General features: G+C 40.1%; 4 protein-coding genes across 7 annotated transcripts; 1 reads left to right on the top strand and 3 right to left on the bottom strand.

The window, feature by feature from the left end:
* Positions 1-86,952: 86,952 nt before the first annotated feature.
* Positions 86,953-184,869, top strand: USP24 (ubiquitin specific peptidase 24). Of its 4 annotated transcripts, XM_081322893.1 has the most exons (68): positions 86,953-87,510; positions 100,020-100,188; positions 104,159-104,226; positions 104,872-105,015; positions 107,807-107,929; positions 108,901-108,936; positions 109,549-109,614; positions 109,956-110,021; positions 110,850-110,924; positions 111,217-111,375; positions 114,162-114,276; positions 116,283-116,386; positions 117,464-117,571; positions 118,119-118,214; positions 118,361-118,522; positions 123,386-123,493; positions 124,674-124,823; positions 124,984-125,115; positions 127,907-128,018; positions 130,248-130,324; positions 131,148-131,288; positions 132,673-132,726; positions 133,118-133,233; positions 135,164-135,230; positions 137,014-137,124; positions 137,341-137,439; positions 137,518-137,679; positions 139,072-139,157; positions 139,307-139,400; positions 140,197-140,352; positions 141,322-141,419; positions 144,568-144,663; positions 144,765-144,993; positions 145,265-145,424; positions 145,723-145,878; positions 146,826-146,896; positions 147,758-147,918; positions 150,199-150,260; positions 150,994-151,185; positions 151,659-151,776; positions 153,143-153,287; positions 158,690-158,809; positions 159,661-159,786; positions 160,221-160,319; positions 160,415-160,497; positions 160,989-161,130; positions 162,275-162,394; positions 162,874-163,094; positions 164,416-164,540; positions 165,069-165,210; positions 165,919-166,069; positions 169,301-169,396; positions 170,026-170,129; positions 170,230-170,343; positions 170,647-170,743; positions 172,183-172,299; positions 173,642-173,734; positions 174,604-174,706; positions 174,860-174,981; positions 175,228-175,341; positions 176,205-176,270; positions 176,753-176,819; positions 177,755-177,833; positions 178,480-178,555; positions 178,792-178,878; positions 179,455-179,565; positions 180,304-180,379; positions 181,480-184,869. In XM_081322893.1, exons 1-67 carry the CDS (start codon positions 87,175-87,177, stop codon positions 180,334-180,336), a joined length of 7,788 nt encoding a protein of 2,595 aa, XP_081179019.1. In that variant the 5' UTR covers positions 86,953-87,174; the 3' UTR covers positions 180,337-180,379; positions 181,480-184,869. The 4 variants fall into 4 exon arrangements, with proteins under 4 accessions (XP_081179019.1, XP_081179018.1, XP_081179017.1 ...); XM_081322892.1 differs by lacking the exon at positions 180,304-180,379 and having other exon boundaries at positions 100,023-100,188; XM_081322891.1 differs by lacking the exon at positions 180,304-180,379.
* Positions 184,870-185,248: 379 nt separating this feature from the next.
* On the bottom strand, positions 185,249-220,740 carry PCSK9 (proprotein convertase subtilisin/kexin type 9). The gene is made up of 12 exons (XM_081323690.1): positions 220,474-220,740; positions 205,125-205,316; positions 201,092-201,215; positions 199,381-199,514; positions 198,409-198,550; positions 197,147-197,343; positions 195,344-195,527; positions 193,569-193,739; positions 190,339-190,487; positions 190,032-190,212; positions 189,247-189,428; positions 185,249-187,322 (listed from the first exon to the last, which is right to left on the bottom strand). The coding sequence occupies exons 1-12, from the start codon at positions 220,687-220,689 to the stop codon at positions 187,122-187,124; spliced, it is 2,073 nt and encodes a 690-aa protein (XP_081179816.1). The 5' UTR covers positions 220,690-220,740; the 3' UTR covers positions 185,249-187,121.
* An 18,671-nt stretch (positions 220,741-239,411) lies between these two features.
* On the bottom strand, positions 239,412-248,587 carry BSND (barttin CLCNK type accessory subunit beta). Its single transcript, XM_081323682.1, has 4 exons — positions 248,263-248,587; positions 246,519-246,646; positions 243,570-243,800; positions 239,412-241,040 (listed from the first exon to the last, which is right to left on the bottom strand). The coding sequence occupies exons 1-4, from the start codon at positions 248,437-248,439 to the stop codon at positions 240,617-240,619; spliced, it is 960 nt and encodes a 319-aa protein (XP_081179808.1). The 5' UTR covers positions 248,440-248,587; the 3' UTR covers positions 239,412-240,616.
* Positions 248,588-261,061: 12,474 nt separating this feature from the next.
* TMEM61 (transmembrane protein 61) lies at positions 261,062-264,677 on the bottom strand (the record flags this gene model as incomplete). The annotated part of the gene is made up of 2 exons (XM_081323687.1): positions 264,264-264,677; positions 261,062-261,353 (listed from the first exon to the last, which is right to left on the bottom strand). Exons 1-2 carry the CDS (start codon positions 264,611-264,613, stop codon positions 261,062-261,064), a joined length of 642 nt encoding a protein of 213 aa, XP_081179813.1. The 5' UTR covers positions 264,614-264,677.
* Between the last annotated feature and the right edge of the window lie 23,681 nt (positions 264,678-288,358).

Genomic DNA, 288,358 nt, shown 5'->3' with positions numbered 1-288,358 from the left:
AATGAGGAAAGAGACACACAGCAAAGTGCATAGTTTTATTATTTGCTAACTTATTTTTGTACTGATTACCTTTGCAACTATTAGTCGTTGTTGTTCAGTTGCTTAGACTTTTCACAATCCCATGGACCACAGTACACTAGGGCCCCTTGTCCTTCATTGTCTCCCGGAGTTTGCCCAAACCCATGCCCACTTCATCAATGATAATATCCTCTTCTCCTTCTGCCTTCAGTCTTTCCCAATATCCAGGTGTTTTCCAATGATTTGCAACTATATGATACTTTAAAAATAAAAAAGTGAAAAGATTATAATATATAGTGATATGATATTATCTTCATGATTAAAGCATTGTTATAAATGTGTGCTGCCTGTGCCTGGAACCCTTCACTCCCCAAAGATTTTCATGTTAATATAAAATTGAGATTGTTCAACATAGGTAAGGTTGTATGCTGCTTAAAATACTTGGTTTGTACCTTGTGCTTTGAAAACATTTCTAATTTCACACATCATTGTGTGACAAATGCTCCTAATATTCCAAATGAAGGAGAACTGCAGTGCTCTGGCTGCATGGAAAAGCTTTTATCAGTGCGTATGAATTTATTTCCAGCCTAGTCAAGAAATTAGGTTTTCCAAACTTTATTTATGAATCATTTGCCATCTTTCTGTTCATCCCAGCACTCAGAGCAGTTTATGATTTTAAAAAAAGAGAATTACACAGAAGAAAATTGATACAATTGAAAATTGTCAGGTGTTAAAATAAACTTTAAAACTTTGGCCAAAGAGATTTTCCATCTTTCTAAACACTGGAAATGTAGGAGCCGGATGTATCTTCTTAGAGAAGACATTTCACAGTCTAGATTGTTGTTAGCTGCGAAGTCGTGTCTGACCCATTGCGACCCTATGGACAACATTCCTCCAGGCCTTCCTGTCCTCTGGAGTCCATTTAAGCTCACGCCTACTGCTTCAGTGACTCCATCCAGCCACCTCATTCTCTGTCGTCCCCTTCTTCTATTGCCCTCAATCTTTCCCAGCATTAGGCTCTTCTCCAGTGAGTCTTTCCTTCTCATTAGGTGGCCAAAGTATTTGAGTTTTAGCTTCAGGATCTGGCCTTCTAAAGAGCAGTCAGGGTTGATCTCATCTAGGACTGACCGGTTTGATAGCCTTGCAGTCCAAGGGACTCGCAGGAGTCTTCTCCAGCACCATAGTTTTTTTTATTATTAAAGAGTTTTACAAAAACAAAATTTTACAATATATCCCCAAATCCCTCCCACCCCAAACCCACCCACTTCCCCCCCCCACTTCCCAGAGCTAAATACAGGATTATAGTTACAATAATCATATTCTAAATAAAAATTATGCATAATATACAATTAACCAAATTCATAATGCGCTTTAACTCTCTTTTAACATAACTACAAACAACGTACCAATAACAATATCCCACTAAAATCTACTCATAAGCTAAATGATACTTTTTAGTCCCATATTTGTTTTGAATATAATTTATCCATCTCCTCCAAACTGAAATATATCTTTCCTGTGAATGATCCTTCAGATAAGCAGAAATCTTAGACATTTCTGCAAGATTCGAAACTTTAAATACCCATTCTTCTACAGTGGGCAAACTATCCTTCTTCCAATATTGTCCCACCAGTAACCGTGCTGCCGTTATCATGTTCAACATCAAGTTAGTTTCTTTAACATCACAATCTACAACAATGCCCAATAAAAACAATTGCGGGGAAAACTTTATCTTTCTCTTAAAAATCTTTTGAATGTTCCACCAAATTTTAATCCAAAAAGCTTTTATATTTCTACAAGTCCACCACATGTGAAAATAGGTAGCTTCTAAACTACCAAACCTCCAACATTTAGACTGTAGATTAGGATACATGTTGGACAGCTTCTTGGGATCCAGATGCCATCTATAAAACATTTTATAAAAATTTTCTCTTAAATTTTGAGCCTGGGTAAATTTAACATTTCTGACCCAAATTATCTCCCAGGTGTCCAACGAAATTGGTTCCTGAATATTTTGTGCCCACTTTATCATGCAGTCTTTAACCAGTTCTGTTTCCGAATCCAATTCAATTAAAGCATTATATATCCTCTTTATATGTGCACAATTTGAATCTCTAATTTGCTTTACTAAATTTTGATCTGTAGTTGTGATGCCAACCTTTTGATCTGACTTCCACCTAGCTTTCAATTGCGTATATTGAAACCAAGAGTAACTTATGTTTTCTTGTCTTAACTCCTCTACTGGTTTAAGTTGCCAATCATTCCCTTGCAATCTAAGTAGTTCCTTATAAGAAACCATATCCATACTCACTCCCATAGATACGCCCTCTATCGCGTGTCCAGGAATTCCCCAAATCGGTATTTTATAATTTAACTTATAATAATACTTTTTCCAGACACGCAATAAAGCACTTCTAAGAATATGGGATTTAAAAGCCCTGTCTACCTTCTTATTATAAAGCAAGTATGCATGCCATCCATATACCAAATCCCATCCCTCAAGATGAAGTATTCTCTTGTTAGTTAGATTAAGCCAATCACTAACCCAGGTCAAGGCAACAGCATCATAGTACAATTTCAAATTCGGCGCCTTGAGTCCCCCTCTTTCCCTGGCATCTTGTAAAATCTTGAATTTAACTCTTGGTTTTTCCCCCGCCCAGATAAATTCGTTAATACCCTTCTGCCATTGATCAAGGTTGGCATCCTTTTTCAATATAGGTATCCAAGGGACTCGCAGGAGTCTTCTCCAGCACCATAGTTCAAAGGCCTCAATTCTTTGGCGCTCAGCCTTGTTTATGGTCCAACTTTCACAGCCATACATTGCAACTGGGAAGACCATAGCCGTGACTATACGCACTTTTGTTGGCAGGGTGATGTCTCTGCTTTTTAGTGTGCTGTCTAGATTTGCCATGGCTTTCCTCCTGAGGAGGAAGCGTCTTTTAATTTCTTGGCTACAGTCCCCATCTGCAGTGATCTTGGAGCCCAGGAAAATAAAATCTGTCACTACCTCAATTTCCTCCCCATCTATTTGCCAGGAATTGAGAGGGCCGGATGCCCCAATCTTGGTTTTCTTAATGTTAGGTTTCAACCCAAGTTTTGAACTCTCCTTCTTCACCCGCATCAAGAGACTCTTTAGTTCTTCTTCACTTTCTGCCATTAGAGTGGTATCATCTGCATATCTTAGGTTGTTGATATTTCTTCCGGCAATCTTAATTCCAACTTTTGATTCATCTAGCCCTGCCTTTCTCATGATGTGCTCTGCATATAAATTAAATAGGCAGGGCGAGAGTATACAGCCTTGACGGACTCCTTTCCCAATTTTGAACCAATCAGTGGTTCCGTGTTCAGTTCTCACTGTTGCTTCTTGGCCCACATATAGGTTTCTCAAGAGACAAATAAGATGGTCTGGTATGCCCATCTCTTTAAGAACTTGCCACAGTTTGTTATGATCCACACAATCAAAGGCTTTAGCATAGTCAATGAAGCAGAAGTAGATGTTTTTCTGGAACTCTCTAGCTTTCTCCATGATCCAGCGTATGTTGGCAATTTGATCTCTAGTTCCTCTGCCTCTTCGAAATCCTGCCTGTACTTCTGGAAGTTCTTGATCCACATACTGCTGGAGTCTAGCTTGTAGGATTTTAAGCATAACTTTACTAGCATGAGAAATGAGTGCAATGGTGCGATAGTTTGAACATTCTTTGGCACTGCCTTTCTTTGGAATTGGAATGTAAACTGATCTTTTCCAATCCTGTGGCCACTGTTGAGTTTTCCAAATTTGCTGGCAAATTGAGTGTAGCACTTTTACTGCATCGTCTTTTAAGATTTTGAATAGCTCAGCTGGAATACTGTCACCTCCACTAGCTTTGTTATTGCTCAGCTTTTCTAAGGCCCACTTCACTTCACATTCTAGGATGTCTGGCTCGAGGTCAGTGACCTCACTGGGATTACCAGGGACGTTAAGCTCATTCTTGTATAGTTCTTCTGTGTAATTTTGCCACCTCTTCTTATTCTCTTCTGCCTCTGTTAGGTCCCTGCCATTTTGGTCCTTTATCATGCCCATTTTTGCATGAAACGTTCCCTTCATCTCTCCAATTTTCTTGAAAAGATCTCTGGTCCTCCCTATTCTATTGTTTTCTTCTATTTCTTTGCACTGTTCATTTAAGAAGGCATTCTTATCTCTTCTAGCTATTCTCTGGAATTCTGCATTCAATTTGGGGTATCTTTCTTTTTCTTCCTTGCTTTTCGCTTCCCTCCTTTCCTCAGCTATTTGCAAAGCTTCCTCAGACAGCCATTTTGCTTTCTTGCATTTCTTTTTCTTTGGGATGGTTTTGGTTGCTACCTGTTCTACAATGTTGCGAACCTCTGTCCATAGTTCTTCAGGCACTCTGTCTATCAGATCTAATTCCTTAAATCTATTTGTCACCTCTACTGTATATTCAACAGGGATATGATTTAATTCATACCTGAGTGGCCTAGTGCTTTTCCCTACTTTCTTCAGTTTAAGTCTAAATTTTGCAATGAGAAGCTCATGGTCTGAGCCACAGTCAGCTCCTGGTCTTGTTTTTACTGACTGTATAGAGCTTCTCCATCTTTGGCTGCCGAGCACATAGTCAATCTGATTTCTGTGTTGACCGTCTGGTGATGTCCATGTGTAGAGCCGTCTCTTGGGTTGTTGGAAAAGACTGTTTGCTATGACCATCGTATTCTCTTGACAAAATTCTATCAACCTGTGCCCTCCTTCATTTTGTACTCCAAGGCCAAACTTGCCTGTTATTCCGGTTATCTTTTGGCTTCCTACTTTAGCATTCCAATCCCCCATGATGATAAGGACATCATTTTTTGGTGTTAGTTCTATAAGTTGCTGTACAGCTTCATAGAACCGGTCAATTTCATCCTCTTCAGCACTGGTGGTTGGGGCATAGACTTGGACTACTGTGATATTGAATGGTTTGCCTTGGATTCAAACTGAGATCATTCTGTCATTTTGAGGATTGTATCCCAGTATTGCTTTTCCTACTCTTTTATTGACTATTAGTTTATTAGACTTATATACCACCCTTCTCCCATAGGACTCAGGGCGGTTCACAAGGTTTTTTAAAAAGAAACAATACTACAATTACAAAAGTTAAAACAATTAAAATGATTATATTAAACCTTGAATATAAAAAACCTAGTTAAAGGCTACTCCATTTCTTCTGAGGGATTCTTGCACACAGTAGTATACCTGATGGTCATCTGAATTAAATTCACCCATTACTGTCCATTTTAGTTCACTGATTCCTAAGATGTCGATGTTCAGTCTTGTCATCTCTTGTTTGACCACGTCCAGCTTGCCTTGATTCATGGATATTACATTCCAGGTTCCTATGGAGAAAAAATCTTTACAGCATCGGACTTTCCTTTCACCACCAGACATATCCACAGCTGAGCGTCCTTTCGGCTTTGGCCCAGTCGCTTCATTCTTTCTGGCGCTACTAGTACTAGCCCTCTGCTCTTCCCCAGTAGCATATTGGACGCCTTCCGACGTGAGGGGCTCATCTTCCAGCATCATATCATTTTGCCTTTTGGTACTGTCCATAGGGTTTTCATGGCAAAGATACTGGAGTGGTTTGCCATTTCCTTCTCCAGTGGATCACGTTTTGTGAGAACTCTGTGCTATGACCTTTCCGTCTTGGGTGGCCCTGCACGGCATAGCTCATAGCTTCATTGAATTGCGCAAGCCCCTTCATGGATTACAAGGCAGTAATCCATGAAGGGGACAGTCTAGATAGAACACAGGAAAAGACTCTTTCCCTTGTACCCCAAAGTGAAACCTCTGGAAGGAGGGCCTCCCTGCTGATTCAAACAACCATGGTGAAAACTGAAATCCCACAAATAATCAAAGCCTTGGAGTGTGCAATTTTAGGCACACAGACAGATGTTTTAGGACTGCCATCATGTGATCTCTATGCCTTGCAGCAAACTGGCTGCCACCTGTGGGAATAACTGCAATTTTTGGATACTTTTCAAAAGTAGATCCAGGTAAATTGTTTTACAATAACATAGATTAGAGGTAACCGAGGGATGGATAACTATTGAACATGACTGCTCAGGAGGAGACACAACTGGCAAACCAGCCATGATTATGTAAATGCCTTCCTTTCTTCTACTACCATCTTCAAATCCAATGTCAGCTGATAGGGTTAAGAAACACTCCCAAATAGATAATAGGATCCCAAGAAACACAAATTCCATCCGGAACATACATCTAATGTTCCAGGGCTATGTCCTCAATTTTACCTTCACAACAATAGTGCTTTGAATTTGATTGGACTGAGAAAATGAGAGAGTAACAGAAAGCCAGTTCTCAGCTCTATATTTACAGGAGACTTCCATTGGATCTCCCAGGTCCAACTCCTTAATTATTACATTCAGTTGGTCTTGCAACCCAAATCTTTTCCTTCATTTTCCAATCATAGTTATACAACTGCTATCCCACCATAGAACCACACATGTTTATCTCTGGGTGTGAATGAGTGTGTGTAAGTGTTACTATCCAACATAAAGCCCATGAAATTAAGCTTGTGCTTTCAAAACTTGATTTCTCTAGGGAAACATTTGGGGATTGGAGCAATGAGTGCTCTTAGGAGCTGTTTTTATTTCTGCAAATTAAGGGAAAGGTTCTGAGTTATAGCACAGTTGTTATGTTCTGTTTATTCTTGTTTTGTAACTTTGTTTTTGAAATCTTTGCTGGTTGTACTCTCCTGATTCTTGAAGAGACAGTCTGTTTTGCAAACCATTTTTTTAAAAATGAATAAATGTAGGTTTTTCCCTTTTGGATAGGGAGATGTGTGAATTGCTCTTTCACATGTTACATGAAAAATGTTCAAAGAGAAAGCACATTCCTTCCTGCATCCTCTCTCAGTTCTTCATTGCAACATGCAAAGCTGTTCTCAGTTAAGTCAGTGTTTGCTTCTTAATAACACTCACAGAGAACGTTCCTTCAGATGTGAATCTACTTAATTATTTCTGTCTGTGAACTGTGTTTGGAGCTGGCTTTGTTTTGCCTGCTTTTTTTGCCAGTTTCAGAGACATGCATTGCAGATATTATTGCATAGATTCCATGCTTCACTTGAACGGCAATCACTGAACATTGACTTTGGGAATCTAAACAGTACAAAGATCTGATCTTGAATTCCGATTCATTTTTTTTCATGTTCCTCCAGCAGTAAGATCAAGCCAAGCATCATAAGCCAACATCCTCCAACAGCTCTTAGGATTCATCATCCCAAGTAAATTTGCTCTCTGTGTCCTAGAGTACCTGATGTAGTAGCATTTAGGGGCATTGTGGAGACTGTGGAACACCAATTAAATTTACAGTATCTAAAAATGGAGGACAAAATAATGCCTTCCCCCATTTCATACTTCATACAGCCAACTTTGCAGCTGAATCTCACACTGGCATGCTCTACTTTATCTAAAGACAGTCACCAAGCTTGGGTGCAGAAGATGGGTCATTTGGCATTCAGCAACTGACCTCCCACAGGATCTGCTACCTGAGGGAGCCCCCTCTTACTGTGAAAGAGAAGGGCTGACCCCAGAGGCCAGAAATCAGAAACTTTGCTGGAATTCCTTTAACTTTAAGAACTGCAATACTGACGGGTTAATACTGAAGGGTTAGTAGAGGAAGCCTCGTAGAAATCTGTCAAATCAATGAGCCTGAATGGCTTAATATTTTGAAACCCCATGACAGTCAACAATAAATCCTGGAGCACTGCTGTATATCAGTCACTAGTTTGGTCTCGGTGGTATAAAAGCACAATGCTAATGTTAAATAACATACTTCTGTGACCCGATGACCTTTCATTTTATTTTGCTTAAGAATTGCTTGATTCGGAAAATGGTTAACACATTCAGCTCCCTGCATAAGGATATGAAAGTATTTCCAGAAATCTCATAGGCATTATCAAGTACAATGAGCAATCGACACACGAACACCACATTTCTTGTATTTTGTGAAGTTAGTAAACCCTTATTTGGAAGGGCCTCATGTTTTATCTAAATGCATTTGTTAACAGAGGGAGGTTTAAAACATGAACTTTAAGTGTAAATAGCCTATTAAATGGGATGTAATCCTCTTGTTTTATTATTTTAGTTATTTATTAATCAATTTTATATAGCTGCCCATCTCACTGAAGAAGACTCTGGAGACCACACAACAAATGGATGAAACCATGTTTTAAAAAACACAAATATAAAAAAATATAAAAATCACATTCACAGTATTACTGTATATTGTTCATTTTCCAGTGATGGAATGAGAACTAAAACATGCCATCCTCCATTACGTTTCCTGTCAGTGTGATGTTACACCTGAATTCACTTCCCAATTCTCTATAATAATTCAGCTCTTAGGGAAAGCTCTGTATGTTTCTTTCCCCCTCCCCCCTTTCAACAGATCATTTTCCTCTCTTAAAAAGAAATTGTTTGTCCTTATATAATCATGAAAAAATATGGTGCCATACAAGCCTTGTTATCAGCAGCCGTTATTTTCCCCATTGAGTCTCGTTTTGATGGATGGTAGTCTTGGTGTCCTCAGCAGGAGGGCTGCATTCAAAAAAAGAATCAAAGTGTTCTCGCAATGAATGGAAGTTTTCACTGAACTTCATACTGAGTTATAATCAGCTGCTCTTGTTCCCTCTGTCATGCTCCTACGATGTTTATCAGAGTGGAATACTTTGCCAAAAGAATTCTGCCAAAAGAAAATGCATCATTTCCCCCATCATAGGTTTGGAATGGTGAGTTTTGAATCTAGTCAAGATAACCGGGTCATAAGTTGTGCAAACCAAGATAAAGGCAAAGGATTCTTCTCGAACTGTCCCAAGCAGTAAAACAAACATATTTTTTGCTCATGAACAAGAGATTCGTACAGTTTCCATTTTCTTCAGCCAGGTGGAAGATTATGTGGCCTTTATGCTCAGGTCGACCAACAATGTAAGGAAGACAAATTTAAAGGGGAACTTTGGCATGAATACAAACACCATTCTCAATCTCTCCTCAGGTCCATTGGCTTTAAAGAATTCCATGCATTTATTTATTAATTATGTTATATGTACATATTTATGTGGGAAACAGTGTGAATGATGAATAAAAGTATGTTAAAAGTCTCTTCTGGGGAATTGCTCCCCCCAAAAATGTGAATATCAAAATTCAAGTGGACATTTGAATAAATTGATGGGTTTGTTATTTATTTCCTTCTTTATCAAATGTACAGCATGCTTTTCTTTAATACGTATTGTAATCTGTAATCCACAGCATGGCAGTTCAAATTCTTTCAAAAGCTGCCATGTGTTAAAAATATGAAATAGCTGGTATGCTGAACTGTTGATTTTTATTTTATGTGTATCTGTTTGAAAATGGATTCATAAAAAGTATTTGGTGACTTTTTTTAAAAAAAATAGCCTGAATGGACTTCAATGTCCATAACTAGACATTGGCTTATTTCCCCATTTTTTAATATAAGAATTTAAAATGAACCTTAATTGATTAGACTAAGGGTCTACTAAATCCAACTTTCCATTTTCACAATGCCCAAGTCAATGCCTATGGAAAGCCCAGAAACAGGTCAAAGATGCAACTGAATTCTCTGTCATCTGACACATTAACAACTTTAATAACAATCTAACATCTGGTAATTAATTTAATAATAGAAAGCAATCAGCCACAAACAAGGAAACTTTCCAATAAAAATGTTTTAAGTAAATGCCTGACACTTTTTTTTAATAAGTAGTCACAATGCATGTTTTCCTGTCTCGGTTCAGATTGGAGCCTTATTATGGGTCTTAAGAAATGAGGCTGAGAGAATTGGGTGGCCCATATGACAAAACATTGTTTTTCTCTTCATTGGTCTCCCCAGTATTTATGAGGCAGATGCTCTCCACTTTCAGTTAACTACATTTGGAGTGAGCGCCTGTTACTCGTCCCAGCTTCTGCCAACCTAGCAGTTCGAAAGCACGTAAAAATGCAAGTAGAAAAATAGGGACCACTACGGTGGGAAGGTAACAGCGTTCCGTGCGCCTTTGGCGTCTAGTCATGCCAGCCACATGACCACGGAGACGTCCTCGGACAAGCGCTGGCTCTTCGGCTTTGAAACGGAGATGAGCACCAGCCCCTAGAGTCGGAAACGACTAGCACGCATGTGCGGGGGAACCTTTACCTTTACCTTTATATTTTTAAAGTATTTTTTACGGAATGTTGGCCACATATTTATTATAGTAATTTATCATCCAATGAAGTATGTGAAGAGGTCAGATAAGTTCTCTTTCATTGAGAAAGACAATAAAGTAACTATAAGGAAGAACTTATGGGGGGGGGGAAATAGTCCGTGCAGTTCAAATAATCTCTTTTAGAAGATATCATGGACCATTGTACAATGGAAGAATGAATGTGAAGATGATGGAAATGGCAGAGATGGTAAAATTGATAGTTTTGATTTAAAAAAAATACTTTGACTAATTTTGTTTCTTCTTGGAAACTAGTTTTGGATTTTTTGCAATAACTGTAAGAAATCAAATGTTGATTTTGGGATCTGATGATTAAAATTATATGAAATTATTGAAATAATGTAGACCTTAGATTAAGAGAGAAAAGTGTGGTGGTAGTTATACCTACCAACGGATTGGGTCTTGGCCTAATTATGATAAAGGGACAGCTTTAATTATGTTCCTGGTATATAATGAGAAAGAATTATTGTTCAATGAAAGACATTTTGAACAGAAGAAAAGTTAAGCTTGCTTCCTCAAGACTGTTCTTCATTACTTAAAATATCAACGCAGTAGTGGCTGCTTTGGATAGGAGGCTAGAGATTTCAAACTTTCAGAAGGTTCTGGGTCGACATATACTAGCAATATCTACTACCCTGGTTATCTATTTCACAGTTATTGCTACCACTGTGATTCTTCCAGAAGATTCCTCTCCTCTCTCCCAACCTCAGTATGTCAGAGAGATGGGTGTGCTCCCACAACCTGTGCTGGGGTAGCGTTAGGGTAGAGAAATGTAATGCAGTGGGATGTAGGTAGATGATTCAGGCCTTCCTTCTCCTTTTAGAAGATAAATCAATCTCACAACAGAAAAACAAAATCAAGCAAGATTTTTTTTTAAAAAAAAGGAATAGAAATCGGATTTAATATAAATGGATCGTTACAAAAATATGTGCAACATTCTCTGTTTCCAGACTGGATTTCAGTTTATTCATTGTGAAAGAGAAAGATGAGTCTTCTCCTTCATAGCCAGATATAACTTAATATTCTACTTATACAGAAAAATAAGACCAAAAGACATAAGACTTAAACAGCACACATAAACAAACTAACAAATTTCTAATATAGTATTTTGGCTAATCTTGGCTACCAATTTTTTCCTAAATGGAATCTTATTGTTTTGAGGTTATATATTGGATGCTTCATCCAGACATTAAAATAGCATTTGTGCAGAATTTTATAAAACCAACTTCTTAAATTATTGTATTTCATACATATCTTTAACATAACACAGTCAGTCGTGAAACTAGGATAGCAGTTTTCTAGGCTTCTCTGGCCTGTTTATCCATTTATGATGTCAGATTGTGAGAGTGTCCAAATGTTGGTTTATAATTTACCAAACTTTACCATAGCTCAACTTCAACAAAACTACTGCTATAAAGCTCAGCTACTATTCTGATCTTTTCACAGAAGCAAAAGTTTATGAATATGTCCAACCATCTTATTGATTTTTTACAATTCAGAGCTATGGCACTGGATTGGGAGATCAAAACTCAAGTTCATAACAATAAAATTAGTACAACTTGCTGTTCTACAACTCCTCAACTATGGAATTCAGATTAAATAAGCTTTGGCTACAACAGGAACCATGAAAGTAGCAAAGAGCATGGCTGATCTTTTACAAGTTCTGCTGAATGCAGAGGAAAATATATAGAAACACATATCACAAAATATTTTATAAAGCATATCCTGTTTCTGTTTCTAGGCAGCCAAATGAAAAAGGCCAGAAATTATGTTTAAGTGGGAAAACAGCAGTTCTTTTAATCATGAAAGTTTAAGAAATGATCCCATCATTACCACTAACTTGCTTTATATTTCTAATGAAGAATATTATGAGAAACAGCCTTATTTTTAAAAAGATGCTGATCATATAATATGACTGTTGGGAAAGAGAGGAAGGTGCTTTACTACAATTCTTTTAATTACTTTAAAAGAATTGGAACTTTATAAAAAAAATGGAACTTCTGTTTAATCAGAGAGGAAAAACTATTGAGGTAGAACAGGGGTGTCAAACTGCTGGCCTGCAGACCGGATGCATCATAGTGAAACCGTGCCCACCCCATTGCTGGCAATGGAAAAAAAAGTCGCTATATGTTGCAACACATCACGTGACTTTGTGAGTTTGACACCCCTGGGGTAGCATATTCAAATCATACCACCTACTTTACTTTTAAAAGAATAATATTGAAATGTTGCTATTGATAATCATCTAATTATCATCTGTTTATGCTGACACAACCAACTTACTTGGTATTTTATAGTAACAGCAATCACTCACTCACTCAATCAGTCCAATTCACACACACAAAGAACATATAACTTCTGCCTGACATTAGAAATAGTAGAAGAAAGCAAGTGTTGGGAAAAGCATAATAAGCAAGGCTTATTCATATGTGTCGAAAGTTACAAAATAAACCTTCAAACCCTCAATTTTCTCACTAAACAGTTGCATAGTAGATCCATTCTGTAACTGATCTGTAGATTGCAGCTGCCCATGTTATTATTTCAGTGCATTTTTATTTTTCCAATGGCATCCAAAGAAAGGAAAAGGATAGCATTAGGCTTTGTTTCACTCGTGTTTTATGTGTGTTTGCACAAGCTCAGACAAGCTGGAAAAAGATTGTTTTCAAGCAATGTCCTTAAATGACTTAAAGATTACAAATGGAAAATATCTATTCAAGGATAATCAGGTCTCCGGTGTTTAACCTTTCCTATTCTTTGCAGTCTAACTTTCTATCACACAGAGATGTTTCAGTTAAGAAACACCATAATTAATATGATTAAGGGGCATTTTCATTTCAGACACAGATGCACATTGTCTGCACTATTTCAATTCTGAGTCAGAATGTCACAGATAAGAAAGTTTAAGTATAGGCTAAAGGGTTGTAATTTGGAAACGATTCCCACGATCAGCAGCCTAGATGCTCCCAAAGGTTCAGGCAACAAGTAACTATAATATGTAGACATTGCTAATTTGCAGAGCTAGAAATACATACCCAAGTCTGATTCTTTCAAAAATTATGTAACAGTCTGGTATTATCAAAGAAAGACAGTGGTCTACAAAGCCAAGATATTTCAAGCACTGAAAGTCATATCGATGTAGGAGGATGCTGGGCTTCAAATAGTTGAGGTATGAAAAGCTGAGAGAGATTTAAAAAGTGGGGTGTTCTGAATTTGTAAAAGTAACTATTTGCACTCCCCATGAGGACCCTTTCTTCAGTGACATAAACAAACTGGAACATAATGGGAAGGAAGCAATGTCACTTGAACTTCTAGGGAGGGTTGCTTTCTTTGGCTGGTAGAAGGTGGGTCCATCAGAAGGGATTGGCTTTAAGCTGGGCAGAAGATAATTCTTGGCTGTCTATCCAGGAAAACTATAATTAAACAATGTATGTGGACCTTGGTCAGTACCTATTTGTGCTTTCCTATCTTCCATTCGTCCTACACTGGATTATTGCACTTCGTTAAAACATCAGAGTTAATACTTGGATTTCTCTTAAGTGTTACAAGCTGTTTTCTTTTTCTCTCCGCACAAGATATTTTGTAACCCAGACATAAGTAGAGCCTAGGTCAGGGGTAGGCAACCTCGGCTCTTTTATGACTCATGGACTTCAACTCCCAGAATAGCTGACTCAGGAATTCTGGGAGTTGAAGTCCATGAGTCATAAAAGAGCCGAGGTTGCTTACCCCTGGCCTAGGTCACTGAACTATTAAGAGTAAAAAATGGGAAGTAACAAGAAAGTACAAGAATAGACTTAATGGGGGAAAGAAGAAATTAAGGAAAATAAAGACAGAGAACTGTATCACTCTATGAACATGAGTTCATATAACATAAAACTTTTGAATGTCTGAACAAGAATTCACTAATAATATTGCATTTTATATATTATTTATATCACAGTCATAGAGTCAAAGGATATAAATAGAAGAAAAGGTATTTTGAAATTACTGTATAGTGGGAGTCTCACACAGAGCAGAGTTACTTACTGCATATCTGTTCTTATGTATAAATAACCAAACAAAAATAATTTGAGCAACGTATTTCAACTTATCCCTTTAACATTTTGTTATTGCTGCTGATGAGATGATCATCTTAAAAACAGGCAGACAATTTCATTGTATTTTACACATTGAAAATTCTAAAATTTATAATTACCAATCTCTTTAGCATTCTGGGTTTTTTAAATTAAAAAATGATTTAATTAAGAATCAGAATTAGAGTAGATACATTGAAGACAGAGTCCCAAAGGTGCTTTTTCAGGAGGCAACTGGACTTTCTTGTTTTTCTTTGAAGACAACTCGCTTCTCATCCAAGAAGCTTCTTCAGTTCTGAGAGCTGAAGAAGCTTCTTGGATGAGAAGCAAAATGTCTTCAAAGAAAAACAAAGGAAGTTCAGTTGCCTCTTGAAAAAGCACCTTTGGGACAACCATGACCTGGATAACTGAGAACCTCCATAGACATTGAGGTCAGAGGGTCTTCAGTTAGTCATAACTCCCAAGGTCCATTGATTTCTATGGATCTCTTAAAAGTTTTACTAAACTTGGATCCGACCCAACATTGTGAAGATGGTGTTCTTTTGTCATGGAAATGTCAATGGCTTCTTTCTATTTTTCTTCAGTTAAAAGAAAACTTCCAAAATTGGCTCATCGACCTCTGTGTAATTGGAACAATGTGAGCTGATGGGACACGTCGAAACGTCTCTTCTCAAACGAATGTAGATTTTGCTCAGAAGTTTGAAGCTGGAATTTCAGACAGAGAAGCATGCATCCTTCTCTGCTAAAATGCACGTCCAGGATGAGTCAAGTTTAAAAACATATAAAAGCAACTTGAATATTTCACACTTTAATTCTATCTGTCTAAAAAGTTAACTCAAGCTAAAACTCTTCTGGCTAAACAGCCGTATTAAAAACTAGCCTTGTAATGTGAGACGCCATTATTCTTGCCAAGGCTGTAAAATCAAGTGTTTTAAATAAGCATGATTAAAGAAACATGGATCTCCCTATGGAGGAACAAGAGCAAGCTTTTTCCTTTTAAAGACAAGTTTTCTATACTGAGCTTCTGGTCAGTAGATAATGAGGTTCAGAAGCATAAACTCTGGTTGGTGACCTATATACTGTAAGTATACACACTATCACTTGGCTATAAGACAAGCTGCCAGATGTTCCCACATATCTAAAACCATAACATCAGGCAATGTCCTGGGTACATAATTGGAAAATGTTCCACAAGTGTCATTATTATAAATGTGCTGAATGATAATGCCTATATGAAGTCACAGCAGCCTCTGCTGGCCATAATCTCACAAATAAGACACAGAGCTTTTGAGAACTTTACACTTAATGCTGCATGTTTATAATATCTATTACATTATACTGTGTATCTTGCCCTAGCTAGAGACTCACCATGAATATTAACAATGATATTAGTGGAAGGGGAGGAAATAATTAGCTATACCCAATTTGATTTTCACTAGCCAGCAATGATTGGATACGTTGGGCCTTACAGTGTAGCTCAACACATCTAAATGATCCCATAACAGAAACAATTGCTAAGTATTTTAAATACAACTCTCATCTCCAGTTTTTTATACAATCTACCCACACAGGCACTGAATCTTTATCACTTTTTTAAAAAATCCTTTCCAAATCTAACATTTGTAACCTTTTCCCCCAAAAGCTTTATTCTGTGTGTGTTTTAAGAGTACCACGGAATATGAAAATATTTCTTCCTAATTTCTTTAGTCTTTCAAGAAGAGATTAATATTGCATCTTCAGGGTTTGTTTGTTTTTTTAAAAAAGCATTGATTCAATCACACCAAAACTGCACTGTGCTTTATGAACAGAAGAGGATTTTATAAACCTGTTTCTGACTTCAGGTGGATTTTCCTTTCAGACATGATAACATGAGCTACAGTGAAAATTGCTACCGCACATTTATGTATTAGCTTCTATGTAGCAAAAAAATGGAATAATTTATCAATCTGAGAGCTAGTGATAAATGTGCTTCCTAGCGCAAAAGTCACTCCACACAAAGACTTTCACTCTTACTTGAAATGTGACCCACAGATTTAAAGACCCAAATATTAATTTTGACACTAGTCATGAAATTAAGAGACTGTTTACTCCAGACCTATGAAAAATCTGCTGTACTTATTTAAGTATATCCCAAAGTATAGAGTTACATTTGTTTTGTTCCTGGCTTACCAATCTCACCTCCGTAAACCAATCTACGCTTCCACCTGCAGAAACTAATGATTTAAAAGATACACAGACTGAGAAGTGCTTTGCCCAATGCCAACTGCCAAGATTGATGTAGGCCATCATAAGACTGTTGATTTTCAAGCATCTCTGGCTGACATTCTGTGTTTCAGCAAAGTCACTGGACCGGTTCTTACCAATGTAAGCCAGATTGAGGAAAGCTTTTTTCCTCAGGTGCCATTAAAACACAGAAGGGAAAAAAAATACAGCTCCAAGCAGACAGTGAAAAAAGATTAAGGCCTCTTCTATCTGTCAACACTATTGCCCAGATGTTTTCAAGTGCAAAAAAGAAACAGAAAAGCCACAACATAAAAAGAACATTAATTACATGCCTCCCTCACTTTGAAATGTTGTTTCAACATTGGCTTCAAGTACCTAACTTTTCATTTCAGGATATATTTTTTCTCTTTTTTAAAAAAAAATTGCTCATACACATTTTGAATGAAACATATAAAAATAAAACTGAAGAGAGAAACACATTACTTTCCTCTTCAATAAAGGTGTTCCGATTTTTGGAAGACATGCATGTTTATTGAACTGAACTGGAGAATATTTTATTAATTTTAAAGTTTAGTATAAAGTGGGTGTGGTGGTGGAGTATGTTGTATAATCACAACAAAAGTCAGCATTTTTGTTGCATTGACTAAACAAGTGGAAATGCAATCCACAGTGCTACAAATATTTATTTGCAAACACGGAGACGTATACACACACACATGGTATGGAATTCTCATTCAAAAGTTATAATAAACTCTTCTTTCTGGCATCTAGTCTTCTATCCTGACTTGGTTATTAATAGAATGTGAAATGGTTACACCAGCATGTGGTGAAAAAATTCATAAAATGGGGCAAAACTCAACACATTTCTCTCTTGTCAACATAAATTTTGGGCTCAATTGTGTTCGTAAGTTGAGGACTACCTGTATGGCCAAAAATATCTGTATAAAACAAATAGATACACCATGCATAACTTTCCTTATGTGCAAAAAATATTAATATAAAAATAAAGGCATTAGAATTTGGCACTGCTTCCTTAATTAGCATTCTGTGCAAGTGTTGATTGTAGGATTGATATTGTAATATCATAAATCGGATTTTTAAAAGACCTCTTATGAAGATGAGTCTGTGATGATACTCAAATTAGAATGAATGTGATTCATTTACCAGGAAGCAGAATTCTTTATCCTCCAAGCAATCAGCCAATTAGCCAGCAATGGAATGGTAGTTCTTCAGCCAAAATGAAGATATAACAAGCATAACAAGTCATATTATGTCCAATGTTTTTATGTCTAAGCTTTGGAGAATCAGCTTTGAATTCCTCAGTTGTTCAGGATGAGGACATTTGAGGACATTACAAATTTAGAACCACATTACAAGTGTAGAATGCTGCGTTAATTTATTGTCCAGCCTGAAATAATATCTTGTGATATGCTTGTCATGTCACATCTGGGAGCCTCATATACATGGACCAAGCCTCGATCAGTTTTGTACAATACAGAGAATTGTTCTGTACCAGCCTACTACCGGCCCTGCAGAAAAGGCAGGGACAACCCCTTTACAAAACGGCAAGAGGCTGGAACTAAGCCTGCCAAATTTATTGACATGAAACAGAGCAAACAGAAACACGAACCATGAAACAGGAGCTATTCAAACGGTTGCCTCCAGCAAACCAGCCCTCCCACACATTCACCTTTTAAACAGTTCAAGGCGTGGCTTCTCTCTGCCTCCTTCCGAGGTGCCCCATTGTCTTCCTCTGTTTACTCCTGATTGACTGCCTCCTGCATCGGGCGTCCTTGAACAGGGCCAGCTGTGGGTCATCTTCATCCATGCTGTCAGGCTCACACAGCTGGGTCTGCGTCGTAACCAAATGGGAGGGGCCTGGCTGAGGGCTCTGCGGAGCCTCAGGGCTATCCTCTGGAGGCTCTCCAACACCCCCCTCCTCCTCCTCTGAATCGTCCGACCCAACTGCCGAACCCACAGGCTGACCCTGAATCACAACAAGAATATTCTTCATTTCCCATAACCAAAGCTGAGTTTCAGTAGAAAGCGTAGAACATAAAAAATAGAATAACAGAGTTGGAAGGGATCCTGGAGGTCTTCTAGTCCAATTCCCTGCTCAAGAAGGAGACCCTATATCGTTTCAGACAAATGGTTGTCTAGTCTCTTTTTGAAAGCCTTTGTATCGTACTGAAAAACTTTCTCTGTTTAGTGCAAATTCCAATGGAAAAAAACTAACTTTTATATAGGTGGTTCGTGTGTGTGTGTGCGTGTGTGTGCGCATGTGTTCGTGCACGCCTCTGAGGCAGTGTGAACTACAGGCAACTACCTTGGAAGTCTCTGCAGTTTTTCAGAAGTGATTTGCCATTGCTTGCTTCCTAGGGCTGAGAGAGAGTGACTGGTCCAAGATTGTCCTGCTGGCTTTTTGTCAGGACTAGAACTCATGGTTTCCCAGTTTTCATCCTGGTGCCTTTACCGTTATATCAAACTGACTCTCTGCTCATTACTTACTGTGATGTTAGTCTTTTTGCAGTAAAATTAAATGTATTTATAAAAATACAAATCTTCATTTAGGACCTTTTATACCTTCACAGTTTGGCAAGGAAAAAAATTACTAGAAAGAGGTAAAAATCATTTTGAATAGCGATCCTGAGTTTAAATGCAGGAGTTCTGCATCTCTCATTGTATCTCTTGCCAGACATATTATTGATGTTGAAAGAGAGGTCAGTTTTGTTGCAAAGTGAGGTGTAACTGGGCATGGCTGGAAACTTTAACAGAACTGTGGATACAGTGAAGAAGTTAAGGATTCCATTGTGTTATTAAAACACAATGCTTGAAAACACACAGGCAAATATGAGTGAAATCTATGCTTCTTTTCATTCTGCCAGTTTCAGAATGTGCAGTATCTAAAACGATTCAGATTTTTGGTCTAGTACAATGCACTCTAACATGGGGCTGCCTTGAAAAATATCTGGGAGCTTCATTTGGTATAAAATGTAGTGGCATTGACAGTTATGTGTGCTCTTAGAGCTGCATTCATTGCCAGTTTGCTTCCATGTCTGGTTATCTGAAGAGGTGCTGGTTATCTGAAGAGCCCCTTCTTTCTGGTTACATCAGCCCACCTCACTAGATCTGTCAGAAAGGACATGCTATATGTACCATTCCACTACATTTGGTAGTTTTCAGGAGACATGCCTTCTCTGTCATGGCAGCCGCCTGCTGGAACATTCTTCTCCCCAGGCTTATATAAGCTCCATCCCTATTGATAATCCAGACCCTCAAGACCTGGGTATGTTATTAGACCTGGGGCTCCCAGGGAACTAGAAACATAGTTAGATGGCTCCACTGTTGAGATACAAATTCTTAATCTCCCTTTGCCTCGGGTTTGTATATTTGTTTCCTGTATTTATTTTTTTAACATGGGGTTTATTATTTTCATATTTGTAGTTTTTCTATCTGTTGCTACCTTTGACTGTTGTGTACCACCCAGGAATCTTTAGTGAGATGGGCCGCTATATACATTTGATTAATACATATTTTGCAATAGTTTGGCTGCAGATCTGGACATAGAAATAGAGTACCCGGCTCCCTGCATGCTTGCAAGAAAAGTTGCCATTAATTTCAATTTGATCTGAATTTCAACTCAAAAGATACTTCCGTAGCGTAAATCCATCACTTCAGGGGTCTTTCTACTCCCACTGAAGGAATCCCAGTGGTAGTTAAGCCTGTAAAATGAAAAATTTTCTGCTTTGTTGCTGTTTATTGAAAGGAGACAACCTTGTAAGCGGGCCCAGCAATTTGATAACAATGAATTACATTCAACTGGACCCTTTCCAGTTCTCACGCTATTGTAGAATGAAAACTTTCCACTTGAGTTCATTCTAATTTATCACAAAAGATACAATTAAGCAATCAAACTTGAGCACAATGAGAAATCATCCTTCTCTGGAGGAAGGAACAATCTCTAAAAACTCGGAAAACAGAGAGAGAGAGAGAGAGAGAGAGAGAGAGAGAGAGAGAGAGAGAGAGAGAGAGAGAGAGAGAGAGAGAGAGAGAGAGAGAGAGAGAGAGAGAGAGAGAGAGAGAGAGAGAGAGAGAGACCGCTGTGCCTACCTTATTGCAAGCCATTCTGGACAGTGCAAGTGAAGCTGTTGCCCAATAAACATGGAAAAGCTTTGTTCCTTATTGAATTAAATTGTGAGAGGAAAGTGCTGTCATTTCTGAGCTACCTGGCTCACTTACTTACAGGGCTGTTCTGTCCATTCCATATAGAGGTGTATTTCTGAGTGATCAAAAATCATAATCCAGCTGTGCCCTCCCCAAAAAAAGTTATATAAGTCTAGGCTACCAAACTAGTAGTCTAAGTACCACAAGTGTTCTTCCTTAATGCTTGATTCCAGCCTTCCAGGGCAAACCATTCTACAGCAAATGTGTGCATGCTGATGTAAATTGATTTTCAGTTAATGCCAAGAAAGATAAACAATTGTGGATATTTACCTAATAGTTTACCATAATTCCAACATGTATTTGGTGTTTGTTAAATCATTTGAAGAAATATCTTCTTCTCAGGATGCAAGGATTCCATGTTGATCACAACAGAAAGCAAAGCATTATATCAAACTCCCAAACCATAACAAGTGGTAACTTTGCAAATAAAAGTGTCCAGGTTGCAATTTAGAGATTAGCACCCTATCTTGCAATCTATCCTGAAGCAGAGGGCAGAGCAACTGGGAAGGTTTTTTTTTTTCCCCTGTTCTATTTTTCTCTTAGCCCATCTCGACAACTGCATTCAATAGCGGATATTAAGTCTTCTCCACCCCTAATATCTTAAGCACCATTGCAAGAGGAAATTGTGCCTTGTGGGAAAGCACACACAGGATGTTATCTATCAGATTTGGGGGCAAAATGACCCACTGGAATGTTTGTAGTGCACTGATTACAGCTTTGCTGTCAATCAGTAAGCAAAGGAATTGGGATTTCTTTTTGCCTGGGTGAGTTTTCGCACCAACCATAGCATGTTGTTCCAGATGGATGCACCACTAAAAGCCCAAGGCAAAGTAAGCCACCCCACAAATTAGATGTAGGTTAAGAGATAGAGTAAGAGGCTTCCAAGTCAGAGCCTTATGAGTGACAGCTGCAATAATGGACATTTAATGGCATTGCCTAGTGTGTGGCAATTTCTTTCAGAGAGTCCAAAGTTGTAATCACTTGTATTTTAAGGGTCACCTTGCATTGATAGCCACGCTTCTTAACAAAGGCATTTCCTGAGTAGCCACCTTGAGGGACAAAGGGTGAGAACCCAAAGATTAAAAGCAAAATAAAGTTGCTACCTTTTGTTCCAGTCAATAAAATAAAACTCCCTGAGGACTAAAGTGTAGATAGCTATCGTTCCTCCCATAGCATTGCTTCCTGGACTTTAGACTGCAACCATAACTTCAAGAGATGAACTGGGAATCTAACCAATTTAAGAAAAAGTGCATATGTATCTTTGGCTCATCTGCACAGATCCATATTCTCTTTTGTCTTGCAGTCATAACTTTTTTGTATTCTCCCTTCCAAATCTGTATAATATTAGTCCATCTAGTGACTGCAAAAGGACACTGAAGCATGCTGACTGAGGTAGACTTTTGATCTGATTTGATCTGAAATCCCTGTACATTAGCCTGAATTAAACAAGTGGCCTTCAAAATGATGATGAGCAACAATTCCCAGGATCTTCACCTTTGGCCATGAAGCCATATTCATCCCTGTTACAGTAGGACAGTACTGATCTATGTCTTTTGATACCAGTTACCAAAGTACCTGCCTGGATAAGTTTTTCCCCTTAAGATAGACTTTGTAATACTTACACACAGCTATATCCCAACTTAGCTGATACGTACTGTATTGGTTGCTGCTTATAACAGAAATAAAATTTACTTGACCAGGACCACAGCTTTCATGTAGACTTGGATAACTGGGGCCCTGCTAACAATGCACAATGAACTTCATTCTTTGGATTTGCAAAATATAAAAGCATTGTTCATATTAAGTTTTAAAATTAATTTAGGGAATTAAAATAACCCTGGTGCCCAACTATCAAGCAATTGTCCTTTAGACATATTGTAATGTGATGTAGCACTTGGTCCTGATTATCATGACTTTTCTGCTGATTTCAGACTCTGCAACAATGGGACAGCAAGTTCCCAAAACTGAGCCAACTGGGAACACTCCAGGAAAAATAGAATGACCTATACTGTAGTCCTTGTGTGCCTCTTCGTTCATAAATCAGTGGAAGTTTGTCAAGTCTTATCTGTGGATTTCCTGGTTTTGTGCCACAGCCTTCATGTTATTTCAGCAAACTTTTATATCAAATTTAATTTCCTTGGGTTTTGTAGCCTCAGTACTGAAAAGGAAATATTTTCCATGAGGTCCAGGGTAGTCTATTGCTTGAAAGATTGAGTTCATGGTGTTATCAGGGACTAAGCAGACAATAGATCTGGAAGTACACAAGTTAGGAGTATGGGAAACAAGACCTAACAAGAATAGCACAGATTAGAAAATATAAACAGGGAGGAGAATGCTAAGGAAGCAGTATGTGTGTGTATGTGTATGTATGTGCGCGTGCACACATGTGTACAGGTGGATAGATATATCTTCATGGACACACTAATACATAAATGTAATTATTTTAAAGGTATTCCCAACACAGTAGAATAAATTTATTTATTTTTTTATTTTAATTCTATTTATATCCCGCCCTTCTCCGAAGACTCAGGGCGGCTTACAAGCTTAGCAGTAGCCTTCATTCTATGTATATGCCTGCTTATTAGGGCTTTCACACACACCCCAAGCAGCATTATTACAAAGTCAGCTTTGTTGTTGTTAGTTGCGAAGTCGTGTCCGACCCATCGCGACCCTATGGACAACGTTCCTCCAGGCCTTCCTGTCCTCTACCATCTTCTGGAGTCCATTTAAGCTCACGCCTACTGCTTCAGTGACTCCATCCAGCCACCTCATTCTCTGTCGTCCCCTTCTTCTATTGCCCTCGATCTTTCCCAGCATTAGGCTCTTCTCCAGTGAGTCCTTCCTTCTCATTAGGTGGCCAAAGTATTTGAGTTTTAGCTTCAGGATCTGGCCTTCTAAAGAGCAGTCAGGGTTGATCTCCTCTAGGACTGACCGGTTTGATCGCCTTGCAGTCCAAGGGACTCGCAGGAGTCTTCTCCAGCACCATAGTTCAAAGGCCTCAAATCTTTGGCGCTCAGCCTTTCTTATGGTCCAGCTTTCACTGCCATACATTGCAACTGGGAAGACCATAGCCTTGACTATACGCACTTTTGTTGACAGGGTGATGTCTCTGCTTTTTAGTGTGCTGTCTAGATTTGCCATGGCTTTCCTCCCGAGGAGCAAGCGTCTTTTAATTTCTTGGCTACAGTCCCCATCTGCAGTGATCTTGGAGCCCAGGAAAATAAAATCTGTCACTACCTCCATTTCTTCCCCATCTATTTGCCAGGAATTGAGAGGGCCGGATGCCATGATCTTGGTTTTCTTAATGTTAAGTTTCAACCCAACTTTTGCACTCTCCTTCTTCACTCGCAACAAGAGGCTCTTTAGTTCCTCTTCACTTTCTGCCATTAGAGTGGTATCATCTGCATATCTTAGGTTGTTGATGTTTCTTCCGGCAATCTTAATTCCAACTTTTGATTCATCTAGCCCTGCCTTTCTCATGATGTGCTCTGCATATAAGTTAAATAGGCAAGGCGACAGTATACATCCTTGCCGGACTCCTTTCCCAATTTTGAACCAATCAGTGGTTCCGTGTCCAGTTCTCACTGTTGCTTCTTGGCCCGCATATAGGTTTCTCAAGAGACAAATAAGATGGTCTGGTATGCCCATCTCTTTAAGGACTTGCCACAGTTTGTTATGATCCACACAATCAAAGGCTTTAGCATAGTCAATGAAGCAGAAGTAGATGTTTTTCTGGAACTCTCTAGCTTTCTCCATGATCCAGCGTATGTTAGCAATTTGATCTCTAGTTCCTCTGCCTCTTCGAAATCCTGCCTGTACATCTGGTAGTTCTTGATCCACATACTGCTGGAGTCTAGCTTGCAGGATTTTAAGCATAACTTTACTAGCATGAGAAATGAGTGCAATGGTGCGATAATTTGAACATTCTTTGGCACTGCCTTTCTTTGGAATTGGAATGTAAACTGATCTTTTCCAATCCTGTGGCCACTGTTGAGTTTTCCAAATTTGCTGGCAAATTGAGTGTAGCACTTTTACTGCATCGTCTTTTAAGATTTTGAATAGCTCAGCTGGAATACTGTCACCTCCACTAGCTTTGTTGTTGCTCAGCTTTTCTAAGGCCCACTTCACTTCACATTCTAGGAGGTCTGGCTCAAGGTCAGTGACCACCTCATTGTGATTGTCAGGGATGTTAAGCTCATTCTTGTATAGTTCTTCTGTGTAATTTTGCCACCTCTTCTTAATCTCTTCTGCCTCTGTTAGGTCCCTGCCATTTTGGTCCTTTATCACTGGCGGTGTGGGCTGGCGTTGTGAGGATTGACAGAGGCCTGGCCTGCCTGTTCCTTACTTCTTTTGTTGACAGGCAGGCATTACGGCTAGCTCCATACCTGATGGGAACTAAGATCCCCCTATGGATAATCCAGTGTGGACGGGACCGAACCGTGGTGGGAGGACGGTTCTGGACTGGTCAGCGACCACCTCTCTGGTGTGGGAGACCAGTTGGGGTGGGCCTGGCTTAGGACTCCCCTTTTCTCTCTCTGTTCCAGCTAGACTCCTCAGCCGGAGTGAGAGGACGGCTGAGGTTGTCCCTTGGAACTCCATCTCGGGTGAGAGCTGAGATGGCTTTGCAGATTGAGAGATATGCCCACTGGACCTGTTCTTTTTCCATCTTCGTACCATCAATGAACAATCCTTTGGCCATATTTTCAACATCGGCCCCAAGAGACTAATTGAGTGCTATATGATCCATCGTTATTCCGAAGCGGACTTGTATGCCCTTAGGGCGGTTCCTGCCTCATGGGCGCGACCTGTCGCCTGTTTTCATACTCCCCTTAATGACGGGCCCAAGCCTTGGGACTCCGAGAGGTGGTTGGGCTTGGATAGGGGCCTCGAGTTAAGACGCGCTAAGAGGCCCCTGATCAGATTTTTAGCCGGTTATTTTAGGAGGTTAGGGAGGGGGAGGGAGGGGGGGATGGGGAGGGAACTTGTAACCGGCACTCAGTCTGGTCCTGTTAGAGGTCCTGGTGGGACGGGGTTGGGGGAGGTGGCTGCTGGCACTGGGAATGTGGGGGTGGGGTATCGAATCCCCACGGCGATAGGGTATGGCAGCAGGTGTTTGCGAGGAGGGTCATATCAACATCTGGGATCGCGCCCCCGCTATCTTCGAGCGGTGGCGCGCTCCGACCCTCCGGTTAGCACCCTCTTACCCGGGGATGAGGGTGATCAGGCCCCTGAGCTCAGGCTGGTCTATTTTAACGCTAGATCCGTAGTTAATAAAGCTCCCCTCATCCGTGATCGGATTGAGGAGGAATGTGCGGATCTAGCGTGCATCACGGAAACTTGGCTGGGCTCGGAGGGAGGGGTGCCTCTCACCGAGTTATGCCCGCCGGGTTTCCGGGTGCTGCACCAGCCACGGGCTCAGGGCAGGGGTGGTGGGGTGGCAGTGGTTATTCGGGAGACATTGTGTCCCCGGGAGGCCACCATTGTCCAGATGGCCGGGAGTGAGACCCTCCTCTTGAGGTGTGGTCCTCGGGTTCAGTTGGGCTTGTTGCTTACATACCTGGCGCCCAGCTGTGTGGCAACAGCCCTGCCCGAGCTGCTCGACACCCTCTCAGGGTTGGCGGTGGAGTTCCCCAGGCTCGTAGTCCTGGGTGATTTCAACCTGCCATCACTGGGAGGGTCGTCGGAGTTAGCTCGGGAGTTCATGGCTTCCATGACAGCCATGGGCCTGACCCAGGTTATTGAGGGCCCGACTCATGAGGGGGGGTCACACTCTTGACCTGGTGTTTCTGTCTGGACAGTGGTTGGATGATCTGGGAGGGGGTTCTCCGTCCATCACCCCTCTGTCATGGTCAGACCATTACCTCCTGAGGCTAGTTTTCCGTCATGCCATCCCCCGCCGCTGGGCGGCGGAGCCGACCAGGTGGTTCCGCCCCAGGCGCCTAATGGACCCAGATCGGTTCCAGAGGGCGCTTGGGCCTATACCTATCACCCTTACCCACAGCCCAGTCGATGCCCTGGTGGAGGCCTGGGAAATGGCAGCCACCAGGGCACTCGACTGCGTTGTACCCATGCGACCTCTGACCCGACGCAGATCCCGTTGGGCCCCATGGTTCTCTGTGGAGCTCCGGGAGATGAAGCGGCGGAGACGAGGTCTAGAGAGCGGTTGGAGATCCAGCCGATCCGAATCCGACCGATTGCAGTTAAGAACCTTTATAAGGTCTTATCTTGCGGCGATAAGGACGGCGAAGTCTAACTACTTTGCCGCCCTTATCGCGTCCGCAGATAATCGCCCGGCCGCCCTGTTTAGGGTGACTCGCTCCCTCCTTAATCAGGAGGTGAGAGAGGATCCCTTGCAGGGACGAGCCGAGGAGTTTAGTCATCATCTGGCGGACAAAATCGCTCGGATCCGGACCGGCTTGGACTCTGACTGGGCAGAGTCTAATGTGGAGGAATCAGGCGGTCTTGAGCACGTTATCTGGAATGAGTTCGACCCCGTTTCCCCTGATGATGTGGACAGGATCATGGGGAGACTGAGCACCACCACCTGTTTGTTGGATCCGTGCCCCTCCTGGCTAGCTTATGCGGCTCGGGAAGGAACACGAGGCTGGTTCCATGCAGTAATAACTGCTTCCTTGAAGGAGGGTGTCTTTCCTGCCGCCTTGAAGGAGGCGGTGGTGAGACCCCTTCTCAAGAAGCCTGCTTTGGACCCAGCTGTTTTAAACAACTACCGTCCAGTCTCCAACCTTCGCTTTCTGGCGAAGGTTGTTGAGAGTGTGGTGGCGCATCAGCTCCCTCTGTTCCTAGAGGAAACTGATTATCTGGACCCGTACCAATCGGGCTTCAGGCCCGGACACAGCACGGAGACGGCATTGGTCGCGCTGGTGAATGATCTCTGGAGGGCTAGGGACAGGGGTGGCTCCTCTGTCCTGGTCCTATTAGATCTCTCAGCGGCGTTCGATACCATCGACCATGGTATCTTACTGCGGCGTCTCAGGGGGCTGGGAGTGGGAGGCACCGTTTTACGGTGGTTCTCCTCCTACCTCCAGGGCCGCTCGCAGTCGGTGTTGACAGGAGGGCAGAGATCCGCCCCGAGGTCTCTCATTTGTGGAGTCCCTCAGGGGTCGGTTCTCTCGCCTCTCCTGTTCAACATCTATATGAAGCCGCTGGGCGAGGTCATTCGTGGTTTTGGGGTGGGGTATCATCAGTACGCTGATGATACCCAACTTTTTCTTTCCACCCCGAACCAACCCAGTGATGCCCTCTCCGTGATGTCCCGGTGCCTGGAGGCGGTTCAGGTCTGGATGGGGAGAAACAGGCTTCGTCTCAATCCCGCCAAGACTGAGTGGCTGTGCATATCGGCATCTCGGGTTAACCAAGTTATTCCATCCTTAATGATGGGGGGTGAGGTGTTACCCCCCGCCGATAGGGCTCGCAACTTGGGCGTCCTCCTGGATTCACGGCTCAATTTCGAAGACCATATAGGAGCCGTGACCAGGGGGGCTTTTGCCCAGGTTCGCCTGGTGCGCCAGTTGCGTCCCTATCTGGACCGAGACGCCCTACGCACAGTTACTCATGCGCTTGTGACCTCCCGTTTGGACTACTGTAACGCTCTCTACATGGGGCTGCCCTTGAAGACCACTCGGAGGCTTCAACTGGTGCAGAATGCGGCCGCGCGAGTTGTAATGGGGGTTTCCCGATACTCCCATGTAACACCTCTACTCCGTGAGCTGCATTGGCTTCCGGTTGCCCTCCGGGTGAAATTCAAGGTGCTGGTTATCACCTATAAAGCCCTACATGGCCTGGGTCCGGGATATCTGAGGGAACACCTGCTGCCGGCATCAAATGCCCTTCGCCCAGTGCGCTCCCACAGGGAGGGTCTGCTCAGGGTCCCGCCGGTAAGAGACTGCCGGCGGGTGACACCCAGGGATAGGGCCTTCTCGGTGGGAGCGCCTGCCCTCTGGAACCAGCTGCCGGTGGAGCTGAGAACTGCCCCCGACCTTCGATCATTCCGCCGGGGCCTGAAGACCTGGCTCTTCGAGCTCTCGGGCCCAGACTGAGGAGGAATTTTTAATTTGGGGTTCTTTTTAACTGACTACAGGGTTAATTTAATATTTTTTAATTTGGTTCTTAATTTTTGTATTTTGGATTTTTAATTCCCTGTAAACCGCCCTGAGTCCTCAGGGAATAGGGCGGTATATAAATATAACTAAATAAAATAAATAAATAAATATCATGCCCATTTTTGCATGAAACGTTCCTTTCATCTCTCCAATTTTCTTGAAAAGATCTCTGGTCCTCCCTATTCTATTGTTTTCTTCTATTTCTTTGCATTGTTCATTTAAGAAGGCATTCTTATCTCTTCTAGCAATTCTTTGGAATTCTGCATTTAATTGGGCGTATCTTTCTTTTTCTCCCTTGCCTTTCGCTTCCCTCCTTTTCTCAGCTATTTGCAAAGCTTCCTCAGACAGCCATTTTGCTTTCTTGCATTTCTTTTTCTTTGGGATGGTTTTGGTTGCTACCTCTTGTACAATGTTGCGAACCTCTGCCCATAGTTCTTCAGGCACTCTCTCTATCAGATCTAATTCCTTAAATCTATTTGTTACCTCTACTGTATATTCAACAGGGATATGATTTAATTCATACCTGACTGGCCTAGCGCTTTTCCCTACTTTCTTTAATTTAAGCCTAAACTTTGCAAGAAGAAGCTCATGGTCTGAGCCACAGTCAGCTCCTGGTCTTGTTTTTACTGACTGTATAGAGCTTCTCCACCTTTGGCTGCAGAGCATATAGTCAATCTGATTTCTGTGTTGACCGTCTGGTGATGTCCATGTGTAAAGCCGTCTCTTGGGTTGTTGGAAAAGAGTGTTTGCTATGACCATGGTATTCTCTTGACAAAATTCTATCAGCCTGTGCCCTGCTTCATTTTGTACTCCAAGGCCAAACTTGCCTGTTATTCCAGTTATCTTTTGGCTTCCTACTTTAGCATTCCAATCCCCCATGATGATAAGGACATCATTTTTGGGCGTTAGTTCTATAAGGTGCTGTAGGGCTTCATAGAACCGGTCAATTTCATCCTCTTCAGCACCAGTGGTTGGGGCATAGACTTGGACTACTGTGATATTGAATGGTTTGCCTTGGATTCGAACTGAGATCATTCTGTCATTTTGAGGATTGTATCCCAGTATTGCTTTTCCTACTTTTTTATTGACTATGAAGGCTACTCCATTTCTTCTGAGGGATTCTTGCCCGCAGTAGTATACCTGATGGTCATCTGAATTAAATTCACCCATTCCTGTCCATTTTAGTTCGCTGATACCTAAGATGTCGATGTTTAGTCTTGTCATCTCTTGTTTGACCACGTCCAGCTTTCCTTGATTCATGGATCTTACATTCCAGGTTCCTATGGAGAAAAAATCTTTACAGCATCGGACTTTCCTTTCACCACCAGACACATCCACAGCTGAGCGTCCTTTCGGCTTTGGCCCAGTCGCTTCATTCTTTCTGGTGCTACTAGTACTAGCCCTCTGTTCTTCCCCAGTAGCATATTGGACGCCTTCCGACCTGAGGGGCTCATCTTCCAGCGTCATATCGTTTTGCCTTTTGGAACTGTCCATAGGGTTTTCATGGCAAAGATACTGGAGTGGGTTGCCATTTCCTTCTCCAGTGGATCACGTTTTGTCAGAACTCTCTGCTATGACCTGTCCGTCTTGGGTGGCCCTGCATGGCATAGCTCATAGCTTCATTGAATTACGCAAGCCCCTTCGCCACGACAAGGCAGTAATCCATGAAGGGGAAAGTCAGCTTAATTGCCCCCAACAATCTGGGTCCTCATTTTACCTACCTCGGAAGGATGGAAGGCTGAGTCAACCTTGAGCCTGGTGGGATGCGAACCTGCACTAATTGCAGGCAGCTGGTGTTACTTAAGGAGGCATTAGCCCACTGCTCCACCAAGGCTCTAAATTGCCTATCAGTTGTGAGAATCAACAGGAAGCTCAACAATTAAAGCTGATTAACGTGGACAAATAATTTGCTATCATTGTGCAGATAACTATTAGAATGAATGGGATGTGGGAACAGCCAGCACAAAAGCGTGAAGCTTGTACTGTGACATCACAGCACACATCTGTCATTTGTGACATCTTTGGTATTTAGAATGGATGCCAATGATTGCAGCCATTTGAAGGCTCCAGAAACAGCCTAAGTGTTATGACCATGCTTGGACCAGTCCACCTTGCTCATACTACTATCACATGGCAGCTCATATTATCATTCTAAATGTCAAATCCTATTTCTATCAATAGTGATTTTCCCAAAGACATGTTGAAGCATTTGAAGTGGGAGCTTTAAAAAAAAGAAAGGCAAAATGAGAAAGAAATTGAGGAATTTAAAAGTGGTAGAAGGAAGATGAGAATTGATTATTAATACTCTGCATAATCTTTGTTTCTCCCTGCTCTTTTTCTGTTAGCTCCTCTAAAAAGAAAAGAAGCACACAGCTCTACAGGTAGTCCTCAACTTACAACAGTTCATTTAGTGACCATTCAAAGTTACATCGGCGCCAAAAAAAGTGATTTATGACCATTTTTCACAGCTAAGACCTTTGTAGTATCCCCATGATCATGTGATCAAAATTCGGATGCTTGGCAACTTGTTCATAATTATGACCGTTGCTATGGGGCAAGGTCATGTGATCACTTTTTGTAACCTTTTTGCAAGCAACGTCAATGGGGATGCCAGACTCACTTAATAAGCGGATTACTAACTTATCAACTGGAGTGATTCACTTAACAACTGTGGCAAGAAAGGTCATAAAATGGGGCAAAACTCACTTAACAAATGTCTCACTTAACAACAGAAATTTTGGGCTCAGTTGTGGTCATAAATTGAGAACTACCTGTAAAGTGTGGAGAGAAGCATCTTTTTGTCTTTAATAATAATAATAATAATAATAATAATAATAATAAGAAGAAGAAGAAGAAGAAGAAGAAGAAGAAGAAGAAGAAGAAGAAGAAGAAGAAGAAGAAGAAGAAGAAGAAGAAGAAGAAGAAGAAGTTGGAAGGGACTTTGGAGGTCATCTAGTCCAACCCCCTGCTAAGGCAGGAAACCCTATACCATTTCAGACAAATGGCTGTCCAGTCTCTTCTTAAAAACTTCCAGTGTTGGAGCATTCACCACTTCTGGAGGCAGGTTGTTCCACTGGTTAGTTGTTCTAACTGTCAGGAAGTTTCTCCTTAGTTCTAGGTTGCTTCTCTCCTTGATTACTTTCCATCTGTTGCTTCTTGTCTTGCCTTCAGGTGCTTTGGAGAATAGCTTGGCTCCCTCTTCTTTGTGGCAGCCCCTGAGATATTGGAACACTGCTATCATGTCACCCCTCGCTCTTCTCTGCGTTAAACTACACATACACAATTCCAGCAACCGTTCCCTATATGTTTTAGCCTCCAGTCCCCCAATCATCTTTGTTCCTCTTCTCTGTACTCTTTCTAGAGTCCCGACATCTTTTTTACATCGTGGTGACCAAAACTGGATGCAGTATTCCAGGTGTGGCCTTACCAAGGCATTGTAAAGTGGTATTAGTACTTCACGTGATTTTGATTCTATTCCTCTGTTAATGCTAGATCACTCCCTGATTCACATTAGAGTCAAAAAGTATCACTTAGAAGCAGACTGCATGCTTAGTCATGGGCCCTGGGCCATTGGAAAGTTTGTTCCTTAAGAGAATAAAAGCTTAGGCACATTTTTCATCGGGATCACGATAAGGGAGAGAAGTGTTAAACTGTTCCTTCCAAGTGTTGCAGTAAATAAAATTGTCTTCAAGTCAAAGTTGGCTTCAGGTGACATCAGGGATGTATCTATATAGAATTTTGCGAGAATATAGAAATACACTCATTCAACCACACCACTTTAATAAAATTCAGGCATGCATCACACATACACATACCCTTTAAATACTGTATTAATCTAGAGCCCAGGCATTTTATCAAGGTGGCTAAAGTTAAGAAATGCTGATCTAGAGTATCCGTCTCATCAGTTACCTTTAAACAAAAAGTTGTAATTGCTTTGAGCATGAGAGGCTTATTTTACAGCTTTGAAAAGCCAATCTGAAAAAGACTTTTTTCCTTCATCAGTTAGCTTTTTGTGTTTTGACAGTTTTCTCTTTTCTTTAGGTTCCACTGATAGGTTTTAATTTTTTGACTGATGGTTTTGCAGGAAAATATATCCACAGAATCAACCTAGTCACTGCCAAATTCTGATGTTGGGTGATGTTTGGTTTAAAGCCACGTGGTCCTTAAATCCTGGTGAACAGAGCTATTATTCAGTTTATTGTTTCTGAATACAATGCAGAGGCACAATACTTCTCTAATCACTGGCAATTTCATTTCACCTCTGATTTATAGTTTCCCGATTTGCAGGTTGTTAAAATGCTTGTTACAAATTGTGGAGGAGGGGAATTCTAGCTGATCTGGAAAATGTTGCTATGCAGTTATGCTGATGATTGAAAATCAGCCTGAGAAAGCCTTAATTCACTGCACTTATATAATAACACAGATTTGGGGAGGGTATTTAGTCTTAACTTATAACTTAATATAGTTCCTTCAGTTCATATTCCATATTGCAGGGCCCAAAGCATATGAATTTAAGGGACTAAATCAACTCTAATCCAGTTCTCAGGATTTGATTTATTTTCAGGAAACACTTTCTAGAGCAAATAAATTATTCAGTCTTTTGGCTAATATTATGTTGATATCCTAGAACAGAATTCCCCAACCATATGTGTTAGATAACAATTTAGACTGGTTCTCAACCTTAGTCAGGGGTAATGGGCAAACTTCAGCATACCCCTAGAAGGGGAAGGCTCTTCTAGATGTTATGTTTATCTAGTATGTAGACAAAAACCATTTTTATTCTCCCTTAATAAAGAGCCAAGGGAATATGAGGTTACAGAAAGATGAGCAATGCCTACTTTTGAGATGGATTTATTAAACACACTGGGGTTATTTAAGGGATTGCCTATCTACCATCGTATCTGCCTGGCTGATATAAGTCAGCAGGATTGGCATCTTCAAACAGTGCCATATATTTGCATACACCTTGTGTTGGTGGCTGGCTATCCTATCTGTTCCTTATTTATTTGGTATCTCATCCTCTTTCATACACTGTGAGCCACCTAGAATAGGTTGGAGTTGGGCAGCCCCAAAATGAAATAAATATCAAACTAGCTTGTTTATTTTGAAAAGTGGAATCCTGGGCTTCCAGCCCTCAGTTCCTGGCCTGATGGTGGGGGGGTACTGAATGTTTCACACATTTGAAAGATCTACAGAGATGCTCAGTGGTTAAGAGACATGATGGCTCAGCAGTTAAGAGGCTTGTCAGCTGGAAAGCCAACAGCCCAGGTTCAAGACTTAAGCTCCTGACCTCGCCCTAGCTCCTGCCCGGCTAGCAGTTTGAAAGCATGCAAATGTGAGTAGTACCACTTCAACGGGAAAGGTAACAGCACTCCATGATGTCATGCTGGCCACATGACTGTGGAAACTTCTTTGGACAGTGCTGGCCCAACAGCCCTTGAAAAGGAGACTAGCACCACCACCCTATATTAAGCAATGACTAGCAGAGTAAAGAGGGACGCGGTGGCTCAGTGTGTTAGGACGCTGAGCTTGTCGATCAGAAGATTGGCAGTTTGGTGGGTCGAATCCTGAGTGCCACGTAACAGAGTGAGCGCCTGTTACTCATCCCAGCTTCTGCCAACCTAGCAGTTCGAAAGCACGTAAAAATGCAAGTAGAAAAATAGGGACCACTACGGTGGGAAGGTAACAGCATTCCGTGCACCTTTGGCGTCTAGTCATGCCGGCCACATGACCACAGAGACATCCTCGGACAAGCGCTGGCTCTTCAGCTTTGAAACGGAGATAAGCACCGGCCCCTAGAGTTGGAAACAACTAGCACGCGTGTGCGGGGGAACCTTTACCTTACCTTTAGCAGAGTAAAATCCACAGAGACACTTAAGGCCATTTGCAATCCTAGCTCCCCATTCATATTTTAGTTAAAAATGGGGGGGATGGAAAGTATGAGAAAATATAATTATTTCTGTAATGTTGATATGAAATGTGACTTTTTAAAAAGAAAACAGAGCTTGCTCCGTAATATGATGTTATCCACTTTCAAAATGTAATTCTTCATTTCAGTATGACACTGTAATGTCTTCAGAAAAGGGAACCTATTGCTCCTGGTTCATGCTATGCAAAGAAAGAAGCAGTTTTTTTCTGGGCAGTTGCCACTTTGGATGAGGGCAAACATTTTCACTCCTTTCATGGCCCCTCTGAAACATCGCAGAAATACAGATCCTTCTTTGTAGGGCCAAAATTGATTATAAATAGAAGCCCATACTGGCTTTCTACTGTTGCCCACAGAGCCAACCCTGCCATTTGCCATTGATATTCTGACATTCTGGAATTCCAGCGTAAGAAAGTTAGTAATTAGTGTGGAAAATGCCTGTATAGTATTAAGAGCTAAGAGGCTGATGGGGTGGAGGGGAGGAGATGTGATGACACTGAATTCACACACGTAATCTGTGTGAAATGCTGTGGAAGAAATATACACACTTTGAGAAACTGGCGGTCCTCCATTCAGTCTTTCTGCTTAAACAGCTTATCTCCATTAGGAAGTGGGGGGGGGGGAGAGAAAGATGAAAGCAAGGTAAACCTTGGGTAAAGAATGATGACATTGAGGCTTTCCAGGCTTGTTTTTTTAGCCTGCCAGCAGAATGTTCCACCTTTTCTTGATGTTTCCAGAATGTTTCTGGCACATTTCCTGATGTAAAAGCCATCCCATATCTGACCTGATCAATGTTCCCCTGCCTTGTCATTTTCCTAAATTAAGAAAAGATGGTTTTCCTTTGAAATCAACAACATTACCTGCATTGTTCTTAAATTGGGAAGCACAGCTGTGCTTCTGTAGCCCACAGGCATCTGTTTCACTACACCCCGCACTCCCACACCTGTGCTCACTTTCAACATTTCCTTTCTGCTGAAAACGGCAGTACAGCCATCTGCCATCAATATTGTCTTCCACCTCAAGGTCTCCCTGTAAGCATTGGTCAGCATACTTCTAATGACTTAGCGTTTGTGCCTTCATTACTTATAACTGATTTTCCTTTACTCACATGCACATTGGTGTTCACATGTGAACACACAGCACAAATGTTGAGGGAAGCTTACCTAATGCAGACCTAGCATGATACCACTGAGGTCTGCAGCCATTTGGAATGGCTTGGATATACATGTTTACTACAATACAGTGTCACTGTGTCAGAGCCTTTCTCTGCCTAAGGGCATTTATTTACTTTGATGTAATGATGCAATTTGGTGTATTTGTAATTTAATAATTTGATGTAATTATCAGTAACCTCTATTACCGATGAAGGGACTCAGTCTTCCCTCCTTGCTTTCCCCTCTCAAAAGAAATCTTTTCCTTCATCTTCTCTTCCTTCTCTCCAAATTGTGAGTGAAATATCTGTAGACACAGGTATATAGAGATCATGGAGATAGGGAGATAGGAACAAGAATATCCTATTTTATTTTTGAGGAGAAAAATGAAAGGATTACCGTCCACACAAATGCTGAATTGGGAACAGAACTTGTGAGCAAGTGCAAAGGTTGTTTAGTTATTGGCCAGCTTCAAGGCACCAAGGAGTAATGATGCATTTTGCAAGCATTAAACTTGCAAAAAGATAGATCTGATTATAGAAATTTTATCAGCATTGATTTACACATGACAATTCCAATTTCATTTAACTGTTGTAAAGTTTTGGGAAATAAATGATCTGGTTTGTCTAGAAAGAGTTGTTATCTGATTAATTTGAGAAATTATCATTAGGATCTGTGCTTGTTGCAATTAAAAGTTCTATCTGGAACCTGGTGCAGATCATAGTACTGTTACGATGTAATATCCAGTATTTATTAATATTTATTAACAATTATGACCATTGTATAGGTAGTCTTCAACTTACGACCACAACTTCTGTTGTTAAGTGAGTTTTGCCCCATTTTATGACCTTTCTTGCCACAGTTGTTAAGTGAATCACTGCAGTTGTTAAGTTAGTAACATGGTTGTTAAGTGAATCTGGTTTTCTCATTGATTTTGTCAGAAAAAGGGGATGACATAACGTTGGGACACTACAACCACCATAAATATAAGTTCAGCGGTGGGATTCACCCATTTCGCACCACTTCGGCAGAACCAGTAGCTAATTTTTTGTTGCCCAGGCCCAGAATGGACTTCCAGAAGCAACATCCACACACAGAACCGGTTGTTCACATATTTGAATCCCACCACTGTATAAGTTAGTTGTCTGAATTTTAATCATGTGACCATGGGGATGCTGCAACGGTCATACATGTGAAAAAATGGTCATAGGTCACTTTCTCCAGTGCCGTTCTAACTTTGAATGGTCACTAAATGAATGGTGGTAAGTTGAAGACTACCTTTATTTCTTAATGTTCCCATTTTAAAATGATTTAATGGCCAATTTCAAAATAGATGTCCTGACTTTCAAAAAAAAACAAAACGCACCAACACCGCAAAATGTAATGCAGAATACATGCAAAGTGTGTTCATCCAAGCATCTTGTAGATTGCCTCCTGATGGGATGGGATGTTATTGTAAAATTGATCCATGAAGAGCTGCAGAGGCTCCTTAACAGATTCCACAGTTCTCCTGAACCCTTAGAAACTGGTGACCGTATAATTAAATGAGAAACCTTGTGCTGATAGTTTTACTCTCGAGAAAATCACAGCTTCCTGCTTTTTAAGCCTTTTCTGGAATCACTTTTGAAACAGATGTTCTTCCCATATTTTCCATAAACTTTTAACTCGAGACTATAAGCTTGGTTAAAATCAGGAAATACAAAAGTGGCTTTTAATAAATAAATAAACAAACACTTTTACACTTGAACTTTTCTGAATCTCCAAAGGCTGGGGGTTGCTTTTCAGGCAATTGTTCAAATTGGCATTTCATTCTTAAAATCACGTCACACACAGACGCTTAGATTCAGTGAGTCAAGTTTAAGGCTAGTATTTCAGGCTCAATTGTCAATTCCCTGCTCTTTCAATTTCAGCCAAATACTTAACTCTTTTGTAGCTCGAACAATCTGCATGGATGAATTGTGACATTCTACCTGCTTGATACTGCATTTTGTCTAAGCTATTGGAAATGCCACAGAAAATCTAAAAGGAACTGATTCTCTTTTCAGTCTGAATACAAAAATCACTGGTTACCATTAGCAGACTAACAAGTAAAGAAAGCAGACTAAATTGGTATTCCGTAAAAAATGTAGGACAGCCTTTCCCAACCAGTCACTTTCTACAGATATTTTAATACAACAGCTTGCAGACGTTCCATTGCCGTGCTAACCGAAAATTCTGCAATTTTTAATCTCAAAACAGTTGATGAACACTATGTTGTGGACAATTATTCTAGACTACATTTCTGACCATTCACCAACACCACCATGAGAAATTTTTTTTGAAAATCATTGATTGATATGGTCAGAAGGAAGTACAAGGATCATCTAATCCAGGGCTTTTCATCCAGTGGTACGGGTACCACCTGTGGTACATTGGCACCTGGCAAGTGGTACCCGACCATCCTAGAGAAATGGTAGCGGGGGAGGGGAATGAGCTGAACCGGTGGCAGCACCGCACAAGCCTGAGCGAGAGACGGCTGGAGCTGCAGGGCTGTCAGGGCTCAGCAGAAGCACCAGGATCAATGCTTCTTCGGGGCTGACAGTGCTCAGCAGAAGCACCAGGATCAGTGCCAGGCTCCAGCTGGAGCTCGGTGCTGATCCTGGCACTTCTGCTGAGCCCAGAAGAAGCTCCGATCAGCTGGAATGTCGCAGCATCTCCAGGGTCTTGTGATTTACATTCAGATGCTTGGCAACTGATTCATATTTATGACGGTCACAGTGTCCCAGGGTCATGTGAAGTGACCAAAACCTGCTGTAACCACCCAGCAGAGGGGGGAATAAAAACCAAACACATCCCACACCACTCCCGCTGCCAATCCTCAACTGAAATGCTCACAACAATGACAACCTCAGACAGGAAGAAGAGCGCCGCCGGGTAGGCAGGCAGGTGTCTTGCTCAGCTGTGGCTTGGGGGGCACTTTTTTCAGTGCCATTGTACCTTCGAACAGTCACTAAGGGAACTGTTGTAAGTCGAGGACTACCTGTACTTCATCACTTTTTTCCTTTTTTTTTTTTTTGGTCATCAAGTTTTAGATACCTTGCTAGGTGACTGGTGGTACCCGGATGTTGCCATATCCTAAATGTGGTACAATGGGTGAAAAGGTTGAAAAGCCCTGATCTAATCTAACCCTCTGCAGTGTGTAAGAAAACCAATTAAAATATCTATGACCGGTCACTGTCCATCCCCTTGAAAACCTCCAGAGATAGGAAAGCCACAGCCTCCATAAGTAGCCTATTCCAGTTTTGTCACTGCTCCATACTTTCCAATCACAATATGCATGCAATTATATTGATTGTCCTGGAGTTAGTGACAGAGGGGAAGTGGTAATCCCTTGCTATGCTAATTTAGATTTAGATTGGTATTTTCTCTCAGATGATCAGGTTAGATGCTTCTTATCAACAGAGTTGTGGGAGCCAGCCTTAGATCTTATGGGAAGGTGTTAGATACCTTATGAACTCTTTGCTACCAAAAAGAAAAAAATATGCCTGTGGTATATTCTACCTGGCTTGTCAAAATAACCTGGTCAAAACAAAGGCTGTAATGCATCTTTATTTGTGGGATGTAGGATTGCTACTTGCTGTTTTGTTTCCAAAAACAACTTGTTTTGTAAAGGTTGGTTGTGTCTCCTCTTTTACCGAAGATAGTCTTCTGTCTAAATTGCTGTTGGGGGACAGCCTTCATCTTAAGGACTGACTATCCTTCCAAGTGCAATTTAGAGATAAAAAAGCCATGACAGGCAAGAAAAGGGACCTTGAAGCTGTTTGTCGTAGAACTCAGCACTCACAGAGCCAAAGGTCATCCAATCCCCATCTTTTCAGTTATGAAATGAATAATAATCATTATTTCTAACTGCACTTCTACACATATACCCATTTGATGTAAAGTGATATCCTGTTTGCGATTCATTTTCTTGTTTCTGGCAGTGAATAATAGGCCAATCTTGTCCTAATTGTTTACACGTTATGCTATAGAGTCTCTTCTAATTGCATGACCGCTTCCATTCCTACAAGCTTGAGAAGTGCTACAGAACCTGCTTCCTAGCATAACATGCTGCTCCATCTTGCCAAGAATGTGTAGGACATCATTGGCAGTGGTTTGCCTTTTACTAACAGTTCTTTGTTTTGCTTTAATGATTTGGCTATATGCCATATGGTGATTCCGAGGATGAAGCTAATAGAATCCAGAAATGATCCAGTGGCAAAATGTCAGCCTAAGAAATTTGAGATCAGCCACAAGCACATAAGTACATCCTCAGGGATGACTGTCTCCCAACTACTAGTTCTTTCATTAGAGCAAAGGGGATTGGAGCAATTGACCACACAGGATGCTGTGAAAATTAATGAGCTATACCCTTTCACAAGTTAAATATGTTGCCAAAGAGATAAGCTTTTCCTTAAAATGACCAAAAAAAGAAACTTGTCACTCACTATTTACTAAACAGTCAGCAAGACACCATATAAATATTTGTTAATATTTGAAACACTTTTAATTTTTTAAAAAATTCAGGAAAAAAACTCCAGTGGATGAGGTCACACTAGAGACTAAGTAAAGAAAGTAAATTATCTCTGAAAATTTATCTCCACAAAGTCCTTAGCAATTAATCTGCAGAAACTGATTTTACCCTTTAAAATGGGGGGAGGGTCCTTAATCTTTAACCTTTCAGAGTGCAGAGTTTCAAGTCTATTTAATTAAACTAAGGGGGAGAAAAATCCAGCATTTTTTTCATTTAGAATGCAGCTGGGTTAGAATTAAATTGCCAGCAATAGGTCAGAATATGAAAGAAAATACTGTATGCATGTAGTTTTCATGGGCTCAACAAAGATATCACTGTCCAAAATACATAAGACTGAAAATGTTTCTAATAAAAATAATCTCTTGGAGGAGGTAAGAAAGGGCAAGACCAGGAGACAAAGAGACACTAAAAGATGTCATATTGGTTATACTGTATGGATATTTGCAGCTCAGACTGACTAGTGCTGATGTAATCAAAGATACCATTTTTAGCTGGAAAATACATTCTGAAGATATATGTTATAAAGGGGCCCAGAGTCCTAATCCATGTTCCATTTCCCTGTGGAGCAGCTACTGAACTTTAAAAGATAAATGAGATATATTGCATATCAATAAAAATTCTTACCTTGTGTAACTACCTATCTATGTTTGATGAGAAAATAGTATTGGAGAACTTCAAGGTGCTGGTGATGACATACAAAGCCCTACATGGCGTGGGTCCGGATTACCTACGGGAGCACCTACTGCCGGCGTCAACATCCCTCCGTCCTGTACGTTCCCACAGAGAGGGCCTCCTCAGGGTACCACCGGTCAGAGAATGTCGGCTGGTGACCCCCAGGGGGAGAGCATTCTCGTTGGGTGCACCAATCCTTTGGAACCGCTTACCAGCTGAACTCCGGATGGCCCCCGACCTTCGCTCCTTCCGGCGTGATCTAAAAACCTATCTATTCGAACAAGCCGGCCTGGCCTGATGGATTTGGGTTTTAAATTATTTATCTAATGTATTCTTATTTTATTGCCCTGTACACCGCCCTGAGTCCTCCAGGAGAAGGGCGGTATATAAATCAAATAAATAAATAAATAAATAAATAAATAAATAAATAAATAAATAAATAAATAAACAAACAAACAAACAAACTTTTAAATTCCCACCAAGTATACAGTGGGCCTTCCCAAACAGTTATCCTTACCAACCACATCCTATTTCAGGGATTCAAGTCTTTTTTATTATTATTTTGGGAGGGAGAGGGAAGAGAGACTAAGGCTGAAAAGTAGGCTTGAACCTCAAAATCAAGATATACAGTATATTAGCTAGGTTGGCTTTTACAGCATAAAATTCCCAGAGTACCTCTCCTATAGCATCAGAATGCTGCTGTTATCTTCAGAAAATTCCACCAAATTCTGTCTTAAGAATAGGGCTGGCAAGGCAAGGGCCTCATATAAAAAGACCTAGTGTACACCAGATGTTTCAATATTATAAATTCCAGAATTCATCTAAGAATTCTAGATGTGTAGTCCCAATAGATCCAATAGGACTCACATGGAAGAAGGCTGTTTTACAGAGATATAGGCTGGATGTTAAAACACAAATAACCTATGTGTGAATCTTTTTAGAAAATATTGCAGAAGAGGTGTTGTGTGGCTTCTGTTTTCAATTACGCTCAGCCTTCTTTCTTAAGGGGGTAATATTTTCTGTCCTAAGTTTATCTTTTGGAAGATAAGACAGCAGGTAATCTAGAGGGGATAAGGATTTGAAAAACATCATGGATAATGTGCATGAAGTTGGCACATTATTAATCACTTAGACCTTTGGGGTAATTTGACAGTCACAGTGGTACAATGTCTCCTGAGGCATCGCCAACTGATGTTTCTACCATATGGTGCTATTTATTCTTCCATTCTAAAAGGCAAAATGAGAATTTGTATGAGCCTGTTTAAAGTACTTCATGCATCACTCCAAGGATTGCTGAATCACAAAACTGTAAGATTCAAGCATCTTCAGAGAATAGCTATTCCATATCTATACAGAGATAGATTTAATTAGGGGGGAAAGACTTCTTAACAGATGCTTAGTCAATGTTATTCTGAACTGATCCCCTAATCAGATGGTCTTCTGATGTGTAACAGAATGACAGCTCAGCCAACCAAGGAGAAGATGTGGATAAATTTGTTTCTAAAACCAAATTGCAGATCATTTAGTATGGGGGAGGGAATTTAATTATTCCCTGAGGTATCCATTGGAATGCCAAACAGAGTTCTTCTGAACTTGACTTGTCGACAACTTTTTCTTTCAGGAAATGAAAAAAAATGCACAAGAAGACAGATTTCCTTGATTTCTAACTAAGACAAAATACATAACAAAGTAGATTATTGGGGCAAAGTGGCTATGTTGTGCTCATGGTCTTAAGGAAACAACTGAATGTAACAAAAAATCAACTATAACTTTGTCCTTTAAAAAAAGGCATTAATAAAATCAAAGCAATATGGCAAGAGAAGATAGCGTGGGAGGATCTCAAGAGAGGTAGTGGTTCCCATCCAAAAAAGAGACACTAAAAGTACAATTGCAATAATAACAACAAGGAAAAAAAACAGAGGACAATTTATCAGAAAATACCTTGTTACTCTGAATTAACTTAAACCTCCAGTGCCAGATGAATTGCATCATAGGTCAGAGGAAAAACTGGCTGGTGGTCTGGCTGAACTTTTATATATTTGGAAAATTCTGGACAATTGGTAAAACAGGAGGAAAGCAAATACTTCATCAGGAGGATAAAAGAAGATACAGCAAACTGTACAGTAGATCAACCAGTCTGACTTCAATCCTTGGGAAGATTCTGGAGTAAAAGATAGAGAGATCTTTAAGCATCTTGAAAACAATACAGTCATTACCAGAATATATTTGTCAAGAAAAAGTTTTACCAAACTAAAAAAAGCATTTTAAAAAAATTAAGCAACTTCTTTACTACGTTGTAAGAATGCTGTAGACATGGTGTTTATCAACTGACTGTTCAATGGTTCCTCATCAAATTGGAGAGTGGCATCAAGAGAAGTGCCACAAATTTAGTTTAGTGTCCTCTATTTTTTTAATATTTTTATTAGTGACTTAGATTAAGATGTGTAGGAAATGCTAATCAGCTTCACAGATAATACAAATTGGATGGAATTGCTAATATTTTAAGACTGCCATTGAAAACGTTTCTCAATAGGTCGAGCACATGAGTTGACAGTAACAGAATTAAGTAAAACATGCAAAATTCTCAACTAAGGAAAGATAAATTAAATAGCAGTGCTCTAATATCTAAGGGGCTGTCACAAACAAGAGGAGGTCAACATTTTCTCCAAAACACTTGAAGGCAGGACAAGAAGCAATAGATAGAAACTATCTACGTAGATAGTATAATGTAAGTAAAAACCATTAGTCTAACGCATGGGTGTCAAACTCATCATGTCACGTGATGTGTCACAACGTATCACAACTTTTTTTGCATTGCTGGAGCTGAGGTGGGTGCGGCCTCAGCATGATGCAACTGGCCTGCAGGCCGGCAGTTTGACACCCCTGGTCTAACACAAGAAGACATACTTACTGTTGTAAAAATCAAGAATTCCAGGGAACTGGCTAGCCATGCCTTTCTCCAGCAGACCATTATATTCCCCACCCAGCTTTCCATTTTCTTTTTTCTGCTGAAAGTTGGAAAAAAATACCTGGGATTTTTGTCAATTTGTGAACTCAAAAGAAGTGGCAGATTGTTCACGATGAGCTCCACCACATGTGGGCTGGCTCAGTGGGTTAGGACGCTGAGCTTGTTGATCAGAAGGTCAGCAGTTTGGTGGGTCGAATCCCGAGTGCCGCATAACAGAGTGAGCACCTGTTACTCGTCCCAGCTTCTGCCAACCTAGCAGTTCGTAAGCACGTAAAAATGCAAGTAGAAAAATAGGGACCACTACAGTGGGAAGGTAACAGTGTTCCATGCGCCTTTGGCATCTAGTCATGCCGGCCACATGACTACGGAGACGTCCTCGGACAAGCGCTGGCTCTTCGGCTTTGAAACGGAGATGAGCATCGGCCCCTAGAGTTGGAAATGGGCGGGGGAACCTTTACCTTTACCTTTACCTAGCACGCATGTGTGCAGGGGAACCTTTACCTTTACCTTTTAGTTTATTAAAGTTGGGGAAAGGAAACACGGACTTGCATTTAAGAAGTGATGAAATTGTCTTTAAAGACTTGGTGCTATTACCTTTGAAAAAGGCAATATGTCTCTCCTATTCAAGAAGTCAACTTCAATCCAGCCATGCTGGACAACTTGTGTATAATAGAGAAGATGGCAAGGCAGTAGCTTCAGAGAATTGTAGATTGTTTAGGACTCTTTCAATAAAAAACTATCAACATTTTTCCCCCGAAGAATTATTTGGAGTATCGACAAAATCTTAATAAGGCCATCAGGATCCAGCATAATGGCCTGAGTTATGATTTCTTTTGTTTTAATAAAAAAATCAAAACAGAAAAACTTTACAAGACCATAATAAATGATAACATGAACCATTTCCTTTACATTTGCCTCAACAATGCCTCCTTAAGTAACACCAGCTGCCTGCAATTAGTGCAGGTTCGCATCCCACCAGGCTCAAGGTTGACTCAGCCTTCCATCCTTCCAAGGTAGGTAAAATGAGGACCCAGATTGTTGGGGGCAATAAGCTGACTTTGTAATAATGCCGCTTGGGGGCCCCGAAAGCCCTAATAAGCAGGCATATACATAGAATGAAGGCTATTGCTAAGCACATTGATTTGTGCTTTAGATTGTAAGCCGCCCTGAGTCTTTGGAAAAGAGCGGGATATAAATGGGATTAAAAAAAAACACATGGAGATTATCATTATCATTGACTATATTTATTATATATGTTTTTGAGTTTCCCTTTTTATCAAGCTAGCATGATATTGATATGGTTATTATCATCATAGGATTTAATATTTGGAATTCCAATGTCTCCTTCATTGGTGTTTTTATTGAAAATATTTAAATTTATTGAAAGATACAGTATATAATGGCAGGAAAGCTAGAATAAATTTAAAATTCACTATAAAAACACCAATGAAGGAAGTATTTTAGATATCTATAAAAAAATTTGACACTTTCTAAAGTTTAGTTTTGATTCTTCTTTCATTTTCCCAAGTAAATAATTAATGGTTTGAAATTCTATCTCAATCACATCTTCTAGTTTCTTTTAAAATAATCTTATAAGTCCACTTGTTCCAGGGTGTCTTTTTCTTAAAGTCATGGGAAGAAGTAAATCATGTTCAGCTCTGTTTATATAAAAGCAGGGGCTATGGTTTTGTCTTTAGAAAACATTTGCAGTGTGTACTTCCATGTAATGGAGAGATTCAGACCAGAGAGATAATCATGACTTGACTGTTAAAGAATTATTGGGAAATTGCCATAAGAAGTTTACAAGATCTGGGCCTGCAAACAAAAAAAAAAATAAGCATGGTGTTTTATGCTCAATATTGCCTAATATGCAATTGGAGACTTTGTTATTCTGAGTTACCGATGGGGTGCTCTGCAGAATTCTTCATGGCAGATTCTGATAGCAGAAGGGGGTCCCATCTGATTTTGTCCAGATAGCTATTATAATGTATTAGCCTTATATGCTGTAATTGCTTGCTTATGTTGCACTCTTTGCTAATGGCTGAATTCACATGTATGTTTTGTAATGGTTGCTGGGCCAGCCTAGACTGGCTGTTTCCAGCCGGTTAAGTAGGTTTTTGGGCGGGAAACTGCTACTTTAAATCTATTGGTCACCACCTATCAGCCAACCATATAAATAGCTGCACAGTTTGCTTCTGTTATGTTCTGACCTTCAATAAAGCCTGTTGCTGTTTGAACCCTCCGTCTCACTCAGTGCCTGCAAGAACCAAGCTATAGCTTGAGGATCATGACAAAAGAGAGAAAATAAATCTTTAAAAACAGTCTGAGCCTTTACACTGACACAAAATAATCATTCAGGGGATGTGATAATCCATGGGAAATAAATCTATCAAACTACATATTTTCAAAATGGCATAGAAGCTGCAGCTGTGCCAACTGGCAGAAGATCCTTCACCAGAATGCCATAAGGTAAATGGATACGTTCAAAAAGATTATCCAGATGATCGATTTGCAACATCCAGTGAGCAATTTTCATACAAGAAACAGAGAAGGATATTAAGTAAAATTGATGTTATGCCCCCCCCCCCACTCCTCCAGATCTTCCGGGATTACAGCAAGACGAAGAGGATTTTCCTAGGCAGTCAGAATGATCATATCTGCCTTTATAGTGAGAGGACTGAACTCAAATGTGCCACCATTATGAACAGCTTCCAGACAAAATCTAATTTAAGGAACTATAAGAGAGAGTAGGAGGGGTCCTGAAGTTGCAGATCAAGGATAGCATCTGGAAGATGCACCACAGTGACTTGGCTAGGATCTACTCAAATGTTGCTTTATTTGTAATGCAGAACTGGGCTAGTATTTTTTCAATTTGTCACAATTTGTACTAATACAGTAAAATATTTTGTCATCCCTAATGTTTAAGCAGTTAAAATAGAATGTATGCAGTTGGGAAGAAAACATTGACCCAATTCCCTGGTTCCCTAAATTATGGGATATGAGGGGGAAAATAGATTTTCTGGACTCTTGCAGCATAATGTTGATAGCCTAACTTTGATCTCAGACTATTTTGAACTTTAAAGAATAGAACCATCAGCATTTAAACGGCTCACAGTTCAGTCATTGTTGTTAAAATGTGTATGGTTCTAGCCATTTAAGCTGATATACAGTATCCTCATTAGAAGAATGTAGAAGACAAAGGCTTAAATTTATTTATTTAGGCATGACCTGTCTTATTTTAAAGCAAATGATTAGAAAGTGCTCAGTATAGACTCTAACCATGAATCAAAATTGGTGTTTGTGTTGTGTTTCTTTATATACAAAAACTCCTAAAACAACACATACTGAATTCCAGCTCTTTGTCCTTTGCTGGTATTAATTACTGTAGGCCTTATGGAGGAAAAAAAAACCAAGCTATTTGTTTGTTTATGTCACTGAGGATTCAGGCTTATTTTTTTCTTAGAAAAGCTGAACTAGCTCCATGCTTGTCTTTTGTATGCAAGAAATATCCAGAAAATTTGTATCAAGAAAAAAATCACTTCCGTATTTCCTAGAGACACAGATAATCTCAGATTGTAGACTCACTTGGAGACTGAGTTAATTCAGCCTCTTCTAATTGAAGTAGTGGAGTTTATACCAGAGAAAGTATTATTACTGTTTTTTCAATATGTTTCTACTCAAAAGAAATGCTTCCCTTTACAATAGAGAAAGAAGAAAATAAGGGCTGCTTATATTCTATAACTGTAACACTATTGATACCTACACAACAATATATGTGGCTCAATCTTTTTAACTAGGGACTTGTCTACATTACAGGTTTAGCATAGGTCGCTGCTGAGATGAAAATGATTTGGGAACAGCTGGCTTTCAGATTTGCTATTAAAAACATCTGGAAACCACCCACTCAAAGTTATGTTTGAGCAGTTCTAACTATATATTTTGATGCAGAACTGGAAGCTAATAGAATTCTGTGACCAGTTACCATGACTAAGATCTGATGGACATGTTTATACAATAGAAGCATAGAAAAATAATTAGGTTAAGGTTAAGGGCAATGCTCTCCAAAATTTGTGAAAAACCTGTTAGGTGGAAAACACTTAAAAGTAATATATATATTTTTCTCCAATATCCCTGAAAAAGCAACCCAGCAAATAATTTTTTTCCCTCAATATGTCAGTCTTTGAGACTTCTCAGCTTCTAGAATTTATCTCCAATACGATGTTTTTAGAAGTATCGTAAGAGAAAACCAAGTTTACTCCTTAAGTTGTATGTGAACTGCCCTGCAAATAATTATTTACCGTATAAATAATTTTATTGTGCACTGTTCTAATATTTATAACTATGATCAATTTAGCATTCTCAATAAAATATTGAGCATTTTTTAAGACATTACATTGTAAAATGGATGTATCTATTCAATTCTATTAGGCCCAAAGTTTAAGAACTGTATCCTTCCCTGTGCATACTTCTGGCATACACAGGGCAGGGATCAGAGGTCTTGCTCCTATGTTCCTATACCACAAAATCCGTATCACTAGGCTACCTGAGGTCAATGAGATCTAAACAGATCTTTTTTCATATCCATATGTGACCTTGTGCATGAAATCTCTGTTGAAATACACTCTACCAGTCTGGAAATGTAGACATAACGATTTATTTTCTTTAAACATTTAGATTAATGAGACAGAAGATAGACTGACACAAATTGATCTTGTTCCATGACAACTCTTTGTAAAGAGCTTAGAACTAATTCAGTCACGCAACATACCGTATTCACACTAAGCAATATTGCAGCACTCTGTCATGGCATTCACATATTTTTCTACCTATAGAGCTTAATGGAATCCTACTGACATACATGATATTACTAAATCTCTTCACATATCTTCATGTCCAACAGTTCCATTTTCCTATTATCTGAGACCAGAAACCTATTAAAACCATTTTGCTTCTAGAAAAAAGAAGTATTTTCAAAGGCATTTATCTTTCCTTCTGTTTGTTTAGTAAACTGACCGTTTCCTACCCCAGAAACAATAACTGAAGAGGCAGCAGCAACTGCACAATTGAAGGCCTGTCTCCTTTTCCCCAGTGTTGCATGCCATACTTCGATCATGCAGTTGCAGCCACCATCTTGATTTTTCTGACCTAAACTCCGTGCAGAAGTTAAAGTTCTTAATGAAAACAAGGACTAGGGGTGACATGATAGCACTATTCCAATATCAAAGTGGTTGCCATAAAGAAGAGGGGAGCCAACCTATTCTCCAAAGCACCTGAAGGCAGGACAAGAAGCAATGGATAGAAATTAATCAAGGACAGAAGCAAGCTAGAATTAAGGAGAAATTTCCTGACAGTGAGAACAATTAATCAGTGGAATGACTTGCCTCCAGAAGTTATGGATGCTTCAATACTAGAAGTTTTTAAAAGGAGATTGGACAACCATGTGTCTGAAAAGGTTTAGGGCATCCTACATGGCATGGGTCCGGAGTACCTCAGGGACCACCTGCTGCCGGCGTCAACTTCCCTCCGCCCTGTGCGTTCCCACAGAGAGGGCCTCCTCAGGGTGCCTCCAGTCAGAGAATGTCGGCTGGTGGCCCCCAGGGGGAGGGCCTTCTCTGTGGGCGCTCCGGCTTTATGGAACCAGCTGCCGGTCGAGCTCCGGATGGCACCAGACCTTCGCTCCTTCCGACGCGGTCTGAAGACCCATTGATTTGAACAAGCTGGCCTGGCCTGATGGGGGATGTTAGGTTTTTTAATGGGGTTTTTACATTGTTATTGTCTTTATCTGAGCTATTATTTAATACTTTTTAATTTTTGTATTCTCTATTTATATGTGCCCTGTTCACTGCCCTGAGTCCTTCGGGAGAAGGGCGGTATATAAATATAATAAAATAAATAAATAAATAATAAAATCCTGCCTGAGCAGGAGGTTGGAATAGAAGACCTCCAAGGTCCCTTCCAACTCTGTTCTTCTGTTGTTCAGATACCCCTGAATGTCTGACAAGCATCCAAATAAATAATTTTAAATGTAGCTAGACTGTGCATTGGCAATTTGACTTTTTTACTATTCTGTATAAACACTTCTGTATAAGATAATTCCAATGACAGATCCCAAGCAACCGTAATGAGACAATGTCCTTCACATCAACTGCTGGCAACAGGCTCCCATTGTGTGGCAAGCCTAATAGTATTCTGTAAGACAGAGAGAAACTGTCAGGAAATTCTGAAGAAAGTCATTTTTACTTTTTTTTTTTACTATTTTTACTTTACTGAATTGACATGCCAGCCATGAGTCAATTTATTCCCATATCATAAACAAAACTGCAAAAGCTGAGGGAAAAGTTAGCAGTTCTGTGTAGTGCATGGGTGGAAACTTTCACCTGCTTGATATGGAAGCAATAGAGAGATTATCCAGTGAATTCAAGTAGGAAAAGAAAAATATTTCTAGTAGGAGGGGAAAAAATATTCCTCATGCTGGCTGAGGAATTCTGGGAGTTGAAGTCCACACATCTTGGATTTGGTTAGAATGCAGTACTGCAAGAAAACTCTGCCCACAGTCAGGAGTTCGATCCTGACTGGCTCAAGGTTGATTCAAGCCTTCTATCCTTCCCAAGTCAGTAAAATGGGGACCCATATTGTTGGGAGCAATATGCTGACTCTGTAAACTGTACAGAGAGTGCTGTAAACCACTGTGGAGCTATATATAAGTCTAAGTGCTATTGTTATTGCTATATCATAGTTGCCAAGGATGAGAAACACTGGATTGGGACAATGGACTGATAGCAGAGGTATTCAAACACAAGTCCATCCTCCACCATGAAAGTCCATTACATGACTGTAGTCAGGCCCTCTCTCTCATCCCAAGCTATTTCACAAGGTTATTGTTGAGGAGGAAATTGCTATGTACATTATCTTCGGCTCCTGATGGAAAGGTGGGATATAAACACGGCAATATAATGAACGAGTACAAAAACTGTTCTTTTAATTTGCATCTCCTTTTCTTCCCAAAAAGCTCTCAAGGTCTTAACAGTCAAATGTAATATAAAAACACAGAGTAGCTTCATTGTTTGAAGCCTAAGAGACACAACCTTACTACATGCTGGATAAACACATCTTTGAATATTTAGACATTGTTAAAGAAGTCATCCCTGCCCTTTTCTGGTCAAATAAGAAAAGCTTAACAGAGAAGCAACTAAAAAAGCTCTTTGAAGTTATGCAAACAGTTGGAACAATGACCAAAATCTGCCTAGGTGGTTTTATATATTGGACTTTTTTTTTGCAGGACCTCAAGGCAAAAAACAGAAAGCAATGCTTCATTTACCTGGAGATGTTAAAATGAACCCCAAACGGATACCTTCTAGAGCAGACTTTTATACTTAGAGCCCCCAATTTAGAACATCCATCATTCCCAGCTGTCATGACTGCATCGAATAAAAACAAAAGAATGCACCTTTCTCATTTGATTGCTAATATTAGTAGGGTATCATGGGAAGGACAACAGAATTCTCAGGTTTGGACTGTAGCCTGCATTTTTGATCCAGGAAAATTATCCATTGTTTGAAACTACATAGCAAGCAGCCTAAAACTAAACCAGGTGTCACTCCATTTGATGCCAAAACAAGCTTTGCTTGTAAACTGATGGCTTTGCAACATCAAACAACGCTATATTTTGTTGGCTGCTCCTCCAGTCCCGGAGAAAAGCAATTTTCTTGTAGTTTCTAAATTTATATTTATAATTATATATGAACAGGCTGACTAGCACTGTGAACAAATGCAAAACAGAAATGGTTGTGAAGAAAAGGTCATGAAAAATAATAAATTATAACAGAGAAAGCTCAGGCTTCTTCATATCACAGCAAAATAAAATATGAATGGTTCTTTCAATGTTAATGAAAAGGGAGGGCTATTTGGAAAGTCAGCTCTATGCAGCAAACATTAATTGTTAAAAGTGTTTGAAATCAAGCTAGGATCTTAGAAGAGGACCAAGTAATCCTTAAATCCCCAAACATCAATATTATGTGCCAAAGACAAGCATCTTTCCTTACTTCATAGAAACCCTTTACAGCAAATAAATAACTCTATTAAAATAGAGAGAGAGGAGCCCATTAAGGTTAATCAAATTCTGTAATAAAAAAACCCTATTACCATTTAAAAACTAGCAAGAGTTGATCTCAGTTGTATTGTATCTACCAAGTAAAACCTCAAATAACTTTATTTAGAAATTCTCACTAATATCTCCATTTCTTCAAGCCATACCTTCTCTCTTTAAAGTACAGCCACTATCTTTTTCAGAACTATATCTGATACCAAACAGCCCAGTGGTGGGATTCAGCCAGTTTGCATCACTTCGGCAGAACTGGTAGCTAATTTTTTGTTGCCCAGGCCCAGAATGAACTTCCAGAAGCGGCATCCACACAGAGAACCGGTTGTTCACATATTTGAATCCCACCACTGAGCCCACTGCATGTCAAATGTGGATTAGTGTTAATCAAGTACATCATTAATTAATGTTGGATGACTTGGAAAACTATGGTCAAGCATAGTTTGTGAAGTCACCTTCTTTAAGACGAGTATTCCCATAACCCTAGATTTTACATTTCCTTTCATTTTTCCAAGTAAACACGATAATTCTGTTAGACTCAATTTTGGTCAGAAGACTGAGGTCTTTGTGGGACAGAAACTGTCCCATATAGCTAAAGAAAACAAGGATCATAAAATGGCTAATAGAGAGCATTTCCATAATGTAGCCACTCCTGCACCCTCACCATTTTCCACCAGGACTAATGGTTTATTACCGTAAGTATAAAATATTGTTTATATTTATGAATTGTGGGTGCTCCAACACTGGAGGTTTTTAAGAAGAGATTGGACAACCATTTGTCTGAAATCCTATAGCAGGTATAGCAAATGGTAAGCCTGAGTAGGAGGTTGGACTGGAACAGGCATGTCAAACTTACATTACGTGACGTCGCGTGACATATTGTGACTTTTCCCCCATTGCGGGCAATTGGGTGGGTGCATGATGCATCTGGCCCATGCGTCGGGAGTTTGACATGCCTGGACTAGAAGATTATGTTATGTTTCTTTCAGGCGCTCAGCCTTGTTTACTTCAGTATCACCCTTCATTTTATTCCCTTAACACCAATCCTGTTGGGGACATTGGACCAAGCAAGCAAGTTTCCACAGCTGAAAGTGGAATTCAAACTGAGTCATCTTGGTTATAGACAGTTTATATTTCACTAGCCAGCAATTCTTTATCTTCAAATGATATGGTAAAGTGTGATTACAGCACGGTAAGACATGGTATATCTTTGGAAGGAAGGAAGGAAGGAAGGAAGGAAGGAAGGAAGGAAGGAAGGAAGGAAGGAAGGAAGGAAGGAAGGAAGGAAGGAAGGAAGGAAGGAAGGATTGCTTTTCCTTCAAAAACTTAATGTACAAAGAATAACCTTAAGACAGTATTATTGACTTTCAAGATAGATAAACACGAGTACTTATTAATTATGAAATAAAAAAATATCTCCAGACAAATTTTCAATGGAACCATTACCCTGCCTCAAATGCAGAACTTTGCAAGAGATCTCAGTGATATTTTCTTTCATTTTCTCTTGGGTCTGCCTACCTCTTTTACCACCTTCCTGGTGTTTCCTTCCATCAAAAGGTCTACAAAGAGAAACGGAATACGTACATAGTGCTTTTTGATAAGATAACCTGGAAGCACCTTTGGGATTTTAAATTTCCTTTGTCACTGCAGGGACTTAGTGTAACCGATACCTTTTTAAGCACTTAGAAATCAGAAAATCAGTGAAGGTACTTGAGAGAACAATCTACAGTTAGGTAAAGCTTCAGACAAACAAACAAACTCCAGGCTTACATTTTCCCGGTTATTTAAATCCCTCCTGATTTCCAAATACAAAATAAACCAAGAAACCATACGCCGGTTGGGCTACCTTGGATTTAACAATAGCAAGTATCCTTGCATGTAATCCTGCAAATGGTTATTTCTTGCCATTCCTCTCTTGCTTATTAAGCAAGGATTTGGCATTACCTTCCCCCTACAATAGTTGGCTGCCTTCCCTCTACTTCTTTTAAATATCAACCAACCATTAAAATGTCAAGTGCAGGGCTGAGAAGTATTATGTGCCCTTATGGCTTGCATTTGCCAGGATCTGTTTGCCGTTTTAGGGGAGAGAGGGGTGGGCGGGAGGGGCCGCCCAAGACTGAAACAGGCTGAACAATGTCTGTGGGCCAGTAGCCAAGTCAGTCACCAATCTTGCCGCTTCTCAGTTTGGAACGTTTAGAGGAGAGGAATTAAAACATGCACATTACATTAAGTAATATTTCTTGGTCAGTCAATGTTACTCTTTGCTTTACTTTAATTGAAAACAGTTTTTTCTCCCACCCACCCCTCTTAAATTTTGAGCAGCCTTCCTGGGTTGACTTAGTTGGATCAAAGGGGGGGGGACTTTTCCATGCAAAATAATTCATAAGACGTTTCACGGAGCTTCGTTGTGCACCCTGGCAGGCACCCTAGACACGGGCATGTTCAACAGGCATATATGCTGGTTATAGAGAAGGAGTGAGAGAGGTCTATTCTTTATAGTGGTGGATAGAATCACAACAGATCCCACCCCCACCCCTTCTCATCCTACTCCCCCCTCCCCATCTTTAAGCTTTAAGGCTGATTACGTGGATTTTTTTTTATAGTATTGTATTCATATTATTAGATTTCGTACAATTTTATCTGTTAATGTTGTAAGCCACCCAGAGTTACAAATAAATTAATTATTTTACAATTAAATAAATATCAAAGACACAGCCCACTCCTCACCTGTATTGTATTCATTCTTTTTTTTTTACCCAATTTGGGTCCCTTCCCTGACTATCGGACTCAGGAAAGCATCTGCAAAAAATAATGTACAATATAGTTAACCTAGGAAAATGAGGTGTGGTGGTATGTGAGAAAGAGGGCAAAGAGACGCTGCCTACAGAACAGTCAGATAAGAGGGGACCTATCCCACAGCTACATAATGGGTGAAGAAAAAGGCTCAAAAAGGACCGTTCATATCTTCCCATACATTGCATCTGTTAGCAGACGAGTATGTACCGCGTGTAGCTATCAGCACAGAATACCACAGGCATTGTAAATGATCCCCATCACATGGAGTGTCTTTTGTGCAAAGGAGGCAAGGGAAGAGATGGAGCTATCTTCTCTGTCACCCTCTTCACATAATACTTGCCAGCCTAAGTCTCCAATGATAGATCGCAACTCTGCTGTCTGGACAATAAATAGGTAGATACTTACAGGTAGTCCTTGACTTACAATAATTTGTTTAGTGACTGTATCTTGTATCTTATTTTCATAAATCTCATTTAAGCTCAATTTCTCCATAATATTCAAACAACTTATCAATCATATTTTTCCCAGCATTTAACATCTAAATATCCAAATTTTCCATTTAAATATATCATCCCAGTATTTTCATCTTTCATATATTACAGAGATACTATACTATGAAAATAAGATACATGGTGAATCAATAAGACGACTCTTACGAAAATAACATAAACTGATAAGAAAAAAAATGTTATATATATATATATGGACACTACTATTGTTGATATAATTCTAGAAGAAAATGTTTTTATTTAAATCATTTAAATATGGAAAATATCAAATATTAGAAACTATATTTGTTTAATGTTGTAAAAGGAGAATACTATTGGGTGAAGAGAAGATCAAGGAAATATAATATAAATTGATATACTAATTATGGAAATATAAAAATTAATCATTATTGATTGTTTATTAACTATTATTAATTGTATATTCTTTTCTAAAAAAAATATGAGCCAAGACAACACGCTGCACACCAGGCACTAAGGCTGTTATTGTAAAAAAAACAATAAAACTTTTACAAAAAAACAAAAACAAAGTTACAATGGCAATGAAAGAAGTGACTTATGATCATTTTTCATACTTCACTGTTGCAGCATCCCCACTGTTGCATGATCAAAATTCAGATGCTTGGTAACTGGCTCATATTTATGACAGGTTGCATTGTCCTGGGGTCATGTGAATACCTTTTGCAACCTTCTGACAGGCAAAGTCAATGGGGGAGCCAGATTCACTTTACAACAGTATTACTAACTTAAAAACTGCAGTGATTCACTTAACTGTAGTAAAACTCACTTGACATCTGTCTCACTTAGCCATGGAAATTTGGGACTCAGTTGTGGTGGTAATTCAAGGACTGCCTCTCCATTATTTCTTTGACTCTAGGCTGAAGCAAAATTATAGATAATTATAGTCAGAAAAGGACCAAGTTTGAAGACCCCTGATGTAAATTAATATATTGGTCATCTGTCTGGTCTTGAATGCTATAGAAACATTTGTTCAATTTTTCCAGTCTAGGTCTCCTGGCTCACAGCAACTCCTTCCTACATACAAGCACACACACACATCCGCACACATACACTTACTTTCCTGACATTATAGCTTCTACTCTTCTGTCATTGTTGCAAGAAACATAAGCTTACTCCTTGTATAAACATATTGCTTAACACCAGCTGTGATAAACACATGCTTTCAAAGCCATGTATCTTGAGTAAGAAGTCCCATAACGGACTACTACTACTCTGGCTTGAGTTCATGGGCACTGTTGTCCAAAATACCTGGTGAGTTCTGGATTGTTTTCCCCAAGAAAAACTTTACGAAGAGAATACCTGAAGCGTTGAAAGGGGCTCTGAATCAGGATTTTTAAAGTCTACTTCTCAGTATGACATGATTACATTCTTAATAAACCGAAGCTAAATTTCTTCCCTTTTGAATGACTGGCCTTTGGAACCAAATAAAGCAGCCAGAACCTATTCATCTGGCTGAATAAAGATGAGTTTTGACATTTCATATATTGTTCCATAGTCTAACTAAATTAAAACCGAAAGCACTAATGTGCTGAGAGAAACACTGTTGCTTTCAGGAACTGGGAGAATAACTGATGCATGAGCTCACTACATTAGGTGTGTTAATTAGTTCTGAGCACCAGCAAAGCCAGAAGCCACTTTCATAATGCCAGCCTTGTCCTGCTTCATGTGACCTCCTCCCCCAATTTTTTTAATTTCATATGGCAGACCTCCCTCCACTTCTTAATTAAGACTAAGGGAAAGGGGTCAGGAATTTTGCTCACCCCCAAGAGCGGCCTTCTTTACTAATTGACATACATGTAGGCTGGTTCATGTGGTTACCGTTTCACAGTTTGAACCGGGGCAGCCCTTCTTTTATTTTTAGTATCTTTTTCCTCTTTCCTACTCCTTCTCTCAACCATTTGCATATATTGATTTGAACTTTAAAATGTTAAATGATCAAAACTGTCATGAGCCATTTGCCAGCAGGAGAGAAGACCTAGTATCTGATCAGCTTGAGTGTCCAAACCAATTATGCATCCTAAAGTGGTTCCAGTGAATAAGCACTCCACTAAAGGGCCACTTTCTCAAGGATGTTGATTCTCTCTGACAGTGTTTTTATACTGTTTGCTAGGAATCCACAAGCCAAGCTTTTCTGGTTAGCATTTTAGTAAATGCCTTTAGTACTTTTCAAAAATAAAATCCGCACATAGGTGAAATCATGCTGGAAATGAAAATTGTTGAGCTTGATTCGTCTGTCAAGTCCCTTCCCCCATCCTCAAAATAGGTTTCTTAAGTATGCCATAACATAAACTCTTCACTTATTCCAAACTTTGTTTTGATATGGAAGGGGCCTTATGACTGAATCAAGAGGAAAGGAGATTTGAAATCCATAATACACATTTTATGACACATAGTTAAGGTCAGTGGTTTGGATTCAAATATGTGAACAACTGGTTCTCCGTGTGGATGCTGCTTCCGAACGTCCATTCTGGGCCTGGGCAACAAAAAAGTAACTACCAGTTCTGCCGAAGGGGTGTGAACTGGCTGAATCCCACCACTGGCTAAGGTTCTTTTGAATAGGTCAAAGTGGCTACCACCACTACGATCAATTGTGGTTCTAGCAAGTACATCACTAAATAATTCATTTTATTTTGTTTTTGTTTTCCCCTGGGCAAAATATCTGAACATGAAATAAGATCTGATTTTGAAAATGCAAAGACTTAGAAGCATGAGCTATTCATATAATTTATTTTTTAAACAGTGACTGGTGACAGTGACATCTCTTGTAGGCTGGAAGGATTCAAAAGCACACCTGCAAGCACTTGAGGGAAAATATTCATTTCTTTTGAATATTCAAATCAGCTCTTACCCTGCTTATAAGCAACTTATTGGCTTCATATGTGAAATATCTAGATTGCATACACTCCGTGCAAGCAGCTTCTAAAATTGAAACATTTTTTTCCTGGTTGAAGCACCTTATTTAATTTAAAAGTAATGCTAAGTGTTACTTCTAAAAGTTGTCAAAAATATTTTTTTCCCAGACCAAATGGTTTTTATTTTTAATTACAAAATGGCACCGTGATGAACTTTCTGCTTATTTTTTTTTTATTCAAAGTAATTTATTTTTTTCAAAAAACAGAGGGGCAAGTGAACTGACACACTTTTTAGGTTTCTTTTTCCAGTTTTGTTTTTACTTTTGCCTTCCAATCCAGCTGATACTGTGGTGACTTGTGTGTGTTCCTCCATTCTATGTTCTAAGTAGTTTTTGTGGCTACCTGGTGATCATGATATTCCATCATGCTTATATCAATTCTACATCATATATCAATTCTACAGTTCAGTGTTTCATCTTTTGATCTCTTTAGCTCTTATTTTCCCCCCTCTTTGGCTTTATTTAAAGGTTAAGAACTTTCAGATTGACAAGTTTTATTGAAATCACTAGGATTTCATCAATCCTTCAAACAGCCCCCCCCCCCCCAAAAAAAAGTATCAATTTAAGGATTTGAATTTTGGGGAATATACACCAAGAGGATAATTACTGTTGGTTTAGAAAGTTGCATTCAGATTAATAGCTCAGATGGACTTGATTTAAGATTTTGAAGCTCATTGAAAGGATCCTCTCCCATGAAAAAATCCTCTGCTTATATTCTGAAGTGATAAAAAAGACATTGAAGGTTATTCACTAGAGCAGGGGCCCCCAACCTTTCTGGGTTGGTGGCCCAGGGAGAGGGGGAGGAGGTGCTTTTACGTGTGCAAGCACACCCATGTGCAAATGGGGCCACAGGTGCACAATTGGGGCTGTGATTGCACATGCAATGCAAACGGGGCGAGTACCCAAAGCGATGCTCGGGTGTGCTAGTGTCCACACAATACCACAATGCTAACTGAAGTGGGGATGTTGTCCTTACAGCGATGATAGTGCCGGCACCCTTGCACAAGTTGGGGGTGCACTCATGGCAACGCTAGCGACCGTGTGACGTTCACGGCATTGCTAGTGCCTGGGTGATGCCGCAATGCTAGCTCAAGGGGGGGGGTGCGAGCGCACGCACACACATGCACTGGCCAGCCACTCACACAGCCCAGTGGCCAATAGCCCACGGCCCAGTAGTGGGCTGTGGACCACAGGTTGGTGATCCCTGCACTAGAGAGCACTAAATGGATATTTTACCAAGAAAAGTTTAATCAAAATCTAAGAGTCAAGAGAAACAACACAATAATGGCATTGAAACAAAACATGGCGGGGTGAAGGAAAAGTTCTGGCTAAACTGGTAAACACAATCTCCAAAGGCCCAGTGAAGTTGCAGTATTGCAACAAGAACACCAGCTTTGCTTTGTTTCCAATTGTAGTGAAACCAAAAAAATAACTCAGCTCTTAAATGCAGTTAACTTTGTGTACTTGCTCAGTACTGGAGCTCATTCCAAACTGGCGTGAAGCTTTTATATGGAGGTGCCCTTTGACTTCTATTACTAGCCTGCAGAAACTTTGGCCAAGATTTCAAGACCTACTTGATTAACTGCAAATAAAACAAATGCTTTGTGGAAATATCTCTTGATTTGGATGAAAGAGGGATACTTGCAAAACCTGACTAATCTGTGCTTTGAGTAACAGGAATCCCTAAATTAGAACAGGGTTGTCTTGTATTTTACAATATGTACAACTAGAGTAGGATTTCTTAGAATAGCTTGATCAGGAATTTGAGTAAAGCTTGTGGACTTTGCATGTGTTTGTATGAACATTCCAAAATAAAAGAAATGCTAGTACTAAGTAGGATTTAGTTATTCACTAGACAAGCCGTGCCCATTGGATCATCATTTCAGAGATGTTTCCTTACCCAAACAGAAAAACAGATTAACAATGGGTGAAAAATAGCAATGGGAGTGAGAATGACTTCCAAATTCTTGCTGACTTCTCCATTGGGTTTCCTTCTGGGAAGCGGTCAGGGAACATCAGAAATCCTTCCTTTCTCCCTCCTATGCTGTTCTTGAGGATCCATTAAGTAAATTTGAATATATTCCTTACTGGAAGGATTTCTTTGGCACCAAAAGATGTCATTGGGAAAAGTAATTGTACTGTCTGATGTTCTTCCTGAACTATTTGCAGTAGGTTCATCATTGTGTATAAATTGAGGAGTTCATTAGGTAAAGGTTGCAAATTGCTTATCCTGACCTTTTTCATATTGTGAAATCAGTTTCCTTATTCAATGGGATAGCTGTTTCATGAATCTTCCAGAAGCCAGCTTCATCAATGAACTTCTCAAGGCTCTGCAAATTGAATCTCAGATATCCAGGTTGTACCTGATTAATGTAAGATAGAGATATGATTGTTATTAAATAGCCAAGGTTTTAAAAACCCTCCTTTCTCAACCCTTATATATTTCTAAAATTTAAAGCAGAGGCACTTTTATACAAACTTGTAGCCATGTAATCCACAGCCATATTATCCCAGGACCAAAGGCCTCTACCTGTAGCTCATAATGAAACTTACTACCCGATTCACTGAGAGTGACCCTATACAGGTAATCCTTGACTTACAACCACAATTGAGCCCAAAATTTCTGTTGCTAAGCAAAGCAGTTGCTAAATGAATTTTGTCCCATTATAGGACCACAGTTGTTAAGTGAATCACTGCAGATGTTCAGCTAGTAACATGGTTATTAAGCAAATTGGCTCCCCATTGACTTTGCTTGTTAGAAGTTCACTATAGGTGAACACATGACTCTTGAGACACTGCAAGCATAATAAATATGACTCAGCTGCCAAGCATCCAAATTTTGATCACGTGATCATGAGGATCCTGCAATAGTCAAGTGTGAAAAATGGTCATGTTACTTTTTTCATTGCTGTTGTAACTTCAAATGGTCACTAAATGAACAGTTGTAAGTCAAGGATTACCTGTACTTATTTGCTTATTTGTATCCTGTGTTACCTTGAGTTTACTTTCGGGTAAGTGAGCATATTCTAGGAAAATAAAGGATTCTCCTCAGTTGAACAGAAACATGAAGTGTGCTCTCTCCATTACCAATTCCTATCCTGCCTTGGTTTCAATTTATTGGAATTTACTGCCTTTCTTTCTAGGTGATGGGTGATGAAGGCTAAAGATGTTATTATCTTAGCCTGCCTTCAGTATGAGGGTGAAATTCTACTTGAACATCAGAACGTGTAAGGAGGGCCTAAGTGTCTCTAACTTGTAAGCCAGTGATGAGAGGAAGGCCTTGTTCTAGGGAAAAGGCATTGCCAGGGCATATTTGAGTCAGCTTAGATGCAAGGAAAGAAAGCCTTAAGCCTCAGTCTTAATTTAAATGCAAACCTTCTCCTCACAAGTGAACTTTCAAAGTTCTTCAGCGAGAGATCTTTGAAATGCCCAAGGCTGATGTGCTACATAGAAATGAGGTACTACTCAGTGGAAGTAAAAACTGAGGCCAGTGTAACCTTGGGCGACATATAAAGGGAAATCATCAGCATTCCATCGAATGGCAGCAGGTTTGTCACAGTGAAGAATATCAAGGACGTTTAATCTGTTTAAGCCAAAAGAAAAGGAGATAGTTTATTATAAAGCAACAACAGAAGAGACATTTGTCTTAATTTTCCCGTTAGAACATTTTTGTATGTTATCCATTAATGCCATCTGCTGGAAAGAGGAAACATTACCATATAAATTAGCAGTTTCCAGAAAAGCGACTTTATTGGTCTGTTAGGGCAAAAACACCGTACAGTGGTATACTTGCATTAAATATTAACAGATGTATGATAGCATTCATTGGTGAACCTATGCACTTAATGAATGCACAAAATGTTATCCATAGAAAGGAAGATATATACAATGGTAGAATTATGCATTTCCACATTTACTGCTTAAGCTGCTCCTGTTGCCTGGACTTTAATCTGGTTTATGAAAATCCTTTATAAATTGGCATCGGCTTGCAAGACACTCAATCTGGCTTGCAAGCTATCATGGTCTCCTGTTGGGCAACTCTTCTGCTTCCCTCTCACTTTTCTGTATTAAGAAAGCAATGGCCAATTCTTTTAACTTCTGTAGGTAGGTCTTCTTGTACATATATACCTTTATATGTTTGTGACGTCTCCATGGTCATGTGGCCAGCATGACTAGACGCCAAAGGGACATGGAACGCTGTTACCTTCCCACCGTAGTGGTCCCTATTTTTCTACTTGCATTTTTTTACGTGCTTTCAAACTGCTAGGTTGGCAGAAGCTGGGACGAGTAACAGGTGCTCACTCTGCTACACGGCACTCGGGATTCAACCCGCCAAACTGCCGATCTTCTGATCGACAAGCTCAGTGTCCTAACCCACTGAGCCACCACATCCCTCTATCTATATCTATATCTATAGATATATCTATAGATATATCTATATCTATCTATCTATCTATCTATCTATCTATCTATCATCTATCTATCTATCTATCATCTATCTATCTATCTATCTATATAAATTTTTTAGATTGCTAACAAAGAATTAAAGGGAGACTGATATGCATTTCAAACTTATTTGTTTTCATCAGTCAGCCATACCCTTCTGAGATTCGAACCTGGGCTGATTGCACATTAGGCAGTTGTTTTTACCTCTAGGCCACAAGCTCTATTTCACTTTGTTAGCTGAGAAGCAAGGGAGATATGTGTTAAATGCTTGTTAACTATTTAGATTACCTTGCTAGGCCCCAAACATGGGACAAATCTTTATTTCCTGTTTCAGCCTAACCGAAGGCCATCGACAGGCAGTAGTCACAACAGTGACAGCTCATATTTGTGTAAATTTTTTAGATTGCTAACAAAGAATTAAAGGGAGACTGATATGCATTTCAAACTTATTTGTTTTCATCAGTCAGCCATACCCTTCTGAGATTCGAACCTGGGCTGATTGCACATTAGGCAGTTGTTTTTACCTTTATATAAAGATTAAAACATCAAAGACTAGAAATCTATTACTCCAGTCCTAAACACCACCCCGCCATGAAAAACCCGAGCACTTAGGTTATTTGAGCAATCTGAAAGATGAGGGTGTAGGTTTTTTACCTCAAATGATTGGAAGATCACAGAGATGTTGTGGCTGCGTTAATATAAATAATGAAGAAAATCGAAGACCTGGAAGTTTAGAAAGAAAAGCAATCGTTAACCAAAAAAAATGTGGATTTTAAACCAGCAACAGATTATAAAGCAGAATTTGGCTGATAAATATCAGGATAAGGCGGCGATAACTAGAGCTACAAGAACATATGAGAACTAATGCTAAGCATTGGCTTGGCTGAAGAGCTGGTCTTCCCTCTGCAAAGTCAAATTGCCTGAGGTTAGGCTGCAGCAAAGTGCTCTCCCTCAAAAGGATAGGAGCACCCTAGCCAACATATGGAGAAAAAGTGTATTTTTGAGCATGGAAGTTGCCTTCAAAACGATTACAAGATTAGTAGAGAGTGATGTTTATTCCTGACCACAAGGTAAAATATAAGTCTGGATTTACCACAAACATGGATACAAACAGTGATAATTATTTAAAAATAGTGAGCATTCACAAAACATTTGTTAGAGTCTGGAGAGAAAAAAAACCTTACAATTTTAGGCTGCTTAACAGGAAAAAAGTCATTCATTAAACTGAGTCAGATAAATAGTCAAGCTAAGGATAGCATCATTTAATTAATCCATATAACTATCCAGTTACCTGCTAACATTCTTGTCACCTTATTTTTAGTCATAATCAACATGGAGCTTGGAATTAACATATGTATGGATATTATTACTACTTTGAATACTGCTGTGAAAATAGGTCTTAGTTGAGGACATGATTGTGTTGATGTAATTATATGTACCAGGTAGGCCTTAACTTATGACTGTAATTGAGCTGACAACTACAATCATAAGTCAGGCCAGTCATAAAGCAGATCATCACATTTTCCCTTTCCTATTTTGTCACCCTAATCATTAGACCAGTGTTTCTCAAGCTTAGCAACTGTAAAATATGTGCGGACTTCATCTCCCATAATTCCTCAGTCAGCATGCCTCTCACTTGTCTCCTGTTTGTTTCCTTCTTATCTACTTCTATAACTTTTCTCCTTAGCAGGTAGAATATGCTAAATGGAAAAAATAGTTAAAGCTGCATAATGGTTGTTTTTTTTTGCAGGGATCAATAGGCATCTTTTTGTTTGCTAACTCCCTGAATTTCATGACAATCCAAGTTTTCATTTGAAAGATCTGTCAAGATTCAGAAGAGGGCAGTAATGTTCCTAAGAAGAAAGCCTGACTCTTTCATTAATCTTTTTAGAAACCGTATTATTTCCTTCTTCCTTATACGGACTGCAGCTTCACTTTTTTTGTTGTTGTTGTTACTTGCGAAGTCGTGTCTGACTCATCGCGATGCCATGGACAACGTTCCTCCAGGCCTTCCTGTCCTCTACCATCTTCTAGAGTCCATTTAAGCTCACGCCTACTGCTTCAGTGACTCCATCCAGCCACCTCATTCTCTGTCGTCCCCTTCTTCTCTTGCCCTCAACCTTTCCCAGCATTAGGCTCTTCTCCAGTGAGTCCTTCCTTCTCATTAGGTGGCCAAAGTATTTGAGTTTCAACTTCAGGATCTGGCCTTCTAAAGAGCAGTCAGGGTTGATCTCATCTAGGACTGATCGGCTGATCGCCTTGCAGTCCAAGGGACTCGCAGGAGTCTTCTCCAGCACCGTAGTTCAAAGGCCTCAATTCTTTGGCGCTCAGCCTTTCTTATGGTCCAACTTTCACAGCCATACATTGCAACTGGGAAGACCATAGCCTTGACTATACGCACTTTTGTTGGCAGGGTGATGTCTCTGCTTTTTAGTGTGCTGTCTAGATTTGCCATGGCTTTCCTCCCCAGGAGCAAGCGTCTTTTAATTTCTTGGCTGCAGTCCCTGTCTGCGGTAATCTTGGAGCCCAGAAAAATAAAATCTGTCACTACCTCCATTTCTTCCCCATCTATTTGCCAGGAATTGAGAGGGCCGGATGCCATGATCTTGGTTTTCTTAATGTTAAGTTTCAAGCCAACGTTTGCACTCTTCTTCATTACCAGCAACAAGAGGCTCTTTAGTTCTTCTTCTTCCATTAGAGTGGTATCATCTGCATATCTTAGATTGTTGATATTTCTCCCAGCAATCTTAATTCCAACTTTTGATTCATCTAACTCTGCCTTTCTCATGATGTGCTCTGCATATAAATTAAACAGGCAGGGCAACAGTATACTGCCTTGCCGGACTCCTTTCCCAATTTTGAACCAATCAGTGGTTCTGTGTCCAGTTCTCAGTGTTGCTTCTTGACCCGCATATAGGTTTCTCGCTTCACTTTTTAGTCTTGTGTTTTACATCTCATGGATGGGAAACGTGGAAACACTTGTTGCAACTACTTGTTGCAACCTGTAGTGATTACTGAAAAATCAAAAGCACTTACTTCAGTAATCATTTCCATAAGCCAGGACAGGTCAATTTTATAGATATATAGATGGGATAGATAGATATAGATGGGAAAATAAGAAGGCAGAAGAAAGATTCCTTTCTGGAGAGGTTTAATTTTGCCTTATTCATGAACAGAATGAAGTCCAAGTAGGAATGTTGAAATATATTTGATTGCTTTTACAGAAAGTAACTGCCCCAGGTCTTCAAGTATTAGGCAGTCAGCATTTGGGAGATGCACACTATGACAGATGCAATGGTTCACAATCCATCTCCAAGTCCAGTTAGAAGTGCTGGTTTCCATCATTAAGGCCTTAAAGATTTTGTATTAAAGTTATCTAAAAATATCCTCATATTTATCAGTTTCCCTGTGCTTTGCATTTTGCATGAAAGGTCTTTCCTGAGATTCAGTGAAATATTGACATGACAATGCAAGTACCATTTCCAAAACTTTGGAAACCAGGATGACTTGCTGAATTATCTGGAGAACTCACAGTGGCTACGGTTCAAATGTTAAGGAACTGCACATTAGGCTGACAATCGCTGTACATCAAAGCAGCGATATATATCGCTGAAATATATTCTATCCTTTGGAGAATTAGAAAGGTTCTGAATGGGATTATTTATTTATTTATTTATTTATTTGATTTATATACCGCCCTTCTCCCAAAGGACTCAGGGCGGTGTACAGGGCAATAAAAATAAGAATACAGAATACAAGATTTAAAGTTAAATGATTGTGCCCAATGTAGTAAGTTAGTTAAAAATAATGTTAAAACCCCAAACCCATCAGACCAGGCCGGCTTGTTCGAATAGATACGTTTTTAGATCACGCCGGAAGGAGCGAAGGTCGGGGGCCATCCGTAGTTCAGCCGGTAAGCGGTTCCAAAGGACTGGTGCGCCCACCGAGAATGCTCTCCCCCTGGGGGTCACCAGTCGACATTCTCTGACCGGTGGTACCCTGAGGAGGCCCTCTTTGAATATGGCTTTATCCTCCAGCTTGTCCTCTGTTCACTTGATTTATTTTAAATATTTATGAGCCCTATTTGTCTAGAAAATGGACAGGAGTAGTATTTAGAAATATTTTGTTTTATTTGGTTTTCTACAAATAGAAAGTGGAAGAAAGTGTACATGCGATCAAAAGCATATTTCCCCAAAGCAAATTGGTTTGCATTTATAACAAAGTCTTGCCAACTCTTCCGGTGGCGGCGCGGCGCCGGAGACAGCCGTTTCGGGCTGCCCGCTGCTCAGCTGAGTTGTTTTCACCCGAAACAGCGCCGATCAGCTGTTCGGGTGGATTTGAAGCCCCCTCCTCGGGAGAAGAGGAGGGGGTGAGGCCCCAGGTAGGGGTTGAGTTCTCCGGGGCCGCCTGAGCCTAAAGCTTGGGCGGCTGAAGGATTGAACTCCCCCGTAGCCTGGGTTGCTCCCAGCTGTTCAGCGTCTCTGCTCCGGGATCTTTGGAGCAGAGCCAGGCGTTTGCGACCACCCCTGCCAGAAGGAAAGACCATGGAATAAAAAGGAGCAGGCAGAGCGGTACAGGAGGTCAAGGTGAAGAGGACTTTTATTCTTATTCTCTAGCTTAATGGACTTTATAAACCTAAAGTGAAAGTGCGCAACAAGTGAAAGTGAAAAGATGGCGGCTAAACCTCCCTCAAAAACTCTTCGGAGTGCGGGAACTTCCCCGGTGCAACAGACATCGTTGCAAGCTTTCCTTCCTCCTGCTGCATTGACATCGAAAGAGCTAGTAGATGCCTTGGAAAAACAATCCCAGGTAATATCAGAAATGCTGGGTGACAAGTTGGCAAAGGTGGAGGAGAAATTGGAGAAATTGGAGGAGAGGATAGAAGAGAAGTTTAAAGTAATGGAGGAGAGGATGGAAGAGAAGTTTAGTGTGATGAGGGTAGACATTTTGTCTACAGTGCAAAGCGTGGCTGAATGTGTGCAAAGTTTGGATGAAAAAGTGGAGGATCTGAGTCAAAAGAATGCTATATTAGAAGTAAAGGTACTGGAGAATGAAGATTTAAGGGATAGAATGGACGGAGAATTGCGTCTTGTCCAGTATCATCAGATGCAGCATGCTATCAGAATCAGAGGCTTAAAAGAGAATCCTAAAGAAGACCTAAAGCAGTTGATTTCTGAGGCGTTGGAAGCAGTATTGGATCAGTCAGCATCTGAAATAAAGGGATGCATGGATAAAGTTTTTCGTGTAAACTCATGGATTGCTAGACAGAGAAAGCTACCTAGAGATGTGGTGGTCTATTTTACAAAGAGAGAAACCAGAGATGAAGTTATTCAAGCCGCTTATGATACTAAAGTTGTGATTGCTGACCAAGAAGTTTTGGTTTTAAAAGAAATTCCTCCAAAGATTCTAAGGAGAAGGAAGGATTTTGCATTTCTCGTGCAAGAACTTAAGCAACGTGAAATAAAGTTTAGATGGGAGATTCCTGTTGGATTGGTGGTGATGCATGAAGGCAAAAGATACCGTTTGGTTACTGTGACACAGGTGCGTGATTTCTACAATAATGTTTTAAAAGCGACCCCACTATCACTTCTGGAAGCTGCAAAGGGATTTGGAGAAGGGAAATCTCAAGAGGCTGAAGGTGGACAGAAAGAGGAGAATGGTGCTGGAGGGGATCAAAGTATAACCTCGTCGGCTGTTGCTGGAGAGCAGAGGGTGAAACGTGCCGCTTTAAAACGAGCAAAACAAATAAAAGAGCAAGACCAACAGAAGTTTATGGAATTCTCAAAGCGTACTTACAGCGAAGCAGTGGGAGGAGCACGGCCCAAAGAAGATAGAGGGGCTATTAAAGATGTGCTCCAACAGCTTCGGGATGCCACGCATGGCGACTAAATTTCTAACCTGGAATGTTAATGGACTAAATTCACCACAGAAGAGAAAGAAAGTTTTTCAATATTTAAAACAATTCAAGATTGATGTTATATGTTTGCAAGAAACGCATATTAGGGTTATGGACCAAAAGTATTTATCCAACTCAGAGGCACGCAATTTGTTGCCTCTGCGATGAATAAGAAAAATGGAGTGGTTGTTTATGTTAAAACTACTTTATCAGCGGAACTAATTGAAGCAGATAAGCATGGTAGATATCTTATGATAGATTTGCTGCTAGAAGGCAAAAAAACGCTTTTAGTTGGACTGTATGCTCCTAATCAACAGCAAGCTGATTTTTTTAGCTTACTTCATACAAAGCTTACCCAATTGGATTACAAATCATTTATTTTTATGGGGGATTGGAATGGCGTTTTGGATGTACAGATGGATAAGGCTGGTCTTTTTAAGCGCTCTCCGAGTCATGCCAGATTGCCTAAATCTTTTTTTGAAATGAAGGATGATTTGGAACTGCGAGATATTTGGCGTGACATTCACCTGCATGAAAAGGATTATACTTTTTTTTCTGATAGACATCAATCTTTTTCTAGAATTGATTTTATTCTGCTGACCAATGACTTTTTTTCTAGGATTAAGAAGGTAAAGATCTGTGCAAGAGCTATTTCTGACCATAGTCCAGTTTGGTTAGAGATCAATAAGGACAATAGAGATAGGCGCTCGTGGCGCGTAAACGAGAATTTGTTTAGAAATCAGAGAAATGTGGAAGAATGTAAACAGCGGATGAAGGATTTTTTTGAAATTAATATGAATAAGGATACTTCTATGGACATGGTTTGGGATGCTAGCAAGGCTTATATGAGAGGGGTGTTGATATATATGAATAATAAACACAGACGTACTTTGGAAGCCAGAAGGAAAGAATTGGAGAATGAAATTAGGGAAAAAGAAAAGGCCTTGATTTTGAACCCATTGGATGTGAAGACTAAGGAGGTTATTAAGCTATTAAGAGGACAATTTGATAAATTAATGGCTGACCAAGTGGCAACCAATTTGCGATTTGCTAGGCATAATACCTTTTGCAATGCTAACAAGCCAGGTAGATGGCTAGCTTATAGACTAAGGAAAAAGCAAAGGGCTTCTAATATAGATAAAATTGAACATAAGGGAAAGGTTGTGTTTCAACAGGATCTTATTAAGGAGGCCTTTCTCGACTTTTCTTCTAAATTATATGCTAAGGAGAAGATTAATGAAAAAGATATTGATGTATATTTGGAGAATGCTAGCATCCCGGTTCTTACGCAGGCACAAAAAGAGGAGATTAACCAATTGATAACAGAAGAAGAAATTCTTACAGCAATTAAGGAATTGAAGTTGGATAAAGCACTAGGTACGGATGGTTTGACTGCGGTTTACTACAAAAATTTACAAATGGAGTTGATAAAGCCGTTAAAGGAGCTGTTTCAGATAATTCAGAGAGGGGGAAAGGTGCCTCCGTCTTGGAGAACTGCTTTTATCTCTTTGATACCGAAGGAAGATCAAGATGCTACTCAAATTAAAAATTATAGACCGATATCACTTTTAAATACAGATTATAAGATATTTGCTAAGGTGTTGGCTAATAGACTGATGAGGGTTCTGCAACAGGTGATTCATGGGGATCAAACTGGGTTTATTAGTGGTAGGCAAATGAAAAATAATGTGAGGCATATAGTTGATGTGTTAGAGTTTTTGGAAAGGAACAACCATATCCCTGCGGCGCTAATTTTTTTAGATGCTGAAAAAGCTTTTGATCAATTGAATTGGCAATTTTTGATGAAAGTTCTAGATAAAATGAATTTTGGGGATACATTTTTGCAACCAATTAGGGCATTATATCAAAAACAAACTGCCTGAATAATAGTTAACAATAGCTTGACTGAAGCTTGTAATATTGAGAAGGGCACAAGGCAAGGGTGTCCGTTATCGCCTTTGTTATTTGTGTTAACATTGGAGATATTATTGGTAAAAATACGGAACTCGGAAAGAATTAAGGGTATACAAATTAGAGATCAGGATTATAGATTGAGAGCGTTCGCAGATGATCTGGTTGTTACGGTGACCCAGCCGGAAAACTCTGTTGTGGACCTGATGGAGATAATAATACAATATGGGAAGGTTTCTGGATTTAAAGTTAATGTACAAAAAACTAAAATTCTGGCCAAAAATATGACAGTATCGCAAAGGGCTCTTTTAGAAGGATTAACTGGATTTGAGATTGTCAAGAGGGTCAAATACTTGGGGGTGTTTTTGTCACCCTCTAATACAAAGTTATATAAAAATAATTATGAAAGATTATGGGGAAAAGTTCAAAAAGAAATGGAGAGCTGGGAGAAATTGCAATTGTCTTTGTTGGGGCGAATCGCAGCAGTGAAAATGAATGTCCTGCCTAAATTTTTATTTTTATTTCAAACGATACCGGTTCTTAAGAAAGATTCTAATTTGGAGGAATGGCAGCGAGGTATCAATAAATTTGTCTGGGCAGGGAAAAGGCCACGAGTTAAACTTAAGATTATGCAGGATACTCGTGAAAGAGGTGGCCTTAAAATGCCCAATCTCAAATTATATTATGAAGCTGCTGCGTTAGCAGGAATAAGTGATTGGATTAATTTGACACAAGAGAGATTATTAAATCTTGAGGGCCACGACTTGTTATTTGGCTGGCATGCATATTTGTTGTATGATAAGAAGGTAGATAATGTGTTCAAAGTGCATATTTTAAGACAGGCATTGTTGAGAGTCTGGAAGAAGTATAGACATAAGTTAGATTGTAAGATACCATTGTGGGCAATTCCAAAACACGCAATAGAAAATATAAATGTTGGTTTTAAACATGATGTGACTACGTATAAGGAGATTTTAAGTCTGGAAAGAAATGTCTGGTGTCTGAAACCGTACGATCTCTTGCGAGATGAGAAGATTATTCAAACTTGGTTTCAATATATTCAGCTACGGGCCAGGTGGAAAGAAGATCTGAAAATTGGTTTTACAATGACTGATGAAAATCTGATAAAGCAAATTAGAAATCAGGGTTCTGCACATATCAAACGGATATATCTTGCATTGATAGAAATTGATTCAGAAACAGAACTTGTTAAAGATTGCATGATAAAATGGGCCCAAAATATCCAAGAAGTTATTACAACGGACACGTGGGAAAAGATTTGGGTGAGGAACGTAAAATTTACACAAGCTCAAAATTTAAGAGAGAACTTTTATAAAATGTTTTATAGATGGCATTTAGACCCTAAAAAGCTTGCAAGTATGTATCCGAACTATCAGCCCAAATGCTGGAGGTGTGGTGACGAAGATGCAACATATTTTCACATATGGTGGACTTGCAAAAAGGTTAAGGCCTTTTGGATTAAAATTTGGTGGAATATGCAGAAGATCTTCAAGCAAAAGATAAAGTTTTGTCCGCAATTCTTTCTGTTGGGTATAATTACAGAAGCTACTGTTGTGGACACTAAGTTGATGTTGAATTTAATTACGGCAGCAAGACTCTTAATAGGTCAGTATTGGAAGAAGGAGGAACTGCCGACTATAGAAGAATGGACTTTAAAGGTTTCAGACCTGGCAGAGATGGCAAAGATATCGGCTTATTTGAAAGATCACTCGCAAGAACGTTACATTATGGAGTAGAGAAAATGGATTGAGTATATCCAGAACAAATACGGGACCAAAAAGTTTCATGTAGCATTTGAATAGGGTCTTCCTTTCTTTTCTTTTTCTTTTTTTTATATATTTAATAGTAATAGTGTTTGTAGTTATCCTATATGAGCTAGAGAGTGATAGATTTTAGAGTTTGTGGTTGTTAGCATTTGGATGTTTATGATTGTTTTTTTTGTTTTTATACCCTGTACTTAGCTCTGGGAAGTCGGGGGGGGGGGAAGGGGGGAGGGGTAGGGAGGGATGGGTATGGGAGGGGGAGGGGGGATTGTTAAAGATAAAATGTATGTTAAAACTTTTCAATAAAAAAAAAAACAAAGTCTTGCCAACTATAGTATCGTTTATATTCTGCTTGTTTGAAATACGTTTATCTTTGCCCAGTTAGTTACTTTGCATCTTTTATTGATGCCTATTTATCCAGACCTGCTCAAATACAGAATCAAAAGCAAAATACACACATTTAAAAATCTAAATTAGGCAAAAATTCTGGCATATACTCATAAACAATACCAATGCAGATAGTTTTGTTGCTTGAGAGGTGCAAATAATATCCCATCCAACTGCAAAAGACGATCATGTCCTTGTCAAAGGAAGGAGGAACTACAATCGACATGGGAAAAGGATCTAACATTTTTCTTCCTGTGCATTCTTTCTTGTGCACTGCTGCTCTGATGGCATTACCACAAATAGCACTCATTGTCTAGTCAACTAACTAGATCACTGCCCAGTAGGCATCACTTTGAGGGGATCCTTCAAGGACCTCACAGTGACATCATGTCATAGTGCATCTCTGTGTTGACTGTCTCTGATCCCAGAACGACATGCATAGGGTGGCCAGCAAGGCGGGCCCTCTTCTCCTGAGAGCTCTGTGCCTAAGCAAAATGGCGGATTAGGAGCAGGCTCCATTTCCCAATGCCTCTTGGTCAGCTGCTCAAAGGGATTGCTTTATTGTGCTGCCCACCTTCAAACTTTTGGAATGGGGCTCGTTAATTTTGATGAATCAGATCTTAGAATTATTATTTAGAATTAGAATTTACTTATTTAAAATGAATTTATTTACTTTATTTATTTCATTTTATTTTTATTTATTTTTATTTTATTTCATTAGTTTTCTATACTGCCCTATTCCCGAAGGACTCAGGGCGGTTTACAGGGCAATATTTAAAAGACAATATAAATTAAGATAAAAATAGAATTAAAAAGAATTAAATTAATAATAGCCCAACAATAAAACAATGTTAAAATTTAAAACTAAACCCCCCCCCCCCTCAGTCCAGGCCGGATAAATCGAAAAGCCAGGTTTTCAGGTCCCGGCGAAATGAGCGCAGGTCGGGGGCAGTCCGGAGTTTCACAGGTAAATCATTCCAAAGGGCAGGCACACCCACAGAGAATGCCCTCCCTCTGGGGATCACCCGCCGGCATTCCCTGACCGGCGGCACCCTAAGGAGGCCCTCCCTATGGGAGCGCACAGGACGATGGGAAGTTGATGCCGGCAGCAGGTGTTCCCTTAGATAGTCCGGACCCAAGCCATTTAATTTAATTTAATTTAATTTAATAATTTGATTTCTATACCGCCCTTCTCCCGAAGGACTCAGGGCAGTGAACAGGGCAATACACAATAAAAATCAGATACAAAAATTAAAAAACCATTAAAAACCATTAAACATCATGCCCATAAATCAATACATATTAAGTTAAAAACTAATTTTAAAAACCCAACCCCATCCCGTCAGACCAGGCCAGCTTGTTCGAAAAAGAATGTTTTAAGATCGCGCCGGAAGGAGCGAAGGTCGGGGGCCGTCCGGAGCTTAGATAGTGTTGTGATTCAGGGCCAGCCTGTGGGTCCGGCAGCCGGCTCGGATGTCTCGGATGACTCAGACGAGGGGGAGGAGGAGGGTGTTGAAGACGAACGTGCTGATGATGGCTTGGAGGCTTCGCAGAGCCCCCAGCCAGGGCCCTCTTCTCAGCTGCGCGAGCCCGACAGTGCGGATGATGATGACCCACAGCTGGCCCTGTTCAAGGACGCCCGACGCAGGAGGCAGTCAAGCAGGAACAAGCAGAGAAAGGCTGTGGGACTCCTCGGAAGGAGGCACAGGGAGGCCACGCCCTGAACTCTAATAAAAGGAGTGTTTGGGGAAGGGCTGGTTGCTGAAAGCAACCGCTCCGTTTGAGGATCACAGTTCCGGTGTTTTGTTTCTTGTTCTGTTGTTTTGCTTGTGAATTAAACTTGGCAGACGCCTTCCAGCCTCAGTTGTTTTCCAGTCTCTACCGTTTGTACAGGGGTTGCCTTTCTGCAAGGCCGGTAGCAGGCTGGTACAGAACAGATAGTAGAAATAGAATTTATGTCGCTAAAACAAGTAAGAATGTTTTGGAATAAGCATATCTGAGAAAATAAACTTTTGAAAAGTGTAGAGCATAAACCTGCACAAAACAAATATCACAGTACAGACAAGTTGCAATTAGTGTGAAGTCAAGTAGCGCAATGTTTGATTTTGTGCAACATTCAGTTCATGTCAGGCTAGCGCACGAGCAGTTAAGGCTAGTGCCTGCACAGTTGATGAGGTATAGACGTTACTCGTTGTGGGTGCAGAATGGAGAAAAGGAAAATTCCATTTGAGTAAAACTCAAAACAGAAAAGCCTAATTTTGAAAGAACAACAACAGAATACAGGAAAATTAGGTGTGCTTTGAATATGGCTTTATCCTCCAGCTTGTCCTCTGTTCACTTGATTTATTTTAAATATTTATGAGCCCTATTTGTCTAGAAAATGGACAGGAGTAGTATTTAGAAATATTTTGTTTTATTTGGTTTTCTACAAATTTAAAAATAAATTTAAGTTGTTAGTATATTCTTTAATTCTGTTATATTTCATTAATAAATGTTTAAATATTTATGTGTAAAAATGTCCATTTCCTACTTCCATCAATTACCAAATTTCCCCTATGTTTCATAGACAGGTCATTTTCAATAGTGTGAATTCAAATAATGCTATTTCATGGGATTCACTATCAGCACTAATCTAGACATAGTTGTATCTATAACAGTGACATGTCAATCATATCAAGGTGCAAATAGCACAAGCATGTAATTATGTCATGACATCTGGCGTAAGCATGTAAGTTGTGTCATTTGTGCCATAATATCATCATCCCGCCAGCGCCCATGTTAAAAAAAAATCTTCCTCATTTTCTGAAGGGTAAAGGCAAGCAAATGATACAACTGATGTATATTCCATAATTCATGCAATTTGTGTGAGGACAAAATGATGCACAGGACATCATTTCGGCTTGTGTGAGACAATTATGTAAATTAGATTCATTTCATGTGCTTTCAAGGCATCCAAAGTCAACTGCATAATAGTTGCTTTACTCTTGTATAATGGTAGAACTATAAGAAAGTTGAATAACCTGTGCTAAGAAAGATTATTAATAATGACCTGATTCTGAGGCTGTGCATACTTCAGCAGTTCCTGAAAGAAGGCTTTCAGGAAATATTAGTCTAATGACAACCAATAAAGTGTGAGCTGAAGCTTAGAGAATATACTTCAATTAAAAATGGAGTAAAAATCTGACTTTCTAACAATGTGCCTTCAGTACCAACACTTGAAATGTAATAAATGTTACTCTTCTTCATCATAAAACCTGGCTGAATGCTGCTAGCTATTCTGTTCTGTACCAGCCTGCTACCGGCCTTGCAGAAAGGCAACCCCTGTACAAACGGCAGAGGCTGGAATACGTCTGCCAAATTTATTACACAAACAAACAACAAAACATGAAACAAGATACCGGAGCTTTGATCCTCTATCGGAGCGGTTGCTTTCAGCAAACCAGCCCTCCCCCAAACACTCCCTTTATAAGAGTTCAGGGCGTGGCCTCTCTTTGCCTCCTTCCGAGAAGTCCCACAGCCTTTCTCTGCTTGCTCCTACTTGACTGCCTCCTGCGTCGGGCGTCCTTGAACAGGGCCAGCTGTTGTGATTCAGGGTCAGCCTGTGGGTTCGGCAGTTGGGTCGGATGACTCGGATGACTCAGATGAGGGGGAGGAGGGGGGTGTTGAAGAAGAACTTGCTGATGATGGCTTGGAGGCTCCGCAGAGCCCTCAGCCAGGCCCCTCTTACTTGGTGGAGACCCAGCTGTGTGAGCTCGACAGTGTGGATGAAGATGACCCACAGCTGGCCCTGTTCAAGGACGCCCGACGCAGGAGGCAGTCAAGTAGGAGCAAGCAGAGAAAGGCTGTGGGACTTCTCGGAAGGAGGCAAAGAGAGGCCACGCCCTGAACTCTTATAAAGGGAGTGTTTGGGGGAGGGCTGGTTTGCTGAAAGCAACCGCTCCGATAGAGGATCAAAGCTCCGGTATCTTGTTTCATGTTTTGTTTGTTTGTGTAATAAATTTGGCAGACGTATTCCAGCCTCTGCCGTTTGTACAGGGGTTGCCTTTCTGCAAGGCCGGTAGCAGGCTGGTACAGAACACCAGCTGTGGGTCATCTTCATCCACACTGTCGGGCTCACACAGCTGGGTCTCCACCAAGTAAGAGGGGCCTGGCTGGGGGCTCTGCGGAGCCTCCAAGCCATCATCAGCAAGTTCTTCTTCAACACCCCCCTCCTCCCCCTCATCTGAGTCATCCGACTCAACTGCCGAACCCACAGGCTGACCCTGAATCACAACACTTTCTGAGATAAAAAGTTGAAAATGTAATTGGAAAGGCAGCAATTATTAAATGCTTTCATAATGTGTCCTTGGATAAAATATGTCAGAATCATCAATTGTTTAGCTTGGAAATGTTAGCTGAATTAGTTCAGAATTAATTACTCACATTTCGCAAAAATCCTTACCAAAACCATTAAATATTCAACTCAGTTAAAACCTATTTTTAGTCTGGCAAAAAAAGTCGGAATCCTAAAAGTTCTTAAAAGAGTTTTCCTGGGGTGATCTGAAGTATCACAGATGTCTGAAAAACTCCATGAATGTTCACTTACATTGCTTAGATTGTTTTTTTCTTTCGTAATTCCGTAGCCTTCATCTGATGTCTCTTATTCAGCATGTCAATGAGAAAAGTTCACCTTACTGAATTTCTATCCATTCTGTCTTTTGGAACAAATAGTATTTTCTAGTCTCTGTAACTTTTAAAATAACAATCCAATGCATTTTGGTGTACCTGCAATTAAGTAGAAAAAAGCCGTCTCCTTCAAGCCAGGTTCTGCTCCTACTAACTTCATAGATGCCACCATGTGGGTTTTTTTTGGCAGTAGTATGGAATTAATGCTTTTTCAACTTCTGACTGAACATACTGCACTAGCATGCCCACTCCATTTAGTTTCTGAGTCCATATGAGGTCAGCCAGCATGTCCTCAAACCTGCCTAAAATTAAATGAGCATATAGGCATTCCTCCTTACGTACACATAACCCCAAATAAATATTTTGTCATGCCCATTACATTTATGTAAGTGTAGTTAGATTTCCACCAGGATGTCTCTTTATAATTCGGTCTATATTAGACTTCCCAACCTATTCTGCAGGACTGGTGTTTTCTAGTGCTATCTTGCCAGCTAAGCAGCCCTTTTCAAGAGATTGACTTGGTGTGGCCATCTAATTGGATTGAATAAGATTACATATTTCCAAAGGACTAGGGCTATTAGAACAGATCAATGAGCCAAAAATGCTTGGGAGAATTGGTCATATTAATACATGAACCTTTATATATATTTAACTGGATGTTTGCAAAGGCTCCTAAACAACCATTGCTGGACATTCTTCCACTATATACGCTCCCATATTTTGAAAATGAATACTGTAAATTACAAATATGACACTTTTATAAAAAGATACACAGTTACCATGTCATAAAACAGAACATCTTCCTCCTGTTGAGTTCCCTGCCTGTCCGTGTAGTTTTCTTGACAACAGGAAAGCAATCCAGCAATAATACAGATTGCCACTGTCTTCTTCTGGTGTCTTTTCCAGATTTTTCAATCATTTATGCCTCATGGGTTTTGAAATTCGAATACAGATGGCCCTGTTATTTGGCTGCAGGCCAGGTATATTGTTTTTATGAATCAGATTCTGGTTATTTCAGCACAACACTGTTGTCACAGTCTTTCCAAACCATTTTAAACTTGAGCTTTCTAGTTGTCTTCTCTCTTGCTGATCATGGAATGCTGAAAATCCAATGAGCCACTAAGTTCTTCTCTCCACTTGACCAGGTTCATAAAACTAAAATTCAGTCAATGCCACACCCAGGCTACTCACAAGCCTTGGCACTACAAAGCATCCCTTCCCATTTGTTTCTTTTCTGCAAAAGAAGAGAAATAAAATAAATTCTAACACTAACATGCTTCTAGTAAAGATGTGCAAAACATTTTATGATTAAAATATTGCAATCCCAGGCTAGATTATTTCAACCTTATAGAATGTGTTTCAATGTCAGAATAGCCTATTCAATTTTACCAGTAACGTTCTAATCTGAAAATGGCGAATAATTGTGGGTTCAGGTCATTTCAACAGGTCAATTTCCCTAATCTCTGATTTTCAATGCATGTTGTGTGCATTCACCTGATTATTAAATAACAACAGCATTATCAGCAATAGTAAACATAATAGTAATTGAGTTTTTGTAACAGGATGAAGCTGCATAGCTACCAAGTCATCATTCCTCCTGTATTAGAAATCCCTTTGAGAACTGCAAAGGTGAGTGAAATTACATCATTCATTTTGCAACAGCATGGTTTCTCCAATGCTTCTCGCAGATGTAAACAACCACTGTGACTAAAAAAAGAAAGAGGAGATAATTAATTCTAAACTTCTAAGCCATAGAGACTTGAATTAATTGTAATGGCATTTCCATATGCTACAGTTTGCACTCCAGTGGTATAACCAAAACTTCTCCTCTTCTCATTGTACATCAAAGGTAAATAAAATAAAATCAAGCAGTCTTGTGCCTTGTGTATGTTGGTACCCAAGCAGCATAATTCTTGTTAATTTCATCCCAATAACTCAAGGCCATATTCCTTTAAAAAGACCTTCTAGGTTGGCTGAAGGTATGAGAATTTGGTTCAATGGGAAATAACCCTCTCCGATGTGGTACAGTGCTTCAATAATGAAAAGGAAAAACACACATTATTTTGTGCAATTTTGATAACTGGCCTGGCTGCTAGGTAATCAGACAATATACCTGTTAGGTCCGGAATGACGAGCGTAGACAGCGAGGTTGAACAAGAGAACGTTTATTGAATGCACATGGGTCAACTGCCTAACAGCCGTTGAGCCCTAACTTATATACTAAGGTGCCTTTAAACATAACCAATCCCCGGCTCAGAATCTCCCGCCGAGAATGTAACAACCAATAACTGCACCCGGTTTTCCCGCCTAGGGAAACCACTCCCATTAACTATGGACACAACACCCCTTCCCCCCCAGATAAATGTTAATTACTTAACATAGTCCTTCAGGTAGCTTGGTGGCTTATGATTCCTGGCTGGGTATCTGCCCGCTGTACCAACGACTGGGGTGTCTACTGTTCTACTGTTGGGCTCTGCTTCAGGCCCTGAGGGTTGTGGCACTGACTCTGGCAAGGCCGCACATGTGGGTTGTTGTTGTTGTTGGGGTACACTGGGTCATTCAGGGGATTCTGTAGGGCTGCCCTGGGAAGGTGGTTCAGTTTCTGCTGTGCTACTAAGGGGATTTGCTACCGCTGCACTGATTTGTATTCCCATTCCCTCACCCCCTGGTGTTGCCCTTAAGTGGCCATGACTGAATGCATTGTCTGGTGTGGTGATGCTCCTGTCATTGTTGGTCAGTACAATTTCAGGGGACCTTTTCCTTAGCTGATCGATGTGTCTCCTCATCAGCTGATTCCCTACCCCCTCAATTAAATAAGATAACCGTCCAGTTTTGTCTATGACTACCCCTTCTGACCATTTGTCCCCCTGCCCATAGTTCCTCATCCAGACAGTGTCACCAATATTTAAAGACCGGGTCGGAATGTCTCTTTCTGGTTCTGCAGGTAGCCTGTCAGGGTGTAATCTGTCCAATTTGGTCATTAGACGTCTGCCCCACCTCATTTCAGCTGGGCTTTTCCCTGTGGCCGTGCAAGGTGTCGTGTGTTGGGCCAACAGGAACTGAGCCAGTCTTTGATGCCAATTCCCCTGGATGATTCTTCTTAAGGCGTCTTTAGTTGTCCTGACGTTTCGTTCAGCCAATCCGTTGGAGGAGGGGTGGAAGTGTGCCGATGTTGCGTGCCTAATCCAGTTGGCCTTGAGGAAGTCCTGAAATTCATTGGATGTGAATTGGGGGCCATTGTCAGAAACAATCACGTCAGGTAACCCATGGGTGGCAAAGAGTCCCCGCAAGACCTGTATGGTTTTGGCTGAAGTCATGAACTTAACAGGCACGACCTCCAACCACCGGGAGTAGCTGTCCACGACAACTAAGAATGTGAGGCCCTGGAATGGGCCTGCAAAATCAATATGAATGCGAGACCAAGGGTTCCTAGCCACTTCCCACTTATGTACAGGTGTGTGTGCTTGTTCTGGCCTAGACCGTTGACACTGATAGCACCCGGCTACTCTGTCCTCGATTGCTGTGTCTAACCCAGGCCACCATAAATGACTCCTTGCCAAGGCTTTCATTCGGACAATCCCTGGATGTCCCTCATGCAATTCCCCCATCACTGCGTTCCTATGGCCCTCTGGAATGACAACCCTATTGCCCCACAGAATACATCCCAGGTGTGAAGACAATTCATCCTTCCTTCTAAAGTATGGCGTGAATTTGGGGTCTGGATTCTTGTTAGGCCACCCCCCTTGTACCCACGCTGCAATTCTGCTAAGGATGTGGTCTTTTCTGGTTGCTGCTGCAATGTCTTTTGCTGTCAGTGGGCACTCTGAGAGTTCCTGTAGGGACAAGATTTGGCCCACAGGTGCTGGGTCTGGGCCGGTGTCTGCTAATGGCAATCTGCTAAGGGCATCTGCGTGCCCCATCTCCTTGCCCACCCTGTGTTTAATAGAGAATGTGTAAGCTGAAAGGAAAATTGACCATCTCAGCATCCTTGGGGACATGATTTGGGGTGTCTGTTTATCTGTGGTGAATAGCCCTAGGAGGGGTTTATGGTCTGTATAAATTGTAAAGTCCCTACCATACAAGTAATCGTGGAACTTTTTTACGCCGGCCACGATGGCCAAGGCTTCCCTGTCAATTTGTGCATAATTCCGTTCTGCTTTAGTCAAAGTCCTGGAATAGTATGCGATAGGTCTCTGTTGACCCTGGTCATCCATGTGGCTTATGACTGCCCCTACTCCATAAGGAGAGGCATCGCATGCTAGGAAGATTGGTTTGTTTTCAATGAAGTGAGTGACTGTGGAGTTACTGGACAAAATGTCCTTTAATGTTTGGAAACTGATTCTGTGCTTGTCCTGCCACTGCCAAGGTGTCTGTCTATCTAACAGCCTGTGTAAAGGTTCAGCAATGGCTGCTTTGTGAGGCAAAAAGGTGTGATAGAAATTGATTAACCCTAGGAAGGCTTGTAGTTCCACCTTATTTTTGGGTTCAGGTGCCAATTTGATCGCCTTAATTTTTCCTTCAGTAGGGTGAATACCCTGTGCATCAATTCTGAATCCTAAGAATTCAGTTGATTTTACCCCAATACAACACTTGTCTTTTTTTAGTTTAAGCCCTGCATCCCTGAATTTCCCCAGTACCTGTTCCAGCCTGTCTGCTAAGATGTCTTCAGTTTTTCCAGCAATTAGGACATCATCGAAGTAAGGGCATACACCTGGTATGCCCTTTAAGGTCCTCTCCATCACCTCCTGGAAGATGCCTGGAGCTGCTGCTATTCCGAATTGAAGTCTGTGAACACAGAACGCCCCCTTGTGGGTAACTATCGTTTGGGCCTCGGCGGCTTCCTTAGACACAGTGAGTTGCAAATACGCCTGCGCCAAGTCGAGCTTGGCGAAAATGGTGCCGTCCTGGATCGTCGCGAGGACCTGCTTCACCGTCGGGACCGGGTAAGCATGTTTTTTCATTGCTAAGTTCAGGGTGGCTTTATAGTCGGCACAAATCCTCACATCCCCGTTCGGTTTAAGGGGTGTGACAATTGGTGTCTCCCAGAGGCCTCCCTCTACGGGTTCTAGGACGCCCTGGCCTACTAGCTTGTCTAGTTCGGCCTCGATTTTTTGTTTAAGGGCGAAAGGCACCCTCCGGGCCTTAAGCCTGATGGGCCTAACCCCGGGGTCTAAATTAAATGTGATGGGGGGTCCCTTGTACCTCCCTAACGACCCATCGAACACGTCTGCGAAGTTATTGCAGACAGTTTTGAGGGTCTTGCTAGCAATTGTGTTAATTCCCCCTACCCAAATTCCCAGGGCCGGGAACCAATTGAGGCCTACTAGGCTGGTTCTCTGGCCCTCAGTGACTAAGAGATCTAGAAATCCGTTAAACCCCTTATATTTTACTTTAATCGTGGCCTCGCCCTTTAATTCAATGGGGGTTTTTTGGAAGTCGGCTAACTGTAGTTTAGTGGGTTTTAGGGGAATTCTACGGCCACTTTTCCTCTCAATGTATTTGAGGGTGTTGCTAGAAATTATAGATACTGAGGCCCCTGAGTCCACTTCCATCTTGCAGGGAATGCCCTGCAGTTGGACTCCAATTTTTAATTTAGGCCTCAGGATATGATTAATTCTAGGGGTTCCCACATGGTTGACCCCCACCCCCGGCCCAGGGTTGGAAGTGCGTGCCTTAGGTCTTGGGGTCTCTTCGCCGTTCCCTTCGGGGGTTACCTCACCTGTGGCCCATGCGTCGAGCTCGTGGAGTCGGTTGTCGCGCGGTTGGCTTCTGCAAATGGCCTGGATGTGGCCCGTCTTTCCGCACCCTCGGCATTTCGCGTTCCGGAACCTGCAAGTTGCACGGAGGTGGTTTCCGCCGCAGCTGCCGCACCTCGCTTTGGGGTCGCGAGGCCTGGATTGGTTGTCCCTCTGGGGTCGTTGTGGTACTGTGGTCTGTTGTCTTCTTCCTTGGTCGGCTCCGTCGTAGCGTGGAGGTCTCGGCGCCATTTTTCCGAACCTTCGGGCGATCTCGGCAACGTCGGCTTCCCACTGGTAGTCCACCTCCCCACCGTCCACATGGCTCTCGAGGTTAATTTCGGCCGAGGCAGCCATGCTGTTGTAGGGGGGGGGTCGCGTCTGCCTGTAGACTCGTATGTGAGTAGCTCGTCTAAGACTTCTTGCAGGGTGCCTGTGGGCTTTGAGATTATCCGGTTTTGCAAGTGTTCGTCTCGCAGCCCCAAAACTACTCGGTCCCTGATGCGAATCTCGAGGTTGTCGTATTTGCAACGCAGGGCCGCTTCTCTGACTGCTGCCACAAACTGTGTGATGGATTCGCCCGGCCGTTGGTTCCGTTTTTCAAATATCCTTCGCCAAAACAGTTCGGACCTTTTTGGCGTAAAGTGGACTTTTAGCTTGGCCAACAGGTCGGCGTACGACACGCTGGAGACCGGCAAGGGCTGGCACAGGCCAACGGCAACCCGGTAAACCGGCGTGCCACTAATGGTGAGAAGGGCCGCCGCTTTCTTCCGGTCCTCCGTGATCCCGTTGACCAACATGAACCCCTCGACTTGGCCGACGTACTCCTCCCAGTCTTCGGGGTAGTTCGGGTCGAACTCCTTCAGGGATCCGACTTGCGCCATTCTGTGAGTTAACACGGCAGTAGTTCGGTTGACTGCGATTCAAATTTCCCGCTTTTCGCTCAGCTGGCTTCAGCGGCTCCTTCGCTGTTCCGCCGTCTATCCCACCTTCGTCGCCACTGTTAGGTCCGGAATGACGAGCGTAGACAGCGAGGTTGAACAAGAGAACGTTTATTGAATGCACATGGGTCAACTGCCTAACAGCCGTTGAGCCCTAACTTATATACTAAGGTGCCTTTAAACATAACCAATCCCCGGCTCAGAATCTCCTGCCGAGAATGTAACAACCAATAACTGCACCCGGTTTTCCCGCCTAGGGAAACCACTCCCATTAACTATGGACACAACAATACCAAATTCAAATGAGCTTATAGCAGCACAGAATTTGAGAGTACCCCTTGAACTGTAGCTATGTCTTTCCAGCTTTCTTTTCCTGTGACATTTACACATCCCAGAGGATTTCTGTGAGAAACATTCTCAGCATCCCAAGGATAGTATCACTTGGATCCACTCAGAGTTGGAAACAGATGGACAAAATGTCTGAGTTAATATCTGGTAATATCATCCAGGATGACTTTGAGTTGATTATTTCTGAGGCACTAAAACAAAACCATCTCAAAATCATTATTGATAACATCACTATATGTAGTCTAAATCCTTGTTTTTTTTATGAAAGCCTCCTGGGATGTAACAAGTGGTTAGGCTAAGGCAGTGGTGTGAATACATACTTGGGTGTGTGGATATTGTCATCTGCCTTAAAGAAGGCAGTAGTGGCTCCCTTTCTCAAGAAACTGTTGCTTGATCCAAGAACACTGCATAATTATCAACCTTCAAACTCCCATTTAAATTTATAGAAAAAAATGGCAGACTGCATAACATCAAAGTGAAACCAATGGGGACAGATATTTATCAACATAGGAATAGAGATCAGGTTTAATTATAGTGGCAGTTCTTGAGTCCACTATTGTCATTTTAGATCTAAATGGTTTTTGTCAGAACTACCATATTCAGGCTCCAAAATTTGGGTTGCCATTAGGTGCAACAGGAAGTGTTACGTGGTTGTTCTTCTTTGCTGCTATCTAGTTGTTATCCAGATTTTTGCATTCCCAGTGAAGTAGCCTTAGCCCCAAGGGAACTACCATATGCGCTTTTCACAGATAGGGATAGCCCAGGGGTAGGCAACCTTGGCGATTTTATGATTCATGGACTTCAACTCCCAGAATTCCTGAGCCAGCCTGGCTCAGGAATTCTGGGAGTTCAAGTCCATGAGTCATAAAAGAGCCAAGGTTGCCTACCCCTGGGATAGCCTAAGTCTGTTTCCCAACCTTTGGGATTGGAGTTCTTAGAATTGCAGTCAACCTGCAGTCCTCCACTTACCTGTAGGAAAATTGAATAGAAAATGTTGGTCTAAGCATTGAAGTTCTTGTTTATCATTAACTTATTTAATCTGCCACATGTTTTAAATGGGAATACCTGGTACTTGATCCAAAAATTGTAACTGATGCAGCAATCAAGATGTTTGCTAGAGTGCCTGGTTCTTCACACATTACACACAGCTGAAAAAGTAATGCTACTGAAATATATTGGTAACTACTGCTACTCAGATATATTCCTAAGCGCCCATAAGACAAATGTTACATCTCTTTTTTATCAGCCTTTATAGCAAATGTTTATGGCAATGTTCAAGAATATGCATATTGTTTTGATCTATAAATCCTAATGCAGGAAGCAGTACTAAAATACTTAAATGAATACGACTTTGTTATCTCTAAAGAGGGATGTTAGGAATAGTATTCTAGTAGAGACCAAAAATCATTATTATGTTGTTGTTTTTTACTTTTGTGATGTAAGCTGTCAGAATCATCAGGGAGTTAAATGGCCTTTAAATTTAGTAAATGAATGTCAGAAAGAAATCCTTTCAAGCTATCCCTTTGATTTCAATTCAAAATTTTATTGTGTGTTGTGCAATTAGCTCACATGGTGTAATAAGATGGAGGGTTTGTTGTCACTGTGAGTTGGGGGTGGGGGCAGGAAGGGAGGCTCAGCCAATCTCAATGTATACATGGTTGTACTTTGACAATAAAGGTTCATTCATTCATATTCTTTCATTCGATTTTGGCGCCACCCAACTGTGAACTCACCCCAGCTCTACAACCTTGCTTATACTCTCCGCTCAAAATACTGTGTCCTTTGGATTTCTTCCAAAGTAAGTTTGGTTATAGCAGTCCATTTTCTGACAATTAAATTCGCTGATTCAAAGAACTTTCCCCAGGAACGCCGCAACATCAAAACGCTAGTATTTAAGGCAGGGGTCTTCAAACTTGGCCCTTTTATGACTTGTGGACTTCAACTCCCAGAATTCCTCAGCCAGCAAAGCTGGCTGAGGAATTCTGGGAATTGAAGTCCACAAGTCATAAAAGGGCCAAGTTTGAAGACCCCTGATTTAAGGGAAAAGGAAAAAAGAAACAGTAAATATGAACCACTTCTCCAACGATAGAGAAGCCGTGGCATTAACGGCATGCGTGCAGCCATCTTCTCTTTTTTTAATAAGGCTTTCTTATTCTCCCTTTAAACGTCTTGGAGTGCAAGAGTCATAAATCTACCTAAATCGCGATTCGTAAGCATTCCATCCCAGGCCGGCCTCGGCGGTTTCCATGTCAACGAGATTCCTTTCCCACCCTCTCGCTACGTTCCATTCAAGTTCAGTCAGCGGCTCAGTCTCCCTCCTCACGTGACCAGTATCCCGGCTTCAGCGGCCGCTTCCGGGTGGGTGTGGGCGCTTATACTCTTGTCCGGCCCTAAGGCGGTGAAAGGGAGCGGAGCGGGGGGGAGGAGGAGGAGGAGGAGGAGGAAAGAAGGAGGTTCCCCTCAACATGGCGGCGCGCAGGGCGGGTGGCGGCAACAGTAAAGCGACCGGGAGTAGCGCTTGAACCCGAGCTGAAAGAGACGCCATGGAAAGCGAGGAAGAACAACACACGACCACGCTGCTTTGCATGGGGTTTTCGGATGCAGCCGCCATCCGAAGGGCCCTCCGCTTGGCCAAGAACGACATCAACGAGGCCGTGGCGCTGCTCACCAACGAGCGGCCCGGTCTCCACTATGAGCCCATGGACAGCGGCGGCGGCGGCGGCGGCGGCGGCGAGACCAGCGGACAGGGAGGCCCCCAGCAAAGCGGCGGCTCGCGCGGTGGCGGCGACATTAGCAGCGGCGGCGGCGTGAACGGCGGCGGCGGCGGCACCAGCGGCTTCGACCCACCCCCTGCCTACCACGAGGTGGTGGAAAACGAGGTAAGGGGTCGCTGTGGGGCGGGAGGGGCAAGCGGCGGAGCGAGCCGGGGATCTGGCCGGATCCTATGCCGGAACAATTCGGTGACAGGCGTTCGGGCATGACCCACCCCCGCAGCGGTGCTCTGGGTGAGACCGCGGCCGCTCGGCTTTTATTTTTATTTTTTTTATTTTAATCCCATTTATATCCCGCCCTTTTCCGAAGACTCAGGGCGGCTTACAATCTAAGAAGCACAAACCAATGTGCTTAGCAATAGCCTTCATTCTATGTATATGCCTGCTTTATTAGGGCTTTTGCCCCCCCGCCCCAGCGGCATTATTACAAAGTCAGCTTATGGCCCCCAACAATCTGGGTCCTCATTTTACCTACCTCGGAAGGATGGAAGGCTGAGTCGACCTTGAGCCTGGTGGGACTCGAACCTGTACTAATTGCAGGCAGCTGGTGTTACTTAAGGAGGCATTAGCCCACTGCTCCACCAAGGCTCGCTCTCGCAGGGCTGGGAGGCTGAAAACAAGGCATAATGCAAGCCTTCCTCGGGAATCCCCTCCCCCTCCCTCCTTGAGAGTCCTCAAGCGCTGGTAGTCTCATTTTTTTTTCAATCGGAATTCCAGCTGGAAGGGACCTTGGAGGTCTTTCTCGTCAAGCCGGAGACTCCAGTCTATACCAATTTCAGACAGGTGGCTGTCCAGCCTTTTCTTAAAAACCTCTTTTTCTCCTCCCTGGGAGCTTCCCCTTGTGGTTTTGTTTTTTCCCCCCAGCCATTCGTGGGATTCAAAAAAGATTCCAAAGTTGAGATCTTTTTGAATCCCACACACGGCTGTGAAGAAGAAGAAGAAAAAGCTCCTTTTTCCGATTCCCCGTAGACTTGATTCCCCAATCGCAACTAAGCGGGCTTGTTAGATGATTATAAGGAGTATTAAACCGCTTGGTTGCTAGTCTTGTGCATGTGTCCTTGTTTGGCACGGAAGCCTGTAGCCTCAAGCCTAGGAAAAGCAGCTTGAGTGCAAAGTCCTGTTTGGGCTGTAATAGTGAAAGTTGATGAGTTGTGACTTCTCTTTGTCACCCGTCTGTGGAGACTGAAACATAGATTCGGTTGTTGTTGTTTTTTTAAAAAAAATGCTGATATTGTATTTTGTTGGGGGTTTTTTTGCATTGTTTAACCAAGGCACTTTCCTCCAATCCTTCTCCTGTTAGTAATTTCAATGGCTTTGTTTTAATGCTGTAGTAGTAACTTTTATTACACTGTCCTGTTTCTTTTTATATAATTGCTGGATTTTTGTGTTACAAATGGAACATAAGAGCGGAAGGAATTGCAGACCTGCATGGTACTGGGCTCATAAAAAAAACACAAGCTTAGTTATTCTGGTCTGTGAAGAAAATATTATGGCACCTGTAATAGTACATCTGTATTAGTAACTGCAAAACTGCCAAAAATGAGTTTGTGAGCTTTCAGATTCTTCCTGAAAGAACCTGAGGTAGTACAAAAATATGGATATGGGGGAAAAGCCTGAAGGCCCCCATTTTAAGTTAGATGTGGCCAAGAAACCTTACGTTTATAAAGTTTATAAATTTTGTGAATTAACCTTTAAGTACCTAGAATCTTAAAACAGTAAAAACACAAAAGTACTATTTGGCCTGATGTCATATTTCTCTTTTCATTCTTTTTTCCCTAACTATAATTACTGGGATTTTGTTAGAAAACACCAGATTCTCTTAATGTTTTCAAAAACATATGGTCAGTCATTACTGCTTTTGTTGTTGTTGTTAGTTCCGAAGTCATGTCCGACCCATCGCGACCCTATGGACAACGTTCCTCCAGGCTTTCCTGTCCTCTACCATCTTCTGGAGTCCATTTAAGCTCACGCCTACTGCTTCAGTAACTCCATCCAGCCACCTCATTCTCTGTCGTCCCCTTCTTCTATTGCCCTCAATCTTTTCCAGCATTAGGCTCTTCTCCAGTGAGTCCTTCCTTCTCATTAGGTGGCCAAAGTATTTGAGTTTCAACTTCAGGATCTGGCCTTCTAAAGAGCAGTCAGGGTTGATCTCATCTACGACTCACCGGTTTGATCACCTTGCAGTCCAAGGGACTCGCAGGAGTCTTCTCCAGCACCAGAGTTCAAAGGCCTCAATTCTTTGGCGCTCAGCCTTTCTTATGGTCCAACTTTCACTGCCATACATTGCAACTGGGAAGACCATAGCCTTGACTATACGCACTTTTGTTGACAGGGTGATGTCTCTGCTTTTTAGTGTGCTGTCTAGATTTGCCATGGCTTTCCTCCCCAGGAGCAAGTGTCTTAATTTCTTGACTACAGTCCCCATCTGCAGTGATCTTGGAGCCCAGGAAAATAAAATCTGTCACTACCTCCATTTCTTCCCCATCTATTTGCCAGGAATTGAGAGGGCCAGATGCCATGATCTTGGTTTTCTTAATGTTTAGTTTCAACCCAACTTTTGCACTCTCCTTCTTCACTTGCAACAAGAGACTCTTCAGTTCCTCTTCACTTTCTGCCATTAGAGTGGTATCATCTGCATATCTTAGGTTGTTGATATTTCTTCCAGCAATCTTAATTCCAACTTTTGATTCATCTAGCCCTGCCTTTCCCAATTTTGAACCAATCAGTGGTTCCGTGTCCAGTTCTCACTGTTGCTTCTTGGCCCGCATATAGGTTTCTCAAGAGACAAATAAGATGATTGGTACTCCCATCTCTTTAAGGACTTGCCACAGTTTGTTATGATCCACACAATCAAAGGCTTTAGCATAGTCAATGAAGCAGAAGTAGATGTTTTTCTGGAACTCCCTAACTTTCTCCATGATCCAGCGTATGTTGGCAATTTGATCTCTAGTTCCTCTGCCTCTTCGAAATCCTGCCTGTACCTCTGGTAGTTCTCGATCCACATACTGCTGGAGTCTAGCTTGTAGGATTTTAAGTTTGAACATTCTTTGGCACTGCCTTTCTTTGGAATTGGAATGTAAACTGATCTTTTCCAATCCTGTGGCCACTGTTGAGTTTTCCAAATTTGCTGGCAAATTGAGTGTAGCACTTTTACTGCATCGTCTTTTAAGATTTTGAATAGCTCAGCTGGAATACTGTCACCTCCACTAGCTTTGTTGTTGCTCAGCTTTTCTAAGGCCCACTTCACTTCACATTCTAGGATGTCTGGCTCGAGGTCAGTGACCACCTCATTGTGATTATCAGGGACGTTAAGCGCATTCTTGTATGGTTCTTCTGTGTAATTTTGCCATCTCTTCTTAATCTCTTCTGCCTCTGTTAGGTCCCTGCCATTTTGGTCCTTTATCATGCCCATTTTTGCATTGAATGTTCCCTTCATCTCTCCAATTTTCTTGAAAAGATCTCTGGTCCTCCCTATTCTATTGTTTTCTTCTATTTCTTTGCATTGTTCATTTAAGAAGGCATTCTTATCTCTTCTAGCTATTCTCTGGAATTCTGCATTCAATTGGGCGTATCTTTCTTTTTCTCCCTTGCCTTTCACTTCCCTCCTTTCCTAAGCTATTTGCAAAGCTTCCTCAGACAGCCATTTTGCTTTCTTGCATTTCTTTTTCTTTGGGATGGTTTTGGTTGCTACCTCTTGTACAATGTTGCGAACCTCTGTCCATAGTTCTTCAGGCACCCTGTCTATCAGATCTAATTCCTTAAATCTATTTGTCACCTCTACTGTATATTCAACAGGGATATGATTTAATTCATACCTGACTGGCCTAGTGCTTTCCCCTACTTTCTTCAGTTTAAGCCTAAACTTTGCAACAAGAAGCTCATGGTCTGAGCCACAGTAAGCTCCTGGTCTTGTTTTTACTGACTGTATAGAGCTTCTCCATCTTTGGCTGCAGAGCATATAGTCAATCTGATTTCTGTGTTGACCGTCTGGTGATGTCCATGTGTAGAGCCGTCTCTTGGCTTGTTGGAAAAGAGTGTTTGCTATGACCATCGTATTCTCTTGACAAAATTCTATCAGCCTGTGCCCTGCTTCATTTTGTACTCCAAGGCCAAAGTTGCCTGTTATTCTGGTTATCTTTTGGCTTCCTACTTTAGCATTCCAATCCCCCATGATGATAAGGACATCATTTTTTGGTGTTAGTTCTATAAGGTGCTGTAGGGCTTCATAGAACCGGTCAATTTCATCCTCTTCAGCACTGGTGGTTGGGGCATAGACTTGGACTACTGTGATATTGAATGGTTTGCCTTGGATTCGAACTGAGATCATTCTGTCATTTTGAGGATTGTATCCCAGTATTGCTTTTCCTACTCTTTTATTGACTATGAAGGCTACTCCATTTCTTCTGAGGGATTCTTGCCCGCAGTAGTATACCTGATGGTCATCTGAATTAAATTCACCCATTCTGTCCATTTTAGTTCGCTGATACCTAAGATGTTGATGTTCAGTCTTGTCATCTCTTGTTTGACCACGTCCAGCTTGCCTTGATTCATGGATCTTACATTCCAGGTTCCTATGGAGAAAAAAATCTTTATAGCATCGGACATTTCTTTCACCACCAGACATATCCACAGCTGAGCGTCCTTTCGGCTTTGGCCCAGTCGCTTCATTCTTTCTGGCGCTACTAGTACTAGCCCTCTGCTCTTCCCCAGTAGCATATTGGACGCCTTCCGACCTGAGGGGCTCATCTTCCAGCGTCATATCGTTTTGCCTTTTGGTACTGTCCATAGGGTTTTCATGGCAAAGATACTGGAGTGGGTTGCCATTTCCTTCTCCAGTGGATCACGTTTTGTCAGAACTCTCTGCTATGACCTGTCCGTCTTGGGTGGCCCTGCACGGCATAGCTCATAGCTTCATTGAATTATGCAAGCCCCTTCGCCACGACAAGGCAGTAATCCATGAAGGGGATTACTGCTTTATCCTATGGGTAATATGTGTAATCTGGTACCTTCAGGACTTACTAGCCTTCTGTTTCATTTAGTTTACAGTCTCCATTTTCTCAGTGACTCATCATCCAAAAAATACCACCTGGTCCTCTAGGCATAATTTTGTTCCCAAAAGCTCAGGTGAACTGGAATTTTACTTTACAGTCACAAGTCATTATGGTCATTAAGCAAGGTGATCACATAGTTGTCTCACTTAATAACCTCCACCCCTGCTCTCCCTAGTATATTTGTTAAGCAAAGCACAGGATGCCCAAGGCCTGCAGGGACCAGATGGGGGGAGATAAGGGGGTCTGCAGTGTCCTTGTGATCAATTGTAAGAGCAAATGACTGGGGGCGAGGTGGCAGCGGCTGTAAATTTGAAGCCAACTTGTACATGGCTTTTTGGGGGGGGGGGTCTGTTGTAATTTTGGTCACTAAGTAACTGGTTATAAGTCAAGGATGCTCTGTAGTCTTCCCCCCATAAACAGTGGAACATATAATAGTAAGGTGCCATCAATTTGGACCTAAACCAGGGTGACTTTATGGACCATTCTCACCATTTCCCCAGCAATAATCTGAAGTGCTTCCAGAGATATTCCAGATCCCATCTATTCCCTTTCTTTGTGGTCTTCTCTATCTCTTTCATGTCTTTCCAAGCATACTAGTTCCCTTCATAATTTATTCTAGAGTACATGCATAAATATGAGTTTTTACTTGAGCTCAAGGAAGGCCTCAGTCTGTTTCATCTAGAACCAATTTACGGCTGTTCTTTTAGGCCATGATGCTCCGAGTAACTGTATCCAAATCCATATTTTTAAGTTACTGCTTTCTCACTCTAACTTAGTGACGCTTTCACAGCTGTACATTACTGCTTTCCATGTGTACATTATTTGAGAGCCATAGTCCTCATGATTTGGTATTATTTATAAATCACATTTATAAATAAATTGCCAATGAAAAAATAATTGCTTAACTGTTTTGTTTGTTGTCATAGTAATAGCCTTAAGCTTGATTATCTTGTTTAAGTTTGTAATTACCTTACTCTAAAACTTGTTTCCTGTTTGATCGTTTATCACACTGTTTTTCTTCAGTTGCTCTTGAATGCAAGAAAACAAAACTGTCTGCCACTTTCATCTCTGTAGTCAACTATGAGTTGTTAAGCAAGTTGGTTAACATTACCTTTTTTGTTTCAATGTGTATCATCGCAGGTTTTTCACTATCCATTTTTGTTTTCATAATGATTTAAGTCATCATTACTCTTAGGTGACAAAATAGTATCATCCACATGACACAATTTTGAATCCAGCTGTCATCGCTTCCAATACCTTTCTTATAAAAAATGTATACTGTGCAAATTTCTGAAAATGTATTTGCAGTCAGTATAGATTCTTCTTATTTTGAAGTGCTCTGTTCCTTCAAACATCTTATAGTAGCTTCTTTATTATAAATTGTTTCTCAGAAAAACAATTAAGTGTTTTGTTACACCTTTTAGCTTACACACACACACACACACACACACACACACACACACAAAACCTAGTTGTCCTGACCTTTAACTGGACGAAATGGTATATCATAGGGCAACAATTTTTGAACCAAGGTACCCCAAATGGGCCAATGAATCCAAAATCCGGGATCCTGCAGAACTGAGATTTGGTTTAAAATCGATTGCTTGGTTATGTGCCATTATGTGTTTTTGTCTCCTAGCAACTTGATATTTATTTATTTAGCGTATGGCATACAAGGCCAGGGAGGCTACAATGTTATGCACATAGTAGAAGTCCTGGCAGCTAACAGTCGCTAATCCATTTGTTGCATAAAGGCACCACAAGAGGATGAACTAGCTTTACACTGGCTGGCCTCGGAGGAAGTCGGTTCATCCAGGACTTTCCTCCTGGGCCGATCACGCCTAGGCAAATCCAGCACCAGTTCCAGCTCCCCACAGAGAATGCAGCCAGCAGTTTCCCATCGTGTAAATTCCAGTACCTATCTATCTACTTGCAAACAATGCTTTCAAACTGCTAAGTGGGCAGGAGCTATGGACAAGAGACAAGAGCTCACCCTGTTTGGCAGAGCTGGACTCGAACCACCAGAGTGCTGGCAATTGCTCAGCACATTCAGCGTCATTAAACCTCTGTGCCACCGTGTCCCATACTAGACAGAGAGGCAGGCCCTGTCTGAAAAGGGTCCAGATAATTTGCTTCTTCCAAGACCTTTGGAACTATAAGACAGCAACCTTCCCTAAAAAGGAAAAAAATATCTAGATCTGTTGAGTCCAAGTGATGATCTCTTATGGATACGTGTAGTTGTATAATTTTAAACTTCATCTTACCAATGTTTCTGTCATTCCTTCACCAAATGATTTCAGTAGTAGTTTTTCCTTCATTTTAGCCACATTGGACTCTGTTCCTTTTAAATAGTCCTACCTTATAGTGATTTTTCCTGTGATTTCTCTGATCGTGTTAAAAACACATTTCATTAAACTTTCATGTTATTGTTGATAGGCTCGATCAAAATACCTTTTCTTTTTTTGCTCGTCATTGGAAATCTGTGTTCAGCGATTGTAAGAGTTTCTTGTCGCCCAAGACTTCTTTTAACTTTTGCCTTGTTTTATTTCATTTATTTATTTGCTAACATGGTAGCTTGTTCTCAAATCCACATGGATATTTGCCTCTTTGAAATTTGGTATTTTGGGCACGTGTTTGTCCGTGTGTTTTTCAGCATTCACAATGCCTCTTTACCATTTCCCATAGCTCCCTGGGTTTTCTTTCAGATGACTGTAATTTCCTTACAAAGCTTTTGTCTTCTGATTTGTATGTCTTCCAGCTCAAATCTTTCTGCTACATTTACTCTCTTTAGCTTTCTAAGCATAATTCACTGTTCCAGAGTCTGCACCTGGAAGTGTCTTGTCTCATTTGATTGCACCTCCCCATTTGCTTTTTCCTCTTACGTAATCGGTTTTATTCAAATGTCCCTTTAGTGATGTCCAAGAGTAGAGTCTGTGTCACTTGAAGCAGGTGTAAGTAATAAAAAATAAGAATTTTCTTTGCAAAATTCTGTTTACCTGCATCCTGCATGATTTGGTTTGCCAGTAATTTTAATTCCTCCATTCTAATCACCTATTACATGTATCTCTTCTTGTAGTTTGTCATGGAATATTTAAGTATCTCCATCATTGCATCTGTGGTTCAGATATTCACTGGATGGCCACTGATTTTGATAGTCATGATCCTGCTTTCTGGACATAATTGAGCATATATTTAACAGGGCCAGTTTTGAATGTCACTGCTACTCCATTTCTTCATATGGTCAAGACACTTAATAGTCTCATGTATTTGTCTGATCTACAGTAGTTCAGCCTGATCCACCAAAGTTTATGTATTCCTAAAATATCAGTTTTAAATTCCTTAATTTCTGTTTGTCAGGTTCAAGTCTTGAGCATGAGAAGCATTGGTCAGTGCTTTTCATATCCCACCTTGCAATTGATAGGAGCCTTGTAAAATGAGGCCTCTTTTATCAGTACTGACCCCATCAATGAGATTCTTGCTTGTGGTTTTGGTCCACAAAATTGTCGCTTCTAGTTATTACTTTCACTCATTTGAGTTTCATTCACCACATTTCTCTTACTGTACCTTTCACTACTGTCACTACCTTCACATTTCAAAGTTTGATGTTCTTGTCCTATAACTAATTGTAGCCACAAGGTTTTGTTGTTGTTGTTTTTGCAGACTTTCACCTTGTATACTAGTTTCAACCTCTCCTAGAATGGTAGGCATATCACTTATGATTTGGTCACCTCTGGTTTGGACTAGCATGTCTACCTGGGTCTGCCCTTGTAAAGCATATATAAGTTGCAGCTGATCCAGTGTGCAATGATTTATAGTGATGGATGCATCTCAAGGTATCCACATAACATCTTTACTCTGAGAGTTACACTGGTTGCCACTATATTTCATTTGGCAATTATTTTTCAGATGACATTCACCTCATTGTAAACAGTATTGTTTTTCGCAAGGAGCTCCCAATTATTTAACAGTAATTAGAGAAACTCCCAAGTTAAAACTAACTATAAAAATGTACTATTGCTGTAATAGCCTACATACAGGTGATATATACATTGTATTTAATAGGACAGTGCATGCTTCAAAAATGAATTGAGCAAGTGTGTCAAAACTTACATGAGCACAGCAGTTCTCTGCTCTTTATTAAAGCAGCCCACCTTTATTCAGGCTTTGCTTTAAAACTTTATAATATGACTTTTTTCAGGCTTGCACAGACTCTTTTAATGAATAAAGAGATGCTTTGGTTGTGTGAGGTCTGATACTTTTAATGAATTACTTTCAAAGTGCATATAGCCCTAGATTTGACTACAGAAAACATTACAGTAGCACCTTGTCTGCTGTGTAAACAGGAGCATGATAAAAATGTACTCTGCTTCTAGCCTTTATCTTAGATCAAGCACAATGCACAGAAAAGTAGAGCAAGACCTACTTTAGTGTGTTACTAATTGACATTAGAAGTAATTCCCCGCCTAGATATATATGGAAGAAAAACAAGAGTTTAGATTTTTGCTGCATCGTAATATGTTCTGTCCTTATCTGTGCTTCTCACATTGCCCTGTGAGTTTTCGGAGGCAATTAATTCTCTCTAATCGCAATGTATTCTTTCTTACTGCTGAAGTGGAGCAGTGGGCTAATGCCTCCTTAAGTAACACCAGCTGCCTGCAATTATTGCAGGTTCGCATCCCACCAGGCTCAAGGTTGACTCAGCCTTCCATCCTTCCGAGGTAGGTAAAATGAGGACCCAGATTGTTGGGGGCAATAAGCTGACTTTGTAATAATGCTGCTTGGGGGTCCAAAAGCCCTAATAAGCAGGCATATACATAGAATGAAGGCTACTGCTAAGCTTGTAAGCCGCCCTGAGTCTTCGGAGAAGGGCGGGATATAAATGGAATTAAAATAAAAAAAGTGCAATATGAATGTTGTATTACTTAATACTCCCTCTGTCATTTCCTTGTTATGTTTTTTTCCTAGTTTCTGGCTCCATACTTCTTGATGTGTATTTTAGAAACAGGAACCATTAGCAAAAAGTGCAAAAGCTATAAATGACACGGTGACCTGGCACTGGGGAAGAAAACCTATGACTAGTGGTCACAGGTTCTGAAACTTGTCCAAGTACACAGTGATTTAAAATAGCCTTTTCAGTGAGTAGCCAGTGTGCAATGAGTCCCGTTTCTGGTCTTTTTCAGATACTTGTGGTTCTATTGGATTTTTATTGCCTTAATGTTAAACCCATATTTGGCACTACTTTGTACAGGTAGTCCTCAACTTAAAACTACAACTGGGACCAAAATTTCTTTTGCTAAGCAAGGTGATTGTTAATGAGTTGCACCTGATTTTATAACCTTTTTTTTGCCATGGGTATATCACTCCGGTTTCTGAGTGGTTCTTAAGTAACTATCTTTACTTGCTGAAGTCAAAGTCTCAAATAATCTCAAATTCATCGTTGGCAATCATCATCATTATCTCCCTAGGTGACTTCTAAGAAGAAGTTTGAATATCTTTTATTGAGCAAAAGTAAAAATAAACACATAAATAAAGGAATTGTGTTTTGGGAGAAGGAGAGTTAGTAAATCCCAGTAGAAAAATGTTTAAAGATTTTTCTAGTTTGTTATGTAAATATTTTGGAAATAATTTAGCAGTGAAACTACAGGTAGACCTCGACTTACATTTCTGTTGTTAAGTGAGATAATTGTTAAGTAACGTTTACTCCATTTTACAACCTTTCTTGTCAGCAATTGTTAAGTGAATCACTGTAGTTGTTAAGTTAGTAACATGGTTGTAAAGTGAATCTGGCTTCTTCATTCACTTTGCTTGTCAGAAGGTGGCAAAAGGTGATCACGTGACCCTGGGACAATGCGACCGTCATAAATACGAGTCAGTTGCCAAACATCTGAATTTTGATCATGTGACCATGGGGACGCTGCAATAGATATAAGTGTGAGAAACAGTCCTAAGTGTCTTTTTTTAGTGCCGTTGTAACTTTGAACGGTTACTAAAAGAACTGTTGTAAGTTGAGGACTACCTCTAATGAGTTGGTTGGACAAATCATATCACTAGCAGAAAAAGGAAGAGAAAAAACATGCATTTCCCATAGGCTACATTTATTGAAAACAAGGAAGTTTTGTTTTTGTAAGAAATTGCTGCTCATACTTGATATGTGTGGAATTCCTGCAACTGCACCTGATACAGAAATAGTCATCCTTTATGTAATCAGAATGGAGAGTCTGCCTTTATTTTTCCAGTCTAGAATGTAAGGACCAATTTTATATTTGCAGCAGTTCCTAATTGTAAATGCCCTTGATATTTTCATCTCCATTTTCAGACTAACAGTAAGACTTGTGGCTAGAAAACCTAGCCTGATTGTTGGATTCCTCTGCTTCTTTACCCATCCATGGCTTCGTATCCATCTTATGCCAAGCAGTTTTAACTTCAACTCCCACTAGCATGGATTAAGAGAACTATAGCTCAATGTGTATGGAAGGACGTTCTATTAAACTAATACATTCTGGAAAAGCTCACATAGTCGTATAGCTTTTGAGTTAATCTTAGTGAAGATCTCCAATTTTAATTTTGTGTTTTATATGAATGATTTATAAATTAATTGAGGCTCTGTAGCAGCAACTTTTTATCACAGAGCTCTTTTAGTAAATATTTATCAGAATGGTGTGTGAATGGATGGCATATAACATAAATGGCATATGTAGAATATATATATATATACACACACACACACATACATATACATAAAGGGACGCGGTGGCTCACTGGGTTAGGACACTGAGCTTGTCAATCAGATGGTCGGCAGTTTGGCGGGTCAAATCCCAAGTGCCGCGTAACCGAGTGAGCGCCTGTTACTTGTCCCAGCTTCTGCCAACCTAGCAGTTCGAAAGCACATAAAAATGCAAGTAGAAAAATAGGGACCACTACGGTGGGAAGGTAATAGCGTTCTGTGTGCCTTTGGCATCTAGTCATGCCGGCCATATGACCACGGAGATGTCCTTGGACAAGTGCTGGCTCTTCGGCTTTGAAACGGAGATGAGCACCGGCGCATGTGCGGGGGAACCTTTACCTTTTTACACATATACACATAGATATACATACACACACACACACACACACACACACACACACACACACACATATATATATATATATATATATATATATATATATATATATATATATATATATATATCTTATAAATATATATTTTATAAAGAGGTTCAGGTGCAATTCTCAGGAACCTCTAGTATATATAATTTTGACTGGTTTAGCATTGTTTTGTTTTTATAATTTTGAGGAAAAATTATGTATAGAAACTATTTGTAATTTCTAACACATATCTTTACCACAGTATGCACATATTAGATTCAATAACAGTTCTCCCAATTTGGAGTGCATTTTCATTTTCCTGCCGGGTATAGAAATAGCAAATAGAGCAAGTGAATTCAGGTTTCTGCTTATAACGAAAGCTTTATAGTAATTAGTATATCAGTTTTTTTAAGTACAGAGTTGGCATGTTGCCTTTTATACCTTCTGTTAGCTAGAATTCACGTATAGCTTTTTTCTCAGCAGAAGAATGATGAAAATGGGAACTGCTCAGGAGAAAGCATAGAGTTTCCTACAACGAATCTTTATGAATTAGAGAGCAGAGTATTAACAGATCACTGGTCCATACCATATAAGCGGGAAGAATCTCTTGGCAAATGTTTAATTGCATCAACATATCTTGTAAGACTAGGTAAGTTACCATTTTCTTTTTAAAAAAAGTATACTCCATTTTCTACTAATACTAATAAAAATAATATTGAATTTCTGTTTTGCTGGTAAAAAACATAAAATGATCTTTAGTATTTTAAAATCACAGTTAATTTTTTTTCCTTGTTCCTTTTCCTTGTTTTTTTTTACTTTTGGGTATTTTAAGTCTTGCTAAAATCTCTTTTTATCTCTTTTTTCTATTTTATTAACATTTCTCTTCTCTCTCTCTCTCTCCCTCTGTGTGTGTGTGTGTGTGTGTGTGTGTGTGTGTGTAAGTAAAATGCATACATACACGTGCATACTAAATAATACAAGAGACTTTAATAAATAATCACGTAAGATCAGTGCCTCTTTATATAATATGAAGAGTGTCATAATTTTTAATGTTATACTCACATTTTGATGAAAATACCAAATTTATGCTTGTAATCTTGACATGCTAAATTGTAATTACTGTTATTACAATTACATTAATATAATTAATGTTGATAGAATACTTTTCTCTTTTCTCAATACTCTTAAGCTATTTAAATAATAGAATGTTAATAATATTTAATCTCATTATATAAACATCTCTATTGAAACAATGCACTGTATCAAGATTTATAATATAATAAAAAGGGAAAAAATATTTGACATAAACCTGCTTGAAATATGATTGCAGATTATAATTTGTGGCCTAAACTGGCTAGCAACAATGAGTGCATATTTTGCACTCTTTTGTATGTATATCCAGAGGGAAGATAAAAAGAGTGCAGCATTGGTTATCAATGGACTTTGCTGTGTTTTTTTAATTATGTAAGACCAATTCTTAAATTATGAAGTAGCTAAACAATTTCCTAGTTATTTGAGCATGATACATAGAAAAGGAGTCAAACAGATGCAGTGGACTAATTCATATATGTTCCTATATAAACTTCATAAAGTTGGTGTGATGATAAACTTACAAGATGTAATTGATGAAATGTACATATCTTGGGTTGTCAAACATAATATGAAGTATGGGAACATAATTCTGCCTTTTTCTGCTTATAATAAATCAGAGAATGAACTCATATTCTAGGCACAAGTTAGAATCCTGTTGTGCGAAAATTGACTAACCAACCACCTATTGTGCTTTAGTAGCTCCACCTGCTAATGAATAGACCTAGCAGGTATGAAGCAGCATATTTGCAATTTAGCCCATCCTTCTGGCATAGATTGTGACAGACTGTGACTTATGCAAATAAGTATTCACACTGAACACCGCTTTATTTGTTATTGACTATGTTCACATAACAATAAACCTGAATTTTTGAGAATTTGGCTTATCCAGATTCCAAGTAACCATAGAGTTCATGATAGTCCTTCTGTTTGGCTTCCTCTGCCATTATGAATGGCTAAACCATCAATCATGGCTCTATGGTTTGTTTAGCAGCATGAATCAACTAGTATTCTTTGTTGGTTCCTCTTCCGAATTATTAAATTAAGAACAAAACCTAGCTCTTAAAACTAACAGCCACACCATTTCTTTCTGAAATATCTCTCGTTTCGCTAGTCTTTGTCCCCCATGGGAAACTGAACAAAATGTCAGCATATATCATCATATAGCAGCCAAAACTGCTACTACAGGTAGAAGACTACACAGGTGGGATCTTATTTTAAAAGCCAGGGGAATCATTGAACCTGGAGATGTGTGCTGAGTTGCCAGTTAAGAATACAGAAGTTCTTGTGGATGCTGAGTGACTATATTTTGTTTAAAAATAGTACTGTAGTTGTGTTCAACTGCTAAACCCAGGTTCTGTGAACGTAAGTTCTGTACCACTGAAACTTAACATATATATAGTAACTACTGGATGATACATGACAATGCGGAACTCAAATTTCGGAGAATATTTTTTCTTATTTCTATGTATTTGAGAGCATAGTGAATACTGAATACTATATGTAGTTTGTTCAGGAATTACTATAATATTTCTCTGAATTGGAGGGATGAGGGAAGTAATGTCAATAGGCAAAGGTGCAACTGGATGTAAAAAAAAGTAGTGGTTATGGGATACATTTTAAAGTTACAGGTAGTCCTTGACTTACAACAGTTCATTTAATTGCCATTCAAAGTTACAACAACACTGAAAAATGTGACTTATGACCGTTTTCACAGTTTGGACCTTTGCAGCCTCCCCACGGTCATGTGATCAGAATTCAAATACTTGGCAGCAGGTTCACATTTATGGCCAATGGGGAAACTAGATTTATTTATTTATTTATATGTATGTATGTATGTATGTATGTATGTGATTTGTATGCCGCCCTATCTCCCAAAGGACTCAGGTCGGCTAACAACGATAAAAACACAAAATACAAACATTAAAAGGTATTAAATCAAATTATCCCATAAATAGTCCAATTAAAAACACAATAAAACAAAATTAAGAAAATCTCCCATCAGATTTACTTCATAATCAGGTTACTAACTTATCAACTGCAGCGATTCACTTAACAACTGTGGCAAGAAAGTTCATAAAAATGGGGCCAAACTCACTTAACAAATGTCTCATTTAACAACACCAATTTTGGGCTCAATTTTTGGTTGTAAGTCAAGGACTACCTGTATTCCAAAGATTAGTCTTTAACCTTTTTTCAGTAGCATTTCTCTCTTTTTTCCCTTTCTTTGTCCAATTACTTCTTCCTCTTGTTTCATCTCCAGTTCTGTGTTTACATTTCTACCCTTATTCCATATCTGGTTTTCTCTCTCTCCCCCTCTCCCTCCCTCTCTCTCTCTTGAGAGAGGAATGAGATAAATGTGTGTATATCTGTATAATATCCATTTCTGAGTGTGGTGTGTATGGGAGAGAGAGATAATGTTTTTTTATAAATGAGATAGGGAATTATAAGTGGGTAGTTTATTTTGCAAACATTACTAATTCACTTATTTTTTTGTCATGAACTTGCCATCTGAGACTTGAAGTTATGTAGATAGGCATATGTTGCTATCTATACTCATGTAAGGATATATGCACACATATTTTGGGAGGGGCAGAACTGTGCAAAAGAAACTGGGCATACACTGGGTTCTGTGTGTTTGTGTTTGTTGTTTTTTCTGTCTACTCTTCCTTAAGGGGATCATATTAAATTTAGGTAAATATAATCGTTCTTACGGTATATCATTATCTAAGCTTTTCGCTCTTTTAGTAAATATGGTATATCATTATCCTGGAGTTTTAAGTATAAAATACCAATAAAAAGTAAATAAATGAATGAATAACCTCAAATAATTCAAAATTTCAAGTGTTTTGATCTGGGTTCTCTTTTAAATCTCTTTCTATATACCACCTTATTTTCTGTTTTACTGCTTTGAAATTGAAATGAATGAGTTGAACAACAATTTATATTCATTTAGTCTTGGAATATGTCTGCAACAACTCAACTTGAACCAAATATATTAAGATTTAGAAAGCATCATTAGCACTCTGCTATCTTCTAGAAATATACCATATTTATTTCATCCATTTTTTTTGTTAAATTAGTATACGCGGTGGCTCAGTGCGTTAGGACGCTGAGCTTGTCGATCAGAAGGTCGGCAGTTTGGCGGGTTGAATCCCGAGTGCCGCGTAACAGAGTGAGTGCCTATTACTCGTCCCAGCTTCTGCCAACCTAGCAGTTCGAAAGCACGTAAAAATGCAAGTAGAAAAATAGGGATCACTACGGTGGGAAGGTAACAGCGTTCTGTGCGCCTTTGGCATCCAGTCATGCCGGCCACATGACCACGGAGACGTCCTCGGACAAGCGCTGCCTCTTTGGCTTTGAAACTGAGATGAGCACCAGCTCCTAGAGTCAGAAAACGACTAGCACGCATGTGCGGGGGAACCTTTACCTTTACCTTTACCTTATACCTCTTTAGTTATTTTTCATTCTTATATTTCTCAGTTATGGAGTAGTTTAAATTCTAACTTCTTTTTTCTTTTTTAAATAAGGACTTTCTGATTCTGATGAAAATTGCAGGAGATTTATGGAGAGATGTATGCCTGAAGCTTTTAAAAAGGTAAATGCAAAAAGAAAAATCAAATTTGAATTGCTATAGCTGGAATTGGAGTTAGTCAAAACTAAATTGCTTTCATTTTGGCAACAGTGTTGGATGAAAAAACACCCATGTCTTTTCTAGTTAGAGAATTTATTACATTGAATTTCCTTGTGGGGAGCTGGCAGTGACCATTGGAAATCTTCCTTTTTCCCTCCCTCCCTCCCTCATTTCTCCCTTTGCTCTCTGCCCCTGCCCCCTTCTCTTTTTTATTTATTTTATTAAATTTGCTTGCTGTCCATCACTATCCCTGTCTCCTTCCTTGCATTTTCCTCCCTTCCTTCCTTCCTTCCTTTCCCAGCAGGCAGCTGCTAGGTGGGAAAGGAAGAGAGGGATTGCACAAATGGCTGGGATGTATCAGGGAACATTACAAATGATCACATGAACACAGAAGTAGCACTGAAGCAGCTACAGCTTTCCAAATTTCATTTCCTCTAGAGTCATGGATCATGGATTTTGGATATATTCTGTAATTTAGTCCATTTGAGATACCTTGGTTGAAAAATTGTTGAACTTTGATGCATGGTTTCACCCAGTTAAAGGTCATGACAGCAAGAGTTTTGGTAGTATATAGAAAGATGTATTAACATAGACTCTGCTTCTTTACAGCTACTGACATCAAGTGCAGTTCATAAATGGGGTACTGAAATCCATGAAGGAATCTACAATATGTTGATGTTATTAGTAGATCTGGCTGCAGAGAGAGTGAAACAAGATCCTATTCCTGTTGGACTTCTATCTGTACTTTCAATGGTATTGTAACTACTACATCTCTCTGAGGCTGCTCAGCCTCCAAATATTAGTGCTTTACATTAAGGGCCCAAGTGAGACATCATATGAAACTGTGGTAAAGTAAGCTTTTAACTGTGGTTTAATGTGATTTCTAAATTAACAGATTTGATCAACCCAAATTATATAATCAGAAATAATGGCTTAAAGTGGTTAAACCTGTTATTTTGACTTATACTAACTGATATGCCATTATCTCTAAATTGACACCTTAATTCTGTCTTGTCCACTTCCATATCCCAGCAGACTTGAACTGAATCAGACTGCATGCTTGCAAGTTGTCATTTGCTTTCTAAACATTAGTCAGGATAATTGATTGCTCAGCAAGATGTCCAGATCAGTGCACTGACATTTCTCCTACATATTGGATTATTTGTTAGTTTTGTTTACAGTCCAAAATGAAGTCACAGAATTAAAAAAATATAGCATAGTACGCTGAATATTTGATTTTTTTAAATTAGTAATCAAATTGTATGACTGCTTCCATGTTTTATTGGACAGATTCACAGAAATAGAATATTGTAATACTATACATTAATTATAAGGGACGCGGTGGCTCAGTGGGTTACGACGCTGAGCTTGTCGATCAGAAGATCAGCAGTTTGGCGGGTCGAAACCCGAGTGCCGCGTAGCAGAGTGAGCGCCTGTTACTCGTCCCAGCTTCTGCCAACCTAGCAGTTCAAAAGCATGTAAAAATGCAAGTAGAAAAATAGGGACCACTACGGTGGGAAGGTAACAGCGTTCTGTGCGCCTTTGGCGTCTAGTCATGCCGGCCACATGACCACGGAGACGTCCTTGGACAAACGCTGGCTCTTCGGCTCTGAAACGGAGATGAGCACTGGCCCCTAGAGTTGGAAACTACTAGCACGCATGTGCAGGGGAACCTTTACCTATACATTAATAGATATTTGTTGCTTCTGAGCCTTCTTTGCACATATACTATGATGGTGATTATTACTATTTTGAAAAAGGACAAATTTATGCTATTGTACTAACCATTTTTAGACACAGTTTTTCGGGTTTTCAGTGCAATAATGGCTACCTATTCTGCAATGCTACTGTTAAGATTTGCTTAAAGAACTTCAATTTCTAAAGGGAAGTATTACATAAAAGTTTAATAATAACACTCAGATTCCTATGCATAGTATTTCAACATTTAAGATGAACAGGATTTAATTTACATAGTTACATACAGCAAAAGTAAACAAACCATAGCCACATATAGTCTTCAGCCCCCATTTTGGGTCCCAGAGCACCTCTCCCACGCTACCGAAAGCTATACAAATTTGATGGCAAAAAGGATTATTTTTAAGTGATTTGCTACTTTGTTATTTTGATTTTAAAAAAGCTTCTGCAATGCAAGATTTTTATTTATTTTTATTTTAATTCCATTTATATCCCGCCCTTCTCCGAAGACTCAGGGCGGCTTACAAGCTTAGCAATAGCCTTCATTCTATGTATATGCCTGCTTATTAGGGCTTTCACACACACACCCCAAGCGGCATTATTACAAAGTCAGCTTAATTGCCCCCAACAATCTGGGTCCTCATTTTACCTACCTCGGAAGGATGGAAGGCTGAGTCAACCTTGAGCCTGGTGGGATGCGAACCTGCACTAATTGCAGGCAGCTGGTGTTACTTAAGGAGGCATTAGCCCACTGCTCCACCAAGGCTCTTGGTAGATCATCATTTTTATTTTGAACCATCTCCACTTTCCCCAAATGGCTAATATTTTACATCATAGTTTTCATGATTATGTCACTATGTCCCAAAGCACATTTTCCTTTACTTTAAAAATATGAAAAGATTAATTTTATTTCACAATATTATTTGCTAGTAAAATTTAAGACTTGATTAATAAAGCAGTACCAGTAGGTAGATTTTTCAGTTCTTGTAGAATTCTTGATATTTTTTTTAAACTGGTGGTCAACAGATCCATTTGTCTAGCCAACAAAATGGAGACAAATGTCTTTATTGAACACATGCACGCACACAGAGAGAGGGGGGGAGAGAGGGGGAAAAAGAGGGAACTTTTTGGAAAAGTGAGGGAAACTTTCGTGATCCCTATGAGGAGGCTCTGTTTCTACTAAAACAGTTTACCGGTAGTAGTTTAGTTTTAGATTATCCAGTCCTCTCTTGAGTAACAGATACAGAGGTCTTTCCTTCTAATTTATCTTTCTTATGCAGGAAAGACACAGGGATGTGCCCAATTCCACTTCCTTCCTTCCAACAGTATAATTTTAGTTCATCCCAGACTTCAAAGTTTGATGGGGGTATAGTTTTCTTACTCATGTTCACTGAGGCAATCTTTGCTCACCATGCTGTTTATATATCTCAGAGTACAGATAGTTCAGTTTGTTATTTAACTAAATTAGCATAGTTATTTGCCAACAATGTTGCAGCACATGCTTTAGTGACATACAACTCCATGTTTAGTCTAACTTCTTCACAAAAAAAATTCAAAGTTAGAAAATGAAAAAAATATATTGTGTAGAACTGCAGTCTAACAGTACTTATATTGACAAAATGTATGCTGGTACAAAATATTTTTCTATATACTTTTCTATGTGCAATATGTTTAAGATTTTAGTATTAAAAGGTTAAACATAAAAATCGTAGAATATGATAAAATGATCTTAAGAAATTGTAAAATACATTAAAACTTAGATCTTAAAATAGGCATTCTGTTAATTCACTTTAATATTAATTCACTACGTTGACTGAGGTTTTGTTTTTCATCATATCCTTTTATTAAGGCTTTTAATCCTGACAATGAGTATCATTTCAAAAACCGAATGAAAATGTGCCAAAGGAACTGGACAGAAATATTTGGGGAAGGGAATCTATATGCTGTTTCTCCTATTTCTGCTTTCCAAAAGGTAAATATAAAATGTATAGTTATTTAACAGACAACACTTATGCATAGTTTGAGATATATTTGGCAAGATTTTTACATTTTAAGAATGCAACAGGTTTTTGTAGCCTTTCCTAGGTTACATTTTATAGTATTTTTCAAGAAACTAGACAATATTCATGAAGTATCTCCTTAAGCTATATTTAATACAGATAGTCCTCAACTTACAACAATTTTATTTAGTGACCATTCTAAGTTACAATGGCACTGGAAAAAATGACTTATGACCATTTTTCACATGACCTTTGCAGCATCCCCATGGTCACGTGATCAAAATCCAGATGCTTGGCAACTGACTCCTATTTATGATTGGTTGATCGCCTTTTGTGACCTTCTGACAAGCAAAGTTAATGGAGAAGCCCCATTACAACCATGTCACTAACTTAACAACTGCAGTGATTCACTTAACAGCTGTGACAAGAAAGGTCATAAAATGGGGTAAAATTCACTTAGCAAATGTCTCACTTAGCAATAGAAATTTTGGGCTCAATTGTGATCATAAGTTGAGGACTACCTGTCATGACAATCATACTGCAGCAATGCAATCTTTTTTTAATATGGCTTGGAAAAAACAATATAGTTTTATTTTTAATGTCATTAAATCATGCTTCCAGAATGGAACTTTTTGATATTTTTATAGCTTTGGATTTTTTTTATAATCAAATAGTGTTTTCAGATTTAAAAGTAATAGTTTTTAACATTCACGGTGAGCAATAGTTATTTTTTGAGATGGTAAATCTAGAGTCAAATGTCCTAGTGGATGGTTTATGTTGAGAAAAATGAATAGTTCTTTAGCTGTTTAGGTCCCTTTTTCAGATAATTCTTGCTAAAAATCATCTTTTGCATTTGCAGTGATCTCTAATATAAGAAGTAATTTAGATTCAGAAAACACACAATTAAAATTCTAATATTTAAAATGTATTCTCAATTATACAGGAACCACATGGATGGCTAGTAGACTTAGTGAATAGGGTAAGTAAATAAAAATACTGTCTAATCTGTATCATGTGTAACTATATAGAACTTTAATAATTTTTTTCAAAAAAATAACATTCTCACCCTAGAGAGCATATAGAAAAAGTGGAAAGTTCCTCAAACTTTTATCCAGGATATATAGAAAGAAGGTTATGTTGTAGTTATGTGCCAATAATCACCCTATACAATGTATTTGGTATCTGAGATATCTTACTATGATACTTCAAGTAAGATAATAGAGTTTTTTGGGGGGAAGTATACACTGAAGCACTTCTGCTTCAGTGTATACCATTTTTTTCCAGAAAACTCTATTATCCAACTAATACTGGTTTTCATTTCTTATGAAATATGAATATGATGAGTTTGAGTTTTTCCCTCTCTTATTGAACTAATCCAGGAAGCCCTGTTCTTTTACTACCAGGGAACAATAGCATGAAATAAAATGTTACAGTATTCTACCTTTTTGAGATATTTCAGACTGGGTTTATTTGTACTTATTTCATGATTATTTAGTGATTGAAAATTTATTTAAATTAGGTGTGTGTGTGGGGGGGGCATGTCTATGTACTTAATTTTTTTCTACTTTCTACCAATTTGGATTTTGCTTAGTTTGCAGAATTAGGAGGATTTTCTGCAATTCAGTCTAAACTTCATTCAGAAGACATTGAACTTGGGGTAAGTTAAATGTATTTGGTTATGCTAATTGTAGTTTATTGTAGATAGTGTCTCTGAGCTTTCGGGTGTTATATAAATAAAGGAATACCAGTACTGGATAAGGGAAATATAATTTCAGCGGTATTTTTACCATATGTTCAACTCTCAGTTGCCAGTATAAAACTTTATGGTTGCATTATCAGTGGATTGTATTTGTTATTTTATCAGATATAACTATATTGGACCTGGTTATTCATTAGTTTAGATACACTATATTGTTTAACATGTTTATCACATGCCTGTTTGTGAAGCGTTGATGTAGGGAGTATTCTCTGTTTGTTTTTAAATATTTCTTCTTCTAGGCAGTCTCTTCATTGGTTCAACCTTTGGGAGTTTGTGCTGAGTATCTAAATTCTTCAGTGGTACAGGTAATTAACTTTGAATAATGATGCAGTAGATAGAGTTTATTTATTTATTTATTTATTTGTTGTTGTTGTTGTTAGCTGCGAAGTCGTGTCCGACCCATCGCGACCCTATGGACAATGTTCCTCCAGGCCTTCCTGTCCTCTACCATCTTCTGGAGTCCATTTAAGCTCACGCCTACAGCTTCAGTGACTCCATCCAGCCACCTCATTCTCTGTCGTCCCCTTCTTCTATTGCCCTCGATCTTTCCCAGCATTAGGCTCTTCTCCAGTGATAGAGTTTATTTATTTATTTATTTATTTATTTATTATTAATTCGGTTTATATACCGCCCTACTCCCAAAGGACTCAGGGCGGTTTACAAGGCAAAATTTAAAAACAATACAATATAAAATTAAAATTAAATTAAATTAAGTCTAGCCGCAAAAAATAAAATCACAATTTAAAAACATTAAACCCCTCAGTCCAGACCAGATAGCTCAAAGAGCCATAATTTTTATTTCTTTTTAATAATAGAATTAATACAGTTGTGTGAGGATAAATTCATATCTGCATAGAGATGATTTCAGGTACTTTGTCCAATGTTGACATAGCTATGTTTACAATGAGTGCTAGCCAAAATGAGCATTAGAGGAATGGGCTGTCTCTTATATGAATGGGAAGTACTTATACTCACAGATCAGGATTATAATTTTTACTGACTTGCTGCAGTTTGCACCATACCGACTCCCAACCAATTTTCCCTTCTAAAAGGATGGAAATATTGTAGTATGAAGACATTACAAGTATATTTTTCTCTCTAGGATGCTAAATTAGTATTCCTTCATTTTACAGCCCATGTTGGATCCAGTCATTCATAATATGATTAAATACGTTCAAAATATTGAAGAGAAAGACCTGAAGGACAAGGTAGCCCTGGATTTCCTAAGTATAACCCAAAATTGTTGTTGTAATGTTAACTGAATAACTGTTGTGCCTAGTTTATTCAAGTTATCCTGAAACTTCTCAGATGATTTTTGCCTTAATGTTGTCAGTTCCATTGCATCTGGTACATTATTATCTTTGTTGTATTTTTTTTAATTAACATTTCCTGGTGTTGTTGCAAATCTCCACTCTTCACCAAGTTAAATGATATAATCTCTGTTGACAAAACATGTTCCTGTGAATTATATAGACTATTCATAACTTTTCTCTTTCACAGAAGCTAGTCAGTATTCCTGAACTCTTGTCTGCCATCAAGCTTCTCTGTATGCGATTTCAGCCTGATTTAGTAACAGTAGTAGATGATCTGCGGCTAGATATCCTACTACGTATGTTGAAATCACCTCATTTCAGTGCAAAAATGAACTCTCTAAAAGAAGTAAGTTTATTAGGCTAAAATCTTAAAATTGACCATAATTGTTTTACTATAGAGCAGGGGTATCAAACTCGCAACATCACATGACGTGTCGCGACGTATCATTTTTTTTGCCATTGCCAGCAATGGCATGGGCATGGGCGCGGTTTTGCTATGATGCAGCTGGCCCACAGGCCAGCATTTTGACACCCCTGCTATAGAGAACTGAGTATTCTAGTACTAGAGTACTAGAAATTTTTAGTTCACTCAGTATTTAAAGAAAAGCAATAGCAGTTGGTAGAGCTAACTAAATTTGATTGAGCTTAAAAAAAAATAAACTAAATTAAATTTAGTTAGTATTTCAATAGGAAATTACCAGGACTGGGAAGATGAAACAATAAGATCATGGAAAACGACTTCCATAATTATTGGTAAAAAAAAATAATATTAACATCTCAAGTCAGAAAGTAGAGCTCAAGTCAAGAGACTCGCTATGTTTTTGTAGGTCATAAAGGTATAATTTGGGTTATTGGTTTTAGTTGCAAAATTTTCACATAGTAAATTGATTCTTATGTTGAAAAGAAATTAAGTCTGTTTTCTAACCCTCTGTATTATTTTGTTTGAAGCACAGTGATAGGACAGGTGGCAGTTAAATATTATAAAAAGTAGAATGTCATCAAGTTGAACTTTATTACTGGTGATTCTCTGTACATATCTGTGTAGTTTTATTATTTACTGTATGAAAGTGGTTTGTTCCTTTTTCTAGAATATAGGTCTACAGCCCTGGTATTCTCCTATAGCAGTGAATCCAAATACTGCATTAACCAGTATTAATTTTTAAAAAAGCAACCTTCAAGCACACCCCTCTTTTTCCTTTGTTTGTCCTTTTTAAAGCAGATATACAAGCATTTCATTACCCAGTGAATAACTGAATAAGAAATTTGAGCAGCTGCCATTTCTTGCTCTTTCACATTCCTCTGAATGTAAAAGGAAACTAGGTAAAGGTAAAGGTTCCCCCGCACATGCGTGCTAGTCGTTTCCGACTCTAGGAGCCGGTGCTCATCTCCGTTTCAAAGCCGAAGAGCCAGCGCTTGTCCGAGGACGTCTCCGTGGTCATGTGGCTGGCATGACTAGACGCCAAAGGCACACGGAACGCTGTTACCTTCCCACCGTAGTGGTCCCTATTTTTCTACTTGCATTTTTTACGTGCTTTCGAACTGCTAGGTTGGCAGAAGCTGGGACGAGTAACGCGCTCACTCTGCTACGCGGCACTCGGGATTCGACCTGCCAAACTGCCGACCTTCTGATCGACAAGCTCAGCATCCTAACCCACTGAGCCACCGCATCCATATAAAAGGAAACTACTTGTTCCTAAAGAAAGCTCTTCCTTGCAGATTGCAAAATAAATAAATAAAATATCCAAAGTCCATTTTTGTTGCAACCTGAACCCCCATGAACAAGTACTTTGGGTGGCTGTGGCTTCATGGGCACTTTGAATCAAATGGAGATTTTTTTTTGCAGACAGCATAAGGTGCCATCTGTCATCCTACCTGTTTCCCTGCCAGTGTTTATTCAGCCAATGAAAGTAGCTTTAAGCTTCTTCCTTTGATAGCATTGAAGGGCCAGTGGTCTTTTATATTTTGGACACAAAAGGATTGTAACTTATGGAGTCGTTCTATCGTTGTCCAGTTTAGATATTTGTTTACTGTGCAAGATCTGCTTTTAGTTGAATAAGTATTCGGGTGTTTCAAGACTGGCGCTTTATCTGGGAATCAGCTTTTCAATTAGCTGAGTGTTTCCCTCCATCTACTTATCTATTCCATTCACTGAAAAGGGTGATTTAGTTTAGAATCCTCCCTCTACATCAGACATGTCAAACACAAGGCCCGGGGGCCAGATCCGGTCTGCGAAGTGGTTTCATGCGGCCCGCGAAGCCATCCTGGAAACAGTGAGGGAACGGCCCCCACTGCCTTGGCCCTGGCCCAGAGACCCTCCTTCTGCCAGAGACCCTCAGATCTGTCCCACTCCTGCCCAGGCCCCCATAGGCACCCTTGATGCGAATGATGTAGAGCTGGCCACGCCCACCCAGTAGGCCATACACACTCTAGCCACGCCCACCCAGTAGGCCACGCCCACCTGAGGGCAACCGCAATGCTGATGCGGCCCTCAATGAAATTGAGTTTGACACCCCTGCTCTACATGATAGGGTACCCGTAGTGAAAAAACAATAGCCATTTGGGAATCGTCATGATAGGAACTTAAAATCAAGCTGCCATTATAATCCCTTGATGCAGATTTTTGTGTGACTACACTTTAAAGCCATGCATAGTTCTGGCTGGGAAAAGGATATGGTGGGCTGGAAAGGATCCAAAAAACAAAGCAATCAATATGTCAAGAGGACAAAGGAATTCTTCTATTAACGTTATACTATTTAGAGATATTTAATTTAGGGGAGAGAGTAATAAAACAGGATTTGAGGTAAGTATACAAAATTGTAGCATGATGCGGATACAGAGAACAGAAAGAAGTTGAGAAACCTAGAAGATGAGAGACAGTTGAATCTCATGTGGACTTTGCACTGACATCTGTTTAACTGCTATAATAATAATGCATCTAGTTAAGCCTTTTTAATCTTCAGGCTCTTTTCTTCTTTCCATAGGAATAAACTGAAAAAAGTTTAGTGAACTGTTCTAAAAGACTTTCTCTCTGCTATGGGCAATATGGTACACACTGTTTTCAGGCCACGTATATCTTTTATTGTTAGGGGCAATTCTTAATTATTTGATACCTGTATCTGTTCTTATTTTTAGGTAACAAAACTAATTGAAGATAGCACTTTATCCAAATCGGTAAAAAATGCAATAGATACAGATCGTCTGCTGAACTGGCTAGTAGAAAACTCTGTCCTATCGATTGCATTAGAAGGTATGTATTCAAATGTCTTCTGAACTTTGTTGACATTCTGACTGTGATCGGTCAAAAGGTTTAATCATGTTTGGAATTGAAAAATAACTTCTGCGAGCGTAAGGTTCAGGTGCTTTTCATTTCCCCCTCCTTTAGTATAATCGTACAAATAGTAGTCCCCAAAGTGCTTTTCCAAAAGGCAACTGGTCTTTCTTGGGTTTTTCCTTGAAAACATTCCACTTCTCATCCAAGAAGCTATTAATTTAATTTCTTTTTTAACTTTTGTATCATTGTATTTTATTGTTGTTAGCCGCCCTGAGTCCTTCGGGAGATAGGGCAGCATATAAGTCTCTCTCTCTCTCTCTCTCTCTCTCTCTCTCTCTCTCTCTATATATATATATATATATATATATATATATATGTGTGTGTGTGTGTGTGTGTGTGTGTGTGTGTGTGTGTGTGTGTGTGTGTAAGTAAGTAAGTAAGTAAGTAAGTAATTAAGTAAGCCTAAATGAGAAAAAGCTGACATCAGAACTGAAGAAGCTGCTTGGATGACAATTTACATGTTTTCAAGGAAAAAAACACCAAGAAAGTTCAGTTCCCTTTTGGAAAAGCACCTTTGGGACAATCATGACCTGGCTGATGGAGAATTTCTATAGTATTTAAAATTTTTGCTCAGATTTACTACAATTTGTTGAATTATGTGAACTATGGTGAATCTTAAATTATAACCATGGTTTATTCAAGGAAGATAGTATAATAAAAGTTGGATTGTTTTCATTATTCACAGTAAAGATGAATCATTGTTTACTTGGCTTGGAGTTGCACAAAAGAGAAAGATAAATCTCAAATGAGAGAATAATTTCCAATCTTTCTTTTTAGTTGCACAAGGAGAGGGTGGAAGAACAATGAGTGCACAGCTTACTGTAATTTGTTCTTATGATGCACTACACTTGAACCAATTATATATAAGAACTATTGTTTCAAGATTATTCTTGTTTGAAGTTCAAATTTTGACAAATTTTTAGTTAAATTTCTGAAAAGAAATCATGTTATTTTGAGGCAAAAGCAGCCAGAAGGAAATAGGCTCTCTTTTCAGTTGTTGCTGTTTTGTGTATTATTATTATTATTATTATTATTATTATTATTATATTATTATTATTATTATTATTATTATTATTACTATTATTACTATTATTACTATTATTAAGGGGGAGGGCAGGGTTCTGTTTATTTTTTTTCTTTCATCTTCCAAGGACCTCAGGGCATATGATAGTCAGATAGTGATGCCATCAGTGAGGGACAGAGCAGAATGTTTTGTCCTTTTCCATAAAATAATTGAAAAGAAATAGCTGTGTGAAGCCCCACAGAGACTTGTTATATATATATATATGTGTGTGTGTGTGTGTGTGTGTGTGTGTACACACATATACTTTCAATGCTCTTTATTAAAAATAAATAAATAATCATGGGACAGTTGAAAATAGCAGCTTTGTATCCCCAAATATGAGTTTAGCAGAATTTGTACAAAATGTTCATTTACTATAGTGGTTATGCATTGAGTAAGATAGGAAAAATTGTTAGGAAGCTAATGGTCTGTTTTACTGCACTTGTCTGCATCAGGAGTCCCCAACCTATGGACCGTGGCCCACCACCAGGCCGTGGCCTCTTGGCCAGTGGGCCACAGAAATTTGTGGCCGGTGCATGCACATGTACGTGCGCACTCCCCGCCACTCGCACTAGCGCCCGTGGCCCTGTTTGTGCATGCTTGTGGGCGTGAATGGGCCCGCTAGTGCCGGGCAGTGTGTGCAGCCCATTTGCCCATGCACGAATGGGGCCATTAGCGCTGGGCGGGTATGCGCAGCCCGCTTGCCCATGTGCAAACAGGGCTCCTAGTGCTGTGCCAGCATGCGTGCTGCTGTTTGTGTGTATGCACACCAATTTGAAACCTGCTCTCCTTCCCTCCAGGTTGCAAGCCTGGAAAGGTTGGAGATCTCTTATCTATATCGTCTATATTTTTGTTCTAGGTAACATAGATCAAGCACAATATTGTGATCGCATCAAGGGAATTATTGAGCTATTGGGCAGCAAGCTGTCTCTAGACGAATTGACCAAAATTTGGCGAATACAGGTGAGGATTTTTACCTGTTATTTTTAAGTTATATCCTGTTCTTGAAAAGCTTGGAAAGAATTTTCACATCCTGTTTTCAGGAATAGTTGCACATCAGAAAATGAGATTTGTTTTTAAAAATTTCTGTGAAAAATAATTTTTTAAAAAAAATATTTTACAACTGTGTTAGAGAAACTACTATGATATTACACTAACCTGCAAATATAGGTGTTTTTATATTTTTTAGTACTCAGATCTTTTTTGTTTAATATAGAATTTGAAAGATTTGAATACTTGTCTTACAGAAACATATTCAATGTGTGTCAGAAATTCTCAGAAATTCCCTAAGATGTCAGCTAGAAATAGTGATTCAGTTATAGTTATCCATAGAGATTAAGGATTTTATTTCTCTTCAGATGACATGAACTGATATAGTGACAGATGAATACATGGAGCTGATATATAATGTGAAAACATGGTTGACCAATGTTAGGGATGTAGCACCATGGAAATTGCCCTTTATGTATTTCAAGCTGATCAGGTCGAGGGTGACCATGATTGCATGCAATACCCTCACAAAAATTGGAAACAGGAGGAAACTGGTTGCAAGTCCAATACATAGAATTATCACAAAAACAATTTAGGACTGCTGGGAGTGTATCAAATGTCAAGTAGCTTGGTAGCAGACATTAATGAACTCCTAGACATCATTTCAGGGCTGATGTTGGAGTTTCCAAGGGCTTTAGTGCTGGATGGCTCCAATTTTCATGCCTTGGGAGGAGATAGAAATTGTCCCATATAGCTAAATCCAGACACATTTACTACACTGTACTCAGTACAACCCCTTTTACAAAAGCTGTACTGAGCGCTTTCTTCTGGGCAAGTGGTTAACATACTCTGTCAAAAAAATGTTAGCTCCTTTGTGAATCCAGCTGTTCATATTCCTCCTGGCCCCCAAAGAGAACCTACAGTGGTTATAAAAAGTCTATGCAACCTGTCCATAGAAAGGGGAATACCTTCTAATTTACAGTAGCTAGGTTTGTTTAACTTGATGTGTCCTTTCCCTCCCTTCTTCCCCTAATCCCTATTCCTTTGAAGTCAGGACAACCATCAACTGTGATAGAGAACATCCACACTATTATTGCAGCAGCTGCTGTGAAGTTCAGCTCAGATCAGCTAAATCATCTTTTCATCCTTATTCAGAAGGTAAGGTTTGTTTTAGTTTAACTCTGTTATCACAGTTAAAACATGAAACCTCACAATCTTATAGCATGGAACAGACCATATGAAAGATCAAATCCAGGCCTAGCCTAGTTTTACTTTTTAGCAATCATATTTACAAAGTTACTTGCATGTCTGACGTATTTTTCTTGAACTAAATTTGCGGGAAGAAAACCACAGCATAATTAATTATGTAATTACAAGTAGGCTTTTGAATACAATTTTCGGTGTAAATAAAAACACTTCTGAATTGCCAATTCAAAGTAGGCTACTCCTTTTAGTAGTTCATTTTATGTTCTTTCTTAGGTCAAATACATTTGGCTGTTAAGTGTGCTCAGCTTTAGACCTTCTAAAATTTCTTAGATGTTTTTTAAAATGAGATTTGTATGAGAGGAATTAAACTAAGCATCCATTTCATTTCCAGTTTCTTTATATGCTCTCGGATTTGTATTTGGTTAAATTAAGTATTGGAAAAATGTGTTAGAATATGTTTTAGTTGGCTTGGTGTTTATTGTTTTTCCCTTTTTTTAAGAGTTGGGAGTGTGAGAGTGATAGAGTGCGGCAGAAACTCTTAAGCTTAATAGGACGCATTGGACGGGAAGCACGTGTAGAGGCCACCACTGGAAAGGCAGGTGGAACATTTTTTTTAAGAGAATGCACATGACTTACATTGTTTTAAGCTGCTTAGACTCGCCTCTAGGCAAGATGGACAGCATATAAATTTAAGAAATGTTCCTGCAACAGACAGTGATAACTGGACGTGCATTCTTCTAGGTTCTTGAAGTTCTCTGGGACTTGGCTCATCTTCCAACGCTACCTAGCAGCTTGATTCAGCAGGCTCTGGAGGAGCATTTGACAATCCTTAGTGATGCATATGCAGTAAAGGAGGCAATCAAAAGGAGCTATATCATCAAGTGCATAGAAGATATTAAGAAGGTTGGTTTGTGTTTAGAATTAGCTTCAGAATTCATATTTGTAAGATACATTTCCTTTCTGTTATCATGAGTCCTAGCATTTTTTCAATTCAACGTGATACAAGAATTAGTTATCCCGTTACTTAGCACTTTTTGAAGGTAGTAGAGAATAAAGACATTGAGTGAGCTAAATCTCATGCTTTTGTTTTAAGTTGGTTTTATGTTTCTGTTTTATTTGGCAAAGATGCCATTATTAGATTATAGCAAAGAAATTTTCAGCTAAATACAGGAATTAAGCAAATGTAAACTTTTGATACTTAAACAATTTAGATTGTATAATGAAAGACGTTTAAAGGTCAAGTTTAGACAATTTTGGAAAGTTTTAGAACTTGTTTATATGTTGTTGTTGTTGTTGTTATTATTATTATTATTATTATTATTATTATTATTATTAATTTTATTTGTATACCGCCCTTCTTCCGAATGACTCAGGGCGGTGAACAGGGCAATACATGTTAAAAGACAAAATACAAAAATTAAAAGAGATTAAACAAAGTGCCCACAACTATAACAATAGATTAAAACACATTAAACAATAATAAAACCCAACCCCATCCCATCAGGCCAGGCCGGCTTGTTCAAAGAGATAAGTCTTTAGATCGCGCCGGAAGGAGCGGAGGTCGGGCGCCATCCGGAGCTCAACCGGAAGATGGTTCGATAAATCCGGTGCGCCCACAGAGAACGCCCTCCCCCTGGGGGCCACCAGTCGACATTCTTTGACCGGTGGCACCCTGAGGAGGCCCTCTCTGTGGGAGCGTACTGGGCGGAGGGAGGTTGATGCCAACCGCAGGTGCTCCCTAAGGTATTCCGGACCCATGCCATGTAGGGCTTTGTAGGTCATTACCAGCACCTTGAATCTCACCCGGAAGACAACTGGAAGCCAATGCAGCTCGCGGAGCAGAGGTGTAACATGGGAGTATCGGGAAACTCCCAGCACAACTCTCGTGGCTGCATTCTGTACCAGTTGGAGCCTCCGAGTGGTCCTCAAGGGCAGCCCCATGTAGAGAGCGTTGCAGTAGTTCAAACGAGAGGTCACGAGCGCGTGAGTGACCATACGCAAGGCATCCCGGTCTAGATAGGGCCGCAACTGGCACACCAGGCGAACCTGGGCGAAGGCCCCCCTAGTCACAGTTACTATATGGTCTTCTAGGGAAAGCTGTGAGTCTAGGACACAGGTCTGCAACCCGCGGCTCCGGAGCCGCATGCGGCTCTTTCAGCCGTCTCCTGTGGCTCCCAGTCCTCTGCCATGTGCAGTCCAAAAAAAAAAGTGGGACTAAAAAAGTTCAACCAATCAATTCAAATATGCAGGGTAGGTGCATATCTCGCCTTGGCTCCACTCTTCAGTCAAACCCTGTTCTGTGCATGCGCGCATGTATACACATGTGCTCACATTTTTTGCGGCTCCCAGTTTTTCCTTTTGTGAGGGAACCGGTTCCGAGTGGCTCTTTCACTGTTTCAGGTTGCTGACCCCTGGTCTAGGAGGACTCCCAAGTTGCGAGCCCTATCTACGGGGGGTAATAACTCACCCCCCATAGAAAGAGATGGGATATCCTGAATATCCCGAGATGCCGGTACGCATAGCCACTCAGTCTTGTCGGGGTTGAGTCGAAGCCTGTTCCTCCCCATCCAGACCCGAACCGCCTCCAGGCAGCGGGACATCACGTCGAGGGCATCACTGGGGTGGTTCGGGGTCGAAATAAAAAGCTGGGTATCATCAGCATACTGATGATACCCAACTCCAAAGCCACGAATGATCTCACCCAGCGGTTTCATGTAGATGTTGAACAGGAGAGGCAAGAGGACTGACCCCTGAGGGACTCCACAAGCGAGAGGCCTCGAGGTCGACCTCTATCCCCCTGCCAACACCGACTGCGAACGTCCCAGGAGATAGGAGGAGAACCACTGAAAAACCGTGCCTCCCACTCCCAATCCCCTGAGACGCCGCAGCAAGATACCATGGTCGATGGTATCGAAAGCCGCTGAGAGGTCTAATAGGACTAGGACTGAGGAATATCCCCTGTCCCAAGCCCTCCAGAGATCATTCACCAGAGTGACCAATGCCGTCTCCGTGCTGTACCCGGGCCTGAAGCCTGATTGGTACGGGTCTAGATAATCCGCTTCATCCAGAACCAGAGGGAGCTGATGCGCCACCACACTCTCAACAACCTTCGCAAGAAAGCGAAGGTTGGAGACCGGACGAAAGTTATTTAACACAGCTGGGTCCAAGGCAGGCTTCTTGAGGAGAGGTCTCACCACCGCCTCCTTCAAGGCGGCGGGGAAACTACCCTCACTCAAAGAGGCAGATATAACCGCCTGGAACCAGCCTCGTGTCCCCTCCCGGGCTGCATAAACCAGCCAGGAAGGGCACGGGTCCAATAAACATGGTGGAGCTCAGCCTCCCCATAATCCTGTCCACTTCCTCCGGAGTCACAGGATCGAACTCCTCCCAGATAACATTGACAAGACCACCCGTGTCCTGATCGTCAGACTCTGCCCAGTCGGAGTCCAAACCGGTCCGAATCCGAGCGATTTTGTCCGACAGATGCTGACTGAACTCCTCGGCACGCCCCTGCAAGGGTTCCTCACTCACCTCCTGATTAAGGAGGGAGCAGGTCACCCTAAACAGGGCGGCCGGGCGATTATCTGCGGACGCGATAAGGGTAGCGAAGTGATTAGACCTCGCCACCCTTATCGCCGCGAGATAAGACCTAATATAGATTCTTAGTCGCAATCGGTCGGATTCAGATCGGCTGGATCTCCAACAGCTCTCTAGGCCCCGTCTCCGACGCTTCATCTCCCGGAGCTCCGCGGAAAACCATGGAGCCCGCTGGGATCTGCACCGGGTCAGGGGCCGCAAGGGTACAACTCGGTCAAGTGCCTCCGTGGCCGTCCTTTCCCAGGCTTCCACTAAGGCATAATGTTCAAAGAACGTTAGTTTTTTCCTGATATAAATTAATTTTAATTATTTTAAATGCCTTTTTCTGTATAAAACAGAAAGAAAATAGTGTTGTACATTTAAACTAATACATTTTCTGAAGAGAAATATGCTGGGGAGAGTATGTTAGTCCAAATATTCCAATTTAATTCTTTATATAGTGTAATCTATCAGATGTCTGTTGTTGCTGTTGTTATTAGTGGGAGTATAATTATGATTATTTGATACGTTTATATCTCAGCTTTCCTTTGGGAGCTGAAGGTGTGTCACATAGAGGTGTTTTGTTTTTTTGTTCCATCCTCAATATTTCTTAACCTGAGTGAAAAGATAGTGGCTAGCTAAAAATCACCCTGTGAGTTTCCATTAGAGTTTGGGTTGGGATTTGATCTTAGGTCTCCCAGGGGATATTCCAGCATCTTTAGTTTCCTTGCCATTCTGGCTAGTTTCTCCAGTAATTCTATAATGTTTATAATATCTATAAGGTTTAATATAATCTAGAAATATTTCGCTAAATAAAAAACGAAGTCTGAGTTTAGTCGATGCATAACCAGCTTTGAAACACCATCGTAAAGGTATCATCTTTGCAGAAGCAATGCAAATTATTTCAGGTACAAGGCTGAGCAAGTACCAATTTGCTCCTGGTTGCTGTGATTGCTTGGTTCAACTCAGTCTCAGAAAAATCGAGTTCCTTTCTCGGTGTCAGTACTCCTCCTATAATTTTTTAATCTTTAAGGGTATGTCATAATGTCTTCTTTTAAATTGCTTTTCTTTTTTTGATGACTGTAATCTTGCTTTTTTTCCAAGCCAGGGATTGCAACCTTTTGTCTGAATATGATACAAATCCTGATGGACATGTCATACTCTTTTTGTTTTTATCTCCTCTGCTTTTGTCAATTTCTTGCTGTTCTTCATCATTCTCCAAATTCCCAATGAAATTTAGCCTTTTTCTGTTATGACAGTGAGCTCTTTGATTATTTTTGCATGGTCTGCTCAGTGTCACAAAAGGCCCTGTTCCCATGGTTTTGCTGAGTACTCAAGAAAAGGTGATTGGGATAATAAATTTATTTATCTACAACTGTAATTGAGTCCAGGCGTATGAATTACAGTCATGCCAGTCATTGTGGGTCCTCATGTGGCTGACCTGATTTTACACGTTTGTGGCATTCATTAAGCAAACACCATGGCCATTAAACTAAGCCATTGCCTGCGATGGGTGCTTTTTGTTGGAAACCAGAAATAAATATTGGGTTCTGGCAGAAAAACACTATAAATTGTCATATGACTATGAGGCACTACAAGCATCCATAAAGGCACGCCAGTTGCTGAGCACCTAAAATATTGGGAAGGGGAGAGGGGTGTCAGAATGTTGAATCCGGGACACAAGTACCTTTTGGAGGGTCTGTTGTAACTTCAAATGATCACTAAATGACTGGCTATAATTCAAGTACTACTTGTGATCTAATTATAAAGATCACTTGGATAGCCTCTGTTGATCCCTGAATCTCGTATTTCTCTTTTATGTGCAAACTTTTATTTTTGGTACAGTAGCTGAATTGCTATCTATAGTATACTAGAACAGCAGACCAGGATCAGAACTTTGCAGAGAGTTTCAAACTCGGGCAGAGTATGTTAAAGACATCCACCTGGGTACATCTGTTCTGAATTCACATCAGGACTCATCCAGACCCAGAACTCGATTTCAGTATCCATGACTATCTGATCAGTGTTATATACAGATTTCTAAAAGATAAGTTGGAAAAAAAATCTTTTAAATCTAGGAAAACTAAGAATAATTTGTAAAAGTAGTCTAAAATAAGAAACAGAGCTATGAAAATCTATGCTGTGTATCCATGGATTCTAAATATATAATTTGTTGGTATCTTTTATCAGTCATCCCAGCACAATAATCCTCAGTTTGTGTGGGTGGTACCAGCTTTACGCCAACTCCATGAGATCACACGCTCGTTTATTAAACAAACCTACCAAAAGCAAGATAAGGTGAGTACTGTGTGTTTTTCATGCACACATACAGAGAAAGGGAGTGGAGGTGGAAAAATAAAAATGGGAAAACTTAAATAGTTACTATACATGTTTATCAAGTTACATATTATCACCTTGATAAAGGGTAGTTGGACCTTGACAACGAAATCAGGATTAGAAATACGTTGTAATATTTGAATGTACATATTATCTTTCTGGAGAGACAATATGCAACCTATTTAGCAATGACAAAACAAAAACTAAAAGACTAAAGAAAACATTAAATCATCTACGGTCTTGTATTTATGAAAATATCAAATAACATCCAGTTTAAAGCCAGATTAAACATTAAAAAATAAACCAAGAATGCTTTACTAAGGTAAAAGGTAAAGGTTCCCCCGCACATGCGTGCTAGTCGTTCCCAACTCTAGGTGCCGGTGCTCATCTTCGTTTCAAAGCCGAAGAGCCAGCGCTTGTCCGAGGACGTCTCCGTGGTCATGTGGCCGGCATGACTAGATGCCAAAGGCGCACGGAACGCTGTTACCTTCCCACCGTAGTGGTCCCTATTTTTCTACTTGCATTTTTACGTGCTTTCAAACTGCTAGGTTGGCAGAAGCTGGGACAAGTAACAGGCGCTCACTCTGTTACGCGGCACTCGGGATTCGACCCGCCAAACTGCCGACCTTCTGATCGACAAGCTCAGCGTCCCAACCCACTCAGCCACTGCGTCCCTGCTTTACTAATTATGTTGTAAATAAATACATGACTTGTGGCTGTGTTTTTCATGAATAATTTGTGCTATTGTCACAGTACATTGAATATTAAATTAAATTAAGAAAGATACACTTTACATTAGTACTAAAAATTTAATGATTAAATTATGTTTATTTTAGAAATGAAGCATTTTGTTCAGTGTTAAGAAAAATGAAAGTGTTCAACATGTATTCAAAATACTTGGTAGTTTATTCCAGAAGCACGAAGAGGATATAAACTGAATAATCTTATGCCTCCATAGGATTTGTGCTCAGAGATGCACGCCGGAAACTTCCACTTATTTAAAACCTGATTGTTTTAATCAGGCTTGTATTATATAATATAGTGCAATATAATATAATGTACTGTAATACAATACAATATATAAAGTGTATATACTATAATGACTTATTTAACAGATTTTTTAAAAAATATTTTTGTCAAGAGCATTATTCAAGACTTGAAGAAAAACTTTGAGATAGTGAAACTGGTAACAGGAAGCTTAATAGCTTGCCACAGATTGGCTGCCTCAGTAGCAGGTGCTGGAGGCCTTTCAGGAGCAGCACTGGTGGATGGCCGGTACACCTATCGGGAGGTAAGCAAACAATGGCTTATAAAAACCAAAACCATTGAGAAAAGGCTTAAATACAAACAAGGTCCTTAAAAAGGAAAAATATGAGCACAAAAATGTAATGCAAAAGAATCTCTTCAAAAATACTCACTGCAACTCAAGTGTATTCTTTTTCTCTTTCCAGTACTTAGAGGCACACCTCAAATTTCTGGCATTTTTTCTTCAAGAGGCCACCCTCTATTTAGGATGGAATCGTGCTCGGGAAATCTGGGAATGCCTTGTAACAGGTCAAGATGTTTGTGAGCTAGATCGAGAGGTGAGATCCCGCAAATGGTAGGAAGCAAATCAATGTAAAAATGCAGGGTTGTTCAGAGTGCTTCCTACTGTAGCACCTCTTGATTACCCATATTACTACATCCAATTTTTATTCATTTGTAAGCTCAATTATATTGATGCCCTGCTGAGCTGATTCAAGTTACAAAAATAGAAACAGTATTTTTTTAAAAAAGGAAATACAAGGTAAGCATAAAGCTAATCAAAATAAATATCAATAAATATACCTTACTGGACCTTTATGCATACATGAAACTTTTTTTTTTATTTAAAAAGTTTTACAATACATTTTGACTTTAATCCCCCCTTCCCCCACCCCTATCCCTCTCCCCCACTCCCTCCTCCCCCCCCCCCCCGACTTCCCAGAGCTAAATACAGGGCATAAAATCAAAAAACAAACAAACACCCCTATGTTATCAACAATAAACTATAAATTCTATCTCTCTCTAGCTCATATAAAATGAGTACAAACAATATTAATATTACAAATAAAGTAGAAAAGAAAAAGAGGAAAACAGGAAAAGATCTTTACTCAAAATAAATTTTCTTAATCCCAGTCCTTATTCATATTAATTTAAAAAAAAAAGGAAAGAAAAAAAAACTTTCACCTGCTATTTGCATTCTCCCACCTTTCTCTAATTTCCAAACAAATTCTCAGTTACGCACCAAAAGCGCTTATCTCTGTTAATCTTAATAATCTCCAACCAAACTAAACTATAATCAAAAATAGTTCTTGCATGTATCACGCCAAATGTCTCACAGTTCCAAATCATCCTTAAGTTCAAATAAAAGTTCAGATAAAAAGAGTATATATAAAAAAAAATTTAGGCAATCTCTAAGACAACTTGTTGTTAATTAGGAGCTTACATACCCACTCTTAGTTCAACACATACTTTAAGTCCATAACCCTAATATACTTTTCTAGCAAGCAAATAACATCAATCTTAAATTGTGTAAAATATTAAAAAAAAGAAAAAAAACTTTCTTTCTCCTCTATAATAATTTTACTCCATTGACATTCTAATCTAAAAATTTAATCAGCAATCTTAACGCCCCAAAACCTTTGGAGCACCTCTGTCATGACCCCCAAAACTTCTTTAGACCGCTCTCCTCCTACATCTTCACTGTAAGCACACTTTGAAGATTCCATAACTTTCTGCTGGTCTTGCTCTTGCTCTCGTCTCGCTCTTCTTAGGGCGGCACGCGTCATCTTCTGGCCTCCTGCAGCAACCGATGAGACTGTAGCTTGATCCCCTCCAACACCATTGTCCTCTGTCTGTCTATCTGCAACATCTTGAAACTTTCCCACACCGTATCCTTTTGCAGCTTCCAAAAATGATAGGGGGGTTGCTTTTAACACATTACTATAAAAATCACGTGCCTGAGCCACAGTAACCAAACGATGTCTTTTACCTTTGTGCGTCGCCACCAACCCAACTGGAATCTCCCATCTGAACTTAATATCACGTTTCTTAAGTTCCTGTACTAGAAATGCAAAATCTTTCCTTCTCCTTAGGATCTTCGGAGGGATCTCTTTTAAAACCAAAACTTCTTGCTCAGCCACTACCAAATTAGTATCATAAGCAGCTTGAATGACTTCATCTCTAATTACTCTCTTTGTAAAATAGACCACCACATCTCTGGGTAACTTCCTCTGTCTTGCAATCCATGAATTTACACGAAAAACTTTGTCCATATTTCCCTCAATTTCAGATGCTGACTGGCCCAGTACCCCTTCCAGAGCCTCAGAAATCAGCTGCTTTAAATCTTCTTTACCATTCTCCTTTAAACCCCTAATTCTAATAGCATACTGCATCTGATTATACTGAACAAGGCTCAATTCTTCGTCCATTTTATCCCTTATATTTTCATTTTCTAATACCTTTGCTTCTAATATAGAGTTCTTTTGACTGAGATCCTCCACTTTTATATCCAGCTGTAGCACACATTCAGCTACGGATTCAACCTTAGACAAGATGTCCACCCTCATTGCTCTCAGCTTCTCTTCCATCTTCTTCTCCAATTTCTCCAATTTCTCCTCCAGCTTTTTCAACTTTTCATCCATCATATCAGACATCAGTTGTGCATGCTTTCCAAGAGCGTCTTGTAAATCCTTAAGCGTCAATACCGGGGGAGATGCAGGAGGAAGCAAAGCTTGCAGTGAGGTCTCTTGCACCAGGGAAGACCCCGCATTCCGAAGAGCTTTAGAAGTTTTAGCCGCCATCTTCCCCCACTTTCACTTATTACGCACTTTCACTTTAAAGCTATAAAATCCATTGAGCTAGAGAGTAAAAATAAAGAGTCCACTTCACCTTGACCTCCTGTACCGCTCTGCCTGCATCTTGATAATCAAAAGTATTTCCTTTTGGCAGGGGTGGTTGCTAACGCCTGGCTCTGCTCCAAGAATCCCAGAGCAGAGGCGCTGCGCAGCTCGGAGCAACCCAGGCTTCGGGGGGGCTCATCCTTCAGCCGCCCAAGCTCTCAGCTCAGGCAGCCCCGGAGAGCTCAACCCCTACCTGGGGCCTCACCCCCTCTTCTCCCGAGGAGGGGGCTTCAAATCCATCTAAACAGCTGATCGGCGCTGTTTACGATGGAAAAACACAGCTGCGGAGCGGGCAGCCCGAAAACGGCTGTCTTTCGACGTCGCGTCGCCACCGGAAGTCAAACTTTGAATAATAGGCATTTACTGACTAAATTCTGGCTCATGAAATAAGCAACAATGGATTTGCCTATTCAAGTAAGGAAAGTTAGAAAATTATGTGTTTCTTTTACAGATGTGCTTTGAATGGTTTACAAAAGGACAGCATGACCTTGAAGGTGACGTGCAGCAGCAGCTTTTTAAAGAAAAAATTCTTAAATTGGAGTCCTATGAAATCACTATGAATGGTATGTAAGTATTTTTGTCTTTTGGGATTTCAGAATAATCCTGAAAGTCTGTCAGATACTTTGGGATAAAAGTAGTGAATTTTCTGATGCTGTAAATCGTGTTAGTTTCAAAAACTCCCTAGGGCACGCATCGGCAACCCGCGGCTCCGGAGCCGCATGCGGCTCTTTAAGCCATCTCATGCGGCTCCCAGGCCTCTGCCATTCTGCAAAAAAAGTCCCATTGAGAGAATGGGGCGGCGGAGGTTTGGAGAGCTGATGCCTTTTGGGGCCAAAAGAAATGCAAACGAAGGCAGCAGCTCTCCAAACGGGGCAACGGTGGTTTGGAGAGCTGCGTGCGCAGCTCTCCAAACCTCCTCCACCCCATTTCCAAGGCTGCCGGCTTCGTCCATGTTTGAGGAAGCCAGCAGATCTCCAAACGGCCGGCGGCGGTTTGGAGAGTTGTGCGCACAGCTCTCCAAACCTCATCCTCCCCTTTTGCAGGGCTGCTGGCTTCCTCAAACATGGACGAAGCCGGCAGATCTCCAAATGGGCGGAGGAGCTCCAAACCTCCCGCACCCCGTTTGGAGAGCTGCTCCCTTCCGCGTTTCTTTCAAATGCGGACGAAGGCAGCAACTCTCCAAACGGGGCACCGGAGGTTTGGAGACGTGCGCAGCTCTCCAAACCGCCACCGTCCCGTTTGCAGAGCTTCCGCCTTCGTCCATGTTTGACGGTGGCAGCAGATCTCCAAACGAGCGGCGGCGGTTTGGAGAGCTGCACGCGCAGCTCTCCAAACCTCAACCGTCCTGTTTGCAGAGTTTCCGCCTTCGTCAAACATGATCTCCAAACCGGTGGCAGCGGTTTGGAGGCCCTGGGGGGAGGGGCAGGGTGCTTGGGCGGCTCTGGTGGCGCCCGGGCTGAAAACGGTGCCGCGACCCAGCACCCATCGCCAGGGAGACTCACCGCCGCTGCCGCGCAGGTGCCTCCCAAAGCTGCAAGCTTCGCACAGGAAGCCCAGCGTCCGAGGAAGTGGCAGCGAAAGGGCCACCTCCCTTTCCCCCCACCCGGCTTCAGTTGGGAGTTTTGTGCTCTCGAAGTTGGCGAGGACTTTTCGGGCTAGCTAGCAGAAGAGAAGCCGGGCCCTTCCTCCTCTGGAGCCATGAGCAGGTGTGGGAAGTGGTACAAGCGCGGCCTCGTGAAATTTGCCCGCACCCTCTTCAAACTCGTCACGGGCAGGCTTAGCAAAGGTAAAGGCGAGGAGTGACGTGGGAATGGCAGGCGGCAGAGGGAGGGAGGGAGGGAAAGGAACGAGAAGACCAGCCGACGCCATTTGCCAATCGTTGGGTTTAGGGAGCGGAAGGGTTCCCGGTTCCCTTTGGAGAGGGCGTTTGCTGCGCTTGTGGCGTTTTGCAGGCCGAGAAAGGTGTGCTAACTGTTTGTTGGGTCACTTCTGGGCGATCACGGGGGCCCTGGACGATGTGGGGTTTTACAGCAAAGCCTGGTAGGAAAAGGCTTCATCGGGACACGTTTTCCTGCTTAGGGGGCTTCCAAAGCTACGAATCGCCCTTTCCAGTTTGCAGCAGTAGTGGCAGCAGCTGGAAGGCGGCGTGAAAACCGGTCCGCGAACCTCTTGTTTCCTGGGGGGAAGAGTTGGAGCCTGTTGTTTTACGCATGCGCATGCATGCAGACGCATGCGCACCCTTCTTTGCGGCTCCGAGTTTTTTCTTTTCTGAGGGAACCGGTTCCGAGTGGCTCTTTCACTGTTTTGGGTTACCGGCCCTTGCCCTAGGGGGGTCAAGTAGGTAGGAAGTACTTTCTCATTCCTCCTCTATCTGCCAATCACTCTCTGAATAATAATTTTGAGATCCTGGCATGGATGATGTAGGATGCAGCACTGGAGATGGGAAAGGAGACGTCCAAATTGGTCATTCTCCAGAGGAATGCATTCATATTTTTTTTGTAGGCTCAGTAGCTCTCCCCATTGACCAAGGCCTCCCAATTCTTAAAAGAAGTGTTTCAGGAGGAAAGGTTGAAAACTGATCTCCATTTCCCAGCCCTTTGTCTTTGTAGTTCTCTGAATCCAATCTAGTAAATGGTTTTTGAGGGGAATGGGAGGGAGGTGTAATTAAATCTAAACAATATTGACCTATTGTCAGTTTGCCTGAAAGCAACTGTTTTATATTGCCAATATTTGTGCTATGTATTTAAATAAAAATAGTGGGATTCCTTTACACCGTTCATTTTTAAAAACAGGTTTTGGTTTGTTTAAGACCTTTTTTGAAAATGTGAATCTTTGTGATCATCGATTAAAACGACAAGGAACTCTATTGGTAAGCATCTTTCTATAATCATATACTGTATACCGTTCACGTTACACAGGCAAAAATAGTATAAACGGGGGGGAAAATGATGGCTAGATGCTGGTTCTTTTAAGGTTAGTTGTTTGGATTTGCCCTAAATTTAAATCTAAAACTAAACTATAGGGCAAATCTAAACCCTTAATCCTTTAGGGGTTTACTTTTATGTCAACTCACTTGAATTTTATCAATTCTGTTATTCATCTTGGTATTTATTTTGTATATGTTACAAGAATGCAGTTGACTTATACATAGAGACTTTTAAAATAATAAAAATAGCTTTGCTATATTAATAATCACATTGAACTATAATATAGTCTGGTTTTCTCTTGGAATAAACATAAGTATAAAAGAATAAATTGCAGTTTGTACATTTACTATCATAAAACTGCTAAGCCATTGTTGTAAATTTGCTTATAAAGATAACTGTGATTTTGTACAACATACTACAGGAATGCATGGTGAGTTTTGCTTTATTTGGTTTTCTGTTTAGGTTTTTATCCTGAAGTTTTTAACTTGATCTTTAGAAATACAAGGGAAGAATAGCTAAGAAAGAAATTAAAAGAAAAAGAGATTGGCCAAATATGGATTGCAATATATTAATTTTGCTCATTTGTGAAATTGACTTTGTGTTATTTTTAGTTTCTTCAACAAACTGTTAGTGTGACACATGAACCTACAGCAAATTTAAGGTTTCTATGTTACTATGTTTAAAAGTATTTGTAAATTTGATTATTTTGATGTTCTCTGTAACATATTGTCTGCTCCAAGTACTGACTTTTCTTTGTTTCTGCAGCAAGTAGAAAAACTGGAATTAATAGGAATGGACTTTATTTGGAAAATTGCAATGGAGTCACCAGATGAAGAAATAGCTAATGAAGCTATCCAGTTAATAATAAACTATAGTTACATTAATTTAAATCCACGATTGAAAAAGGTAATAATTCTGAATTTATTTCATGTACAATGTGTAGAGCTGTGTGGTACATAGATGAGGCTAGGGTTTATCTTTTTTCTGTTTTGTTTTTTGTTTGTTTTGTGAGAGGGAGATAGGAGGCTAAAAGCGAAGGATATATTCTGTAGCTTATTTCTGTTTCTAGCATCAGAATGGCAACAGTGGTTAGAATGCAATATTGTAGGCTAACTCTGCTCACAGTCTGGAGTCCGATCCTGACGGGCTCAGGGTTGATTGACCCAGCCTTCCATGTTTTTGAGATTGGTGAAATGAGGGCCCGAGTTGTTGAGTGCAATATGCTGACATTGTAAGCATATTGAAAGAGTGCTGTAAAGTACTAGTACCACTGTATCTAAGTGGTATGGCTAGTTTCAATCACGTAATCAGGGGACTCCTTATACCATATATGAAAAGTTGCTGAGGATATAGGTGGGCAATATACTGCCCACCACTGCTTTAATGTTTTGGAATAAACAAACTTAAAGGAGATTTAGACTTCCTTGATTGTCCCCAAAAAAGGAAAGTTGCAAGAGAAAAGATTTCTTAATTAGCTCTCTATTAATGCCAGTGTTTATTTGAGTTGAGTTAGAAGGAAAATCATAATTAAGGTTTCCTCTTGCAAAGTTTGTTTGTTTTGAGAAAGAAGGCATTGATTACATTGGCGTTTGGCAGATACTTTATTGGTAATTTTCTGGGAATTTGGCTTGGGAGCAAGAGTTTGTTTTGCTGCTTTGATCATTTTCACTAGCTTTTCCCGTGAGCTGACAAACTACAGATGGTTTTGTCTTCTTTACCATGTCATCCAAATCAATGCTTGGAAGATATGCTAAACATATTGTTGATGAAGCCCATCCATAGCTTGTTTGCTGGATTCATAGAGTCAGCAGGAATAACCAGAGAAATATGTACTATTTGTTTATATTGTTGTGTTGCATAAATATGCTCAAAAATACAATGGCTATCCATTAACATTTATAATTTTTTTATTCTTATGATTCTAGGAATTTACTTTGGATGCCATTTCTGGAACAAAATAGAACATTTGAGCCAAAATTTCTAGTAAACTATAAGCAAAATACATATTAACAGGCATTTAGAAATCTGATACGTTCCATAACGCAATGAAATACAATAAACTATTCATTGTCACATCCTAGATATGGGATATGAAGAAAGAAAAAAGTCTGAAAATTGTTTTTCATTGTTACGCTAGCAAATTATTAGGTTAGGCTGGTTTGAATTACATAGGTTTATTAAGCAAATATTTTGCTTTTTCTCAATCTTATGTTTGCATTTAGCAATTTAGATTTTAAATAATGCTGGTTTTTCTATATATATTTAACTGATTGCTCTGTATTATTTTCAGGACTCTGTGTCACTCCATAAGAAATTCATTGCTGATTGTTACTCAAGATTAGAAGTAAGAGTTCACTTTCTAAAATAAATATCTCATCTTTATTTCTTATTTTATTTTATTCTTGTACAATTCTAGAGTCATAATCAAATGCTCCATAAAGTTACTTTCTTGAATATCAATAAATTGAGGAGTTGTAAAAGTGGATTCTGAACAAAATTGTTCTACCTGTTAACTGCAGCTTCAATGAAATATTTATTTCATTAACATCAAATTTTGTGTAGATTTTAATGTAATAATAATAATAATAATAATAATAATAATAAAGTTGGAAGGTACTTTGTACGTCATCTAGTCCAACCCCCAACCTCCTTTTTATTTTCCCAATGTGGCCTCAGTGGTTGCTGTCCTCTTAATAGCCTTCACTTTAGTTCAGCAATAGTGTTTTCCATTTTAGGCAGCTAGTTCAGCTCTTGGTGGCCCAACGCTGACTCATGCTGTTACCAGAGCTACCAAAATGCTGACAGCAACTGCCATGCCCACTGTGGCAACATCAGTACAATCTCCATACAGGTAAGCTTACACTTCACTTTATCTATGTTCCTTGTCAATTCCCAGGACTGCATACAAGAGATTTAGAAATGTCTTGTGGATGCACAAAAGATGCTTGAAGTTCAAAATGTCAATTTCATGTTTCCCGATTTTAAAAAAAAGTGTATTATTTATTTATTTTTATTTATTTTTATTACATTTATATCCCGCCCTTCTCCGAAGACAAGCTTAGCAGTAGCCTTCATTCTATGTATATGCCTGCTTGTTAGGGCTTTCACACACACCCCAAGCGGCATTACTACAAAGTCAGCTTAATTGCCCCCAACAATCTGGGTCCTCATTTTACCTACCTCGGAAGGATGGAAGGCTGAGTCAACCTTGAGTTGACTTGTGGAGTTCTGTCTAAACTTTGAAAAAAAAATACTCTTATGTTTTCCTGAACTGGGGATCACACAGAACGGTTATGATCTGTGCTATTTTCTCAGTTGCTCACCATATGTGAACGGTGGGTTTTGTTTTTTAAAGAATTCAAGGAAGTAGACACTTGGCGATCCAATAGAAGGCACAGATTCCAGTCATGTTTCTAGAACTAGCTGAGGGATGAGGTGACCTTGGAGGTAACAGTTACATACATGATCAAAGTTTAAGAACATTATAGGGCAGAGAAAATGGACACTGCATTTTAAAGTTCTTTCTTACAGAAAGGTTCTAAATAATGTAATCATTTCTGTCTGTGTGTTTTCTTTTGCAGTCAGGTAATGAAATGCCAGAATGATAACTATATGTGTGCAGAACTGTGATTAATAGCATTGTGTGCTGGTTAGTGACTGCAATAATGTCAAGGAAGGAATAGTATTACATTTTCACATCTTATAAACTAAAATCTGTTTAAACTATTACTATTTGCATCTGTGGCAAATAGAGTATGTGAACAAAATAACATTATCAATAGCAGAAAGAGACTTTTACAGCTTTTGGCTTTAAGTTTCTTCCTAATGCTCAAACATCTATGTGAATAAAATAAAATGAATCATTTAGATGGTGCTTCATTGCTATATTCTGTTCTGTGTTAGTATTTGAAGGCAGAAGCCACAAAAGAGTCCTTAACAGTTGTTTTCATTGTTTGCTGTGTAGCTTTTAAAAATAGTTAAAATGGTTAAATTGGGCACACGGCTAAAGTGAGAGGTTTCCTTAATTGGATTGTCCTATTAATTTTGTTGAAAATAGCAATCACATTATATTTAATTATTTGACACCTGCAATATTAATATGTTCTGACGCTTATAAGCATGCTCCTTCTTCGTACATATTTTTATCTTATTAATGTGGATGTCCTACATCATTTTTTCAACTTACTAATGTAATATAATTGTGACCAATATTATTTTGGACTAAAACTCATCCCAGATACAAAAAATACAGAAAACCTGTACTCTTTTCTATTCCTTCTTTTGCTGTGAACTGAGACCGTACATAAAGGAAGAGATAAATATTGTAATTGAATTTTCATGTGTGATACATTTCATTGATTGAAATTAGTCTAGTATATTAAAATAATCGCTTCATGCTCTCCCTTATCACTTGAGGTGAGAGGGCTTTTCTATTCAATGGTAGCCCTCTTTTCTTTTAAAATATAGTTACAGTACTGTTTTTTAGAAATAGTCAAAATCAACTCCTTATTTAATTGCTACTTGGGAGCTAAACACACATGTACACGTACATGCATGTACTTAATACTATTTCATGGTAAGACGTGCTTATATCATGTACCAGAAAACAATTCCAAGATAAGATGATGCCACTTCTCTGAAAATATTTTTCAGAAACTCATTCAAATCTCTGCTATTTATTCAGAGGTCATCCAAATATACAAATATACAATTCAAAATCAGTTCAAATATTGTTTGACAGTTATCTAAACATCTGCTGTTTTAAATCTCTGCTACTCTAGGTCAACAAAACTTGTAATAATTGAGAGATTGCTACTTCTGGCAGAACGCTATGTTATCACAATAGAGGTAAAAGAAAAATGGTTTTGTACAGATATTTTATTTACTAAATGCTTAGTTTGTATCTGGGAATCCTTTGTTTAATTTCTGTTTCTATAATTTGATTCATTCTGCAGCTTAATTCAAATATGTATCCCTTAGTCCAGGGGTAGGCAACCTCGGCTCTTTTATCACTCATGGACTTCAACTCCCAGAATTCCTGAGTCAGCATAGCTGACTCAGGAATTCTGGGAGTTGAAGTCCATGAGTCATAAAAGAGCCGAGGTTGCCTACCCCTGCCTTAGTCCAAGTTTAAGAAATCTTGCAGTGAGAATATACTGGGAGCAGGGAGTATAGCGTGGGGGGCGGGATAAGGACAAATGTGATTAGAAGACAGTTTTAATAGCTGCAGATTCTATACATAATGTCACATTTCCTGTGGGCAGAAAATGCCTGTTGAGAAAATTAAGACAACTGACTCCTGGAGCTATCAACGATAGTTTTCAATTTATCCATTGTCATAACTGTATGTGTCATATTGGTTGGTTGTAGGCCGTTTTATTTAAGAAATAAATTTTCATGAGCTGAAGCTGACTTCATCAGATACATGGAATGACCTGACTAATGTATTTAAATATATTGGATGATGAAAGAAAGGGGGAGGCAGTGGTTATGCTGATAGAAGTTCCTTAGGAAGCAGAATGCAGTTGCCTATCAATTAAAAATGGGGATGTATTAAGAACTTATATTAAGAACTTATTGTGTATGTTCTTCTAAAATAGCTTGAAATCTCTTGATGCATACATGTATGTTCCTGTGTTTCCTACTCAGTTGTTTTAGCAAAGTTTCTTTGTTCCAAATTCCACTTTGAGCTCCGTGAGGGAATGTCTTGGAAGGTTAAAATGCTACTGTTAACTTGATTTTGTTTTGAGTCCTGATGAAAAAGCTAGTGTCCATTAATTCTTTTCTGCAAGGGCTGACCTGTTTGTCTTATGTAGAATCCAGACAGCTTTGCTGGCAGATGATGACATATTTCACATTAGAAGACATGTGCAAGCTATTCTAACTTGGTGTGTAAAGCTTTTTGTGTAATGGTAAACATTAATGTAAATGTGGAGTAGACAACTGGGCTTGCTGCAAGGTATGGTTCCCGTGCTGGTATTGTTGTCCTGGTAAGAATCTTCTTCAGGTTGGGTATGCAAGTATAGGCTTGCCACCCAAACCTATGAAAGTATAACATCATGGTCCAGTAGGGGCTGCAGATTATTATTGGTGTGTTTGAGTAGTTGAACTGTGAATAACAACCCAGCATATTCTGCTGTTTTGCCTCTGTAGCTAGTAATTTAATAGGATCTCCCCTGGGGATTGGTCTGTGTTGATCTGCACACTGAGCTCATTGTGTGCGTAGTTCAGCCTGGTTTGTTTTTGCCAGTTGAGTATCACTGCGTATAGTGACAGTGTTAATGCAATTATAATGGAGAGCCTGGCTATAAATTTAGGGTTGATTTGTTGGAATGTTCTGGATTGAAGGAGGATGTTTCCTTTGTAATTGCATGTGGTCGTAAATGAGCCCAGTGGATTGTTGACCCTGCATGCTGCTGAAGTGGTGTGAATAATATACAGTGGTGCTTAAAAGTTTATGAATCCTTTTGAATTTTCATTATTTTGCTTAAAATATGACCTATGAAGTGATTTCTATACAAGTAGCATAACTAGATAAAGAGAAACTGAGTCAAAACTTATTCATTTATTTATTGAGGAAAATGATCCAAAGATAGATATTATTATATTTTTATTTTCCTTCCCTCTATAGGATCTTTACTCTGTTCCTCGAACTATTCTACCTCACGGTGCTTCCTTTCATGGACATCTTTTAACTCTCAATGTAACATATGAGTCTACCAAAGATACATTTACAGTAGAGGTATGTAATTTTATCGTGTGGTAATATTTCTAGGATTGCAGAATTTCCTAATTGAAAAAAGATTGATAGGAGACATAATATGTAATACGCTGAAAAACATGAGAACTTGAGAGACAGCATGGAGCATATTAATATGCAGTTATTCTTTTCATATGCTAATGGCATATGCTTAGTCAGTTAAGAGTATGAATGACAAAAATATTTTTATTTTTATAGGCTCATAGCAATGAAACCATCGGAAGTGTCAGATGGAAAATAGCAAAATTATTGAATGCCCCTGTGGACAGTATTCAAATCTTTGCCAACGATAGCTTGGTATGTTAATTGCTTGTAAGTATATTTCAAGTTGTAATGTCTGCTAAATCTAAGGATGTTTTTTTTTAATTATTTCAGTTAACAGTGAATAAAGATCAGAAGCTGCTTCATCAGCTAGGTTTCTCTGATGAACAAACACTTACTGTAAAAACATTGGGAAGTGGAACTCCATCAGCAAGTTCTGCCGATTCATCCAGCAGCAGTAGCAATGTCTTCAGTTCATCATATGCAATGGAACAGGTAAAACACGAAAGGCTGAAATGTGGATGTCATATTTTTCATTAAATTGACATGTTACTGTCAGTCAGAGTTAGGTTTATGTCTATAACAACAATAACAACTTTATTGTCACTTTGAATGTACACCAATCAGCATAGATCAAAATGAAATTTCGTTGCATACAGCTCTCAAAGGGCCACCACCTCCGATATACACTCCTTGTTCGTGGCTTCCAGTTGAAGTTTCAGATCGTCCATTTTAATCTCTAGGGAGTGGACGATGGCAAAGAGGACAGATGGAAACAGAGCTCCGTGCGGATTAGCCCTGAAATTAGATTGTATTCCTGCACGACAACCTCGCCTCCTTTCCTTTTTCTGATGCTGACTCTTCCATCGTTTCCTTAAAGAGGCATCCAAGTCATGGCTGTCCCAAAGGTGCTTTCAAAAAGGCAACTGTACTTTCTTGATTTTTCTTGAAGTTTCTTCAGTTGGTGGGAAATCCATGAAGAAGTAAAGCATCTTCAGGAAAAATCAAGAAAGTCCAGTTGCCTTTTTGAAAGCACCTTTCAGATAAGAGTTACATTCTAAGTGAAGAGAGAGATAGCGTCTTCTATTTCTCCTTTTCTAGCATTGTTTTTTATGCAGATACCGAATTTTTATTAAACTGGTTTTCTAAAATGAATTCTGCTCACCCATGATTTGCTCCCTAATATTGTTCTCTCTATCCAAATACAGAATATATTGATTAACTGATTACGTAGAATATTTTCATAATACATGCATTTGGGCAACTTAGTCCTTTGTTTCCTGGTATATCCCAAGTTGCTCATGAAGCTTAAAAAATATCTAAAAAGGTGGTGAGAGCTGCTGTTCTGAAAGTGAGATGAACTTAAAATGGAAAGCCTGTTTTCCATTTTAATTAAGAACCTTGGCAAAGCCAGCGTGAAAGATTGCCACCTTACTGTTGTTTTAATTTCTATTCGTTTCTTTGCTTCAACAAAGTTTTACTAGAATTTCAGAAACAAATGCATCCAAATTGTTTGAAATAATGCCAACCGTAAATAACAAGGGGAAGAAATGGGAAAACAGAAGCTATCCCTAAATTAGTTCAAGAGAAATACTTCATCCCAGAACTCAGAGAATTCAGAATTCAGAAATGTAATGTTCTACTAAAGTTCTGTCATTTTCACTAAAAAAAACCAACCCAGTATTGACAGTTGCCCTGATTTCTTTGCAGATTCATATTAAGGATTTGATTTGAGGAGATAGCCGGAAGCTGATGTAAAAAGTCTTATGCTAGGAAAGGAAGGAAGGATATGTCTTTAGGCCAAGTTTTAAATGTATGCAGCTGTGCTTAAAAATAAGATTGTTTAAAAGAGATGAAAGAACTCATAATATATTCTTTAATCCTCAGGAAAAATCTCTTCCTGGTGTAGTAATGGCCCTTGTATACAATGTATTTGATATGCTTTACCAGCTTGCTAACCTGGAAGAGCCGAGGTAAGTTGAGCATTGTTAATCTAGTGTGGAAATGCTGTGGCTGCAGAGTTTAAAGATCCATATTCTTTAAAAGCATGTGCAAATACACACAGACTGTCCTCTAGTAGAAACCTAAGTGCATCGTATGGGTTTTTTTTCAAATTCTTCAGGATCACTTTGAGAGTTCGGAGGCTTCTTTTATTGATTCCTACAGATCCAGCTATTCAGGAAGCTCTTGATCAATTAGACTCACTCGGACGAAAGGTACCAGTTGCCAACCAGAATGATAAAAACTAATAATAATCAAGTTTTATTTGCTTCTCACCTTTTATACTGAAATTAATGAAAAGAAAACTAGAATGATATTAATTGACTGTAATGGTTTCACTGAAATAAGTTGAAGCGATGCAGTCTATTAGTTCTTATGGGATAAAATGTAAATTGTCACTGGCTACATTAAAATGGTCTCTGAGAGTTTGGATAAAATGGAATATTGATTTTGTAAAGTGGGTATTCCCTTTGCTCAATACGAGTACTCTATTTCTAGAGATTCATACTGCGTGTCTAATGTGTTTACTGCTCCTGGGACTGGAAAATAGTGCAGGGTTGGCATAGCTGTGCATTAGCTGGCAGGCCTCCCCTAAAGATACAGCAGAATTTATTATCTTTAATGTATGTGTGTTTAAGTTACATGCTCATTTAATATAATCTTAATACTCCTGGCTGAACTGCCTTCATAAGCCAGCAGCCAACAGGCACTGAATCCTAAATATATTCCATATGCAGTTTAATCTGAGACAGGAAAGGTATCCTTAGGCAAAGCTTATTTTGGGGGAGGAAAGCAGATTACAGGATAGTCTATAGGTAATTAGTTTGGGGGCTCTGAAAAATCAATATATTTTGTTTAAAATGTAATGAATGTTTTAGAAATTTTGTTAGGGCTCATAAGTGTTGCACGTAAGATTGTCTTAAACTCTGAGGGTTATTTATCATAATTTCACAGAGACCATGTATAAGAATAGCCTTCTACTCACTTTCTCTGTGCTTCTTTTTCTCTTAGAAAACACTGCTGTCTGAAACAAATTCTCAGTCTTCAAAATCTCCTTCTCTGTCTGCAAAGCACCAACACCAGCCTAGTGCGGCTTCAATACTTGAAAGTCTTTTCAGGTCTTTTGCTCCAGGAATGTCTACCTTTAGAGTGCTTTATAATCTTGAGGTAAGAATGAAATTGTGGCTACAGAAAGGCCAAAGTCAGAATTACAATACATGCTTTTGCCTATATGTACAGTTCCCATTACCTTCATGTAAGGCTAGAACAGTTTTCTGTCTTAAAAAAAAACAACTATGGGGAACTGTCAGTCAATAGAAGAGGTACTGAGTTAACTGGAGCAATGCTTACTTCCTAGGAGACTTCTTAATACTATAAAATATATTTATTCAATGCTTTTGTTATGATCTCCATAACAAAATTTAATAGAGCTGCAATTATTCTCATTATCTATAGCAATTAAGGTAGTTATAGTAAGTCTGGTTACTGTAATGCAATATGGATCAATCAATTATTTTAAAAAGAAACTTTTCATAAAAGAGGAGTAAACAACATAATGTAACTTAAATCCACTGCTTTGAGCTATAATTTTTCACAATACCTTATCTCTGGACCGGCTGCCTAAAATGAATAAGAATTTATGTCCAGCAATTTCGGAAAGGCACCAAGTTGCTTATTTTATACTAGCGCCATATTTTTTGTTTAGATTATCTTTTTTACAGTCCCCTTAGAGATTCTATAATCCAATAACTCTTTATTGTTTACCTTGCATTGATGATACATATCAGTCATCATTTTGTAATTCTGTTCTTCCATTATATTTATGTACTATAAGTATCAAAATATCTCCTTGAAATGGGTGTTTCGTACTGTTAAACAATACCTTAAAAAGCTTTGTTAATGTTCATGAAGTTATATTATTACTTGTATTGATTCACTTCCCACTTACCATTATAACTGGTGAATGGGAAGTGGATCAAATGGACCCTTTGAATTCAGATGATTTTTTTTTAAAGTATAATATTCTGAATAATATTCAATAGTAGATATTGTTGCCTGTTGCCAAACAGGAAATCATGCAAACTATTTGGTGAGAAAGGTTTAATTGCGTGTTTCTAAAATTATGAATATTTTTAGGTATTGAGTTCCAAGCTAATGCCTACAGCAGATGATGAAATGGCAAGAAATTGTGCCAAATCATTTTGTGAAAACTTCCTTAGAGCGGGAGGCCTGAGGTTGGTTTTTAAATATTTCAATCAGCTGAAGAGTTATCTAAGGTCAAACTGTTGAATGTTTACAAGTCAGTTGAAATTAAATGTTGTAACTTAGTTTCTATAGCATTCATGTTTGAGCAAGTGTTCCGAATATTACAGGAAGATAAGTTACTTTGTCTTACTAATTAATCTGTTTATATACAATTCTTAACTTTCTAAGTAGCTTTCAAACTTACATACATGGTAGTGATCAATTTTACTGAAAGTATTTGTTCTTTCCTTCCACTTATTTATTTATTATTATTATTATTTATTTTATTGATGGGATTTATATCCCGCCCTATCTCCCGAAGGACTCAGGGCGGCTAACAGCAAAACATATAATAAGTACAGAGATCAAGATAGAAATAAAATTGAGAACATCTGTGCAATAAATTAAATTAGAGAATTTAAGAGATAAATTAAAATACTAAATATAAATTAAATAAAATGCCTGTCAGTCTAGGTCGGCCTGGTGGAACAGGAGTGTTTTGAGGCCGCGGCGAAAGGATTGGAGGTTTTGGGCCATCCGAAGCTCAGGGGGGAGCTGATTCCATAGGGCTGGCGCTCCCACAGAGAAGGCCCTCCCCCTGGGGGTCGCCAGTCGACATTGCCTAGCTGACGGTACCCTGAGGAGGCCTTCTCTGTGTGAGCGTACTGGACGATGGGAATTTGTTCCCGGCAGCAGATGGTCCTGCAAGTATCCCGGACCTAAGCCATGTAGGGCTTTAAAGGTAAGTACCAGCACCTTAAATCTCACCTGGAGGGCAACTGGTAGCCAATGCAGCTCACGCAGGAGTGGTGTAATATGGGAGTATCGGGGAGCTCCCATCACAACCCGTGCAGCTGCATTCTGCACCAGCTGAAGCCTCCGGGTGGTCTTCAAGGGCAGCCCCATGTAGAGAGCATTACAGTAATCAATACGGGAGGTAACGAGTGCGTGGGTGACTGTACGTAGGGCATCTCGGTCCAAAAAGGGGCGCAACTGGTATATAAGACGAATCTGTGCAAATGCCCCCCTAGCCACGGCTCCAATCTGATCTTCAAAACTGAGTCGTGAATCTAGGAGGACGCCCAGATTGCGTGCTCTATCAATGGGAGGTAACATCTCTCCTCCAATAGTCAGAGATGGAACATTTTGGACTAAACGAGATGACGGTATGTACAGCCACTCAGTCTTGGCCGGGTTAAGTCGAAGCCTGTTTTCTCCCATCCAAATCTGTACCGCTTCCAGGCAACGGGACATCACATCTAGGGCATCACTGGGTTGATTCGGGGTGGAGATGAATAGCTGGGTATCATCAGCATATTGATGATATTTCACCCCGAAGCTACGGATGATCTCTCCCAGCGGCTTCATATAGATGTTGAACAGGAGGGGCGAGAGCACCGAACCCTGAGGCACTCCACACTTAAGAGGCCTAGGGCTTGACCTCTGCCCTCCTGCCAACACCGTCTGCGAACGGTCCGAGAGGTAGGAGGAGAACCACCGCAAAACGGTGCCTCCCACTCCCAGCCCCTCAAGACGACGCAGTAAGATACCATGGTCGATGGTATCAAAAGCTGCTGATAGATCTAATAGGACCAGGACAGAGGAATAACCTCTATCTCGGGCCCGCCAGAGATCATTCACCAGCGCGACCAATGCCGTCTCCGTGCTGTGCCCGGGTCTGAAACCCGATTGGTACGGATCTAGATATTCAGCTTCCTCCAGGTTCAAAGGGAGCTGTCGTGCCACCACGCTCTCAACGACCTTCGCAAGGAAGCGAAGGTTGGAGACAGGACAAGACTTACCGGTCTTCTGTAAATAACCTGTCTATAGAGGTACTAACTTAACAGGGACACGGTGGCTCAGTGGGTTAGGACGCTGAGCTTGTCGATCAGAAGGTCGGCAATTTAGCGGGTCGAATCCCAAGTGCCGCGTAACAGAGTGAGCACCTGTTACTCGTCCCAGCTTCTGCCAACCTAGCAGTTCGAAAGCACGTAAAAATGCAAGTAGAAAAATAGGGACCACTATGGTGGGAAGGTAACAGCCTTCCGTGCGCCTTTGACGTCTAGTCATGCCGGCCACATGACCACGGAGACGTCCTCGGACAAGCGCTGGCTCTTCGGCTTTGAAACGGAGATGAGCACCGGCCCTAGAGTCGGAAACGACTAGCACGCATGTGCGGGGGAACCTTTACCTTTACCTTTTAGAGGTACTAACTACAATTGACTCTCAGTCTTTAATTTGGTCCTAAGCTCTGCATAACTGTAATGAGGCTGATTTCAGAAAACAAGTCCCATTGCAAGAAAGAAAATGAAGTTGTTATTTAAAGAATTGTGTGATAAATGGGTTTTGTTTTCCAAAAAATAGTTTTGCACAAAATAAAACTGCTGAAATGTGACAGGTATCAAGGTCTCTAAGGAAACCATACTAACATTGATCATATTCCTGTATATATTTGGTTGGTTGACCAGTACTCTGGGTTGTAAAACTATATGGATTAGGCAGGGAAGCCAGTGAAGATTTTCAGTCATTCAGGTAGAGTTGTCTGGACATTGAGCCATGGCAACTGGACTTCTTTTTTTCTTGGTTTTGAAACATTTCACTGCTTATCCAAATAGACTGAAGAAACTACTTGGATAAGCAGTGAAACGTTTCAAACCAAAAAGAAAAGAAGTCCAGTTGCCAGGACTCAACTTTCAGACATTAGACAGAAATGTTAACTACTGCGTCTCATACAGCAACTGAAGTGCCAGTGACTCAGCCATGGTTCAGGGAAAGGAGAGGAAGGAAAGAATATTATTTTCTGTATACCAAAAAGTGGAATTTTAGATCATTGGAAATAGAACATTTGGGACAGTAACATAAAGTTAATTCTGTCATAGTAGTGTAGTGATGACGTGAATCATTTGCCAGACTTATGTTTGTAAGAATCGGTGTAATTATTCATGCTGTTAAACAAGCAAAGTTCAGTTTTGATACTTCATTGCAGACATGTCAAATTCGTGACGTCGCGCAACGTATTGGGACGGTTTTGCCATTGCCGGCAATGGGGTGGGCGCGGCTTCTGCATGACACATCCGGCCTGCGGACCGGCAGTTTGACACCCCTGATCGAAAGAAAACTAATGGTTTTATTTTCTAGTTTGGTAGTGAATGTCATGCAGAGAGATTCCATCCCCTCAGAAGTGGACTATGAAACCAGACAAGGAGTATATTCCATCTGTTTGCAGCTAGCAAGGTCTGTGTTTGATTTGCTCAGAAATATGTAATATACTGAATAGTTTGATCTTAATGTAGTCAATGCTATTCGTGGTTCAAATGGCACATTTTTATGTTTAGGTTTTTGCTCGTTGGGCAAACAATGCCAACTTTATTAGATGAAGATGTGGCTAAATATGGAGTGGAAACGCTTTCTTCCCGCCCCTTCCGTAATATGACTCGGCAAACTACGAGGCAGATGTCAATCTGTGGAACTCCAGAGAAGTCTTCATATCGGCAACTGTCTGTTTCGGACAGGTCCTCCATTAGAGTAGAGGAGATAATTCCTGCTGCACGAGTCGCAATACAAGTAAGTAATTTATTTATTTAGTTTATTTAGTTACATTTATATACCGCCCTATTCCCTGAGGACTCAGGGCGGTTTACAGGAAATTAAAAAATCCACCATACAAAAGTCACGACAGCCATACTAAAATAAAAGACTATATAGATATAGATATTTGTATAGAATGTTGATAGACTGATCACAACAACAACCCTCTGATTTGTGGTTACTTGAAGTGTCGCCTTACCTTCGCTTAGTTATTTCAAGCAAGCAAGAAATTTCTTTTTCTTTACAGACCATGGATGCTAGTGACTTCACATCTACAGTTGCTTGTTTCATGCGACTCTCATGGGCGGCTGCTGCAGGACGCCTTGATCTGGTGGGGAGCAGCCAGCCAATAAAAGAAAGCAACACTTTGTTTCCTGTTGGGATTCGTAATCGGCTTAGCAGCTCAGGTACTGCATTAGTTTAATTTAATTGAAAAAGCAGAGAGTTTGTTCTCTGTGAGACATTTGATTCTACCGGTAGCTAATTCAGTCCAAACCTGAAAGCATTGTAAGACTGAAAAGGAAGGTGCTTTTATATCAGAGGTCCCCAGCCTTGACCACTTTATGACTTGTGGACTTCAAGTCCCAGAATTCCTCAACCAGCCAGGGCTGGCTGAGGAATTCTGGGAGTTGAAGTCCACAAGTCATAAAGTGGCCAAGGTTGGGACCACTGTTTTATATGATCTCTCTTTTTAATCTATTGCAGGAAGCAATTGCAGTTCAGGAAGTGAAGGGGAGCCAACCACTCTACATGCTGGAATCTGTGTAAGGCAGCATTCAGTATCCACCAAAGATGCACTGATTGCTGGAGAAGCTTTGTCTCTCTTGGTCACATGTCTGCAACTTCGTAGCCAACAACTAGGTAGGCTTGTGGGAGCCTGTTACATTTTTATATTTAATGTCAATTCCATTAATCATTGTGCTACATAAAGTGGGTCCTGTTACATTGTGAAGATTCAGTCCAACCTTCCCAAATTTTGCCATTCACGCTTTCCTCATTTCTAGTAATCCTTGCATTTTGCTGTGAGAACATGTACCTGCTCAGAGTCTTGAGAGTTGGTCAGCACATACAATAAAAATGCTACCTATAGGTGGTCCTCGACTTACGACTGCAGTTGAGCCTCAAATTTCTGTTGCTGAGACAGTTGTTAAGTGAACTTTGTCTCATTTTACAACCTTTCTTGCCTCAGTTGTTAAGGGAACCACTGAAATTGTTACGTTAGTAACAGGGTGGTTAAGTGAATCTGGCTTCCTCATTGACTTTGCTTGTCAGAAGATGAACACTGCAACCGTCATAAATACATGCCAGTTGCCAAGCACTCAAATTTTGATCATGTGATCATGGGGATGTTAGAGCAGTCATAAGTGTGATAAACAGTCATAAGTCATTTTTTCAGTGCCATGGTCACTAAACAAATGGTTTTAAGTCAGGAACCACCTCTGTTCATATTTTCTGAAATGACATATGTTAGTATAAAATAAAGGGACGCAGTGGCTCAGTGGGTTAGGATGCTGAGCTTGTCGATCAGAAGGTCGGCAGTTTGGCGGGTCAAATCCCGAGTGCCGGGTAGCAGAATCCTGCCAACCAAGCAGTTCGAAAGCACGTAAAAATGCAAGTAGAAAAATAGGGACCACTACGGTGGGAAGGTAACAGCGTTCCGTGCGCCTTTGGCGTCTAGTCAAGAGTTGGAAATGACTAGCACGAATGTGTGGAGGAACATTTGCCTTTACCTTTAGTATAAAATAGTATAAAATTATGCAGCATACTCTAATGAAACACCTTGAAAACACAGAATGTTTTTATCTTAGGATCTTTCTACAATCTCCCTTGTGTTGCTGATTTTATCATAGATATACTGCTTGGTTCACCAAGTGCTGAGGTGAGTAGTTTGCATTTCTGTTTCAAAGATATTTTTTTCCAGGACATTAGCAACATAAACATATTTTACATGGATAGATCTGTATAAGGGACAAGTGGTAAATATTTCCTACTGACCTAAGCTAATTTTACACGATTAATAACATGCTGCATAAAACTCCAAGAATAAGAAAGCTGTACTGGGGGGCGGGGGGAGAAACGGGAGAAACAACATATTACATTACTTTAAAAGTTGTTATGATTCTTGATCCATGTATACAAGCTTAAAATCAAAATTATGTTTGCTTCGTGCAGAATGTAACTTGTCAGCATTTCTTGTATAGAGAAAATTATCCAGTTAGAAATGCATTTAATCTTAGTTCTATCTAACTAAGCATGGTAGTACAGCTTTTTTAAAAAGATATCTATTGATTTCAGGTTTGTAGACCATTAGCAAGGGAGACTGTAATGATTGGGTGATAGAACTGCCAATCAAAATACAGCACCAGTGAGCACCTCCTCCACAGTTTCATTCCAGCACAGGAAGGGAACTGGAGAAAGTCATTTGGGAGGTGGAAGGACAAATCTGAGGCAGATTTGGAGTACAAGCTTGGGAATATCTTATATTAGAAGATAGGAGAGGATAGGAATATAGAGACTTAAAAGAATTTCCAAACAAAAAAAGGAGCTTAGTGGGGATAGTATAACAAAAAGATAGTACAGTAAAAGAAAAGAGTCATAAAAGGCATTTCAGATGAATCCATGCTAAAAGGCTTAGCTTAATATGCAGTGAGCGAAATGTCACGGTGCTGGTATTTCCAGATGCCAAAAGCACTTTTGTTTCGAATGGTTTGTGACCAGATATTTGCTTCCTTTTTTCCAGATTCGTCGTGTTGCCTGTGATCAATTATATACCCTTAGCCAGACAGATACATTGGCTCATCCTGAGGTTCAGAAACCCAACCAATTTCTCTTGAGTGTCATTCTTACTGCTCAGCTGCCCCTTTGGTCACCTACCAGCATCATGAGAGGAGTCAACCAGAGGTAAGCTGGAGACATGTTTGTTCTGTGCAGAATGTAAGAATTAAATATAAGCATTTGTCTGAAATGTATACTTAAATGAAAATAACTCAGCCAGAGAAGCAAAATGCCTAAGTGCTAGAAATGAACTGAATGTGTTCAGTCTCCTGTGGAAATGATGCCATCATATAGAACTTGTTGGGCCCCAATATACCCACTTCTTCATGTAAGATCTTTTTCAATGGACAGTTGAAGAAAGTAGTTCATGGTAGCTTTTTGCCAAGTTAATATATTCTTAACTATGTGACTGTACAATATACACAAGCAAAATAGGTCAAGCTAATAGTTCACTTTATTCACTGTTGTGGTGTGCCATAAAAAACGTTTCTATATAGCTTCCGTTTAGGACGGTAAAATAATTTAAATACAAAATAAGATAATAAATCTTGAAGTCAAAACAGTGTCAGCAAAAAATAACCCCGAGTCAGAAAACAGACTTTAAACTGCAGAACATTTGGTTCATTTCAGATGGGAAGACAGGGATGTAGTACCAAGATTGCGCAAAAGCTTTACCTTTGGTAAATAACTTATGACATTAATGACTTTCAGTATTATCAGGCACGATATCCTACAAGGCTGGTAGAACTATGTATTGGGGCTATTGATTTACTACAGTTGTTGTGTTCTTGTAAGGCTCCGACCAGAAGGAGGTGTTGTGGAAGGATTGTTGAACAGCTAGATCAGGGGTAGGCAACCTTGGCTCTTTTATGACTCGTGGGAGTTGAAGTCCACAAGTCATAAAAGAGCCAAGGTTGCCTACCCCTGAGCTAGACCATTATTCTTTGGTTATCTCATAGGATCTGTCTTTCCTCATGCAGTTTAGTATCTACATGAAACTGCTGGAAGAAATCATTCAGAAATTTGAAGTGGAAAATTTCTACTTTTCTGGTTGTTTCAGGAAAGACCATTCAGACTGTTTTTGTGTAGAATCAATAGTGCAAGAAATGGTTTTGATTCTGACCTGTGTTAGCCCTATTATCATTAGTTATCTTATTTGTTTTGTACATCATTTATAAATCCCATAAATCGGTAAGTCCCATTCATAAAATCTTTAATAGTCCAAGCAAGTCCATTAGTTCTCTACTGAGACAGAGAGCTCATGAAAAGTTAGCTCATCAATAGGACATTAACTTTGAATGATTAACCATCACTGGACAACAAAGCACCACTATGTAAAGGTAGTTCTCCCTTAACAATGGTAACTCCATTGCCAAGCACAATGTCATATGACCACACCAACTTACGACAGCTGCTATTGCAGTTCAAGTTGACATCATGGCCATTAAGCTCAACATCATATGATCACCATTTGCAATGTCTTGCTTGCTTCTCCCTTGATTTTGCTTGTTGGAAACCAGAACTGAAGGTTGCAAATGGCGATCACATGACCTCCCTGCCATGTGGAATTTTGATCATATGACTGTGGGGATGCTGTTGATAGCCACAATTACAATGACCAGTTCTAAGTCTCACATATCCATGGTTTAGTACCGGATGAAATTAAACATGGGAATGCTATTATGCCCACCACCACCACCAAGGTCATGGAGAAAAGATGGAGTTGTATGGTGGATGAGTGGGTTTCAGTCCTTTGACTGTTCAGTATCCTCCTCTACTGTTGAAAGATCAAATTTAACATTTCCTATGTGGGACTGCTGCAGTATGTTCACCAATTTAGTATTTTTCATCGTAGTCATAGTGTGATGAATGAGTTTATTGAAAATCCCAGCACAGTTTTTTCCCAAGACAAACCTTTTGAGAGCCTTCAGTGCCAAGTCTGAGATTGCTTAATTTCTTCAAGAGGGAGGTGATAAGTTGTAGTAAAACACAGCAGCATCTCCAGTTATCCTACTACTGGAAGGTTGCTTTGTAAGCCAATCTCTACATTTCAGTCCTTTTAAAATTATGGTTACATTTTCAGTTTAAAAGCAGCATTCTGTTGAACATGCAGGATGTTCAATGCTTTAAAAAGCATTAAAACAAGTAGCAAATCCTAGATTTGCTTTTAATGAAGATTTTAAGCTATTGTATTTTTGTAAACACGATATAGGCCAATTTTCCCAATTACAAAAAAATTCAAGAAAAATACAACTTTATTTTTAATATAAAATTTGCATGTCTGGATCCGTTAGCTTAATCAAAGTAAAAAAGTTTTATGAGAAAATATATGTAAAAGTGAAGATTTCTGCAAATTGTCATATGCTTATAAGAATCTTAATAGTAATTGCTTGAGTTCATTTTTAGACACTTGTCCCAATGTACGGAATACTTTGATCTTAGATGCCAATTATTGGACGATCTTACATGTAAGTAGTAGAAACTAAAACTGCTTTAAATTGCAAAAGAAAATGTTCTTTATTCAAAAAGATAGGATTCTAGGTATATCACAACCAAAAACATTTATTCTAAAAAAGCCAACTGAAATAATGTTATTCTTACAATTTTTCTTTTTGAACTTTGTCCTAAACTCCGTCATTTAGTTCAAAATCCACAGTTTAGATTTATCCTGAACAAAGCAGAAGAATAACAGTATTTGCTAATCCCACTTTTAAGACTAAGAAAATAAACTTTTCTATCTTGTTGACAGAAATAACATCTTTATAGAGCTTTAATAAGTAGGCAGAATAATTCTGAGATTCTTTAAACTAACTGTACATAAGCTACATAAAACTGTATATAGTTATATAAACTATATGAGTAAATGGAAACATTATCCCTTTTCAGTAACTATTTCTGAAATGATTTTTAAGATGTGAAGTTATTGTAATAATGTAAATTGTCATATTTGATTCTGGTAACAGAGCCACATTTGAAGTTATGTATTTATTTGCAGGTTGTACTATCTAAAGATCTCAGGCTTGTCATTTTTAAGGAGAAGGAACTAGGTTAATTTTTAAATTAAATGCTTGCTTTATGTCACATGTCTTAAATTAGCATTAGCGTTGATTTCAGTGATGTTTCTCTTTGGAGTATTTGAATATAGTGGTATGCTTAATCTTTTCCTTCTGGCCCTTCCTTTGTTTGGTTGTTATCACATAGCTTCAGAAATGGAACAACTAAAGATAAGTCCAGCTGTCATGTTGGAGGATGAAATCACTTGGTTGGATAATTTTGAACCTACTCGTGCAGCTGAGTGTGAAACCAGTGAAGCTGACAACGTGTTATTGGCAGGACATTTAAGACTTATTAAGACTCTTCTCTCACTTTGTGGGGCAGAAAAGGAAATGCTAGGTAACTATTACTTTCCACAACTCATGTTTTAATTGCATTATAATTTGCAATTATTTACTCTTTTGCAAAGTTAAATGTAAATACAACCTTGGTTAAAAATTATGACATTCTGCTACTGTCAGTACTATCTTGGTCTTTTGGAAAATACTCTTCTTACGTGGAAGCTTGCAGGTAAATATTTATTTAGTAAACCAGAGAGTGCTGCTGTATGGGAATTTTACTTTTTCAGCACGGTGTGTAAAATGATACGATCAACACAGCGCTCTAAATCAAATATAAACAAGAAGTTTATTTCTGTTCAGTTATTTCTGTGTTTTTGTCCGTCTGTATGTATATGTACATATACATATACGAGAAATACATGTTCTCTGATTGCCTGTGTATCTAGCAATATACCATTCTGTTCTGTAAATGCTTTCTGCAAGCATGTTAATTCTTAACTGTAATAATAATATTTTTGGTTTTTTACATAGGTTCATCTTTGATCAAACCATTATTAGATGACTTCCTGTTCCGAGCATCCAGGATTATCCTGAACAGTCATTCTCCAGTTGGCAGCATTGCTGCTACTCAGCAAGATTTTCACCCAAAGTAAAGCATATATTAGTGTATTGATGGTAGTAAAGAATAGGGGGTAGGGGGTATTATGTTACTTGATTGATCAGAACTGTCTATGTGTAAATCAAAATGGGGCTTTTTCATTTTTAAATATCTGCATTTCCTATCATTCACTTAGTTATCTTCATTCTGAAATTAAGTAACTAAAATAAATATATGCTACTTATATGTAAGGGTGTAGGTCTCTATACACATGTTCTATATAGTATGTTTTAAATGTGTACATTTTGAGAGGAAGCAACTAAATTTCATTTTTAAATGTGTGCCATTGTGCCCACAGGAAAAAATGACAATAAAGGTTATCTAATCTAATACAAATATCCCCAAGAAGGTTACTAAGGAGCTTCATGGTATCATGATTATAGATCAGTCCTGGGTCATTTATTGATATATACTTACCTTAATAAATACCTTTGCTGAATGAAGTTAAGCTGATTGTCAGAAGGGAGGGCTCTTTTAGCTGTGATATAGCCTGCTTGTGCCTCTGCTACACTTTTGGAACCAAGCAGAAATATTCTACATTTTATGTAGAGGGAATGTGGAATGACTGTTGTAATGTATTTAGCATCCTATTACTCATAGATTGATGTTAGATTTAATTGTGCTTTTACTTTTTTAATTCTCTTATTCTTAGAATGTAATCCACCTAAAATATTTAGGATTGAATAAAGTACAAGTATGCTAAATAAGTCGTATTTTCTGGATGTGTAGAGAAATAACCTTTAAAGATTTGTTTTATTCCACATTCTCAATTTTAAGTCACTTCATTTATCCAAATCTATTGCTATTTCTAAATGGTCATTTATTTTACTTCAATTTGATGATTTGCAATTATGTATATTTCTAGATTTCTCACAGTATAAAGTACAGATTACAGAGCACCCTGGAAACTGTTCATAGGGTACTGTTTTTGACATCTTAATAATTTCCATCATGTTTGACTTAGACAAATCACTCAAGCAGTTCATACTGAAAAAAACCAAGTCCTCAATTAATGTTATTAATATTGGTATGGAATTCAATTCCTCCACATTTCTGAGATCAAATGTGCAGAATCAGATGGTAACTGTAGCCCATGACCCAATAAAGGTTGTCCACCTTTAATTACATCCTCCACCACATATTACTTTATAAATGGAATCAAAAATAACTATCTCCTTTGTCTGCATGTACAGTATAATAGCTTTAACTCATCCAGGAAATTAAACAGATGATTTTAGAATTGCTCTGCACAGAAAGGCCCTAAACCTCAATTTATTCTCTTTGGAAGCAGATTACTATATTTTACAAGTATTAACAGCTGAATATTGGCTATGAATAATTGAGTCCTTTGTTTTAGATGCAGTACAGTGAACAGTCGCTTAGCAGCATATGAAGTTCTAGTAATGTTGGCTGATAGTTCACCCTCAAATCTTCAGCTTATTACAAAAGAATTGCTTTCTATGCATCACCAACTTGATCCAGCTCTTTCCAAGGAATTTGATGTAAGTATACAGGCTTTATTTTAATGCAAATAGTATCCAAAGATGGCAGACGTGCTGGGGAGAGCTCTGTGAGCCCCAGTGGCAAGGCGTCCCCCAGGAGCCCCCCAGGGATGTCGTTAGACCCCTGGGATGGGGTCAGAAGTTTGGGCAACTAAGTTGGGCAATACGCCGCCCGCTGCCTCCCCGGGCCAGCCATAGGGGCGCCGGGACATCTCCTGCCTGCCCCCTAGGCCGTTGGGCGGCCGATTTGAATGGAACCAACGTCTCCGCCCTGCCTCGATCTACTCCTGGGCGACGGCGGCGCCTCCGAGGGAACAAAGGAGGCGCCGCGGGTCAGCTGTGTGGCGGAAACAGCACCAACGAAAACAACAGCGACGGTGACAGCTGCTCCGGGCCCCAGTCGATCGCTTGCCCAGGAGCCTTGACAGCGGCGATAGCGGTGGCGGCGTAGCGTCCCCGGCCCGCCCCTGAGCCGCTGCAACCGTTGCAGGCGTCTGGAGTGGAGCCGGCGCCCTCGCTCTGCCTCGGCCAGCTGATCTGCTCCTGGGCGTCGGCGGCGTCTCTGAGGGAACAAGGAGACGCCGCGGATCAGCTGTGCAGCGGAGGCGGCGGCAACGAAGATGACGACGGCGGCGGCAGCTCCTCCGGCCCCCAACCGATTGCTCTCCCAGGGCCTTTGACAGCGGCAGTAGCAGTGGCGGCGTGGCATCTTCGGCCCGCCCACTGAGCCGCTGCAGCCGTTGCAGCCGGCTTGACTGGGGCCGTCTTCTCTGCCCTGACTCGTCCACCTGATCTGCTCCTGGGCAACAGCGGCGTCTCCGCGGGATCAAGGAGGCGCCGCAGATCAGCTGTGCGGCGGAAGCGGCGGCAGCGAAGACGAGGGCGGCGGTGACAGCTTCCCCGGGCCCCAGCCGATCGTTTTCCCAGGGGTCTTTGACAGCGACGATAGCGGTGGCAGCATGGCGTCTCCGACCCGCCCCCTGAGCCGCTGCAGCCGTTGCAGCTGTCTTGAATGGGGCCGGCGTCTCTGCTCCGCCTCGACCACCTGGTCTGCCCCTAGGCGGCGTCGGCGTTTCCAAGGGATCAAAGGAGGCGCCGCGGACCAACTGTACGGCGGAAATGGCGGCAACGAAGACGAGGACGGCGGTGACAGCCTCTCCGGGCCCCGGTCGACCGTTCTTGCCCAGGGGCCTTTTGACAGCGGCGGTAGCGGCAGCGGCGTGGCATCTCCGGCCCACACCCTAAGCCACCTTCTTCGAGGCACCTTGAACGGAGACGGCAACGGCAGCGACATGACACCAGGGACTCCCGCACCTCTGGGAGGCCACGCTCCGGACGGTCCCCAACCAATAGGGGCCTATGGAGCTGCAGCCGGGAACAACGCCCAGAGTATCAGGGAGGAAACTGTAAGGGCAGCTGAACCACCAAAGCCGACGCCAGTTAATGAATCCCTCCACCTGCCTTCTGCCCACTCTCAACCATCCTTGCCCACTCTCTCCCCACAGGACATGACGGGCCTGGGTGCAAGCCACGGTGGCAGAGTGGCTTGGCCTTACACCTGCAACCCCATAGAGGTGGGAGCTCTATGGGGTATGCTTCACCCAGAGTACGTTCTGGACCACCCCCGGATACAGAGTCACACCCATCGTGAGAGGATGAGGAGTGGCCTGCTTCTGGGGTTCACCCGGCCAAGTGGCAGCGGCTGGGTGACGGTCCAGAAACCCACCTACCCGACTCGACCCTCCTGCAAATTCACCATCCAGGGGACTGCCTTCCCGGAACCCCTTGTGACTCCATGCTCCTTCAATACTCCAGCACAGTACTGCACGCCCTCAGGGGTTCCCCCCTCTCCTGGGTGCGACCCGCCTACACTACATCCAATCTCGATGACGGGCCCGACCACTGGGCCTCTGAGAGATGGCCGGGCAGGGTCAGGGGCCTCCAGCATAAGTCCAACAAGAGGCCCCTGATTAAGTTCTTAGTTAAGTTTTTTGTGGGGTTAGGGAGGGGGGTGGGAGAAGACTATGGTTGCTCGGCGAAGGGGGGCCTTCCAACAACCATAGCACAGGCCAGGCCTATGATCGTTCGCGAAAGGGAGGAGCGGGGTTCAGTCCACGACGAAGCCCAGTGGCGAGCTAACGGACAACCAATTTCCAGGACGGTGGGGAACGGCAGAAGGTGCACAAGCAGAGGGCCGTATCGACACCGGGAGGGTCATCTCCGCTTTCTACAAGCGGTGGGACGCTCCGACCCTCTGTACTTTCCCCGAGGACCCGGGAGCGAAGATGTGCAGCCTCCTGAGCTCAGGCTGGTCTACCTAAATGCCAGGTCCGTTGCTAATAAGGCTCCCCTTGTTCGAGACCTAGTGGAGAGTGAGCACGTGGACCTGGCTTGCATCACGGAAACCTGGCTGGGCCCAGAGGGTGGTGTCCCTCTGGTTGACCTCTGCCCGCCTGGTTTCCGGGTGCTGCACCAGCCTCGGGCCCATGGTAGGGGCGGAGGAGTGGCAGTAATCATCAGGGAGACCCTTAGCCCGCGGGAGACCACCGTCCCTCAGATAGTCGGTTGTGAGTCTCTCTTTCTGAGATACGGTCCGGGGGCGCAGTTGGGCCTGCTGCTGGCGTACCTTCCACCTAACCGCGCAGCGGCAGCCCTGCCTAAGCTACTCGATGTCCTCTCGGGGCTGGTGGTTGAATTCCCCAAACTCATGGTTTTGGGCGACTTCAACCTACCGTCCCTAGGAGGATCGTCCGAACTAGCTCGGGAGTTCATGGCTTCCATGACGGCCATGGACCTGTCGCAAGTAATTTCAGGACCGACTCATGAGGGAGGCCACACCCCTGACTTGGTGTTCTTATCTGGACGGTGGCGTGATGATATTGGTGGGGGCTCCCCAACCGTTATGCCCCTGTCATGGACCGATCATCACCTCCTACGGCTAGACTTCCGCTTTGCCACCCCCCGCCGTGGGTGCACGGAGCCAACCAGATGGTACCGCCCCAGGCGCCTAATGGACCCTGATAGGTTCCAGGCAGCGCTTGGGAACCCACCTGCACTCCCTGCTCACAGCTCGGCGGATGCCTTAGTGGAAGCCTGGGAAACGGCAGCCACAGAGGCACTTGACCGAGTTGTACCCCTGCGGCCCCTGACCCGGCGCAGATCCCAGCGAGCCCCATGGTTCACCGCGGAGCTCCGGGAGATGAAGCGTCGGAGACGGGGCCTAGAGAGCCGTTGGAGATCCAGTCGATCCGAATCCGACCGGTTGCGACTAAGAATCCACACCAGGTCTTATCTCGCAGCGATAAGGGTGGCGAGATCCAATTACTTCTCCACCCTCATCGCGTCCGCAGATAATCGCCCGGCTGCCCTGTTCAGAGTGACTCGCTCCCTTCTGAACCAAGAGGTGAGGGAGGAACCCTGACAGGGTCGAGCCGAGGAATTCGGTCAATATCTGTTGGATAAAATCGCTCGGATTCGAACCGGCCTGGACTCCAACTGGGCAGAGTCTGAGGAACAGGACATGGGCAGTCTTGTCGACGTCATCTGGGAGGAATTTGATCCTGTAACTCCAAAGGAAGTGGACAGGATTATGAGGAGGTTGAGCTCCTCCACATGCTTACTGGACCCGTGCCCTTCCTGGCTGGCTTATGCAGCTCGAGAGGGGACACGAGGCTAGTTTCAGGCGGTCATCTCTGCTTCTCTGAGTGAGGGTCACTTCCCCGCCTCCTTGAAGGAGGTGGTGGTGAGACCTCTCCTCAAGAAGCCCACCTTGGACCCAGCTTCATTGAATAACTTTCGTCCAGTCTCCAACCTTCGCTTCCTTGCGAAGGTTGTTGAGAGTGTGGTGGCACATCAGCTTCCTCAGGTCCTGGATGAAGCGGATTATCTAGACCCGTGCCAATTGGGCTTCAGGCCGGGCTACAGCACGGAGACGGCATTGGTCGCTCTGATGAATGATCTCTGGAGGGCCCGGGACAGGGGCCATTCCTCTGTCCTAGTCTTATTAGACCTTTCGGCGGCTTTCGATACCATCGACCATGGTATCTTGCTGCGGCGCCTCAGAGGATTGGGAGTGGGAGGCACGGTTCTGCGGTGGTTCTCCTCCTTTCTCCTGGGACGCTCGCAGTCGGTGTTGGCAGGAGGACAGAGGTCGACTCCGAGGCCTCTCGTTTGTGGAGTCCCTCAGGGGTCGGTTCTCTCGCCTCTCCTGTTCAACATCTACATGAAACCGCTAGGTGAGATCATTCGTGGTTTTGGAGTAGGGTACCATCAGTATGCTGATGACACCCAGCTTTTCATCTCAACCCCAAACAACATCAGTGATGCCCTCGACGTGATGTCCCGTTGCCTGGAAGCGGTTCGGGAATGGATGGGGAGAAACAGGCTTCAGCTCAACCCGGACAAGACTGAATGGCTGTACATACCGGCATGCCAGGATACTCGGAGCATTCCATCCCTTAACATCGGGGGTGAGTTATTACCCCCTGTTGATAGGGCCCGCAACCTGGGTGTCCTCCTAGACTCACAGCTATCCTTGGAAGAGCACATAGGAGCTGTGACCAGGGGGGCCTTCACTCGGGTTCGACTTGTGCGCCAACTACGACCTTATCTGGACCTGGATGCCTTACGTACAGTCACCCATGCTCTTGTGACCTCTCGCCTTGACTACTGTAACGCTCTCTACATGGGGCTGCCCTTGAGAGCCACTCGGAAGCTTCAACTGGTGCAGAGTGCAGCTGCACGAACACTTTTGGGGGCCTCCCGATACTCCCATATCACACCTCTCCTCCGTGAGCTGCACTGGCTTCCAGTTGCCTTCCGAGTGAAATTCAAGGTGCTAATGATGACATACAAAGCCCTACATGGCATGGGTCCGGATTACCTACGGGAGCACCTTCTACCAACGTCAACACCCCTCCGTCCTGTACGCTCCCACAGAGAGGGCCTCCTCAGGGTGCCACCGGTCAAAGAATGCCGGCTGGTGGCCCCCAGGGGGAGGGCATTCTCAGTGGGTGCGCCAACCCTCTGTAACTGCTTGCCTACCGAAATCCGGATGGCCCCCGTCCTTCGCACCTTCCGGCGCGACTTAAAAACTTACTTGTTCCAGCAGTCCGGCCTGCCCTGATAGCTCTTGGGGTTTCATTTGTTTTTACTATTGTTTAATTGTATACCTACCTTGCTCTGTACACCGCCCCGAGTCCCTCGGGAGAAGGGCGGTATATAAAAACAAATAAATAAATAAATAAATACTACTCAGAGGTTTACCCAAAATATACATTGAGTAAAATCAATATGGGTAAGTTCCATACTTAAAGCAAATATTTCAATCAGCAACATTAGTTCTTTGTAAATTACATCTATTTTTCTATGTTACAATTTTTTCTTCTTTCCTCTACCCTCAGTATCTCCCACCTGTAGATGGTCGATCCATTTCTGGTTTTGTGGGGCTAAAGAATGGTGGAGCTACATGTTATATGAATGCAGTTTTCCAACAACTGTATATGCAGCCAGGTCTTCCTGAGGTAATATTTATTTATAGTCTTGTGAAAAATGCTTTTAGCAATCCTGTTAATTATATACATAGAAGTTTCTCGGGAAGGAAGGATTGTTGACATATAAATCTATGATGAAGAGAAGCAGCAACTTGAAATTGACCCATGTTAACAACTAGTTAACAGACTCGGTCTTCCCTGGGATAGTCCAATGTGAATCAGTGCTGAGGTAAGAAATAAGACTCAGAAAAACTAAATTTGATTCTCCAATTATTCAGTATGACTACAGTGCAAGCAGTATCATTTTATTTTATTTTGTGTAGAATGAATTTGGCGGGGAAGCTATGCAGAGTTGAAATAAGAATCAGAGTTTTTAAATATGCTCTTTTAAACATTTCATTTTTAAATGCCTGTTGGATTTAGTGGTCTCCTATGGCGGAGAATAAATGCCAAATTGGGAGAAATTTATGCAAAAATAAGGGGCATTCATAAGGAATGATGTCCCTTCCTGGGCTGATTGTCAAAGATTGCAGTAGAGGTGTGAGGCATGGATTTAGTTTTTCATAAAAAACGAAAACACTAATCCAAGATAGCTGGTTGATGTACCTCTTAACAGATTATGACATAACTGCGCAGGATGAGAAACAGATGACAATAAGGCAGAGCCATGTTACTTAGAACAAAGGTTCTTTCTGTCACCGAAATGTTAATGTTAATGCTAACTAATGATTTTCTGATAACAATAAGAGCAAAGCTGATGGTTATCAGCGGATCCAAAGGTTTGTACCGGAATATTATTATTAGTCACTTCAGTGGCACAAATGACTACAAATAAATCTTGTTGCACTTTCAATAAACACTCTTGAAAATTGTTTCTAAAGGCATTGCTTTCAATCGATGATAACATGGACAATCCTGATGACAATGTATTCTATCAAGTTCAGTCCCTCTTTGGTCATTTAATGGAAAGCAAGCTGCAATATTACATACCGGAAAACTTCTGGAAGGTATTACTTACTGTTTTTTAAGCATGAATCCTTTTCTTTTCTTTCTTTCTTTTTCGTCATGATTTAAAATGATAATTTAGATCACAGCATTTTGAAAAAAACAGTAATGTTGTAAAGGATTCCCATTTGATTTTAGTTAGCCCTACTCATAGTCTCTCAGTGATATAGAATCCTAAAGTTTGTTTGTTTAAATTCATTAGCCTTCCAGTTGTAATGGACTCAAGTAGCATTCTTCTCTTTAGTAATATTCTCAGGAAGAGAATCCAAAGTAGTATTCTCAAGAGAAGGTATATTTTCTTGTAAAAAAAAGTTGGGTAAGGATAAGAAGGCACCTTTTTCTTCCTGTTTAGATTGGCTTACTTACTTAGTGCATTCTAGTGACATTTATAGATCTTGAAGCATTTAACTGAGTGGATTGCATCTATATTTTATAGATCTTTAAAATGTGGAACAAGGAGCTTTATGTACGTGAACAGCAAGATGCTTATGAATTCTTCACCAGCCTTATAGATCAAATGGATGAATACCTTAAGGTGAATTACACTTTTGGTACATTGGTATATTAATTCAGTTCATTGTTTCAGTTGATGCACAGTTAATCTGCTGTTGGCATTTCAATCTCTTACAGAAAATAGGAAGAGACCAGATCTTTAAAAACACCTTTCAGGGCATATATTCTGATCAGAAAATCTGTAAGGATTGTCCTCACAGGTAAGTGAAGATCAGGTGTCATAAGATAAAGTAGATCTCCCTCTCGGCATACTGAAAGTGAAATCTATAGGTGAAGAAAGAGATCCACTTTTGTAAGCCTTTGCATGGCAAACGGAAAAATCACTATTCTTTATCACTTTACCATTGGTATCAAATGAAAGCTTTGTATACACCAATCTCAAACTGTTACATTTCTGGACTTTCTAGAATTAAGATAGAGGTGGGGGAGGATATCTATACAGATCCTGGATCTGCATACTTCCTGACTAGGTATGTTAACATGGAAAAAGGAGAAACTAGAGAAGCAAAGAAAAAGCATGCCACATACAGGTGGCACAATTCACTGGTTTACCGTACTTTTAATAAATAATAAAGGTGGTTACTGAAATAGACAAAATCTTGCAGCTTTGTTTGACATATAGGGTGCATTTGTGAATTCTTAGTTTTTGTTTGAAAATCTTAATATTCTCTTCTTTTTCTTAATGTTGTAGGTATGAACGAGAGGAAGCCTTTGTGGCTCTCAACTTAGGGGTCACTTCATGTCAAAGTCTAGAAATTTCACTGGATCAGTTTGTTAGAGGGGAGATCCTAGAAGGAAGTAATGCATACTACTGTGAGAAATGTAAAGAAAAGGTAATTCTTCTACTTTATCTAAGAGTTAAAAGTACTTTGATTTTTCTATGGGAAGAGAGTTCTCTGGATTCATGAGTGCTCTGAGAAATTTTGAGTCTGTCCTTAGCTGTATATGCTTCATATGTGCTTGTTTTTTAATTAAATATTTAATTAAATCTTTATTTAATTAAATCTTTAAACCTTTCTTCAGGGTTAAGATGATATGTATAGAAGTCCCTTATTTTTTTCCCTTACAATTATCTTGAATAATAGTGAATCCTCAAGATTTCCCTCTGATTTTCAAGCTGAAAAAGAATATGAAACATTGTCATAAGACCGTTTAGAAACTATAGCTTTGCAATCCTGTATTTCTGTATGTTCTGGTGGTTGAAAAATTGTAGAAATCAACACTTGGTTGCCATGATGAGTAAAAAAAATCTTCAATTTTTCATTTCATTTTTATGTTTGGGAATTAATTTTGGTTTCCTACCCAAATGAAAACAATTATTTTATTTATACATTCTCAGTAGACATATCAAAGAGTTAAAGTGAATGTAAGAACTGTTTCTTTAAAAATGCTGCAAAGGGAAAAAGAAATGCTGCAAGGAAATTAACACACTGAACATTTTTGTAGTTTTGTACCCTTTAAAAAAAACTGGTAAAAATGTAATACTTTATCCTGCAATATGCAACCTGGAGAATCATGTAGCCTCAGAGCCACTTACTGGTTCTCTGAAAGTTCCTGTTTTTCTTGTAAAATACTAATTTTATATTTCCATGTGATATTTTCCATTCCATGAAACTTACCCTAAATCTGTACTTATAAAGAGCTTGTTGAAATACTTTTTGATTACTTTGTACAGAAAATGATGTAAAATTGTTAGCATTGTCAAAAAGAACGCTATAAGCCCACTGTTGCTTGGATGTACTTCAACACTGTTGAAAAGGGTAGCTTGCTGAATTTGCTTCAGGGTAAAAAGGAACTGAAAATGGTTTCTCTAGTAGTGTCACTAGGTTGATAATGCTAACAGCATATAGCTATAATATCTGTGAAACAAATTTAAAATTTACTCCTAGTCTATAGGAGTAAAGTAACAAAGTTCCTATAGATAAACAGTAGACCAAAATAAGTATTTAGCTGAAACTTTGGTTCATTTTTTTTAAGAGAACTACAGTGAAACGGACCTGCATTAAAGCTCTACCCAGTGTATTAGTGATACACCTCATGAGATTTGGCTTTGATTGGGAAAGTGGACGTTCCATAAAATATGATGAACAGATCAAGGTAAGCTTAACCTTTGTTTACATGTGTTTACCTTTTTAAGGAGACACAGTCTTTATTTTTATTATCTCTATGCATGTAGCCTGTCTATATTAAAATAGGTGCATGGACTGGTAAAGTTAAAGGTAAAAAAAACTTCTACCTAAAGATACATGGTGATGGTGATGACGATAAAAAAATGTAACAACTTTTTTTCTATAGATATAACATAATTGATTATGGTGGGTTTTTTTAAAAAAAAAAAGTTAAGATTTTTAGTTTTCCTCAAAGGGTCTTTTTAAAAAGCTAAGGCAGTGTTCGGGAGAAACTGAAAATGCTATGATTTTACCCAACCAATAAAGTAATTTATTTTATTCTATCTACATCTTGGTTGTATAAATTTATAAAAATCTAGGTTTTATACATTTTGTAGAAAATTGAAGAAAATCTATTAACATGCAACGTACTTCAGGTTTAAGTTTAATCTGTTTCATTTTAAACAGTTCCCTTGGATGCTGAATATGGAACCCTATACAGTTTCAGGAATGGCTCGCCAAGATTCTTCTTCAGAAGTTGGTGACAATGGACGACATCTAGATCAGGGATGTAAAGGGTCTCCACAGAAGAAAGTGGCTCCTTCAGAAAACTATGAACTGGTTGGCGTAATTGTGCACAGTGGTCAAGCCCATGCAGGCCACTACTATTCTTTTATAAAAGATAGGAGGTAATTGGAAATAACTGTATTCTCATGTGGGGTGGTCAGTTGTTGATTTGCTAGATTAAAAGCTAGATTATAATTCAGGTGTTGAATTATAAATCTTGTTTGGCAAACATTTTTATGTAGCACACCAAGCTTTATAAACTTACATCCTCACCGAACTAATACCACCAGATTGGATTAATATTTTCCTTTTACATATTGCTCCATTAACTGATTGCCTAGACTGGTCGTGAAGCTATAGATTTAAAGGCAGATATGAAATACAGTGTATGTTGGTAAACTAGAATATTTGTATGTTGATGTGTTTTGCAAACTTGGCTTAACAGAAGACAGGAAGAATATATAACACTCTTTTTCAGAGTGCCATTGTTATGTATGCAAACTAACATAGATATTGTTGTTGTTAGCTGCGAAGTCATGTCCGACCCATCGCGACCCCATGGACAACTTTGCTCCAGGCCTTCCTCTGCTCTACCATCTGCTGGAGTCCATTTAAGCTCACGCCTACTGCTTCAGTGACTCCATCCAGCCACCTCATTCTCTGTCGTCCCCTTCTTCTCTTGCCCTCAATCTTTCCCAGCATTAGGCTCTTCCCCAGTGAGTCCTTCCTTCTCATTAGGTGGCCAAAGTATTTGAGTTTTAGCTTCAGGATCTGGCCTTTTAAAGAGCAGTCAGGGTTGATCTCCTCTAGGACTGACCGGTTTGATCGCCTTGCAGTCCAAGGGACTCGCAGGAGTCTTCTCCAACACCGTAGTTCAAAGGCCTCAATTCTTTGGCGCTCAGCCTTTCTTATGGTCCAGCTTTCACTGCCATACATTGCAACTGGGAAGACCATAGCCTTGACTATACGCACTTCTGTTGACAGGGTGATGTCTCTGCTTTTTAGTGTGCTGTCTAGTTTTCCCATGGCTTTCCTCCTGAGGAGCAAGTGTCTTTTAATTTCTTGGCTACAGTCCCCATCTGCAGTGATCTTGGAGCCCAGGGAAAAAAAACCTGTCACTACCTCCATTTCTTCCCCATCTATTTGCCAACATAGATATAGAAAAGGGTTATTGACAGACTCGGAGAAACCCCTAGATTTCCAGAAACCCCAGAAATGCAACAAATAATAAAATTAATCTTCAAAATTTCCAAAGACTTAATAAATCTGATGAATGTTGATTGGGGATGAAGGAGTGAATGGGACTGGAAAGTAAAAAAAAAATAGCATTTAAGATATAAGTTGTGCTATAGTTATATTTTAAGGTATCACCTGAAACATTTAAAACACCATGTTCAAAAATGAATGTAGTCTGGGTTTGTTTGTTTTTTCCTGTAACCACAGGGGAAGTGCGAAAGGAAAATGGTATAAATTTAATGACACTGTTGTTGAAGAATTTGAACTTAATGATGAAACTTTGGAGTATGAATGTTTTGGAGGAGAGTATAGACCAAAGGTTTATGATCAATGTAAGTATAAGCCTACATTTTCATTATCTCTTACAAGTGTTTTTAGCATATCTTAATCTTGTTAGGAACATCATTTGAAAAAAACTTTAATCAAATCTTGAAACTCACAAATGTGACTTACATATATTTTAATTAGGCTACTAATTAATTTTGTGGAATAGATAACATAAAAATAAGCACTAATAAATAACAGATGGTTCGGAGTCAAAAATGGAATAAACTGTATAGCTAGCTGAGCAACGTAAAATTACTCACCTTGGTGTTTTTCCCCTAGAAATCTTAGTAAGTAAGTTAATAGCATTGGTTGTGCCAAGATTAATGGGGCTTCAGGAATAAACTGGGGAGGACAAATTTCTGTTTAGTCCCTTTCAGATGAGACACACAACTATTTGAGTGCTTTTACTACAGCCGTTTTAATTACTATCATAAACTACTTTATGAAAATGTACTTAAGGTGTACTCTTACTATCGGAATCAGGTTTCCCAATCAGAATATTTCCTTCCTTCACTCCTTTCTTTCTTCTTCAGCAAACCCGTATCCTGATGTTCGCCGTCGCTACTGGAATGCCTACATGCTCTTCTATCAACGGGTCTCTGAACAGAACTCCCCAGTCTTGCCAAAGAAAAGTCGAGTCAGTGTTGTGCGTCAAGAAGCTGAGGATCTCTCCTTGTAAGCTTTCTTCTCTTTAAAATCCAGCCTTTGATTCATCTACAAAATTTCAGTACTTCTGACTTTCCAAAATTAAGGTTATCCTGTCCTAGAACAAAACCTATTTAGAAGGGTATCCTTGAGCCTGTGTCTGACTATACATAATCCTAGGACAAGTTGCAACATGTTTAGAGCTTGGGAAAAGCCAAGAGAAATTTGAAAATAGATACTGAAGAAAAGAAAAGAAAAGTGTGTGTGTGTTTGTGTGTGTGTGTGTGCGCGCGCGCGCGCACTATTTTAATTTGACAGATGGCTTCCTGCCAGCTAGTGATTCCCAGCATGATACTTAGTTATATTAACAGTTTTTGCCACAGCTGTAAATGTGGTTGACCACATTAGTGAATCTGTGTTTTTATCCATTGCTTTAGATCTCTATCCTTTTAAAATACGTATTTCTTGTCCTATACTAACCTCAAATAAATCACCAGTTTTATTTATGGAGAGATAGACCTCACGCATTCATTTAAGAAATTTGCAAAGAGGTGAGAGTTTCTCTGATATGGAGGATTGTTGTATAATAGATAAGTATTTAATACATTAATAATGACAGAATATAGTTCATATTTACCTATACAAGCTGTGCAATCAAATGTACAATGCAGGATGTACACTAAACTTGAGGTATAGAAACTGATGGACAATTAATGTTTGTAATATCATTTTTTTCAGGTCTGCCCCATCTTCTCCAGATATTTCACCCCAATCATCTCCACGTCCCCACAGACCTAGTAGTGATCGTCTGTCCATTTTGACCAAATTGGTTAAAAAGGGAGAAAAAAAAGGCTTATTTGTGGAGAAGATTCCAGTTCGAATATATCAGGTAAGCCATAATTACAGCATTGTTAAAAAGTTAGATTTTCATGGTCATTTGCTGAAGTATAAATATATAATCAGTATTTCTTTATATAGTAGTTTCAGTTCTGAAACAACCAACAAATAATATTAGAAATTTACATTTTGCTAATTATCAAAAATTGACTTTGTTTCCTTGTATCAACTTAATGTAAAGCACATACTTTAAGCTGCTGTTTGAAGAATCCATGCCTATTTATAAATAATATTGCTACAATCCTTTAGCAGTCCCAAGCATTTACCATCCCAAGCATTTGACAAAACAAGAATCTTGTGTTCATGAGAAAGAAAAAGAAGGCAAGGAGAATGACCCATAAAGAGTATCTGAAGTAAAATTGAAAGAATAGTTAAGATCAGAAACTTTATTTAGTCTAAACAAAATCTTGTTTGTGCCAACAGCATTTATGATACCTCTCTAACTTTCTGCCCTTGGAAAACATGCAGTGAAACCAAAGAATTACATGCAGGAAAGTGAAGATCTAGTTTAATTAGGAATAAAAGGCTAAAATATATGTCAGAAGTATGAACACATAGGACAAAAGTTAGTGTGAATGCATATGATAAAAGAAGGAAGACATAGATTTATTATTATTCCTTTTTAGCACCTTGCATAACCCAGCTTATTGTGAAAGGAAATGGTATGCTTTTTAGGCATGTGTGAAGCACAATAAAATAATAAAGTGGGGTTTTTTTAGTGAGATTTATTTTTTTTTATTAAAGAGTTTTACAAAAACAAAATTTTACAATATATCCCCAAATCCCTCCCACCCCAAACCCACCCACTTCCCCCACCCACTTCCCAGAGCTAAATACAGGATTATAGTTACAACAATCATATTCTAAATAAAAATTATGCATAATATACAATTAACCAAATTCATAATGTGCTTTAACTCCCCTTTAATATAACTACAAACAACGTGCCAATAACAATATCCCACTAAAATCTACTCATAAGCTAAATGGAACTTTTTAGTCCCATATTTGTTCTGAATATAATTTATCCATCTCCTCCAAACTGAAATATATCTTTCCTGTGAATGATCTTTCAAATAAGCAGAAATCTTAGACATTTCTGCAAGATTCAAAACTTTAAACACCCATTCTTCTATAGTGGGCAAACTATCCTTCTTCCAATATTGTCCCACCAGTAACCGTGCTGCTGTTATCATCTTCAACATCAAGTTAGTTTCTTTAACATCACAATCTACAACAATACCCAATAGAAACAATTGCGGAGAAAACTTTATCTTTCTCTTAAAAATCTTTTGAATGTTCCACCAAATTTTAATCCAAAAAGCTTTTATATTTCTACAAGTCCACCATATGTGAAAATAGGTAGCTTCTAAACTACCACACCTCCAACATTTAGACTGTAAATTAGGATACATGTTGGACAACTTCTTGGGATCCAGATGCCATCTATAAAACATTTTATAAAAATTTTCTCTTAAATTTTGAGCCTGAGTAAATTTAACATTTCTGACCCAAATTATCTCCCAGGTGTCCAACGAAATTGGTTCCTGAATATTTTGTGCCCACTTTATCATGCAGTCTTTAACCAGTTCCGTTTCCGAATCCAATTCAATTAAAGCATTATATATCCTCTTTATATGTGCACAATTTAAATCTCTAATTTGCTTTACTAAATTTTGATCTGTAATTGTGATGCCAACCTTTTGATCTGACTTCCACCTAGCTTTCAATTGGGTATATTGAAACCAAGAGTAACTTATGTTTTCTTGTCTTAACTCCTCTAATGGTTTAAGTTGCCAATCATTCCCTTGCAATCTAAGTAATTCCTTATAAGAAACCATATCCATACTCACTCCCATAGATACGCCCTCTATCGCGTGTCCAGGAATTCCCCAAATCGGTATTTTATAATTTAACTTATAATAATACTTTTTCCAGACATGCAATAAAGCACTTCTAAGAATATGGGATTTAAAAGCCCTGTCCACCTTCTTATCGTAAAGCAAATATGCATGCCATCCATATACCAAATCCCATCCCTCAAGATGAAGTATTCTCTTGTTAGTTAAATTAAGCCAATCACTAATCCAGGTCAAGGCAACCGCATCATAGTACAATTTCAAATTCGGTGCCTTGAGTCCCCCTCTTTCCCTGGCATCTTGTAAAATCTTAAATTTAACTCTTGGTTTTTTCCCCGCCCAGATAAATTTGTTAATACCCTTCTGCCATTGATCAAGGTTGGCATCCTTTTTCAATATAGGTATCATTTGAAACAAAAAGAGAAACTTTGGTAGAACATTCATTTTAACAACTGCAATTCTTCCCAGTAATGATAATTGTAATTTTTTCCAATTATTTAAGTCCCTTTGTACCTTCAACCATAGTGTTTCATAATTATTCTTATACAATTTTACATTTGAGGCTGCAATATATACTCCTAGATATTTAACCTTCTTCACTATTTCAAAACCTGTTAATTTAGATAACATATCCCTTTCACTCATAGATAAGTTCTTGGATAATATCTTAGTCTTATTACTATTCACCTTGAACCCAGAAACCTTACCATACTGAGTTATAATTTCCATCAAGTCTATAACCGACTGTAACGGTTGGGATACTGTCACAACCAAGTCATCAGCAAAAGCTCTCGGTCTATAATCATTCTGTTTTATTTTAATTCCCTTTATCATAGAGGACTCTCGAATTTTAATTAATAAAATCTCTAATGAGATTTTAGTGAGATTTCTAATATATGTATATATAGCGTCTGAATACCCTGTACTCCCTTTTATTGCTTATAGCAGGGGTGTCAAACTCAATTTCATTGAGGGCCGCATCAGCATTGCAGTTGCCCTCAGGGGGCCAGGTGGGCGTGGCCTGGGTGGGCGTGGCCTACTGGGTGGGCGTGGCTAGAGTGCGTATGGCCTACTGGGTGGGCATGGCCAGCTCTACATCGTTCGCATCAAGGGTGCCTATGGGGGCCTGGGCAGGAGTGGGACAGATCTGGGGGGTCTCTGGCAGAAGGAGGGTCTCTGGGCCAGGGCCAAGGCAGTGGGGGCCGTTCCCTCACTGTTTCCAGGATGGCTTCGCGGGCCGCATGAAACCACTTCGCGGGCCGGATCTGGCCCCTGGGCCTTGTGTTTGACATGTCTGGCTTATAGTATCATATTTTTAAACATTTTCTTGATACTGATTATTACAAGAACACATTGTTTTTCAGATGGTGAGAGATGAAAACCTGAAATTTATGAAGAACAGGGATGTCTACTGCAGTGACTATTTTAGTTTTGTTCTGTCATTAGCTTCATTAAATGTCGTGAGTAGTGAATTTAATATTTCAGTTATTAACTCCATGCAACATCAGATATACTAGCCTGTGAACACACAAAAGGTGGACAGGGCTAGCCTCTAGAATTATCTTAGCATAGTTCAAGCTCCTTCAAAGTTCTGGAGATCTATGATCACCAGATCGTTATCAATATGTTGGACGGGTTGTGCCAACAGGCTTGAAAGAGATCCTGCATGGATCAAGTTATTCTGTATAATTATTACCCAGTTTTAAATCTTTCTTTTTGTAGGGATGTTTGTTGAGAGAATGGAAGGGATCAACTGTTGAGCATGTTAGAAGAAATTGATTAGATATTTATTTAATCTGGATTCAGGTGTGGCCACATGACAGGAGCAATACTATTTAATATCATATTTTTCTGAACCAGTGCGAGAATTGAGAGAGTGGAAGTATTGTTTAGTAGTGAATAGCTTCAGTCACTGGTTATGGGGAGAAAGAGGTTGGCTTGGAGGTCATTTATTTCCCCAAGTGGTAGAAACTTTTTCATTTTACACTTTCTTGTTAAAACTGGCGTTTACAACTTATAGTTCTAAGAATTGTGTTTAAGAAATCTAACTGAAATGCAGCCTTATATAACCTAATGTCTCTCTGTCTAGACAAAGTTGAAACATACCTATTATCCATCTATGGCAAGAGTGAGCTTACAACTAGCAGTCCAATTTCTGTTCCAAACTTACCTGCGAACAAAGAAAAAACTCAGGTGACCTTTTATTTAAAAGTTCTTTTTCTGAAGAATGCACATATACCGGTACTCATTCTTTTCTGGTCATACCAATATTCCTCTGTTTGCTTCCTTTAAGGACTGATACAGAAGAATGGATTGCAACCATTGATGCTTTAGTTTCTAAAAGTGTTGATGCTTGTCAGTGGTTAGTTGAATATTTAGTTGAAGCTGAAGGACGAGAACTTATTAAGTAAGTCAATCTGTTTGATAAGATTCCATGATATCGTATCCTTCTTTCCAGTTCAAGTCTTCCCCTGCTTACATAGCTCTTATTTATATAGCTATGAGAAAAATATCCCTTACTATGTGCAGAGATATCAGCAAGCCCATAATAAGCCCGTGGTTTGTAGATACCTCAAGAGGCAGTATCTTATCTAGTCTCTCTAATCTCAAAGGCATGTGAATATTAGGTTTCCCAGTAGGAAAAAAAAGCAATGATGATTTAAATTAGAGCATGAAAGAACTCACTTCTCAATGACGGGGTATTTTTCAGAACGTTTCTGCTGGAATGCAGTGTAAGAGAAGTGAGAGTTGCTGTAGCCACAATTCTTGAAAAAACCTTAGACAGTGCCTTGTTTCATCAAGAAAAGGTCAGTAATGTACAAATAACATACTGCTCTATCATTCATTGCATATTATTGATTTCTGTCATTTGCTCACCTGAAATTAGTTAACAAGAACCATATAATTTCTAATTGCTATGAATGTAATGTTTAAACTCAGTAGATTTTTTTTTTATGAAAACACCTGTTACAATTCTTTTTAAAACTTGTTTCAGGTCTTTCAGGCTGCAGGGTTATGATTTATTTATTTAATTAATTAATTAGTTTTATATACCGCCCTATTCCCGAAGGACTCAGGGCGGTTTACAGGGCAAAATTTAAAAGACAATATAAAAGTTGAAATAGAAATAGAATTAAAATGAATTAAATTAATTAATAGCCCAACAAATTAAAACAAAGTTTAAAAACTTAAAACCCCTCAGTCCAGGCCAGATAGATCAAAGAACCAGATTTTCAGGTCCCAGCGAAACGAACGAAGGTCGGGGGCGGTCCGGAGTTCCACAGGCAGATCATTCCATAGGGCAGGCGCGCCCACAGGGGATCACCTGCCGGCACTCCCTAACCGGCGGCACCCTAAGGAGGCCCTCCCTATGGGAGCACTCAGGACGATGGGAAGTTGATGCTGGCAGCAGGTGCTCCCTAAGATAATCCGGGACCATGCCATTTAGGGCTTTATAGGTCATCACCAGCACCTTGAATCTCACCCGGAGGGCAACTGGAAGCCAATGCAGCTCGCGGAGAAGAGGCGTAGATAGAGAATGCTCAAGGTTTAGTCAGGCTCCAGGAGCCAGAGGCCAGAGAATGAGGCTTTTACATTTATTCACTTACCGAGCACATTTTAAGGTCTTGAAATTAATCCTAAAAGTGTTAGCTGGTTTATGCCCTGGCTAACTGAAAGATTATTCTCCTTCTTCAAGCAGCAGCATCTGCAAGAGGGACCCTTCTGAGAATGTCCCAACCACCAAACCTGCTTGTTTGCCCTGCATTACTGGATGTTCCTTTTTTTTTTTTGCTGGACTCTCAATATCAATTTTAGTATTAAATTTATATTTTTTTGGGTTAAAAAATATGCAAGTATAAAATATGAAACTTTTTGTGACCAAATTATGTCAAGTTTGTTTAGACTTTCTACTGAGTGATTTATTTAACTACTCCATCATTGCTCAGAACCGAGGCTCAGCCAATCTCAATGTATACATGGTTGTACTTTGACAATAAGGGTTCGTTCATTCAGGTTATTCTACACTTTCTGTATATTGAAACCTACATATGACCAGTCCTTTTGTTCTGAAGCTGTCTGATTTCTAAGACTCTAAGAAAGTGTCAGGTTTTGTTGCAAGCTTTTTTGGGGGGGGGGATTTTTTTTGCTTTCAGGTGTTTTTTTATATTCATTGTAAACCTGAATTATTAAATTATTAAATTGATAATTTCAAATAAAGCCCTTCTTACTTCTACTTCTTTGACAGCTAAAAAGCTTGCATCAACTAATAGAAGTGTTGCTGAGTCTATTGGACAAAGATGTCCCTGAAAACTGTAAAAATTGTGCCCAGTATTTCTTCTTGTTCAACAATTTTGTACAAAAGGTAAAGGAAAAACTATTCTACTTTTCAAAGTGTTGTAATTAGATGAAAGAATGAAGCTATTTTACAAAAAGTTTCCAGTATCACATGGGGGGGGAAAGCTGTCCTTTGCCAAGTGGAAGTTCTCTACCGTATACAAAGTGATCATTTCTACTTGCCTATACCGTAAGAAAAGTAAACTGAAATTCAAAGTTCTCCTAGGGAAGGTTTTTGAAAAAGCGCCAGAAGGCTCTGGGAGAAGTGGATTATCACAAAGGAAGGTGAATGTACGTGTCCCAGGATAATGTTGCAGGATCCAACCTGGGTCAGTCACCGGGACCAAAAGTTTTTAGTCTTCCGAGCTTTCAGAATTGTTCTGAAGCCCATCCTCAGAGAACTTCTCTCTAGCGGATTGTGTGCTTTGGGCTATTCTGTGTGTGCTATTTATACGGTGCCTGTTGTGTGTGGCTTTTTAGATGTTGATTGGGGCGCTGATGGCTGGCTATTAAGTTGTTGGCTTTGCTGCACTACTGTTGACTAAGGAGGGGCCCATTTCCCAAGCTTTTAAGTTCCCTGAGGATGGGGGCTCCAGCAAGAGTCCGAAAGCTCGGAAGACTAAACCTTTGGTCCCGGTGACTGACCCAGATTGGATCCTGCAGAAGTGGATTATCTGAGCCTTTTCAGTCAGGATTCAGGCCTAAATATGGTGCTGAGGCAACATTCGCTGTGCTTGTTGATGACTTCTGATGGGCTAGAGGTTAGAACATCCATCCTGGCCCTCCCTGATCTTTCTGAGACTTTCTGTACCATCAATCATGATGTTATTTTGGGATGGCTCAAGGGGTTGGAATGGGAGGTATCATGTTACAATGGTTCTCCTCCTTTCTCCAGGACCAGTTCCAGTTGATATTGGAAAGGAAGCAGGTTTTTTTTTGAGCCTAAGAATTTAAAGTAGTTTGAAGATTTACAGGCATTAACCTCATGCTGCTTCAAATGCCACCCTTTGCTATTCTTTGCACAGTAGTTCACAGAACAGTGTAATAAGTAGATTTTAGTTATAGGTACTATATTATAATTACCTCTTAGTTGTTATGTTTCAGTTCTTGAAGATCATTCGCAATGATCTCTTATTATTGAGCTAATGGGGGGGGAAACCAAAGGAAAAAAGCAAAGTGAAAATTCAAAGGTAGTTTGGTGTCACATAACCATTCAAAGTCAACAGATCAACATAGTTAAATGTAATGAAATAGGTTTTAAGAAGCATTTTGCAGTAGATGCTTGATCAATGATAAATAATATTTAACCTTTTTGTGTGGTCTCTCTTTGCTTTCTAGAATATAACCCTCTTTCTCCTGTCTTTTTACAGCAGGGTATCAGAGCCTGTGACCTCCTCCTCAGGCATAGTGCCTTGAGTCATATGATCTGTTTCCTTCTTGGTCCCAACCGGCAGAATAACCAGGTAAGAACATAGAGATAACATTTCAGTCTCTGAGAGAGCGTGCGTTTTAGTCTAGTAAAACTACATTAGATTTAGCAGTAAATCTAATTGGTTGGGACTTTGAGAAGACCCATTCACTCTGTAGGCTTTGCTACAATCCCTGCTCCTTTTGAATGCAGGAAGACTGCAAGAATTGTAATAATATTGTTTTCCCCCAAGAATGGCAACGTTCCCTGCAATTACAGCTTCTGTTCATTCAAAAGTAGCCCCTAACTAGGAAAGTATGTGAGAGCTGTTTAGCCTAAATTACCTCTAACTGCCAGTTATGGGACTGTCAGATAAATGTGATTCAGCACAGTTAAATTTGAGTGATTCTGAATGTCTACTTCTTGAAGTACCCTTTATGCCCATGAATGGTGTTGACAATTTAAGGGAATACATAGCTTGGAAACTGGCTATGCTAGAAAGTCTAATCCAGGGGGAGGCAACCTCGTCTCTTTTATGACTCGTGGACTTCAACTCCCAGAATTCCTGAGTCAGCATAGCTGACTCAGGAATTCTGGGAGTTGAAGTCCATGAGTCATAAAAGAGACGAGGTTGCCTCCCCCTGGTCTAATCTATCTGCCTTTCAGCCTGCCCATTCTCTTGGAACTACTTGGAGTTTCAGGATGATGTAGCTTATGCTCATCTTGAATAGAGAACAGCTGCTACTTATTTAGGCTGTGGTAGCTTTTTTTCATCCCTCAGAGTCGCCAAATCACTCTGAAAGCACGCTCTTGCCATTCAGCCTGGCTGAACCAGTCTTTGATAATATGCCTTTATGAATGAAAAGATATAGTAAAGGAGCTATTAGTGCTTATACGATGCTTGGTATATTCTTAACAAAACAGAACCGCAGATGGAGTTCAGCACAAGCCCGGGAATTTGGCTTTCTCCATAATACTGTGGCACTGTTTGTCTTGCATTCGGATGTCTCCTCACAGAGGAATGTAGGTAAGTCTTCCCAGTTTTTCTTGATGATCCTAGCTAGATGACCATGTGTTATAGCTGCAGTATGTTTGCCACCCCTGACCATTTTTAAATTATTATTTATCGTCAGTGTTTCTCAGGACCAAGTGTAGTTTTATATTTGTACTTCTTTTACAGCTCCTGGTTTGTTTGCTCTGCATTCGCCCCTTAGCATTACTACTTCAGGGCCACTCCTGGCCCTTCATGAAGAAGTAGAAGCTTTGATGTTCCTATCTGAAGGGAAGCCTTATTTAATGGAGGTAAACATCTATTTTACATTTATTTTATGATGGGTTAAATATAATGCTAAATGAAAGCTTTAATCAAGTTGGTCTAAAAACCAGTCTCACAACATTGTTTAGAAATGATGTTATTACAACTACAATACTGCATTCCAAATTGTGAAGAGATAACCAAATAAGTATGGAATGAAATGCTTGCCAAGTTGTACTATCTACTGATTTTTTAAATAATAATAATAATAATCCTCTGCTCTTCTTTCAAAGGTGATGCATGCTTTAAGAGAGCTAACTGGATCACTGTCGACCCTTATTGAGATGGTGGTCTACTGCTGCTTTTGCAATGAGCACTTTTCCCTTACCATGTTGCATTTCATCAAGGTACATTTTTGTAATAAATTTTCAAGACATGAATTGTTCTGGAATTGACACCCAGCTCCTGAGGCACTGATTTAAGAATATGCATCCTGCTGTAGAAATTTTTTTATTTTAATTCCATTTATATCCCGCCCTTCTCCGAAGACTCAGGGCGGCTTACAAGCTTAGCAATAGCCTTCATTCTATGTATATGCCTGCTTATTTGGGCTTTCACACACACCCCAAGCGGCATTATTACAAAGTCAGCTTAATTGCCCCCTACAATCTGGGTCCTCATTTTACCTACCTCGGAAGGATGGAAGGCTGAGTCAACCTTGAGCCTGGTGGGACTCGAACCTGCACTAATTGCAGGCAGCTGGTGTTACTTAAGGAGGCATTAGCCCACTGCTCCACCAAGGCTCTAGTTTTTAAATTTTAGTTTCCATTGTGTTGGCAACTGCTTATTCCTTCTGAATCTAAGGACTGATACACACTTTAGTTTTCAGTGCTGTTTACTTTAAGGAGTTACGAAATGTCTTATGATTTCTTACTCTTCTTCCCCATATAGTCCACCAATTTACAGTATATATCCATAGCTTGTATGCTTGAAAATATTTTTTTTTCTCAAAATTTCCATTTTTACACAAACTACTCTTGCTATGTATTCTTTAGTATCCCAGACAAATGCTTTTCAGAAAAAAAATTCCACAACTTGAAAAATTCTGTCGGAATGAGGTGTAAAGTCTTATTGAAATGTATAGCATTACTTTCTGAGAGAACAAAAATATCTATGAATCTTTTACAATGACTGTTTCTAAAATACAAATACCGTAAATAGTTTGACTGTGTACATTCTGCTTGCCTGTATTTATATTTTTGCCTTGCAGAATCAACTAGAGACAGCTCCACCTCATGAGCTGAAGAATATTTTCCATCTCTTACATGAGATATTGGTAAGTAATAAGATAAAAAGTGAAGTCTCCCTCATGTCAAGCTTGCCCCTGTTGTTCTTAGAAACAGTACTGAATGGGTATGCCATTGAACTTAGTACTAAAACTTTTAACTTTATTCTCAGCACTTTAAAATATACATAAAAATCCCCCCCAAAATTAAGTCAATGTCTCTACTTATAGGACCTAATTTATAAATATCATATATTTTAGTGACGTAAATTATACTTTGGTAGATACGTAGCCATTATGTTAAAATTTTGCCTATTTTTTATTATCTGGCTTGACACAGCATTCTGCTTAAGCCAAAAAATATCTGTTCTATTCTAATTGCTTTCAGTAGAAGCTGTGCACCACAAGCCTCAGTGTAACTGATTAAGTGTGATAAACTTTTTTAGTTAATCTTATCTCTTTTAAGTAGACTTGAACTGTTGTTGGTTTTAGATTCAGCGTAGCTTAGCCTAACCTTCTCTGTTGTTTCACAGATTATTGAAGATCCTTTACAAATAGAGAGGGTCAAATTTGCATTTGAGACGGAAAATGGATTGCTGGGTTAGTACCGCTGCATAGAATTAGTAACTGTGTTTCAGAGAAAAGTGCAATGAATCCCAAAAAGATACAGTATTTTTAAATACCAAGAGACTTTAGTTATACTGGTGCTTCTAGCTGCAGACATTGTAAGAAGAAAGCCATGTTATTCTTTGAGATGGATAAAAATCAGGAGACTGGCAGCAGCTTTTCTAATTCATTTATAAAATTTTAATAACATTTGTTAGTTGGGAAAAAGTACACCAGACTCCTGATGTTTTAATTACTTGGGAAATCACTTTGAAATAAAGAAAAGTTTTGAAAGTCTCTATATACATAGAAGAATTTCTTTAGAAGTAATCAGAAAAAGAATTTATAAATAAAATATATAATTCAAGAATGTTGTGTGAGATGAACAACCATATAAGTATGATTTATACATAATGTAAATAAACTCCTAAAGTGCTATTTCTCTCATGATAGCAACTTGATTCATATACAGTATTTTTGGCATTTGGATTACTGCAACTTAAGTACATGATATCGGAGAAATAAAAGATTATAAATTCAGACTATGTTACAGATTTAAAATATCTGCAGCTTATTTGCTAAAATTTATTTTGCTGTATATTAATCTTTAAAAAGAATTCCTTTGTGAATAAAAAATAATGAGCCATAGCCTAAATTCAGACATTGGCAAGCTGATTAAAAAGCAGCTTGGTTCGGCATGATATCTAAATGTAAAATCATAGCTAATGTCATGATCTACATCAATTAATGCACCTTGAAATGGAGTTTAACTGTGAATGTGCAAAGATAAGTTGAAATAAAATGGAAGGTTTAAAAGAGCTGTAAACTGTTCTTGACACATGAGCATTGAGACTGTGTATATAATCTATTTGCTCAAGATAGTGACTCCTTTTAGAAATTATTTTTGTTTACATACCCTCTGTTAACAGCCCTGATGCATCACAGTAACCACGTGGACAGTAGTCGTTGCTATCAGTGTGTCAAATTCTTAGTCACACTTGCTCAAAAGTAAGTATGTAGTAAAAGTGAAAAACAATGCTATTGATTGCCAGGTTTTACACTCTTAATAAACTAGGATGTGGATGACATTTTAAATATCTTTTGTATCAAACTCAAAGCCAGATGCAAAGGCTGGAGTGTTCTAGCTATAGAAAACAATGGGAGTAGCACTTCACTCCCATTCTCTGTAATCTAGGTAGTGAAATATTAGCATTGCCAGAGTAAGTACTACTGACTAGCCAACGTACAGAAATATTGGTGAAAGGAGCAATATTAACAAACCATTAAAAAGAATTGGGGGGAAATATTCTCATAGGAAAGCCTTGGGATGGGAAAAAAAACCAGCATGAAGAAACACTCTGTAAATCTCAACAGAAAAAGGCCCACAGAGGACACCTTTACTAAAACATAGGCTTGTAAATAGCCATGTATTAATGTGAAGCTACAACTATTGCTAATATCCTTTCAAAATATTTTATCCTCCTTGCTTTGATTTGGCAGCAAAGTCAGAATTCACATAGTAAATACCAAGAATTATTTCTATGTGACCTGAAAGGGAACCTCTTGTAAATTGGAATAATTTAAAAAGAAGAGGGAACCTAATCCTTTTATATCTCAGATACATAATTTTCATAATTTCTCTTCTCTCTTAAAGATGCCCTGCTGCTAAAGATTATTTTAAGGAGAATTCTCATCATTGGAGTTGGGCTGTTCAGTGGCTTCAAATAAAGGTAATACTTATTATTACAAAAACAAATATATACAGGTACAATGTAATTCAGTGTTATTTAATCTCAATAAATCCTCTTCCTCGTGGTTCAGACGTTTCTTCAGTGGGTCAATAGTGAGGAAGAGGGAGCAGGGAATTTTTCATTTTAGAACTGATTTCCTTTTGAAATCCAATCCAGTAACAATTTGCTGTTTGATTTTCATTAATTAGTGCTTTCACGTTTTCACATTTTTCTAGATGTCTGAACATTATTGGGCTCCACAAAGTAATATATCCAATGAAACCTCAACTGCCAAAACCTTTCAGCGCACAATTTCTGCACAGGTCAGTAAAACTGGTTGTAAATTTATTGCATTTTTGTTCCTTTTACTTTAAAAATGGCAGTTGCTTTTTTTAAACACCCAGATGAACCAAAAGGATTTTGCTAAGCTTTTTTGTTCTTTATAGAATTTAGCATACTAATTATATTATTGCATGCTTAGAAAATAATTTGGAGGAGCAGTTTCAGAAGATGGGGAGATAAGTACTTTAGTACTTTAAAGTACTTTTAAAGCTTTGACTAGAGTATTTTAAAGCAGCTGCATCTTTAATGGGAATCATTAAAGCATCCAACTTTTGTCTGTCTCTTGAGATGGGGGGACTCAGAAGATTGCTCTTCTTATTGCTTTTAAAGCATGCACTCTAAAGCATTGTCTGAATATGTACAGTGATACATAGATATTAAGGCTACTATGTGGGAATATTATAAGTGGAATATTTTTCATTAATTTTGGGGTTGAAAGGAAAGATCAGTATATAGCTTGAATTCATTTCCTACTACTATATATCTTTTTTCCCAGTGACTTCCAATTGCATCTAAACACATTAGCTTAGCTTTTAGTTCTGACACTCTTCCTTTAGGACACACTGGCATATGCCACAGCCTTGCTGAATGAAAAAGATCAATCAGGAAGCAGTAATGGATCCGAGACCAGTCCGGCCAATGAGAATGGAGGCAGACATCTACAACAGGTGCGTGGGATGATTTTGTTTAGTCTGTGACGTATATGCTTGACAAAAATCAAACAGCCTGTCAACCGTCTAGCAAAGAACCTATAGACATGGGGAATACCTTACTCCCAAGTTTTAAAAATTAGCCTCTTGTAGGGATTGTGTATTAGGTGCTGTGACTGAGAAGTGTGTATATTATCACTATTGCATCTATAATATACTATAACACAAAGGGTTTACATATACAGTATACAACAGTCATAATACTAAGCAAAGATCTACTTATCCACTTCATAAAAAAAAGACTTAGCCACCTCAACCAACACAAGACAGGGACGGTCTCTGGCCAGAAACAAAAACAGTGATCAGTAGAAGTGGAGGGAGAAATGGAAAGACTGAAAGACTGAAGAACTCTTAAGTCCATCAGACCCAAGCTGCAATAATAGGATAAAACCCCACGAGTTCAGGAAAACAAAAGAGGACTATGCAAAAGCCAAAAGGAGAAGCAAAACAAATTTCAGTTTCCTTCCCTCCAAATGAACTAAATATGCTAATAGAATACAGGGTGTCAATCAGAACATTTAATGATTCTCAGATTTCTCTGAAGCCGTTCCAAGGATTTTAATTCAGTGTAATACCTTCAGTGAATGCAAAGATTCTGTTTGAAGGGATAATTGAAATCAAGCTCTGAATTCATTCATCCATCTGAAGCTTCACCTAGTCCTAATAATAGCTTACGTGATGTGCTTTGTTTTTAAGGCCCTATTGCCTTCAGTGGCAGGCCAGCGCTAAAGGAAATGGCGAACATGGGCAATATTCAAACATTACGTAGCAGGTAAAAATGTCACAATATAGTCATAGCAAGATTATATTATCCCATTGCACTGTATTTATATTCCATCTGTCCTGATAGTTCATGGTAGTGCTGATCTAATTTATATTGTATTTATTTCTAAACTAACCTTTGATGTAGTCAGTTTTGGAAGTATTTCCTTAGATGAAATTAACATTTCAAATTTTAAAATATTCTAATAAAAGCTCTATCAATAGCGATCTCTAATTAGTTCATTAAACTACATCTGACAACATGGATTCTCTACCCAGAGTGGCTGACAGGAAGCCTTTTTTTATCTCTGCAATCTCCTGCTCATTTTCACCCCCAACTGGTATTAAAAGAGAGTTATCTCTGATTCTAGGCATGTTCTAAGGTCATCATGACATGGAGCCATTGACAGATTTTGTCTTCCATAAGTTGGTTTAGGAGCCATATGTTGAGGGACATTGCTTTTGTAATATAGCAAATTCCGTACATGCTTCCCTTTTAGTGCTCCTAATCATGGTGTGTCATCCTAGCCTAATACAAGTAGTCCTCATTTAACAACTGCAGTTGAAACCAGCAATCCTGTTGCTATGTGTCAAGATCATTCAGTGATACTTCATATGACCCCACCTGATTTACATCAATTCCACTTTGGTCATTACCCACAAATTACCCGTGGTGATCACAATAACGGCAGCTTAAGACTTCCTGCCAGTTCCTCTTTTCACTTTGCCTGTCCGAAGGTGGCTGTGAAAGTTGCAAATGGTGATCATGTGACTGCAGAACACTGTCCATTGCAAAGGCACGCCAGTCGCCAAGTGCCCAAATCGCTATCCCATGACCACCGGGACGCCACAACCATTGTGCTGTCATAAGTTTGAACAGTTGCTAATCGGGGCAGTTATTAACTGAGGGCTATCTATATTTCTCATTCAGTCCATGCTGCTCCTTTCGTGGAAAAATTATAGGGTTAATTTCTGGTTTCCCAAAGGCAGTTGCTAAATGATGCATAAGGGCTGCTCCTGAAAAATCCCTTATAATACCTTCCAGCAGTAACTAGTTGTACAGTTTAAATAAAAAGCCTAACCTTTCTAATTCTTTTGTATTTTTAAAAGGGCTCAGTATCTCCCATGATGATTGGCGAACCTAGAAGTGACCTTGAAGATGTGGATACTTAATTGGTGGCTGCAAGCTGGAGGAGAAAAGCTCCTCTGAAGTGGGAGAATACCCAGCGCCTTTGTGATATGGCTGGAATCCTTTTGTTTTCACTTTTAGAGGAAAAGAAAGTAAATGCTCTCAAAAGATCAATAGGTACTTTGTAATGAGTTAAAAGTATTCTTCAGAGAAGTTCCAGCATTAGGCTATGAAAGTCTCCCGGCATCTGCTCTGATTCTTATAAAGATGCTAGTTTAGGCATGAGTAAAACAAAACAAAACCCCGTCAAGATTCCACCCATTTAAGAACAATTATCAAGTTATTGAAACTTTTATGTGAACATTTAATGAGTGAATGTAAAACTTTTGCTTTTCTGTGATGCTGCAAAACAAAAGAAAAAAGGGGGGGGGAAGACTTGGGTTTTATACGGAAGAAAAATCAGATTGCCTTTACATATGAATGGCAAATTTTTAATCTTGTTTGTTTGTTTGTTTGAAAATATTGAATAGGAATATTCAAAATTATGTAAAATAAAATGTGTGATTTACACTTGGCATTGTAAAATATTAGTTAAGAATACATTTACACAAGGACTTTTGTATTTAATATGTCTCTAGGTAATTTGTATAGTGCTTTACATAAAGGGTTGTTTTTAAGAGAGCCCTTTTATGTAAGGATGATTATTCCTTATGGAATGGTTTTGGTACAGGTTAGTCTGGAATTGGTAACCTTTTTCCTGATGCTGTGTGCTTGAAAGGGTAAGAGCAATAAAAGAGCTTTGTTTATTCCAAGAATACAATTAAGGCATCAGTAGAACTTTTTAGAAAATGATGAGTAAGTTTAACAAAAAAAAAAGCACTTTAAGACAGAATTTTATTGCTGTTTGCCTCCTTAAATCATCCTTCTACTACTTGGAGACATATTGAATAAACCGTTGTGTTAATTATGTGATCTGCAATCATTTGCTTATACTGTTAAATTAAAAAAGTAGAAATTGGCTTTATACGATTACTGGAATAAAGTAGGGATGTTTCAATTCTTTAAAAAAAATTAACACAGGCAAAGGATTGCAAGCTGTTTTGCTTAGCTAGGCAGCACTTGAAATACAAGTGTAATTCTTTCAAAACTGGAAACAAATTGAACTTAATATGTTTTTGTTTACCACGTGAAATGCAGTTAAATAATCTCTTAAATTACTCTCAACACTTTTCCACACCAATTTTGAATCCGTTCCCCCCCCCCCCGCTTTTTCTTCATTTGCTTTTCCTTTTGCTTTTGTTCAAGAATTTTGCCTTAATTTATACAATATACCGTGCACATGAACTGGGGGGAAAATGCTCAGAGTGCCTGGACGATTTGCCAAGTCAAAGGCACAAGCAGCCAAAAAGTGCCTCTTTTTTTTTCTTTTATTACTGTTACAAAAACTGAACTGGCACACAAATTACTTCACTGTTGTGCACTAGTTGTGAATATAACAGGTCATTTCACTGTTGCTGGAAATAGCTGCACATCTTCCAGTTGAAATTCTCTGCCATACGGGTGAGTCAGAGAAATACTGTTAACAATGACGCTTCAGTTGAATGTCTTCTCTGAAGATAATACTTTCAATGAAGTTAGCAGAACTCAGATATTTTATTAAGCCTTCAAACATTTTAATACAATGTTTTAAAATTTAGAATAAATGTTGTTCCTATCCCATCCTGACTGTGTCACCCTATCTTCCATTTAATGTAAATGAAAGTAAGTTATAGAGCTGATTTGAAGAGAAAGGCATCGGTCCAAAATCATTTAAATTTGCATTGTTTCCTATGGAAAAGGGGGTCTTATCCCAAATTGAAGCAGGGCATTTTTTCAGAATCACAAGATGATCTGTTTCACTGCTATACTTTCTAAAACCATTGCAAACTGTTTTCTGCTTCACTCCCAACTTGTAGAGTTAATGGTTATGGTTTCAAATATAATATTTGGTCAATTATTTGTCTTCCAGCTGGTGTCACTTCAATTGGCTGAAGACTTTTTTTTTTAAAGAAACATTTGCCGTGCAAATTGTCACACATTTTAATCTTGCAGTCTCTTTTACTGCCAGTCCTTTTGGATGAAAAATGCATTTTATACATAATGTTCTCTAGCATTGGGGCAATTACAATTCCGTTGCATCTTCTTATTGTGTACAGTTGTGTTTAACTAGTTCGCAAAGCAGTGAAAAATGGAAGGGAGAGGCAGTTTCCCTGAGGAAAAAAATCCTGGTCAATGGAATAAAGTCTATCCCTCTCACCAAAAAAAGAAAAAGATTCCTGATTATTAACTTAAAAAACAGAGAGGTGTGGTGGCCTAGAGGTAAAGCTCTCACCTCACAATTGGGAGGCTGTGAGTTTGATCCTAGGTAACAGCCAATTTTTCTCTCTCTGGGCACCAAGACAAAATATCTGCTGTGAACTCCACCTAGGTGTCAGGAAGGACATTTGGCCAGTAAACGCTCAGCTCCAGTCATCCCAACTCCACCCTGATGGAAGGGATTACAGGATCATTAAAAGAAAACAAAAACAGCTGCTGGTTTGGCTGGTTCATTTATCTAGCTCCTGTTCAATTAGAATTGGATGTTGGAGAATTTGAGAATTCAAAATCACCACTCAAAAATGGAATTATGAGAAAGTTATTCTCTGAATCTTACTTTGTCCTGTATTAGCATAAGGCTGGCCTGCTCCAAGTTTGTTTGTTTTTGTTTGTTTGTTTGTTTTTTGCCTTCCTAACCAGATGCAAAATAGTTTGGGATCCTAGTAGGAAGATTACATTAATGTGCTGTCTTCTCCTACCTAGAAGAAATGTGAAATATAATAGGGCAATAGCAATAGTACTTAAGACTTATATACCCTTCCCATAGTGAAAGCATTCTCTGAGCAGTTTACCAATGTCAACCTATTGCCCCCAACAATCCGGATCCTCATTTTATCAACCTCGGAAGGATGGAAGGCTGAATCAACCTTGAGCCCATCAGGATCAAACTCCTGGCTGTGGGCAGAGTTAGCCTGCAATACTGCATTCTAACCACTGCACCACCAAAACAATATCAGTATTTTATACAAAAGAGGTTTGAGGGTATTAAGGATATTTTTCATACCTATCTTCTATATAATCTGGTAACGTTATACCTCCTAAAGTGTTTTGTTCTCCCTCACCTTTTACAATGGTATCGCTTATGAGCTTGAATCTCTAATGAAAAAAATAAGATGTGATAAAAATTAATTTTTTTCCTGTTCCTCTTTCCTTAAATATAATTGTAGAAAAATGCAGAGGAGGGTTTTAAGTACAGTTTCATAAATGCAGCCACATTAAAATTGTATGAAACTTTATTTCAAAAAGAAATTGCTTTATAAAATGTTATATAAAACAGAATAAATAGATTTCAGATAAAAATGTAAAATCTGCATCACAAAGAAATTCAAGCAATTACAGTAGATAATAAATTTGAGTATTAACTTCAAAATAACATACAAAGAATTGCATGCAGTTTATTCATGACTCGATATTCTTTTTGCCTTTTCTAAAACAGAAATGCAACTTAGGCTGCAATCCGATACACATTTACTTTGAACTAAGCTTAATATTTAAGGAAACATGTATAATATGGTCCCTTAGTTAAAAATATTTTTACCCAGAAATTGAGCAGACACATGATTAAATTCAATTATATAGGCAATTAAACATTTGTTAAGTGGGAAAGAGTTTTAAATGAAATTAATAGCTTGCTTTGAAAAAACCAATTTAAATGGTTTCTACCAAATACTTTATTAGAAAACTATACTATTTGGTGTGAGTTACCCAGTGTTTACTTGGTTTCATGTAAACCAAGGCCACTCATGCAAAAGTCCCTAAGTCTTCAGTGCTTTTTAAAACTTTCAGGTTTGCTTGTATAAAACCATTCTTCATTGGTCCAGTGGAGCCCAATGATAACCTTTTTTCAGCTACAGTTCCCAGTATTTTTCAGAATAAAAATCCTTATCATAGGAAGCTGGGGCTGAGTTATGCTTCAGCGATATCTAGGGGGCTAGTAGTTATCCACACTGATCCAGCCTCCTTAGAGAAAACTGCTCTGATTTTTGCAGAGCTTCTTCCATTCATGGTTACAGAAACTAACAAAGTGAAATAAAAGGAGAAACTTCTGCTTCTTAAAAGTTAGTATAAGGATACAATAGGACAGGAGTGTTAAACTGCCAGGCTGCCGGCCGGTTGCATCATACAGAGGCCATGTCCACCCCAGGTCCGGCAATGCAAAAAAAAGTTGTGAAACGTCGCGACACTTCACATGACGTGGTGAGTTTGCCACCCATGCAATAGGATATAATCCTATTTATTTTGGCACTAGAGAATGATGACAAAATAGTACAAACTAGATCCTAAATGACCAACACTGTTTCAGGTTGAGAGTTGCAACTACCGTAGAATCACAAGAAGTGAGCATAGGCAGGAGAAACAATTCCCAATTCTTATCAATTTGTATTTGAATACTGCTATATCTTATTTTATTGTGCTTTGCTTTATTCAACTTTGCATATAAAAGCATTTTTTTAACACATCGAAAGCTTATGGCAACCCTGCGTTGAACAAATCTGTTGGCACCATTTTCCAACAGCATTTGCTCATTAATAATAAAGAACCTTGTTTTTTAGATATAGTACTATTTTACATATTTGATAAGACTATAGTAGAATGCAAACATAACTTTTACAAGCACTCAGGAAACACACATGCCTGCCCCCCAAAAATAGTGTGACTCACTTTATTGTAATATTCGCTGATCTGGAACCGAACCCACAATATCTCCCAAGGTATGCCTGTTTCCTTCAAAAGTATTAAACAGTTAACTACAAAGGATACTCTGTTAATTGCACAGGGCCTCTAGAAGTAAGGGTTAAATACAGCCCATGGTTTGTCGATGCTTGCTGCAAAATATTACAACTTACTATATAAAAATATTCAAAAAAGGAGGATATAATGATAATTGGTATGCTCTGCAATTAATCTACTATCCTGAGCAGATTTAAAGTTTTAATACTTTCACTTTCTCCAGTTTTAAGCATCACTAATATATACACAGAGGTTTCTAGTTATAATTCAACCAATGAAAGGTGACCAAGTTAAAGAATTACACAGAAATAGCTACCTTCTTCATCCTTCTGCCTGCTCTGCCCCACCCCCCACCCCAGCATAATTCTATGCTATCAACATAATGCATTGAGCTACTAGTGGATGGTTGACAAAATAGATATTCTAAAAAGCCTGGAAGTCACTGATTGCAAATAAAAAGTTGGTGAAGAATCATGTATGCAGCTAATTATCAAAGATATTTTTACAAATGCAGCTTAACTGATATTATCAAGACAACAGAGACACCCATTTCTCGATGTTAACGATGGGAACGTTGCTAGAGGGATGATGTTTTGCACAGCTGCAGCATCTGAAATAGTTGTGCTATCACAAGCCACCCCAAGCTGTATTGGAGTCCTGCTTTAGGGACTACTGTGTTTACCAGTGTGGCCTTATATGGCAATTGTCAAAATTTGTGGGTCCTTTGGACAGCTGGAGAGGGGAAAAGGTAGAATTGTCACTTGTTACTGGAACTTTGCTTCTCATCCTGTAAGACCCTCTTTCTGCAGCAGATGGCAACTGCGGTTGCTCCTTTGCTTCCTGGACGGCTGATTACAATGCACGTGTTGTCCACTGAATATGCCCCAAGAGTATTGGAGCTATGTGACTGGGCATTACATCCGGTTAGAGTCCAGCCATCCTCACAGGTCTCCATCACCTGAGAAAAAGGAATTGAGGTTATTTTTAATCAACAATACTGCTAAAAGAGCCTTGGTGGAGCAGTGGGCTAATGCCTCCTTAAGTAACACCAGCTGCCTGCAATTAGTGCAAGTTCGAGTCCCACCAGGCTCAAGGTTGACTCAGCCTTCCATCCTTCCGAGGTAGGTAAAATGAGGACCCAGATTGTTGGGGGCAATAAGCTGACTTTGTAATAATGCCGCTTGGGGGGGGGGGGGCAAAAGCCCTAATAAGCAGGCATATACATAGAATGAAGGCTACTGCTAAGAATGAAGGATACTGCTAAGCTTGTAAGCCGCCCTGAGTCTTCGGAGAAGGGCGGGATATAAATGGAAATATATATATATATATATATATATATATATATATATATATATATGTGTGTGTGTGTGTGTGTGTGTGTGTGTGTGTGTGTGTGTGTGTGTGTGTGTGTATACACATACACATACATAGAATGAAGGCTATTGCTAAGCACATCGATTTGTGCTTTAGATTGTAAGCCGCCCTGAGTCTTCGGAGAAGGGCGGGATATAAATGAGATTTTTTTAAAAAAAATTCTCGTGTCTGTAATCTTTAACTCAGCAATCACAGGGCAAAACATTTTCAAAGTACCTCAAATGGGCTAACTTACAGAATCTATCCAAAATTCAGGACCCATGACTCCCATGGAATTGAAATGTGGCAAATTTTATAAAGCATTTTATGACACGAAAATAATAAAAGCATTTTAGGACCTAGTACAGGCATGTCAAACTCACGACGTCGCGTGACGTATCGTGACTTTTCCCCCATTACTGGCAATGGGAAGGGCGCGGTTTCGTTGTGATGCATACGGGCCGGCAGTTTGACAGGCCTGACCTAGTACAACATGTCATAAAACGTTTCCTGTGGTCAACTGATGCTCCTTTCAAGCAGATACATCTTTGAATATCTCCCTGATTTTTTTAAGAAATTTTCAAAGCACATTAGATCCCATTGTTGAAGGCATTGAGAAATCTGGGAAGGAAATATATCTGAAATTATGACCCAACAGGACACAGGTTATCTAGTAGTAAAAAAGTTTCCAAAATAGTATAGGTTCTCCCAATCCTCCTAAAATTCAACTCTAGCAACACTAGCCAGCATGTCCAGTGATCAAAGATCATGAGAAATATAATATATGAAAAGGAGGTTTCCTGCCCTTAGTTTGTGTAATCGGCTTTTCTTCCTGTGTTGATTCCTTTTCCTTTTGAAAATTACTACTCTGAGCTTCTGAAGCATAGACGTATTTTCTCTCTTCTGCTAATGAAGCTCTACAAAATGCTGCAGAGAATCTGACATTTCTAATTTAAAAGTAAACATTTTTTTCATAGAAAATTTTCAGAAGAAGTAACAGTTGACTGAAACACAACTGTGCTATAGCTATTAGAAAGATTACTTCCTACAGTACTGAACTTGAATGAGGCACTAGTTCTCTTGTTCTTTCTCTGTAGAACCTCTTTTTATAGCAGATCTTCAAAGTAAATCCTTGTCGGACTATCTGTGACTAAATCCGTAAAACACACAACCAGGTCAGGTAAAGAACAAGAAACTCCATGTACACAAGTGTTAACTTTAATTAATGCTAATTTTGATTAGTTTTTATTTTGGTTGCTGGAAGCTCGCATTTTACAGAAGACCAGCCCATTTGATTAATTTATGGAACAATGTCTTGTGCAAAACAAGAAAAGAGCAAGTCAGTAAATAGGCAAACTGCATTGTGTGAACAGACAATCTCTAACGGCCTTTCCCTGGCTGCTACAGTGGCCCTGCAAGGGATGGCACAGAATCATTTTCATCTTCCAATTCATCAGAGCTTGCACTTCTTAGGAAGCAAGTTACCACAGCTAGACTGGGAGATGCCATCAAGAATGATATACACATACCTTTGTTAAGTACTCCAGGGGAGGATGTCCCTGAACTTTGCACTCAAGGCTGGGTGCATGGCAGCAGAAAGCATGCACCGTTGCTTCTCCTTGGCTTACACAGTGGGCCCACCTACTGTCTGCCTGGTGTACAGCATTGATGCCGCCACTGAGATCTCCAGCCAGAGAATGAGTGCTGCAGCCTGCCAGTGTAGATCATATTAGGGCATTTTGTAAAAAAAAAATTCACTGAAGTATATACATGGCTATCACTGTTAGCTAAGGATTCTGTTTTTGTACATTACCGTAAGATTAGAAAATAAATGGCGGCACATCCCGCAGTCTGTATTCTCACATGCAAAAAAAAAACCCAAAAAATCCTTAGGAAAGGGAAAATGGAACTATCAACTTTGGTTTTCAATTTTTGCAAAGTGTTCAAAAAATATTTTAACATTTTCACAGTGGACCAGATGGGGAATGCCAGGCGTTTAGCACAAGACAAATGGGGAGCCAGATGAAAGTGGAATCCGGATCAGCTTTATCATTAAGAAGTTTTATTTATGGTGGGAAATGCTAGAAGATGGTGAGAAGCAGGAACTGTAACTTTTTTTTCTTTTGTGCTGCTAAAGCTGGTCTCTGCCAATAGCATACCATTAGCCACACAATCTGATATGCTCTTAGTGTTTTATGCATACAAGACCTATTTTAGTGCAGATCCCATTTGCTACAATACAACTTATACATATACATACCTCCACATCATAAATTTTGCTTTAGTTACTACCATCAGAGCTGTCATAGCATACCTGTCAAAACATGGCTATCTTTGATGCAGGTAACACTTTTCATGGCCATGCCCTCTGTGGTCTGTGAATGGCTATTAACCTGGCAGTCAGCCTTGGGCCAAATGCAACACCTGGCTATGGCATAGACACCTTGGCCTCGAAATCTGTTGTGAGCCACACACTCCTTCTTGCCTCCAATATCCTAGCATTTAGGGAAAAGAAGAAGTGGCATCAAATCTGATTTTCATATCCGGCTGAGATGCAGATCTGTGTATAAAATTAATTAAAATTAAATAGCAAACTACACCATCTTGCCTTTGAACATTACCTCAATGTGCTCCCCTCGCCGCTTGCCATTCTTTGATAAACTTGAGCAGCTGAACATGTCTTCGTTGCTGTTGCATCGGGCAACAGCTGTTGCTGCACTGGTTGAGTCAGACAAGGAAGACCACACAGAGCGACAGTACAGTTGTTCTTCTGAAAGAGAGTCGCTAATGGTCACTGTTAAAGGACTAGCAGAATCCCATTTGTTTAGGACTATCTCCAGGCTTTACGATTTCTGTAATTCAACCACTTGGAAAGATCCTACCTTTGAAAAATACATTGCACTAACACACATAATTGACTGAATAAACCTCAAACCAGAGGTGCTGAAGTTTGAAAAATGTCTTCTTTGTGCTTGCATTATTTTAACTTTGAAAACCCTGAAATAAAGGCAGGAATTAGCGTGCTAAGCCTCCCCCCCAAAAAAACATTTTCCAAACACTAAAGAAGGTCAAAGGTTTTCACTTCACCTTCTAGAGTAGGTAGAGAGAATGGCTTTGAAGAACATATGGAACATTCACAATCAAGCTAACAGTTAAATAAGTGAAGCTTGAGTCCAAGCCAAGGAAATAATTTGAAAAACACCCGAGAGTTTCCCGCCTCGTGAAGAGGGAGGGAAGATGGCACATTCAGATTTCCAAGATTCTGCTGCTAAAGCTGTTCTGCTAGAAGTAGCTTAGAACTGCATGGTGTCTGTTTCATAGACTGGCGTACCTGGTGACATCTGGTTACATCACTATACCACAGACATATCCCCGATGATCTCCAAGGAGGAAACTGATGGCAAAAGTTGAAAAGATGGGTCATTCTTGCCATAAAACAAGAATTAAAAATTGCAAAGGTTGAGTGAAGTTCATGAATAAAACAAAATTGGCTATTTGGAGGGATTGGATTAGATTAGATTAGATTAGATTAGATTAGATTAAATTAGATTAGATTACCTTTATTGTCATTTTTTTACTGTGGGTACAACGGCACACATCAAAAATGAAATTTAGTTTAGATTTCTGCCTAACTAGCAAATATGCTTACATTTTGGTTATCAATTAAGTTACAAATGTTGATTAACAGTAAAATAGATACAAAAAGGCTAATGGTTTAAAAAACTATTGAAAGAGATGTCAATAGATTTTCTAAAGAGAGAAAATGGGGCCAAATACAGATAGTGCAACACAATTTGGACTTGATAAATGTGCGATCACATTTAAATGAATTAACTCACAAGATACTCAACTTTTAAGTAAAACAAACATAAAAGGTCTAGACTCTAGCACCTAAGTGAGCTTATAAATATCTGGAAATTTTGGAAACATCAGATAGTTTGTACAACAAATAAATAGAAGAATACTATAGGCTCGAATTAATGTAGATGGTTGAAGAAAATCCTAAAATCTCACCAAAATGGTTGAATCAGACAATTCATAAGCAATATCAATTATTAGATCTATTACAGGAATATTGAACCTTGTTAATCTTGACCAGCAAATCAGAAAATTAATGCTTAGAAATAATGCCCTATATCCTCATATTGTTATTGACAAGATTTTTTTTCCAAGAAAGACTGGTGGGCTAGCACCGATTAAAGGTAAAATAAAGAACAAAAATAAAGCTTAATGATTACATCAAGACAATAACAAAGCTTTATTGAATTAATCTCAGAAAGAAAGGCTATTTGGGGAAATGGAATCTCAGTGAGCATAAAAAGCAACAGCTTGAAATGAGGTTAGAAAATTGGAAAAGCAAAAGCAATATCTTCCTTGAAAGGTATTGAAGGAAAATTAGACAACAATAAAACATGACAGTGGCTTAAGGATGAAGTATTTTAAAAAGGAAGCATTGTAGAAAGAATGCTTTTTATTGCTCAAGAACAAGCATTAAGTACAAATGTTGTGAAAGCAGTTAGTAAATGCCAGTCGTGCCAAGGAAGACGATTACAAAAAAGGCATAGTTGAATTGGGAAGATATCACTGGCATTTTGGTCAAGAGTACAAATTCACCATCAATTCAGAATGGCTGGAAACATAAAACTGCAGATAACATCACAGGGCAAAAAAAAATATGATACTTAAAATTCAGACTGATCATCTCTTTGAACATAATGCACACCCCTTTACTGTCTAAATTTGGAACAACTTACAACAGACCAATCACAACCAATAGTATTGTTGGGCTCCTCCTCATACACAGACATTACCCTTACCATGTCCAAGTTCTTGGGCAGACTTCAAATCATGAAGAATATGCTATTATACATGATTAGTAGAATAAGAATTATTCCTGCAAGCAACATCTTTAGTAAAAATTCTTTTTCACTTCAATCAACTGGAGTGTAGAGTCTGCTTTCCTAAATGATTGTTTTGGGGCAGGTTTGACAGCTTATTTTTAGCGACTTCTAGTGATGGAATTTTTACTAAAGATGTTGGTTGCAGGAAGATGAAGCGGAAACTGAAGTTCCCACTCACTGATACAAAGAGCCAAACTTAACATTCCTCATCCCTCCACCCAATGTCCAGTCCGTTATCACCCAATCCAGGATCGCCGAGATGTTGTGGGAAACTCTGGGTTGTTTAGGGTGTTGGAATTTCATACTCTGGGCAAGCGGCCTTGAAGATGCCTGATGTAACCGGTACAAACAGCCCTGGTCTTCTTCACGTCAGTTCCCCCTTCCCATTTCCCACCATTAGATACACAGGTGTGGGTTGCCCCAAATGCCTCTGCACTCCCTTCTCCTTTGATGGCAGGATGCCAGCAAGGCGCCAGGCCGACGATAGAGATCCTGACATAAGCTTTATTTGGCTATAAAAATAATTCATTGGGGCAATAGTTTATTAGCCAATTCAAAGTTCTGGTATAATCCTCAGCTTCTTAAGGAGTTTGCTCAATCAAGGAAGTAAAAAAATTACTCCAGGTTTAAAGTTTATATTCAATTATAATCAGGTTGAATAGGTAGCAGCTAAGTTCAAATAGTTAGTTTGGTGTAGTGGGTAAAAACACCAAGCTAGAACCAGAAGACTGTGAGTTTCTAGCCCTGGTTTCGACATGAGACATCTGGGTAATTTTGGGTCAATCACTCTTCCTCAGCCCCTGTAAGAAGGCAATGCAAACCACTACCAAATATATTGCTAATAAAACGTGATAGACATATTCAGACAGTTTCCAGGAGTCAAGACTCGCATGAGGATCTGACATAGTTCAGGCCTGTACCAATGAAGAAGACATCAACAGGACTCTCACCTGCTACAATTTTGGAGGGAAGCCCAGCCACTCTGTTTGGTGTTAACAGCCTCTGGTCTTCTGGAAACCAAGCCTCGTTCATAAGGTTTTTGACAGAAAAGTGGATCAGTTTTTGCCTCAGCTCGGAGATGGACAGAGCGGGGTTGGCATTCAAAATAATGGCTGCAATACCTAGGACAAGAAACAAGCCCTGTTTTTATTCCTCAAAAAAACACACACGAAGAGGGATTAGGTTATGTATTTCTACATTTTATATTTGTATAATTACCGCAAAATAACGCTTTGTGCTTGTATGGTTTTTTAAAGGAAGCCCAATTGATACCGATTATTTGCTTGGCAAAATCTGAGGCAACTTAATACAAATGCCAATGTTCTCTTACATTTTCCCTTCAAAAAAAATTATGCTTGAATCCACCTGCCTGCGTCGGAGGATTTCTATATGTGTGCGCATATGAATAATATAAGCATGAACCAACTATGCTCTTCAATTTCTAATCTGAATTAATGCTCCAGTAACATTTCAGAGTAACACCAGTCTCAATGGCTTAAAAGATTATATATGAGAATGTCTTTGTTTTCATGGTTTTGTCCCATCTCATCCCTGTATTTCTGCTTTGTGATTAAAGCTCGTAAGAAATTAATGGAAAAATAAATGTTTTATCAGGCCAGTTTGATTTAAAACACTGGGGAACTTTCAGTCAAATAATTTTCTTTCCTGTTTCTGAATGTGATTGGAAAAGTGAATATGATATTAGATTTATATAGAGAGAAAGAGGCCTATCCATCAATAAAAAGTCCCTGTTCCATACTCAGTTAAAAGTTACTCTAAATCCTAAACATCAATTCAGTTTCTCATAAGTCAGCTTCATCAGGAGTTTAAATGTTTTTTCAGGAAGCCAATGGAATCTAAAAAGGACTAAACTTGCTTATCTTGATAATACAGACAAAATTATTTACCTGCCTCTTCTAGAAAAAGACAAGGGGAAATGCAAAGGTCTACCAATTCTTTAAGCAATCCACTGGTGCCATTAAAACATAGATGCAATGAAAATGTCCAAATTGTACCAGTTTAATTTGTACCACTGGTGGGTATTACAAAGGTAGGAACACCAGAGCCCTGATGGCCCAGTGGTTAGAATGCAGTACTGCAGGCTACTTCTGCTGACTGCCGGCTGACAGCAATTCAGCAGTTCGATTCTGACCAACTCAAGGTTGACTCAGCTTTCCATCCTTCAGAGGTAGGTAAAATGAGGATGCAGATTGTTGGGGGCAATATGCTGACATTGTAAACTGCTAAGAGAGGGCCGTAAAGCCCTGTGAAGCAGTATATAAGTCTAAGTGCTACTGCTAATACTAGTTGCTTTCTTTTTGTAGCCCCTGGAGCTAACCAAGCTAATACAAATCATTGTGTCATCCTTTGTTCATTTTAACTACTAAAAAAGGGTGTCCTTAAGGCTTAATACTTCAATTTTTACCTTCCCTAACATCAAATGCAAAGAAACAAACTCTGCCCATGTTTTCCCCCACTGACAACAATGCATTACCACCACGCATTGTTCTATAGGTTTGAATTTTGCAAATCCAAGAGTATTATTTTGAATGAAATTGGGGAAAAAAGACTTTTTCCACTATTGGAAAATCTCATCATTCTCGCCTCAAAAAATTCGCGTAACAAGGCACATGTTATTGATGGTTCATCTTCAGAGAACCTCATTGCAATAAACGAGAGCTGTGCAACTTGCTGGACTCCTCAAATTTCCATCACACAATACAACCTGCAACATGGGCAGCTGCTTGTGATGTCCCACTCTGAGCTGTGAAGCAGGTACTGCAGTCACTAGAGGCACCAATGATATCATCCCCAGGAGCAAAGACATCTACGCAGCGCCCAAAGTTGGTTCCCAAAGTCCCCATGGAGGCAGGCTGGTCTTGGGCGTTGGTTGCTCCAACTGTAATCACCTACGATAAGAGAGTATCTTGTCAGTCCTGAGCAAGTAGCAGAAACAGGATATCAGAATCAGAGTTGGATCTATGAATAAAGAGGTTTCTCTCTTTCTGTGTCTGGATCCAGCGGGGAGCTATGCTTTTGAGGAAAGCAACAAGAAGATGTTCTTCACCAGCTCTCCTTCCTTTTGTCATTCTTCGTACTGCTCCAGTAGCTTCTCAAAGCCTTTTAGAGCATTTGTTCAAGAATGTTGAGGGAAGGAGTGTTCACAAAGATTGCTTCCTTATCCTCTTCCTCCAGCCCCAGCATAGTTTCACCAGGTATTATTCTTGCTCTATATTTAGAGGGAGGTTTGTTGGCCATTTAGCCTAAGTCTATTCAATGTAATAAATTTAAAAAATTAAAATCCTTTGCAAATGATTCTTTAGTCCATTTCTCCATTGAGAAAGACCTTCCCTCCAAATTTTCCTAGATAACTGATTTTCTGGACTGAGGTGATCAGAGGTGTTTGGTGACACAGGAAAATGTCACCTGGAAATACCAAAAATATTGTGCAATTATTATTTCATGTTTTTCTCCTCTCAAAATCTAGTTTTTCTAAAATATCTCCTAGATAATATGTCTGTAAGCATTCCTCTTTAGATGACTCATGAGAGGACTATAAAATAAAAAAAGAACCAAATAAATTGGCTTAGATTAAGTCTATGTGTCCCATATATCTCACTACTACAGTATCAGGAGCTGCTTTCCAGAAATTCCACATGTATTTCGAAAAAGCTCCTGACTGAAATTCTGTTGTCAAATATTAAGCACGGGTTCATCCGCAGGAAAAGTATGTTGACATCATGAAATTAAAATCTCTCCCCTAAAAAAACCCCATATTCCTAGTCAAATTCCCACATGAGTATTATCTAAGCCTGATCTTGCTGTCTGCCATTATAAGAAGTGATGGATGTTTTTAATTATATTGATGTTTCAAGTATCAGACTGATTCTTCATTGTCCCAATATTAAGCTTGGAGAGCTTCACACAATACAAATATTTGTATTACACAATGGCCTACGTTTGTTTACATATTGGAGGAAAATATGTTATTGCTGAGGAACAGTCAATAAAACTATCATACCATATTAAAAGTTCAAAAGAGACCGTGGGATCAAATAGGCTAGCTCTATTCTTTATTGTGTATCTATATAACGTTATTGCATGCATCACCAGCAAACCCACAACAGAATCACGCCATCAGGGTATTTAGACAGAACCTGGATAAGCCAGTATCTTGCTCACATCCTGGCACTCAAGCATACAGGAGACCTGATCCACACCATCTAAACAGCTGAGAGGATGGCATGGGTGAAGCTTCACAATCTTCCTCAACTTCCCATACGTTAAATGTGTTGGGGCATCATTGTGACAACTGAAAAACACTGCATTTAAGGCAGCGAGGTAACCGGCAGATCTTGATGAGCTGAACTGGAGCCTTATTAGGGCAGAGGTGGGCAACTACGGCAACTGTATGACCTGTGGATTTCCAGTTGTAAAGTTGCTCACCCCTGTGTTAGAGGGATTACAAACCATTTCTGGACCACTTTTCCCTGGGTTTTGGGCTGAAAGGAAGACATTGTCTACTTACCTCTGGTTCTGACGCTGGAGAGTATAGACAAGCATCATCTTTGTAGTTGCCTGCTGCAGCTATCATGATCACTCCCATCTGCACCATCCGACGAGAGGCGGCATTCAGGATCCGGCTATAGGTTCCAGCCAAGGGGAGCAAAACAACCAGGGGACTATAGGGCTGGACAGCCAGGGTCTTTGCAATGAATTCCAACCCTATACAGTAGGGCAAAGGATAAAGGGCAAAGGATTAGCGCCGTTGCATTTCTTTTACCCAGTGCAAATTCCAAATTTTAAAGACACAAACAGGAAGAACATTCTTTTTTAAAAAAATGTTTTTCCCTGCGACAAAGGATTGAGGTGCAAGGGAAAAACAGACAGCTGTCAAAGAAACCATGTAAATCTGAAAAATAATGCATTTTTCCACTTTTTAAATTGATAAAAAATAAATTAAACTCTTTGTATCTCAAACCCTAACCAGATATATGTGTGCCTTTATGAAAAGATAAATTTAATTTTGGAAATTCTGGACTCAGTTCTGTTCAGAATTTAATAATTCTAATATTAGCCAAAAGTATTTTCCCCTTTTTCCTTCTCTGACCTTTAACCACAATGCGCAACAAAGAATTTTGAACTCCAAATCTTGCAACTATTTTAAAACCGTGCTTGATTCAACAAAGGTATTAAAGGCATTAACCCTTTCTAACTGAACATGATCCCTAGTGACCACATGGATAAATGCATGCAGTTTTTAGAGGGACACAATACAGAAGTAAATTGCATTGCTTTCTTTTGGGGTCTTTTTCCAAATACTATCAAATTATTTATTATCTCTACAATAAATATACAAAGTCCTTCACATAATATCTTGGCCTGTAATTCCACCTCTTAAGAGAATGCAGTAGTGGCCCCTCTGGATAACCGTAGGGGTTTTGTTTTGTTTTTTTCCTAATATGTATAAGCCAGAGCTATAAGCTACGATGTGGATTGAGGACATGTCAACCTAATTCTGAATCAAACCTGAGTCTTCTGAATGTGCTACTGTTTGCAATTCAGGAAACGGATATATAAAACATTTATATTAAGCCAATATTCAGACAAAACATATTAAGAAAAAGAGTATATAGAAATGTATAATGTAACATTGTCTTCAGAAATACATAGCAAATAAAATTGAGAGAAATGCTCACAGCAACCTACAACAATTTGCAAATCCATATAAAAATGAGAGAATGAATTTTAATTTTAGAAATGATTGAACCCACACTTGCCACTACTCACCAATCAGCGTGCCGCTTACGGTGCCTTTCCCTTGGCAGTTGAGCACCCGCAGACTACGGACATTGGCACCTTTCGCAACTCCAGCATCCCTTCCATTCACCACACCTGCCATGTGGGTCCCGTGGCTGTCACACTTACTGGCCTTCCATGAAGCAGAAAAACAAAGTTTTTCACTTCTTGCAAGCCCAAACACATGTAGTGTAATAATAAGATGTGCACATCAAATAGCGCTCAAGGCAACATGCAAAATCAAAAGTAAACTAGAGCTTTAATTATAGGTAGTAATGAAAAAGACTCATCAGTCGGGCATTCTCACCCAATGTGTCAGTCACCAAGAGGAACAAGCACCTCTGCATTCTCAATGGAGAAAGAGATGGCAAATAACAGAAGATTTCAAAGTCTTGGACAGCTATAGCCAACTCTACCCATCACCCATTTCCCAAATGATTCATTTATACCAGCATATTCTAATGAAGGAATAAAACTCATCATAGACATATTTAGATGCCCCGGATCCAGAGAGGCACCATCATAAGTACTTGATCCAACATCTTTCTAGGAAGTGCTCCAAAGAGCTACAAATTATGTTTCTTATTGCTGATTGGGTTTTAACTCTATAAATATAAAAGCAGAACCTAGCCAAACTTTATGAACCAGATGTTCCAGAACGTGATGAAATATAGTGAGGAGAGATCTCCACAACCGAGGGGGGCATTCCAGAGAAGTAAGAGGCAACTCAGTCCAGATGTTATGTGTGAGAGAAAGAGGATGAAGACAGCCCTTCCCTAATAGTTCACAGAGTATACTGTATATGCAGATAGTAGAGTCCTCAGTCTGGCAAGGGTTTGTATATAGCTGTGAAACAATAAAGAATTCAGCCTGGAATGTGTTATTCTTGGTTTTGGGCCTGACACAGGTGTACTGAAATTACCATTCCCAGAATTTCTCCCCACCAGAAAGAAGAATATCTACCTGGCGGTGAAAGCGAGTGCCGTCCTCTTCAGGGACATTCTCAAACTCAGTCACAAATATTTTGCCTTCTATTTCCCGATGGGTGCTCTGGATACCAGTATCTAACAGATAAACTTCAACCAGTTCACCACCATCTATAGGGAGAATCAATGATACCAGAAGGATACGTATGGCAACAGTTAAATGCATTTCTTATTTTAATTTGTTTGTCAATATTAATCCAATTATTCAGCCAAATATTACAACAATGCAAGGGTGGTGTTAATTTTAATTTCTCTTAACAATGGAAGGAAATGAGTTAAATATTGTGATTCTATGTCAGAAAGTCAGACTTAAAAATCTGGATACTAGAAGGTGAACTGTGGACTGCAGTCAATATATGGACATAGTAATTGCAACACAGTTTGTCATTCTGAAGTGTTTTTTTTAAAAAAATAGCTGGAAATGAGGAGTTGTGGCTGAGGCTACACCTTGTATTATTTTGACTCTGTCTCCAACATACTTCTACTGGCAATTGGTATAAAGTCCCCATTGACATCAAAACGAGCTTATCTCCAACCATCAATATTAGGAACAGGAAAGGAAAATGCAATTCTAATAAAAACTATAGCAATCGTCACAGATCAGTCTTCCTGATTTCTTCGCATAATATATTCCCAATCCAACCCAGCCCAACCTCCAAAAGCTCTTTTTAGATATCCAAAATAAGAGTCGGAAGGTCTCCAGTCTCATTTACAGTAGGTGCTACACTGCTTAGGCCACAGGTCGGCAACCCGCGGCTCCGGAGCCGCATGCAGCTCTTTAAGCCGTCTCCTGCGGCTCCGTCGCCTGGTGCGCGCGCAGCTCTCTGAATGGGTGGAGGTGTGCGCACACCTCTCGGAACGGGCGGCAGCAGTACCCATTTGGAGACCTGCTGCCGCCATTTGGAAAGCTGCCATGGCCCGTTTACAGAGCTACCGCCTTCGGTAGCTCTGCAAACGGGCCGTGGCAGCTTTCCAAACCAGTGGCAGCAGGTCTCCAAACGGGTTATCGGGCGGAGGTGCGTGCGCACCTCTCCAAAGGTTTGGAGAGCTGCGCGCCCACCTCTCCGAACGAGCGGCAGTTTGGAGGTCCCAGGGGGTGGCTCCGGCAGCGCCCGGGGTGAAGGCGGCGCCGCAACCCAGCGCCCGTCACCAGGGAGACCCGTTGCCGCCGGCGTGCAAGTGCGTCCACATAAAAAAAAGTGGAATTGCGCGCATGCATCCACGCATGCGCATGCGCAAAATGTTTTGGTTTTGCGCGTGCGCGTGCGTGGATGCACGCGCGCGGCTCCCAGTTTTTTTTATGTGTGATGGAACCGGTTCCCAGTGGCTCTTTTGCTTTTTCAGGTTGCCGACCCCTGGCTTAGGCTGAAATACTCTCGCTCCAAATAAGGGTTTTGTTTACTTTTTCTAAGTATTTCTTAAATATATATCCTGAAAGAGACTAAAATGGATCAATGATTTTGAACTGGGAGAGCATCAGAAGTTTCCCCTAAACAGAAACACCTGCCTCCTCTCTTGGGCCTCTTATTCTCCATTCACTCTCATAGAAACGAGAGGATTACTGTTTTTCTGTAATCCCTAAGGAAGAATAGACTCAACTTGATCCATATTCTACGGCAGAATTTGAATTTGTATCCCATTTTTTAAATTCTTGTTGAAATGTGGAAAAGATGAAAGGGATAGCTTACTGGGGGGATTATACTCATTCAGCGTGTCCTGTTCTGGGACAATCCGGCCAAGATTCCAAGGAATGCTTTGAGCAAACACGTAAGAGTCCTCTTCTATGTAATCCACATGCGGGAGTTTCAAAGCCTGCACAAAAGAACCAGAAGAAAGTATTGCAGCACAAGCAACAGGACTATCGTATTCTTTTGGGGGAAAAATTGCATAAAGGTTGCGAAAGAAGCATCTTATACTTGCTTCTGTTTTACCACACTACAAAACAACTTGTTCCAGGTTGACTCTATAGACAGCCATTGCAAATGCAGTACCAGTAAACGGCAGGTAATTCTGCTATACATTTTGCAAAGCATGTTTCAGCCCAAGATGTAAAGCTGTTGGCATTACAAGAACCACACAAGAATGTAAAAGATGAATCTGAGAACTGAGCCTTCATTCACCTAATCCATGATGGCTCAGGAATTCTGGAAGCTGAAGTCCACAGGTCTTATATGCCCAACCCTGATCCAATCTATATAATATAACATACAACTATCAATATGCTTTATGTTCTATACTCTATACTGGTGATTCACAATGTGGGTCATATGTTCTCCCCACCCCACCCCCCGGAGCCATATGCTTTACACACATACACACACACTCAGATACATATGCAGACAGACATCTGGCCGCGAGCATAGTGCATCGTAAGACAAGAACATTTTCAATGTTCTGTCTTTAGAATGCAAAAGCAAAAAATGTAAGGACTGAGGATAGAATGCTAAATTGAGTAGAATGGATAGCTAGAACAACACAGAGCAAATGAAAATATCCCCAGTAATTCCTGGGAATAAAAAAAAAGCAAACAACACAAAATTCTTTATATTATAGAAAAATCTTTATTCTGAAGTACTTTTTCTATAGACAAATTGTTTTTGAGGGGAGTTGTCCAGGTTCTCATCCAGTTTTACAAATAATCTCCCCAAAAGGATCCAAAACACTCTCTGAGGGTCACTTCAGTGGTGGGATTCAGCCGGTTAGCACCACTTCGGCAGAACCGGTAGCTAATTTTTTGTTGCCCAGGCCCAGAATGCACTTCCAGAAGTGGCATCCACACAGAGAACCGGTTGTTCACATATTTGAATCCCGCCACTGGGTCACTTCAATATTATTTTATTGATTGTTTTAAAATTATTGGCCACACATCTCCAATGGTCTTCCTGCCTAATCTTAACTTTCAACACCCCTTTTCCATCTTTTCCGCATTGAATTAATTGCTTCGAAGGTGTTAAAAATCTAATGAAATGAGAAAAAGTCTGCTTCAAATGATGGGAGTTGTAATCCAGGAGGTTAAGGTTTTTGGCTCTATACCGTTGCCTCCACCTGGAGAAAGTTGCTCTGCAGAGATTTCATCCAAGAGTAGAAAGTCTCAGCAAAGCTTGACTTCCCCAGTGAATCATTTATTTCCCTTAAAAAATTTTTCCCAAGAAAGTGCCTCCGAGTGGGGTAGATTCCAATTCTCAAAATTCCCAACCAACCAGACCATTTGCACACCAGGATAGGGAAGGCCATCCTCAAATGTGGTGCCTGGGCGCATCCACTTCCGGCCACTGTGCTGTTGCACAAGTGTTCTACCACGTTTTGTGTACAAAGCAACCTGATATCCATTTGGCATCCGGGAACCATTAACCAAACACTCCTCCTTACCCTGCTGGGTCTTGCAACATTAGCTGAAACTTTTGAAATGTTTGCACAGCATCGGCAATGGCTTAAAAAGCTCCCTGATTTTCAAACTGTAAACAAAACAGCAAAGCTCTTGCAGAATGCCTCCCCTACCCATTAAATGGGAACAGGAGAGATTCACAACTGAGACCGTGAAGTAGCTACAGAGGATATGGATGCCAGCAGGAATTATGTGGCCTGAGTGGAACTATGTCTATTACTGGGCAAGCAAATCACTCCTAAAAACAAGCCCTCTCAACAAAGCTGGGTACAGCCTCATGATAAAAGCATACTTTATACGTATACTGCCATTTTTGCAAACATGGCTGAAGCCACAAAGATATGGTAACTATTGACATCTGTTCTCTATCCATCACGAGTCTGTGAACGTTCAGAAAATCAGAGGCATATCATTATAAAAACAATTTACCAAAGCATAGAGGTGTACAAGGTGAAAAATGCCTACTTTTCTATAGAAAAAGCCCTTTCTAAAAATGCAAAGGAAATAATCAAAAATCAATTACTAATGTTATAAACAACAACAAAGGGTACTATAAAGACTAGACTCTATGCCATTCAAAATGGCAAGATCCAAATTTGTAGCTAATTTTCTCAGTGAACTATCTCTGTAAAGTATGTGTTTACATGCCCTGCATGTGATGGTAGATAAGAATAATCTCACACAGTCTTTGAGAATTCTAAAATTAGTATGTCAACAATTCCAATGTCCAGAATGTGCTTTGGTTCTTAAGGCAAAGTAAGTATAGAATTACTGCCTTATCATAGCTTAAGCAATTTGCCAAAATACAGGTCACTTCCAAGTAAAATTTTAAGTCATTTGGAATGCCATATTCAGTAGCTGCAATATGTTCATATTTTTTTTGCTGAATAAAATAAAGGGTTTTTTTGTCACTCCTGAAAAAATCCAGAAAAGCAAGTGGCAACATCTAGCCAACTTTTACTAACCTATGGTGAGTACCTGAATGGGAGACAACTAAGAAATCCCATAATTGGGAAAAACACAACTATTATTGCTAAGAAAATGATGTGGGCCCCTCTGAATAATCACCAGAAGTCGCTTCAAAAGAATCTGTAGTTAAGATTAGCACAGACTGACTTTTTTCATTGATGAGGAAGGATTAAATATAAATCAAGCCTCCGTTTATGACATGCTTCATTACAGTGATGCTTTTCATTAGTACTCAACATTATCTCTAGCCAGCAATCATGAGCGAGGACACACAAACATACACGCACACCCACAAACAGATATGGAAGTCTTCTGTAAATATGGTAAAATTAATTCTTTGCAATGAAGACTTGTACTAGATTGCCCCAAATGATGGAGAAATTCTATTGCTATTGACAGTTGTGTTAATAACTGGGAAGACGTACCATAGTTGAGAACAGGGGTGTCCATAATGTATGGTCAAAAAAGTCAAGATGGCTACCATGGTAATTTGATCAAAGCTTTGCCCATAATATCCCTGTAGTCCTTAACTGAAATTGAACCCATAATTAGTCATAAGTCATGCCAGTCATTAAGTGACTCATAACATGACTGACCCGATTTGATGACATTTTTTTTTAATCCCATTTATATCCCGCCCTTCTCCGAAGACTCAGGACGGCTTACACTCTAAGCACAAACCAATGTGCTTAGCAATAGCCTTCATTCTATGTATATGCCTGCTTGTTAGGGCTTTCCCCCCCCCCCAAGCGGCATTATTACAAAGTCAGCTTAATTGCCCCCAACAATCTGGGTCCTCATTTTACCTACCTCGGAAGGATGGAAGGCTGAGTCAACCTTGAGCCTGGTGGGATGCGAACCTGCACTAATTGCAGGCAGCTGGTGTTACTTAAGGAGGCATTAGCCCACTGCTCCACCAAGGCTCTTTTTGTGAGTCATTAGTGAACACGGCAGTCATAAAGCAAACACTGCTATCACAAAGCAAAGCTATTGTCCAGAATGAACGTTTTGGCCAGAAACTGGAAGTAAACACCACTTTCTGGCAAATAAATTATAAATCAGTCATGTGACCATGGGACACTGCACGGCTGTGATTTACAATGTTTTTTACTGCAAACAGCAGCACTGGGTTGATTACTCAGTGCTGAAAATGCGATCACGTGACTGTAAGGGGCAGGCTTCCATTGGAATTTCAAGTATGGCTCGTAAGTAACATTTTTGGGGTCCATCATAACTTTAAATGGTTACTAAGTGATCAGTCATTAAGTGAGGACTACCTGAATGAACAGAAGCCATTTTTTACATGCAAACTCCTAGGGTTAACTGGCAGGTTAACGTGTGGACAATCAAGTTTGAATTGAACTTACCATATGCAGCACATCACTGCTCATTTTCACAACAAAGCCCTGGATAAGCTCCTCAAAGATATGCAGGATTTTGGTCATATAGCCATGCTTGGCTGCTCTGGCTTGCAAACGCTTGACAGTTTGTAGGATTTGGGATTTAAGGGTTTCCTCCTTGAGCACCACAATATAATGTCCAGATAAGCGCCATGACTCCTGGGTTCAGACAAGAAGAAGCAGAGAATGGGTCAGAGGGCAATCAAGTTTGGATGACACACAAAAAATATGTTGATAAAATGCAGTAATCCAGTGGAATGCGTTGATCTAAAAATAGCCCTCCAAATATGTTAAATTTCAAGTCCCAAATTCCCTTGGTTGGTCATTTAGCGGAAGGATTATGGAAGCTGAAGTACACGTCAGTTGTATCAGTTATATATAAAGTAAAGAGTATTTTACTCCGTTTGTGCCTGGTGCATAGTCTGGGTGGGTTTCACACCTGATTGAATGAAATGTCCTGAAAAGTCATTCTAGAAAAAATGTTTCTTTTCCAGAATTTCTATGTAATGTAATCTTACTCAACACTATTACACTACATATTCATTTTTATCAAAGTTTGGTAAAGAAGTCCAGGATTTCATAGCCATAAAACTGCGGTTGAATCAAAAGATACTACTCCAAATCCCACACTATCTCTAATTATGCCCTGAATATTGTATATTAACTTCTCTGCTAATTAATTTGAGGAACCTAAGGATTTCACATTGAATTCAAATAACACATTCATCAACTGCTATCCTGGTTTAACATTCCTTCTGTCTAATTATATGAGGGCAATTCGGAAATAAACCTCCATTTGGTTATCAATGACAGACACTCGCAGATACAGAACTTTTTATTATACACATTAGAAAACTACAATATTACATTACCTTTGGCCATTCAAATTGAGGCACTTGTCATAATGTCTTACAAGGTTTGAAATTCCTTCTGCAAAAAAATCTCCCACCTATGAATGAAGCCACCCTGTAAGGGCATCATGAACCCATTCGGTGTGTTTTGTGCTCCTCAGAAAAGAGTTTTGGCACCCAACGAGCACAGAACTTGCAGTATCCCAAATTTTCTGTCACTACCTTGTATAAAATAGTCTGAGAAACTTGGGGAAAGTGTAAAGAAAGTGCAGACATCATGAACAAATGGACTTCACGGACCTTTTTGTCAATTTCCTGCACAAATTTTATCGGGTGGTCACTTCTTGCCTCATCCTGCACGTCGGTTCGTCCATCTTTAAACATGCAACACCACTGACGTATGACACCTTGACTCATTACACTTGGTCTGTAAACATTACACAGTTCACGATGAATCACAGCTGCCAAAAGTTTTTTCGCAGAAAGGAACCGTATTACTGCACACACTTCACATTTGGAGGGATTTTCTATGTCAAGGTTCATATTCAATTGATCTAGTGGATGAGACAACTGCAACACAATCTTCTTCCATTCCTCACTGCCCACTGAACTACTGCGCATGGCGCCATTGGACGGGCGTCGCTATCCCTGCCTATTTCTCTGACATGCTCAAACGGAGGTTTATTCCTGAATTGCCCTCGTATACTCTTTTAATTGGTTTTGTTTATAGAAATACGGCTGTTGAAAACCATGAAGAAACTGATCAAATCAGAAATCAAACAATCCTGCTTTGGCACTTGTGATGGGAGAAGAGACAAGTATTTGGCAATTTCCAAATCACTCCACCCATGTCAACTGAAAGGACAAGTCTTGGGTGAGGCTGGGGTAGAGATGGGTTTTTACCGTTGACTAGACTGGCTTGACTAGACTGTAGCCATCAGTCAACACTCGCTTTGTTTTTGCACAAGTGTTTTTCTATGTGGATTTGCCCATCAGCTGATAGTTGGTTAGATTTTAGATCCAGTTTAGTGCTCTCGCAAAAGAGCACTAACTCTCTATTCAAAAGGAGCATAACAGGAGTTTCATGCTATTCTAGAAGAGCTCTAAAGTCATGCTTAAAAGCAGTTCAAGCAAGAACTAAACAAAACAGCAACTGTGCCATGGAGCATCAAAGAGATAGCTCTCTCTTCCGCCTCACCTCACAGCTCCCCGCCCAGCATGGTTGATTAGATTCCATTCAAACTAATTCTAGTCTCATAGGTAGGACTCCACTCAAGAGACCTGGCAGATGCAGAGAGAGAGCCCGCCTAAAAGTAATCAGATTCTCCTACATTATATCAAGAATGGCCCTACAATCCCCATTTTCCTTTGCAATAATGTTTGACTAACCTGGCAGATTTTACACAATTTATGGTATCTTTAAGATAGTGTTGGAATAAGGAGAAAATACACCAGAATGAAGAAAAGGGAAAAAAAATAGCTTGGGAATATTATGAGAATTTATATAAGCAACAAGTAGTTTCAGATGATAGGATAAAACAATTCTTGGGAAAAACAGAGATACCTAAAGTACCAGAAAAATTTAAAAAGCTACTAGAAGAGAAAATAACAATGATGGAATTAACAGAAGCAATTAAAAAACAAAAGAATGGCAAAACACCAGGACCAGATGGGCTACCAGCGGAACTATATAGACCATTGCAGGAACTGTTAGGCAATGTAATGCTGGAACTCTATAACAAACTCTTCTCTGAAGCTAAGATACCAGATTCGTGGTCGGAAGCACTTATTACCCTGATACCAAAGGAAGAAACGGAAATACAGAAAATAAAGAACTATAGACCGATTTCCTTGCTGAATGTGGACTATAAAATATTCGCATCAATCATGGCCGAAAGGCTTAAAAAGTTCCTAAACAAATTTATACATATGGATCAAAATGGGTTCCTGCCCAAAAGACAGATTAGAGACAATATGCGAATTATATTAAACACATTAGAATATTATGAAACACATCCCAAAAAACAGATGGCATTGATGTTTTTGGATGCGCAGAAAGCATTCGACAATGTGAATCGGCAATTCACGATAAGACAACTACAGATTATGGATTTTAGGGAGAAATTTATAAATGTAATTAAAGCAATTTACAATAAGCAAATAGCCAAAATAATGATTAATGGAGATATGACTGAAAAGAGTAACATTATGAAGGGAACAAGGCAGGGATGCCCTTTATCCCCATTATTGTTTGTATTGACACTAGAGGCACTAAATAGAACTATAAGACAGAATAAGGATATAAAAGGTATGAAAGTTAAGAGAGAAGAATATAAGCTACAAGCTTTCGCAGATGATTTAGTATTTATCTTGGAGGAGCCACTAGACAGGACCTGTATTAATAGAACAAATAGAAAAATATGGTGAGGTAGCAGGTTTGAAGATTAATAAAGATAAAACAAAAATGTTAGTGAAAAATATTACTGAAAAACAAAAAAAAAAGAATTGATGGAAAAAGAGATACAGATTGTAAAGAAGGTAAAATATCTGGGGATTCACCTGACAGCAAGATGTACAACAATTAAAGAAGATAACTATTACAAATTGAAAAGACAAATCGAAGTAGATTTGGACAAATGGAAAAAGGTGCAACTATCATTAATAGTGATAGCAAACACTCTTTTCCAACAACCCAAGAGACAGCTTTACACATGGACATCACCAGACGGTCAACACAGAAATCAGATTGACTATATGCTCTGCAGCCAAAGATGGAGAAGCTCTATAAAAACAAGACCAGGAGCTGACTGTGGCTCAGACCATGAGCTTCTTCTTGCAAAGTTTAGGCTTAAATTAAAGAAAGTAGGGAAAAGCGCTAGGCCAGTCAGGTATGAATTAAATCATATCCCTGTTGAATATACAGTAGAGGTGACAAATAGATTTAAGGAATTAGATCTGATAGACAGAGTGCCTGAAGAACTATGGACAGAGGTTCGCAACATTGTACAACAGGTAGCAACCAAAACCATCCCAAAGAAAAAGAAATGCAAGAAAGCAAAATGGCTTTCTGAGGAAGCTTTGCAAATAGCTGAGGAAAGGAGGGAAGCGAAAGGCAAGGGAGAAAAAGAAAGATATGCCCAATTAAATGCAGAATTCCAAAGAATAGCTAGAAGAGATAAGAATGCCTTCTTAAATGAACAATGCAAAGAAATAGAAGAAAACAATAGAATAGGGAGGACCAGAGATCTTTTCAAGAAAATTGGAGAGATGAAGGGAACGTTTAATGCAAAAATGGGCATGATAAAGGACCAAAATGGCAGGGACCTAACAGAGGCAGAAGAAATTAAGAAGAGGTGGCAAAATTACACAGAAGAACTATACAAGAATGAGCTTAATGTCCCTGATAACCACAATGAGTTGGTCACTGACCTCGAGCCAGACATCCTAGAATGTGAAGTGAAGTGGGCCTTAGAAAAGCTGAGCAACAACAAAGCTAGTGGAGGTGACAGTATTCCAGCTGAGCTATTCAAAATCTTAAAAGACGATGCAGTAAAAGTGCTACACTCAATTTGCCAGCAAATTTGGAAAACTCAACAGTGGCCACAGGATTGGAAAAGATCAGTTTACATTCCAATTCCAAAGAAAGGCAGTGCCAAAGAATCTTCAAACTATCGCACCATTGCACTCATTTCTCATGCTAGTAAAGTTATGCTTAAAATTCTACAAGCTAGACTCCAGCAGTATGTGGATCGAGAACTACCAGAAGTACAGGGAGGATTTCGAAAAGGCAGAGGAACTAGAGATCAAATTGCTAACATACGCTGGATCATGGAGAAAGCTAGAGAGTTCCAGAAAAACATCTACTTCTGCTTCATTGACTATGCTAAAGCCTTTGATTGTGTGGATCATAACAAACTGTGGCAAGTCCTTAAAGAGATGGGCATACCAGACCATCTTATTTGTCTCTTGAGAAACCTATATGCAGGCCAAGAAGCAACAGTGAGAACTGGACACGGAACCACTGATTGGTTCAAAATTGGGAAAGGAGTCCGGCAAGGCTGTATACTGTCGCCCTGCCTATTTAACTTATATGCAGAGCACATCATGAGAAAGGCAGGGCTAGATGAATCAAAAGTTGGAATTAAGATTGCCGGAAGAAACATCAACAACCTAAGATATGCAGATGATACCACTCTAATGGCAGAAAGTGAAGAGGAACTAAAGAGCCTCTTGTTGCGGGTGAAGAAGGAGAGTGCAAAAGTTGGGTTGAAACTAAACATTAAGAAAACCAAGATCATGGCATCTGGCCCTCTCAATTCCTGGCAAATAGATGGGGAAGAAATGGAGGTAGTGACAGATTTTATTTTCCTGGGCTCCAAGATCACTGCAGATGGGGACTGTAGTCAAGAAATTAAAAGACGCTTGCTCCTTGGGAGGAAAGCCATGGCAAATCTAGACAGCACACTAAAAAGCAGAGACATCACCCTGTCAACAAAAGTGCGTATAGTCAAGGCTATGGTCTTCCCAGTTGCAATGTATGGCAGTGAAAGCTGGACCATAAGAAAGGCTGAGCGCCAAAGAATTGAAGCCTTTGAACTATGGTGCTGGAGAAGACTCCTGCGAGTCCCTTGGACTGCAAGGCAATCAAACCGGTCAGTCCTAGAGGAGATCAACCCTGACTGCTCTTTAGAAGGCCAGATCCTGAAGCTAAAACTCAAATACTTTGGCCACCTAATGAGAAGGAAGGACTCACTGGAGAAGAGCCTAATGCTGGGAAAGATTGAGGGCAATAGAAGAAGGGGACGACAGAGAATGAGGTGGCTGGATGGAGTCACTGAAGCAGTAGGCGTGAGCTTAAATGGACTCCAGAAGATGGTAGAGGACAGGAAGGCCTGGAGGAACATTGTCCATAGGGTCGCAATGGGTCGGACACGACGTCGCAACTAACAACAACAAATCATTAATGGGCAGGATTGTAATAATCAAAATGAATATATTACCACGATTGCTGTTTTTGTTTTCAACAATACCAATAAGATTGGAAAAGAAATATTTTGAGGGGCTAAATAAAATAATTTTGAAATATATTTGGCAGGGGAAAAAGGCAAGGATTAATTTAAAAATGTTACAGGATGCAAGACTCAAAGGTGGGTATAGCTTACCTAATTGGGAATTATATTACCAGGCTGCAGTAATGTCATGGATGAGAGAATGGATTTTATTGAGGAATACTAGATTATTAACATTAGAGGGACATGATTTACAGTTGGGATGGCATGCATTCATATGGTATGGGAAAAATAGAATACACAGCTATTTCCAGAGACATCATATCAGGAATTCTTTATTGATGGTTTGGGAGAAAATAAAGAGGAAGCATTACTTGAGGATTCCAGCTTGGCTCTCAATGATGGAAGCGTTAATACCGTATTTTCCGGCGTATAAGACGACTTTTGAACCCCTGAAAATCTTCTCAAAAGTTGGGGGGTCGTCTTATACGCCCAGTCGTCTTATACGCCGGAAAAAAATCAGCTATCGGGCGGGAGCCGGCAGGACTGCCCTGTGCACGCGCGTGCTCCCCAGCTGTTAAGGAGCACTCCTTAGCAGCCGGGGAGTGCGCGCGTGTGCAGGACTGTCCTGCCGGCTCCCGCTCGACGCTCTTCCCTCTTCAGGCAGCATCCCCGAGGACTCCTTAGGAACCGGGGAGCGAGCGAGCGGGAGAGCCAGCCAGCGAGCGAGCGCGCAGGCAGGCGGGCGAGCAGTACCTGCTTTCGCGCCGTGCCGGAATTTCTCCCGCGCCGGCCTCCCAGATGCCCCTCGCGCAAGCTCCGGATGCTGCCGCGCGCCGCAAGGGAAATAGCGCGGCTTCGTCTCTTTCGCGCTGTCTTGCTAGCGGGAGAGCCAGCCAGCGAGCGCGCAGGCAGGTGGGCGAGCAGCACCTGCTTTCGCGCCGCGCCGGAATTTCTCCCGTGCTCGCGCGCCGGCCTCCCAGATGCCCCTCGCACAAGCTCCGGATGCTGCCGCGCGCCGCAAGGGAAATAGCGCGGCTTCGTCTCTTTCGCGCTGTCTTGCGAACGGGAGAGCCAGCCAGCGAGCGAGCGCACAGGCAGGCGGGCGAGCAGCACCTGCTTTTGCGCCGCGCCGGAATTTCTCCTGCGCTCGCGCGCCGGCCTCCCAGATGCCCCTCGCGCAAGCTCCGGATGCTGCCGCGCGCCGCCCGCCGAAAGGGAAATAGCGCAAAATAACGCGGCTTCGTCTCTTTGGCGCTGTCTTGCGGGCACCGCCGCCGCCACCCCTCAACGTGCGTCCCCCCCCTCCGCAAGAGGGTGTCATTTGTCGTGAAAAAAAAATTGGAAGGGGAGAAAGCGCCCGACGTACGTGTGGGCTATAGGTAACCCAACCCTAGACCGTGGCAGCAGACGGCGTTGGGATAGGGGAGGCGAGGCCTCTTCTTCCTTCCCTCTGAAGAGGCAGCCCCGGCAGTTCTTCCACCAGGCTTACTCCGTTTGCTGAATCTTTGTAGTTACTTAAGTAAGTGCTAGGCATTTTTAATAGGTCGCATCCTTTCTTTTCTCCACGTATTGGCACCTCGCCTTTCTACGCTCTTACCTCTCTGGCGCTGTGTTTGAATACACCTACATGCTGCACGCACCGGTAACTTTAACAAGCCAAGATGACGTCAAAATGATTGTACCACTGATACGACAAAATCATTGTACCATTGATATGAGGGTTTGGTCATTAGCATTCCTCCACATGCCTCCCTTTCCCCGACCCGTGAATCCTTTGCAAACACACATGATAACCATCAAAATCCCTTTTCAGGGCAAACCATATTATGAATTCTCTTTCCCCCCCCCCCCAGCATTTTCTTACATGAGAGATTATAAATTAGTCCTAAGGAGTGCTCGTTAACAGCTGGGGAGCACGCGCCTGCGCAGGACTGCCCTGCTGGCTCCCGCCAGACGCTCTTCCCTCTTGAGGCAGCATCGCTCCCCGGCTCCTAAGGAGTCCTCGGGGATGCTGCCTCAAGAGGGAAGAGCGTCGGGCGGGAGCCGGCAGGACAGTCCTGCACACACGCGCACTCCCCAGCTGCTAAGGAGTGCTCCTTAACAGCTGGGGAGCGCGCGCGTGTGCGCAGGACTGCCCTGCCGGCTCCCGCCAGACGCCAGCCTGCCCTGCTTCCTCCACAGTGAGAGGGGAGGGCGTGCCTTCCCAGGCTCGCTAGTTTTCCGGCGTATAAGACGAAAAATCTTGAAAATCATCTCAAAAGTTGGGGGGTCGTCTTATACGCCCAGTCGTCTTATACACCGGAAAATACGGTACACTCCAATATGTTTAACATGGGAAACATTATAAGATATAAAGACCTACTAACAGATACGGGGAAGCTGAAAACCAAACAACAATTAGAGGAACAAGGAATAAAGATGGATTGGTACACGAGAACGCAAATACAATCTAGATATGAAAAAGATGCTAAATAGATGGTTTTAATTTGGGGAGAACAAAGTTAGATGAAATACGGGAACTGAAGAAAAATGGATTAAAAAAATGTATAGCTACTTATTATAAAGGGAATTAGAGGAGGAGCAAGTTAAGGAGTCAATGATAAAATGGTCAAGAAATTTTGGATATACGATTGATTTAGATAGATGGCAGCAATTGTGGGAAAGAAACTATAAATTGACAATGGCGACAGCATATAAAGAAAATATGTACAAGATGTTCTACAGATGGCATATGTCTCCAGAAAGACTAGCTAAAATGTTTAAGGCCAGATCTATGAAATGTTGGAAATGCCATCAAATACCAGGCTCTTTCTATCATATGTGGTGGACGTGTGCAGAAGCTAAAACCTATTGGAACATAATCAAATCATGGATAGAAAAGATGATACTTCAACGTATAGAATTAAGACCAGAAATATTCCTGTTGGGTATTTTAGCAGAGAAATATAGCAAAGAGAACACATATTTGATTATTCATATAACCACTGCAGCTAGGATTGTGTTTGCACAAAACTGGAAGGCACTGAAAGCTCCTCCAGAAGAAGAGGTGATTAGGAAAATAATGGAATGTGCGGAAATGACTAGATTAACAATGATGATTAAAGATAAGACAGAGTCAGAGTATTATGAAATTTGGGGAAAATTTTACAAGTGGGTGAAAAAGAAAATATGCTTAAAAGACAGCTAACACTAATTTAGATGGAAGAAAAATGAGGAGATAAGGATATTATCATACCTAATATAGACATTGAAAATCCAGGGAGAAGAGCTGCTCGGACATCACCCCTGAATTGTATTGGAAGAGGAATGGGAGGGAAGAAAGGAGAGGAGAGAGGGAAGAGCGTAGAGGAGGGGGAAGGAAGTAGGAAGGTTGGAGGGAAAGAGGAGGAGAAGTGGGGAGAAACGGGAGGGGAGTGGTGAGGGAAAGAGGAGAGAAGAGGAAGAAGAGGGAAGTAGGAAAGAAAGGAGAAAGGGAGAAAGAATGTAGAGATGAGGGAAGAGAGGGAAGGAGGGTGGATACAGTGAAAGGGGAAATGGACGAGCAGCACCCAAACTTAAGTTTATGTATCTATGTATGGCGATATACTTGTTGACTTGTTTGTGGAAGAAATGGGAAAATAAAATTGAATATATAAAAAATAAAAAATAATTTTTAAAAAAAGGAATAAGGAGAAAATACTACTTTAGCACCCTATCGAAAAGGACAACCTAAGCCTCATGGGTCAGAGGCAACATGAAGACAGGAAAAAGACACTGTCAGGCTTATTTGTGCCATTGTTTGTTGCAAAAAAGAAAAAATGTCCTCCATCTCAAAGAGGAGATTAAAAAACCTGTGAATATAGAAACTTGCTTGCCTGCCCTTTTCAGTTAACATCCCTCATCCAATATTGAACTAGAACTCTAGGATCCTGGAAACATCAGGTAAATTTTTCTGGTGTCTCTTGCAGAAATTAAGCAAGTTAGCCTCCATCATTATTTTACAGTCCTTCTCTGCCTTGGCCGGTGCTACCACTGCATAGGAATCAAATGTACTGAGAATAAATACATTCCAACCAAACAAAGAAGGCTCAGAGATGCCTTAAAACAAATCAAGCGAGCATAACGTTGTGTAGTTGATACTTGCTCCTCTGCTCAAATGACTGTACTTCCTGGATCAAATAGCTTAACTCATACACATGAGTTCATTTTTAATTAAGGGTTGCCCAAGAATTCTTAAGAAAACACAGGGACTTGTTTCAGAAGTTTGGGGTTCTTTAAACAGGATGCTACAGGCATACACTTGTTGGAAAACAGTGAGGAATTGATAGTTTTTCTCACTCCCCAACCTTGCTCACAATTCTCCGCAAAGGTAGGTTATGGGAGTGTTAGCGCATCACATTAACTGCAAACAGCTGCCTTAGGTCACACAGTCAAAATGATTGATGTCTGGCCAATTTTCTAAAATGAAAGGTGTTTTTTTTGTTGCACACAACATCACATTGCAGTACTGTTGTGCTTTATTTTAAAAATCCTTCAAGGGAACTTGATTGTTTCATAAAACATAATGGCAACATAGTTAACCAGCAACTTGTTAGTATGGTCATCCAACCTCTTCTTTGTCAGAATAGAACTGAATGAGGTTAAGAAGATACTGTAAATCACTGGTGAGTCACCAGTTATAGTTACAATTTATCCAAATAATTTTCTATAGAAAAAGTAAAATGATCTTGTGTCAATGCTCTTCCAGCCTGCTACATTTAGGCATAAGCTAACACTTAGGATTGTGAGATCTGAAAGAGGCTTCTCAAAATTTCAGATTTTTTTTAAATCTAGCGTATTATATCTGAAAGTCTCCAAAAATTAAGCTTCCTGTATGGTATACACAAGGGACACGGTGGCTCAGTGGGTTAGGACGCTGAGCTTGTCGATCAGATGGTCGGCAGTTTGGCGGGTTGAATCCCGAGTGCCGCGTAACAGAGTGAGCGCCTGTTACTCATCCCAGCTTCTGCCAACCTAGCAGTTCGAAAGCACGTAAAAATGCAAGTAGAAAAATAGGGACCACTACGGTGGGAAGGTAACAGCGTTCCGTGCGCCTTTGGCATCTAGTCATGCCGGCCACATGACCATGGAGACGTCCTCAGACAAGCGCTGGCTCTTCGGCTTTGAAATGGAGATGAGCACCGGCCCCTCGAGTTGGAAACGACTAGCACGCATGTGCGGGGGAACCTTTACCTTTACCTATGGTATACACGACCCTCACAGATTAATTAATTAAGTTAGTCTTTGTTTCCGCATGAATTTCTACCCTTCTATTCAGAAAAAGCCTTTCTTCAACCCACTGCAGGTTTGTTGTGCATCTTCATAGCATTTATGCCTTATTGCACAGCCTTATTCTCCCTTACTTCTACATTTTCCCATAACTAAGGGGCTGCACCAGTCTAAATCAAACCCTGCCTATCATTATTCCATGGTGCCAGCCCTTCAAGGCAGATCAGACAAGGACGACAAAGTTACGAATGCTAATACTACTTTATTACAAGGTTATAGCAACAGATTCTTGCAAGTTTGGATGTGCTTCTCCACCTCTTCCTTTAGCTTCCTGAGAATTAAAGTCATGCCTGAGATGCTTACTCAGACTGTATTTCTTCTCTGGATTCAGATCCTTTTATCTGACCAAGTAACCTGTGTTTTGCCTCTCTTCCTCCTGTTCTCCTGAAGTTTGCTCCCACTGCCCATTGTAAGTGGTTACTAAAACCACAACGCAGAGAGAGAGTGTGTGCCTTCTGACCCATCCACCCATCATTTCAATTCTCACCATGCCTTCCATCAGGGCTCCGAATGTGGCAGCAGAATGCCCCAGGTAAGGGAGAAACACCAAGTCCACATGGGGAAATCCAGGGTTCAGACAGAGGGGGAAAAGAGACAGAGGACACCTGCCATGGCACTGTTGCTAGTATTGTCCTAGTGACCTTCCTGGGAGGCTGTTAAAAATACTAGATCCTTGTTCTGGAGCAAGCTAGGGAGACTGCAGTGAAGGATTGACCAGAGTCATATGCTTCATGACTAGATAAAAGCCACCTTGCATGGCTTTTATACTGGAGCGTTTCAAGGCAAAGAAACAGAGCTTCCAATACCTCTTCTTTGGAACTGACAGCTGTACATAAAGAAATCCCAAATCAGTGGAACCAGGCAATTACAGAGTGTCCCAAAGGTGGTTTTTTCAAAAGGCAACTGGACTTTGTTTTTCCTTGAAGACATTTTGCTTCTTAGTTCTAAGATCAATTAAAAGCACCTCTGGAACAATCATGACCTGGATGACTGAGAATCTCCATAGACTTTCAGAGGAATTGCAATGTTAACAACTGCCCCACATTTGTCTTCTCCCTTCCTTTTTTTTTTCCTTTATGCCGTTTAAGGGCAAATCCATACAATCCCACAGTCATAACCCACTTCATCTGCAGCCTGCCTCCCTAAATGACCCTGTAAATTTACTGGGCGTATTCCGAGGAAAGCAATCATAACGGAGCAGCTTGAGATCATCAGATCGTTGCATCAGGCAGATGCATTTCCTCATTAGGCAGCGTCCTCTGCCGACTTCACCATCACAACTGTGGCTTCGGTGTTTGGATGCAGCTACCTGATTATCACAGTAGTCCAAGTCTATGCCCCAACCACCATTGCTGAAGAGGATGAAATTGACCGGTTCTATCCCTACAGCACCTTATAGAACTAACACCAAAAAATGATGTCCTTATCATCATGGGGGATTGGAATGCTAAAGTAGGAAGCCAAAAGATAACCGGAATAACAGGCAACTTTGGCCTTGGAGTACAAAATGAAGCAGGGCACAGGCTGATAGAATTTTGTCAAGAGAATACGATGGTCATAGCAAACACTCTTTTCCAACAAGCCAAGAGACGGCTCTACACATGGACATCACCAGACGGTCAACACAGAAATCAGATTGACTATATGCGCTGCAGCCAAAGATGGAGAAGCTCTATACAGTCAGTAAAAACAAGACCAGGAGCTGACTGTGGTTCAGACCATGAGCTTCTCATTGCAAAGTTTAGGCTTAAACTGAAGAAAGTAGGGAAAAGCACTAGGCCACTCAGGTATGAATTAAACCATATCCCTGTTGAATATACAGTAGAGGTGACAAATAGATTTAAGGAATTAGATCTGATAGACAGAGTGCCTGAAGAACTATGGACGGAGGTTCGCAACATTGTACAACAGGTAGCAACCAAAACCATCCCAAAGAAAAAGAAATGCAAGAAAGCAAAATGGCTGTCTGAGGAAGCTTTGCAAATAGCTGAGGAAAGGAGGGAAGCGAAAGGCAAGGGAGAAAAAGAAAGATACACCCAATTGAATGCCGAATTCCAAAGAATAGCTAGAAGAGATAAGAATGCCTTCTTAAATGAACAGTGCAAAGAAATAGAAGAAAACAATAGAATAGGGAGGACCAGAGATCTTTTCAAGAAAATTGGAGAGATGAAGGGAACGTTTAATGCAAAAATGGGCATGATAAAGGACCAAAATGGCAGGGACCTAACAGAGGAAGAAGAGATTAAGAAGAGGTGGCAAAATTACACAGAAGAACTATACAAGAATGAGCTTAATGTCCTGATAATCACAATGAGGTGGTCACTGACCTCGAGCCAGACATCCTAGAATGTGAAGTGAAGTGCGCATTAGAAAAGCTGAGCAACAACAAAGCTAGTGGAGGTGACAGTATTCCAGCTGAGCTATTCAAAATCTTAAAGGACGATGCAGTAAAAGTGCTACACTCAATTTGCCAGCAAATTTGGAAAACTCTACAGTGGCCACAGGATTGGAAAAGATCAGTTTACATCCCAATTCCAAAGAAAGGCAATGCCAAAGAATGTTCAAACTATCACACCATTGCACTCATTTCTCATGCTAGTAAAGTTATGCTTAAAATCCTACAAGCTAGACTCCAGCAGTATGTGGATCAAGAACTACCAGAAGTACAGGCAGGATTTCGAAGAGGCAGAGGAACTAGAGATCAAATTGCTAACATACGCTGGATCATGGAGAAAGCTAGAGAGTTCCAGAAAAACATCTACTTCTGCTTCATTGACTATGCTAAATCCTTTGATTGTGTGGATCATAACAAACTGTGGCAAGTTCTTAAAGAGATGGGCGTACCAGACCATCTTATTTGTCTCTTGAGAAACCTATATGTGGGCCAAGAAGCAACAGTGAGAACTGGACACGGAACCACTGATTGGTTCAAAATTGGGAAAGGAGTCCGGCAAGGCTGTATACTGTCATCCTGCCTATTTAACTTATATGCAGAGCACATCATGAGAAAGGCAGGGCTAGATGAATCAAAAGTTAGAATTAAGATTGCAGGAAGAAATATCAACAACCTAAGATACGCAGATGATACCACTCTAATGGCAGAAAGTGAAGAAGAACTAAGAGCCTCTTGTTGCGGGTGAAGAAGGAGAGTGCAAAACTTGGGTTGAAACTTAACATTAAGAAAACCAAGACCATGGCATCTGGCCCTCTCAATTCCTGGCAAATAGATGGGGAAGAAATGGAGGCAGTGACAGATTTTATTTTTCTGGGCTCCAAGATCACTGCAGATGGGGACTGTAGCCAAGAAATTAAAAGACGCTTGCTCCTGGGGAGGAAAGCCATGGCAAATCTAGACAGCACACTAAAAAGCAGAGACATCACCCTGTCAACAAAAGTGCGTATAGTCAAGGCTATGGTCTTCCCAGTTGCAATGTATGGCAGTGAAAGCTGGACCATAAAAAGGCCAAGAATTGAAGCCTTTGAGCTATGGTGTTGGAGAAGACTCCTGCGAGTCCCTTGGACTGCAAGGCGATCAAACCGGTCAGTCCTAGAGGAGATCAACCCTGACTGCTCTTTAGAAGGCCAGATCCTGAAGCTAAAACTCAAATACTTTGGCCACCTAATGAGAAGGAGGACTCACTGGAGAAGAGCCTAATGCTGGGAAAGATTGAGGGCAAGAGAAGAACGGGACGACAGAGAATGAGGTGGCTGGATGGAGTCACTGAAGCAGTAGGCGTGAGCTTAAATGGACTCCAGAAGATGGTAGAGGACAGGAAGGCCTGGAGGAACGTTGTCCATGGGGTCGCGATGGGTCGGGCACGACTTCGCAGCTAACAACAACAACAACCTGACGATATAAACCGTCCAAACCAGCAAGGCGAGACTCCTCCGGTCCGCGCAGCCAACGCTGCGCTTAAGCTGCCTTGACCGGGCGAGCGAGGCGATCGCTACACCCATCGCAAGCGGCAGCGGCGCCGCTTCTTTCCAAACCGCTACCAGGAGTTCACCCGAGCACCGCGGAGCCCAGTGGGGGCAAAAAGAAAAAAAGAAAGAAAAGAGCCCCAACCCCGAGGTGGGGAAGCTCCACGCGCGTCTCACTCCTCCTTCCTTTTTACCGCCACCTTTTCGCCTCTCCCGCCGCCTCACCTTATTGCTCCGGTAGAAAGGTGCGGGTGAGCTTCGGTGTCTGGCGACCTCGGCCAGGTTCTCCTCCTCGAAAGCGAAGGCGCGCATCAGGTCTTCGCCTTCGTCCGCCTCGGAGTGAGCGGCGGCGGCGGCGGAGGCCGCCGGAGCTGACCAAGCGAGCGCGCCGACGAGCAGCAGCAACCACCGCGAAGCGCGCGAAAAGCCAGGGCTGCCCATCGCGGCGCGCTTTGCAAAGCAAGGGTTGGAGCGCGGGAAACCGCAACGCCGCCCTTAGAGGGAGAAGCCCAGCGGAGCCAGGAGGCCTCGCCCTCGAGGCGACCCTGTTTTGGGACCCGGCCTGGTCAACCGACTCGGGTTTATCAACTGCTTTTCGCTTTGCGGGTCGCTCGGAAGTAGCAAACGCTAAGCGGCCATCCCGGCGAGTGCGCACCCTCACAAGGCGCGCAGAAACTCCGCTTGCTTTTGCTTCCCTCCCCCTGGCCCACACGTTCGTGTACTCCTCTAAACCTTTGGGGCGGGGATGTGCCGGATCACGCCACCGTTTTCCCATCGGACCATCCTATTTTGTTAAACATTAATTGGAGTTTTCCCTCATCCATTGAAATTTAAGTTTCTGCCCCTTTTTTTTAATTTTTGTTTGCCTAGCGTCATATTACAGGGTTATTTTGGGAGGGGGGGCGAAATTCCCCTACACTGCCCCAACGAGACAAATGCACCCATTTCTATGCCTGAACATGATTAGAAAATTATGCCTGGAAGCAAAGGAGGAAAACGCTGCCTCTTTCTGCAGAAGGTACTTGAGAGCATTGTATGCTTTCAACAGGCATCGGATTTTTGTCAACCTTACAGCTTGTTAAACTCACACCAGGGCTAAAAGTCACCGTTGCAGTAAGTAAATATTTGACACTCAGTCCAAGTTGAGGTCCCTCGGTTTTATCAATGACAAGCAGCAGATTTCTAGACCAGATTTCTTATTTTGCGTTGCTGAACCGGGAACTGGGCTTAGAACTTTGTGCAGGTAACAAAAGTCTTGTTCTTGAGCTCTGTAGCTCTTTTTGCAGGGCACTTTCTTAACTTGTGTAATTCATCACCAAGTTAGACTTTTCTTTGAGTTCATTAAACAAGGAGTGGAACTCAGGAGCCTAAATCTGATGTAGATAGCCCAAACCCTACACAGCTTTAAATGGCATCAAAATATTTCTTTAACATCTCTGATGCTCAGTTGATGCTGGGCTTGGATTGCTAAATTAGTAGCCTTGGTGGAGCAGTGGGCTAATGCCTCCTTAAGTAACACCAGCTGCCTGCAATTAGTGCAGGTTCGCATCCCACCAGGCTCAAGTTTGACTCAGCCTTCCATCCTTCCGAGGTAGGTAAAATGAGGACCCAGATTGTTGGGGGCAATTAAGCTGACTTTGTAATAATGCCGCTTGGGGGGGGTGTGAAAGCCCTAATAAGCAGGCATATACATAGAATGAAGGCTACTGCTAAGCTTGTAAGCCGCCCTGAGTCTTCGGAGAAGGGCGGGATATAAATGGAATTAAAATAAATAAAATAAAAATAAATAAAATTGCCAATTTAGGTTTAATCCAGATTATTTGCAGTCACTCTGCTGGTTGACTCTAACCTCAGGGCAGACGGTGTGCATGGGTGTGTAAACTGAATCTTTTCTGAAGAACTTTTCACTTTACCAGAAAAAGTTAGATAGATAGTTTGGCCCTGGATGGCTCCTGGAATTATCACTGTTGTGGTTTGGCAAAACAGTCTGAATTCAGGTTTGTCCCCTATATCTGAAGCCCTCTTAATGGAGTCCACAAAGTCAAGGTTTTACTGAACCCAAAAGGTAGCTGCAATTATGGGGCTGCACAAACTATCAGATTTGTATGAGCCCTAAAATGCTGCAGGAATTTTAACTTAAGAAACTGGGATTTACAATTTGCATAGGCTCCATAAATTATACGGATGTGTATTTTTTTCCTCAAAATATATCAAAATACACTGAAGTAAATATTTCTTAATGTAGAGAGACAGATAAATCTAGTGATTAGGGCACTGGATTAAGAACAGAAAACCTAAATTCAAATCCTGCCTTAAGCACAAAGCCAGCTGGTTGACCTTAGCCTAATCACTTTTTCAGCCCTAGGAAGAAAGCAAGGGTAAATCACTTCCAAAAATGTTGACTAGGGAACTGATGGTGACATGTCCATTAGTAGGAGTCAAGACTGACACAAGGCACAAACACAAAAATTATGCAGCTACTGATTTCAGTAGATTTAAATCAGTGGCTTTAAGATTTTGCTCATTGAAAATTTGGGCTAAGATTAATGTAACTGTTGTAACCAAAAAGAAAGCTATTAAAACCAAGTTATACTCTAGGAGGGATTTAAATTTATTTCATGCTAGATATTTTACACACTAAAATAAATTATTGAGGTTTTTTTCTATGACAAAGCAAAATGCTTAAAATTAAGACCAAATGTTAGAATCATATTTTACTCTTCTTATCCTGCTGGTCTTTCAGGTAATTTCTGGGCCCAGTTTGGAGTCCTAAAAAGTCATGAAAGAAACCTCAGGACTTGATGAAACACTTCCTTATAATTGCACCACTTGAGTCCTAATACTGTCAATGGAAGCACTTTTATAAATTTTGAATCTCAGAGTATGCAGCAAGAAGGGCAGGAAAGAAAGACCAATGCCTATTAACTAAATACTATAAAAAGAGTGACCAAAACCAATAAGGATACATTTTTTTCCCTTTTGCAATTTCATTATATCCAGGACAGCAATGAAATTCTGGACCAGTATTTTGTAGTGTTAGAGAAAATTGGCATTAAATGAAGTCCAAAGGCAGGAACTAAGCGGAAAGCTTTGGTTGGAAAAATCTGTTCTGTGGTCTTCTTGAAATGTTTGAAGCTCAGTACTTAGTGCAGTTCAGCCACTTTAAACAAAACAGCCACATATTTTGCATCCTTTAATTTCATAATTTTAGGTTTTATGGGTCGCTGCTTTTCTGTTGGATACCAAGAGCTTCTTCTCTTAAAAATCTTTTGAATGTTCCACCAAATTTTAATCCAAAAAGCTTTTATATTTCTACAAGTCCACCACATGTGAAAATAGGTAGCTTCTAAACTACCACACCTCCAACATTTAGACTGTAAATTAGGATACATGTTGGACAACTTCTTGGGATCCAGATGCCATCTATAAAACATTTTATAAAAATTTTCTCTTAAATTTTGAGCCTGAGTAAATTTAACATTTCTGACCCAAATTATCTCCCAGGTGTCCAACGAAATTGGTTCCTGAATATTTTGTGACCACTTTATCATGCAGTCTTTAACCAGTTCCGTTTCCGAATCCAATTCAATTAAAGCATTATATATCCTCTTTATATGTGCACAATTTAAATCTCTAATTTGCTTTACTAAATTTTGATCTGTAATTGTGATGCCAACCTTTTGATCTGACTTCCACCTAGCTTTCAATTGGGTATATTGAAACCAAGAGTAACTTATGTTTTCTTGTCTTAACTCCTCTAATGGTTCTTAAAGAGGATCCTGTGTGATTTGTTTCAAGCAGTTATGCTCTGCCCCTGAATTTCTTTTCAAAGTGAAAAGAGAAGACATCAGAAGAGGAAATGGAAAGGAAAAATAAGAGATTTATTAAATGTTCACAGCACTGACATGGGAAGGAAAGGATGGCCACTAGAACGGTGAGAATCATGTAATACAGCACTTTATGATACAACCAGGGCTTTTTTTCCTCATAGAACGCTCAGAACAGAGTTCCGGCACCTTTTTTGGATGGAACCTTGTAGGGTAGGGCAAGGCGGGCTGTATGACATGTGTGAGTTCCGGCACCTTTTTCTTTTACAAAAAAAGCACTGGATACAACCAAAAGTCTTCCAAAATGCTGATCCAAATATTGAAATAATGAATCTTGTTGAAGAACCATGGTTTTGAGGGTCATACAGAATTATAGAAAATACCTTAACTCTGGACATGTTGAAGGATGTTTTTGAACAATGGAGCAAGAGGTTAATTTTAAGAGGGTCTGCCTCTATAGATCAAGTAGTTAAAAATGTTATGGAAGAACAGGTTTTACTGGAGAAGACTGAAATTCATCTGAACTTGGATTTTAAAATGACAGCCTACAAGAATAACATGGAAAAAGATACACTGGATATACAAATGAAACCAGCTAATACCTTAATAATTGAAATAGATATATAAATAATAAACTAAAAGAGTGCCCTTAATAACATTCCTACATTGTATTTACAAACGAAGGTTGTTAAAAGTATTAAATAATTTGTGAAAAGGGACAAATAAAAAATAAAAACAAGAATCTAGGACATTGAAAGAATTAAAAGTCCAATATTGTTAAAAATAAGGAAGGAATATAAAGTTGGCTTCTTTGATCAAGATTTTACGTTATCTCTGGTGAATCCTTAATGGACTTTTTCTGAGTAAGATTGAATGACAAGGCTTTAGGGATTTGTTTATAAATAACAGATGGGATATGGGAATCACATCCCATCTCTTATCCATAGAAAGTGAAAAATTAGTAAAATTGTGTATACTTGTGATGAAGATAGGAAGTAACTTCTTCAAATACATCTTTTTTTACTCACATTCTTATTTTTTTCCATTTCTCTTTTTATTTTCCCTTTTTTTTAGTTTGTATTAGTTTTTAACTGTTTGAATTATAACCTTTAATAAAATTACTATTAAAAAAGAAGTTACAAAACTGGATGGGAGATGTGAGCCATCACGTAGAACAGAACCAGGTAGGGTGCATAATGGCTTTTCCTGCCATGATTCTTCTGGAGCGCAAACAACCTGCTTAACTAAATATTGGGTTGGCTGTGTGTGTGTGTAAGAGAGAGAGAGAGAGAGAAAGAGAGAGAGAGAGAGATCAGAAAGTAATAAATCTGAAAGAATTTGTTTCTATACATTGGAGTGTAGAAGCAAATAACAAAAATATCACTATAACAATTTTCTCCGCATAAAGCTCGCTTTCCCACCAAAATAGTGCCTATTTATCTACTCACATGTAACATAACAAACTGCTAGGTGGGCAGAAGCTGAGGCAAGTGACAGGAGCTCACCCAACCGCACAATGCTAGGACTTGAACGCCAAGATCAAAGACCATCTCCAGTGTTATTAAGCCACTGAGCCACCCTGCCTCACTTATAACATTGTGAATAGTTAGGATACAATTGGCATACTTAAGAGAATTGGATCATCTCTTTCTTTTCATTTGAAATCATTATGGAAAATAAAATGGAGGAGGGAGCAAATAATGGTTGCCTTCCAATTTCTTTGCCACTCATGGTCAATTTCGCTCAGTCCTTCTTTGGCTTGGTGCCCCCTAAAACATTGGCACTTATTCTGTACATAGGTAAGCCAGGATGTTGGCAGAATCCTGAATTCTTATGAGCCGTTCTGTATTTCCACCATGGAGAAGAGCGCCTGCACAGCATAAAGTGTAGCAGAATGCAGAATCTTATAAGAAAAAGGGTGAAAACCTTCTTCTTGACTGCAGTTTGTATATATCCATTGCTTACTCTGGGCCACCAATATTGGTGGAGCAAGAAGAGTTAATGGACTGGCAAGTCCAGTCTCATTTCCTGAGCAGAAGGCAGTGTTGTGCTGGGCTCCAAATAGCAATAGGTCTCCTTGCCAGAAGAAGACGAAAGCAAATAATTTGGGAACAAAGTGAAATTCTACGACCTGTCTTTCTCTTCCAAAAAGAAGAATGCCAGTTGGTTCTACTACTAAGGAAAAAATTGGAGGCTTTCGTATTGTAACAGAAACAAAGTACTATAGTGCGCTAAAAGAAACAGTCAGATAGCCACGATATGCTACCCATCAGTGCCTGAACCATCCGGAAAGCATGTTGGCATAGAATTTGCTGCCTTGATAGTCAAGCCATACTCTGCTATTATAAGAAGGCCCTCGATTGGTGCTGGCTTCATGGTTTTAATGGAAGACAATTAAGGAAAGTGATTGGTAAATTCCTTCCATTCATTTGCCTTCTCATTGAATGTCTCATTTGTTATTGTTAGTTGCGAAGTCATGTCCGACCCATCGCAACCCCATGGACAACATTCCTCCAGGCCTTCCTGTCCTCTACGATCTTCTGGAGTCCATTTAAGCTCACGCCTACTGCCTCAGTGACTCCATCCAGCCACCTCATTCTCTGTCGTCCCCTTCTTCTCTTGCCCTCAATCTTTCCCAGCATTAGGCTCTTCCCCAGTGAGTCCTTCCTTCTCATTAGGTGGCCAAAGTATTTGAGTTTCAACTTCAGGATCTGGCCTTCTAAAGAGCAGTCAGGGTTGATCTCCTCTAGGACTGACCGGTTTGATCGCCTTGCAGTCCAAGGGACTCGCAGGAGTCTTCTCCAGTACCATAGTTCAAAGGCCTCAATTCTTTGGTTCTCAGCCTTTCTTGTGGTCCAACTTTCACAGCCATACATTGCAACTGGGAAGCCCATAGCTTTGACTATATGCACTTTTGTTGGCAGGGTGATGACTCTGCTTTTTTAGTATGCTGTATAGATTTGCCATGGCTTTCCTCCCCATGAACAAGCGTCTTAATTTCTTGGCTGCAGTCCCTGTCTGCAGTGATCTTGGAGCCCAGGAAAATAAAATCTGTCACTATCTCCATTTCTTCCCCAGTTCTCACTGTTGCTTCTTGACCCGCTTATAGGTTTCTCAAGAGACAAATAAGATGGTCTGGTACTCCCATCTCTTTAAGAACTTGCCACAGTTTGTTGTGATCCACACAATCAAAGGCTTTAGCATAGTCAATGAAGCAGAAGTAGATGTTTTTCTGGAACTTCCTAGCTTTCTCCATGATCCAGCGTATGTTGGCAATTTGATCTCTAGTTCCTCTGCCTATTTGAAATCCTGCCTGTACTTCTGGTAGTTCTCGATCCACATACTGCTGGAGTCTAGCTTGCAGGATTTTAAGCATAACTTTACTAGCATATGAAATGAGTACAATGGTGCGATAGTTTGAAGATTCTTTGGCACTGCCTTTCTTTGGAATTGGGATGTAAACTGATCTTTTCCAATCCTGTGGCCACTGTAGAGTTTTCCAAATTTGCTGGCAAATTGAGTGTAGCACTTTTACTGCATCGTCTTTTAAGATTTTGAATAGCTCAGCTGGAATACTGTCACCTCCACTAGCTTTGTTGTTGCTCAGCTTTTCTAAGGCCCACTTCACTTCACATTCTAGGATGTCTGGCTTGAGGTCAGTGACCACCTCATTGTGGTTATCAGGGATGTTAAGCTTGTTCTTGTATAGTTCTTCTGTGTAATTCTGCCACCTCTTCTTAATCTCTTCTGCCTCAGTTAGGTCCCTGCCATTTTGGTCCTTTATCATGCCCATTTTTGCATGAAACCTTATCTTCATCTCTCCAATTTTCTTGAAGAGATCTCTGGTCCTCCCTATTCTATTGTTTTCTTCTATTTCTTTGCACTGTTCATTTAAGCAGACATTCTTATCTCTTCTAGCTATTCTCTGGAATTCTGCATTCAATTGGGCGTATCTTTCTTTTTCTCCCTTGCCTTTTGCTTCCCTCCTTTCCTCGGCTATTTGCAAAGCTTCCTCAGACAGCCATTTTGCTTTCTTGCATTTCTTTTTCTTTGGGATGGTTTTGGTTGCTACCTGTTCTACAATGTTGCGAACCTCTGTCCATAGTTCTTCAGGCACTCTGTCTATCAGATCTAATTCCTTAAATCTATTTGTCACTTCTACTGTATATTCAACAGGGATATGATTTAATTCATACCTGGGTGGCCTAGTGCTTTTCCCTACTTTCTTCAGTTTAAGCCTAAACTTTGCAATGAGAAGCTCATGGTCTGAACCACAGTCAGCTCCTGGTCTTGTTTTTACTGACTGTATAGAGCTTCTCCATCTTTGGCTGCAGAGCATATAGTCAATCTGATTTCTGTGTTGACCATCTGGTGATGTCCATGTGTAGAGCCGTCTCTTGGCTTGTTGGAAAAGAGTGTTTGCTATGACCATGGTATTCTCTTGACAAAATTCTATCAGCCTGTGCCCTGCTTCATTTTGTACTCCAAGGCCAAAGTTGCCTGTTATTCCGGTTATCTTTTGGCTTCCTACTTTAGCATTCCAATCCCCCATGATGATAAGGACATCATTTTTTGGTGTTAGTTCTATAAGGTGCTGTAGCGCTTCATAGAACCGGTCAATTTTATCCTCTTCAGCACCGGTGGTTGGGGCATAGACTTGGACTACTGTGATATTGAATGGTTTGCCTTGGATTCGAACTGAGATCATTCTGTCATTTTGAGGATTGTATCCCAGTATTGCTTTTCCTACTCTTTTATTGACTATGAAGGCTACTCCATTTCTTCTGAGGGATTCTTGCCCGCAGTAGTATACCTGATGGTCATCTGAATTAAATTCACTCATTCCTGTCCATTTTAGTTCGCTGATTCCTAAGATGTCGGTGTTCAGTCTTGTCATCTCTTGTTTGACCACGTCCAGCTTTCCTTGATTCATGGATCTAACATTCCAGGTTCCTATGGAGAAAAAATATTTACAGCATCGGACTTTCCTTTCACCACCAGACACATCCACAGCTGAGCGTCCTTTCGGCTTTGGCCCAGTCGCTTCATTCTTTCTGGCGCTACTAGTACTAGCCCTCTGCTCTTCCTTAGTAGCATATTGGATGCCTTCTGACCTGAGGGGCTCATCTTCCAGCATCATATCTTTTTTCCTTTTGGTACTATCCATGGGGTTTTCATGGCAAAGATACTGGAGTGGGTTGCCATTTCCTTCTCCAGTGGATCACGTTTTGTCAGAACTCTCTGCTATGACCTGTCCGTCTTGGGTGGCCCTGCACGTCATAGCTCATAGCTTCATTGAATTACGCAAGCCCCTTCGCCACGACAAGGCAATAATCCATGAAGGGGGAATGTCTCAAAATACTGTTGAAAATGACCACCAATCTCATTCTCTAATGTGGGGCGGATGGAGTTGAGCAACTGTGGGCAGCAGAGTGAACAGCAGGTTAAATTATCTATCAAATTCCCAAGTAACAGGTTGCCTGTGATTCCTTGCTTCACTACTTCTGAACTTGGTTTTACTAGCCCTTTTCAGAAAGAGTGCAAAACCTGTGTCCAAAAATAGCTTGGACGAACAGTAATGATATGATTATCATACCGTCTGGATCCATGAATAATGTAGCTCCACATATCGATAAGACACTGTATTGGAGATAGCTGCCTTTGGGGCATAAAGAAGAAAAGGTTTTTTTCTCAGATTTCTTAAGAAAAAAAATAGCATTTATGAGATAAGACCACTTTTTTGCAGTTTGGCTATAGGAGCAATAAGCAGCAGGAGAATAAATAAAGAGAAAATACACAATCAAGTTGTCCAACATTATTATTAAAAGGATGCTGCTACTCAAATATTTGCATTTGATCCAGTATCAGGGATAGGACTATCAAATGTGGAGTACAAAAATCTGAAGAATCCTTAAAAGGCAGCCGGTATTCCATTTATTGTGCATCTATTGATTGTGCATTTATTGATATCTAAAGTAAACCATGAATGATCCAGAATGGTGCGGAATAGTTCTGGATGAAAAGGCTAGAACTTGAAGATGTGTGGACCTCAATTCCTGGAATTCCCCAGCCAGCATAGAGTTGAACTCCACACATCTTAAAGTAACTAAAGTTGAGAAACACTGGGTTAGAGGTTTAGCAAGTACAGACACCAAAAAAATCCCTGATTCTGTCTCTGTATTACTGCACTGTAGACTGTGTTATACTACTGTACTGTACTATACTCCATACCATATTACAGCAGTCCCCAACTTTGGTGGCCTGGGGGGAGGGGCATTGGGCTACACGAGCAGTGGGCTGGTGCGAATGTGCGTGTGCAGCTCGACTTGCGCAAGTGGGGCTGTGTGTGCATTTGCACACGCGCCAGTCTGCCACTCGCACAAGTCAAGCTGCTTGAGTGTCAGCCCACCGCTAGCGCGGCCGGGTTCCAAATAGGTCACGTCCCAGGGATTGGGGACCCCTGCTATGCTCTACCATACCAGTTGATTGAATGAGTGGCATCAAGTTATTTTTGATTTCTAGCAACAGGATGGATGGATGGATGGAAGGATGGATGGAGATAGAGGTATGCTAGTATAGGTACTACAGTACAGGTAGTCATGGCTTAATGAAATCTCCTCCTCTCCAAGATGGGGGTATGGGGTGGAAGCCATGTAAAACTTATATACAGGGACATCACATATATAATATCTGATTCTTTCTGCTCTGAAAGTTTAAGGGAAGGTGGACTGTATACCATACCATTCTGATGGATACCCAGTGGAGTGTGAGTGTACATTTTTCCACTAGAGGGCAGACTGGCACAAATTTACCAAATGGGTCGAGTTTTGGTTCCAAGATAAGGAATGAAATAACCAAGAACCAGATTTAATCAGAATAGGCTTGATGAAATTGCTGAGAAGATCATGACTCATTCCTTCCCTATTGATTTCAGAAGATTTATTCTAAATATGATTTGATTCAACCTACCGTACATTATTGTGTTTTACTTTTTTAGTACCTCATCCTTGTCTTTTCCTGGGTAGAGTTGCTTTAAGAAATATATATGTATGTATGAATGAATGTACATAGTTAATTAATTTTTTATACCTTAATAATCTTTCCCTGCCAGCCTCAGAGTGTGTTAAGTTAGATTCCTACAGGAACCTAGTGGATTAGCCTATGACAGAAACCCAGCCTTATAAACAATGATGGGGCTATATTAGGTGTAGCTAACTAATTGTGGTTTATTCAGTGACTATAGTTCAATGAATGGTGGCTTGATTAATGTGTGATTTAGTTAACGGAGTTCCACTCCTAGGAGAATGAGTACAGGTACTCATTGGGACAGGAACTTCTGTTGCTAAAGACAAACGGTCAGTGAGTCATGCCCAATTTTACAACCTTTTTTGGCATGATTGCTAAGTAAATTAGGGTTGTTAGGTGCATCATGCAATTGTTAAGCAAATCCAGCTTTTCCCAGAAGCTGGCTGGGAAGGTTGCAAATGATGATCATGTAACCCTGGGATGCCACAACTGTTGCAAATACATGTCAGTTTCCAAGCACCTGAATTTTGATCACATGACCACAGGGACTCTGTGACAGTCATAAGCGTGCGGACCGGGGGCAAGTCACCTTTTTTCAGTACTCCTGACATTTCGAATTGTCATTAAACAAATAGTTGTAAGTCAAGGACTTCTGCATACTCAGCCTTTGTAGTTTCCCTTCTGTTTTTCTTTTGAAAGGGGGAAAGCAAAAATACGCGTTGAATTCATTTGCAGATGACTCTGGAATAAGAGGCATGGATGTTATTTAGATTAGAAGAAACACTTAAATCTTTCCCCTGCCTTTCTGACAGAAACTTTTTCCCATGTCTGACCAACCTCAGGTGTGAGGTTGCAATGCAGGCTAAGGATTCGATGCTTCGCTTCCCATTTTTCTACTCTGCTTGTGCTCAACAGCAGTTCCAAGACTGCTGTTTGCAGGAGGAGGGTCAAAAAAGTCAAGATGGCAGCCTTGACCATCTGATGGAAGCCTGCTTTTATATGCATTGCATATAAAAAGGGTAAGGTCTTCAATTGCAGTCACCATCTTGACTTTTTTGCCATAATAATGCACTCCCTGGATACTTCTGTTACCAAGGTACATTGCATGGCTAGGGCACAAAAGGTAAAATCATCAGGGTCTCTGGTGCTCTCTGAGCTTGGTGGTTTTCTTGCAGACGTTTCATTACCCAACTAGATGACGTCATCAGTGCGTTGATGAAAACCATCAAGCTCAGAGACCCCACAGTTCAATCCCAAGCTACCAATATTCTCTCCAGTCAGTACAATCAATAGATTCATTTTGCAATTTAAATTAAATATCCTAATTTCACACAATAAACTATATCCCCTTCTTGGCCTATAAGTGTTCTGTTGCCAAATGAATCCTTCCCCCGGATAAAAGGTGAAAGATGTTTCACCATTTCTTTTTGCTCTGGGGTCTGGCTGGCTGGGGGATTCTAAGAATTGAAGTCCACAAGTCTTAAGATGCCAACGTTGGAGACCTGTGAGTTAGGTCGCCCATTTCCCACATAGCCTAAGTCACATCTGCCTTGGCAGCCCCTACTTCTCAACCTGACACCCTCCAGCTCTGTGAGAGGACTGCAGCTCCCAGAATTCCCAGCCATTCCAGCCTTCACTTGATGCTTGTAGTAATGATTTGCTCGGGAGTTGTTGTTGTTTTTCACTCCAAACGTTCCTGATTTTAATTTCTACTCAGGTGAGCTATTTCTGTAATGTAACTAATTGGCTTGGCTTCTTTGCCCTAGGTCAAGGTTATTTCCAAGGCTGTTGATTGTTGCCTCAGCCTTGTCTACAAATAGGAAGCTTTAAAAAAAATGCATGTTTTAATTTCATGCAGGAATGTACCTCTTCTTATAATACTTAACCCCTATGGATATCCAGGATTTGAGCTACTTCACTGAAAGTCCATGAGCCACATGATTTTATAGGCAGGGACATGCTATACACATGGTGCTAAGCCATGGGTTGTTGAATCGGCGGCAATTTTTGACATTCGCACAATATGCTAAAGCTAAACCACCTTTTGTCTTAGCACAACATGCGAATGCAGTCATTAGACCAGAATGAATTCTTTCTTACTATTTATCAAGTGAACCTCACCTTTGTCTGGTGGGCTTAGAAAATAGACTAAGTTCTGCTAAATCTGGCAGTCTCTGCAAGGAACGGGAGAGGTCAAAATGTCAAGAAGGTGGCACAATCCTGCAATTGATGATACACCCGTTTTAATGTGTGTCATACATTTTTTTTTTAAAAAAGGTGGGGTTTATGATATACATTCCCCCCTGGGATCATTGGACAGTTTTGGTTGGTTCAAACAAGATTAAGGTGGTAAATGTTTTGAGACAATATACAGATAGAAAATAAACAAGCAAATGCATACATCAGCTGTAGCAGCGATACCCTCAGCCACCACAAGGTAAACTCAAAACCACTCCCCAAAATAATCAGAAATAAGTTTTCAAGCAGCTTTAGATAAAAAGGACAGAAAAGAACCCTCTTTTGCAGGGAAAGACGATGCGAGAAAATGCAAGTCCACAATTTTTCCTGAAGCAAATCTCTCTCTATAAAAATGTGCATTGGCAAATTTTATTCAGGTCAGTAGGCTTCTCTTGCAAACTTCTGATGTTCAGACCAAACTGACACTGGGCCAGCCCATTAGCAGATGCATTTCAGTAGTGAACAAGGGGCCCTGGCCATATACCGCTAACCGTAGATCTCTAATCCTCCTCCATATGCACTGGGTGGATATCAAACAGACATTGGGTGGATCGTGACTGTCTTGCTTCCAGAAAAGATCACGCTGATTTTATGAGCTTTAACAAATGGTTGGTGAGTTCCTTATTTGGAACGTCATCCAGGAGAGATCTGAAGAAAGGGCAGGTCCCATCAGAAAAGCTAAGCGCTGTGGAAAAAAAACCTCCGTACTATGATAGAGTGAAGAAAGAAACCAGTTCAAAGGTGATTTGAAAATTGCTAGTCAGAGGTAAACAAGACAGGATCCCTTTTCTTTTTCCTAAGAGTTTATGTTCTCTGAGTACAATGTTTAGGAAACATTCATTTTTCCACCTTTCACTTCTTTCTCCGCTGGCAAGCCTCCCTTGCCGTTGTCCAAGCAACATTGCTTATGACTTTGTTTTCTTCTTCTCTATTAATTCCTCCACAGAGATGCATAGGATCGAACCCAAGGCATAGCTCCAAGCTCTGAAGGTCATAGTGCAACTTTTGCTGATGTTATGCCAAGAGGATAAATATAAAAAAAGCAGTCAATGCCTAGAGAAGATGGAAAAAAAAGATAAATAATATGATAAGACTATCTTGACAAGCTGCTGAAAACAAACGACTCCAGTTTTCTAGCAAGCACACTGGCATCTACTATATTTCTAATTCTTATTCAAGGTCACCTGGATCCAGATTATTAACTGGGTATACTGGTGTCATACTGGCATCTCTTTCCTAATATTCACCCCAACAATGTGGAGCACCCTCTCACTGTTGTCTACTTTCTAGAAATAGACACGCATGAGTTGTTGTTCTATTAGATGAAGGTATTTGCTAAATATCTCCGCTACACTTCAATGAAGTACGGGCAATAACTATGTAAGAAGATGGCAGAGAGGATATATGATAGCAGTCTTCAAATATTAGAAGACCCGTTACAAGGAAGAGGGTGTGAATTTATTCACCCGAGCTTCAAGGTAGGACAAAAAGCAGTGTATGGATGTTTTACAGAGGGAGAACCAAATTTAAAATAAGGAAAAATTTCCTGGCCACGAGAACTATTAAGTAGTGGCATAGACTTCTTAGGAGACCAACCCTGCACATTTTCAATGAAATATTGGGAAGTCATTTTTCTGGGAGGATATGATATTCCTGCCTTGGGCAGGGAGGATGGATTGGAAGATCTCCAAAGTTTTTTTTCCATCCCTCTGATTCAATGAAATAAAATCTACCTGGCTCTTTCTCGATTACTCCCCTTGGTTAGAACCCATCAGTGGCAGTAAACATTTTCATTCTTCCTTGCAAGCCTCATGGTCCCTCCACAGTTTTAGGGGATGCTTGGTACATCTTTTCAGGAGCACATTGAAGCTACAAGAGAGGGTAAAACTGCCATCTCCCAGTTCCAGCAATAGAAAACAATTCCACAAAAGGATAGTGAACTTTGATTCCACCTACAGTATGTATGTATGCTTTAATTTTTGTATGTCATCTCAGATTCCAAAGTCTACGAAGTTTGGTATTGCATTGTGAGGCAACAGAAATGGAAACCATCTGCTGATACCAGTCATACAGTCATCTTATCCCCATGCCAAATCCCGTTCAGAGTCCTTCTTCTTTAGAAAAAAAACAAAAGATGAAACAAACAAAAAAATCCCAGTTGAAGGGAAGACCATGATGGCCAAGCCTTAAACAATGGCCACTCTAAAGGACACTATCAGAGATGCAGATCACAAGTCTTAAGCCTCAAAGGGTGGGGGCAGGTTGGTCAGAACTGTCAGAATGGATAAACGCTTTGAAAATACTGGAAGATATGAAAAATATCCACAAATAAGAAGGTCTGAGCGAAAATACTTCAGCGCATTTGATAAAGCTTACGTGAGCTTGAAGCATAGCTTTGAAGGATGTTTTGAGGTCATGAACTAGGGCTTTTCTGTTTAATGTAAACAAGGCATCTCAAGCGTCTGTTGACATGGTGAACAGCTGCATTACCTTTGTCAGTGCAACTTATACTAAAATATAATTCTTCAGCGAAGCATTCGAAGTAGATGTCATGCTTCTGGCCATCGTTACTTCCCACTTCTGCTGCTGCAGTGCACTCACCATAAAACTTCCTTCGCAAAGTGTTTCTTCTAACCCAAAACGTCTTTCAAAGCTCTGCTTGAAGCTCATGTAAGCTTTATCAAATGCACCAAAATTGTCCATGCTCAATTCAAAACTCAGAATTTTCCTGCCAGAATGATCACTGCCGAAAACTCAGGGTAACAAAGCCGCATCTGGAGGTTGTTAAGGTTGACAAAAGTTGTTCTACAAGGTTGAAGCTAGAAATGTAAATTCTCCCATATACTGTAAGTTTGCTGTGGTCCAGGATAGACCAGAAACATTTGGCAGGAAGATGAAGGAGGCCTTCTAGGTGAATATTCTGGTTGAGACCTGCTACAGTATGTACCCCCGATCTACCTACCTACCTACTTACATTCTTGTATGCGTATTAGCTTGTATTTGCAAATCATTCCATTGTTCTGATTCTGGGCAGCAAAAGTAAATCAACAATAAAACTAAATAATATACTAATATGGTAAAACATAATCTCCCCAAATCATCCAAGATCAAAGGCATGCTTGAACAGAAGGGTCTTCAAAGCCTTGTGAAACCCAAGGAAGGTCAGGTCCAAATGTACTTAGGGGAAGTAAAGAAAAAAAAGAATTGAAAAGGAAAGGGACTGGTCACATAACAAGAAGAACTGGTGGCAGGTGGACCAAGGTAATCATAGAATGGATCCGACTTGATAAAAAGCATCCACGAAAGAGACCTAAAAGAAGATGGATCGACAACATCAGCAAGTATTGTGGGCCCAATTGGCAAAAGAAAGCCCAGGACCATATTGGTTGGAAACATACAGAAGAGGCCTTCATCCTGCAGTGGATAGACAATGGCTAGAATGATGATGATGATGATTCCAAAATATAAGGGGTATACAGTAACTATGGGTAATACAACCGTTCATTGAGTGACCATTTAAAGTTGCAATGGCACTGAAAAAGTGACTTATGACCAGTTTTCACATGACCATTGCAGCATCCCTATAGTCACATGACCAAAAGTCAAACACTGGGCCACTGACTCATATTTATGATAATTGCAGTGTCCCAGGGTCATGGGATCACCTTTTGCGACCTTTTGACAAGCAAAGTCAATGGGGAAGCCATTACTAACTTCACAATTGCAGTGATCACTCAGCAATTGTGACAGGAAAGGTAGTAAAATGGGGCAAAATTCACTTAACAACTATCGTGCTTAACAACAGAAATTTTTGACTCAGTTGTGATCCATAAGACGAGGACTACCCGTATAAGAGTCTGCCCCATGGTCCACACCACCTCAAGATGGTTGGGACCTTCAGCAGACCTTCTTTAGACTTGTGGACATGTTGATACATTTTTGTTGTCTAATCTGAACAACTCAAATAGTTTTCAATTTGAAGGCCAGATTTTAGTTTTAAAAAATTTAACAATTAAATAATAAAGTAACATATTCTAAGGGAAGAGGACCAAAAAAATACACCATACCAGCTGATGTATTTTTTATCATTATTATGTTGTCACAATGTAAATATTCCTTTAAAAAACCCACAAGAGGATAATATGGATTTCTTAGTTGGATATTGATCATGTATTTCTTTGCCCTAATCCCAAGAGGTGATGGCTGGCTAAGTTTATTAGTGGTTTTGCCAAAAGTATCCTTACCTGTTATATGTAACTAATACTTGGAAAGTGCTGGTCCTTATTAAGCCCTATTTACATTAATTGGCAAAACCCTCCAAATTTATAGCAGGGAATAAAAAATATATACTTGATAACCCCTAGCTGTTAAAAGCTAAAAAGCTCTCACAAGTAAATCCCGATGGAGAAATAGGATAACTTGGCTATATATTCAGCTTGAAGACATTCCTTTTGTTTTGAGAAATATCCCTTTTTTTGTGCAGCAAGACTTGTATTTTTGTGTTGTGGACTGGCATTCAGAAGGAGGAGGAAATTATTAAGAATTAATTCAGAAATTGACGAGTCTGGGCAGTTCCTAAGTCTTTCGTTCTAAATACAAGTTGCTAAGAAGTACTTCCCAATGGGACTGCTTTCCAAATGTTGATATTGTATAAGACCAAGGCTTGGGGCAGCCGAGTTAGAAATGGATAAAATGAGCATCAAATCCTTCTGCCACAATTTGTCAAATTTCGAACTGCCCGGAAGCACTGCTTCTTCTCTTTGCAGGAACAGCCAACAGACTGATATAAATCACTCCAGATTTTCCACCACAACAAGTTGATCTTCAATAGCCATGAGGCAGGAACTGAACCATGAAGCCATACCTCCATAGCAAAGGTGCAGAGGGCCCTTCTGTCCAGCCATGGCTCACACACGTCTGCTACTCACTTGAGATCACACTGAGCAATGAAGCAAGAGCAAGCAAGCTGCCTGGATATTGACACAGAAGTGTTTTTTAACCTCCAGTTTTAACCTCCAGTTTTATATGTTGCAACTAATATCAAAGGGCCGTTGTTTAGGAAAAAATGCTGGGGAAAAAATCAGCATGCAACTATTGTGTCACGTCCATAATTTGGACCAGTGAATTGAGGGACAGAGGGCTTCTTCTGCAGAGATACAATGGCATCCTTTTAAATATCCAAAGTGATAGGTGGAAGCAAAACTTGAAGTTGTCTTTTCCCACAAAAATCAAGGAATGTTTAAGTGAATTTCTTGAATTCATGCTAATGAAAAGAGTAGGCTTAGAAGGAAATCGGGCTGAAGCAAGGCCTAAAATCATCCAAAATTTGTCTAGCTGCAATAACATTCAAATTTAAATGGGATTATGATGTACAACCACGCCAGTGAACACACAGCAAAATGGAGTTAGTAAATTTATTTATTTACTTATTTATTACATGTATATGAAAATTTATATGAAATAATGAAAGCACCCTTATCTTACATCTTCTGTGATTTAGAGTACCATTGCATATTTAGAGTACCATTTCACACATATTCCATAGAAAGAAAGCATCAGCAAATGATGTTCAAGTCAACCATGAATCGTTTTGCTGCATTTTTGGGTACCGCATTAGGCTATTGAGGGAAAGTCATGATTCGGATGCCAGGAAAGATGCAGCTGCTTTCAGGAGTTAAGGCCAGGTCCATGCGCTGCCAAACACTTTTTGGAAACAGAATCTGAAGCACTACCCAACTGTTTTATGTCTCTGCAGCTAAAACCTACCACCTAAGCCCACAGGATTTCATGGAGCCTTCGAAAATATTCTGTGCAATCTTCTCCAGACAACAGAAAAGATGTCTGAACATGAAAATTAACCCTACATGTAAATTAAACAAAATAAAACATAGGTTTGGATCCAGTTTTGGATTATGCAGTGAAGCTCCTGATGTCCTTGACCTGATCCAGAAAATTCCCTGTTCATAATCATTATTTTCATCACAATTATTAGAACATTAAGAACTTCTTAATAAGATTTGGTTTCTTTCAGAAGGAAGTCACTGAAAACATATGTTATTTAATAAATGAATTTATTTTCAAATGCGTGAACTTAATTGGAGGCACACATAAATCTTCTAGGAGCCAAACGCAGATTACATTGAGTGGTAATTCTGATGGAGTACAGTTCCCATAATATACAGCCAATACAAAAATGATAAAGTTGCATTCCAAAACATCTGAAGAAATCTGCTGCTGCAGATGAGGGGGAAAGGGTCAGTTATAATCAATAAAAATGATAAAGGGACTTGATAGTCTGTAACTGGCTTATTTATCCCATAAAATAATCAAAGCTGATGCTTCCACTTATGAAAGGAGGCATAGCCTGCTTGACAGATTTTAGAAATGAATATTTCTTGGTACTACAAAAAGGCACTTCTGTTGCACTTAAATAGGTTTCAAAACAATTTGTCATATCTGTACAACTTTGTTTATCATTTGGCACATTATCCTCATTTCAAAAATCCCTTTTTTTAAAAAAAAAGCTTGATTAGTTTTCCTAAGATTTTATTTATTTATTTAAGATACCCAATGTAATGGTGGATTGGATATGGCTGGATGCATCACAGGTTAGGTAAGCTTGATAGTCTGTGATCACCTTCTTCTATGATATTCTAAAGCAGGGTGGGGAACCATGGCCCCTTTTATGACTTGTGGACTTCAACTCCCAGAATTCCTGAGCCATCCATGTTCAGGAATTCTGGGAGATGAAGTCCATAAGTCATAAAAGGGCCATGGTTTCCCACCCCTGCTCTAAAGCAATATTCTCAACCTCAGCAACTTTAAAATTTGTGGATCAACTCCTAGGATTCTCCAGCCAGCATGTCAGAAGTTGGAATCCAGACATGTTAAGGTCACTGAGGATGAGAAACACTGCCCTAAAACAAACATTAGACTCCACTCCCCAGGACAGGCCTCAGCTTTCATTAACACACTTTGAATTTAAACATATATACGCTCTCCCTAGACACAGAGACACATACATAGCACATTGTTCTTGGATTTGGAATAGACTTTTTCTTCCAGTCTGCCTTGGTTCTTTTTACTATTTCTTACTCTGACTTTTTTTTAAAAAAAAATATCCACATCTTTTTCTTTTCCATCCCACAGCAAAAAAATAACCCTTAATGCCATGGATTTGATTGAATTATCTCTTTTCCATCCCCCTTCATGCTCTCTGAATTTGAAATGTAAAAATGTTGAAACTTCTGTGCTTTCCCATCTTGGGGGGATGGGGCTTATGGCTTTGGTTCAGCAACAATAAGAGAAGGAATGCTGTCTCTTGGGCTTTCCTGGATCCCATAGTATAAATCATCCTCTTCTGCCTCCTGCAAGCCTCTGCTGCATTCCAGAGGACCACAATCTGCTATTCCCACAATGCCATCACCTGATGTAGGAGGAACAGAGCGATGGCTCTGACTTGGGGTCGTGGTGTTTTCATTGCTCTGCCCCTGACCTTCCACCGCCAGGGAATCAATCAAGGAGAAATCTTCGTAAGAAGGAAGCTTGAATTGGAGCTGGCTTCCCATTAGAGACACAGGATTTGGGACATCTTTCCATCTCTGTAAAAATGGGCTGTTGGAAGTGGAGTCCAGTGAAGAAGTGTCCACTTCCTCTTGAAGAGATGCTAATGGTGCAACCCTTGGAAACCTCTTAGATGGACTGGAAGGGAGAAAAAAAAGGATTTAGTAAAGGGCATTCCTCCTAAGGCTGTTTGTTGAACTGTTTTGGGTTTCAACTGAAAAGTTTACAGTAAATGAAGCAATGTGGATGTTAGGTTTGTACCAGGTTATTAGTCCAGAGTGACTAATTTCCTTGTTACCAGTTTGGTTTCTAGGACTAGATGTTATTATTGACCAACCCCGTCCAACATCAGCATTTTGATAAAAGAATGAGTGGAAAATAAAACTGTACTAGGCAATATGACTATACTGACCTTTAAAAGTTGGAAACTAGAGTGCTTCTACTGTATTTTATTCAACCAAACTTTTTTTTTAGAAATTTCATCTTTCCTTTAACTAAGATCACAACATGATTTGATAATTCATCAGTTACAGTACATTAATCAATTAGAGCAACTCTATTCAAGTAAATTGGTATTCCCAGTGAATGAAGCAATAAAATGAAAGTGAGAAGATGAAATATCCATAGAGGCAGTCTTAGAAGAAACATTACAACTTTAAAAGTACTTTCAATTAATCTAGATTATAACCTTATGCATCTAGTTCCATGTCCAGTAATTTTCTGCTAGTGATTGCTGCCATCATTTCTCCACTTGGAGTTTGCTAAGAATGAGAAGCAACTTGATGGCACATAATCAAAATAGCTATATTACATCATACTTCATTATCAAATATTACAATAAAGAGTCAACCTATTTTTTTCCTAGATAATGTTTTAATTATATCATCAAAATACCTACCTTTTGTAAAACACATGTAATAAAGTTTTAAGAATTTTAAAATAAAGTTAGTGATGCCTTTTAAGGAATATACACTGGCGATATTTTTGCTGAGATTGCATGGAAAATGGAGTTTAAAACAGAATAACAGAGTTGGAAGGGACCTTGGAGGTCTTCTAGTCCAACCTGTTGCTATTTCAGACAAATGTTGTCCAGTCTCTTAAAAACTTGCACTGTTGGAGCATTCACAACTTTTGGAGGCAAGTTGTTTCACTGATTGTCATAATTGTTCTAATTGTCAGGAAAATTCTCATTATTTTTAGGTTGCTTCTAGGTCTCCGTGATTAGTTTCCATCCATTAAAGTTAGGAATGTTTTGAGCAAGGTGATCTACTTCAGAGTTACCATAACATTTTAGGAGTTGTAAACAAGGGCTTAATTTCCTTTAGGCACTTTCCACAGAATATTCATTGTATCATGTAAAGCAAAATATTGTGAGTGTGATGAAAGACCTGGTAAATTAAGACCTTTTCACTGAAACAATTCTAAAAATATAAAATTCACTATGAAGAATCCCCATGTTGATTCTGACTCTGTAAATCAACAATTGTTTTATTTTTACTCTCAAAACTATAAGGTTGTGTCAAAAGTAATCCAGGTGCAAAAATAATTTTATACGATATAGCTTTTCCTAACGTCATATATAGTGAAGCTTCCTATTCAGTAGTTCCTTTATCTCCCCCCACCCCCCCGCTACCAAAAAATTAATAATAACAACTACAACAACTAAAGCACCACTTGAATACTGTCAACACTGACAAAATCACCATCAGTCAACCGCAACAGGCAGCTGTACTTGTAACAACTTACATCTTGTAATAACATTTTTAACATTATTAAACAAATAATAATAATAATAATAATAATAATAATAATAATAATAATAATAATAATAATAATAATAATAATTTTATTTATATACCGCCCTTCTCCCGAAGGACTCAGGGCAGTGAACAGGGCAGATATATAAAAAATACAAAAATACAAAAGTTAAAAGAAAATTAAACATATGCCCAGCTAAAAACAATAAATACAGATATTAAAAATGAGATAAAAACCCAACCCATCCCCCTTCAGGCCAGGCCGACTTGTTCAAATAAGAATGTCTTCAGATCGCGACGGAAGGAGCGAAGATCGGGCGCCATCCGGAGCTCAACCGGCAACCGATTCCATAGCTCCGGGGCGCCCACAGAGAAGGACCTCCCCCTGGGGGCCACCAATCGACATTCTCTGATCGGTGGCACCCTGAGGAGGCCCTCTCTGTGGGAGCGCACAGGGCAGAGGGAAGTTGATGCCGGCAGCAGGTGCTCCCTAAGGTACTCCGGACCCATGCCATGTAGGGCCTTAAACACCATTACCAGTACCTTGAATCTCACAAGTACATCTATCCAACCCAGGTCTTGGGAATGACTCAGTAGGTGGACAAAAATGACAAATCCATTCTAAATATTAGGCTGACTGCTTTACCAATTACAATACATGGCTATCATTAAACCTATGAAAATAAGGATAAGCTTTTTTTGTCCCAATAGTGTTGTCCATAAGGAATGAGATGATATGCAATTATAAATTAGCACCAACATAAATCTGGACAACCATTCGATTGTAATTAAAAAGTTAAGGGTTGCTGTATCTCTTTGCTTCCAACTATAAGTCTTTTACATTTCTGCAGTCCAAATCCAATTGCCCTAGTATAAGCTAATTCATAAACAGTTCATATATGTTACTCACCAGTTCAGTCCAGTTGTTGCATCTCTGTTAGGGCTCTCATTACTCTCTGAGTCCCTGTGGACCTCTGCCTTGGCATGTACATGAGGATGTCTTCCTGTCCTGACCAGTGGCACTGGGATGGGCAAAGTTCCCAAGCATTCTGCAGAACTGTTTTTCTGGATCTGTTCATAAGTGGGCAGGCTTTTCTCATATATGTCAGCTTCTTCCTGGCTTGTGTATTGGGTTTGCAAACTGTGGAGAAAGCAAGATAAAATTCATTTCTATCCATCCATCCATCCATCCATGAATTTATTTTCAAGATAGCTAATCCCTGAACATAAAGATGGACCTCCCTCCTAATAGTATTAATAGGAGCTTGATCTTTAGGAGATCCTATGGAGAATGAAGTAATATGAAGTAATATCATGCATTGATGGGGTTCGGGGATTGAAATCATAATGATTTATTTTATTGTATTTTGCCTCTCCATATGAAACTGACCAGACAGAACTAAAACTAATAACAAGTAACATACTGATTGAGACTGGACTACAAACAGAGTAAACAAGGTTTTATTCTACTGTCAGCCAAAGAACTCACTGGATGTTTTTGGCCAGTTAGTCTTTTGTAGACCAGCGTAACCCACTGGATGGTTGCTGTAGACACAAATCTGAGGAAACAATGCTACATTGCTGCTTTGAGTTTGTGGAAGAAAGACATAAATCTAACAAATAATGAAAGAAGGAAGGATGAACAGATAGAATGAGCTTTACAATTGAGTAGAGCATTGGCAACTGACCAAGAGTAAGATATAGGAAGAGGTATTTTGTGCCCTTGAAGGGCTGGTATTTAGAAAAGGAAAAAAACTATATATATTTTTTTCAAACTAACTCAAACATGCAGGAAAGAAATAATGAGTTGAGCCCACTATCACCTTTTCCAAGTCCACACTTGGAAGCAGAGCAGGTTATCTGGACTTATCAGAGTTTACCAAACAAAAGTCAGCAACTCTATTTTGGAAAACAGACTTCATTTTCTTTTCTAGGTGTTACTGGGACTATTGTTTGACAACCCCAAAGATCTGCTGCCTTTTCTTATGGCTCTGCCCTTAAATCCATGTTAGCCTAGATTAGGGGTGGGCAACTATGGTCCTTTTATGACTTGTGGACTTCAACTCCCAGAATTCTGCATGGCAGGCTTAGGAATGCTGGGAATTGAAGTCAACAAGTCATAAAAGGGCCATCTTTCCTCATCCCTGGCCTAGATAGCTGTTAAATCAGGGGATGCCTTCAAATGAACAGTAGTCCCATGAAAGCTTTTCTAAGAGGGGGGCTGCTCCAAGTTCAATAGACTAGATGCATGCCACAGGTGGCACGCCGTCGCCCCAGTCCTAGGCCTTCAGCTGGGTTTTATAAAACCTTTTGGCTTTAGGCCTTTACCGCCATGTGCAAAAAAAAAGGTTCATTCAATCAATCAAAGATCTCGCAAAGTTGGAATTGATTGATTGAACTTTTTAGTCCCACCCAGTCTGCCATCACAGCCACACCCACCTAATGGGCCATGCCCACCCAATTGACCATACCCAGCCAATGGGCCACGCCCAACCAGCACCCGACGATACATAAGTGGGTTTTGGGTTGCAGTTTGGGCACTTGGTCTCTAAAAGGTTTGCCACCACTGGACTAGATGATCACTCTAATACCCTTGCAGTATGCCCCTTTGCCAGTGTGTGCTTAGGGGAGGGTCATAAACCTATTTTCTACATGTGTTGATGTCACACACCCATAGAAAGAAATAGAGTTTCAATAAAACAATTCTATTTGGACTTTTTTGCCTCTCCCTGCAGATGCCCTGTGGCCCTTCCCATTGAATGAAAAGTTGTTCCTTGAAGAAGATGTTGGCCAGTTTGAATGAAAGGCTGAGCCAACATTTTGCAGTTCACTACAGGCCATTTTTCCCCACTTGGAAACTGAAGCCTTGTTTAACTTGGTAAACTGTGCTAGCACCAAGAATAAACCAAACCTAAACTGTAGTGCATCTTCACTAGAAGTTAGAATGGCTGCCCCAATGGGGATATTGTTTGCTAGCTAATAACTCAGCATGCAACCATGTTTTATGAAAAGCTTTCTTTGTTAAGAGGCCTTAATTAAGAAAGCCTGATGAATGACTTACTAGGAGACTAAGTCACAGTAAATGACATTCAGTCCTTAAATCAGGAAAACAATTCTCAACAGAGTTCATAAAAATGAACCACATGGCATTAGCTTTTGCTTTTTCCTTTACAATCTTGAGGAATACTAATTTCAGAGAAATGAATCTTTTGTATGAAGACTCCACGTTTTATAACTTTATAGTTCTCTCTATGGGATTTATACTTTTCTATGGGATTTATAGTTTTTTCTATGGGAATCTTCTCAATGAGTTGTATAATCTTTTTTAGCCTAAAAAAGCAGGAATCTTCAAACTTGGTCCTTTTATGACTTGTAGACTTCAACTCCCAGAATTCCTCAGCCAGTGTGCCTGGCGGAGGAATTCTAGGAGTTGAGGTCCACAAGACATAAAAGGGCCAAGTTTGAAGACCCCTTTCTAAAGGCAAGTGCATTCTTTACTCACCTTAAATCCTGAACATTTACTGGGACTAGGTAAACATTAAGAAGAATGTTGGAACCTCAAGATTAGCCTTTAGTTTCTAGCAGGTGGAAATCTAATGTAATTTCATGAGTTTGCATTAAATGAGTAATAGCTTTTGAGATGTCCTTCTTTTTTTTTCCTTACAGATGGTAATGGAGAGTTTAATTTAAAAATATAATATTTATTGCCATTTGCTATCCCATGCCAGCATTTCTCATCCTTGACCTTGTCCTTCTGAGGAACATAGCCTCTAGTACCTACTGGCTAGCACTCTAATTAAAATGTAGATTGCGGACTGTTGAGCTGAAGCCTGCTGGCTTGGCTTCTTCATAAGCATACCTTTCTTTCTCAGGAATCTTATTTTCAATAGATGATGAGGCAGCCAACTTCTTTACAAAGAACTTTTCAGATTCTGGATTCTTTACAAGAAACTTCTCAGACTCCGAGTCAATGGAAACAATTCTGATCTAGAGGAAAAGTTAGAAAAAATGGCTCTATTGATCGATTTGTGTTTTGTGTGAATATGCAAAAAGCTGTATAATTTCACTAGGTATCACTTCAACAGGCTCTAGAACAGGGGTTTTCAAACTTGGCTCTTTTATGACTTGTGTACTTCAACTCCCAGAATTCTGCGAGTTGAAGTCCACAAGTCATAAAAGGGCCAGGTTTGAAGACTCCTGCTCTAGAAGTTTGCATTGTTGAGTAGGTGTAAAGGACCATACAACTGCAGAAAACCAATTCAACCGTAGAGTCTGCTAGCCAGCTTCTCTTTAGTAATGTATTACATTATTACCCCACTTCTTTTCTAGGGAGGCAATATAGTAATAAGCAAATAATGTAATAAGCAACATGATGTCCGTGATAATATAATTGTGTCCATAATAATGTAATTGTTTCCACAATAATGCCATTAGTAATATGGTTTCCATGGAACAAATGTTGCTCTTCCTTGGTGCCAATCTTGTCTACCCTCCCACCTGATTTTTAAAAACAATTGTTTATTTTGATAAAAATAATATCAGGAAATTGGAGTGTACCAGTCTCTAATATATTTGTTTATAGGAATACTTTTGGGTCCTACCAGGTCTAAATTATCCTGTTCCCACCACATCCTTAACTGAGCCAATGGAAAGTAATATATTGTTGGAACACCATAAAGGAATTAACTGACCTAATCAAATAACCTGCAGGCAGTTAAATTTTATCCCAGTCATTGAAAGGATTAAATTAACTCCATCCAACCAATTGTATATGAAAATACCTAAACCCATTACGAATTTCTGGTCCCCAACAAAAAGAGGTAGGGAGAAAAATTGGCTGAAAAGCAAACAGAAGTTAGTAATAGAATTCAGAAAATGGAAACCTGCTACCACATAACCCATGCCTGTTCTTCCTGCAACCTATCTAGTGCCTGGCCAATGAAGAAATGGACTAGTTATGTCCAGGTAGCCAAGACTCATGGGATATCAAGCTCTTCCTGGAGAAAGAAGGTGATGTCAGCCTATATAATCATTATACTGCACGAGGATTCCTACTTTTGCTCCATATGTACCTGCCCTGTCTGAGAATAAAGATATAAGTAAAACCAAGAGTGGTGGGGATCGTTTGAGTTCAAAGGAAAAGAGCAAATCATGTATCAGAAACAATGCTGATAAAGTTCCCATGACTACCAGCCATTGGCCACAAAAGAGTTCTGATTTGTTTGTATTTGTTAACCCTTCCTTCCTCCCTTCCTTCCTTCCTTCCTTCCTTCCTTCCTTCCTTCCTTCCTTCCTTCCTTCCTTCCTTCCTTCCAGTTTCATTCAGATTAACAGATTCACACATGTACAACACACATTTCACTGGCAAAATCAATATTATGCCGAGTTTCAGTCTCAGTAACAGTTAATTAGATAGCCCATCCTGAACAATTCTCTATAAGAAGGAAGGAAGGAAGGAAGGAAGGAAGGAAGGAAGGAAGGAAGGAAGGAAAGAAGGAAGGAAGGAAGGAAGGAAGGAAGGAAGGAAGGAAGGAAGGAAGGAAGGAAGGAAGGAAAGGCGCTAGCTGCTGTTTTAGACATTTTTTTAAAACAATGCTGCCTACCTTTGGGTAGCACTGGCACATGCTCCAGATGATGCCCACAGCAATGACCAAGACTCCCAGCGTGCAGAAAGTGATATAGATTTGCGGTTTGTCCACACTCATGATGAACATGCCGATCATGACCAGAAAGAATCCCAGGACAATAAGTCCATAACGAAATGTTTTTTCTTCAGCCATTGTAACATATACCCTTCGGAAAGCAAAATTAACGTCAAGCTAATCTAATGTAGATGGACTTATTTATAAAAGGTGATTGAACTGGAATCTGGAAAAGGGAAGGAGGGACGGAAGGGAAGGGAAGGGAAGGGAAGGGAAGGGAAGGGAAGGGAAGGGAAGGGAAGGGAAGGGAAGGGAAGGAAGGAAGGAAGGAAGGAAGGAAGGAAGGAAGGAAGGAAGGAAGGAAGGAAGGAAGGAAGGAAGGAAGGAAGGAAGGAAGGAAATCCAGGGTTTCCCTTCAGCTGTTCCTGACCCAGACAATCCACAGGTACCTCTTCCAGAGGCAGCAAGGGGACAAGTGTCAGCTCCACCTCTAGACTAGTCCTGCCCTGATCTCAGCCAGCCAGTTTTAAATGGGTTTGTAATGAATGCAAACAAGATCTTTAAATTCACATTTGAGTAACGCTGCCTGGGGGGAGCTTTACTATAACCTTCCTCCTAGCTATAGACCGTGCAAAAGCTACCAATGATTTGCCAAGGGGGTGTGGAGAGGAAGCTAGATGTTCTAGGCTCCAGTCAAAGGGGCTGACTGGTAAATGGTGAATTTACCAGTCAGACAGCACGTAGACAGCCAAGGGAGTACTTTACTTTCAAATTAAAATAAAGCTTCTCTCAAGTAATACATATTTCTTCATGTGTATGTAATTAACCTGGTTTATTTATTGAAAACATTTCTTAAACATCTTTTGTCCAGGGAATATTATTATTTCTTATGGTGTAGCAAATGCAGCATGGTGTATAAAATTCACAGAAACAACATATAAAATGTGTTTCAAAATATAAGACACCAGAGCAGTGAATTATTTTAAAAAACACACAATGCGAGCAATGAATAAAGTTATGAATAAAATTAAATTATATATGACCAGTTACTAATATAGAAAAATATGAATAAAACTATTGATGCAAACTAATAAATGAAGCATTCTGGAAATTCTTCAAGCTTTGGAGAATGAAGTTGTCGTGTTAAGAAAGGCAAATGACAAGAAAGGTTATATGAATTATTCACTTTCTTAGTGAGAAGAGTCATATTTAGATGGGAATCTAAATAGCCATGTTCTTTCCCCAGGGGGGAAAAAATACTCAGCTAAACTGCACTACATCAATGTGAATAAAAATGATTGATGTGTTTACTGTATTTATAAGCATCCCTCAGTTTCCACATTCCTCCATTAGATATTATTTTTAAAAACTAGTCTCAATCTAAATTGTAATCCAAGAGTATATTATGGAGTGCCTCAGGGATCGGTGCTCTCGCCCCTCCTGTTCAACATCTATATGAAGCCGCTGGGAGAGATCATCCGTGGCTTCGGGGTGAAATATCACCAATATGCTGATGATACCCAGCTATTCATCTCCACCCCGAACCAACCCAGTGATGCCCTCGATGTGATGTCCCGTTGCCTGGAAGCGGTACAGATTTGGATGGGAAAGAACAGGCTTCGACTCAACCCGGCCAAGACTGAGTGGCTCTACATACCGTCATCTCGTTTAGTCCAAGAGGTTCCATCTTTGACTATAGGAGGAGAGATGTTACCTCCCATTGATAGAGCACGCAATCTGGGCGTCCTCCTAGATTCACGACTCAGTTTTGAAGATCATATTGGAGTCGTGGCTAGGGGGGGCATTTGCCCAGATTCGCCTAATATACCAATTGCGCCCTTTTCTGGACCGAGATGCCCTACGTACAGTCATCCACGCACTCGTTACCTCCCGTATAGACTACTGTAATGCTCTCTACATGGGGCTGCCCTTGAAGACCACCCGGAGGCTTCAGCTGGTGCAGAGTGCACCTGCACGGGTAGTGATGGGAGCACCCCGATACTCCCATATTACACCCCTCCTGCATGAGCTGCATTGGCTACCGGTTGCCCTCCGGGTGAGATTTAAGGTGCTGGTACTTACCTTTAAAGCCCTACATGGCTTAGGCCCGGGATACTTGCAGGACCATCTGCTGCCGGGAACGAATTCCCATCGCCCAGTACGCTCACACAGAGAAGGCCTCCTCAGGGTACCATCAGCTAGGCAATGTCGGCTGGCGACCCCCAGGGGAAGAGCCTTCTCTGTGGGAGCGCCAGTCCTATGGAATCAGCTCCCCCCTGAGCTTCGGATGGCACAAAATCTCCAGTCCTTTCGCCGCGGCCTCAAAACACTCCTATTCCACCAGGCTGACCTGGACTGACAGGCATTTTAATTATATTTACAATTTTTAATTTATTTTTAATTTTTAATTTTAATTTATTGCACAGATGATTTTAATTTTATTCTTATCTTAATTTCTGTACTTATTATATGTTTTGTTGTTAGCCGCCCTGAGTCCTTCGGGAGATAGGGCAGGATATAATAAATAAATATTTTCCCATTATGCCAAACACACTTAGCTTTCTGGGTTTACTCTTCATTCATCTAAAGATTTTCCACAGTTAAATCTTTTTTCAGAAGGATCTTCAAACATTTCATCCTGAATCTGCCATGCGATCATTCAGACTTCCTTTTCCCAACTGCTAGTGAAGTCACAATTTGCATTATATATTTTCAATGTGCTAATCAAGCTTGTAAATTAAAGCAAATATCCTTTGTTTTCTAGTCCTCTTTCTTCTAATGCAGCGGCTCCTAACCTTTCCTGTACCCCGCACCCCTAGAACGCTTCTGATATATTCTCACAACCCTAACAAAAGTTCAAAAATAACAGCAATGAACTATGCATATACACTATCATTTTGAAAACCCGGAGTTTTCGCACCCCCTGGAATATCATCTCACATCCCCAGGGGGTGCAACAACCCCTGGTTGAGAACCCCTGTTCTAATGGATAATAAAATTGCAATCACGGTACTTTTTCTTTCCCACCACTGCAATCCTTAAAAGCATTTCAGATTTACAGTATAGACACAAATACTTTGGTAGTAGGTTGCCATCTAGTGGGGCTTTCAACTTGCAAATAGGAAAGTAACTCATTGGAAATTTGTATGTTGGTGCTGGATTTTGATGTCAATTTGCTTCATTATGAAGAAAGGGGGATTGAGGGATTCTAGATATTCTCCCCCATACCTTTTTTATTGTTATTTTTTCTGCTTTTTCGCACAGATACTTTTTTCCAGTTACTTAGCCAGCAGCTGAATTTGACCAAACCTAGGTCCTCTCTGCTTTACTATTCAAAAGCCTGGAATTTTTGGCTTTAATTGCTACCTTGTCCCTAATGGAAATATATTTTTCTCAACCAACAAGAGCTTGGACCTCTATCCCTTGAGAGACAATCAGCATCTAAATGAGACTGTACTTCCAAGATAAGCCACAGAGATCCCAAAGAATATTCATTAAACTCAGTCCCATCCTGACTGGCCATCCCATTCATGAGAAGGATCCTTCTATCTATGAAAGTTGCTAGGATGCAATAAGGATTTCATGTTGGAAGAATCAGTCTGGCAATCATCATTTATCCCTTTTTCTTACTACCTGTCCTTAACTGCCTCTGCTATATTCTCTGTATGCATGTGAATATGCCTGAAAGCAGAATCTGACCTGAGTAATAATTAATGAAATGGTTTTAGAGTCAGCACCTAGCTGAATCCATTCTGTCAGGCAAAGAATTAAAGACCACATGCTTTGTGTAGATGGGCATGAGAAATAAAATAGAAGAAAGCTCAAATTAAAACCCTTAAACTAGAAGAAGGCAGAATTATAGATCAAGAGGGAACCCACAGTGAATCCTTAATTTTCTATGTACAATCTACAGTCTATTTTGTTACTTTTTTCTAGCTGTTTTTCTTCAATTCGTGCATCACCTGGTATTGCAATATCAATGAACCAGATGATGATGATGATGATGATGATGATGATGACGAGGAGGAGGAGGAGGAGGAGGAAGAGGAGGAGGTGGAGGAGGAGGAGTACTATTACTACTTCAGAGCTCATGGTCCATGATATGCCATATCCTATCTAAGATTCTGTACAGCCACTTCAGTGGCCTCTTCATTTTGTTTAAATATATGTGTACATGTGGATGTAGTCACCTGGCAGAGTGACAGTTCAAATGGCTTGGCCAGCCTTAGTACAATATGGCTGGACTCCAATCCACCACTTCGCTACTGATTATCTTGATCACTGCTTTTACTAATATATTTAAAGAATGCACCACTTTCACTCAAGGCAAATTCGGAGGCTCAGTTTTGACAAAAGAGCAAAACGGAGTCAGGAGTCATGAATGGATAGGAACTAACCTAACATTTAAACTCTTCTGAGCTCATTTAGGATCTAGCTATTGATCCTCTCAGGTTTTCAAGAACTGTCCACATAGGAATTTGTGAGATTCCTTTTGCAACCAGACAAGATCCTTTCAAGATTCATATAGTTCAGCATCTCTTTTGCCATTAGGATACATCCACTAAGTTTGCAATTAGGTTGTTTTTTCATAGTGGCAATCAGGATGTAACATGCATGATTACAAAAACAGATTAGCTTAAAAAACAAATAATCCCTATAGCCATTAAAGAATGAAACTACACTTCCAATAGGATGGATTCTTTGTATTCAGCAACTTCTTAATTTGGTACTTTGCAGCAATGTAGAGCCACAAGTCATTTACAATTATTGCATTATCAATTGGAAGTGATTGCATTGTGTTGCATTGCATTGCATTATATTGTATTGTATTGTAGTCCAATTGTAGTCTAATTGATTTTATTTATTAAATTTATTGATAGTAACGTAGTCCAATACAGCTGAGACATGTCAAACTGAGGCTCTGTACACAAGATCTCATAAAAAGCCAAATTTCCTTCCCGTTATCATGCATTTACAGCATAGCTAAACCTAATTAATATGTTTAAAATGGAAATGCCCCTTCCATATCATTATTGGTAGAGCAGACATCGTGCAATGCATCCAACAACAGATCTATTATATAAAAAGAAATACATACAAATAAAAAAAGAACCTGACCAAGATAATAATACGCTGTTAACATTATGAAAAGAAAAACTGGGTGAGCAATTAAAGGGGATCGCATATAGCCAGAAATAATGGCAGTCATTTCTTCCTATTTATTTATTTTTTATTTGCTGTGCTTACAGCATTTGTATTTGGAAATACATGATCTATGTATTGCAACTATTACTACTACTAATATAATTTGAGGACAGTAAAAATAATTTCTAAATGAAGATGTAGATAGTTTTTAAAAACTGAAATGCTTTCTTGGGCTACCCATCTTTCACCTAGTGCCCTTGGCCTTTCGTTTTCTTCCTTGCCCTGCTTCCATGCCTTTAAACAACATGCCAATGGGCAGAAAATACACCAATTATATGTCTCCTGACCTGCAAAGGAGATAAAATGACTGGAGGTAAAAAAAAAGGCACAGCAGAAGGCCTGTTAGAAACTTGGCTGACTCTATGTTTGTAAGGGCAAATGGACTTGCAGACGATAGCCATGGTGCTGTGCCCATTTATCTCTGCCCGGGTAGCCTTCTGTGTAAACATGCACAGATTGCCCTGAATGCCATGGGGGAAGACAAAATGAATCAATTTGAAGACAATCCCGCACTGTATATAACTAATTTTAGAGAAGAATATTTCCTTTTAACCAATAAAAGGGTGCAACCCAGCTAAAAATATCAGACTTAATTGCATTCTTGATGCTGCCACCCGATCCATTGTCTAACACCCACATAACCTATTCTTTAGCTTGAAGGAAGAATTGATCAAACATGTGACAGTGCACATCTTCTAGGCTTTTCTGTTGCAGGAGAAGATGGGGAGCAAGCACTCCTTGCCTTCTGCAAGGGGAACAGATGGAGTAGGTCTGGGCTGCTGGCAGCAGCGAGGTCTAATTTGAGGCCCAGCAGGACAGTTGGGTCAGCTTTCCTGTCCTAATTTTAAGCCCCAAAAGATCAAATGCATTGCTCTAAATCTGAAAATAAACATTTTAAGTAAAGGAAGGTAGATTAACTCATCCACCCCTCTTGGTGGATGGTTGGTTCACATGGTGTGGTAGGATGGAGGGTTTGTTGTCACTGTGTGTTCGGGGGAGAGAGCACGGGGGGGAGGCTCAGCTAATCTCAATGTACACATGTTGTACTTTGACAATAAAGGTTTATTATTATAATTATTATTTAAGAAGCAAAAAGTACCTATTTAAAGCTAGTCCTCGACTTACGACTGCAATCGGGACTGGAACTTCTGTTGCTAAATGACGTTTCATTAAGTGAGTCACACCTGATTTTATGACCCTTTTGGCTGCAGTCATTAAGTGAATCTGGCTTTCTCCACTGACTTTGGTCTTCGGAAGAGACCAGGGAAGGTTGCAAATGCTGGACAAGTGACCTCGGGATGCTGTAACAGCTGTAAATACATGCCAGTTGCCATGGTGCCTGAATTCTGATCACATGCCTGCAGCAGTTAGAAGTGCAAAGACCTGCCGTAAGTCACATTTTTCTGCACTGTCATAACTTTGAACAGTCATTAAACAAACGGTTATAAGTCAAGGACTACAGTACTTGTATAGAATTAATGATTCTTCTACAAGTTCTGATCCTATGCACCTGGCAGCAGCCAGAACCATACAAATTAAAACAATAGAATAGAACAGAACTGGAAGGGACCTTAGAGGTCTTCTAGTCCAGCCCCCTCCTCAAGCAGGAGACCCTATACCATCTCAGACAGGTAACTATTTAGTCTCTTTTTAAAAATTTTCAATGATGGAGCGCCCATGATTTCTGGAGGCAAGCTGTTCCACTGGTTGATTGTCCTCACTGTCAGGCAGTTTCTCCTTAATTCCAGGTTGCTTCTCTCTTTGTTCAGTTTCCAACCATTTGTTCCTCGTCCTTCCCTCTGGTGCTTTGGTGAACAACCTGGCCCCCTCTGCCTTGTGGCAGCCCCTCAGATACTGGAATACTGTCACCCCTACTTTTTTTTTAGACTAGCCAAACCCAAGTCCCGTAGTTGTTCTTCGTATGTTTTAGTCTCCAGGCCTTTGATCATCTTAGTTGCTCTTCTCTGATTTTTTTCCAAACTCAACATCTTTTTTGTGATATGGTGACCAAAATTGGCTGCAGTATTCCAGGTGTGGTCTTGCTAGGGTTTTATAAAGCGGTACTAATACTTCATGTGATCTTGATACTATGCCTCTGTTTATACAACCCATTAGCTTTTTTGGCGGCGGCTGCACACTGCTGGCTCATAAGTGATTGTCCACTAGGACTCCAAGGTCCCTCTCACAGTGGCTGTTTTTAAGCCAGGTCTCACCCAATCTGTACTTGTACCTTTGATTTTTCCTGTCTAGATGTAAGACCTTGCTTTTCTCCACATTGAAACTCATTTTGTTGGATGGGGCCCACTGTTCAAGTTTGTCAAGATCTTTTTGGATCCTGAGTTTGTCTTCTGGGGTGTTGGCTACTCCTGCCAGTTTGGTGTCATCTGCAAATTTAATGAGTTCCCCTTCAATTCCCTCATCTAAATCATTTATGAAGATATTGAAGAGTACTGGGCCTAAGACGGAACCTTGTGGTACCCCACTGCCCTTGAGGACTACTCGTTGAGTACTGTTTGTCAGCCAGTTACAGCTAAGCACATGAATTTTTCAGGACCCAGAATACCACGATGGAGACCATTAATTCCTCTATTTGGGCCTGCTATTTAAAGGATTCTCACCATGATCAAGGTTGACTCAGCCTTCCAACCTTCCGAGTTTGATAAAATGAGGAGCCAGATTTTGGGGGGCAATAGGCTGACTCTGTGAATTGCTTAGAGAGGACTGTAAAGCCTAGTGAAGCAGTATATAAATCTAAGCGCTATTGTTATCATACCACTGAATTTTGTTGGATCACTGAAAAGTTGGCAATCTCTTCTGCATATCTTGATGTATCAGTACAAACACAGAAGTCTATCCTTGCAATTTTCTTTTCACCAAGCTTCCCAGCAGATTAAATTTTAAAATGTGTCATTTGAAACATATCCCATAGGTATCATTTCTCCCCAAATATTTTTTTTTCTTCCATTCAAACATGCCCGATTCTCAGAGATTGCCTTCAACGAGTCCTTGAAGTTTTCTTGAGGAGGTTTTTCAGAAGTGGCTTTGTGCCTAAAGTGGGACTAGAACTGAGTGTCCTAGTTTCCATCTAGCCTGATGCCTTAACCACTACATTAAGCTGGCTCTCTCCACTCCCTAGCAATGCATGTTAACGTGACTTTTTAAAGTTATATCATTTGGTTGCTCTAATAGCAACATACACTATTCTTTAGATTTACAACAGGCCAAAGCAAGTCAATAATAGCCCATAATTCCCTTGTGCCTTTAATGCTTATATGCAAATGAAAAGCTCAGCAGCTTAAAGTTTAATTAATATTAATTATTAGTTCATGATGATTAACATTATTATAAGAGTCAGGAAACATGGTCAGCAGATGATGGTTGATTACATCATGCTGACTCTTAGGCTTGCAAACATTGTTTGAATCTATCCTCTGGCATATTCATCTAAGACTTTTTGCAGTTGTCATTTGCAAATTATTTTAAGTTAAATGATTATTAAAGCAAAGCTAAACCAATTAATTCTGAAAAAAGCCAACCTGCCCATGCCACCCAAAATGTGACATTCTTACATTTTTGCTCACAAACATTAATTGAAACAAGAACATTAATTACTCATATATTTGAACACAGTATTAGGAAATATTCCAAATACTATATGGATGAATTTTTTTTTCTAGTTTAGTAAACTGATAACAAGACTCGGGGGGGAAACAGGCAGCTGTGAATTTAAAAGAGATTAGAAATGGAAAGAAAGATAAAATCTAATCAATTATGTTAAACAATAAACAAGGACATAATTCAGGCTAGGTTTATGGCTTAGTTTTGGAAGAAATATAGTCTGTTTTGGGGTAAGTTGTATTACCTCTTTGAAAATGAGGAGTCATATCTCTGAAATTGCTGTTTTGTGAAAATTTCCCACATTACAGGTAGTCCTTGAGGTACGATGACAATTGAGCCCAAAATTACTGTTGTTAAGTGAGACATCTATTAAGTGAGTTTTGCCCCATTTTATGACCTTTCTTGCCACAGTTGTTAAGTGAATCACTGTAGTTGACCTGACCTTGGGACACAGCAATGGTCAAAGTACGAACCAGTTGCCAAGCCTCTAAATTTTGATCACATGACGCTGGGGATGCTACGAAGTCATAGGTGTGAAAATGGTCATAAATCACTTTTCTCAGTGCTGTTGTAACTTTGAATGGTCACTAAATGAACTGCTGTAAGTCCAGGACTACCTGTACTATGTTTTCAGAGAAAGTCTGGATTCTTAGTTATTTTCTTTGACATATTCAGTTTCACCAGGGCAATATCTGAGACCATAACCTCCCTTGTATATAAGCAGCAATGAAACCATCTTTTAATATCCTTTTATCACCCCAGAATAAACATGTGACTCAGTCTTAATACTCCCGCCTCTCCATCCAGAAAACAAAACACTTGGATGACAAGTTATTCATTTGCATCTTGGATCCTCACGGATTTCAGATTTAGAGGCAGACTCAGTAGCACGACTGGACATATTCTCAGCTGAAAATGGTTAAGGGAGGCATTCGTGTCGTCCTTCCCACCTCCGTGTGTCAGATTATATGTGATTATTCCTCATCTTGATTTGTTAATTGTGAGGCACTAAACAGACTACAAGCAGTGCTCTGAAAAAAAGACATTTCCCAACACTTTTAAAGTAAATTTCAAAGGCAACCTTTCCATGCCTTGTTCAGAATTTCCAGCATCTACCAAGCTTTTGTTCTTGTGTTTGGATGGGTGGAATCTCCACTTCAGACCAGTCAGGAAGGGATGGGATGATCCTCTTTGTTCAACCATGCTTTTTTGACCAGTTTATAACATTTGGACTTATAGACCACTTCATAGGGCTTTGTAGCTTTATAGCCCTCTCTAAGCGGTTTACATATTGCCCCCAACAATCTGGGTCCTCATTTTACCGACGTCAGAAGGGTGGAAGGCTGAGTCAATCTTGAACCAGGATCAACTCTTGGCTGTGGGCAGAGTTAGAGTTAGTCAGTTCCATCCCAAGAAGGTTTTCTACTATGCTGTTTCCAACATCAGCAGCTCATGCCCCTCTGTGGAGATGACCTGTCCACTTTGTGGCCAGGACTTTTCAGTGATATCTTACCCACATTGTTTAGCTTTGAGGTGGAACCCCTCAGCAACATATAGATGCTCCTTAATAAATGTTCTGACTTCCTTCTGACTCCCTTCCAACTCTGTTATTCTGTTAAAATAAAATTCCCATAGGGGATTTTGATTAAGCCAAATCAAACAAATCACATTATGGCTTGTCAACCTAGCCAACCAATAAAATTGAATTCTGGGCTTGTAAAGCAGAATGCAGTCTAATTGTGCCATGCTATAATTCAATTCAATGGGCAGTTTTGCTTGTTCATAAGGTTTAGGTTTTAAAGGAAAGGGGGGCTATTTTAGGGACAAAATGCATGTGACACCATTCACCCTGACAATAGACATTCATAGCCTCAGCACTTCTGCAGGAAACTGTAGCACACTCTACACAGTGGTGGGATTCAGCCAGTTGGCACCACTTCAGCAGAACCAGTAGCTAATTTTTTGTTGCCCGGGCCCAGAATGGATTTCCGGAAGCTGCATCCACAGAGAACGAGTTGTTTACATATTTGAATCCCACCACTGACATTACATAAGGTTGCCCTTAAAGATCACCTGGAAACTTCAGCTGATCCAAAATGTAGTGGGGGTGAAGGGAATAATAGCACATTCAGCAATGTTGCATTTATGCTATGGTCACTACATTGGCTATCATATTGCTTCTGGAACTAATTCTGGATATTAACTTGCTCACCTAGGTTTAGCCCATCACATGCTGACTGCTGAAGGAGGTTATGACTCCCAACAAGACTGGCTCCCTACTTTGAGATACCCCAGTAATGGAGATAAGGATTGTACCCCTCCTTTCAGACGTTTAACAATGTTTTAAAATCTCTGTTGTTCCACGTGTTCCACATAGGTTGTGATTACTATTTTAGTTGTCTTTTTCAACTGTACATCACCTTGAGTTTTTTGTTGTAATTGTATACATAAATAACATATAGCATATTCTAGAGTCATATTTTCTTAGAGAAAAACAACAACAAAGAATTAGGGGGCATCTTAAGGACTAATAACTTTATTATGCCAGAAATTGCCATGGACCGCAGTCTCGTCTTATATTTTATTAGCCTATACAAATTGTACAAGTACACAAAGGTCTGACCTGCAAAGCAATAGCTATAATAATAAAATATAAACTAGTTAGTTATACTTGTAGTTATGATTCCACTGGATCATATGATGCCATAAACTGTAATAAGGTGATTTTTGCTGATTTAGTGAGAAAATCATCCCTTAAACACACATCAGGAAATGCGTTAAGAGAGAGAGATTGCTAACTAACACAAAATATTATTTTGTTTTCTAATTTCTTTGAGACAATTCCAATTCTCAGTTTGAGGAAAGATATTGTTAATTTGCTCAGTTCTCCATGTTCAGCCAAAGTGGCTCTTTTGCCCTCCTTCTCTTTCTCATGGGGTCTTTCCCAGTTATGAAATAAATTATGTCCCCTTTTGCAGTTTTTCCCCTGCTTGTACATAACTGCAAGCAAAATCTTTTTATACTCTATTCCCATGATGTTACCTTCATATTCTTCTCAATTCATAAGTTAGACAGGCTTAAACCTCCCTAAGCTAAAGTACATCAGTGTTAATGTAGTGTTTTCCTACTTCTCCAGCATTATCTAAAGGCAAACTCAAAATGTACAGGTTTTGGCCTAGGAAAGTAAAGTCAGATAACTAGGAATAGAGGTGTCCAAAGTAGGATATGGATCTGTTATAGCTTTATATTGGCTCAAAGATGAATGGAGAGCACCAGTTCAGCAGTGGGGAAAAGTCCTTAAGCCTCTTCAGTATATCATTTCATTAATTGATTATAATTTTCCAGTGCAAGCCCTGGCCACAGATAAATGAATCCTTCCAATTCAGATTTATTTATTTTTAATTGAGCTGCTCATCAGTTGGTAGTACATTTTATTAAGAACATTTTTACCTTTCAAATAACCATTTACCTAGAAACCTGATTACCAGAATTTGTTGTGAACTTTCCTTCTAGGCCTGTTCAGGAGCTTCTTTGAAATAGTTCTCTCCAAGTCAATTGTGTTTATATTTAGTACATATTTTGGATGCGTTTCCAAAGAATCCATAATCACCCACTATAAAACAATATCGAGACTAGATCCTGTGGCTTAGAGGTGAAAACAACTGCCTAATGTGTAATCAGCCCAGGTTCGAATCTCAGAAGGCTGACTGATGAAAACTAATAAGTTTGAAATGCATATCAGTCTCCCTTAATTCGTTAGCAATTTAAAATTTACACAAATATGAGCTGTCACCGGTGTGACTACTGCCTGTGGATGGCCTTCATATATATATATATAGTTATTTATCCCAATGTGCCACAATGAATTAATTTAAAGAAAACAAATATCTACAACAATCCAGAAATTCCTACACAATGCTATAAAAAGATGCCTGGATCATCCATCACACAAGCCTATGCTCTCATAGCTTGGGGGTGGGGTGTCACAGACAATGATGGCTTCATCCGGTGACGCTAAGCTTGGCTTGGGTGGAATGTTCCGAAACAAAACGCCATCAGAGGAACTGCGTCTTCGGCTGCCCAGCCCTTTGTGATTTTCATCCACCAGCTGATATAAGGGCAGCCTGATCTCCTTTGAAATCTGAGACTGCATGTCGCTGGAGGCATTTTTAGTGGGTTGACAATTCAACGCCTCCTCGTAAGTGGGAATACTGGTGGCCTCCCAGGTGCTGAAACAGAATCAAGACCACAAAGAAAATCAATTGTCCTAAAATTCAATATTTGATTCTAAAATAAGGTGTAGAAAGACAAGCACGAGCACTGTTATCTGTTCTAGAGGAACTAGAAGCTTAGAGGGGGGGAAGTATCTTCACTTTTCTGGTGTCCCATAGAAAGAAAGAAAGAAAGAAAGAAAGAAAGAAAGAAAGAAAGAAAGAAAGAAAGAAAGAAAGAAAGAAAGAAAGAAAGAAAGAAAGAAAGAAAGAAAGAAAGAAAGAAAGAAAAAAAGAAAGAAAGAAAGAAGAAAGAAAGAAAGAAAGAAAGAAAGAAAGAAAGAAAGAAAGAAAGAAAGAAAGAAAGAAAGAAAGAAAGAAAGAAAGAAAAAGGAAGGAAGGAAGGAAGGAAGGAAGGAAGGAAGGAAGGAAGGAAGGAAGGAAGGGAGAGAGGGAGAGAAAGAAATTGTGGTTATATATTCTGGAGATATTCTGTTTAGATTTATAAGGTTTGTAAGGATGAATGAATCTGCCAGTTTTGCAAACTCCTAAATTTAAATCTTTTACATCTCAGTGCTCTTTTACAACAGTGCTCTTCCTCTCCCACATATGAAAAAGTATGCAGATATTAGTAAAATCTTATTGTAATGAAATTCTCATCCTCTGGCACCAGCCGAGTTCCATAAGTCATAATAATCTGTCCTTATCATCAGCAGGAGAAACAAAATTGAGGGTGCGCTACATGTTGCAGTTGAAGGAGGAGTTTACAGATGTTGACCACCTTGGGTCAATATAAAAAAGATGGAAGATTACACAGAGAAGGAAACCCAGTCTGGCAGAGGTGTTATCTAGTCAGGTCAATCTGGCTGATAACAATCAATTACTGTACACATCACAGCCAAGCCCCAAACTCCCATTTTTTTCCTGCTCCCTGCAGCATAACCTAGTTATCCAAACAGGGTGGGTAGAAAAACCAGCATGCATTTAGCAGGAATTGGGCTTTCCATGCCCAATCAAAGTCACAGCCCGGCCAGGATCGCTTTCCAAGCTTTGAAGAGAGAGTGAGAAAAATTGGAATGTAAACAGAAATCTTTTCATCCTGTACCAGCAGAAACCATAATGCCTTTAAACTGGGAGTGCCCCAAAGCCCTTACCCACTACAGATTATTACATTAGAAACACAGAGGTTGAATGTATATGATAGCTGTCTTACCCATTCAGCCTCTGAAAGCAAGGTAAGAAGCAGATCATGCTGCAAATTTCTCCAGTGCTAGTCTAGTATTTACCCACAATGGATCCTCAGCTTTTTCCATACTCTTAAGAAACACCCAGTATCAAAACACAAAGGTATGTCCACTGATTAATCTTTATTGCATGGGCCATAAAACATACCCATTTTTTTCTGCTGTATTTTACCAAACAACACGGTTTGTGTACAGATAAAACTTTCACATAACCTATGCTCATCTCATTTCCTCTTTTTCAAGGGGAAAATAATTTAGAAGTGGAAATAACTATGAATAGGGATTGTTGAAATCATCATGAAACCAGACTAGTCAGGCAGAGACTGCTCTATCTAGACTAAAAGGAAAAAAAAATGGAGAAAATTGCTGTAATATAGTATGTAATCATTGTTTCATAATCTCTGGTATGCAGAATTAATTGGAGAAAATAATTTCATTGTTAGGCATAAGAGTTACATTTTTAATCTCACCCTTTCCCAATGCTGGGAGAAGGGGGGGGGGACAAGTGAATCAAATCTTTGTGAGAATCAAAATTCTAACAATTCAGCCATCTTGAGGTTTCACAATCGTATTTAAAATGGGCTAATAATATTTATTGTATTACTGTTCTGTTTTGCAGAAACTAATACACTAAAACAGTGCCTCAATATGATACCCTCCTGAAATTTATTTTATTTCTTATTTTAATCCCATTTATATCCCGCCCTTCTCTGAAGACTCAGGGCGGCTTACAATTTAAGCACAAACCAATGTGCTTAGCAATAGCCTTCATTCTATGTATATGCCTGCTTATTAGGGCTTTTGCCCCCCCCCCCAAATTTGGACTATTGTTCTTATTGTGTCCAAATACTTGTGCTGGCTGAATATTATGGAGTGGTAGTCTAGTACTTGGCTGACCTTGTTTTGTCTCCAAAGCTAAGCAGGGTTAGGACTGGTTAGAACTTGGTTGTAAAGTTTGCAAATAAGGAGGGGCTATTGGCTAGACTAGGAATTTGAAAAAAACATCCCAGAAGGCAATGGCAAACCACTTTTATATTGACAGGTCTGTTATGTATCCAGCTGAAGAGAACACATACACACTTACATAGCAGCTACCACCAGGGGGCGTTGAACTGTAACTGTTTTGGCGGGAACCCAGTTTCGGCGGGAAACAGAGGTTCAAACCCATTGGCTGGCTGCTCACCTGGCCAAGTATAAAAGGAGGGCAGGTAGCCCCTATTCCCCAGTACAGTCACTTCCACCTAATAAAGATCTGCCATGCTGTACTCATCGTCTCGGCATCTTTCCTGCGCTCCAGAACCCACAATACAACAAGGTCCATGAAGTTACCAAAGACAAGCTTAACTTGAAGAATTTTACAACCATGTGCAACACATTTATAAGTCATGAAACTGAAGGAGACTATAAGGGAGACAGGGCTCAACTAGCGTGATCTTTGGTTGAGAAAGGCCTAACGGCCTGCAAGAGTAAATGTGGTTTTGGGCTACCCCAAGCTAAAAGTCTTGAAAGGAAGACCTGTTTCAGAATGCCATTTGGCTAGATGGCTTCTGACAAATTGACCTTCCATCCCTCTCTTCTCTTGTATGATGCTTCTCTTGAAGTAACACTGCCTGACAATTATTTGCTGGGCATGTCAAAAGGATTATGTTGATCTCTCAGGCAGGGCTACAAAGATCTTGCTAACCTGCATGTCTGCTTTTCAAGAGGCTCGACGGTAGAGTACTGAAGGTCACTGGAAAAATGGTACTGGTAGTGCCGGGAAATTATTCCAGCATTGGCTGACCAAAGGAGTCCAAACAGAAGAAGCAGCCCACCAATTCCACAACAGAAGAAGCTGATTGATCTGAGTACAGGACTGGAAGAGGAAGCCCTGGTCATAAGTTCCGTTTCTCCTTGAGGTGTGACTTTGGGGTCACTGCTGGGTGCAGTGGCCCCCATTTCACCATCGCTCCACCAAGCAAAGCACAGTGTTCCCGTCACCAGCAGGATAGCTCCAGCGATGGTCACTCCGTGACGCAAAGAAGCTATTTCCATGTTAAAAACTGAGGCCTGTGGAGATTATAAAGTACTTTACAAGGAAAAGGTCCTGGTGACAACACTCAGGCTGGAAAAGAAGCAAGAAAACGAATGGTGAGTAGATACAAACAGACCACAGGACAAACAAAACAAAACAAAAGCACAAACTTTAGATTCAAAGAGAATCAATTCAGATTGACTGCCTGCCTTTTCAAACAGCCCAAAGTCTTTTTACTGGAAGAAAAAAACCCAAATGCCATTCAATAAAAGTTACACTTATCCTAGGAGGCAAATTTACAGCTTTTGCTTTTGAGATCAATCAAATGGCTTTATAAATTTCTCTACATTTTACAGCAAATTCATTTTGTATGCACTTTTTATGTGGAAATTGGATGAAGCCACAGAATTTGAAGGGATCAGTAAAGAGGATGCCCACTCTCTTACATGTCTACCTATATCTTGATCCAAATATCACTAGGTGATCCAATTTTTACAGGACTTCATCACAGGTTCATTTTTATAAGATAAACCTTTCATTCAACTTTCCCTACTCAGAGTGAAATACTGAGATGGTATTCAGTTCAGCTGGGAGCAAAACTAAACTCTGACATTCATCTTAGTGCAATATTCCCTTGCCATATGATTTAGCATTCAGATGAAAAGATTAACACAAAAATCACTTTTGTAGTTAAAAAAACGGTTATAAAGGGTAATCTGTGAGTTCTAAGTAATTCTGGAAGAGATTCGGATTTGAGAAGCCAATCAACGTCTTATAATCATACATAACAAAAATTGTGTTACGCTTTTTGATGCATATTTCAATACACATACACACAGAGACACATACACACACACATACAATTCCTATCAAATCTCAAATTATAACATGACCAATTGTTGGGATTAATATTTTTCTTATTGAGCACCTGTTGATATTTTTTGGGGTATATGGATGGCATTGTTTTCGCTACATATGCTACATGCCGTACAACCATTAACAATTACAATTACAGGTAGAGTGGTCAGCTTACGACCACAGTTGAGTCCAAACTTTCTTTGCTAAGTGAGACATTTGTTAAGCAAATTTTGCCACATTTTATGACCTTTCTTGCCACAGTTCCTAAGTGAATCACTGGAGTTGTTAAATTAGTAACACGGTTGCTAAGTGATTCTGGCTTCCCCATTGACTTTGCTTGTCAGAAGGTTGCAAAAGAGAATCACGTGACCCCAGGACACTGCAACTGTCATAAATATGAGTCTGTTGCCGAAGAGTCCAAATTTTGATCATGTGACCATAGGGAGGCTGCAACGGTCATGTGAAGAACGGTCATAAGTCACTTTTTGCAGTGGCATTGTAATTTTGAACAGTCACTAAACTAGCTGTTGTAAGTCGAGCACACCCGTAGATAAAACCTCCATTGTCTTGTGCTTTGATAGCTTTTGGGTGTGGGAGCCCATTTTATGGTGGTCCTCCCTTTTTCTATGTTTGGTTTTGGTTAGTATTGATGGGGTAGAGATGTCACACCTGTGTCCCCTCATTTGTGCAATGCCTTCACCTTCCTCTTACCGTACATCAATACTTTAATTTCCTGCAAAAGTTCTACTGTCACTCTAGTTTCTTTCTATTACTTTCACTTCTTCGGTGCGCCTTTCCCAAATTCAAGTCTTGACGCTACCAAGAAATTGCCTGACTTATAAATCTCTCACTGCATATTTCACTAATCACCTTATTCTTTCGCAATAAACAATGCTCTCTTATGCTTTTAAGATTTATATACATTCCTTTGCCAGGTAAATGTAGGAAAAGATTTGCGTTTAAATCACACATTCAGAAGAAACGGACCTCTAGCTAAGCATATTTGCCAGTCGCCATTTTGATTCAGGCTTGGTTGTCCAAAACATGCATTTATACAAGTAGACTTCGGCTTTCAACAGTTCATTTAGTGACTATTCAAAGTTTCAACTGGAAAAAAGTGACTTATGACAGTTTTTCACACTTACAACCATTGCAGTAACTCCATGGTTATGTGATTAAAATTTAGATGTTGGCAACCGGTTCATAGTTATGACGGTTGGGGTGTGCCAGGATCATTTGATCATCTTTTGTGACCTTCTGACAAGGAAAGTCAATTGGAAAGCCAGATTCATTTAACAACTGGATTTCTAACTTAACAACTGCAATGATTCACTTAACAATTGTGGTAAGAATGGTCGTAAAATTTGGCAGAACTCACTTAACTGTATCACTTAGCAACAAAAATCTTGAATTCAACTGTGGTTGTAAGTTGATAGTGTACTAAACTCTCTTGATGAACATGGAAGACTGTGGGCAGTGAGAAGTTCCCCCAACAGGGACATTCTACCGAATTTAGAAACTTGATTATCCAGGGTTTTTGAAAATCTAGGAAACTTTTATAGCAGGGGTCTTCAAATTTGGCCCTTTTATGACTTGTGGATTTCAACTTCCAGAATTCCTCAGCCAGTCATAAAAGGGCCAAGTTTGAAGACCCCTATTTTATAGGATGGATTTACGAAGACTTCTGTCTTCATTTCTACACTCATTTACAGAGACCATACATTAGGGGTCCCCAACCCCTGGTCCGTGGACTGGTACCGGGCTGCGGCATGCCAACAACTGGTCCACACAAACAAGCAAAGCCCCATCTGTAGGATGCAGACAGCAAGCAAAACCATGCACTCTCTGGTCTGCGGAAAAACCTTTCTCCACACAACCGGTCCTTGGTGCCCAAAAGGTTGGGGACCTCTGCCACACATGACTTAATTTTCAAAGGTCCAAGAGGGCTTAGTCAACCCTTATCTACCAACAAGTTTCCATTCTTGAAAAGAACTGCCCCCATCCAGTGACCAATAATTTGCAGATTGAGGAAGATTTTATATTTTGCACATCCCATATTCGCAGCTGCTAGCACAGTAGCTAAATGTTGGAATTAAATCTCTGAAGATGCACCCTTACATCTATGTGCAATGTGAGCACAGTAATTATATGGGGGAGCTGCTAACAGTGCAAAAAAGCTGGGTGTGAATCAGATGTTAATCATCATACATGTGGTTTCAAGTGAAATAAAAGGGCAAAATGAAATAAAGAAAAATGTGTTTCAAAAACTAGCTCATTTAGCTATTCATGTCAGCAAGACATAAAAATGGTATTACTGGTCTCTAAAGATCTCATTTTCCTTATACAGTATATATGGTGAGGAACTAGGAAGCCACGCATTCAAATAATTCTGCATAAACTGAGAAATGCACAGGAAATGTATATGTCAGGAACAAGGTTCAACTCCTATATGTTACTCCTAAAGTTCAATTCCTGGTCCGGTCCTTACTGCCTTTTTAAGTTAAAAGTAGACCACCCTTAGTGGTTACACATTCAGGAATTGTTTAAAGTTGTGAAAGCAGGATACTTATGACCAGTCCTGACTTGCACTTCCAATGTGTACAGTGGGATCACAGTCACATGATCGCTTTTTACCACCTTCCCTGCTGGCTTCTTACAAGCAAAGTCAATGAGGTAGCCAAGTAGGAAAGTCACTAGTCACTCTGGTAAGTCACCCCTTCCTTCCTGTGCTTGCACCCCCACACACACACCATCCATCCCCTGGTCTTCCTGCACTCGTGCAGTGCCTGCTCCTAAGGCACCCCCCATCCTAGTGGCATTCCTGTTGCTGCTTTCAACTTAAAACCCATGCATCTTGTGGTTAATGGGAGTGCCAGGATTATTTTTGTTAAGCAACACAGCCATGTGATATTGCACTTTACTACCCCATCACTTAGTGATGACAATCACTGGTCCCAATTGCCGTAACTTCAGGACTACTATAATGGACTTTCGGATGCTTTTATCTCAACCTTAAAACTGTCTGCCCCCTGTTTATCAAATGTCTCTTTCTAGCGTGAGAATCAGGGGTTCTCATTTCACCTGCTTCTAAAATACCTTTTATAAAACAACTTTCCTGCTGTTGTATTGATACTGTATTTCCCAGAATGACAACAATCCATGATGACGCAGAGGGATTGAAATCCAGAAAACCTACCTTCATTAAACCTAGGACAAGCAAAACTGCATTTCATTTGAACTGGGCTATGGGCAACTGAATTATGAAGCACTGAAAGAAACCGTGCATGATCTTATTCTTATCTAATGAAAAGATATTGGAAAATCAGGTTTTATTAAAATAGTGACATTAGGTTTATTAAAGCTGCACACAGGATGTTGATGGAAGTTAATGAATCCAGTATGGGTTTTTTTCAGTTCTAGATAAGGATCTCTAAACAATGAATCTCGAGTCAAGGAAAATGAAGCTGCTGTAGAGCTTGTCCTTTGCTGAAGGACAAAATGTATACCCTTTAGCCAAAAAATAAAAAATAAAAAAAATTCAAAGCATCTATTACTCAATTGTACCTAAAAAAAAAGAGTTCACCCCACCCTCATTAAGTCTTGTTCTATTTATTTTAGTTCCCAGAAAGTCTTGATGGCACAGACTCTTTACATCTATTAAATCCACTTTAATCTCTAAAGTTGGAATTATCCCTGGTAACATGTTCAACTAAGGTGGAAAAAAGAGATAACAGAAGAGCTTTTAGCTTTGAAACTGGCATAGGTCATCTTGTATCTTCCAGATATTTGGAAACCATTTGTGACCCAATGGTTGGGAACTATGCAAGTATTACTTTGAGGAAAAGGAGCATATTGCCAAAGCTGCATGACTTTAGAGCTTTATAATCTGATGCAAGAATTTGCTCCATTGAAACAATTTGTACTGATTTTATAGGAGTGTCATGTTGTAGTTCTGTCAACTCCTTCTAAAACCTTTGGAAGGACTTGCATTACACAGGATTGCATTAAGCCTGACCACCACATCTGAACAGTACCAATTAATCAATGTTATTGAAATAGTCTGTTTTCGGTAAATTGGATAACGGGATCTGGCTTCTTGCATCCCAGAACTTTCATAAAGTATCTCTCAACAGCTTGGATAATCCGGATCAAACTTTCAAAACTCAGGCTGGTGTCATTGCTTCCGCTTCTAACCCTTGTAAACAACTAAAAAGATGGCACATTCACAGAATAAGGCAGGATACAGTCCCATTATATCAGGGGTTTTCAAACTTGGCCCTTTTATGACTTGTGGACTTCAACTCCCAGAATTCCTCAGACAGCCTCGCTAGCTGAGGAATTCTGGGAGTTGAAGTCTACAAGTCATAAAAAGGCCAAGTTTGAAGACACCTGCATTATATCATTCAAAGACAAGAGACAATCTAGATTCTAGATTGGGAGCAGGTTACCATTTGGCATAGGAGATGTTCAATTTTTAAAAATAAATGGGAAGTAACTAATGACAATATTGTGACGGATGGAGGCAACATTTTTCAGTCACTTTTTTCTGAAGTGGCACAATGCAAAATAAGTTCGTTAAGCTTCAGCTGGATCAATTTTGCATTTTGAGATCAAAAACAAACCCTTGTAAAAAAATCAAACTGCTCCAAATGATCCATTTTGTAACTAAATCTTGTTGGGGCAAACCGGGAATGATCTGAGAGCCACAAAACCACTAGACTGCCCACTGCTGCAATCCAGTCTTCCCCAACTTGGTGCCTCCAATCATATGAATCAAAATTCAAATCATCTTAAGCTAGCAGGGCTAATGGCCAAAGAAGATGAGAGGGCAAGTTACAATATCTGAGGAGACCTGAATGGGGAAAATGTCCCTATCACAGGCTTGCCAATTGTCCTTTATTTCTAGGTCAGACAATGTAAGTTGCTGTATTTTTTAAGTTCTACCACTGTGTCAGAAAGAGCTGGTGGCTGGTGGATGCTACGAAGGCAGTCCCATACAGACTTTTTCAAAACAAGTCCTGCTCAATGTCATTTAGGAAGTATAAACAGGATAGAGTCCTAAAACCATGAAATGTGAAGTCTCTAATTCAAACTTAAACTCACTAGGAAAATGACAGACTAATCAGGCAATGTTGAGCTACAATGGAAAAAGTCTGAATTTACTGAAAGCATTTCCCTGCCCCCTTCATGCCTATCTTTCCAAGGTCCCAAGCTGTGATGATAAAAAAAAAGTTAGTTTGACCTTCACAGAAAAGAGAGACCTTGGATGAAATAAAGAGGAATTTGTCCTTGTTAATGGAGGGGCCAGCGATAATAAACCAAAGGGAAGCTGAAAGTGGAGAGTTTCTTTGCAGTTCAGCCAAGACCAGTTTGCTATTTTATTTTTTTTATTTTTTGCCATGTGAAACAACCCAGCAAACATTCTCCAGTTCAGCGTTCCAGGATGATTTTTGTGGGGGAGGTTAATAGCTGAATACATGTTCTGTCGCTTACAAAATAATAAGAGAGTGACAGTTTTATAGGAGGAAAAAAGAAATTTTTCCCTCCCTGGCAAAAAAGCTGCAACAGCAACATTTCTAACATCCCCAGCCCACGCTGCTACGAAAGGAGGAGCCACAGATACAGTGGATCCCCACACTGAGAACGGCTAAATTCTGTGCAAATTTCTAAGTATCAGCCACAATCCAACGTACTTACAGTAGATTGTATTTTAAGAATCCCAAGAGGTCTTCTCTTCGCTTCTACAAGGGCCTTTTGAAACGTATTTTTAAAAAGTTGAATCTTTAAATGGCATTTGTTGGAAATGAAGCAAATTTATCTACGATGTGAGTGAGATGAAACTTAAAACAAAATCTACTTCTGCAAATTATTATTTTTCCCCCCAATATTTCCTCTTTTTGGATGCAATCATTACAAGTTCAGCAAATGCTTCTGCTTTAGGAATTTAGAATAAAGAGATTGCTCCTTCACATTTTTTTTTTCATTATAGCAAAATTTATATTCTACCAGTGGAGTTTGAAGATTAAAGAGGATTCCCATTTCCTCAGTTCAACACACAAGTTTTAAATAATGTCGGATGTACGCATTTTATGACATGATCGGTTGGTTGGTTGGTTGGTTGGTTAACTCGTACATAACCAGCTTCTGTGAAATCTGGATTCTTTGCAACAAAAAAAGGTAACATAATAAAAGCAATGAAATATTACCTAGTTATCATAATGCTACTGTACCTACTCATTCCTAAAAGTTTTGGAAGAATTCTGTCCTCTAGGCCAGGGGTCCCCAATCCCAGGTCCATGGATCAGCACCGATCCACAGCATGCCAGAAACCGGGCCACACAAACAAGGAAAGCCCCATCTGCAGGATGCAGGCAGCATGTGAAACCACGCCCCTTCCGGTCCGTGGAAAAACCTCTCTCTACAGAACCGGTCCCTGGTGCCCAAAAGTTTGGGGACCTCTGCTTTAGGCTTTCTCCAAATATTTAAAGCATGTGCAATCCAAACTTTTTCAGGTAAGCTATTCTACAAGAAGGAACCCCTTAGAGAAACCCTACCTCTTGGTCAACACACCTTCCCTTCACAACCGTGGGACATCTTCAGCTTTTCTGCTTGTGGCACTGCTTTTATGGTCAAATTTAAGTTTCCTGAGTTGCACTTGGAAATCTACTGGAAGGCAATGTGCTATGGCTCTTACCTGTCAGCACACAGGCTGTTGCATTCAACACCAACTGCAGCCTCCTGGTGGTCTTCAAAGGAAACCCTGTATAAAATTCATTGTTAGCGTAGCCCATTTAGATGGGGGTGGGGATGTGAGTCATTTTTTTGACCTCCACCTAGGCATCCAATAGCCACGAGTCCAGGAACACTCCCAACCTGCAGACGTGCTGTTATTGTACATTGAATTGGATAACACACACTCAAGAATAAGCCCCATTGAACATAATAGGTTTAAGTCATTCGGCTACACAATACAGTTACATTGTTTAACACAGCTGTTTTAAAATTAATCAGTAAGCTTAAACTCTGTCAGTAGACTGCCTTGAAACTTGTGTGTGTGTTTGTGTGTGTGCGTGGGTACGTGCGTGCGCACGAGCACATTCAAGTCATTTTTGACTCCTGGCAGCCATCTGGACAAATCCAGGCAGTTCTCTGAGCAAAATTCTCAGACGTGGCTTGCCTCTGCCTTTTTCCTAGGGTAGAGGAAGAATGACCCAAAGTCACCCAGCTGGCTTCATTCCTTAAACTCATAATTCCCTGGTTTCTAGCTTGGTATCTGACTCTCTTGCTTGGAAACCTGCTCTTTAAAATTAATTTTTCCAGAAACACAATTGGAATATTTTTAAAATCCAGCATCTGAATTCATAATGTCACATTTGCGACTTTGAAAAAAAAATGGCAAGCTCAACACGGATTATGCTGATAGGATATTCAATGCACTAACTCCCCATGCAAGAAGGAACATAGTTGCAAAACCACATGGATGCTCACGAGGATGAACCAGGCCTTTCAGGTAGCAACTCAGCAACCCTCCCCTGGACATCACTGGACCATGGGCAATCAGTATCATAAATACTGGCTATCTGTATCTGATCTCAGTTCATCTTTTTTTCTCTGCTGGTATTATGCCCCTGCTTCCCTAAAAGGATTCGATAGCATCAAATGACCCTTTCTTTGACCTCATCGCCCAATTCCAAGACAATTTCTATATCGGAATGGCAATCAATAGCCTACATGCAGTCTCAGTTACAATTTATCTGCTAATCATTTGCATTTATACAGCCAGGTATTTCACAAATAAACCCTATTCTGGGGTGTGTGTACTACAATCACTAAAGTACACACACACACACACACACACATAAAAGGTAAAGGTTCCCCTGCACACGCGTGCTAGTCGTTTCCGACTCTAGGGGCCGGTGCTCATCTTCGTTTCAAAGCCGAAGAGCCAGTGCTTGTCCGAGGACGTCTCTGTGGTCATGTGGCCGGCATGACTACACGCCAAAGGTGCACGGAACGCTGTTACCTTCCCACCGTAGTGGTCCCTATTTTTCTACTTGCATTTTGGGATGGGCTGTTGTAATCAGTTGCTCAATCTATGTGTCTAATAAAACAGAAGAACTCTGCTCTATCAGTTTTATATTTTTCAGGGATCAAATTTAATTATTTTTAATTGTTTTTAACTTTTGTATTGTATTGACGTTTTTAATTACCTTGTAAACCGCCCTGAGTCCTACAGGAAAAGGGCGGTATATAAATTCAATAAACGTAAACTTAAACTTAATATGCTGAAGAAGCATAGTCCTGCACTCTGAACACCACAACAGCTGATCAGATGCACAGAGGAAATATGTGGAGCTTGGTTTAATGGTTAGGGCACCAAGCTAGAAAGCAGGAGACCACGAGTTCAAGTCCCATCTTAGCCATGAAAGCCCACTAGGTGACTTTGGGCCAGTCATTCTCTCTCAGCCCAACCCACCTCCAAAGGTTGTTGTTGTGGGGAAAATAAGAGGAGGAAGGTGTGTTGGATATGTTCGCCGCCTTGATTTACTTCTGAAAATAAGAAAGGTAGGATACAAATAAATAAATGGCGGACAAGACTGAGGGGCATAAGTTTTCTTCTACACTTACTCTGTAACAATTGATCTTTCAAGCATGCGATCTTTGATTCTGGAGGTTAAATGCAGGCAGGAAAAATAGTAGCTACTATAACCCTCCCTTCCGCAAATTAGTCCAGGGTCTGTTTAAAACAATTAGAATTGGTAACCATCACTGCATAAATGGTAAGTCAACTGAACAGTGTGCAAAGGATGACTCTCATCCTGTGATAATCACCTTTGTGATCATGGTATCTCTCCTACCATCTGTGCACAGAATTAATCAAGCAAAGGACCTTTTTATAACAGCCGCAAAAGCATCGTTAGGTTTTAATAATAATAATGATGATGATGATGATAAAGTTGGAAGGGACCTTGGAGGTCATCTAGTCCAACCCCCTGCTCAGGCAGGAAACCCTATACCATTTTAGACAAATGGCTGTCAGGTCTCTTCTTAAAAACTTCCAGTGTTGGAGCATTCACAGCTTCTGGAGGCAGGTAGTTCCACTGATTAATTGTTCTGTCAGGAATTTTTTCCTTAGTTCTAGGTTGCTTCTCTCTTTGGTTAGTTTCCATCTGTTGCTTCTTGTCCTGCCTTCAGGTATATATATCAGGATGCTTCTAAGATAGAAGCTACCTAGCCCCAAATTGCAAAGGATTACACCTGAGTTCCTTACTCCACCTTAACCAGTTGGAATTGGGCTGCATCTCCTTTGGAATCTACCTAAGACTTTGTCACCTCAGATACTACCGTTAGTTGAAGCAAGTTCTTTGGAGAACATATTTTGGTTCACTTCACCTTATCAGATAGGCGTGAATCTTCCCTAAAATGACAAATTAATTTTGACCTGGTTTTCTGAGGTTTTTCTTTTCTGGCGTTGGCCGGTCCCACCCTTGATAAACCATAGTTGTCCTTTTGCTGAAGATCAGAGGGTTAGATCTCCAAGCATATCTCCTATTTCCATTACCACACAATAGCCCCGCACTCCTGTTCCATTCCCAGATACCTCTACCTCTTTTCACATATTTCACATAGGAGATTATTCACTTTGGCCAAATCAGAAAATTACACATAAGGAAATAGCTCGTACTATGGATACATGATTATGAAGACTGCACTTGTATATGTTCTGAGACAGAATCTGTTTCACATGTACATATTGTACTATACAATAAATGGATGTTAGAACTCATAACACCACCACATCTTTTGAGCAGGTCATCATTTTTCACCTAAACAAACACATTTCAGCTATTTCTAATAAAGTTACTAAATTTTTAACAATAGCCACAGCCTGCATGAATCATCCGATGCCCTACACTGTTTATTGCTCCTGGCTTTTCTGCATGAGTTCTTTTTTAAAAAAAAATTATACCACTGTTTTATATTTGATGAATTGTAATACTGTCTTCTTTCAGACCATAAATTAATGATGAAACTATGTGCAGTGTAAAGAAGTGGCATTCTTCCTTATCGATCCAGGATCTCTCCGCATTTAGCTTCTGCGCAGAAAAGGGCCCAAATTCCTGCTCTTAGTAGAAGGCTGTGCAAATGGTTAGAACTGAACAAACTGGACCCCTTTCCTGAAGGGCGCAAAGCAAATGACTAGCAGTTTCAATGCCCAGCATTTGTTCATATCCATGCAAAGCACTGAATCTCAGAAGGCAGCATTGTAAGCCTAGCTCACAGCTGCGTGTAAGGCTTCTTAATTCATGGGTCCCTGTATTCTGATGAGGAACAGCTCAGTTTATATCTGAGCATTGATAGACAGAAAGGTTTTAGTAGCATTACTTTCTCCCCATAAAACCCTGCCAATTCAATAGAGAGGGACATTTATAGTTTTCTCAGGGTCAGAATGCCCCAAAAGAACATGTTCAGAGCCTCTAAATATGGCTTACGTACTCTCTTTATCTTTATATAGTCATACCTTTTGTCACTTGCCAACTATCAAAATTTGGTGATAATTTCAAATGTCTTTTCTCTGAGGCAGAAATTTTGAATGGATTAAATTGCCACCTGAATATTATGCCCCCAAAGACAGATCCTTAGACCTCAGGAAAAATGTCATTTTCCAGGAGGAAACCCAAAGAGCGAGACAGTTATGTATGGCTTTAATAAACACTTCCAGGAAAGTCTAATCACAGATGTCAAAAACAAACAAGCCAAAGGTAATAGTGAGATAACAGAATGTCTTAACTTGTATTTTACATCTGTTTACTCTCAGAAGGGAAATGAAGCCCTAGCTTGCCTTCAGGGTACCTCTAGCTGAAGAAGGAAATAACAGATCAAGAAGGATAAGGAGCGGGTAAAAGAACGCTTAAATGATATCATTGATCTAAGTCTCCATGGTCAGATAAGCTACATCCTAGGACCTAGGGTAGGGACACGGTGGCTCAGTGGGTTAGGACGCTGAGCTTGTCGATCAGAAGGTCGGCAGTTCGGCGGGTCGAATCCTGAGTGCCGCGTAACAGACTGAGTGCCTGTTACTCGTCCCAGCTTCTGCCAACCTAGCAGTTCGAAAGCACGTAAAAATGCAAGTAGAAAAATAGGGACCACTACGGTGGGAAGGTAACAGCGTTCCGTGCGCCTTTGGCGTCTAGTCATGCTGGCCACATGACCACGGAGACGTCCTTGGACAAGCGCTGGCTCTTCGGCTTTGAAACAGAGATGAGCACCGGCCCCTAGAGTCAGAAACGACTAGCACGTATGTGCGGGGGAACCTTTACCTTTTTAGGACCTAGGGTAATGAAGAAACTAGCAGATGTGACCAAATAGAACCACGAACAAGATGCCTGAAGACTGAAGTAGGGCAAATGATGTTCCTATCTTCGAAAAAGGAAAAACAGAAAACCTAGGAAACTACAGAGCTGTCAACTTGATGTTTATGCTGGGCATCGTCCTTGACTGAATTTAAGAGGGAAAATTACGAATCTCCGACATGTGGGGAGAAAAAAAATGAAAGGCACACAAGTACAGGATGAAGACCTGGCTGAGGAGTAGTTCGTGTCAACAAAATCTAGCCATTCTAAAAGATTATAGGCCAAACATGAGCCAACAGTGTGATGCAGCTGCTGAAAAGGAGATTGCTATTTTGGAGAGTATTAACAGGGGTCTGTCCTGTAATCAAGATACTATGCTCCTGTTAACATCAACAAAGTATGTATGGCCATCAAGGAGCTGATGGGGCTTGCAAAGCAAGCCTCTATGACAGTTAAAGGAACAGGACATGTTTGGCTGATAAAAGAAAAAATTAGGGGGGGGGGGTTAATAACCCTCTTTGGATATCTAAGGAGTTATCACACAGAAGAGGATTTGCTCTGAAAGCCAGGACTAGAACCAATGGTTTGAAACTGCAAAGAAGCAGACTTAGGTTAAAAAGAGGAATTTCCCCACTGAAAAAGCTGTCCTAAGTTGCCTCGTGAAGCAATCCATTCCTTTCCCTGGAGATCTTCAGACAGGATAGCCATTTATCTGAAATGCTTTAACAGATCCCACAGCAGGGAGCCAGACTAGATGACCTCTGAGATCCCTTCCAGTTCTAAGAATTTATGGAAGTTTGTGCAAAAACAGGCAAAAATCTGAAGTTCATTGTGCAGCTCTGTGTGCTAAGCATCCATTGTTCCATTTTATATCAAAAAGAGCTGTGGGGTATAGAAAATCCAAAATTACTGTTGGTAGAGAATGGAGGCAACAACACAATAGGTTGGCTGAACAGCGTTCAGGTGTGTTAGTGTTCCTTAGGATTACCACACTTCATGCTAATAGTAATCCAAGAACAGTATTACCCACAACTGAGCAAAAAGATGGCTTGAAGATTCAGCTCATCCTTATGACTCATTTTCAAACCCTGTAAACGGGGATGCCTGAATCTAAACCGCTTTCTATAAATAAACCTGTGGGCAAATCTCATTCTTTACTATATAAAATGTAGGGGCACAAGCAAGTGAAGGAAAGTTCTAGCTTTCCAATACACAGGGATGAACAGGGGGAGAGGATATAAGGTCGATACTATTTTCCTCCTCCTCCATCATCATCATCATCATCATCAATCTGTCTCTTTAATATGCCCCTTAGAAGAATCTGCAGGCTGGCTAGGAGCAGTTCGATTCCAGAACCGCAACTGGATCCGACCTCTTAGGTAGGTAGGAGACCTACCCCAGTTACTCAGCCTTCCATCCTTCCGAGGTAGGTAAAATGAGGACCCAGATTGTTGGGGGCAATTAAGCTGACTTTGTAATAATGCCGCTTGGGGGTGTGTGTGAAAGCCCTAACAAGCAGGCATATACATAGAATGAAGGCTACTGCTAAGCTTGTAAGCCGCCCTGAGTCTTCGGAGAAGGGCGGGATATAAATGGAATTTTAAAAAAAACCTCTTCCTTTTTTTAAAAAAAAATCAGCTTTAAAGGCGGGGGGGGGGGGAGAGAGAAAACTCCTAATAAGTATTCTGTTCTCCCCTGTGTTAGTAGCGGCAAAATGGCTTAATTCAAGTCAGGAAGAAATACTGCACAGTTCGTGAATAAGCCCCGGTCAGCACGTAGCGCCTTGCTAGACACGCTCTTGCAGAAGCGACCAAGCTTGCGCCTTCCCGCCCGTTTTGTGCCCACCAATCCACTCGGCTTGCGACCCCTTCCCTCCCTCCTCCCCCGAATGTACTTACGAATCGCCGGCAGCTTTAAGTTGTTCCCCATCTACTTTTAAGCAGCAGTCCGGGCGGAAGGGATGAAAGCTCCCCAGAAGTCGCGGCGGCGGCGGCAGCAACAGCGAGAAAGCGGACTTGCCAGCGCAGCTTCTTGCCAGTTCTGCCAGTCCCCGTCGCTAACTTTGGAAACTGCAACAGCGCCCTCTAGCGGGAAAAAGCCGGGATTCCCGCCCCCCTCCCAGTTGGAATTCGGAGGAGAGAGAGAGAGAGAGAGAGAGAGAGAGAGAGAGAGAGAGAGAGAGAGAGAACGAACACGAACACCCAGGCGGAGAAACGGCGCTGATACTTTCTGCCGAAGCGGTTTGACCAGTGTTGCAAGTGATTAACGGGATCACTTTGCAGCATTAGTATAACACAATGTTTCTTCACCTGTGGCAATTTTGTTAAGGTGTCTTGAGTAGATGCGTAACAGCATTTTTTTTTGAGAGCTGAATGCAACGAATTTTCAATTTTAATGCATGCTGATTGGTGTCCATTTAAAGTGACGATTCTATTCTACTCTGCTCTGTACTATTCCCAGAATTCCCCAGCCACCGGGATGGCTGGAGAACTCTTGAGAGTTGAAGTCCACACATCTTAAGAGATGCCACGGTGAAGAAAGACTGTGTTATACTAATGCTGCACAATGATTGCACTAATCCTCTTCTTTTTCACATACTTGACAAAAAGGAGGGGGAAAGTAGAGAGGGAATGGGGGTGGGGAAACGCTGCATTTCAGCATATTGAGCGGGGCTAAATCTCAACGCAGAAATCTGAGTGGCGCCCTGGAACATAGAGAGAGCCTGGCGTGGAGAGTAGAAGTTTCAGAAAGTGTGTCTGTCTCTTTAAGAGAAAAGTGCAAAGCATCTCAATAGTTAATAGCAATTTATTAAAACTCTTTTCTGTAGTTTTGGGACCTATGGGGAGAACTTAAATGACAAATTTGGGATTTTGAGAACATTTAAAGGACCTTTTCTCAAAACAGCTTCCACAGAAGACATGACTTGTCCTAAATATCCATATATTAAAAGATAAATTTTGTTGTTGTTAGCTGCGAAGCCGTGTCCGACCCATCGCTACCCCATGGACAACGTTCCTCCAGGCCTTCCTGTCCTCTACCATCTTCTGGAGTCCATTTAAGCTCACGCCTACTGCTTCAGTGACTCCATCCAGCCACCTCATCCTCTGTTGTCCCCTTCTATTGCCCTCAATCTTTCCCAGCATTAGCCTCTTCTCCAGTGAGTCCTTCCTTCTCATTAGGTGGCCAAAGTATTTGAGTTTTAGCTTCAGGATCTGGCCTTCTAAAGAGCAGTCAGGGTTGATCTCCTCTAGGACTGACCGGTTTGATCGCCTTGCAAAAGATAAATTAGTGTTTTTCAAATCCGGCAACTTTTAAGATGTGTGAACTTCAACTCCCAGAATCTCCGAGCCAGGACTGATGGCTCTGGAATTTTGGGAGTTTAAATCCACACATCTTAGAGCTGCCAAGTTTGCAAAGAAGAAGAAAAATTATTTGAAACATCTGACTCTAACCAAATTCTTTCTTTTATGACCATTTCTGCTATGTACCAATTTGTATTATGAGCAAAGCCCACACAGTAGCATAGACTGCATGTCTTCTAGGCCAGGCTGTCATAATTATAGAACCTTTGCTCTGCTGATTTTGTGGCTAGATAAGCAAAAGTATGTTTATAATTTTAGCAGATAAAAAAGCCACCCAGCATTTATATTCAGCTTGATTTTAATTTTGATACAGGCTTTCCAAGTTGCATATGTCCTCACCTCGAGCAAATCTGGCATCTTTCAGAGCTCTCAGCCAAAGCAAAGATTAATTTTTATTATCTCTGTGTTGCTGAGAAAAGAGCCAGAAGATTAAGGGAAACATTATCCAATAACAGGACTCTATAAAAAAATGCCCATAAACACACAAAAAGGGAGTTTTCAAAAGGAAAAAAACCCTCTGCTTATTTCTAACACCAAGAAAGCTGCTTCTCTTTTCATACTCTTCATTTTACTGAGCCATCTGAAGGAGTCATAATTCAATCATAAGGCATGGTTCTGTTGAAAGAAAAGTCTTCATCATGGTTCAGTCCAAGCTGGGAATAAACAACATGGTGACTGCTTTAGAAAGAAGCTTGCAGTTTATTGAAGAGGAGAGCCAGACAGAGAGATGGCTCTGGAAGACAAAAAAAGAGCACATGTAGGGAGTGGGTTTTTATACCCTCTGGAGCCTTTTGTTTGGAGTTGTTCCTGTGGCATGAACTTTGACCTAAGTCTGAGTGTGCCTTTTGGCATCTGTGGGTTAATCCTATTATGTCCTGTCTTAGAGTTTGGGTGGGGTATGTAGATTTTAGGTGTCTTCCTAAGCTTCTAGCTGCAGGCCTTCAACCTTTCTGGATTATTTACATCTGCAAATAATAATAATAATAATAATAATAATAATAATAATAATAATAATAATAATAATAATAATAATAATAATAATAATAACAACAACAACAACAACAACAACAACAACAACAACAATAATAAGTTGGAAGGGACCTTGGAGGTCATCTAGTCCAACCCCCTGCTAAGGCAGGAAACCCTATACCATTTCAAAAAAATGGCTGTCCAGTCTCTTCTTAGAAACTTCCAGTGTTGGAGCATTCACCACTTCTGGAGGCAGGTTGTTCCACTGATTAATTGTTCTGTCAGGAAATTTCTCCTTAGTTCTAGGTTGCTTCTCTCCTTGACTAGTTTCCATCCATTGCTTCTTGTCCTGCTTTCAGGTGCTTTGGAGAATAGTTTGACTCCCTCTTCTTTGTGGCAGCCCCTGAGATATTGGAACACTGCTATCATGTCACCCCTCACCCTTCTCTTCGTTAAACTACACATACCCAATTCCAGCAACCGTTCCCTATATTTCTAGAGAGCTGGTTTCTGCTTGGGGGAGGGAGACTTGGGGCTATTAAGAAAAACTGGACATGCTTTTCTGCCTCTTTAATATTTCCTTCTCGGCGGGGGGGGGGCTGACTTCCCACAGTTCCATCTCTGATTTTTGTGAGCATAATCCAAGGTAAAGGACTGTTTGGCAGCCAAAGACCAACCTTCATAGCATCTGTTGTAGTGGAAGATGGGGGAAGAGTGGTGGCTGAATTAGGCATGATGGTAACAAAATAGGCAAGGCTAATTCCACAGAGTAGGTGGCAAGACAATGAAAATGCACTTCTGGGTTCCTCACAAATTTATTTATCAGATTTATAGAACTACCCAACTCACATGGATGACTCTGATTAGTGTACAATAAAACAATCAAGTAAACAATTATAAAACAATATCATACAACAGTTGAAAAAGCTGAAAACAAGAAGAATGGCCCAACATACCTCACATAGCAAAGTTACCTCAGGGGCTTTCTCCTTCCCTCAGATCTCCTGTTGAAAGAATCAGGATTTGTTTAATTGAACGATCCTGAAATGTACCAATGCTGCCTGATCAAATCAGTATGAGCATGTCCATGAAGTCATTAGGAGTGTAGATTTATTTGAATGAGTCTTTCAAGGATTTCCTTATATTTTGATAAGCTGCTAAGATTATGCTAGAGTTTATAATTTAGCACATGTATTGGTCTCAAAATGCCAGCAAAGCAAGTTGCCCAGTTTTTAGCCATAGTAACAAGCATATTCGGGAATCTCTCTCTCAAATTTTACTTTTAATTATTTTTAGCCACAAGCTAAAGTTGAGAGCAAAAGTACTGGAGGGAGATTATTTTCCATTCTCTTCTAGCTGTATGCTGATTTCTCAGCCCTGAAAGAAAGTTATTCAGATCTTGCATTATTTTCTTTCCAAGAATAAGAAGGGCTTGTGGATGGGTAGAAAATTAGAACAGACACTCCTCAAGAATAAAAGAGATTCAGCAAGCCTTTTCCAGTCGCTCAGTTCCCTGCTTCCCGATTCAGAATTTTGCTATTTCTTTTCAAGAGAGTGAAAAGTATTGGAAGGAAGAGTTATGGCTAGTCTATGACATAAGATCAGATTAGGCAAGGCAAGGCAAGGCAAGGCAAGGCAAGGCAAGGCAAGGCAAGCTTTACTGTCATTTTTTACTATGAGCACACTGGCCCACATTAAAAATGAAATTCTGTTGCCTGCTCTCAAAAGAAAGTATATACCTACTCATACACATACATAACACACATATACACATGCTTATATACATACACACACAAACACACATATATATCACACATACAAACACACACAATGCTTCCAAACCAGACTGTGATGCTGTATGACAGGATGCTCTTGATCATCCCTCTGTACAAAGTGGTAAGTACAGGGGAATAAAAATGTGCTTTTCTCATGCAACGCAGAAAATGCAGGTGCTGCTGTGCCCGCTTCACCAGTGTCTCGCTACTGAACGACCAACCAGCCTACTCATTAGCTGCACACCCAGAAACATGTAGTTTAACACAGTGGTGGGATTCAAATCTGTGAACAACCAGTTCTCTGTGTGGATGCCACTTCCAGAAGTCCATTCTGGGCCTGGGCAACAAGAAATTAGCTACCGGTTCTGCTGAAGTGGTGCGAACTGGCTGAATCCCACCACTGGTTTAGCACTTAAATAACTCAAGTCAGTTCGTCAGCATAAATATAGTTTCACTCAGTGACCATAACAACTGAGTTGCTGGTCCCAACTGTGTCCAGTGTAGAATTGGAGGGGACTTCAGGGTCATCTACTTTAATTATGTATGTGTATAAATAGGGCTTTTAGGAATATAATGCCATTACTTAAAATGATGGCACGGAGAAATAAGATGTGGTTGTCGTTATCATATTGATAACACCAAGCACTAAATCTCCTGATAACTTCATCCAGCAATTTTATATAGATAATGGTGACAGAATGAAAAACTTCTGTTTTAAAGACCAGTTGGCACCAAGTACCACCACGAGATTTACCCCAGACAAAAAAACCAGAATAACTGCAATGCAGTGTCTTCATCTCAAAATCCCAGTCAACTGAATATGATATCATGGTCAATAGTACTGCAAAAGTAATCCAAAATAATCAATACGGTTGCATTCCCTCATTCAGGTAATTGGCAAAATTCATCTATTAAGCTGTCATTTTCAGCTTTGTTTTTCTAACTTAAAACAGATCTAGATAATCAATTTCTTGCTTGAAGTTGATTAACCACCCACTCTGTTACCTTTCTCATCCATGGAAGTTAGAAAATAACTTCTAATTATTGATCTGCAAAAATCCAGAATAGCCTCTGAAGCGATATAACTATTTAAAAAAACAAAAAAAAATCTCGGTGGTGCATTATTGTCCAGAAGACCTGTTCCAACACTTCATTGCATGAAGGTATCTGCCATGTTGGGAAGGAATCCAAAAAATAGATGGTAACCTATAGAACTCCAAGCAACTTGCCAACATCTTCAGGAGTCACAAACTAAAACTGATCCAGTAAACACAAATAAATGTTACTGGAAGACTAAGGAATATAAGAGCTAGCTTAGTATAGTTGTTAAGGAATGCTGGGTAAGGACTAAGGAAACTGTACACAATGGTCTCTGTGAGAAACAATGGAGTAGAGACGTCTATGAACATTCACCGATTTCTTGAATACAAGGGAGATAAATCAAACAAAAACCTATATAAGTAAGAGCTGCTGTGGTACAGAGTCATCACTTGTAAAAGTAGTGTCGAAGAAGGAATTTCTTTGATCATGTTGCTATGGAAACCCTTTTATTTACGGAGATTTCTCACTGATCTTTCTGGATAAGCTTAAGTTTTGTGAAGAGAAGTTTACTATTCTTCTGCCAGTTTAAGAATGATGCCAAAACGAAGGAAGATTTAGAGGAAAAGACAAAGAGAATTTGGAGTTTTACAAGCTTTAAAGAAGGGGAAGAGCTGCCTTTCTTGAAAATGTGTGGTAATAGATATTTCATCTTGTCCTGCCCTTGTGTTGTTGGTAGATAAAATCAAATGCTCCTGGGACTCTTTTCTCACCACTCAGAAAAGAGAACAGTGTAACTTCATAATAGATCTTAAATGCAACACGATGAACAGTGCAACTAAACCAATGGAGCAAAAGATTTTTCCACACTGCAACCTTAAACTGCTTGATTCTTATGGGGAAATGGACAGATCATGAAGCCAACTTAAGAAATCTCTTTCTGGATTTCAACCTGTCTCTGCTTTGACCATGGAGAGGGTCTGATCTCTTATACACAATCTCTTGTACACTGTATCCTTTTCTTTCCCATTAATCATGTGCCTTGAGCTAGCAGAGAAGTGACAGAATGCTTATCAAGTTTCCTCAGGTTAAAATAGGGCAGCAAAGACAGGGCCATCCTTTTACTGTTTCATTGTCACATCAATGAACTTGGTCCAGCGATTCACTGTTTCATTAGTGCTTATATAAAAAATAATGGTAGATCCATTGGAAGGAGAAGGAGGGGAGGGAGAGGGAGAAAAAGAAAGAGGAGAAAGAGAAAGAAGGGAGGGAGGAGCACTGTTCTAGTGCGAACTTGTAAGAAAGAAACAGAAGCTTCAATGGAGAGTAAAATAATTGTTGGAAGTAGAGGAGTTTGCCTACAATGAAGTGAAATGCAGATGAACCGGACAGCACTATTTGAGCTGCATTGACACTGGGGTCAGCTGGTCATGTGAATCAGACCAAGAGAAATAATTCAGGGAAAGAAACAAAATATTTTTGAAAATGGAGTTTCTCAAGGTTAATAGCCGTAATACTACAAATTACAGTTTTCCTTCTAATTTTATCTTTTTTAAAAAATTACTAAACTGATGAGGTTACAAAAATGCTGGTAGATAGGTTAAAGAAATAACACACTGTTACATTATGGAGCAGACATGTCAAACACAAGGCCCGGGGGCCAGATCCGGCCCGTGAAGTGGTTTCATGCGGCCCACGAAGCCATCCTAGCAACAGTGAGGGAACCGCCCCCACTGCCTTGGCCCTGGCCCAGAGACCCTCCTTCTGCCAGAGACCCTCAGATCTGTCCCACTCCTGCCCAGTCCCCCATAGGCACCCTTGATGCGAACGATGTAGAGCTGGCCACACCCACCCAGTAGGCCATACGCACTCTAGCCACGCCCACCCAGTAGGCCACGCCCACCCTGGCCATACCCACCCGGCCCCCTGAGGGCAACCTCAGTGCTGATGCGGCCCTCAATGAAATTGAGTTTGGCACCCCTGTTATGGAGCATCATTCTAATTCATCAATAAGCCTTCTACAAACTGGCACACTCCAGGCCTGTGGAACCACAACTTCCACAAGAGTTTGGGAGAAGCAAACCTTCCATTCACCTCTCAGTAAAATGAATGGAATGAATATAGGTAGGGTATTCATTTTGCTGAGATGGGAAAGCATTTTAAGAAAGTGTTTTAGTTTTATAAAGTTTTAAAAAATAGTTTACATACATTAAGCCTTTATACCAGAACTCCCAGAAACGTTTTGGCACGTGGCTGCGGTGTATCTAAGATTGCATTTCTATTTTGCCACCACACAAGATATTCCACATTCCTACACATTAACAACCGCATCTACTTCAATGTTAACTGCTATTATTATCAAGGCGTAAACTTTTTTTCTCAAAAACAATGAAACATGGAAGGTTGATGGCTTTTTCTGTAGGATTTGAGAGGAACTATTGCAAAAATGAAGATGACATGAACCAATTTCTTTGGCAATCACAAAAGGTGCACTGCTTGAAGAGGGGATACATGGTTTTTTTAAAAAAGTAAAAAGGTAGAGAACAATCAGGAGCTGATTGCATGTGCCACCTAGGAGCAGACTGCCTATAAATGTAGATTTTGTACAGGAAGTACTTGACTTAAGACCACAATTGAGGCTAGAGTTCTCGTTGCTAAGTGAAGCGGTTCTTAAGTGAGTCATTCCCAATTTTAACAACCCTTTTTGCCAATGTTGTTAAGAGAATCACTGCAGTGGTTAAGCAAATCATGAGGTCATTAAGCAAATCTGCTTGCCCCCATTGGGAAGGTCACAAAGGGGAATCACATGACCTGCCCCAAATGCTGCAGCCTTCATAAAGACAGGCCATTTGCAAAGTGTCCATATTTTGAATCACGTGATCTTGGTGATGCTGCGACAATTGTTAAGTGTGAAGACCACATTTTTCAATGCCGCTGCAAGTTTGAATAATCATTAAACCAACAAATATCGATTTATTGAAACATGTAAAAATAAAAGTAAAACCATTAAGACATTCACATATTTTTTCATGAAAACAAATCCTAATTTTTAACAAAAACTAACGAGCAGAGTGGCATTGTTTTACATTTTTGCAAATAACTTCAATGTCTGGCAAATAATTCTGATTTTGTGGACTATTGAGAGGATCTTGGGGAACTCCCTGGGCCAGGGGTAGGCAACCTCAGCTCTTTTATGACTCGTGGACTTCCAACTCCCAGAATTCCTGAGCCGAGGTTGCCTACCCCTGCCCCTGGGCCTTGCCTTAAAACGCACAGAATTCCAGGCAAAGTGCCAAAAGTCAGCAGTGCCTTAAAAGGTATTTCTGCCATACTATTGTAACCTGCTCTTATCCTTCAAATGTGGTGTGGCACAGTCTTAAGAGCTCTGCCAACTGTCTCTGCCCATTCATTAGGGTAACAGGCTGGTCCATTTGGTTTTATTTTGTCTACTAATGAATTTGCTACATCCAAACGCCGCAAACTCCTGACTTGTTCAGCCCTGCATGCAATATGGCAAATACCCAGTTCCTGCAGATGGTTTGCCTCGTGCCATGATATCATGCCAGGGGACAGAAGAGATGGGGAGACCATTCCAGGCAAGGTGCCAGAAATCAACGCGTGCCTTGAAACAGACCCCCCGCGGTGCTTGTGCCAATGCCCGGCTGCTCTTTCATGCAAGCATGCCAATTCTATTTTCAAGCTTATAGAAATGGTTGATTGCAGAGTGTATTTTCTAAACTCATCTCACAGGGAAAGAGACTGGCTATAGTTATAAGGGACGCGGTGGCTCAGTGGGTTAGGACGCTGAGCTTGTCGATCAGAAGGTCGGCAGTTTGGCGGGTCGAATCCCGAGTGCCGCGTAACAGAGTGAGCGCCTGTTACTCGTCCCAGCTTCTGCCAACCTAGCAGTTTGAAAGCACGTAAAAATGCAAGTAGAAAAATAGGGACCACTCCGGTGGGAAGGTAACAGCGTTCCGTGCGCCTTGAAAAATAGGGACCACTATGGTGGGAAGGTAACAGCGTTCCGTGCACCTTTGGCGTCTAGTCATGCCAGCCACATGACCACGGAGACGTCCTCGGACAAGCACTGGCTCTTTGGCTTTGAAACAGAGATGAGCACCGGCCCCTAGAGACGGAAACGACTAGCACGCATGTGCGGGGGGGGGGGGAACCTTTACCTTTACCTTATAGTTAATTATACAGGACAGGTGAAGAGCTATATTCACAGTCGTGCAAACGGGGAAGGATAAGACATCTTTTATATGGAGGAAACTGTCCGCGAAGAATGTAATGAAGCCTGTATTTTTTTATTTCCCCCTCCCCGCCCCCCAAAAACCCACCCCATCAGCAGTTATGGTTACTTAGAAGCAGCTAAATTATTTATGGTAAAGGTCAATTCATTTCTGTTC

The sequence above is a fragment of the Vipera berus genome (assembly GCF_964194415.1).
Source record: "Vipera berus genome assembly, chromosome: 3".
Taxonomy (NCBI): Eukaryota; Metazoa; Chordata; class Lepidosauria; order Squamata; family Viperidae; genus Vipera; species Vipera berus.
Note: the sequence above shows the minus strand (reverse complement) of the source record. Positions and strands in the feature narration are given on the sequence as shown.

Excerpts from the sequence above, each read along its gene's own strand:
- USP24 (XM_081322891.1), top strand. The coding sequence starts at position 87,175 with ATGGAAAGCGAGGAAGAACAACACACGACCACGCTGCTTTGCATGGGG. Across the intron at positions 125,116-127,906 it reads TTTGTGAGCTAGATCGAGAG|ATGTGCTTTGAATGGTTTAC; the intron begins GTGAGATCCCGC and ends TTTCTTTTACAG. Across the intron at positions 162,395-162,873 it reads AATATGATGAACAGATCAAG|TTCCCTTGGATGCTGAATAT; the intron begins GTAAGCTTAACC and ends CATTTTAAACAG.
- PCSK9 (XM_081323690.1), bottom strand. The coding sequence starts at position 220,689 with ATGGGCAGCCCTGGCTTTTCGCGCGCTTCGCGGTGGTTGCTGCTGCTC. Across the intron at positions 197,344-198,408 it reads CGTAAGCGGCACGCTGATTG|GGTTGGAATTCATTGCAAAG; the intron begins GTGAGTAGTGGC and ends CCTACTGTATAG. Across the intron at positions 190,488-193,568 it reads TCCCTCCAAAATTGTAGCAG|AAGAACAACTGTACTGTCGC; the intron begins GTGAGAGTCCTG and ends ACTCTCTTTCAG.
- BSND (XM_081323682.1), bottom strand. The coding sequence starts at position 248,439 with ATGGCTGAAGAAAAAACATTTCGTTATGGACTTATTGTCCTGGGATTC. Across the intron at positions 246,647-248,262 it reads TGTGCCAGTGCTACCCAAAG|ATCAGAATTGTTTCCATTGA; the intron begins GTAGGCAGCATT and ends CTTTTCCTCTAG. Across the intron at positions 241,041-243,569 it reads GCAACAACTGGACTGAACTG|TCCATCTAAGAGGTTTCCAA; the intron begins GTGAGTAACATA and ends TCTCCCTTCCAG.